Genomic DNA, 286,647 nt, shown 5'->3' on the forward strand with positions numbered 1-286,647 from the left:
CAACATGGCAGCCTCAGGGCAACGGGACAAGGGAGGCCAGCTTGGGCCTTCTGTGCAAATAAGGAACAGGGGGAATTATCCTTGCTGCCACTTTCTGTTGGGTGCAAGCTAATCACCTCCCGATCCCTCCCCCACCCTCAGACACAAGGAAAAGGAAATCAGATCCATTTCTCCACCAGGAACCGGCTAGTTTAGAGCACATGAGATGGGAGGGAGTGCCATGACCGTCCTTGAGACACAAAGCGGATGTGTTTGTGTGTCCCTGGCCTCCGTTCCACAGACGGTAAGGTCTTCATGGGCAGGAACTCTGATTTCTGTCAGTCCCCACAGTGTGCACACGGGTCTAGGCTGTACGGGTGGCTGGACGAGGGCTTATGGGAAGGGTGGGCTTCACTGATGCAAAACGGCACCCCTGTAACTCCCTAGGGACAGCACCAGGGGGCAGAGGCGGGGCAAGGTTCTTGAAGCCTGCCTGAGGTTTGCGGGTCCTCCCAGGCCTGTGTCCAGCAAGATCAGATGGGGGCAGTCGGGAGGGACCAGGGTGAGAGGCGGCCCGTTGCCAGTCAGGTGAGCATGCAGGGCGTCTAGTTCCTGCATGCCAGCCATCTGTCCAGTACTGGAGGGACTGACTCCGCAGCCCATGTCCCAGAAACAAGACTTCCATGTCCTTCCCATAACTTCTCCTGAGAACATGGAGATCAGCCCTTGGCTTCTTCTCCAGTGTCCTCCAGCCCCGAGGAGTCACCTGCTTCCAGGAACTGTCACGCCTCAGCATCCCTCAAAACTCTGCTGTGCTGTCCTGACCCAGCCACCCCCACCGTCCCCCTGGGCCTTGCTTTTCCTTCCCTTTGTCCTTCCTCTGGTACCTGATCCCCACACTCTCAGTTATCTGGGCTCATGAACTCCTCCGGAGTGGACGGACGAGTCTGGGGTGCACTCCTGGGCCCTATGCCTCAGTATCCCGTGGACCCCAAGCGTCTCCCTGGATGCCCCACAGACCTCACGAACTGCTAACAGTGAGCACTTAATTTCCGCCTTCAGACCCGTTGCTCATCTCGTGTTTCCTTTTGGGCAGAACCCCCAAAGCAACTGGTTTGCTTTCCTTTACCATCTGGTACAGATGGGCCATCATGTCACCTGCTGATATTTACATAGTGCATGTATCCATCCATGTGGGTTGTTACACGTGTGTGTGTGTGTGTGTGTGTATGATGTATACATGTATCTATAAATGTGTCTATTACACACACATATGATGTATACATGTATCTATAAATGTGTCTATTACACACACATATATGATGTATACATGTGTCTATAAATGTGTCTATTACACACACATGATGTATACATGTATCTATAAATGTGTCTATTACACACACATATATGATGTATACATGTGTCTATAAATGTGTCTATTACACACACATGATGTATACATGTATCTATAAATGTGTCTATTACACACACATATATGATGTATACATGTATCTATAAATGTGTCTATCACACACACATATGATGTATACATGTATCTATAAATGTGTCTATTACACACACACATATGATGTATACATGTGTCTATAAATGTGTCTATTACACACACATGATGTATACATGTATCTATAAATGTGTCTATTACACACACATATATGATGTATATATGTATCTGTAAATGTGTCTATTACACACACATATGATGTATACATGTATCTGTAAATGTGTCTATTACACACACATATGATGTATACACGTATCTATAAATGTGTCTATTACACACACATATGATGTATACATGTATCTATAAATGTGTCTATTACACACACATATGATGTATACATGTATCTATAAATGTGTCTATTACACACACATATATGATGTATACATGTGTCTATAAATGTGTCTATTACACACACATGATGTATACATGTATCTATAAATGTGTCTATTACACACACATATATGATGTATATATGTATCTGTAAATGTGTCTATTACACACACATATGATGTATACATGTATCTATAAATGTGTCTATTACACACACATATGATGTATACATGTATCTATAAATGTGTCTATTACACACATATATGATGTATACATGTGTCTATAAATGTGTCTATTACACACACATGATGTATACATGTATCTATAAATGTGTCTATTACACACACACACGATGTATACATGTATCTGTAAATGCGTCTATTACACACACATGTATGATGTATACACGTATCTGTAAATGTGTCTATTACACACACACATATGATGTATACATGTATCTATAAATGCGTCTATTACACACACATATATGATGTATACATGTATCTATAAATGTGTCTATTACACACACATATGATGTATACATGTATCTATAAATGTGTCTATTACACACACACATGTATGATGTATACATGTGTCTATAAATGTGTCTATTACACACACATGATGTATACATGTATCTATAAATGTGTCTATTACACACACATGTATGATGTATACATGTATCTATAAATGTGTCTATTACACACACATGTATGATGTATACACGTATCTGTAAATGTGTCTATTACACACACATATGATGTATACACGTATCTATAAATGTGTCTATTACACACACATATGATGTATACATGTATCTATAAATGTGTCTATTACACACACATGTATGATGTATACACGTATCTGTAAATGTGTCTATTACACACACATATGATGTATACACGTATCTATAAATGTGTCTATTACACACACATATGATGTATACATGTATCTATAAATGTGTCTATTACACACACATATGATGTATACACGTATCTATAAATGTGTCTATTACACACACATATGATGTACACACGTATCTATAAATGTGTCTATTACACACACATATGATGTACACACGTATCTATAAATGTGTCTATTACACACACATGATGTATACATGTATCTGTAAATGTGTCTATTACACACACATATATGATGTATACATGTATCTATAAATGTGTCTATTACACACACACATGATGTATACATGTATCTGTAAATGTGTCTATTACACACACACATGATGTATACATGTATCTATAAATGTGTCTATTACACACACATATATGATGTATACATGTATCTATAAATGTGTCTATTACACACATATGATGTATACATGTATCTATAAATGTGTCTATTACACACACATATATGATGTATATATGTATCTGTAAATGTGTCTATTACACACACATAAGATGTATATATGTATCTGTAAATGTGTCTATTACACACACACATGATGTATACATGTATCTATAAATGTGTCTATTACACACACATATATGATGTATACATGTATCTATAAATGTGTCTATTACACACACACATGATGTATACATGTATCTATAAATGTGTCTATTACACACACACATGATGTATACATGTATCTATAAATGTGTCTATTACACACACACACATGATGTATACATGTATCTATAAATGTGTCTATTACACACATATGATGTATACATGTATCTATAAATGTGTCTATTACACACATATGTATACATGTATCTATAAATGTGTCTATTACACACACATATGATGTATACACGTATCTATAAATGTGTCTATCACACACACACATGTATGATGTATACACGTATCTATAAATGTGTCTATTACACACACACATGTATGATGTATACACGTATCTGTAAATGTGTCTATTACACACACACATAGAAAAAATATCAGAAGGATACACTCTAAATATTAAATCCGCCTGTCTCTACAGGATGGGATTATGGGCGGCTTATTGTCCATTACTCTTTCCCCGTGTATTTAAAATGTATCCGATAAACATATGTATATTATCTTTATGGTCAGAAGCAGACGATGATCACTGTTTTTAAAATAAGCCATTGAAAGGAAGCAGGCCACCCTGGAGGCTGGCAATCAACAATGTTTTCCAGAACTTCAGAGTGAACTTTCTGATGGCAATTTAGCGCCACGACAGGCAGAAAGTGAGCCTCGTGCTCTGGGGCTCATTAAAATCGCTCTAACAACCCTCACAGGGACCCTGAAAGTAGGGGAGGCTGTGTTCTTCATCATTGCTGCCAGCTAGGTAATTACGATCCACTCAACCCAACGTGGGACTGGCAGGAAAAACAGCTTTCTTGTTTTCAGGGGCAGGAGGGCGGCGTTGAGATGCCAGAGGGAAAACCTCTTGGGCCACAGGCAAGAGAACTTTGGGAATAAATAAATTTAAACACTTGTGAGGGAATTAAAACTTTGAAATAGCAAGAGGAGAGTTACATCAGGCTGCAATCAGGCAGAAGCCACCTGTGAATGCTGAGGCTGTTTTTGTTTTCCCAGTTTGCGTGAGGGCAGCAGTTGCTGGAAGGGGCTGGGGTGTTATTCTCTGTGGCCAGAGGACAAACTTTTCTCCAAGTCACACCTTTCGCTTCCCTGATCCCCACCTCCCAGGTTCCCAACAGGATCTCGACCACACTCGGACTCAACATGTACATTTTTGGAGTCTCAAGTGAGACACAAGTTTGTGTACTTTTTCACTACAGAGTCACCAAAAGCTTTTACACTAAAATAAAAGTACCTTAACTGTTTCCAAAGAGAGCAGCTTTAGAAATACAGAGAAAGTTCAAATCTCCTTGCCCGTTCCTCTCCTTTTTCCCCTCTTCACCTTAACCCTGTTGGCAGTTTGATGTAGTCCTTTTACTTGCCTGCATGGACGCGCACACCTGTTCCCAGTTTCCAATATGCAAATGCAGAACACATCAAGTCTGTGGTGAAGTAACCCGCTTTTTTTTTTTCTCCAGTTATCAGTTTGTGATGGACATTTTGCCAGAGCAGTAGATAAAGATCTTTTTCTTTCTCAATGACTACACAATGTTTACGGGGCTATTGCTGGGCTCTGTGCTAGCATCTGGGGATGTCATTGTAAATAAAAGGTAATAAAAGACATAGGGACGCCTGGGTGGCTCAGGTGGTTAAGCGTCCAATGTCAGCTCAGGTCATGATCTCACAGTCTGCGAGTTCGAGCCCCGCTTGGGGCTCTGTGCTGACAGCTCAGAGCCTGGAGCCTGCTTCGGATTCTGTGTCTCCCTCTCTCTGCCCCTCCCCTGATTGCACTCTGTCTCTCTCTCTCTCTCAAATATAAATAAACATTAAAAAAAAATTTTTTTAAGATTCCCTTTCTCCTTCTGCCCCTCCCCCTCCTCTGTGTGTGTGTGCTCCGTCTCAAATTTAAATAAATAAATAAATAAATAAATAAAATATGGAAAATGACGACAGTTTCAGTCTGATGAAATTGCATTAACAAATAAAATAGGTTATAGTCTAATTAGAAGATCATTATCAGTAATCACAGTTTTATCTCTGTGTAATACTTTGGGATTAATAAAAACTATACAACAAAATATTTCATGAAAAAATTTAAATACGCAATTCTAGTAAAGGGAAAAAACTGCAAATCATGTGAAATACCATATGAAGGATCAAATTTAGCCCCACACTGACAGCAGAAAGATTTACTTTTTTAAGAGCTACTCATTCGTTGGTAGAAAACCATTTTCCGGTGGAAACACTGGTTATTGGAAACGTTGGCGGAAGAACCAGCGAACGCAACCTGGTAGAAGGTCTTTGCTGCCATCTACTGGACGTTGTCACAAAAAATATACAAATTAGCCCTAAAATCAATTATTTTAGAATTTAAAATGTTCAGAGGCACCTGGGTGGCTCAATCGGTTAAACATCTGACTCAAGTTTGGTTCAGGCCGTGATCTCATGGTTCATGAGCCTCATATTGGGCTGACAGTGTGGAGCCTGCTTGGGATTCTCTCTGTCCCTCTGCCCCTTCCTAGCTCATGTTTTTTCTCTCTCTCTCAAAATAAGTAAATAAACTTAAAAAAAAAAAAAAGGGAAATTTTTTTAAATGTTCAAAATGGGGGACCTGGCTGGCTCAGTCAGAAGAGCGTGTGACTCTTGATTTCGGGGTCATGAGTTTGAGCCCCACATTAGGTATAGGTTACTTACATAAGTAAATAAAGTTAAAAAAAATAAAATGTTCATGGGGCGCCTGGGTGGCTCAGTCGGTTAAGTGTCCAACTTAGGACATGATCTCACAGTTTGTGGGTTCGAGCCCCGCATCAGGCTGTGACGTCTAGACAGCTCGGAGCCTGGAGCCTGCTTCAGATTCTGTGTCTCCCTCTCTCTCTTCCCCTCCCCTGCTCGTGCTCTGTCTCTCTCTCTCTCAAAAATAAATAAAGGTTAAAAAAAAATTTTTAAAAATTAATAATAGTGTCAATACAATTCTGCGAGTTGCAAATAAAATTAAATTATTAAAGGTAAGAAACAGAGCATACTAACAACTAATATCTCTGGATATTGGAAGCAGCCTTTTTTCTTAAAGTTTATTTTAAGAGAGCGTGTGTGAGTGAGGGAGGGGCAGAGAGAGAATCCCAAGCAGGATTCCCTCCGCTCTGAGCCTGATGGATGCAGGGCTCGATCTCACAGAGCTGTGAGATCATGACCTGAGCCGACATCAAGGGTCGGAATGTTAGGCTAAGTCACCCAGTAAGTAAGGTTTTTAAAAGTGTTTCTTTTATTGTCTCTATGTTTTATAATTACTCCATTGTGTGTGCACAACCTAATAAAATATTTTTTTCATTCTAACAACCTTATACACACACACACACACACACATATATATATATATATATATATATATATATATATTTTTTTTTTTTTTTTTTTTTTACCCGTAACAAAGGTATGCCACTATTTAGAAATCTGGGACAAAAGGGGGATGTGAGGCAGAGAAGGAAGAGGAGAAGCCAGCTGGAGAAGAGCGAGCCAAGGGGACGAGGGGTTTTTAAGAGGGTAGAATTGTTACGGAACGAGGCTGAAACGCTGGCGGAAAAATCAAGCGGCACTTGGACATTTTGGTAGATCGGAGATTTATTTAACACCTGCGGGCTCAGAGGAGACTGTTTCTCCAAAGATCTGAGCCCCGAATGCAAGTGGGAAGGGTAATTTATAGTTGTCCGCTTCCATATCTGTGGTGGGTTCCGGCGGCAAACAGGGCAAGAAGAATGTGGAAGAGGGGTCTCTAAGCCAGAGACCAGAGCTTGTCTTAGTCCCACGGGCCATCTTTGGTGCGGTACTTAATTCACTTCTCCAACAGAATGGCCGGTTCCATCACCGGCTGCACTGAGTTTGACGACTGACTTCAAGAAGACCCAAATCACTGTCGGCTCTGATAAGAGCTCTTTTATGGGGATGTGGGGGAAGGAAGCCCAAGTGAGAAGAGGACGGGCTGGATAGAAGTAAAAACACGTCTCTACACACCTGTGTCTCTCTAGACATCTAAATACATTGGCCTTGTGCCACTTATGCATCTTTTAATAGACTGGATCCAGAGTCCATGGGACCTCCGTGCACTATTTTTCGAAAACAAAACAAAGCAAAACTCTACTGCGAGATTGACAGTCTAAGAACCAATGTTGAAGGACAGTGGTTGGAAAATCTCAGGGCGTGTTAGAATCCCCCTGGAGGGCTTGTAAGATGGAACGAGGCACTGCCCGCCCACCCCCCCACCCCCCCACCCCCCCAGGGTTTCTAATTTAGTAGGTTTGGGCTAGAGCCTGATTGTTATTTAATTTCTATCGAGTACCACAGGTGTGGGATGCGTCTGGTCCTGGCCCACACCCAGAGGGTAGGAGCGATTGAATGGTTGATCACACTTGACCCTGTCACCTTCCACTAAATCCTAACTATCCCCCGGGGAGGCATGGAGAAAGCAGAAGGGGGGAGGGGGCAGGATCGCTGACCTCTGTGAACACACAGCAATGTTCATCCTCTCTGTTGGCCATGGAGGTGGGCTGTGAAGCCATTGAAATGGCCTCATGGTTTCAGTGGGGAAGGGGACCTTGTGGTGTGACAAGCCATAGGAGTCACTAGGTAACTACAATCGGCAATCAGAAGACTCTGAGCTGGCAGTCAGCCACACATAGGATCAGCTGAGGAGCCTTCAAAATTCCCAATGCCCGGGATGCGCCTGGGTGGCTCAATCGGTTAAGCGTCTGCCTCTTGATTTCAGCTCAGGTCATGACCTCACGGTTCAGGAGTTTGAGCACTGAGTCGGGCTCTGCACTCACAGCATGGAGCCTGCTTGGGATTCTCTCTTTCCTCTCTCTGCCCCTCCCCTGCTCATGCTCACTCTCTGTCAAAAATAAAGAAACATTAAAAAAAAAAAAAAAGAAAAGAAAACCCTCTCAATGCCCAGGCCACACTCCAGACCAGCCAGATTCTTATCTCTGAGTGTGGCCCCCATGCATGGGTGGTTTTCTGGTTTTGTTTTAATTCTCCAGATGGCTCCAACATGCAGACACATTGGAAAATGGGGTGAGGCTCATTGATGAGAGTCCCTACGATGAAAACAAACAAGGCTGTATCATCAAAACATTTCCCAGGTCTGGTGAAGAAAGTCGGACTTAATCGCCATGATGGAGAACCACCTCTTGCTCAGCTCCAAGAACGCCCAGAGCCTGAAGTTTCTGGGTGAAGAGCAAGTCCACACAGGATTTCAGACGGGGAGCCTGCCCCAGGGAAGGACTTTAAACCCTCCTTACAAACAGGAGGACTTGTGTAAAAGGCCACCTCCTGTGGGAAGTGACAGACCCAGAGCTTTGAAAGTTACTGGACCCCACCTAGGAGCTAAACTTGCTTTTCTCAAAAGGTCCCAAGAGCAGGAGCATCAGCATCATTTGGGAACTTCTTCCAAGTGCAGATTCTCAGGTCCCTAAAGACAGGGAAAATCTGAGAAACTGTCACCACCAAGAGGAACCTAAGGAGGTTTGACAGGGAAACGTAGTGCTGGATCCTGCATAGGAGGCTGCAACGGGACATCACGTGAAAATCAAGGAAATCAGTAAAGTATGGGACTATTCCAACATATTATCAGTTGACAAATGTTCCTTGTGGTGCACAAGGTTAGAGCAAATGGTGCAGGACGTGAGGGAATCCTGTGGGCTTGGGAAAACTGTTCTAAAACTCAGCTTTTTAAAAACACTTTCTTTTTTAAAGTTTTATTTTGAGAGAAAGAGAGAACACAGGCAGGGGAGGGGCAGAGAGGGGAAGAGAGAATCCCAAGCAGACTCCACACTCAGCGCTGAGCCTGATGCAGGGGTATGATCCATGACCACGAGACCATGACCTGAGCCGAAGCCAAGAAAGAGTTGGACGCTGCACCGTGACTGAGCCACCCAGGCGCCCTAAAACTCAGTTTAGCGTGGGCCTGCTCACCTGTGGCTTAACAAGGCCCTCAGGGGATGCCCATGTCACTAAATTAAGGTGACCTACTAATGAGTGTCTCAGAATGCCTCTGTAGTCAATGTGGGAAATTACAGTTTGCCAAATTTAGCAAAACATCCAGGATGCAAGTGACAAAGCAGAACAGGCAGAGCACAAAGGATTTTTAGGGCAGTGACACTATTCTGTATGAGACTACAAGGGTGGGTGAATGTCACACACCTGTCTAAACCCATAGAATGTGTAACACTGAGTGACCCCTAAACTATACACTCTGGGTGAAAATGACATCAGTGTAGGCTTATCAACTGTAGCAAATGCCACTCTGATAGGGGATGCTGATAGTTAAGGGAGGATGTGTTTGACTGGGGACCGGGGGCCTCTAGGAAATCTCTGTGCTGTTTTGTTGAATCTAAGTTTGCTCTAAAAATGTCTAGTTGAATTGTTCGGTGGTATGTGATGATTCAGAACGTGTTTATACTTTAAGAAAATGTTCATCTGAGATCCAAATTTCATTATTTCATATTTAATCTGGCCACCCTACCTGGATCATCCTATTTTACAAGGGAGTAATGGATAACAGGAGGGGGATCTGGGTGGCTCGGGTCAGTTGAATGTTCATCTCTTGGTTTCAGCTCAGGTCATGATCTCGTGGTCATGAGACAGAGCCCCATGTCAGGCCCCTCGTGCTGACAGCTTGGAGCCTGCCTGGGATTCTCCCTCTCTCTGCCCCTCCCCAGCTTGTGCTTGCTTGTATTTTCTCAAAATAAACTTTAGGGCGCCTGGGTGACTCAGTCGGTTAAGTGTCCGACTTCGGCTCAGGTCATGATCTTGCAGTTTGTGAGTTTGAGTTCCGGGTCAGGCTCTGTAGTAACAGCTCAGCCTGGAACCTGCTTCAGATTCTGTGTCTCCCTCTCTCTCTGCCCCTCCCCTGCTCACGCTGTCTCTCTCTCAAAAATAAACATTAATAAAAATAATGGATAACAGAAAGACATTCAGCAGCCACCATCTTTGTAAGGAAATATTGACAATAAGATTTGCCTTCATAAACCCAAAAGCCTTATAAGGAAACAATGGGACATAATTAAAACAGAAAATGAGAACCAATAAGGAAGATGTCATCGTTCCAAGATCCTCCATAAATTAACATTTATGGAACATCTACTGTGTTCCAGAAACCTTGTAAGTGCTCACAATATCATATGTCATTTTTATAAAATAGGTGACAAATCGCCATTAACTTCCTTCTTGGAGCAGAAGGGACTTAAATCTGATGGTGGAATCATTGGGAAGTCATTTTTTAATGTATTTTTTGGTGGCGCTTAAAAGTGCCCAGCTGACGAAAGGCACAATTACACTCATGACACGTGTAGGGCTTTACCCCAGAGTGTGTGCGCTGGTGAACGTTGAGGTTCCCTTTGTGGCTGAAAGCTTTCCCACACTCTTCACACACATAGGGCTTCTCCTTTGTATGGATCCTCTTGTGGCTCCGCAGGGTGGAGTCGTGGGTGAACGTCTTGAGGCAGATTTCACAACAGTAAGGCTTCTCGCCTGTGTGGATTCGCTGGTGAACTCGGAGGTCCGAAGTCTGCATGAAACTCCCAGAACAGGTGTTGCATTTAAAGGGTCTCTCTCCCGTGTGTGTCCTCCAGTGGATGGAAAACTGAGATTTATAACGAAATTCTTTCTTACAGAGGCTACAGACGTTTGATGTCCCTCCCGTGGCTTTTTTCCCAACAGGATGAACTGATGACACAGGCTGTCCTGAAAATTCTCCTTTGTCCAAATGTGTGGCCACGTCCTGGGAAATGGAGGTGTTTTCCTGTTTTCTCCTTTTGGAACTTCTTTGAGTCTTCTGGGAATCTCTTCTCTTCCCATTCTGAGTGGACACTTGTCTCTCTGAAACCTGTGTGGAAGGCTTTTCAGCATCCACATTTTTAATACAGGTTCCTTCTTGGAGAGTCTTCATGGGAGCTGTTGAAAGAAGGGTTAACACAACAACACTTAATAAAGAGCATTTTCAATGATACCAACCTCATTTGAACCAAACACTGAGGTGGGCTAAGAACTTCTCATCAATCAACAAACTTGAGATTGGGTTGTATGTAGGACACTCTGGAAATCAGTGATGGAGAAGGCATTTGAGAGCCTCCCCACCACCAGCACCACCAAGAGATGTCAATGCTTGATCCCCAGCCCCCTCCCCAGCAGAGAAGTCACTCTTCCCAGTTTCCATGCTCACCAGGACCCTTCAGAAAGGGAGGCTCTTGGGATTTAAGTATTCTTGTCTCTTCCAAGTCTTCTGTCAGACTCTTCTCCAAGTTCTCCTTAGGTCTCAGACCCTCCAGTACACCTTTTCCAGGAATGGTCTCAGGCAGGAGAACGTTCTGTCCCTGACAATGGGCAGTCACTGTAGTTACCAATGTGTCTAAATTATGGGGTGGAAAGCTCTCGTCTCTTCTTTCCCCATCCTGCCCATCTTCCTAATCTGAGATCCCAACTTTCTCCATAATAGTGTTGTGAATATATCCCCACGACTTCCCTTGGACCACCCCATCACCCCTGATAATCACCTGATTCTCAGAACTTTGTTAACCAATACCCACTGTGCCTTTAAATCATGTCCACACACCACAACTTTTGTGCCTAATTCTCTAAGCACGCTCCCTAAAGCCACCCCTGCTTCCCCTTGTCTGACTCTGGAAGCAAGATGGCACTAGGTCCAGGTGTCCCTACTCAGTGCTACTGATACTTTGGATGATTCCCTGTTGGGAGGCTGTCCTATGCATTGTGGGACAATTAGCAGCATCCCTGGTCTTACCCAACAGGTGTCGATAGCACCCCCCATGCCCACCTCCATTCTGACAACCAAGAAGGTCTCCAGACACTTGCAAATGTCTTGAGAGGCAAAACAACTCCGAGTGAGAACCCTCCTTTAATTTATTGACAGTAGTCCCCAAACTGGTCCTTTGGCCGATTGTCATTTCATGGAATGCCTTTGAGGAACTCGACTATGGAAAAATCAGCTTTCAGTTCATTACCCTGTGGCAAATTGACCTGGCACCATTTCATCACCACTATTTTCCTCCAGCCTCAACACTAAAAGCCTTAATGGCAGGGGGACAAAGGCTGAAAGGTCCTCATTCTCCACAGAGGCTCAGAAATGTCTAGGGACTTGATGCATCCATGGGAATTCCTAGGGCAAAAGGGCCTAGTTCGGTGCTGTGCTAAATATCCCAATTATTCTAGCAGCTGCACACACTTCTGGTACCTTCTGCCACCACTCCCTAGAGATTGAGGAGGGCATCACACTCACCTGCCCCTTTGATGGTTCACTGGTTCCTGGCAGGTTCTGTAGCTCTCTGCTGACCTGGATGTTCTCTGGATGTATCTCACACCCAGAGGATTGGGGCTTCTTGGACAAGTCTGTCACAAGATCCCTGTCACCAGCCTCGGCGTTGGCCATCTGAACATCTGAGCTTCGCATGAGAAATTCCTGTCCTTCTATGCTAACTATGGTCTGCGGGGGGTGGGGGGGGGGAAGGGGGGAAAATAAAACAAGATCAGACTCTGTAAGAATCAGAAGGTAGCTCTCTTGTACAGTGCGCATCCTACCACACATTCAATTTGTTGGAATAACTTGTTTAAAATGGCAACCAAAAATGTCTCCAAACATTGTCAAATGTACCCCTAGGGGGTGAAGGTGAAATTACCCCACTCCCTTGTGTTGGGCAGCTAACTACTGGCCTAGCCACAATATCTAATCAACTTCAATACCTCCCTTTTATTTCCCACTGCCCCAGCTAATACTAATACTAATACTCAGCCCTCAAACTGTCCTCCTGATCTAGGCACATGCAACATGGTGCTGTGAAAAACCCAACCCCTCCCCCAAGTGAGGCTGCCAATGTTTGACCTACGTGTCACCCAGCTGGTCTTAAATCCCTTTATCAATCATTCCAGATTAAAACCTTACAGTTTTCACAGCTATTTTTCCACGATGTTGTGGAAGCTTGTAATCTCCATTCTTGGCTCGCCCCCTGGAGGATTTCATCTCCTACCAGAGTACACAGGGAAAGGGGGATTGCCATGTTGGACTTAGTTCCCTCCTGTCCACTGGTTACAAAATTACCTACAGAGGAACCCATCCCCTGTGACTGGAACAAATATGCATGTGGCACACCAGGTCCTATTCCCTTCTAGATCCTTCTGAACCCTTTCTTTTTCTACAAAGGATAAAGGCACACTCAACCCACCATGATGGAAAATGTTCCCAGGTAAATAAAGTCTTACCTGGTCTGGTGATTCTTACCCAAGAGCCAAAGTTTTGACCCTATGAGACATTTGGCAACCACCAGAGATTTTGGGGGGGATGGGGTGGGTTGGTGAGGTTTGATTTTCACAACTAGGGGAAGTTGCCACTGACACAAGGATGCTGCAAACCACCTTACAATGCACAAGAAAGCCCCCAAAGCAAAGGATGGTCCACCCCCCAGTATCACTAGTTGATCTGAGAGAACCCGATCCAGTCAAAAACCTACTATCCCAACCCCCTCCCTTCCTCAGCATCTTCCCAGGACTCTAGTTGCCATGACAACACATCCAATGCACCTCTCCACACCCTGTAGCTGCTTTACTCAGGTAGGACCACTTTTAAGAGGGTCTCTGGCAATACCAAGAATTGTGGGGCCAGTGGACCGGTTTCAGCCTTTCTCCTCGAGTGTCTGGAACGGCCCTTACACAACTGTCCCCGTGAGAGGTAGGGCAGGGTTAAGTGAGAGTAAAGTGTGCAGACTCACGAAGCCCACCAGATGCCGGTCATGTCCCCCCTCCTCCCTGTTCAACAGCCAGAAATGTCTCTAGACATTGCTGAGTGTCTCCTGCCTTCCACTCGAGAACCACTGGGCCCAGAAAAAGCCCCTCCTGTCCCCCATACCAGTCCCCGCTTTCCCGTTGCAATGAGGAAGGCGCTACTCACCCATTTCTTGGGCCCCTGGCTGCTTCTCAGCACATCCTGCAGGTCTTTGCAGCTCTGCACAGCACTTTCCTTTACTAAGACCTGGAGCTCCTGCGGCATGGAGATCATGAACTGCTCCATCACTAGCATGTCCAGAATCTGCTCCTTGGTGTGCAGGTCTGGCCGCAGCCACAGATAGCAGAGCTCATAGAGCCTCCTCAGGTCCTCCACAGGGTCCGACCTCCCCGAGCTGCTAAACGCCCTGAAGCTCACGTGCCACTGCTCACAGCTGCTGTCTTGCGTTCCAGCGAGGGCTCCTTGGGCTTTCTCCCGTGAGAACGTCTGGTCTGCGGCCATATTTACAGGAGAATTTTCCAGTATGGCTCTGTGCAAACTCTCTAAGGGCTGGTGCCTAATTAAGACCTACCTAAAGGTATTTACTCTGGTTTTCCTCAGCAGTAGACTGGCTGTTTTTTCACAAGTCTGGGGGTGGGGGGAGGAATGAACCAGATTAGTTTATTGTTTGTTGCTTTGAGGAAGAGAGAGACAGCAAGCAAGCAGGGGAGGGGCAGAGAGAGAGAGAGGGAGAGAGAGAATCCCAAGCAGGTTCCACACTGTTACTGCAGAGCCTGACATGGGGTTCGAACTCACAAACCGTGAGAGCATGACCTAAGCTGAAACCAAGAGTCAGATGCTTAATCAACTGAGCCACCCAGGTGCCCAAAGATTAAACTTCTTACCCTTCCTCCCCTCACCCAACACTAGACACCGACTGGTCTGTGTTTAATACATTGGAAAGTGAGCCCCACTATTATTTTCCCAATGTCCTTTATAGTAAAAGGTGGTTTAATTGTCTGAGGGGCGCCTGGGTGGCGCAGTCGGTTAAGCGTCCGACTTCAGCTCAGGTCACGATCTCGCGGTCCGTGAGTTCGAGCCCCGCGTCAGGCTCTGGGCTGATGGCTCAGAGCCTGGAGCCTGTTTCCGATTCTGTGTCTCCCTCTCTCTCTGACCCTCCCCCGTTCATGCTCTGTCTCTCTGTGTCCCAAAAATAAAATAAAAAAATAAAAAAAAAAAGTAAAAAAAAAATAATTGTCTGAATGGACCCCTAAGTTCTGAGCATGAGATATACAGAGGTGGGCTCAGTTTTTGCATCTATAAATTGGGACAATATTGTTCTTTACTATAAATTAAATATAACTAAGTGCAGGCACCAGGGTGGCTCAGTTGCTTAAGCATCTGACTCTTGATTTCAGCTCAGGGCAGGATCTCTTGATTTGAGTTCAAGCCCTACGTGACAATGGACAGTGAGGAGCCTGGTTGGGATTCTCTCTCAAAAATAAACTTTGTATATATTTCAATTTTGAATTTCAATTCAAAATATAGTTCGATTTTTCAAAACATATATTTTGATATACAAAATTTATTTTAACAATGTCAAGCTTTGTACCTTCTCATCAGGACAGCATACAAGGCAAAACTGTTAGTTGTAATTCTGCAGAATACAGAAATATATTTCCAACCTAAGAATTTCATGTGGTGTAGAAATGTTGGAAATATTAACCTAGGATTGTCCCCCAATACGTTTCCTTGTTCATCCCAGGATATTGATTTCTTCCAGGAAAGGAAGAACTCAAAAGAATCCTAACAGGATTAACAGATAACTTTGTCACTGTGATAAGATACACATTACATAAAATTCAGTCCTTTAAAGTATACAATTTTGGGGCAGTACTCACATTTGCAATGCTGTACAACCATTCACCACTGTCTATTTCTAGAACTTATTCATCCCTGAAAAGGAAACCCTGCCTTCCCCACCCACCTTTACCTCCTGGTAATCCATTAATGGGCTCTGTCTCTATGGGTTACACATACCTAATCTCATCCCAGAAAAAAGGATTTAAAATCCAACGCTCTTTGAAGTTTTCAAAGAAGATTTTAAGAGAGAGAGTTTTTAAGAGGTTCTCAACCTAGCTCCCAAAGGCAAGAACCACTTTCTTACTCTGCAGACTGGTGGGGGGACTCAGTTCGCAAGTGAGAGCCATGGGGCCCCCAGGTAAAGGGGCTCTAATCCTGGCTGCTCTAGTAGGTTGATAAGAGGCCCATAATTAAAGGTTTGATGTTACCCCGTGGACAGCAAACACCCAGTGATGTGTTTTTAAGCAAAAGTGTGGCACGTTTAGAAATCTCAGGAGAACCATGTGCCACATGGAATTCAAAGGTAAGACATTTTGCCTAAAACCCACAATTGTCCACTTTTGTCCTGTTTCAGATCGTTGGGGAAGCTTGCTTGAGCTCAGTGTTGTTTTAGTTCCATGCTTCAGCTTCAATTAGCTGCGGGGTCTTGGGCAAGTCAATCAGCTCTTTGGAGACCGCAACCCTTCTCCATGACATAGGCAGAAAAAACCTACCTCTTATGTGGTGTGAGGATAAACTAAGGAGGCTAAAGACATGCCTGGCACACGTTTACTGGATGGAGCGACCCCAACATTTCGATCTGCGGTTCTCAACAAAGGTGACTTTTGCCCCTGTTCCCCACGCACCTCGGGACTTTGGGCAACATCTGGAGACACTTTTGGTTGTCCTAACCCGGGCATGGGGGAGGCGGGTGGGGGAGATGTCGCTAAACATCCTGCAAGGCACAGGGCAGCCCCCACAACCCACAACTCCCCTCCCCCCACCCCAACAAAACAGCAAACAATTATCTGGCCAAAAATAGCATCTGAGGTCGAAAAACCTTGGTTCAAAGTATAAACCACACTCACCATAGCATGAATGTATTAACATGATTCTCATTTCCCAGATGAATTCGACAATGAATCGACAATGAATCGAAGTTAATAATGGGGTGTAGGAAGATAACATTGCCGTCTCAAGACCTCAGAGCTGATGCATAGTGAATATAGACCCAAGCCTTCCTGGTTCCAACCTCCATCCATCCATCCATCCCAGTTTCCAAGCAACCTTAGGCATTCCCACCCATAACTTACCTCCTACATGTCTTCCTGCCTCCGAGGGACCAGCTCTCAAACTGTGCCTCAAGCTGAAATGTCTCTGTTTATATACGGCTAGAGAAACTCCAAACTTCCGGTTACCTCATCAGCCTGATGATTGGTTTAAAGCCATAGAATTAACTTTAAATGGTTGAGTGGATTAAATTTCTCACTGAAACCCCATCAAGAGAAAAACTCATTTAAAGTAAGTCTCTTTGGAGACAATATTGGTTTTCCTGCTCTGGTGAATTATTTATCATATGCCTAAGGTGCTCAAAGGAATCGGGGAACATAGAGCTGCAAGTTTTAAGCACTTTGGGTCAAGGTTTTATTTAAAATGGGTTGACAACTCCTCATCAGGGAAATACAAATCAAAACCACACTGAGATATCACTTCACGCTGGTCAGAGTGGCTAAAATGAACAAATCAGGAGACTATAGATGCTGGAGAGGATGTGGAGAAACGGTAACCTTCTTGCACTGTTGGTGGGAATGCAAACTGGTGCAGCCGCTCTGGAAAACAGTGTGGAGGTTCCTCAAAAAATTAAAAATAGATCTACCCTATGACCCAGCAATAGCACTGCTAGGAATTTACCCAAGGGATACAGGAGTGCTGATACATAGGGGCACTTGTACCCCAATGTTTATAGCAGCACTCTCAACAATAGCCAAATTATGGAAAGAGCCTAAATGTCCATCACCTGATGAATGGATAAAGAAATTGTGGTTTATGGGGCGCCTGGGTGGCTCAGTCGGTTAAGCGTCCGACTTCGGCTCAGGTCATGATCTCACGGTCCGTGGGTTTGAGCCCCGCGTCAGGCTCTGTGCTGGCAGCTCAGAGCCTGGAGCCTGCTTCCGATTCTGTGTCTCCCTCTCTCTCTCTGACCCTCCCCTGTTCATGCTCTGTCTCTCTCGGTCTCAAAAATAAATAAACATTAAAAAAAAGAAAGAAAGAAATTGTGGTTTATATACACAATGGAGTACTACGTGGCAATGAGAAAGAATGAAATATGGCCCTTTGTAGCAACGTGGATGGAACTGGAGAGTGTTATGCTAAGTGAAATAAGCCATACAGAGAAAGACAGATACCATATGTTTTCACTCTTATGTGGATCCTGAGAAACTTGACAGAAACCCATGGGGGAGGGGAAGGGAAAAAAAGAGGTTAGAGTGGGAGAGAGCCAAAGCATAAGAGACTGTTAAAAACTGAGAACAAACTGAGGGTTGATGGGGGGTGGGAGGGAGGGGAAGGGAGCTGATGGGCATTGAAGAGGGCATCTTTTGGGATGAGCACTGGGTGTTGTATGGAAACCAGTTTGACAATAAATTTCATATATTAAAAAAATAATAATAAAATAAAATAAATAAGTAAATTGAAAAAAAAAAAGAAATTGTGGTTTATATATACAATGGAATACTACTTGGCAATGAGAAAGAATGAAATATGGCCTTTTGTAACAACGTGGATGGAACTGGAGAGTGTTATGCTAAGTGAAATAAATCAGGCAGAGAAAAGCAGATACCATATGTTTTCACTCATATGTGGATCCTGAGAAACTTAACAGAAGACCATGGGGGAGGGGAAGGGAAAAAAAAAAAAAAGGTTAGAGAGGGAAGGAGCCAAACTGTAGGAGTCTCTTAAAAACTGAGAATAAACTGAGGGTTGATGGGAGGGGAGGGTGGGTGATGGGCGTTGAGGGCACCTATTGGGATGAGCACTGGGTGTTGTATGGAAACCAATTTGACAATAAATTTCATATTAAAAAATAATAATAAATAAAATGGGCTGACAAGTAGGCATTTAAAAAACCAGACGTTGCATGTAAGTAGGGAAAAATGCATCGACATTGCATCAATTGCATAAGCCACGCTTTTCCTAAAGGCGGAAGGCAGTGATACATCATCAAGGATGTGTGAAGAGATGATAGGCTGGTGTCAAACCGGTGATTTCATCTAGCTCAGGGGTGCCTGGGCGGCTCAGCGAGTGGAACAGGAGACTCTTGACGTCGGGGTTGTGAGTTCGAGCCCCGTTGCGGGTAGAGATTACTTAAAAATAAAAATAAAATAAAATATTTAAGGGGCTCCTCGGTGGCTAAGTTGGTTAAGTGTCCAACTCTTGATTTCAGCTCAGGTCGTGATCTCACAGTTCGTGGGTTTGAGCCCCACGTTGGGCTCTGTGCTGACAGTGTGGAGCCTGCTTGGCATTCTCTCTCTCTCTCCCTCTCCCTCTGCCCTTCCCCTGCTCCTTCTTTCTCTATCACTCTCAAAATAAATAAACATTTAAAAAATAATAAAAGATAAAAATAAAATCTTCAGAAAAAAATAACCCTAGCTCAACCAAAGCTTTAACATATTAATTCCAAGTCACCGAAAAATGAAAAGTAAATATTGATACATAAGGAATATTGGTGACTTTTTAAAACTTATTTTTATTATTTTTCAATATCTTGGGATTAATGCCTTAAAACTCTGCTCAAACTAGATTAAATCGCTGATTTGACACTTGTCAATTTACCCTTTTATAAAAACAATGGAAAGCAGACACACAGGGGCACCTGGGTGGCTCCGTCGGTTAAGCATCAACTCTTGATATCGGCTCGGGTCATCATCTCATGGTTTGTGGGTCCTGCATCCAAGCCCTTCTTGGGATTCTCTCTCTCTCCCCCTCCTTCTCTGCCCCTCCACTGCTCATGCACTCTCTCTTAAAATAAACTCAACCTCAAATTTATCTTAATAATGGATTTTATGATTCTCTTCCAGTCCTAATATGTGATCCTGTATATGTCAGATAAAGATATATAAATATAGATGTAGATGTATAGATACAAAGCTATGCATGAACATAAAATAGAATACTTAGCCACAATATGTAGTAAATGTTTTATGTATAGTGTGTCGTTTAATTTACCAACCAAAGGAAACTATCATACCCTTGGTTCTCTGTGAATTCTGGATTTGCCCCTGACCTTTCAGCCAGCCTATCTAGAAGCTAGAGACCACGTTCTCACAGTACTGCTGTTGTTGATGCTATATTTATACTATTTACTGGATCGTTATGCTTTATTTCATGCTTAGCATCTATTCGTTGAGCGTTTGCATTATGTGTTCAGCTAAGCATTTGATATGTGAGATATACGTATTTTTAAAATTTTTTAAAGTTTATTTTTAGAGAGAGAGACAGACAGACAGAGTGTGAGTGGGGGAGGGGCAGAGAGGGAGACAGAAGCAGGCTCTGGGCTCGGAGCTGTCAGCACAGAGCCTGAAGCAGGGCTCAAATCCACAAACTGTGAGATCATGACCCGAGAGGAAGTCAGGAGTTGGATGCTTGACTGAGCCCCCCAGACACCCCTCTTATAAGCATTTTTAAATTCATTCTTCTGTGACCACCAGGTGTAGATTTTTCCTGATCGTCCTGAAGAACACTACCGGTCTGAGAGGTTTTTCATCTTAATCTTATGAAATTTATCTTAACGATTTCTTACAAACATCTCCTTCTCCCCCTTCTCATTTTCTCCTGGAGTTGGCCTTGGATTCTTCATACTTTCTTGCTTCTGGAAGAGACTGCAATGTTTTGTTCCTTTTCTTAATTTGTTTCTCTGTTGTGTCTGTTCTGCCCTATGTCCCGCCTGGCGTGTTCTTTAGTTGAGCTATTATATATTTTTCTTAATGAATATTCGCTGCATTTAAAAGATGTTTAATTATTTCATCTTGCAGATTGCTTTTCTTATGTGTATTTCTATTTCTTGGATGACAGTTCTAATAGCCCTGTTTCTGAAGGTATCTGAAACCAGCTTTTCTATTCTCCATCGACTTTGCTTAACAAGCTGGCTCCTTATTGGGTCCCGTGAGTTAGAATTCTTTGGGATTGGATAATCTCTCAGTTCCGGGTAATTTGGTTTCAGGTGAACGCTCAACCATGGCTGGAGATTTGGTTGGTTGTCACAACCGGGGAGAGAGTGCTGCTGCTATCTTTTGTGTTGAGTGGGGGGGGTGGGGAAGCTGTTGAACATCCTGTAACGCAAGGGATGGCCCCACAAAGAGAATGATCCCAACAGAAACGTCAGTGGTGCAGAGGTTGAGAAATCCTGGGATGGGGGTACCGACTGTAGCTGATTAACCTGGCAAAGTCTAGTAAGCCAGAGGCTAACCTGTTCTAGCTCCAATGCCCTCAAGGAGAGGAGATTAATCTACAGTTAACGCTGCCTTTGGTATAATCCTACCAAGTAAAACCTCAGATCAGGGTCACAAAATTAAGCCCCGCCCCTCCACCATGGGGGAAACCAGCACTGGGAGAAAGCCCTCCCTATATGTGAGGTTCACAATAGAATCACCAGGAACGAGACCACCGACAGCTTTGCCCCACCCTCCCATCCCTTGGTGGATTGATTTGGTCTAGGGTGGGGCTTAGACAGGATGTTTTCAAAGCACCCAGGTGATAGGGAATATTACTCAGCCTTAAAAGGAAGAGAATCCCATCACAGGCTGCAACACCACGAGTATGCTAAATGAAGTAATCCAGACACAAGCGGATTCAATTCAGCAAGCAGGACCCTGGTTGCCAGGGGCTGGGCAAGGGTCCTGGGGAGTGGTTGTTTAATAGCAGCAGAGTTTCATTCTTGAAAGAAGGAAAGCACTCTGTGGATGGTGGGGCTGGCTGCACAATGGTGTGAATGCCTTTAACGCCACAAAACTTACCCCTTACATGTGGATACAATGGTAAATTTCATGGTACGTGTATTTCACCACAATTTAAAAAATTTTTAATTAAAACTTTTTTTTCAGGTACCCAGTGTAGGGCTCAAACTCACAACCCCGAGATCAAGGGTCGTGTGCTGCACTGACTGAACCAGCAAGGCGCCCCTTGATTAGATATCTTTAAGAAGACACTTGTTTGGGGAACTTGACTAAGGAGGGACCACGGCTGGATGTGTGTCCACCTCCCTCTGACTCAGGTGTGTCCCTCACCTGCCGTCTGTGCACCAGCAACATCTCTGCTCGTCAGGACTCATTCGTCACCAGGACATCTGGAGGGAGATTTGCACCTGCAAGGAAAGCCCTCTCCCTCTTCAAGAGCCCACCCCTCCCCTCCCCCTCTGCAGACAGTCTCTGAGGTGAAGACCAGTCCAGTGAGTGGCCCTCGGAGGCCACAGCCCTCCAGCCTGGGAGGGACACAGCAGAGCTGTGCTGAGAGGCTGAGCAGAGCAGTCTCCTCTGGCATCAGCCCTTTCCTTCCCGAGCTGGAGAGAAGAGGAGCAAGGAGTGACGCTGTCTAGGGATGGGTCTCTGACCCCACAGCCGCTCGGGGACAGCGACCTTCATCCTGGACAGCCGGGTGTTGATGGCACTCTGGGAATGAAGCTGTGCCTCCTTAGGGTTGTCAGCGGTGGAAAATTCAGGATGCCCGGCTGAATGGGAATTTCAGGTAAGCCATGAATAATTTTCAGCAGAAGTATGTCCCGTGCAATGGGGATTATCCGAGTATACAATCTATTGCACGCAATACAAGCCCACGTGCTCAACATTAGGACAAGCCCTCTGCGGGGTTCCGAGCCCCTGTCAGTGTGGGTAAAACCCCAGCACCTGGGCAGGACCCCTACCCTTTCTCTCTCACCTTAGAGCTCACAGACTTACCATTCTCTGCCTTGGGGCCATCAGGTCTCATCTCAATCTATCCTTTACTTGTGTTTTTATCTGGTTCCCAAACAAGGCTCATCGTCCCCTGGCCACCCTTAAGCCCCCTGGGCCCTAGACGAACCTGACTCCGGGTATCCCTTATTGTCCCCCACTTCCTGAAGCGTCTTCTCTGAGGAGAACTCTTCACCCTCAGCCTCCTCTCTGAATGTCCTTCAGGGCTCTCACCCAATGGGTCCCTGTGCTACTGTCCCCACACCACCTCTGTCCCCCAATTTCTGTGGTTTCTCCCCCCCGTGAGATCTTTGAAGGCAGGGCCTGAGTGCCTTTTTCGTGCCTGGGGCTTGAGGCTGTCTCTTGATTCTGCAATTTAAAGTTGCTAAGGGCTTACAGTGAGATTTCTGATAGTGCATTGCATCCGGCCAGAGATCCAGGAATCCCGTGAGAGTGATCCCAGCCACGGGGCGCTGCTGAGGAAGGGGCGAATTCAAAGGACAACAGCGACTCAGAACGTGTGACTGAGCGCCTACCTCCGCCTCTTCCTTTATGCTGTGTTCTTACAGGGGCATGTGCCCCCAGCTCAAGAGACCCCACCTCCCGCAGGACTCAGAATAGCCACGCACAGGTGTGTGAGCCAACACGACAGGTGCTGTGCAGGGACTTTTCTTTAAAAGAAGTGGGTGGGCCGGGGCGCCCGGGTGGCTCAGTCAGTTAAGCGCCGACTTCGGCTCAGGTCACGATCTCGCGGTCCGTGAGTTCGAGCCCTGCATCGGGCCCCTGTGCTGACAGCTCAGAGCCCGGAGCCTGTTTCAGATTCTGTGTCTCCCTCTCTCTGACCCTCCCCCATTCATGCTCTGTCTCTCTCTGTCTCAAAAATGAATAAAAACGTTTAAAAAAAATTAAAAAAAAAAAAAAGAAGTGGGTGGGCCAGGGCGCCTGGGTGGCTCAGTTGGTTGAGCATGGGACTCCTGATTTTGGCTCAGGTCGTGACTCTGGGGTTCATGAGGGGATTGAGCCCCACATCGGACTCTGCACTAGGCACGGAGCCTGCTTGGGACTCTCTCTTACTTCTTTCTCTCTTTCTGTCTCTGCAACCCCCACCTCATATGGGCCCTCTCTAAAAAAATAAAACAAAACAAAAAAACGCACCAAAATGAAAACAAATGAAAGAATACAATCACTTTACACGGACTACGGAAATATTCCCTGATTACATTAACCAAATGGTTCCAGAATTATTCTTGAGCTTGTTAACAATGCCCAGGAAAAATCAGTGAAACCTGAGACAGTCTGGGAACTTTTGAGGGAAATTCTGCCAACACTCCAAATTTTCGACATAGGATTTGGGAACTTAATTTCAAGATCCTAGTCTCAGTGGAGGGAGCTAGAGGGGGGCTCAGGAGGAGCTGGAGAGAAGGATGCAGAGGAGAGGTGTGGAGACGTCTAAGACTGCAGGACCTCTCCCTCCCTGGGAGCTTTCTTGCTGAGCTCGCCTGGGTCTGTGGGAGAGAAAGAGGCAAATTTTGAATAGTTCTGTTCACTGCCACCACCCAAACCAGGTCCTCGAGGCTGGGGATGAGGAGTTCGGCTGCGGTTCGTTCCATATCCCATCGCCTTCCCTGTTCGCTCTCCCTCAATCCTTTTTGCTCTGCCCTCCTTTCTTTGCATCTACCCACATATTTCCCTTTTCCTCCCCATTTAAGATGGCACGTGATGGTGGCGGGTGTTTTCGAGAGCCAGAGGGCTGTGAAGGTTGGCGTGGGGCTTAGAGGGTTGAGGAGGTCTGTCACGAGCAACACCGGTAAGATGTGCAGTGCTTTCCAGAGGGGCTAGCACAGCTGGGATGAAAGTATGCTGTTCGTTTCCAGAAACAGGGCTGGGGTAAGTCCAGCCGGAGGAAGGCAGGAGAAAGCGAGCCTTGATCATTGACTTGGGTCGTGGTTGGGTGGGAAGCCAGCACTTGGATAATTTAATCCATTCCTTTAACAAATATCTCCCAAGAGCCTACCACATATCATCCATCATCGTCCCCTGCACTAGGCAGCGAGCAAGACAGAGAAGGTCCCTGCTCACGTGGAGCTTAGATTTTATCGGGAGATGACAGAGAACAAGCAGAGAAATGTGCAAACGAAAGACGAGGTGCATCCTGGCAAATATTACTATGGAAATAAGAGAAGATGACAAAAATGGAGGGAAGGTGGGTTTACGTCAGGTACAAAGGTCAGGGCAGGCCCTACAGTGGAGGAGTTGGCTCAGACGGTTTCTGCAAGAGGCGAAGGATGCAGCCATGCAAAGCTCTAGAGACAGAACATTCCAGACTGAGGCAGCAGCTGGGGCAAAGGTCCTCCAGGGAAATGGACCCTGTGTTCTGAGGAAACCGGGATTCAGAACGGGAGTCGAAGGACACACCTGATCGTGAATGTAGATGAGCACAGGGTCCAGAGGGAGTTGAAAGGCCGGAAATAAAGATCTTACTCCAGACACAGGTCAGAGCCAGAGGTGACCCATGGGGTCCAAGTGAGGGCTTGAGGTGAGTGTTGCAGCAAAGGCCTGGGGGTGGTTTTAGGGCAGATCAAAGTTTGGGAGTGGGGTCATGCCTGGAAAAGCACCAGGTTGTGGGGAAATATCTGGGGTTGGCTGGGAAATTCGTGTTGGGCCGAGAGGCAGGGAAGGAGGTGAAGGAGCACAGAGGGAGGGAACCGTCATGGCCGTGATGGGTGTTCAGAGTTGACCCTCAAAGCTCCTTTGGCCATTTCTCCTGTCCCTGTCTCCTGTCCCCGTCTGTATCTCTTTCTCTCCTTCGTATCTCCCATGCTTACCTGCCGTCTCTGGTTTGGCCAAGGTCTCCCTCGGACTCTTCTTGGTGGCCTGCTGAGGGTGGGGATTGGGGAGCCCGTCTAGGAACAAAACCAGTTCAGGGGTTTGTACCAAGTGACTTATTTCCTGGGAATTTCCTGCAGCTCTCTTATTCCCTGGGAATCTCTCGGTACTTTGTGGTACCCGTACAGGGTCATTTTCTCCAGCCCGGGGATACTTGGGAATGTGTGGGGACACCTGTGGCCCGAACACCGAACCATCGGCACCAAATACCAACAGGGCCACCGGCGAGGAACCAGCCCTTGATATGCCTCTATGGCCTGGCAGGTGACAACAATGAGACTCAGTTCAGGTCACAAGCTGTGTTCACAGTGTGCCTGTCCAGGTGTCTGAACCCCCGTGCACACCCGTGATTCCTTCCCTTCAGATGAGGGTGGGACAGAGCGGGGGGTCTCAGAGACGAGACGCGGCCCAGCGAGCAGACGAGGTAACAGCACCAGGGATGTGCAAGGACAAAGTGAATGTGGATCTTGCAGGGAGAGAAGATTAAAAATGGCAACCATAGGGGCCCCCCGGCTGGCTCAGTCGGTTAAGCGTCCGACTCTTGGTTTCGGCTCAGGTTATGATCTCATGGTTCGTGATACTGAACCCCGAATCAAGCTCCGCACTGACAGTGTGGAGCCTGCCTGGGATTCTCTCTCTTCCTCTCTCTCTGTCCCTCCACCACACTCTCTCTCTCTCTCTCTCTCAAAAATATTTAAAATAAATAAATAAAAATTTAAAAATAGATAATTAAACCAACATGGCAACTGTGACTCCTTTAGTCTCCATCACATGCCAGACTGTTACCCGCCTTCTGTCGGCGAGCCACACAACAGAGCCGTTGGGCCTTTCCACTGATACGTTCCACAGGTGGACGTATTTGAGGCTGGAAAGAATCGCCCTTCCCTGAGCTCCCCCAACCGGTAGGTGGCAGAGCGAGGGACGGAGCCCACACCTGCCAGTTTCCAAAGCCAGCCGCGGGCAGGCAAGGGGGGTGGTGGAGACGAATGCCCCACGCGCTCACCAATGGCCTTCCACAGGTCCAGGACCTCCAGGGCTGTCTTCTTCCCGTTGCCGCGGCCCCTGCTCTGAAGGAGGTGGAGCTCTGGGGAGGGGAGGGGAGGGGGGAGGAGGACGGGGGAGGACGGAGGAGAACAGGACCCATGGATCTGTGAAATGGCAACATAACGGGGAATCCAGCAATCCTGTTATGCTACTCCCTCGATGGAGCACCGCCACCAAATCCGCGGGACGGCGTGCATTTGGCCCGTCCCCACAGGCAGGTGAGAAGTGGAGATGGCTGCCCGGAGTTACTACACCGCTAAGTGGCAGAACTGGGTTCTGAACCCGCCTGTGTCTGGATCCAAACCTCAAGTCCTTCCTGCTTTCATACGGTCCCGGGAGCCTGGGTTTTCCTGGACCACCGAGCGGCCCTGCCTTGAGCATCACAGGGACGCGGTGGCTGGAATTGTCCCCGAGCCCGGTACACAAGTGCACAGTGAGGAAGAACCAGGGGAGACCGGGAGCCAGCGATGGAGGAACATAAGTATGCACTGGGGATCGTTCCCGTTCGTCTAATCCGCACAACATCCGCGTGAGGCAGGGGACCAGCACGACGCCCACTGTCACAGGTGAGGAAACCAAGGCGTCCAGAGAATTAGGCGGGGATGTGAACACAATGCCGTGGCTCCGTGGCCCACACGCCCATCCCTCTGCTACACTAACTCTCGAGTCGGGTCTGGAAATAAAACCCGTGGACCCCAGTGAATGTGAGTCGAGGGTCTTCCCGGGCTCGCTGAGCCTGGCCGCTGGCGGGGACAGCCCTCAGCAGGCTCACTCACCGGGACCCAGGAGGTAGCCGGCACTGTTGAGGGTCCAGCCTCCTCGGCCCTAGACAGAGACGGAGAGAGCGAGACTCAGACGGGCAGAAAGGGTGGCGGGCAGCCCTCAGCTCTGGGGTCGCGTGCACCAGCCGCCACGGTCCCGCGAGCCTGGCAAGCGGGTTCACGGAACCCACACTTCACGAGCGCGGAAATCGGAGGCTTCCTGAAGCACAGCAACTCGGAATGGGAAGGGGCTTTAAAAGAGCACTGCCGTAAACCTTTCCACGCCGTCGCAAACCTCACAACACGCGCGTGTGCGCACGAGTGCGGGATCGAACCAGGCTGCGTCGCTGGGTGGTTTTAGCCACGTTGCTGCGTCCCTCTGATAATTACAACGGCCGACATTAATTGTGGGTTTACTACCTGCCAGCGTCCGTTCCAAGCAGGACTGGATACACGATTCAGGGGGCCCAGAACAACGTGAAAACATGGGGCCCTCTTGCTCAGAGGCGATTAAGCGTTTTGAGACGGCCGCAGTGAGCGTGGGCACCTCCTGGGTGGCGCACGCCCGCATCCCGCCCTGGTTCCAAGTCCTTGACGTGGTTACCACCTGGTGCCCACGACGCCCCGAGTCAGGCTGAAACTCTGGTTTGCTTCATTTAATGAAAGGTGCGTGAAGAGGTCTGTCAGCTTGCTTAAATCAAGCCAGGAAGCAGCTAGGGCTGGCCGGCAAACCCCGGGCGGATTTCAGGCTTCACGGCCACGTGTACCCAATACTCACACCTCCCTTTTCCCTCGTGCAAAATGGGGAGTAACGAGGCCGAATTGCCAGACGGAAGTGGTGTAGCCCGGGTTCCCGGGGCCGAGAGAACACGCACACCCACCGACCCTCATCAGACCTGCCTGGCACCTCGGTCAGAGGGTCACCGTCGGCCCCCTCGTGACACAGGAGCCAGGGACGCTCCAAGACACTGGAGCGCCAAGCCTGGGCCCTCTGGACTGGGCAGTGCGCTAGCTAATGAGCCTGAGACCCAGGAGCTCAGTTAGCCCTCGCGGTGCTGGCATCTCACAAAGCACCTGGGGGACAGAGACCAACTAGGCACCTTGTCAGGAGGCGTGCAGCTAAAAGGAGAGAGCCAGGATTCCAAACTCCACGGGGGTCTCCGGTCTCCGCGGGCCCCTACTCCCAGTCAGGACCCGGACCAGGGGCTGGCATCGGGCTCCTCAAGAAACCAGAGGGGCGGGACGCAGCCCCTGCTGACAACTTGGAATGGCAGGGAGCTGTGCCTTTGAAGGCATCTTTTTGTACCTCTGGGCCATGCAAATCCTCAGGACGTTTGTGCTTCCTGACCTCTGGGTCGTGGGTGGGTTCGACAGACCCCCCCACGCAGGGCCAAGGCGCCCCCACAGCCCGTGGCTCGTGGCTGGGCTGGGAAAATTAGAAAACTCTTCTAGGAGGGCAGTGACGGGGGTGGGGGTGCCGTAGGTGCAGACGGCTGCCGCGGGGTCCCACCTGGTGGACGGGTGCAGAGGCGGGGGTCACTGCCAGGCTGAGCAAGACGGCCAGGAGGAGGACCAGACAGACAGAGGGAGCCATCTGAGGGCCGGAAGGGTGGGCGCTCGGACCTCCAGGACACTGTCAAGAGAGAGTGGTGAGTGTATTTGTTCACGTCTAGTTTCATTAGGTATAATTGCTGTTCAAGAAATTTCCTGTCTTTGGGGCGCCTGGGTGGCTCAGTGGGTTAAACGTCCGACTTCAGCTCAGGTCATGATCTCACGGTTCGTGAGTTCGAGCCCCGCGTCGGGCTCTGTGACAACAGCTCAGAGCCTGGAGCCCGCTTCGGATTCCGTGTCTCCCTCTCTCTCTGCCCCTCCCCTGCTCATGCTCTGTCTCTCTCTCAAAAATAAGTAAACATTAAAAAAATTTTTAATTAAAAAAAATTCCCTGCCTTTAACATGCACATCTGGAGGAATTCGTACACAGGCATACACCCAAGATATGCGGGAGTCTTATCCATCACCCTCAAAAATCTCCTTGCATTTTTTTGATTGTTTCAGTTTCTTGTTTGTTTCGTTAACACGAGATCTGTCCCGACGTACTTTTTTTTCTCTCAGTCTTACTGAGATACAACGGACCTCCAGCACCGCGAGTAAGGTGTGCCATAGCAGCTTCACACATACACACCGCCAAGAGGGTCACCTCGTAAGTCTGGTTAACAGCATCTGGTACCTCGTACAGGTGGGGAAAAAATGACGTTCCCTTCGTGGTGAGGATTTTCAGCATCTACTCTCTCTCTCTCTGGGCACCTTTCAAATACACCACACGGCAGCGTCCACGACAGCCGTGGAGCCGTCCATCACGTGCCCAGGACTACGGGTCCTACAGGGGGTCCTACACGGGCCCCAGCCCCGCCTCTGGTGAGCCACCCATCTGATCTCTTTCCCCGAGTGGGTTTGGGTGTTTTTCTCCCAGTCCACACATAAGTGAGATCATATTCATCTTCCTCTGTCTTTTAACAAACTATAAAGTGCCTAACACTGTCGAAGGTTAACCTCTGTGTCTTTCTGCCTTAAATATACGACAGAAAAATAAAACCAAGGCTTCTGAGTTCATCGCTGGTTTTTCTGGTGGGGCTCCATTTTGGAACGCTTTTGTTTAAGTAAAAAAAAAGCCATAAAAAACGAGAGCGTTGGTTGAGGGAAAGGGCCGAAGGAGGCAGGTAAACAGTAGGATACTGGGTGCATAACCACAGAGCCCCACGGTGCAGGAGTGACCAAACTTTAAGAGTCACAGAGGCGTTAGCCCCTCTCCATCCTTCCGGACCCCTGGTTGCCATCCCCCCTCCCCCCTCCGCTTACCTCACTGGTGTTGGCAGGTGCCCCCAGCTCTCTCGGGGTCCAGCTCCTCCACCTCCTCCACGGCAGCTTTTATGCCTCCCGAGGAGAAAGGAGGCGGGCAGGGCAGGGGAGAGGGAGGGAGTCAGCAATTAGGGGGGGAGACGGGAGAGAGTGCCAAGGCTGGAGGAGGGGTGAGGCTTCACGGACACCAGGGGCTTTTATGAGCTGAGCTCAGAAGGGGGTGCTTCCCGCAGGGAAGTGTTTCTGTGCCTCACCTCAGTTTCCCCTGCAGACCCTCTAATCCGACGTGTACATGACCCTTCCTCCTCCCCTCCTGCCCCTCTCAGGTGTGATTTGCGCTTCAAGCTCTGTGTTTACTCGAGCAATCCCCCGGCCTGGATCTGCCCAGGCCAGGCCTGTCTGGGCCCCTGCACCCCACCTCTACCCACGCACGGCCCCGCAGCGCTGGGCTCCCTTCAGTCCCTCCTGCTCGTCTGCTTCTCCCTTGTATCATGCACCTCGTCCGTATGTTTCCTTCATTGTTATGTGTCTCCTGCTCCCTGGAAAATAGGCTTGGTGAGGGGTGGGAAGGTGCCTTGCTCACTGGGGGGCATTTGCCCACAGGCTTGCTTTCTTTCTTTTTTTTTTTTTTTTGCTCATCATGACTTGGGGGTACTTCTGTGTGATCTCCCTCTCTGTTTCTGTTCTTTTTTTAAACCTGTCTTTTTGTTTCTCTCCCTCTTTGCCCCAGAGATCAGCAGGTTTCCAGGGGAAGGAGCCCTGGCATCAGGGAAGGGCATGCACTCCTGGCTTTGCCCTCTGCCCCCTGGAAGTCCTGGTCCTCACCAGACACGGTTTCCCCATCTGTACCATGCAGAGCTGGGGCCCATCGGTACCTTCTTTCCATCTCACATCAACCCCACCCCCACAGAAGGGACCTTCCTCATCTCAGTTATAAAATGAAGTCCCTGGGGGACGCCGGGGTAGCTCAGTCAGTTGAGCATCCGACTTCAGCTCAGGTCATGGTTTGTGAGTTTGAGCCCCACGTCCAGCTCTGTGCTGACAGCTCAGAGCCTGGAGCCTGCTTCGGACTGTGTCTCCCTCTCTCTCTGCCCCTGCCCCACTCACGCTCTGTCTCCCTCTCTCTCAAAAATAAAAATAAACCTTAAAAAAAAAAAGAACGTTAAAAATAAATAAATAAAATGAAAACCCTGGACCATGGGTAGAATGAGAGCAAGAAAGAGGACCACTGGACCACATGGACTGTTTGCTCCCATTTTCATTTCCGGGCATCCAGGCATCCGTGGGTCTCTTCTGGAGGAGGAGGGGAGGAAGTGACAGGAAGGTGTAAATGGCTTTGCTGGGAAAGAGGGTGAAGAAGGAGGGGTGTTGCTCACAGAGGAGGGAGAGAAGGACAGACGTTGCTGGAAACCCAGACGTGGTTACCTGGAGACCGATGAAGAGTCAGAGGACAGAGACCTCGCTTCCTCATTAACCAGGTCTGGAGAAATAAATGGAGTCCAAATCTCATGCAAAACAAAACCAAGGTGTGTGGGAGGAATGTCACTTTCTTTGCACTTCTGTGGCTGAGCCTGCTGTCGCGAGTCTGCATCCCTCTTAGCAACTTGGAAACGTGGGCACTGCAGTTTCCCGTCCGACCTTTCTTTGCTGCTATTGGTGATGAGTCTGCTGGGTTTTATCTGAACATCCACAGCCTCGCTAAGTGTCCCAGTGCTGTGGGGAATGCTAACACATGCCTGCCCCTAGCAGGTGACGGGAGACTGGGGTCGAAACTTATCCTTCCTTCCAAAGATGGGTATTGGGTGCCTAACTGTACTCTGTCCCTGCCCACAACCCAGTGAGCCAATGACCCAATTACTCCGGCTAGCAAAAGCAGAAAAGATACTTGCTGGAGCTTCTGGGAACAAAACAAAACGAAAAAATCTTCCTTTTTTAATGTTTTATTTTGAAATAATTTTAGACTTCCAGGAAAGTTGTCCAAATCATTCCCCAGTACGCAGACTCTCCAAATGTTTACATTTTTCTGCATTTGATTTCTCTGATACACCCTCCCCCACCCCGTCTGCCTCTCTCCTCTCCGCATATGCACATACAAATATTCTGAACTGTTTGAGAATAAGTCACAAACATTATATTCTCTCAGTCCTAAATTCTTCCACACGTCTTCCTAAAAACAAGGACATTCTTGGGGCGCCTGGGTGGCTCAGTTGGTTAAGCGTCCAACTCTTAATTTCAGCTCAGATCCCGATCTCATGGTTCATGACTTCGAGCCCTGCATCGGGCTCAGTGCTGACAGCATGGAGCCTGCTTGGGATTTTCTCTCTCCCTCTCTCTCTTCCCATCCTCTGCTCACTTGCCCTCTCTCAAAAATAAATAAGCTTAAAAAACTATTTTAAAAAAGAACATTCTTTAACATAACCACAGTAAGATTGTCAACATTGTAGAATGAATGTTGACACCCCACTAGTACCTAAGCTACAGACCTTACTAATATTTCACCAATTGTCCTAATGGCTTTTATAGCAAAACAAACAAAGAAAAAACAAAACAAAAAAAAGCAAAAGAAACACCTCCACCCCATGCCCTTTGTTGGTCTCCTTTACAGCTAAAGATTGTCTCTACTTTATCTTTCATGACCTTGATGTTTTCCTTGAAATTTTGGTGAGAGTACCAGTGAAATATTTTGTGGAATGCTTCTCAATTTGGGTTTGTCTGACACTTTCTCGTGTTTGGGTTGTGCATGTTGTGCAGGAAAGTCACAGAAGTGATTGGGGTGGTGTTGTATAAATTATGTCCTCCTGGGTGCATCTGGCCATGGGAGCTTGGGACATCAGTTCATCCTGCTCCTGGTCAATTGCCTGGTTAAGGCGATGTTGGCCAGATCTCTCCACTGCGAAGTTACTTTTTGTCCCTTTGTAATTGATCACTGTCTTGTGGGGAGATACTTGGAGATGACGTAAGTGTGTTTCCTCAGTCTTTTGAGAGAATTTCTGGAAGCATATCTCTAGATAGATATGTATTCCTCTGTATCTCTTCCTTGAAAAGAAGCCCAAAGCCCCAGGAGATGTTTGGTGACCCGGTCACCATGAGGGGGAACAAAACGCAGGATTGGAACTGCAACACAGAAGGCAGGATGGGAAGACAGAGAAACTGAATCAGGACAACACTGAGAAACCGAGTCGCCCAGATCTGAAAACTCACCCCATTCCTGCATTTCCAATTATGTGCTCCTATGCTGTCATTAAACCAATTTGAGTTGATTTTTTTTTTTTAGAGAAAGAGAGACGGTGTGAATGGGGAAGAGGGGGAGAGAGATGAGAGAGAGAGAGAGGGAGAGAATCACAAGCAGGCTCCGTGCTCAGTGTGGAGCCTGACACAGGGCTTGATCCCATGACTCTGGGATCATGATCTGAGATGAAACCAAGAGTCAGACACTCGACTGACTGAGCCACCCAAGCTCCTGAGTTGGATTTTTAAAAGAACAGCTTTATTGAGGTATACAGATGTACAAAGAACTGCACATATTGCTAAATTTAGACACAGACCAAGTCCCATGGCGCCATCACCACAATCCAGGTAACAGACACACCAGCACCTCCCGGAGTCTCCTGTGTCCCTTTGTGTTGGGTCTTGTGCACGCGCATGTGTGTGTATGTGTAAGAACACTTAACATGAAGTCTGCCCCCCTAGCAAATCTTGACGTGGGCAAGGCAGTTGTACGGCAGATCTCACAGCGTCTAGAGCAACTGAGAGTCTTCCCCGACCGCAAGTTACTGTTACTACAGAAGGTAAACGGGAGAGTTCACAAGCATGTGAGCAGCCAACAGGGCCGAGAAAAAATTGAAAGGGAAATCAAAAAATGTCTTGAGGGGCACCTGGGTGGCTCAGCTGGTTGAGTGTCAGACTTCAGCTCAGGTCACGATCTCAGGGTTCATGAGTTCGAGCCCTACATCGGGCGCTGTGCTGTGCTTGGGATTCTCTCTCTGTCTCTCTCCCCCTCTCCCACTCACACACACTCATTTTCTCTCCTTCTCTCTCTCAAAATAAATAAATTTAAAAAAAAATGTCTTGAGTTAGGCTAGATGACTTGGATTTCTAGAACTTGTGGGGAACACTTCCCAAGAGACCAAACCACCCATCTCCACCATTGCGTCCCAGTTTTCTTGGGGTGGGCGTGTGAGGTCAAGATGTCAACGGTGGCTCGTCCTCAGTGCTCTGAAGGGTGGAAGAACACGGACACTGGCGACTATGAGCTGCAGGCACTTGAATCCTTACTCCCACCCCTACTCTCTACACACACATTCTGCTTCTGCTGGGAACACTCATCAACATCCAAATAACTGACTGCACACTCCATTTCTTTTCCATCAAGTACTAGAGAAACGAGGGAGGAAGATTCAGCCTGCCCCCAACTAAAAGTATATTCGAGGGTCTAAAGGATGAAGGTTGTGAACTGAGAGAGTTGAGAAAAAAATAGGGAATTAGAGATAGTAGATAGATAGATAGATAGATAGATAGATAGATAGATAGACAAAGCAGAAGAAAAAGATGCAGAGGGTCAGTGAGAATATTTGCATCTAAGATTAGATCCACGCTGTTCCTCAGAGCTAAGGGAATGGAACAAACATTTGCAGAACAATGCTAAGTGGATGATAAAAATAATAGCTTCTGATTCAGACCTTTACTCTGCCAGGGATAGAGTGTCTTTAGATGGGTTATCTCATTGAATCTGAAAAACAGCCCTATAAAATGGGTAGTATTGTGATCTCATGTATTTTATTCTTATTTATTTTTTAATGTTTATTTATTTCAAGAGAGAGAGAGAGAGAGAGAGAGAGAGAGAGAGAGAGAGAGAATCCCAAGCAGGCTCCACAATCAGCACAGAGCCCAACTTAGTGCTCGATCCGACAACCCTGGGATCATGACTTGAGTCGAAGTCAAGAGTCGGACACTCAACTGACTGAGCCACCCAAGTGCTCCTGCCTTGTGTTCTCATTTTAGAGGGGGAGATGTAGGTTCTGAGAGTTGAAATAACACCTCCCAGGGGACAGGGGCAAGCTTGCTCTTTGGCCGGCACTCCTCACCGCTGCATTAGGCATCCGTTCAATCACATGAAGCAGGCAGTGACCATCGCAGTACATCAATGCTCCCACACACGTCCAATTCTTGAGTCTCAAACCCTACAAGGCAACTCAGTCAAAAGCTGTGTACGTTTTGAGATTCTGGACGTATGTTTCCAAGTTGTCCTTCAGCAAGAGTGTACCAGTTTCTGGTTCCACAGAGCCACAGAAAGGTACCATGTCGTCGGAGAGAGTGACAACGGTCAGGAGAAGTTACCGAGAGGGCTGGGAAGCACTAGGCCCTGTTGGTGCGGGAGAAAGACCTACCTGAGTTACTGAACCAGAATTCATTGAATTCTCAGATTTTTAAAGGGGGTTGGGCTGGTGAAGCTGTAATCGTGATGTCAGAAGGATCAAGCACAGCACCTGTGGCCAGAGCCGACTCCCCCAACAATGTTTCTGTGCAAAGCTGAGGAGAGCCAGAATGGAGTGGGGCCAGTGGCCGTCAGGGGGGGGTGGTGCGGCTGACTCATGGGCCAGAGTCACCAGAAGTGGAAGGGCGTCCTGGGGTTGGGCGGATGACAAAGGTGGTGATGGGGAAAGACAGAACGAGTGGATATCAAATGGTGAAAATTTGAAGAGTGAAGAGGCGGCAACCTGTCTGGATTCCGAATCCGAGGGCGCGTGGAGAATGGTACAGAGATGGTTATGTGGGCGGCGATGGGCTCCTTCATGTTGGTGGGGTGGGCCGTATCTTTCTAGTTTCTGCTTTCCTCGTAGGTGCACAGATAATATTAGTAGAATATTGAACAGGGGGTAGTGTCCCGCCAAGGACAGACAGAAAGGGCGAGCATTCTGCTGTTGGCTCTGCCTGGAATGTCCCCGCCACATATTGCGTGGGTGAGTCCCTTCCTTCAGAGTCTGCAACACAGCAGACTGAAAGAGGGTAAATAAAATATAGTGAAAGAAAAGATCATAATGAAGTGACAGGGTGAGACCTTGGCACAAGCACGGCAGGCTACTCTTTCCTGTTGGTTAACTCTGGCTACCATGAGGTTCGGGGAGGTGCTGTAATGTGGAGGGATTGTTACGCATCATCACGGAGACAGGTACACGTGAATGTCTTTGGATTTTACCCCTGTGGAGTGAGGCAGGCTCTAAAAACCCATAAAACCACTCATAAAAGTCTCCTAAGGTTTACAAATTTAGACCCATGTTTGTCTTTTCAATCTTACCAAAGAAATCCCCTCACAGACATACAATAAAAGTGAAAAGGGGGTCCTTGTACAGTTCAAAAACAATTTTGCACGGAAGCTTTATTTCTCCTTCCCATCCAAGGAGGTAAAAACGAGCTTGGGGGAGTTGGGTGCATGCTTCCTTCCTCCTGCAGGTCAGCTTTGAGCACCCACCTCTGTCCATTGTGCCGAATATTCAAAATGTTCTTCGTTTCTTTATTATCTTGGACCCAAATTAGGGAATTGCAATTAATCCTCTAAAGGACATAGGCATGCTATTGTTTGGGGTTGGGAACCTGGGTTAGGATTAAGACCCCACTCCCTTTACTGTCCATAACCCCAAGATCAGTGTTGTTCCAACACCCCTGGGTTCTCCACTCGTGTATCCACTTAACCCCCGGGAAAAGAAGGACTCAGTCAGTCGCCTCGAGTCTCTCAGACGTCTTCACGTCTCACTGACCTGCCATGCAGTTGTGGGAGAGTCACGACAGATCTCTGGATCTCCGTTGCTTTACTGGTAAACTGAGGGATCAGGTCAGATGTCGTAAAGGGGTAACCCCGATCAGACCCTCTTCGGGTTCCTCTGCGGTGTTTCTGACAAATCGCAAGGCGAGCCACCCGCGTGTAGAGTTCAGGAATTTCAAGTACAGACCTGATCTCTGGCTTCTCTCGATGTGTCAGTGGGTCTGTACATCCCCAGATGGCAGCCACCGGCCAGGGCTGAGTGGCAGCTCTTGACAAGGTGTGTTCTTTCCAGTTGACTGCAGACCTCACCAACCCCTACTGTGTACCCCTCACTCCTTCACCTGTTTCTGCAGTATCTCTGGTTCCCATTATGTCACTTGGGACCTTCTGCCCTAGAAACCCTCCGATGTCCTGGATTAAAAAGATGAATCTGAGACTTTTCCTTGGGCTCTGTGATGGGAAGGGGATACGTGCAGAGGCTTTGAACTGGCTCCCCGCCCCGGAACTCAGCACTTCCCGATATCTTCGTGTCCTGGCATCTCTCATTCCCTGGGCTGCTCTGTGTTTCTTCGGAGGAAGAAAGGGACGTGGAAAGAGAGCTTTGGAACCGGACGTACCTGGGTTTGAATCCCAGCTCTGCTGCTTCCTAATTAGCCTACTGTCGGCTTCTTTATCTTTAGAAATGATTGTTTTTATTATAAAAATAATAATATCTCCACGGAGTTGTTATTTTATTTTTTTAACGTTTATTTATTTTTGGGACAGAGAGAGACAGAGCATGAACGGGGGAGGGGCAGAGAGAGAGGGAGACACAGAATCAGAAGCAGGCTCCAGGCTCTGAGCCATCAGCCCAGAGCCCGATGTGGGGCTCGAACTCACGGACCGTGAGATCGTGACCTGAGCTGAAGTTGGACGCTCAACCGACTGAGCCACCCAGGTGCCCCTCCACGGAGTTGTTATGAGAACAATTAAGTATTGAGGACTCTGCATATAAGGCAGGCTGGGAAGGGACCCACTGTGGAAAGGAGCCTTCATCAAACATCATGGTCAGGGGCGTCTGCATGGCTCAGTTGGTTAAGTGTCTGACTCTTGGGTTCAGCTTAGGTCATGATCTTGTGGCTTTGTGGGTTCGAGCCCTGCATTAGGCTCTCTGCTGACAGCAATGCAGAGCCTGCTTGGGATTCTCTCTCCCTTTCTCTGCCCCTTCCCCACTCACGCTGTCTCTGTCTCTCTCAAAATACATAAATTTTAAAAATAACAATCATATTTACAGTAATCACAGGCACTAACTGGGCTCTAAGTGATGTGCTAAGGACATTGTGCGTCTGACCTCACTGAACCCTCCTGATAACCCTGTGAGATAGGTATTACCTTCCCTGAACCAGTGACAAACACAAAGGCTCAGAGAGGTTAAGTAACTTCCCCAAGATTGCACAGACAATAAATAACCACATCCAAACCCAGGCGTTGGGACCCCGGAGCCTATTTGCTTACCCATCATGCAGCCATGCCTGCAAGTGAGAGTCTCCCCTGTTTGTGTGACTGCAGAATAGGGGACGTGGTAGGATCCAAGGTCACGAGTGAGGAAGCGGAGGGCGCTTTCTTCTCTCCTGGACCGGACTCACCCCCTCCTGCATGTTGTCTGCACTGAGCAATGCCTCTGAGTTGCCTGCTCTCATCTTCTCCCCACCACCCCCCCAACCTGTTTTCCACACGACGGCCAAAACTGTGCCCTTAAAATACAAGCAGGATAACGCGGGGCTTGCCCAAAACCTTGCAGCGGCTTCCCAGCGTCCGGAATTTATAATTGACCTCTCACGGCAGCCCGGACGCTCATGGCTCATCCTCCCTTCCTTCCTCGCTCCGGCCACTCTGGCCTGCCCACACCAGGCTCTCTCTGCCCCGGGGCCGTGGCCTGGCTGTGTCCTCTCTCCATAAGGTCTTCCCCAGGCCTCACCCGAGCCCCTCCTCAGACCTTCCCGACTCTTCCGTCTCTACTGTCTGCCCCCAAACGTGCCCTGGACCATCTGAGCGTAAACTCAGCCGGGCAGGGACTCCACCTGGGCTCTCCTCCTTCCATGGGCCACTTGACGTGGTACCCGGCCACTGTGCGTGCTCATGAACGACTTCTGAGCAAACGGAGGGGTCTTAGCAGAGGGGCTGCACTGCCGGCCCCACCTTTTCCTGCATCCACACCGTCTGCACGTGGCCCTACGACTCCCTCCTTCCCCTTGACCGCGGGCTGGCCTTGCAGCTGGCTCTGGCTGAGAAAAGACGGCGGGAAAGTTGTGCTGGCTTCCAGCCTATGCCCAGGATGCCTTGCCTACCCCCGCTCCTCTGGCTCACCCTCAAAACCCTGCCTCTGCCGTGGGAACGAGCCCAGGCACGTCTGAGAGTGGGCCCCTCGTCCGAGACAAGGGTGACCTTGCTTACTGATGACAGACTCAGGTTTCCTCAGACCCTAACACCGCCTCTCGTTTGCAGCAGGGGTGAGGGGCGTGGGGGAACACCTAGGCTTGGCTCAGAGTTAGGGGTAACGAAAATGAAGGGCACAGCTTTGGGTGTATTTTGGGAGTGAGAGCAGAGTGGATTTGGGGGACCTGTGAGCAGACGAAGAGCACGGCCCTGGGTGCTCCTGGTCACCTCCTCGTACGGCGGTTCAGGAGCAGCGTTGGGTTCCCCCGGTGTGCTGTCCTGTTATGGGGAGGGAGGGGTGCAGCGGCCTCAGGGGAGCCCCCACGGGGACCTACGCACAACAGTCTCCCTCCCTGTCGCTGAAGAAGGAAGCAGGGAAGCCTCCAGAACCACAGCCCAGGCTCTCTCCGGGCTGTGGTGCCCGTGGGTGAGTAAAAGCTTGCAGATAAGGCGGCCTGTGGTAGGACGGCTCTAACCTCGCCCAGCTTCATCACGGCGGCCTCTGGGGGCGCAGTGCTGGCTTTTACCTGCTCCCTTCTCTTGAGAGGAAGTCTGCGACCCTCACGCCCTCCCTTCTGGGCTCCCCATCACTGTTGGTTTGTGCAAAACCATTTTATTTAGCTCATTTGTGGCTAATGCCAGAGATCGTAGGGAAGAGGCATTCGAGGGCCAGACTGCATGGTTAGCGGGGAGCAAGGCTGCTGCATCCAGACAGGTGATGGACCGCAGGACAGTGAACCGTAACACCCTGGGCTTAAACCTGGTCTACCACACTCAAGAAAGACCTCGCAGGAACCAGCTTGGAGCACGTTAACCTGGAAACGGCGCGAGTGGCAGACAGCAGCCTCCAAACGATGGTTGGTCAAACATGGTTTCGTTACAAGATGACCCTCAGAGAGGATTTATTTTTGAATGCTCTAGCGTGATTTTATAAGGAGGCACCGTTGAATTTTGTCCCTATTTCCAAGCCTTGGGCTTTTCCCAACAACGTGGGTGCACCCCTCCCCCACTCTCCAGGGGATGGACATTTACGCCCCCCCCCCCACTCGGTGCCGCCCCAGCCACATGGAGTGGGTGTGTCTGGTGACCCCCCGGTGACCCCGCCTGCAGCGCTCTGCACCACCAGCAGCTGGCACGAAGCTTGTTTCAGCCTTCTAGCACGTCCTTCCGGTCGGGGGGCCGCCCCCAGGCCCACCTTGGGCTGTGGAAGCTGAGGTCAGACGGATGTGCCCCCTGGCGGGCACTGAGGGGAGAACACCTGGGTGCCCATCTCCCCATCTCCTTAGTTGTCTCCTAGGGCGTTCTTCAGTGGCCCCTCCAACCCTAACCAGGACGGAGGCTCACGAGGACACGGGGGGAAGCGGGGGTCCACACCGATGGACACAGTGTGTGTGAGTGGGGGAGGAGTGGTTCCCGGAGCAAACCAGGGTATAGGGGAGCTTGTCCGAAGGGACGGAGCAGTGTCCGCGCTGCTGGCAGAGGCGTGGAGCCGAGGGACACAGGAGCCTGTCAACGGTCACTGCGTGATGAGTGGGCGCAAGGCACTGGGGTCAGACCGCCCGGTTCACACCCACGGCCATGACCCAGTCGCTTCCCCTTTCGGAGCCTCAGTTTCTCCATCTGTGAACGGGGGTGGCAGCAGCGCTTGCCTCGTTGGGTGCGGTGGTAAGTGAGACGGTGGATGTCAGCACGGGACACAGGACTTGCTGTCCTCACCGGAACCCCGTCCTCAGGCCCCGCCCCCGCTCCTCAGCTCCCCCTACCGCCCTGCTGAGGTCCTCAGACCTCCCCCTACTTCTCCCGTTCCCCCTACTGCCTTGCTGAGGTCCTCAGACCCCGCCCACTCCTCAGCTCCCCCTACTCCCTGCGGAGGAACTCAGACTCCCCTGCCCACTCCTCACGCTCCCCCTACTCTCTGCTGAGGTCCTCAGAACCCCCCTCTCCTCCCCCTCCCCCTCCCGCCCTGCTGAGGTCCTGCAGCTGCAGACGCTGCTTCTCCAGGCCTCTTTCCTCAGGAGGACAGCGGGCACAGGGACACGGAGCCCTGGCCGTGAGGAGGGCACCGTGACAAAGGTGTGTGCGGGCCGCTCACGCTGACAGTGCCCTGTGTCCGCGTTCACTGACCACTGGACTTCCGACTCACAGGCAGGGGCGGAGACCTCGGAGTACACGCTGGACATTCCCAGACGCTGCCAGCCACCCAGACCTGCCTCAGCTGTGGGGACGGTCCTGCCTCACAGGTCTTGGAAGGAGGAGCCCGCCTCTGGCTACAGATGCCCGACAGTCTAGCTGGCCACTTTCCCAGACCCGCTTGCAGCTAGGGCATGGAGTGTGGCCTGGATCTTGCTGGTCAGATGCACCAGCACCTTCCTAGGGAAGGCACCAGGGTTTGGACCCCAGGACTCTGCACTGAGATGAGGACAAGGGGTGGGGGAGACAGCACCCTGATGAGGCTGCCCAGGGACTGCATTCAACAGTGAGCCGCACCCAGGCCCCTCCTCAACCACCTTTGCGAGGTCCCGGACCCATGGCCCCCGAGCTCATACCCCATCCTCAGCAACAGACTGGATTCCTCTCTTCGCAAACTGGGTTACCCCAGACCTATTGAAACCGGTATTCGGGGGTCCCCATGAATGGGTGGCCTCCCACAATTAACACTCTAGCAATGCCCGTTTAAATCTGCTGCTTACAGATGTGAACACGGGAGCCCAGAGCGGGTGAGATCTAAGATCACGCGGCCAGGAAGCCACAGACTGACTTCAGAACCCCAGCCTCCAAGGCTCCTCCAAGGCCGGCCTCCGTAAGAGAGCAGTGCGCGAGCCACACCCAGGCCCTTCGGTGGGCCGGATGGAACCCACCTCCCCCTGGTCTCCAGGCGCAAGGACGAGGAAATGGTGCCCAAGGCCTCCTGGCGATGGTGGGGGTCCAAGTCGGGCCTGGCCACAACAGAACCTGGGACTGCGGGGTGCACAACTCAATGACTTTATTACTCTCCATATGCCGAATTGTCTCCGCGGCGCCTCCCAGGAGCAGCCATCTGTCCATCAAACGCCTCCGGCCGCAGAGAGGAGCAAGGCCAAGGAGCCAACTAGCAGAGCCCGACCGTCCTGTGGGAACCACTGGCCCCTTCCCGTCCTCTCCCCCCCTCCCCCAGACGGGGAGGGGTCTCCCTCCTTCGGCCCTTCTCCGGATCCAGGCTCCACTTCTGGGCTCCTGGGCCTCGGGCGTCCTTCCCGCCAGGGCGGGAGGCAGGTGCGGAGGGAAGGGGAGGCGGGGCCTGTGGGCGCACCGAGTAGGGTGGGAGGGGCTGGGAGGGCTCTGAAGCCGTAACACGAGAGTGGGGAGGGGACAGAAAGAGCAAAAGGACAACGTGAGAGCCCGGGCCAGCAGAGGAGCCGGCGCAGGCACCGGAGGGGTGCTGCGGGCCCGGGCAGCACCGAGGGCAGAGGGAGGCGGGCGCTACCCCAGGGGCCAGGCCGGGAACGCGCCCCCGCCCCCGCCCCCCGGGCCCGCCGCCGCGCCAGCGCCGCCCGCCGCCCGGCCGTGGATGCGCTGGTGGCGCAGCACGTGCTCGCGGCGCCCGAAGCCCTTGCCGCACTGCCAGCAGGCGAACGGCCGCGCCCCCGAGTGCGTCTTGCGGTGGCGCACCAGGTGCTCGCGCCAGTAGAACGTCTTGCCGCACTCGCAGCAGGCGTGCGGCTTCTCGCGCGCGGGCAGCGGGCGCAGGGCCGGCCCCGGGCCGCCGGGGTGCGTGCCGCGGTGGCGCCTCAGGTGCTCCTTGCGCCGGAAGGCCTTGCCGCACTCGGGGCAGGCGTGCGGCTTCTCGCCCGAGTGGCTCTGCCGGTGGCGCAGCAGGTGCGCAGGCTTCAGGGCGGCCTTGCCGCACTCGGGGCAGGAGGCGGTGCCCGGGGCCGCCGGCAAGGCGGGCGGGCCGGGCGCAGGTGGGGCCGCCGGGGCCGGCGGAGGGCTGCCGGGCTCCTGCTTGTAGGGGCGCGCGGCCTGGGGGTCCCCCGTCGCCAGCACCTCAGCCCCGGGGACCGCATCTCCTGCCGGGCAGAGGCACAGGGTGAGGGCAGGTGGCTCCGCAGACGGCAGGGGGCGGGGAGGGCAGGGGCAGGCCGGGGATGAAGGGCCCCCTGCTGGAGCGGGTGGGGAATGCTTAATGCCTGGAAACCAAGGGGCGGGAGAAGGGCTGACTGCAGGCTGCTTATTCACCCCCAGGAGCCCTGTACCCAGCACGGTGCTTGGTACACACCGCAGAGTCATCGCCAAATGAATGCACGGATGCATGGATATGAGGGAGGATGGGTGAATGGATGTGAAATTCGTGGTGTACAGAGGAGGGGCTTGATGGGTGAAGGCAGGTCAGCAGGTGGGTGGATGGAGGAGGAGATGGGCAGATGAATGAATCCAAAGTACCAGGGTGTAGATGGATGGGTGGGGGGATGGATGGGAGGGGAAGTAAGGAGACAGATGAATGAATGAGCAGGGAGGCAGACTGATGGGTGAACAGTGGGTGAGGAGGGAGTAGATGGCTAGGTTAGTGGGGGGGGGGTGGGGGGGATGGGGGGGTTGGTTGAGCAAGTTAGTGGGTGAGTGGGCAGGCTGACTGCTTGCCCCGGGAAGGGGGTGGGCAGCAGGCAGCGTCCGAATGGGTATCTGGGTGGACAGACAGATGGGTAAGTAAGCAGGTAAGTCAGGTGGACGAATGAACCTCATTTCCTTTCTCCCGGCTTTCAAACTGCTCTATGGCGTTCCAGGTAGATACGCAACCCGTTTCTATCCGACTTGCCTCACAAGCTTCCAGCTCACGACTCAACTTACAAAAAACAGTTCCAGCACAACTGAAGAGTCTGGTCCCCCTGTCCCACCCTTCCACGCCAACCACCAGGTCCCAAGTTGTGGTGTCCTGGCCTCCCCCCAGCCTGTGGAGTGGGTGCAGAGACACCTACTATCGGGCAGAAGCCCCAATCCCTATCTGGCTCTGGCCCTGACTTGTTGTGTGGCTTCAGGCAAGCTGCTTGAGTTCTCCTGGCCTCGGGTTGCTGCTGTTAGATCTCGGCTTCCGGAGAGCCGAGTGTGCCAGCTGGGCAGCCAAAGGTGACGTGGGCTTGGTGCACGGCAGTGTATTTAAAAATACAAAAAACGTTTAAAAATCAGGCAACATCCTAGAAATCTACACTTCTGTCTTCTCTTGAGGAAAAACCGTAGACGTACTGTGCCCACGTTCCCATGTGGCAACGCAGGCTGCAGGAGACTGGCAGGACAGTGCCTATCACTCGCCAACAGCTGGTGCGTGTCACCGGGCACCTGCTATCCTGACCCCCCACTCACTGTGCCCTCCATGGGGGCGTGTCTGACCCATCTCCAGCCCTGGTGCCCAGCTCAGGGCCTGGCACACGGCAGGGACACCACGAATGTTCACTGAACGAATGAATGGCAGGCAGGAGGAGAACACCTTCAGGGTAAGAGGGGAGCACAGTGTGAAAGGAGGGTAAGCTACTCACCTAAAGGCATCATCACACCATCTTCCTTTCCGACAGCCACCCCAGAGCCTTCCATCACATCCTGAGGTGCCCTCATTGCTGGTCCCTGAAACGAGAGATACGACACTCAGAACTGAGAGACCACAGTGATAGCCTCTACTTTTCTCCCCTGTGACCTCTGCTACATTCAGACAGTCATCAGGTCCTATCACAAGCTCCGGGGGAAGACGGCCATCAGGCCTCCTGCTGGCCACCATGTGAGGGACCCATCTGGGGAGTGGACCCTCCAGCCTCAGCCACAACCTGAGACACTTGGGCCAGATGTGCCCCAAATTCCTGACCCGTGGAAACTGTGTGGACAACAAATGTTTGTTGTTGCAAGCTGCCAAGTTTGGGGTGACTTGTATGTAGCAACAGACAACTGATGCACCTTCTTTAAATCCTGCCTTAGCTTTTTCCTGCCCTTCGGGTAAAGTGCAAACTCCTTGACAAAATACACAAGAGAAACACATAAGCTACCTTTAACTCAAGAAAAAAATAAAGTTTTTTTTTTCCATCAGAAATGGATTTTTTTTCCCAGCACAAGTGGTGGACTGCTTCTGAGCACGATGGTGCCAGCCAGGAACACCAAGGTTACCGAAAATGTCTCAGACTAATTTAGGTTCCTTTATGCTATTGTCAATGTTTCTCAAGCCCTTGCCCCCCAAGGAACAGATCAGAATCCTGGTGCTGATGCAGTTGACTACTGAGTTCCACACATCCAACCCTACCTCTCACGTTTTACTTCTTTCAAGTGTAACGTTTAGGATGGAAGTCAGCAATGCCTAAAATCTTTTTTTTTTTTTAAAGTTTATTTTCAGAGAGAAACACAGAGAGTGAGAGAGCAAGCGGGGGAGGGGGAGAAAGAGAGAGGGAGAGAAAGAATTCCAAGCAGGCGCCAGTGTCAACACGGAGCCTGACGTGGGGCTCAAACACACCAACCGTGAGATCACGACCTGGGCCAAAACCAAGAGCCGGCTGCTTCACTGACTGAGACACCCAGGTGCCCTAGTAATGCCTAAAATTCTCTCACCTAGCAAGAAGAGTCTTCAGGAAGCTTCTGAAGCCTTTCTCAAACGTGCGTGGTTTGGAATCTGTGACGCCTACGTTGCCTGGTGGTGGCAGGATGAATACTTTGCGTGGTCGCCTTTCTGCTCCGGCAGACTGAACTGGTTCCCGGCCACTGATGCAGCTCAGGGTGTCATGGTGCTGCACGTGCCATCCCGCTGCTTGCTGCTACTGTGGCCCACGAGGCCTGCGCGCCCGGCCCCGCCTCTCACCAGGGTCCTGCCTGGAGCCCCACAGTGGAACGCTTACAGCGCCCCGAGTGTGCCAGGCTCTCTCAAACCTCTACTCCTCATTCTGTTCTCTGCCTGGAACCCACTCTTCGTCCCCTTTCCCCTGTCTACCTTCTACATGTCCTTCAGGACCTGGCGGAGCCCACATCCCTGCCGTTACACGCAGGCTTAGGACCCTGTGTGACTTGGGAACAGGCCCTACCCTGGTCCCCAGCACACTGCACTTCACAACAGCTTTACTGAGAACAGACGTACAATAAATGCACACGTTTAAAGCATACGATCAAGTGAGTTTCAACACGTATACACGCGTGAAACCACCATCACAATCAGAATGGCGGACACATCTAGCAGCCCCTGAAAGTCTCCTTGTGCACGTCTGTGATCTCTCCACCTCCTCCCCATTACGCCTCAGCACCTGCTGGTGTGCTTCTCACCGCTACCAGGCAGTTTTCACGTTCTAGAACTTGACACAGAACCACACGATAATTAGGTACTTTTCTGGGGTGGGGGGGAGTGGGCGGTTCCTGAAATATAATTATTTTGAGATTGGGGATACTGGCCCACAGTTTTCTTATCTTGTAAGCTCTTTGGTTTTGCATGTCAAGGTAATGCTGGCCCCGTGGGAGCTGGGAAAGTTTTCGGAATGTTCTGGATGCCGCATTAATGGAATCTTGCCACACACGGTCCCTTTCGACCGACTTCTTCCCTTTCCCACGTTGTGTGTGTGACGGTCGCCCCAGCTGCATGGCTGCTTCCACTGCGCGTGGCTGAGTATCGCTCCATTGTGAAGCTGGACCACATGTGTTTATCTGTTCGGTGGGTCCCCACAGGGGTCGTTTCCGCTTTCTGGCTGTCACAGATGCCGCTGTCCTGCCATTGTTGACCTCACAGAAGGGACGAGTTCCATGTGGACGACTCCCAGGAAGGGCACTGGTGGCTCACAGGGCGGCCCCGTGTCTAACCATCACGGGAACTGCAGACACCACGCCAAGCGAGTGAACAACGGACGTATCAAAGGGCAAAACCGTCTGCCTTCGCTCTGATGAAGGAGGGTTTCCTAAAAGGGGATGTTCTGACATAAGGGGGAACCGAAGCGTGGGGTCAGGGTTTGGCCCGTGACCGACTACGTCCCTAGGTGCCTCCAGCCACACACCCACTCGTGGGACCCCGAGCAAGTTCCTGCCCCTCCAGGGTCGGTGCACAGGGGCTGAGGTGCACTCGGTCTCCCCGAGTCCGAGGGCACGATCTGGGGTACCACCTGCTCCCTGGCCCCCAGCGGGGCTCCTGCGGAGGTGCCCTCCCTCACTGGCCTCCACTGCGGCCGGGTCAGCACTGCCAGCAGGCCCCCCTGGCGGTTCTGGGGCCCGCACAGGCTGAACGCCCTTGCTTCCTCTGGAGGACCCTACGGATGTCCTGCGGCTCTGCTCTGGGCTCCCAGACAGCGGATGCTAGACCGTGCGGAGACCAAGCACCATCCACAAGAAGATACCCAGGCAGACTGGCAGTGGGGATAAGGCTGACGCCCTGGGCCAGGCGTCGGGGGCTCAGTATCCGGCGTACAGCAGGGGTCAGAGCAGAATCTAGAGCGAGGGCCTGCGGGTTCTTTTCCTCCCGCTGCCCCCTAACTGGCCATGTGGCCTCAGGCAGGTTGCTTGGCCTCTGTGGGACTCACACCTTCATCTGTGACAGAGGATACTGAGGCCCCAGGGCCGCATGCAGAGACAGGGAGGCCGTGCTGACAATGGGATTTACAATGGGATTTACGGGGACTTGTAGCCTCCAGAGAGGTGGAGATGAGGAGGAGCCATGAGGTGGTCAGCTGTGTCTATACGGCTGACCCCCAATAAAAACCGTGGATGGCAGTCTGGGGAGCCTCCCTGGTTGGCACGAGCAGGCGTCGTCCACACGGCGCCCCTGGGTGAGGAGCTTCACGGGCCCCGCCCGCGGGCCTCTCGCCTTTGCTAACTGGACTCCACGTCCTTCGCTGAAACGCATCTGAAGTCCTGAGTCCTTCTCAGGAATTACGGAACCCAGGCTGGTCCTGGGGATCCCCAGACTTGCAGGTGGTGTCACAGCGAGGGCATCCTTGGGGGAACCCCTGAGGGCTGTGCACTGAGCCGCCTGGCAGTCAGGACCCCGGGGTGCACGTCCACACTTCCCATCCTGGCGCTCGTTCGTGTACTTACTTGAGCTCTACCGGGCAAAGGGCGGGGGCGAGGGCCACGGGCCCTGCAGGCCACAGCAAGAAGGCGGGACGTCCGTCTCGCACAGGTTTGGGGTCTGGCCCAAGTCCTGCTAAGCACTCAGATGCGTTGCCTCGGTGAGCCCCGCCAGCCACCCTGAGCCACGGCCACGACGCCCCCTCACCTTCCTGCCAGCCCCACAGGTCCATCTGCCGACCTTGGCTTTCACATCTGACAGTGGACCTGTGCTCTCTTCTCTGAAGCCTCAGGACTCCCCTGAGTGCTGACCTCTGAGGCACAGACTGGCGGGTGTTTCCTGTTGTGCTGATCACAGCTGGGCCTCCCCACTCCTGCCCGCCCACCAGCTTTCCTCCGGGCTTCCTGGGCTGGCGGACGCCCAGCCCCTTGGCTACGGTGTGCCTGGACCGGACTCGGGTGACTGACAGCAGGCAAGTCGGTCCAGCCCCATCCACCTCCCCATCACCTGCAGAATAGACCAGGCTCTCCCTCAACAGAGGTGACAGGAGACCTCACACCGCTGCCCATGTCAAATCTCTCCCAGGACAGACGAGGGAGGCCGGGGAGGCTACTCATCCACTTGCTGGCAAGCACTTTTTGGAGCACCTACTATGCACCAGGCACTACTGAAAGCAGGGAAGTACTGGTGAACGAGACAAAGGCCCCTGCGCCCTAGAGTCTATGTTCTGGCCATCAGACAAACCATAAAGAAGTAACGAGTTCCATAAGGCTGGCTTAGCCAGGTAGGGATTTCTTTCAGCCCCCTGGAACCGGGGGGAGGGGGGGGGGGAAGTCCTTAGAAGCGTGGAGTCTCGTACGTGGTTGCGGGGACGCCAAGTGAGAAGCCACTCAGGAAGCATTTTGGCAACTTGTTCTAAAATTACACACACTTGGGGCACATGCACCCCGATGTTTACAGAGCACTATCAACAAAAGCCAAATTATAGAAGGAGCCCAAATGTCCATCGGCGGATGAATGGATAAAGAGGATGTGGTGTATATACGCAATGGGATACTACTCGGAGATGAAAAAGAATGAAATCTTGCCATTTGCAACTATCTGGATAGAACTAGAGAGTATTATGCTAAGTGAAATAAGTCACAGAAAAACATATGGTATCACTCATATGTGTAATTTAAGAAAGAAAAAACAGAACATATGGGAAGGGAAGGAAAATAAAATAAAAACAGAAACAGACCATAAAAGACTCTGAAATATAGAGAACAAGCTAGGGGTTGCTAGAGGGGAGGTGGGTGGGGGATGGGCTAAATGAGTGATGGGCACACAGGGCCCCAGGGTGACGGGGCCGTGAGGGCAGCACTTGGGGCCCTGGGGTGACTGCACGGCTCTGTGTCCTGACTGTGGCTGTGGTTACCATTAGCCACCGCGTGTTAACAGCAGAAAGAACCATATGCCCCCTGGAAATGTTACAAACACACAGCGAAGGGGCGCCTGGGTGGCTCAGTCGGTTAGGCCTCCGACTTCAGCTCAGGTCGTGATCTCGCGGTCCGTGGGTTCGAGGCCCGCGTCGGGCTCTGTGCCGACAGCTCAGAGCCTGGAGCCTGTTTCGGATTCTGTGTCTCCCTCTCTCTCTGACCCTCCCCTATTCATGCTCTGTCTCTCTCTGTCTCAAGAATAAATAAACGTTAAAAAAAAAAAAAGAAACACACAGCCAAAGCCACAGCCCCTCGCACTGTCACAACCGATTCAGCACCTGAGCGTGAGACCCTCCAAGAGTGTTTCTTGAAGCTTCCACGTGCTCTAATGAGCGGCCAGGTCTGGAGACACAGCCGGACCCCCAAGCACACACAACTCGTCCCGGCAGGCTCCGCCGAGGATGGGCACGGACCCACAGACCAGAGCAGCCCCAGTCCTGGGGGCGTTTCCCAGATGCCAGCTCTCCCTGCACCTCCCACAGCGTCACCGCAATGGCCTAACACCCTAGAGATAACCACTGTCCACACCTTTCACCTAAATGGTCGCGAGTCACACCAGAAGTGGGGCAAGGGCATCATAGGGACACTGTGGACAATTCAGCGCGATCATGTAAAATGGCGTCACCCCAGAGCCCTGAGCCCTGGACGGCTCTGAGCCCGAGTCCTGCTCTCCTACCAGAACGGGAGAGAACACACAGAAGGGGCGGTGAAGACACCTGGGCACACGGGGAGGCCTCCTCCAAGCGGAGGCCTCCTCCAAGCGGAGGGTCATCGGGAACCACGACTCCACGAGAATCGAGGACCCCCCGCTTCCTTGTGCACACACCTGCCTCTGGCCAGGCACAGCAGTGCCCCTGACGACGTCCACACCCTGATCCTAATCCCAGAGCCCGTGACTCTGTGACTTCACGTGTCAAAAGGGCTGGGACACTGAGGATGTGACTGACTTAAGGATCCTGATGTGTGGGGACAATCCCAGATCATCCCGACGGGCCCCATGTCATCTTGGGAGTGTTCTGTGTGAAAGTGGGATAGCTGAGGGTCAGGAGGGGATGTGACCTTGGAAGCAAAGGTCAAGTGAGGCACTCTGCAGACGGAGGAAGGGGAAGAAGGCCACGAGCCACAGCACGTGGGCGCCCCGGAAGCTGGGAGAGGCAGGAGACAGATGCCCTCCTGGGGCCTCCTTCTGAGGGCGGACCCCCCCCCCCCCGCCCCGGACTCCCCCGGGACCTCCTTCTGGGGCTTCTGGGGATGGATTCCACCCCACTCCCCCACCTGCTTCTGGGGGCGGATCCCCCCTCCCCCTGGGCCTCCTTTTGGGGACAGATCCCCACCCCTGGGCCTCCTTCTGGGGACGGATGCCCCCAGCCTCCTTATGGGGACGGATCCCCACCCCACCCCGCCCTGGAGCCTCCTTCTGGGGACAGATCCCCCCTCTTCCTTCTGGGAATGGATCCCTCCCACCCGCCGGAGCCTCCTTCTGGGGGCGGATCCCTTCCCCCCCCACCCCAACCCAGCCTCCTTCTGGGGACAGATCCCCCCCACCCTGGAGCCTCCTTCTGGGGATGGATTCCCCCCGGAGCCTCCTTCTCGAAGGAGCACAGCCCACACCCTGGTTTCAACCAGCGAGACCCGAGTCAGACCGCTGACCTCCAGAACCCTGAGTGGGTAAGTCTGCATTGTCTTTAAGGCACAGGGTCTGCAGGAATTTGTTACGGAGGCAGCAAGAAGAAACACACAAGCAACCCTGGGACACAATGACCCAGAGAAGCCGCCTGAGGGGAGGAAACGGAGGGGTGAGGCTCGTCCCAGGGAAGGGTGGAGAGGGTATCAGAGATGCAGGAAGACACAAAGGACCACAGCTGCGTCCCTGGCACCCGACAGCGCCCCACAGACGCTCGCAACGACATCCTGCCATCTTTCCAACTCCTCATTCCCCCTGTCCATCGGCCTCTGACCCGCCAGCCTCTGTGCCGGCCTGGGCTGGGCTCCAGCTGCTCCCTCGTCTTGGCTGCTCTCCTCCTGGTCTCTGCACGGCGGGTCGCTGCGCACCACGCGGCCACATGTGGCTGCTGAGCACCCGGAAAGGTGCCAAGTGCCACGTGCCCAGAGGGTCACAACCTGGCTATGCTAAGCTCAACCAAGTCACCTATCAGGATTAAACCGACTGGTTTCTCTTCAGCCCTCCCGAAGAGCTCCTACAAGGCTCTCTTTGGCCCTCCCGATGTGCTCCTAGAAGGCTCTCTTTGGCCCTCCCGACGTGCTCCTAGAAGGCTCTCTTCAGCTCTCCCAACCTGCTCCTAGAAGGCTCTCTTTGGCCCTCCCAACATGCTCCTAGAAGGCTCCCTTAGGCCCTCCCGATGTGCTCCTAGAAGGCTCTCTTTGGCCCTCCCGACGTGCTCCTAGAAGGCTCTCTTCGGCTCTCCCAACCTGCTCCTAGAAGGCTCTCTTTGGCCCTCCCGATGTGCTCCTAGAAGGCTCTCTTCGGCTCTCCCAACCTGCTCCTAGAAGGCTCTCTTTGGCCCTCCCGATGTGCTCCTAGAAGGCTCAGGATCCCAGAACTGGCCCGAGTCCTACTTCTCACTGGACAGCGCTGCTCTGAACCAGGGACTGGCAGGCTTTTCCTGCAGTGGCCGGAGTAGAGGATCTTGGCTGTGCTGGCCCCCCGGCCTGTGTCCCCACTGCCTCACCTTGCCCTTGTGGTGAAGGCGGCCACCGGCAATGCGCAGGACAGGCAGGGCTGTGCGTCCAGAGAGGTCCAGGATGGGTGGGGGCAGGGCTGGCCCACTGGCCAGTTGGGCGACCCCTGCATTTACTAAAGAGTGCAGCCTCCTCCAAAGGGATGGCTGACCTTTGCCCTCAACCACCACCGGGAGGTGACCTCCAAGCCCCTGGGGCATCCTACCTGCCTGGGGGCCTGGGCCACACCAGCGGGTCCAACAATACGAGGTACAACGGTGACTTTCACACGCTGCACCTGCTCCCTGCAGGGGGGCTGGAGAGCGAGGTGGGTCGTGCCTGTAGCCCCAGTAAGCACTGGGGGCACCACCACGGCTCAGGGAGCCACCCCCCACTCCAGCCGGCCAGACTGCACACACGTGGTCATATAATGTTGCCGGGAGGAGTCAGCTGCCCTCATGCCTGTGAGGGGGCGGTGGGAGGCTCCTTGTGGGTGGGGCTCCTCCAGACCCCACCCCTGCATCTCTCCTCACCTGGACCCACCCCTGCATCCTCCCACTGCCCGGACCCCGCCCTTGCGCCTCCCGCCTCTGCTGAAGCTGCAACCTCGTCCTCCTGCCAACGTGAGCAGCATCACCACCACGGTAAACAAGACGGCTTTCACGGAGTCCTCCTCCTGACTCACTCCACATAGGTCTCTGGGAGACCCCAAAGCTGCACGAGGGTCCGCCGGCAGGGTGGTCTCAGGGACCACCCCCCTGCACTGCTCTCCACGCCGGACTCTCTCTGCCCCACGGCCGGCCGCCCCGGTGCTTGCCTGGTGTGCTTGCTGACGCACGAAGCGTCACTCCTACCCGCTGAGACCAGCCTCCTTCTGTAGGTCTGCAGGGGCGAGGCGGGAGGGAGGCCAGTCTCTGAGCCAGCCGGCGCGCGCAGAGGTGGCGGCCGAGGGGCGCGCGTGCGAGCAGCCCCCCCCCCTCCCTTCCCGCCCGTGGCTCACCCAGAGCTCCTCCAGCAGGGCCACGGCGTCCTCCCCGCTCTGGGGCCGGCGGCTGCACACCCAGGCCTGGATGTCGGCGGGCAGGGCGCTCAGGAACTGCTCCAGCACCAGCAGCTCCAGCATCTGCTCCTTGGTGTGCACCTCGGGCCGCAGCCAGTCCCGGCACAGCGCTCGCAGCAGGCCCAGCGCCTCGCGGGGGCCCGGCGCGTCTCCCAGGTGGAAGTGGCGGAAGCGGTGCCACGGTGAGTCCAGGGCCAGGCCCTCGGCAGCCTGGCCTTCCTGCTTCACGGGCTGGGGACACGGGCCCTCCATGGGGTCGTGAGCCCCGCAGGGACAGCGGGCCTGTGGGGAGGGAAGTGAGCGCGGTGAGAGCTGGGCCCGCGATGCTAGAAACCGCCGCCTCCTCCCACCGTCGCCGTGAGGGGGGCACCCCCAGGAGCCCAGTGACCTGCAGCGAGGGGCGGCGTCTCTCTGTGCCTCAGTCTCCCCTATCTTGCTCGGCGGAGGGCCTGCGGGGGAAGGTGCCTGGGGGCTGTGGCGCCCAGTGCCCTGCACACAACAGGTGCCCAAGGAATGGACATTCGGGTCCCGGTCCTGGGACACAACGGGCTCAGACCCTGGCTCCGCCCTCCCTGCGGGGTGACCGTGGGCACCGCGGTCTCTTCCCCCCAGTTCAAGTGAGCAGAGCGGGGCACCATCGAGAGCGCCACCGTCATCATAACGGCTCGCCCGCATGACGCACAAACCCCACCATCCCCAGCGTCCCCAACGGCAGCTGCTTCGGGACGCCTACTGCAAAGCCACCCCCAAATCGTCACGCTGAAGCTCTAACCCCAGCACAACACCCGGATGTGGGATGTGGGGAGGTGACGAGGAGGCCACCAATGCCAGCTGAAGCTGGTGGAAGGTGCGAGCTTCGTTAGAGGATGGGTCAGTCGTGGGGGGGTCTAATGTGTGCGGTGACTGTGCCTCCTGCTAGAAGCCGTGAGAGCCGCGATCCCGAGTTCTCGTCACAAGAAACAAGTCAGCCAACGAGAGGTGACGGACGTCAGCAGAACCAACTGTGGCGAGCGCGTCGCAACGTCTACACACGTCATCGCATCACCACCTTGCGCGTCAATCACACCTCAATACAACTGGGGAAAGACAGGAAGTCACGAGGATGAGGTCCACATCCAACAGGATCGGTGGCCTTGGCGGAAGAGAAATCCCCACCACCTGCCCTGTGAGAACAAAACCAGGCTGCCGTCCGCAGTCAGGAAGAGGGTTCTCCCCAGACACCCAATCTGCCGGCACCTGACCTTGGACTCTGGCCCCAGAACCGAGACAGACAGATGTCTGCTGTTAAAGCCCCCAGCCAGTGATGGAGCGGAGGAATACACGGATGGCCCCCAAGCACGTCCAGGGACGTGGGAAACGTGGCAGACTGCAGGAGTTCACCCATGTCCATCGTCCCCTTCTCCTCTGTGTGGTCCCCCACCCCCGAGGAAGCCATGTGCCCCTACTTCCGCTTTCCCCTTCCTGAGGGAGGGAACCCAGACGTGACCCCGGGAAACAGCTGGAAATGTCTGGAGAGTTTTCACTGTTGGATGGGGGAGGGGAACAGTGCCTCTGGCGTCCAGCAGGCAGAGGCCAGGGATGCTGCTAGGTGTCCTAGAGCACACAGGAGAGCCCCATGGCACAGAATGGTCCAGTGCCGAGGCCGAGAGACCCCGGCTTGGGAGAGAGGTCCTCGCTCGGTCCGGGGACCCCTGGGTCTTGGCAGGTCAGAAGGATTTCATCACAAAAGACACTGCCTGTTTTACTCCCGTTCTCTGGGTGTGCCGTGGGGTCTTCAGAGGCTGCATGGACACGGGCTGTGAGCGGCTGAGCTGAGGTAGTCCCCTGGATAGCCTGAGCGCAAAGCCCTGACGCTTAACCACTACACCACCGACCACAGGCATCATCTCATTGCTGGGTCGGCTGTCACAGCCCCCGCAGCATCTCCCTGCTCCCGAGAGTGTCGCTCTAGTTGCAAATCACCACAACACTCAGGAAGGGGTTTTTTCCTTAATAGAAATCACGCTGTGACACTTCCCCGCTCCAAACCTGCTGACTGCTTCCTCGCCTACTTTTCTGATTTCTTCCTTCTATCCCTGGCTCTCTATACTCAGCCACACTGCCTCCCTGATTATCTTCTTGGACCTAAGGCAAGTCCTATCCCAGGGCCTTTGTACCTGCTATTTTCTCCTTCCTAACCCTTGCTCAGCCGGCTCCTTCTCATATTTGAGGCCTCCATGTGATTCCCACCCCCCCAACCATTGGAGAGTCTCCTCAAATCATCCGATTTGCACAGCATCCACACACCATTCCCTGCAGTTACCTTTCCCTTTAGCAATTCCCTTTTAGCGTTTAACAAGGTGGGCTGTCGTGTTTGTATGCTGTTTTCCCTCATAAGAGTTGAGAGCAAGAGAGCCCAGGAGAGCCCAGCATGCTGGCTGGCACTCAAAGGAAATGTACAGGATGATCTTTCCTCTGAAAGGAGTATTATGGCCCCCGTTTCACAAGTGGAGAGAGTGAAGTTACTCAGCTAGTAAGGGGCAGAGCTTAGGCTCTGCAGGACCCCCTCCTGCCTACCCATCCCTCCATCTAAGCACTGACTGGGCCTGGGAGAGGTAGGGTAGGGTTTCCAGAACACCTGGGCCAGAGCTGAGTCTCGAAGGATGCACAGAAGCCTCTGTACTGTGACAAACACCCTCCCCCCCCACCCCCAAAGGGAGTGGAATCTGACCTGAGGGAGCCAGGCCCCAGCACCAAGTGGCAGGGCCCTGCAGTCATGGGTCATGGGTAGCCACGTTCCCACAGCTGTCCACGCTGAGTTTCTCACAGCGGGGCCAGCAGGACCCTTCTCTGAGAAAGCACATACTAAGTGCTAAGCAAGTTCATGCCACCCTGTAAACCAATCCTTACCACCCACTGAGGGTCCAGTGCCTCCGGCCACCGCTACAAAAGCATCTGTGACACTGTTGTCTGTGTCCAAGGAGTATCGTCCCGCCCGACCAGGCACCCTGGAGGCCTTGGGAGACAGCCACTGAGTGGCCTCTGTCTCACACTGCCCCCACCCCACCGTCCCAACAGCCCTGTGAGCTGGGTACCATGGTGAGCAGGAGAAATGAACACTTAGAGGCAGTTTTCAAACCTGGAACCGTTCTGACTCCAGAGTCCCAGCACCTCTGCACAGCACCTTTGGCTAGCTGAATGCTGAAAAGATGGGCTCTGGACCTTGGCTGCGTGCCCCACTGTGTGACCTTGGACACGTGGGCTTCACTTCTGCACCTGGGACACAGGACTCGTGTAACAGCTTCTTCCCCACAGGGGTTGCTGGGAACCTGAACTAGAAGCAGCCCAGCTCCTAGTACACTTGAGGGTTTCCAGACCTCAGCACCAGTCATATCCGGGGCCAGATAATTCCACGTTGTGGCAGTCGCCCCACGCAACGTAACGTGTTTATCGACATCCCTGGCCTCTTCCCCCAGATGCCAGTGGCTATCTCCCCAACTGCGACAACCAGAAACGTTTCCAGATATTGCCACATGTCCCTGGGAGGCAAACTCGACCCCGGTGGAGAGCCACGGGTCCACTGGACAAATATTTACTCAGAGCACAAGGGCCCTGCAGCAAATCCCAGTTCGGCCACCTACCAGCCATCTGTCCTTGGACGAGATACAACAGCACCTTTTACACGGACTCTCCACAGCCCGGGCTGTACAATGGGGAGAAAAATCAAACCAATCCCAGACCGCAGGAGGAATTCAAGATACAAGGACAACAAAGACGCTGAGAATAGCACTAGGCTCTATGCAAGTCCTCAACTGGAGTCAGACCTGAAATTCCTGCTACTTTGTGGAGTGCTAGGGGGCACCGCTATTAACCAAACACGCATTAAAATCCAACTCTAAACGGGAACAGGAGACGCAAGAGGGCGACTGGAGGGGGGCGAGACGGGGCAGTTTCAGGTGGCAACAGCAGCAAACGCAGCCTCGAGGCATCTTGCACCCACTAACCAACTTCCTCCCCTGAGCACGGCCACAGAGGTGGGCGCTCCAGTCCACAGGGAGCGCAGCGAGGGGACCCACCTTGTCCCGGGGACTCGCAGAACTCCTGGCAGCGCGCGCGCTCGAGGTCGAGGCAAAATGAACCACCTGCACCCCTCCAGAGGGGCGGGCCCCCGAGCCCCCGGCCCCACCCCTGGGGGGACCCTCCCCCTTCCCGGCCCCTCCCCCCTCCCTCGGCGGCTCACTTGCCTCTGCGTTCCCCACCTCCAGGGGCCACAGCCCCCTCCCACTTCCCGGCCCTCCCCCAGCCCCTCCCCCCCCCGTGCCCTCTCCCATCCCCCTCGCCCACCTCCCGCTTTACTCGCTCCCCGTCTTCTCCCCTCCGCCCCCCCCGCTCCCCATCCCTCCCTCCTCCGGCCTCCAGCCCCCCTCTCCCCAAAGCGCGTCCAACCACCCCTCCCAGCCCCCCTTCCCCCCTCGCTCACCTCACTCTCCCAGACGAGGCCCCCCAAGCCCCCTCACCTCTTCGCACATGCGCACAAAGCTCACGGGGACTCCATGCCCCGGCAGGCTTTGCGCCAACTCATCCGTCCCCCCTCCCCCAACTCTCCGAGACCGAGTAGTCCGTTCCAGCCCACACCACCGCCTTACAGGCCTCACCCAGAACTACACTTCCCAGGAAGCATCGCGGCAAGGGACGCGTCCCGTGGGCCCCTCGCCGTGGCGTCCCTCGCACGCCTGTCTCCGAATGGCTCTAACGGCACCAGAACTACACTTCCCAAGGTGCACTGAGCACCGCCAGCGGCCTATCAGCCCTCGCAAACAAGGCCTCTCCCCGCGCCGGGCTTTGGACTACATTTCCCAGAATGTACATAGGGCCTCCCATTGGCTCGCGCGCGAGCCCGTGCAGGCGAAGACTTGCCGACGGGGAGGCGGTGGGAGGGAAAGGGAGGAGCGTTGGCGGCGCTGTCCTGAGTGGGGGGAGGTTTTGTGCTGGGAGCTCGGGAGTGAAATCCTCTGGCGATCTGGGCGATAAGAGAGGAGGGGCCCCGCCAGAGTTCTGCGCCTGTCTGGCCTGCGGGTTGTCTCCTTGACTATGGGTCGCGTTTCCTCCCCTATAGTACCCGGCGGCGCTGACCAGGTTGGAGGTAGACGTGCTCGGCCCGGGGGCGCCCTGGGTCCTCTGGTTCGGCTCCTCTGGCGCAAGCCTCAGTGCTTCAGACTTCAGTGTCCTCTCCTGCGTGAGTCGGGAGAGGAGGCTTCCTGCCACACGTCCATGGCGTGCCCCCATCGGATAGGGCAACTGCCTCAGTTTCCCCATCTCGGAACCGGAAGAAAAAGTGGTTCTTGGAGCGGGAGGAAATCTTAAGAGATGGGTCGAAGCTTCGTATCCAGACGGATCCAGGCCTGGGGACGCTCACACGAGCCTTGGGGGCCCGGGGGCCAGAGCCAGACGCCATCCCCTACCTCGAACAGTAACTTTCCCCCCGGGTTTCACAAGTGGTCAGTGGCTGGATCAGAACTTGTTGCCCAGGACCGGTGAAAACCATCGCCCTCTTTGTGGCCCACCCTCCCCCGGCCCAGCCCTCTGCCCCCTCTTCACTCTTGCTTCTTGTGTTCCAGCCACTAGGGCCTGCTTATGCCCCCAGGAACTTGCTGATCCCACTCTCATCTGATTGCCCAGTTGACATCCCCCATCCGGTGGGGGGGTGGGGGGTGGGAAGGGGCGGCAGAAGTTTTTGCACCCCCGCCTCGCAAGGACACACATCTTCCCTCCTCCTCACCGTCTTACAGAATGAATCCTTTGTCCACCCAAATGTCCAGGCCAGCCATGGAAGGGTCGCCTTTGGCCCTGCCTTCAAGGTGGTCACAGTTGTCCATTTCTCTCCTTTCACAGCTGTCACCTGGCCTCCTCCCACTGTTGCACCCCACCCAGTCCCTTCACACGGCAGCCAGAGCGATCATTTTTGTGTGTAAGAAAACACATAAAATTTGCCATTTTAACCACGTTCAAGTGCACATTTCGGTGGCATTGAGTACATTCACATTGTTGTGCAACTATCATTACCATCCATCTCCAGGACTCTTTTCCTCTTGCAAAACTGAAAGTGTGTCCAGTAAACGACTCCCCATTCTCCCTATCCACCCCCCCCCCACACACAGACACACCAGTCCCTGGTGCCCCATAGGAGTGGAATCATACAGTATTTGTGTCCTTGTGACTGACTTATTTCATGTAACATAACGTCCTCAGGGTTCATCCATGATGTGGCATCTGCCAGAATTTCCTTCCTTTTTAAGACTGGTTAATACTTCATTATATCACATTTTGTTTTCCCCTTATCACAGGGCTCTTAAATCTTAAACAGGAACACGTCAGGACTGTTTGGCTTTTAAACAGGACTTCTGCTTAAAAGTCTCCATTGCAAACTCTTGATTCTGGCCTGCCAAGTCCCGTATAATCAGACCCCTTCAGATCCAGAATTACTCTAACTTATATGGTGCCTTGGTGCAAATCAGAAAAGAGTGCCCTTGAAGGACAGTGGGCCTGAGCCAGGGCATGGGTCCCACAAGTATGTCAAGAGGAGGATTCGGCCACCTCTTCCCACCTGGCCAGGTACTTGTAGGTAGGATACAAGGTTCAGCCCGGCCCTCAGCCCAACACCACTTTCCTTCATTCACGACCACTGTTGCTGCCACATTGGCCTAACCCTCCTCTAACAGAAGGGTTCTCAAAGTCGGGTCTCAGACCAGCTACAGAGCATCACCTGGGGGCTTGTTAGAAATGCAAATTCTTGGGGCGCCTAGGTGGCTCAGTCCGTTAAGCGTCAGACTTCGGCTGAGGTCATGATCTCACAGTTTGTGGGTTTGGGCCCTGTGTTGGGCTCTGTGCTGACAGTGTCTGGTGCTGAGCCACCCAAGCGCCCCAACCCCTTCATTTAAATACGTGGCTGTGCATTTTCATTCTGCCCTGGGCCTCACAAATTAAGCAGCCATTCACGTAACACCACCTCAGTGACCTGTGCAATGTCCACACAGTGCTGTTTCTCTAGCACTGGAGGGCACCACAAATACTGGTGAGCATTGGAAGGGACGACTCCCTGGATGTCCTTCTTCCACCTCTTCACCTGGTAACATCATACATCCCTCAGTGAGTTACCTGTTCAGATGCTGCCTCCTCCAGGAAGCCTTCCCAGACTACCCCCACCCCCAATAAATCTGGACGAAGCACCTCATCTGAACTTCCACAGGGCCCCTTTGCTCTCCATCTCAGCCTTGGACTTTTTTTTTTTTTTTTGTAACTGCCCTGCCTCTCCTCCTCCAGCGAGCAAATCAACTTGGGGCCTGCCTGTGAACCAGTAAATAAGGATTGAGGGAAAGTGTTTCTTCCCTTACTTCCCACACCTGAGGGCAAAAATTCCTTTGGCAGGAAATTTGGCCCATAATCCTCCCAAAGCTTCTAGGCTCCTTTGTAGCACCGCTATAATTATTACTCAAAATAATAATTAACGTTTTCTCTTTTGTATGGGGCTTTAAAGCAGGGAGATCCTCCGGGGTGGGGAGGGGATTTGGTTCATCTCAGGGTGCCCAGCCCCTGCACCCGGAGGCTCAGGTGTTTATTGGATAAATGGATGAAGGATGATTGGTCTGTGCCGCACAACAAGGGCTCCTGGGGGCTGGATGACGAGTGTGAGTCATGGTCGCCGGGCCTCAGGAAACACCCGGGAATGAATAGTTAAATTATGAATGAATTGCTTAATGATGGGCACACACTGCCTATTATATTATTCCACCCTACGCGCTCTCGGTGAGGCTTCACAGCAGATCAAAGCATCAGCCCATTTTACAGTTGGGATGAGTGAGGCTTCCCCAAGAGACACAGCAAGAGAGCCAAATCCCACAACCAGCAGTGGGTGTGGGGAGCCTGCTCTTCTGTTCCAGGTCCTTCGTGCGACCCAGATGTTCCACTGGCCACGAGAGCCTAGAAACACAGACGGTGAGCGGGGCCGACAGCACGAGGGAGTCAGGCAGACCTTACCCTGCAAACACAGAGGATTCCCTGGCAAGTTCTCCCCGTCTCTACGTCCACACATCTGCCCAGCTTCTCAGAGGTGGAATCTCCTGAAAGCGTTTGGTTCCAAGGATCCAGGATCAGGGAAGTGGGGACCAGGTCTGTTGGATGGCATCAAGAAGTAGGGGCAACGCGCAGAGTGGGTTCCCCTGTGTTTGTCCTGGAGGCTGTAAGGTTAGTGCAGGGAAGGGTTGGTTCCCGGTGATGTGGGTCATTCGCGATTTCTGCTTGAGCTACCATAATAAAGCACCTCAGACCTGGTGGCTTAAACAGCACAGATTAATTTTCTCCAAGTTCTGGAGGCTGGAAGTCCAAGATCAGGCTGTCAGCAGGGCTGGTGTCTAACACGCACTGATGTGGGGGGTAACGAATTTCAGCAAGTAGGCAAATTCTCGGGTACAGAATCCAGATATAATGAGGATCGACGATTTTTTTTTTTTAATAATTTTTAGTTTCATTTTTCAAGACAGAATACCAACCAGGTTTTAAAATAGCATTCTTGGGGCACCTGGGTGGCTCAGTCCATTGAGTGTCTGACTTCAGCTCAGGTCGTATCTCACAGTTTATGAGTTCAAGCCCCACATCAGGCTCTGTGCTGACAGCTCAGAGCCTGGAGCCTGCTTTGAATTCTGTGTCTCCCTCTCTCTCTGCCCCTCCTCCACTCATGCTCTGCCCGCCCCCCTCTCCGCCAACAATAAATAAACATTTCATGCTCAGTCGGCTGGGCATCCAACTTCAGCCCAGGTCATGATCTCACAGTTCATGAGTTCGAGCCCCATGTCAGGCTCTGTGCTGACAGCTCAGAACCTGGAGCCTGCTTCAGATTCCGTGTCTCCCTCTCTCTCTGTGCACCCCCCCCCCCCCGCCCCTGCCGCCCTGCTTGTGCTCTCTCTCTCTCTCTTTCAAACATGAATAAACATTAGGGGCATCTGGGTGGCTCAGTCAGTTAAACGTCTGACTTTGGCTCAGGTCATGATCTCGGGGTTTAAGAGTTTAAGTCCCACGTGGGACTCCGTGCTGATGGCTCAGAGCCTGGAGCCTGCTTCGGATTCTGTGTCTCCCTCTCTCTCTGCCCCTTCCCTGCTCGTTCTCTCTCTCTCTCTCTCTCTCAGTCAAAAATAAATCATTAAAAATTAAAAAAAATAAGCATTTAAAAAATAAAATAAAATAACATTCTTGTAGAAATATGAGATTCAGGTGGCTGTGTGAACTGGCCTTTCCCCGGTGACACTGAGTCTGGGATGCTGAGGCCCTCACGTGCCGTTCAGGGCCTTCCACAGAGGCCTGCAGAAATTAAAAGGCTCCCTCCACCACTCTGGGCAGACTTGGGAGGGAGGGCTGATGATTATGCCCGCCTGGGCAGTCTGAGTCCAGGGCAGCGCCCTTCATCTTTACAGAGACGGGATGCCACCCCTCCTCTAGCTCTAGAAAGATGTGAGATCAGATGTGGAATCAGCAACTCCGAACATCCAACGTCCTGGGATAACACCAGGAAAAACTGCCTGAGATAAACACACCATTATGTTAAACGTGAATCCTGCAGCAGCGAGGACTGTCTCTCCTACCCTTACACCCACTTAGAACGTATGCGGAACATTTACAGCTCGGAGAACAATTCGCTGCCAGAAGAGGAAAGTGAACAGGCTTTACAGTTTGTTTACACCAACCGAAACCACTTACCGCCTCTTGTTAATTTTCTCATGACATTTTATAGTTGCCAAATTAGGTTTCCCTTGAAATGAACATAGGAGGTCATAACATATGTTCCTTTTTAAACAATAAGATCATATATATATATGTATATATATATATATATACATACATATATATATATTAGTGTTTACTTGTTTTTGAGAGAGAGAGAGAAGAAGAGAGAGCCAGTGGGAGGTTGGGCAGAGAGAGAGGGAGACACAGAATGGAAGCAGGCTCCAGGCTCTGAATTGTCAGCACAGAGCCCGACGTGGGGCTCGGACCCACAAACCCGCGAACTGTGAGATCATGACCTGAGCCCAAGTCGGACGCTGAACCGACTGAGCCACCCAGGTGCCCTTTGACTTATTTTTTTTTTTACTGTGTATTTATTTTTGAGAGGTGGGGGAGGGGCAGAGACAGAGGGAGACACAGAATCCGAAGCAGGCTCCAGGCTCTGAGTTGTCAGCACAGATCTGACATGGGGCTGGAACTCATGGACCGTGAGATAGATCATGACCTGAGCCCAAGTCAGACGCTGAACTGACTGAACCACCCAGGTGCCCCAAGGCCATCATATAAATCAAGTTTATTAAAAGCGTTTTAGCTTTTGGCGCCTGGGTGGCTCAGTCGGTTAAACCTCTAACTGTTGGTTTCAGCTCAGGTCATTACCTCACGTTCTGTGTGATCGAGCCTTTTTTTAGCTTTATGGACACCTTTGCCTTTTTGTTTTGTGTTTTGCTTGTTTTGTTTCTGGTAATCTTTTTCCTCTGTGGGTGTCAAGAGTTTTGGGAAACAGTCCAGTGTGTAGCCAGTTCCATCTGAGGGGGTGAAGCAGGTGAAGGCAGGGTGGACAGGACAGAGTCTGGAGCAGCGTCCAGGAGCTGCATTCAGATGCCAGTTCCCACTGACTGTGGGGTCTTGACAATATTATTCGACCTCTCTGAGTCTCAGCTTCTTTGTCTGGATTCAAACAAGAGTCTCTCCCACTTCAAGCAACATTGTGAGTTTGAAGATGAAAGTCTTTGAACACATGAGAGTCTTTTTTTTAAGTTTATTTATTTATTTTGAGAGAGAGAGAGAGAACATAAGCAGGGGAGGGGCAAAGAGAGAGGGAGAGAGAAAATCCCAAGCAGGCGCTGTGCTGACAGCACAGAGCCTGGCTCAGGGCTCATTCCCACAAACCGTGAGATCATGACCTGAGCCGAAATCAAGAGTCAGATGCCCAACCGACTGAGCCCCCCAGGTGCCCCTGAAAACATGAAAGTCTTGAGTGTCTCCATTGGCACAGAGCTTCCCCAAACTGGCTGAACAGGAGAATGGCTATCAGCATGGTCTTGGGTGTCAGACAAGCCTAGAATTAATAAGGCAGCAGGGTGACCTCGGGCACATAAGCTCCCCTCTCCTGTCACCAGTTTCCTCCAGCGTGAAATGGAAGCAACGATCGTTTCTATCCATATTAGTTGACATGCGTTCAGCTACGGCTCCTGGAAACTTGTTTCCAACTTGCTCAAACTCCAGGGAGAATTTATCAGCCAGTAGGAAAGTCCCGAGAAAGGGACCAGCTCCAGAGTCAATAGGATTCAGTGACTCAAAAATGTCACCAGGGGTTCGTCTTCTTTCCTACCCTCTGCTCTGTTGTCCTCAAACCTGCATCCCTAGATGTGGGGCCTTGAGCAGACCATCAAGAAAGAATTCTTGAGACGGGGCTATTTGTATAGTGTGGGGGCAGGACCCACGGGCAGAAAGAGCTTCACTTTTGCTGTGTGAAGCCCACGGTTATACGCTTAGTGCTCGAGGCAGGAGGGGACGTGCAAGGGAGAACTAGATCATAAATGACTCCTTCAAATTTCTATTCGTAAAACTACTTTCGCAAGATTTCTCTGGTCCTTATCATTCAGCTCGGTATTAACTACCTGTGAGATGTCCAGGCAGTCATGAGACCCTTCGGGAATGTAGCAGCCAGCGTGCATTTCGTACTTATCGGAACCGTGAGGGCTGTAGGTCAGCTTTCGGGGCGAAAGGTGAACATTTCTCTGCTTCTGGGTCTCGCCCTGTCGCTCATGGGACGGCAAGCCGTTTTTGTCACCATTCCAAATATCACATCCCGTATTCCGCCATCCAGGAAGAGAACCAGGGTCAGCTTCTTTGTTAAAATCCCACTGAACGAGGGCACCCTGTACACCCTGTGTGTTAGCCAGTTTGACAATATATTTAAAAAAAAAATAAGAATGCCACTGAAAACACTTCTTTATCATATGGGCATGAATTGGGTTACATCCTACCCAGAGACAGAGAGGCCACAGGGTATGATTTTGCTTGGATTAGCTTGGCCCCAAGGCACCTGTCACTCCCACTTTTTAAAGTGCAGGGGATGGAACTCTGTCCTTCCCGTGCACCCCCTCCCTGCACCTGAGATACATGGAGTGTGGAAATCTGGGGAAACCAGTGACGAAGAGGGCGTATGGTGTCATAAAAGCACCCACAATGTCCTCTACACAGGGCGACCAGATTTAGCAAATGAAAGTGTAGGATGTGGGGCACCTGCATGGCTCAGTCGGTTAAGCGTCTGACTCGATTTTGGCTCAGGCCATGATGTCACTCTCATGAGTTCAAGTCCTGTACTGGGCTCTGCACTGTCAGATTCTGTCTCTCCTTCTCTCTCTCTGCCCCTCCCTTGTGTGCTCTCTCTCAAAATAAATAAATACACTTAAAAAATATGTATACACATGTTTATATACATATATGTGTGTATATATATATAATGCACAGTTCCATTTGTATTTGAATTTTTTTTTAGTATTTATTTATTTTTGAGAGATACAGACACAGAGCACGAGTGGGGAGGTGCAGAGAGGGAGGGAGACACAGAATCCAAAGCAGGCTCCAGGCTCTGAGCTGTCAGCACAGAGCCTGATAAGGGGCTCGAACTCATGGACCGTGAGATCATGACCTGAGCTGAAGTTGGACACTTAACCGACTGAGCCACCCAGGGGCCCTGATTCCTTTTGTGTTTAAAATAAACCAGATGTAATTTTTTTTCGATAAGGATCAGTACATTTTTATACTAAAAAACAACTCATCATTTACCTGGAACTCAAATTTAACTAAATTAAACTAGTTAATTTAATTTGGCACTCACTCTTTGCAGACTTTCTCGTGGGTAGGAACTGCTTGAGGACCGGGTTAAAATGCACAGTCTGCCCCCGTAGGTTGGAGCGAGGCCCGGGATCCTGCATTTCTTATGGGGTCCTGGGTGTCGGGGACTAGGCGTGTGCGAGGCCCACACTTTGAGCGAGGGTCTGCGCTACGTCACGGGGTGGAAGTGAGCAGGAGGCACGTTGATTGGAACAGAACACTCAGCTCTGTGTCCAGCCCAGGATGAAAACTCTCCAAGATTGCTCATTATCATAATAATGAACATCGGAGGGGTGTGTGTGTGTGTGTGTGTGTGTGTGTGTGTTCTCCTCTGTGTCTCAGGGATTGGAGGACAGCTGCAAACTCCACGTGCACCCTGCTCTCCGCAGCTGTTCTGGCCGTTCCGCGTAGGAGGGAGCATCAGGGGGGACATGTGAGGGGGTTGTCAAGGGTGCCAGAGTGGCAGCTGGTGCTTGCCCCATGCACCCTGGCGTTTTTGTGAGGACAGCCACGCTGGAGGCTTACACAGCACCTCGTCCAGCCCTCCTTCAATCCCTCATTTCAACCCTGAATGAGGCTCGCGTGTGCGCAGTGCTTTGGTTACAGTGACACGAACCCAAATGGCCAAAATAGGGATTTCCTGGAAGGAGTCTGGAGGGACTCACTTGAGCGGAAGGGGGAGAGCTGAGGTTTAGGGGATGCTAGGGGCACCTGAGCTCAGCCAGGTCATTTGACCCCCACCTCTTTCTTTTTTTGATATTTATTTTTGAGAGAAACACAGAGTGCAAGTAGGGGAGGGGCAGAGAGAGAGGGAGACACAGAACCCGAAGATGCTCCAGGCTCTGAGCTGTTAGCACAGAGCCCGACCCGGGACTCGAACCCATGAATTGCGAGATCACAACCTGAGCCTATCAGACGCTTAACTAACTGAGCCACCCGGGTGCCCCTGCTTATTTATTTTAAACCACATTTTGCTTATTTATTTGTCAATGGCCATTTGTTTCCATCTTTTGTGAATAATGCTGCTGTAAACATGGGTGTACAAACTGGACATTGATTTTTTTTTTAGGGGGAAAGATTATTTATTTATTTATTTTTAACTATTTCTTTTTGAGAGAGCGAGTGAGAGAGCGAGAAGGGCAGAGAGAGGGACAGATGATCCAAAGCAGGCTCCGTGCTGACAGGCTGACAGCAGAGAACCCAATGTGGGGCTAGATCTCAAGAACCACTTGGTCATGACCTGAGCCAAAGTCAGATGCTCGACCCACTGAGCCACCGAAGCGTCCCTAGACATCTATTTCTTGATGAGGTAACAGCCTTGGGTGGGTGTTGTGTACTGGTGGTGGAGAATGTCTCCAGAAGGTGGCTGTTGAGAGGCCCAGTTTTCTTGGAGTTCCACTATGCCCTAGGACCTGGTTATTTTCTGTATCCAGCCAGCAGGAGCAAAAAGAGCACAGAAGCATGCCTTTTTTTAAAAAAATGTTTTATTTTTGAAAGAGAGAGAGAGAGAGAGAGCATGGGAGGGGCAGAGAGAGAGGGAGACACAGAATCTGAAGCAGGCTCCAGGCTCTGAGCTGTTAGCACAGAGCCTGACACGGGGCTTGAACCCATGAACTGTGAGATCATGACCTGAGCCGAAGTCGGATGCTTAACTGACTGACCGTGACCCAGGCACTCCAAGCATGCTTGTTTTTAAGAGCTGTGGCCTGGAAATGCCCTGTGTCCCTTCTGCCCCCATCCTAGTGTTTAGAGCCAATCACAAGGCCACACACAGATGTCAAGCTGTAGTCCCTGGATGGGAAATAGCATTTCCAGGGATAATTCTATACTCTGAAAGGGAAGGGCAGGTTTTTGTGATCAATGAGCCATTTTGACTATAACCCCATCCTATGACTTGGAAATACCCGTTATTGGTTTGACAGTCTTAAGAGAGACACTCAGAATTATGAATGGTTTAAAATCAGATAGAAGGGGGTTGCTTGGGTGGCTCAGTCGGTTAAGCATCGGACTTTGGCTCAGGTCATGGTCTCACAGTTGGTGAGTTTGGGCCCCGCATTGGGCTCTGTGCTCACAGCTTGGAACCTGGAGCCTGCTTGGGATTCTGTGTCTCCCTCTCTCTGCCCCTCCCCTGCTTGTGCTCTGTCCCACTTTCTCAAAAATAAATGAACATTAAAAAAATTTAAATCAGATAGAAGGTAGCTTTTCTCATGTCATAGCTCTGCTGGCACAGAACCTCTTTCTCGTAAAGCCACCAAGTGTTGACCTGGCCCCTTCTAGCTGTTGCATCACCATCCTCAATACATGGCTTCCGTCTGGCGATCAAGAGAGCTCTCCAGATCTCATCATTGGGTTCTCAATTTGGTCTTGCTGGGAGGGTGGAAAGGGAGAGGGAGGAAGCTGTGCCTTCCACTTTGCCCCCCTCCAGGCCACTGCAGACACACAACAAGTGATCTGATTCAGAGAAGCACTGATGAGTCTTATACTCAGGTTTCATGATGTAAAGTTCTTACTCATAGTAATAATAATTAGTATTTAAAAATTTACTTTTGCGATATTTCTGAAGGTGAGACACAGGCATATCTTACTATTTACATGTACGTTTAATACAGTACTATTTTTTATCCTGAAAAGATGTCATTAGATCAACAACACACATCTTATGATTGATGCAGATTGAAATATGAGGGTATTCAGCGGCCACAGCAGAAATAATAGCACTAATAAGTCCTGCTAATCACTAGCATTTTCACTGAGACTTTGCTAGGATCAGGTCCTAAATTAAGCAAATTTGTAGATTCTTGAGGCTGTGAGAGGTGTTATTCAACAAGGGAATTGTATATCCCCATCTTCCTGACTCCCAAGCTCCGTAACTGTTTCTCTTTTCTTAATCCGTCATTTATGTTTATTTATTTATTATTGGTGACTGTTTCAGTGATGATGATAATAAAACACTTATAAATAATTACGGTAAGTCATCTGCCACTGACGTGAGAGCCAGCCAAGTGTGTGGGGTGGGGAGCGTTGGGGGTAGGGGGGTGGGCAATGACTTGGCCTGCCAGCACACTGTGGTGTAAACAATAATTTTAAAACATCTACTTATATGAGAACACTGAAATAACAGCTGACATTCAGTGAGTGCTTCCTAAGTGCCTGCCTCACATGAGGAAAGTAGGTGAATCCTCAGCTACTGGGATCAATGGTCCATTATGGGAGGCAGTTTAGGCACGGTCAAATACAGGAATCGGGAGCGAGCCCACGGTTGGAGCCCAGGCTCTGCATTCTCTGCATGAGACTTTCGGCAGGTGCCTTGAGCTCTCTGTCCCTTGTTATCTGCAAAAGAGGAATAGGTTATTAACGGATCCTAATGTATGCAAAGACCTCGCAGGAGCATAACGTGTTATTACCCCCTTAAAAGGGAGGGCACTGAGGCCGGTGGGGGGGGGGGGCGGTGAGCCCTCTCAGCTCCAGGGTTGGCTTCAGGTGAAACCTGAGACCAGCATTCCCCTCTCCCACCAGAGGGCAGGGACCCAGGGAAGGAAGGGGCTGGCTGGTCGCCCGGCTTGGCAGGTGGCAGGTGCACTAAACGAGGGCACTGGTGGGTCTTGCCTTGGGGGCAGCAGGTTCCCCCGCCGCCAGCCCCACCCTAGAGATTCGCTCCGGGACCCTAACTGGGCTCAGTCGCGGACACTGGGCAGGGATCGTCAGGGCTGTGTCCCGGAGCTGCCTACACAAGCGGACGCTGCCACCGCCTCGAGCCCCGGCACGGAAGGGGTTACGATGATAGAGACTACAGGAGGACCTGGGGTGGCACGAACGGCCCTAGCCGCCACTCTCTCCCACACCTTTCCGCCCCAGGCTGGCGCGGGGCGCCGACCGCGCAGGCGCGAGCGCCGGGAGCCGGGTTGGGGGTGGGGGGGTACCTCCCGAGCACCCGGAAGTCTCCGCCTAACGGGCCGGGCCCGCGCCTCCTGTCCTGGAAGGGGGCGGGGCCCGAAGCCCCTCGGCGCGCGGCGCCATAGAGCGGGGACGGAGGACCCATGTCCTAGACGTGTCCGGAAGTGGCTCCCAGGGGCGTCCGCTCCGTACCATAGAGCTTGGGGGGCGGCGGCTAGGGGGTCGCCGGGCTCGCCTTCCTAGAGCGGCGAGGACGGGGTGGAGGCTGGAGGGGGAGTGGGAAGGGGAGGGGGAGCAGCGCGGGCGGAAGCGGCCAGGAAGGTCACTTCCGGCCTGGGCGCCCGTCCCCCTGACCCCAGGGTCTGAGTCGCCGCTGCCGCCGCTGCCACCATCCGCGAGGGAGCAGAGAGGAGGAGTGCGGCGCGGCGGCCCCGGGACCGAGGAGGTGAGGGGAGGGCGCGGGGGCGGGGGGCGTGAACCCAGGGCCGGGTGGGCGCGCGCCTCGGGAGCCGGGCTGCGGGCGGGGGGCGGGCGGGGAGGCGGGCGGGCGAGCGCGACTGGGCGGGAGAGTGCGCGTGCGCGTGCTGGGGGGGCGTGAGTGGGCGCGCGGCCGGTGACGCGGGCGGGCGAGGGCGCGCCAGGCGGAGCCGCGGGGAGCGCGCGTGCGCGGCGCCGCGCCGGGACCGCGCCGGGGAGGGAGCGCGCCTGCGCAGCGCCGGGGCTCGGGCTGGGGGCTCGGGGGTGGGGCCGCCGCAGCTTCTCCGGCGGGTCGTGGCCGGAAGTGGTGGCGATTCCCGGGGGAAGTTGAGGCCCCGGTGGGGGAAGGGGACGCGCGGGCTGGGCTGGCCTGACCGGAAACGGCGGCCCGGGGGGCGCGTCTGGGTCCCCGGCTTGTCACCCCCACCTCCTTCCCCTTTTCAGAGAAGCCCGGGTTCCGCTGCTGCCCTGGGCGGGCTGCGTGCGGCCTTTGATCCGGCCGGTGATTAGGGCATTCGCCCGGCGGGAGGCTCATTCATTCGCTCCGGCGCGGGCGGCGGGCAGGAAGCGCGTGCGCCGTAGGGGAAGTGACTGGGCCAAGGTCAGGCACCGCGTGGCCCGCGGGACAGGGGCGGACGGTGGCCCGGCCCGAAGCCGACCCCGAGGCCTCCCGGGCGTCTAGCTGTGCTGTTTTATACTCCAGACCCTGTCCCGGCCTCAAGGGGGGGACACCCCGGTTCCTGGAGATACGTGCCACTGGCCCCGTGGGGTCAGGCCAGCCCAGGATGGCGGCATCACGCGATGGAAAAGTGACCCACAGGCTCCTCCAGGGCCGGCCCCGTACTGGGCGCCAGGGCAGAGAGATGAGCAAGGTCCTGGAGCAGGAGGGCAGAGTCCCCACCCAGATCCCTTATTGGGAGGTGGGGAGGGCTGTGGGAGCCCAGGGCTGGCATCCCTGCACAGCCCAGTCCCGGGGGCTTTCAGGAAGGGAGTGACTCGGTGTGTGGTTTCCTGGTGCCAGGCCCCGCGTCCGGCAATGCCGAGGATCCAGTTGGGAGTCAGAGCTGGCTTCTGCTCTGGGGACGCACGGTTGCCATTGATCCTGGCTTATCTCCTCTGTAAGGCTGTAAGCCTCTTTGGCTAAATGCAGCTGGCATTCACCTGCCTGCCTTTGCTGTAGTCCCCTCTGGCCCTCCGGCCTTCTGCCTCAGCCCTGACGACACTCAGATCGGATTCCGACTTGTGTTATCTCATGTCTTAGTTTTTTCCTTGGCAGCCTTCCAGATCTATCCCCACCCCCACCCCTGCCCAGCTGAGGAGCTGGAGCAGGGCTAGGGCTTGTCACCCTGCCTGGCCCATGAGGAGCACTGTGACCAATTAATTAAGAACTCTGGGGTCAGACAGACCTGTGTTCACATCCCAGCTCCACACCTCATACTTTGTGATTTTACAGCACGGATGAACGTTAACATCTCAATTTCTGTCCAGGTGAAATGGAATGTTAATAATAGTATTGATCTTGGTAGGGAAGCTCTTAATGCTTTCCGTTTGAAGTGAGAACAAACCTCAGAGAGGTGACCGTAAACTATGTGGGAATGGCTCCGGGGCCAGGCCTTCCTAGGCCAGGCCTTGTCTCCTGTCTCTTCCATCTTGGTGACCTTGGATCTGTCACTTCCCTTTTTCATGCTCCGTTTCCTGCTCTCCCCTAAGATAGCACAGCCTAGCGTTCCCTGGACAACTCGGCTGTGTGCTGGGCCCACGGGTGCAGTGCTCTGCTGTGGGGTGGGAGAAGAGGCTCCCCTGGCCCAGAGTCAGAGCCGGGCGGCACTGGCAGTTCCTGTCCTGCAGCAGCTTGGAGACCTGTTGGGGAGACACACACAGAAGCAGCAAAGGACTGGGGGAATGTCCCAGAACAGCTCCCAGGAACTCTAGAAGCATGTCCTGGGGAAGGTGGTGTGTCCGAGTCTTGAAGGACAGGGAGGGATTGGCCAAGAGGACCCTGGGACTCCGCGGAGGAGGACGGTGAGCTCCTTTGGTTGTCCTCCATGCTGCCCAAGGCCTTGTGTGTGCTGGGAGCTGGGGCCTTGGGAGTCAGCTATGGCCCTGCCCTCTTGGTGGAGACAGACTAAATTTGCCGGCACTTGGCTTTCTGAGCGCCTGGCGGGCGTCTGGTCCTGCCTGCGCTTAGTACTCGCTGTTCTGAGCTCTGAGAGGCCCTGGGATGGGGGTGACTACCCCCAGTTTAGGGGTGGGGGATCGAGCCCCAGGCCCCACAGCTGCATAAGAGCACCAGTGTGTGCAAGAGTCCAGGACCTGGCCCTTCACCATCATGCCGCCGCCTGGGGTCTGGGGAGATACAGGCCGTCATGAAGGCCTCTTAGGTATCAGTCGTAGGGTTGGGGACTCTGGTCTCCCTCTGCCACGGGTGTGTTGTCACGAAGGTACCTGCAGGGTCACTGGCTGATTCAGGGTACTCTGAGACCCAGCCCCTCATTTCACGTGTGACTCTGACGCTCATAGTGTCGGTGGCTTTGTTGTAGTAGCACAGAGAGCTGTCGCCTCATGACTGCTGAGCAGCCAGCCACGCCGAGCCTGGGTGGGTGGACCAGGGCCCTGTGCTGCTCTGCCAGGCCACCCGGGGAAGTTAAGGAAGCCGGGGCTGGCGTTCTAAGAGCGAGGAGAAAAGAAACGGCCTTGGAGGCTGGCCGACCCGGCTGGAGTCTGTGCTCCTCGACTTCATGGTTTTGTGATGACAGGTCAGCCACCGAAGTTGTCTGAACCCCAGTTTGAACAGTCCTCTCAGGGGTCACAAGGCACGTACTGGGCATCTGGCTCCCTGTTGAGCTCTTCACTCACGAAGAGCTCTGCTTTGATCTTGATGCAGGACTCACAAGGGTGAGGAGGCTCACAGGCTGAAGCACCTTGTCCAAGGTCACATGGCTGGGGGGTGGTGGGGCCGATTCTGACTCTGGCAGCCTGCCCAGAGAGCCTGTCCTCTCTTCCGCCTGGGGTTGTGGGGATTAGGATTATGAACCCACAGCACCCTGCACCCAGGTCTGAGATGTAGTTGTGCTTGGTGAGTGGGATCTGTTACTATTATTTGAAAAGAGGACAGTTGAGCTAAGGGAAGGGAGAAGTCTGGGAAAGCTTCCTGGGGAGGTGCTACTTTTGCTGGGCCCTGGCAGCCCGTCTGCAGGTAGAATGTGGACAAACAGGCCCACTAGAGAATGGGGGTCTGGCCCACTGGTCTGATTGACCAGTGACACATAGGCGGTCTGTAGGTGTGCTTGCGTCTTTTTTTTTCTGTCCTGGAGAATATTTTTGTTTGTGTAAGCAATGTTTAGTTACTGGCGAAGATTTAAGAATCAGGAGTGTTCACAGACATCTCTAGATCTGAATGCTGAGCATTCCCGGATGGTGGCAGGTGGCCTCCACACTCCCCACCCGCCTGCCGCCATAACAGCACAGCGAGGTTCTGGGAATTCTAGAAACTTTTCTCTGGGACGTAGTGGGGAGTGGTGACTAGGGCCTCTGGAGTGTGCCTCCTGCCGGGGCCCCTGGGGTGGGCTGCACCCTGGGTGGGGCACGAAGGATTGGAGGCAGGGGTGCGTGGTGCCCCTGAGGATGGTGGCCAGTCTAGACGGGAGGTGGACGGGAGCGACCAAGCCATGAGGTAGACTCCCTGGGAGGCAGTCCAGGAAAAGGGGAAGACAGCGGGTGGGGGTGGGGGTGGGGGTGGGGAGGGGACAGAAGAGCAGGATCGAAAGGGACTGCTTTGCTCAGCTCTTTCTGAGAGCACTGGACATCCCGGATGGGGTGCGGGTTACATTCTGGGGAAGTAGGGTCTACTCAGCCGACCCAGGTAAGGTGGAAAGAGTCTGAGCAGACCAATCGTTGTGGAAGGAATGGGACAGGAGAGGTTGACAGAGAGCTCCCTGTCCCCACAGAAAAGGGCTTGCGTTTCCCATGGTGCTGCAGACTATCCCTCAGTGTTCAAACCACAGGGGAGTCTGACAGGCCCAGCTGTGGGGGTCGGAGGTGATCCAGGTGGGGGCAGAGGAGGGAGCGCATGGGTTTTCAGGCCTGGAGTGAGGGGTGAAGCTGCCCACAGAAAAGGGAAGTGGGTAGGAGCTGGTGAGGAGAGTGGAGGGGTTTGTGGGCATCACCATCCTGGCCGAAAAGGTGCCTGGGGTCCGAGTGGCCCCTGCTGAGCGAGGGACGTGTGCACAGGCTGCTTGCCGTCAGTGAGCTCTGTGCACAAGACAGGGTTCCAGGTGGTGGTGCCCAGCCAGGGGAACCGGGGCGGGGCCTAGGCGGCCTGGGCGGTGACACATGAGTGGACCCTGGAAAGGTAAGAAGGTGCCAGGTGGGTGGCGGACAGGCCATGGGCGGGAGGTGGGGGTGGGATTGAGGGGCTGGGTGAAGCGCAGTGGGCACGTGCAGCAGGGTAGTCGAGGCAGGGCAGCGGCATGAGTCCTGTTCCACACGGGTCCCCCGCTTACACCGCACAATTCGGTGGTGGGTGACGTGCTCACAGGTACGCCCATTGCCCCAGAATGTCCTCGTCATCCCAGAAAGAGGCTGCACCCACTCCCCTTCTCTGCCCCCCGTCCCCTGGAATCCCTAATCCACGTCCCATCTCTGCATTTGCTGTTCTGGGTATTTCATGTGAACGGGCTCTCCATGTGTGGCCTCTTCACACAGCGTGAGGTTTTCTGGGTTCATCCATGAGGCGGCATGTGACAGGATAGCGTTCTGTCGTGTGATCGAACCACAGTTTGTGTATCAGTTCGTCTGTCGATGGGCAGTTGGCTTGTCTCCGTGTCTGGGCGTCATGGTTTATGCCTCTGTGACCGCACGTGTGGACACTTAGTGCGGACCTGTTCCTGTCTCTGTTGGGTGTCTAGTCAAAGCCGGCGTGACGCGATCCCGCGGTGGCTCTGTGCTTTGCCTTCCGGGGCCGCCAGTCCCTTCAGAGCCGCTGCCCCATTTCCCAGCCCAGCCAGCAGCCTGTGCGGGTTCCAGGGTGTGCTCCTCCTCGTCGGCTCTCGATGCCTTCTGCTTTCTGTCACCTGTGTTCTGACACCGTGGGACCCTGTTGTGATGGCGAATGAGGCTGAGAGTCTTGTTACGTTCTCCTCAGCCCTTTAGAGGACGTCTGTTCTGGCCCTTTGCTCATCTTTAGTTGGGCGGTTTGAGTTGAGTGACTTAGAAAGATGACTGGGTTGGGGTGGGGAGCAGACTTTGAAGGGGTGTTGGGAAGGAGTGGGCATGGGGAGGCAGGGGGAGGGTGGACGGGGTGGGAAGGAGGAGGCGGGAGGACTGTGTCCTAGGCGGCTGGGCCATGGAGCCCTGTGAGGGGAGGGGAAGGTGTGCTCGCTGCCAGCACAGGGGTTAAATAGCCCTTGGATTTGGTGACCCAGAGGCTGGGGGAGTGGTTGGGAGTGGGTGGGAGGTAAGGCAGGAGGTGGAAGTCACAGCCCAGCTCTGAGGGGGGAGGAGAGGGGAGGGCTGGGAGGTGAGGGAGGAAGGCAGGCAGGGGGGTGTCCTGGAGGGAAGGGCCCTGCCAGGCACGGGTTCAGAAGGGGTGGTTTGGAGCTGCTTGGCGCGGGGGAGGGGAGGCAATGAGATTGGCAGCAGAAGAAAGAGAGGGGCTAATTGGTGGGCTGGCATCCAGAGCAGGTGGGCGGGATCTCATAACAACAATAATAACAATAATTTGTCTGAGCTTCATAGCGGCTGGGCCCTGTCTGCCCCTGTGCTAATTGGATCGCTCAAGGGCCCGGCTCCGGCGGGCTGGGGGAGGCCCGTTCTTCATCTTCAGGAATGGGCGAGGTCACACAGAGGCTGTGGGGAGAAACTTGGGGCTGGGAGGGAGCATGGGGGGTAGGCGGGTCTCCGAAGGTGTCACAGTGCAGAATCTGGCTTTCTCCACAGCAAGTGGGAGGTGGGTCGGGGGCTGCAGCCCTTCCCCCACGCCTCTGAGATCCTGGGTGTAGGACCCATAAGCCACAGGCCCCCAGGGTCTGACTGGAGGGCTCAGCAGCTCCTTGAGTGGGTGAGTGAGTGAGTGAGTGAGCGAATGAGTGAGCTAGTGAATGAATGAATGAATGAGCCAGCGAGTGAATGAGTGGGTGAGCGAGTGAATGAGCGAGTGAATGAGTGAGTGAGTGAGTGAGTGGATGGGAGAGGAAGGGCCTGGGTACGTGTAGTGAACACCCTTCCTAACTCTTCACAAGGACCCCTGGCTCCTCCCTGCCTTGTGTGCTCACCCCTGGGGCACCTGCTGGTCATCCCAGGGAGGATCACAGTGCAGGGCAGTGGCCGGCAGGGCCCAGCTTCCAGGCCAGGGTAGCACCACTGTGGGCCGTGGCCTCACCCCTATAGTTTGCTTAAATCCCCTGGGAGGTGGTGTAACCCGGGAGTGTGCCCTGCTCCTGGCTCACCCCTGACTGGCAGGTCCAGCGGGAAACCTCCTGACCCCTCAAAAGTCAGAACAAGAAGGTGCGTCATTTTTTGAGAGCACGAGTGAGCACACACAAGCTGGGGGAGGGGCACAGAGAAAGAGGGGGAGAGAGAGAATCCCAGGCAGGCTCTGTGCTGTCAGCAGAGAGCCCGACTCGGGGCTCGAACCCACGAACTGTGAAATCATGACCTGAGCTGAAACCAAGAGTCGGCGCTCAACAGACTGAGCCTCCCAGGTGCCCCAGAAGATGCATCTTTGTCTTTCCGAGGCCTCTGCAAATCCTCTGTGAAAACATGGTTTCCTGCTGTGTTTGGATTAACGTGCAGACTCCTGGCCAGGGCCTGTGTGACCTGTATGCGCTCGCCCTCATTGCCCCTAATGCTTCATCTGCTGCCCCCAGGGCAGGCTCCATAATTTTTGGGACTCTGCAAAATGAAGAGGTGAGCCCCTTGCTTGTGCAAAAAGCAGGAAAAAAGCTTTTTCCTTTCTTCTGGGGTCTCGTGATCTGTCAGGGTGATTTCACTTGGTATTTGCCGTTGAGCTCCCTCCACGTGGAGATGCCCACGGGAGCCCACACCCTCTCTGCCCGGGTTTCTCAGGCACAGGGCGTGGCCCGGCTCCAATTGCCCGGTGCACACTTCCTTGTCCTGTCACACTTGATGTGCCAAACACAGATGCAGAGAAAATTACTGGGGTTTCAGGACAGTGCCCGGGCTCAGGGCCTCTTTCCAACTGGCATCCCTGCTGAGGCCCCTCAGGCACACTCCTCTGGCCGTCTCTGCTTCCCGCGGGAGGCAGAGCACCTCCAGGGCTGGCCAGGGAGTCTGGGTGGCCCTTGTTCCTTTATATCAGGGTTGGCACACATTTTCTGTAATGAGCCAGAAGGTAAATATTTTGGGCTTTACAGGCCAAGGGGCATGATTGAGGATGTGGCGTAGCTACTTAGATATGTTTTAAAGGGTGACCATTAAAACACTCAGGTGAAACCCATTGGTAGCAGGGGGTAGCTGATGGGCGGGCGGACCATGACTATGACTCCCTCTCAGTCCGGTCTGTCCCACAAAGAGGCCTTTCCCAGTGGTCTGTGGGGGAGGTAAGAGTTTCCCCTGCCCTCTTAGGGTTTCCTGCTGTGACTAAAACACATCAATGGGAGAAAAGCACGCGGATTGTGTTTCCACAAACACGGGAGCCCAAGCAAGAGAAGTGAACACCCAGAGAAGTTCGGAGGCCAAGGTGCTGCAGCCCCTGGAGGACAGAAGGGTCCCCCTGGAGGGGACTGGAGGACAGAAGGGTATGTTAGGAGGTCCGTTTATACACACTTCCTTCTCTGGGGTCTGGAGGGAAGGATGGTCTTTCCTCCTGGTCCAGGGAGGGCACTTTGCTGTGCGGGTTTCATTTCCTGCTTCCAGGAAGCAAAGTGGCCTATTTGGGGTAGATGGCCCTGGTGGTGGCCCTGATGGAGCCCTGCCTCTGCTCTGTTCACGGGGAGCCCCATGTGTCGCTGCACTGGCTCCCTCACTGCCTCCATGTGGGCACCAGGCTCCTGGCTCTGGGTGACCATCTGCTGGCTGCCCAGGAACCTCATCGGGCCGTGGGGCAGCCGCTGACACCTTGCTGTCCGGCACAGCCAGAAGGGGTTCCTGTCCCTGCCGCCCGGCCCAGGTGCCCCAGAGCCCAAAGGTTCCCTGGGGGGCGGGGCAGGACAGGGACAGGAAGGGGACGGAGCGAAGGCCGAGGCCTTCTTGCTGCAGGAAGCTGGCCTGCGGTGGAGGCCCGGGGCCGGGAAGTCCCTGCTGTCAGCGACTTACACATTAATTCAGGGGAAGCACAGCATGCGCACTTGGCAAACAAGTTTCCGTGCACAGAGGAGGGAGCCGAGCCGGCTGTCCGGGCCCACCTCCTTCACCCCAACCCCGCAAGCCACAACCCTGTGGGCACTTACCGGCTCTTTCCTGTGGCTTACCTCGCTTTTCTTGAGGACACAATTGGCTTTGTTAAGCGGTTCATGAATGGGGCAATGTTTCATTTAGCAAGTAGAGATGCTCCCTTCTTGCCTCATTTTTAGCATTTGTGGCCTTGTTATCAGGGGGCCCTTACGTTTTTTGAAGTCTGTCTTCTTTGTTTTTTTTATTTTTTGAAGTTTTATTTATTTATTTATTTATTTATTTTTTTTGAGAGAGAGAGAACACTAGAGAACATAAAGGGCAGAGACAGAGAGAGAGGATCCCAAGCAGGCTCTGCCCTGCCAGCGGGCGAGGAGCCTGATGTGGAGCTGGAATTCGTGAACCGTGAGATCATGACCTGAGCCAATTGAGAGTTGGATGCTCAACCGACTGAGCCCCCCAGGCAGGTGCCCCAAGTCTTTGTTTTCAATTGAGGTGTAACTTACATGTGGTGAAATTCACCCTTTGACACGTACAGTTTAGCGGCTTCTAATATATTCACAAAACGTTGCGCAACCGTCACCATGGTCTGATTCCAGAATTTTCTCATTCCGTAAAAAGCGCATTAGCGGTCCCTCTCCGTCTCCACCCCCAAGCCCCTGGCAGCCGCTCCTGTCTGTCCTGGCCATCCGCATAGATGCAATCTGCTGTCCGCATCCTTTGTGGCTGGTTTCTTCCTCTGGTGTTTATGCTGCGAAGGGCACTGCCGTGAGTGTTCGTGGGCTGGTCTGCGTGTGGACACGTGCTTTATGTCTCGTGGGTGTATGCCTAGGAGCGGAGTCGCCGGTCACAAGGTAAGTCTGTTTACCACGTGAGGAGCCGCCAGACTGTTGCCCACGGCGGCCGCCCCGTCCTGCACGCCCGCCAGCCCAGCATGAGGGTTTTTGTGGGTTCGCGGTTACCCTGTGTGACCCGAGGGCCATCCGGCTGTGTCCACTTTGCCCCCTCAATACCCAGCGAGTTTCCCGTTGCCATACGCGACGGCTGTCCCAGAAAGGAATCAATTTTTAGTCTTTCCCCTGTTACAGAAGTAATTACCCGTTAACGTAAATAGAAAAAATAGAGAAAATGAAGATAAACAAAAAGAAAAAAGTTAAAATCACTTGTCTGCTATCATCAGAGGGCATCAGGACCATTGTCTGTGAGGCTGTGACATCTGTGGGATTTACTTTTTCTTAAAAAAAGTTTGTTTTTAATGTTTATGTTTGAGAGAGAGAGACAGAGAGAGTGCAAGCAGGGAAAGGGCAGAGAGAGGGAGACACAGAATCCGAAGCAGGCTCTAGGTTCTGAGGTGTCCGTGCAGAGTCCGACGCAGGGCTCAAACCCACAGACCGTGAGATTGTGACCTGAGCTGAAGTTGGACGCTTCACTGACTGCCCAGGCAGCCAGCCCTCTGTGGGATTTTCTTAAGCTCTCCCACCGGTGCTGATGGCTTCTTTCCAGTTTTTCCCTGCTCTAAATCTGGCTGTGATGAACTCTTGTTCCCTTGCAAGCAGCGTTTTCCCAGGTTCGGGTTTTCCCCTCTAGTTAGTTTCTGGAGAAGGGGGTTATCTGGTCAGGGTCAGAGTGTTTGCGGCTCCACAGCCGAGTGGCCGGACTGTGCCAGCCTGGTTTCATCCGAACCGTGTGTGGCACTCGCTCTTGGCTGGGGCTCACTGGGCTCTGGGGTGCAGTCCGTCCTCCCTGTGGGGTGTGAGCTGGTGGGTGGGCAAGGGGGACACAGTTCCAGGGCATTTGTTCCTGCAGCCTCTGTTCTGTTCATGCCCATTCAGGCGTGTGCCACGCGCCTATCCTCAGCCCCCATCGGCACCTGGTGCTGTTGTGGGTGCCGGGCACCTCGTGGGTCCCAGGGTGGGTCAGATTGGGGGCTGGGAGGCCTCTGGGGAGGTGATGGCTCGGGCAGACAGGGTGGAACATTGCTCGGGGGGCCTCCCTCCCTCATCTCCACACCCTCCTGGACCTTGGGGGACCCTGTGGCGCTGCACGTGGCACTGTGCGTGCCGAGTGAGTCCTGGCTGCCCACCATCGGTGCTCCTTCCATTGCTGCAAGGGACCTCCAGGACCTGGCGCCCCTACATCAGTGAGCCCCAGTGTTGTGACGGTGCCCAGCTCAAAGGGATCAGCTTTGGCCTTCGTTTGGCCTTCTGGGCTCTGCAAGAGAATCCTCCCAGCCCTGCATCTCCAGCCTCGGGGCCTTTGTACCTGCTGTTCCTGCCACCAGCATCCCTCCCAGTCCACGCTTCTCCTGCGGCCCCTCCACCTGCGAGATCCTCTTCTGATGCCTTGGTGCAGCTGCCTGTCTCTCCCCTCCCCTCCCCTCCCCTCCCCTCCCCTCCATGAACTTCACTGTCTCACTCACCTGCTTGTTCATCACTGGCAGGGACCTCCCGTGAGGCTGGGCTGTGGCCTGTTCACCACCCCGTGCCCGTGGGGTGGGGGTGGCAGGGACAGGTAGACAGGAAGGGACTGTGCCACCGAGCACATGCCGGCCCCTGCAGAATTGCTGGCGCTCCCGCCTTGTCTTCTGGTTAGTCCCATAAGTGCCCTGTGTGGAGGGGGAGCCTGTGATCAGTCAGGCAGGTGCCTCTGGGTCACAGTGGGCGCTCTGACCACGTGTGGGGGTGAGAGCCTGCACAGGGCACCGTCTCCTGACCTGGCCCCACTTCATGGTAGCTCCCTGTCGTGGTCGGTGGCACGGTGGCCTTGAGAAGGCCTGGGCTGGGGGCTCCAACCAGGGGCTCCTCACTGCCTCCCCGCAGCGCCTCCGAGTCAGCTGCTTTCCATCCCTTCGTCAGTGTCCTTCGCCCCCGCCCCCCCCCCCCGCCTTGGTCTTTGGTTACGTCCTGTGCTCTTACAGGTCCTTGTGACAACTGGTTGGGTGTCAGGAAGGCAGAGTGGTTGGGGCCGGGGGCTCTGTGGCCACACTGTTGGCATCTTGTCCCTGCTCCCTGGTGATCTCACCTCTGCTGCGATCGGATGGTGGTTGTTCAGAGCGTGTCCGTGCAGGGTGATGTGGAGCCGGGGCTGGGGGGCGGGAAGCTCTTGGGAGGCGTGGGGGGACAGCAGCATCTGTCTTCCTGCCGCTTCGCGGGCCCTGCGGGGCGGGGCCGGCTGGGCCAGGCTGTCCTGTTTGCTCGGACCTGGCCTGCGTGTTTGCGGTTCTCTGCATGCCATGTGCCTTCGGATCGCTGCCGCTCCTGCCTCCGTTTCCTCATCTGATGGTGGGGCAGCGGTGCTGCCTGCTCGGAGTTAATGGTGTCCGTACCACGTCGAACAGGGCCCAGACCCAGGAGACGTGTCTGCGTGTGTCTGTCAGCGGGACGGCCGGTTGCCTGGCTTCCTCTCAGATGTCAGTAGAGGCCACTGTGGGGCGGAACGGGTTCGGAACGGTTGGTTCCTTTGGTGCCTGGGTGGTGGTGAGCCCCTTGTCGGTGGGGGATTCGAGAGAAATGGGTCAGGCCGGTTGCGAGGAGGTGTGTGGTGCTGGGGGGCCGATGGCTGCTGTTCCCAGATGCTGGGCAGCAGGTGCTGCCCTGTGAGGTCCCGTGGCGGGCGGAGGACCCCGGGGCGGTTTTCTCAGAGCTGCGTGCGCTCACCTTAAGGCAGCAGCTCCCTTGGTTTGGGGCCCGAGGGCCTGACGGTGCAGAGGAGCCCCTTGCGGTCCAGTCGATTGCTCCTGGCCTGCTACAGCCTCCTGCCAGAGGTCCTGCCCGCTGCAGGCTTCCTGCCAGGGAGTGAGGCCACACCAGGGAGCGGGTCCCGAGGGGCCGAACGCCTGGGGCTGGGTGCCGCCTAGGTCTCCCACCCTGCCCGAGTCTAAGACACAGGGTAGACGCCTGCCCAGCTCTGCTCAGTGCATCATGGAGGCCGGAGGGGGCAGGAAGAGGTGGGGGGCTGTCTGCCCCAGGAGCCAGGCCTTGGCCCTTGGGGCCAGTAAGGAGGTAAGGGGTTGGGAGGGCGTCGGGGGCTGTCTGGCTGCCCCTCTGAGTGCAGGTGTCCTGGGGACTCGGCTACCTCCCCCAGGACCCTGATGTGGACTCTGTCTTAGTTCATGCACGTTTGAGACCACAGAACGTGACCCCGTGGGTGACCTGTGTGCCTGCGTCGGTCTGCTTCCCCGTGACGTTGGGCGTGGGCCTGGCATGCCAGCCCTTCAACCCTGTGACTGGCGGGGTGTCGTGGATGGAGGGCTTCCTCGCTCCTGGGTCCCCGGCAGGTCCAAGGTGGCGATCGTGTGTGGGGCGGCCGTGGAGGCCCAGGTGGGAGGCGGTGTCTCGCCCTGGCGGTTCTGGGACAAGAGCCTGGTGGCAGCCGCTCCTCCCCAGATCGGGTGTGGCCTTGGGCTGGTCCCCCATGCAGGGTCCCTCAGGTACCTGCTGCCACATGCCTTCTGTCTGCCGGGGCCGTGCTTGAGCGCGGATTGGAGCCAGTGCGGCGCCTGGCATCCTGTAAACTCTGTCGTTCCGTCTCATCCTCTCTTAACAGGGACCCAGACATGGAGCTTCGGGAAGAGGCCTGGTCTCCGGGGCCGCTGGATTCCGAGGACCAGCAGATGGCCAGTCATGAGAACCCAGGTGAGGTGGCCTTGGGCGGTTCTTGGCCGATCCTGCCCCCTTCCTGGACCCCGGCTCCCTGCACCTCTCCTCCTGTGGCTCTGGGAGCCCTTGGGGGCTGCTGCTGTCCATCCCTCCTCCTGCCCTCATGGCCCGGCCCCCTCACCCCCCAGCGGCCTGGCCACGCTGCCCTGTTTCTAGGTGGCCTGTGCTTCTCCCAAGCAAGAGACTGTAGACCAGGGGGCGGGTGTGACAGGGTTGGGGTGGGACTGTGACCTGAGCTGACAGGACTACAGGGGCGGCTGTCTGCTGGGTTTTTGGGGAAAGCTGGGTATCTGGGTTTTTATGGGAAATGTTTCACTTTTTAAATACTGGTACCTTGTTTTATTTAATAAAGCATTATTTGGGTTGAGTAAAACTCCTTTTTGAGCTCGTGGGGCCTGGGGTTTGCTTGCGGGGGGCTTTCCCGTAGGGCAGCCGGGAAATAAAGCACGGACGTTCTTCTCGTGCTGCTGATGAAGTGTTTTCGGCCGGGCCGGCACCGAGTTGGCAAATGGCTTTTACCGTAAAGGGCCAGAAGGGAGATACTTCTGGTTTTCTGGCCCTGTGCCCTGCCCTTGCAGCAGGAAAGCAGCCGGACCATCTGGAAGTGAATGAATGTGACCATGTGCCAATAAAACTTTATTTACAAAACAGGCACTGAGTTCACAACCTTGTGCCAGTGTACCATAGTGGCCAAGAGAAGGGTTATGAGGGCCCGGACCACACGTGGGGGTAGATGTTACTATGAAGCCCCGGGCTCCTCCCGCTTCTTTATTCTAAGATCGTCTGGAGGAGAATGAAGAGAAACTCCCTGCCGGGAGGTCCCCAGCAGCCTTGGGTACAGAGCAGGAAACCGAGTCATGGGGGCTCCGTGCTTACTCTGACCCAGCTGCCCCCACAGGGAGGACCCATGCCTGTCCTTCCCCGGTGCGCCCCTGGGCCTGCTCCTCCTCCTCCTGATCCATGTTCTTGCCCTTCTAGCCCTCCCTCCCTTTTTTTTTTTTAAAGTTTATTTATTTTGAGAGAGAGAGTGAGTAAGAGAGCACAAGCAGGGGAGGGGCAGAGAGGGAGGGAGAGAATCTGTGCTGTCAGCATGGAGCCTGACACAGGGCTCGAATTCATGAACTGTGAGATCATGACCTGAGCTGAGATCAAGAATCAGACACTCAACAGACGGAGTCACCAGGTGCCCCAGCCTTCTAGCCCTCTTAAAATTAACTTAAAAGCCTGTTTTGTTGTGGAAACTTGAAACATAAGTGGTGTAATGACTGTTTATTTCTTCTGAACTCTGGCGATCAGAGACCCTTCACCACTCTTAATGTCCCCACTTGTGCCCTCTTCTCCCCCTGGAGCAGTTACAGAAAATTCTAGATGTTGTATCATTACACCTGTAAGTTCCCAGAGGTGCAGGCTCTGTAAGAGCACGACCAAAACAACAAGGACACAGTGCTGACCCCACCTAATGAAACACCCCGTCTCTGTCCAAACACCCCGTTTTCTCCAGAGTGTACGTCTGCCTTTGAGTAAGTTAGTTTTAGTTTTATGAGGCCTCCATGAACTTATTCTCCTTATAAAACCTTGAAAGTGTACAGGTGGGTTGTCTCATCCCCCTTGTCCAGCCGGCTGTCCTGAGCCTGTGCTCCCCATCCCCCACTGCGGTGTCACCACATTGTGACCTTCCCTTCGCTCAGCTCAGCTAGTGAGCCCCATGCCCGGATGCTTCCGAGCTGCTGGGCACTGCTGGGCGTCCCATTGTTGTGGACACCGAGCTGCTGGGCATTCCATCGTTGTGGGCCCGCCAGGTTCCTGCCTCCCTGTGCACAGAGCCTCCCGTGGTACCGTTACTGTGCCGGACTCCTGCCCTGATGTCCCGAGGCCCCGGCTGACTGCCGCTGTGGTGTCTCTGGTGGTGTGATTCCCTGGGCCTGCCTGAGAGGGATGTTGGGCCTTCGGGGTGGGGAGGACACGTGTGCACAGGCAGGCTGGGCTCCGCGGAGAGTGGAGAGGAACGGGGCCTGGTGAGTGGTGAGAGGGGTTGGTGTCTGCCGACCCCCGAGAGCGAGCTGGAGCCGGGAGAAGGCAGGTGGGGTGGGCCTGTTGTCCCGTCCCAGGGCCGGAAGATGAAGACTGGGAAGTGCTGTGACGGCCCCGAGTCGCAGCCACGTGGCCACAGGCATCCCTGGCAGTGGAGGCTGGGACTGCACCCTGGAGTCTCCCCGGTCCCCCCAGCTGACTGAGCTCCACGCAGTCCTGTGTCCACCCTTGTCCCCAGCTGCCAGCGGCAGCTCCTTGAGGTAACCTGCAGTGACCCCCACGCCCTGCTCCGCTCACCTGCCGGGGTCACCCGGGACACCATCTGTAGCTCGGGGGTGAGCTCTGCCCTCTGAGCCCGGGGCTGTCGTCCAGCGGCTGGAGGGGTCCCCGTGCACGGCTGGAGGCGGAACCACAGGGCACCGTCCTGGTGGCTTGGACGGGAAGGACGTGTGGTCTGGGATGGCAGGCTGCAGGCAGGGTGCTTTCAGGGGTGGTTAGCTCAGCCACTTCTTCGTGATTCCTCCACGAGCCGCCGCGTCCTGGCCCTGGGTGGCCTTCTGCGTGCTGTCCGGCTGCCCCCACGCTCCCGAGTGGGGCCTCAGCTCTATCAGGTCCACCCAGGCACCCGCCCGAAGTGAAGGACGAGAGGGGCACGGCAGATGCAGGGAGGGCCGCCCAGGCCTGTCTCCCCGTCAACCCCGTTTGGGTCTGGTTGGCCCGATCAGGGACGCGTGACGTAGGGGGTGGCTTCAGGGTCACCATGCCTGGCTTATCCCAGCTCAGCCCTGTGCTGGGGATTTTCTGGTGAGGAAGACAGGACTGACCGTGGGCAGCACCCAGCAGGGTCACCCCAGGGGGAAGGGCCTTCTCGGGCTCAGGAGTGGTGGGGAAGCTGTCTGGGCTGCTGTGGGAGCAGGGGTGCCTTGTACTTCCCTGGAGGCCGCCAGCCCCTCAGGAGCTATAGGTCATGGGCCTGAGGCTCGTTCAGGCCACGAGTTGGGTGGTGGGGCCTCAAGGGGCAGACCAGGAGGTGGGCTTGGGCTCCAGCCCATGGTGTCTGCAGGACGTTCCAGCTCTCTGTCCCCACAAGTTTGAGCGTCCCCGCCCCACCTCTCACACGCCTGCACACTCGCCCCCAGCCCCTGTGTGTGTGTGTGTGTGTGTGTGTGTGTGTGTGTGTGTGTACGTGTGTGTGTGTACGTGTGTGTGTGTGTGCCGAGTGTTGAGGTAAAAGTCTCGGATCAGTCCTCGCTGCTGGCGGCACCCAGGCTGTTCGTTTCCCCTGCTGCTCTATTTCGGGCGGGATGCCGCCATCCTCTCCACGCCGAGCTGGCCCCTGCTGCCGGGCCGTGACCCAGTTTGAAGCCCGCTGCTCCCAGGGCAGGCGGCCGGTCACCCGGGCGGTGCTTGTCAGGCAGCTCTGCACACACGAGAGAAAAGAGCCAGGGGGTCGCGTTTCCTTTCCCTGGGGTGCGCTTGCCCCAACCATCTGTGAAACCACAGGAATTTCTGTTTTCCCCCTGTGTTGGGATGTTTTGGGGAATGGTGTGCAGGCTTAGCTGGTGCCGTTGTCAACAGAGGCTGGTGTTTTAGAAGCACTTCTGCGTGTCCCGGGCTTGTCCGGCCACCGGCCGTCCTGGGAGGCTGGGATGCCAGAAACAGTGCTGGGCGGGGAGGCTGGGCCACCTGCAGGCAATTTGATGGTTCCCAGGAGTGCCCAGGAGAAGGGCGCCTCCTGATGGCCCCAAACTGGCCGTCCAGGGTGGAGCTGGCCAGAGGTGCGGGGTCAGGCAGTGGCAGGGCGGGAAGAGCCGTCCGGGCCTATCTGGGCTTTAGCTACAGAGTAATCCAGAAAATGGGTATGTGAGTAGAAAAGACCTCGTGATTCTGAGGAGGGCGCCCTCCCAACAGGAAAGATGGCAGCTGGCATCCGGAAGTCACCTGCCAGAGGATGGGTTCTGACCTCCCTCTGCCGCGCCCTGGAGTCATTCCATAGAGCTGCCCTCAAATGCCGCTTCTGAGCCCAGCATGATGGCGGCCCTGGACTCCTCCCAGACCCACACATAAAAAGCCACATGCCCCAGGCCATGCTGATGACACACACCTTAGTGTGAAGGTGCCCCCGTGAGCCCCCAAATACGGTTGGGTGGGGACAAACCAACTGCCCCAGGCCTGTGTGCCGGTAGCATTGTGCTGGAGGGAAGGAAGGGAGGAAGAGCCCCAAATAGCCCTCGGGTTCACTGGAAGGCTTGGGGGTCCCACCGAGGCCAGCACCTGAGATTGGAGGTGTTCTGTCCAGACTGGAAGCAGGGAGCTCGGGGCCGCAGGAAGGTCTGAGGGGCTGGAGTGGCCTGGGGCCCACGCATGGGCTCTGGTGCCCACCAGGTCGAATGCCCTGCCAGGGCAGGACCCACGCAGGGTGGAACCTTCCAGGAGGGGACCCAAAACTGAGTGGGAACTGTTCTTGACCACAGATGAAAACAGGGGTGGCCGCAGAGCCAGGAATCCTGGGAGAGCGTGTCACAGACTCTCAGCCATGATGCGAGGATGTTAGAAGCCAGAACACTACCCGGAACCTTGCCCCCACCCCGACCCCACCCCGAAAAGCTATTAGAATAAAAGGGCACATGGGCAGATAACACCTCCCCAGATAGGGTCAGAGGACAAAAGTCATAACACTCAGAAGCAGGGGTGCACGGCCCAGCAGTGAGTTTGCAATATGAGAGATTTCACAGTGATGCCTGAAAGAGAAAAGTCAGGGCAGAATAAAACAACACATTCCCCAAGAAAAATTGGAGGTAAAAAGGAGGGACATTTTATTTTATTATTTTATTACTGTTATTAAAATTTTTTAAATCGTATTTAAATCCAAGTTAGCGAACATAATAGTGTAATAGTGATTTCAGGAGTAGAATTTAGCGTGATTCAGCACTTACATATGATAACCAGCGAGAAAGGACATTCTACGATAAAAAAGGGGGGCACCTGGGTGGCTCAGTCGTTAAGCGCTGACTTCAACTCAGGTCATGATCTCGTTTGTGAGTTCGAGCCCCGCGTTGGGCTCTGTGCTGACAGCTCAGAGCCTGGAGCCTGCTTCGGATTCTGTGTCTCCCCTTCTCTCTGCCCCTACCCCACTCATGCTCTCTCTCTGTCGCTCTCAAGAGTAAATAAAACATTAAAAAATGCCTTTTTTAAATAAAAGAGAAATGAAGAAAGATTAAAACGGACTAAAAACTGAAGCTAGCCAGAACCCCAGTGATTGGAGGGGGCAGTCCTACAGAAACCCAAAGCAAAGACAGGGAGTAAATAGGGAACCTTCCTGGAATGCAAAACTTAGGTGTTGAAAGAGCAAATCACAGATCTGAGAGTGTCGCGTCAGGAGAGCAGGCCCCGTTCTGTTCGGGTCACTGGCTGCTATGGAAAGCAGCAAACCTTGGGGCCTGTGGGCAGAGGGCGGGTGCTGGCAGTGTGTCAGCAGCCCTTTGTGCCCAAGAAAGTGGAGCCGTGTGTAGGGTTCCCGGGGAAGGCAGAGGGAGCCAAGGGTCTTCTTAAAACTGACGGGGGCGCCTGGGGGGCTCAGTTGGTTAAACATCTGACTTTGGCTCAGGTCATGATCTCGGGGTTCCTGAGTTGGAGCCCCTGCATCAGGCTCTGTGCTAACAGCTCAGAGCCTGGAGCCTGCTTTGGGTTCTGTGTCTCCCTCTTTGCCCCTCTCCCATTCACACACTCACTCAGAAATAAATAAACATTAGAAAACAAAAAACTGACCCACAAGTTGGAGGCGCCTGGGTGGCTCTGTCCACTGCATTGTGGGCCCTCCTGAGGAGTCTTAGCAGGTGAGGCTCGGACAGACGGGCAGTGAGCCCGCTGGGCTTCGTGAGACCCCGGGAGGTAGGGTAGGTTGGGACCGCACACGTGGCTGGCAGAAGACCGGCTGTGAACAGGAGTTGCGCACCCAAAGCCACTCTTCGTTTGTGTTTTCAGGAATCGTAATTGGCAATGGTGGGATCTCTCTCCGATTCTGGGCCTGGCGTCCAGGTCTCTGGCCCGCACTGAGGCAGCTACTTGCTCCTCGGTGGTTATCTCGAAACTAACGTGGGGTCAGCAAGTAAGTAACTCTGGGGCATTCAGATTCTCTCCTCCCCTTTGAAGAGGGCAGATGCAGAGATCACAGAGAAGACTCTAGAAAAACCTGTAGGTCCAGATTTGTCTGGGAAGTGTCAGTGTGAACTCAGAGGAATTTTATTGTAAGGAAAGAAAACAAACAGTGATCCTCTCCTGATTTTGGTCTTGAAGTATTTTCCGCCAAAAGAGCCCAGGGCCTCCTGGAGAAACAGCGTGTTTCACGTCCGGGTGGGACACGTAGATGAGCCTGGAACTTCTCAGTAGGCTGGGTAGCAGGGAAGCTGCCAGAAGACCACCACCTGGGCCCCGTCTGGGGGGTGTGGAGCCTCCTCACCTTGCTGTGGATGGGACACTGGGAGGTCCACTAGCTGTAATGACGGCAGTGGAGTGAGACCCACCATATACGTTTACATCCAGAAGTTCGTGGCGACGTTGAGAAAGGGAGCTCTGTTCTGCACACTCAGTGAGTTGGGCCACCTGAGTGTTGAGTGCCCCTGGCTGCTGACCACACAGACAGGCACTGCGGACGCCGATGGCACGGACAGACAGGCATGGCGACAGACATCTGTACCTTTGAGGCAGGGGCAGGGTCTTCAGACAGCAGGTCTGGGGACGGAGTCACCTGCTGAACCGCATGCAGCCCGCGCTCTTGAACAGCAAGGCTGTGAGCAAAAGCAAGTCACAGGGGAGTCTGGATTGAAAGAGACTCTCAGACACTCTGAACTGAAAAGTAATGGACCACAGGGACGCCTGGGTGGCTCAGTCGGTTGAGTGTCAGCCTTCAGCTCAGGTCATGATGTCGCCATCCGTGAGTTCAAGCCCCGTGTGGGGCTCTGCTGACAGCTCAGAGCCTGGAGCCTGCTTCCGATTCTGTGTCTCCCTCTCTCTCTCTCTGCCCCTCCCCTGCTCATGATCTCCCCCCCGCCCTCAAAAATAAGTAAACATTAAAAAAAAAATTAAAAAAAAAGTAATGGAACAGGGCCACACTGCAGCTTCCGGGGATGCACATGGGCAACAGAGCCACCGAGAAATGCAGGGGCACATGGTGGGAGGGGTGAGTGCGGGAGGGGCTTCCCTGTGGGTGGCCAGGCCCTGTGTCTTGCTTGACCTGGGCACTTGTCTGTCTGTATTTCTGTGTTCAGCTCCGCAGTCCATTCTGGGGTCCTCGGAGTCCCTGGCTGTGTGTTTTACAACAGCAGGGCTAACGTCGAATTAAACCACCGGCTTCAGCCCCAGAGGGTGGTCCGCTTGAGGCCCTGAGCTGGGCCAGGTGGAGACAATATTTGCTGTGAGTGCTGGTGCCAGGAGACCCGTCCCCTCCCTCCCCTCCCCTCCCCTCCCTCCCCTCCCCTCCCCTCCCTTCCCCTCCCTTCCCCTCCCCTCCCCTCCCCTCCCCTGAAGGGCAGCTACTTCTGCTATTTTTGTGGAGTGAGCTCTTTCTACTGGTCACTACACTCCTCTCTTTCCAGCAGTTCCTTGAATCCTCTCAGAGAAAAACCCCTAGTGAGGAGGGGGGTCAGAGGGCGGCTGCTCACTTCCTGCCTGACCCCCAGGCTGGCCCTTCACCACCACGTCCGAGCCCAGAGCCAGCCGGTGCTTGGAAAGCAAACACCAGCATCCAGAGGTCCTCAGAGGGCCAGGAACCCGCAGGTTGGAAAAGAACCTGCCTCCCAGAGTGATGAAAACCCTCCCCCCTTAGCAATTTCTTTAACACCTGCTTGAAAAAGCAGTGGTGTGTGTGGGCAGCTGGACACAGGCAGAAAATTCACTCAGCCTGAGCTGAGGCATGTCACAAAACCCAGCCGCCCCATCGGCTGGAGTCCACAGCCCGTCCTCCTGGATCTCGTCCCACTCTGGCCCAGGTGCCCAGGTCTCTGGCCCGCACTCAGGCGACCACACTGCTCTGGGGTGAGGACGAGCCCTCGACCTGGGGACCAGCGTTTCACAAGCCTCGATTGTACTCAGAATGTGCGTGGTGGCTGCGTAAACACCCTTCGTAGCTGAAGATTTAGTGAACACAGCGTACTGTTAAACGTTCTCCACAACTTAAAAGGCAAAACGTCTTTTTTTTAAAGTTTATTTATTTTGAGAGAGAGAGAGAGAGCGCGCACCTGTGCACTCATGAGCAGGGGAGGGGCAGAGAGAGGCAGGGGAGGGGCAGAGAGAGGGAGTCCCAAGCAGGTTGCCCACTGTCAGCACAGAGCCCGATGTGCGGGTCCATCTCATAAACCATGAGATTGTGACCTGAGCTGAAATCAAGAGTCAAACACTTAGCAAACTGAGCCACCCAGGTGCCCCTCCCACGTCCGTTTTTGTTCTCTCTTTCTTTCCCTCCTCTCTCTCCCTTCCTCCCCCTCCCCCACCTCCCTCTCTCTGTCTCTGTCCCTGTGTCTCTGTGCATCTCCACCTGCCGTGCTAGTAGCTCCGTTTGTTGGTTGATGTTAAAACCAAAATGGGCTCCACCCCGTTCTTCGGAAGCCTCACCCCTCCCGACTTCCTACCTGCACTTTTTTGCTCCAGATGATTCCGTATCCGGTACAGGCCAGATCCCAGGCTCCCTGCCGTGGTGCTGGGCCCCCTGCCCTAGAGCTGCAGAAACGGCAGGCCAGGGGCAGCTGAGCGAGACCCTACCTTCCCTGCTGGTTCTGATACCACTGTGGGGGGGGGGGTGCCCTTGGAGGAGCACTACCTTAGTGTGTGGTGCAGGGGCGCGGGGCGGCTCTGCCTCTTCCAGGTTTTGATTCGTCTGCGTGGTGCCTCGGGTTCTGGGCTGTAAAGACCCGATTCATAGAGCCCTGCTCACAGGACCTAATCTCACTGAGGCTGGTTAAGTACGTAGCGCCGGCCTCGGTGCGTCCTCTTGCTTCTTTGTGTGTTTGCCAGTGTTCCCACGGGTTGGTGTGTGAGCCTGTGGGCCCGGCCCGTGCCCGGTTGTTGGATGCAGGACCGGTCTGCCCTGGGCTGGAGCATGTGGTCTGGTGAGGGAAGGAGCGGGGAGAGCAGTGTTTGAAGGGAGCCTGCGGGCGCACCCGTGGAGGTCATGCTGATCCGGGCGGCACATGTGGGGTCCCGGGCTGAGGCCCTGCTGGCCGGGGAGAGCAACAGTCCTGGTCGCAGGTGCACAGGGGCCTTCTCTGAGCTGAGCCGGTTTTGGGGGGGTTGGGGGGGTGGGGGCGCAGCTCCCTTACCGTGGGAGATGGCTCAGGGCCCCACACGTCTTTATTGTTTGTGCGGGGCAGACAGGGACCAGCGTGAGGGCTCTGTAACAGAGGCTCTGGTGTGTGGGGTCACCCTCCAGGGTAGCGGGACTCCCATGCTGGTCTGTGGTCCCTGTGATTCCATTAACCAGGCCAGTTCCTCCTTCCTGTTTCCTCACCCGCACCAGGACAGTCTTCCTAGAGCCCAGGTGTAACACCCTCTCCCCCAGGCCTGCCTTTGCTTCTGGGCTGCGGTCCGAGCACCCTCACTCTGGGACCTCCCTGCCCCAGCCTGGTGCTTGGGGTTTCAGGGTCATTTCCTGGACTTCCACTCATGTTCCTTCATGTTGACGCTGTTTGTTTCCAGACGTTTCTGGAGTCCCTGCCGTGTCCCAGGCATTGTTCTGGGTGTGGGGGAAGCAGTTGGGAGGGAAGTCTTGAGTGTTCAGTAAAGTCATGAATGTTCAGTAAAATGGTAGGGACTGAGCGATGCTCGAGGAAAACAGGGCGGGTAAGGGAACGGAGACCGAGAGCGTCTGCTCAGCCGGGTCTGTGGGCAGGGCTTTGCGCTGACCGGGCCTAGCCGCCCTCTGCGATCACAGGGGGTCCCGAGGCCAGGCCCGGTGGAAGCCTCAGGTTCTGGGTCCTGGACAGCCCCTCTTCCCTCCCCCCCCCCCCCCCCAGCCGTGACTTCCCTGACTCTCCTCCCCTCTTGCCTTCTAGTGGACATCCTCATCATGGATGATGACGACGTCCCCAGCTGGCCCCCCACCAAGCTGTCCCCGCCCCAGTCGGCGCCCCCCGCCGGCCCCCCGCCCCGGCCGCGGCCCCCGGCCCCCTATATCTGCAACGAGTGCGGCAAGAGCTTCAGCCACTGGTCCAAGCTGACGAGGCACCAGCGCACGCACACGGGCGAGCGGCCCAACGCCTGCGCCGACTGCGGCAAGACCTTCTCGCAGAGCTCGCACCTGGTGCAGCACCGGCGCATCCACACGGGCGAGAAGCCGTACGCCTGCTCCGAGTGCGGCAAGCGCTTCAGCTGGAGCTCCAACCTCATGCAGCACCAGCGCATCCACACGGGCGAGAAGCCCTACGCCTGCCCCGACTGCGGCCGTAGCTTCACGCAGAGCAAGAGCCTGGCCAAGCACCGGCGCTCGCACAGCGGCCTCAAGCCCTTCGTGTGCCCGCGCTGCGGCCGCGGCTTCAGCCAGCCCAAGAGCCTGGCGCGCCACCTGCGGCTGCACCCGGAGCTGTCGGGGCCCGGCGTGGCGGCCAAGGTGCTGGCGGCCAGCGTGCGCCGGGCCAAGGCGCCCGAGGAGGCGGCGGCGGCGGACGGCGAGATCGCCATCCCGGTGGGCGACGGCGAGGGCATCATCGTGGTGGGCGCGCCCGGCGAGGGGGCCGCGGCGGCCGCCGCCATGGCGAGCGCGGGGGCCAAGGCGCCGGGGCCCCGCTCGCGGCGCGCCCCGGCCCCCAAGCCGTACGTGTGCGTGGAGTGCGGGAAGGGCTTCGGGCACGGGGCGGGGCTCCTGGCCCACCAGCGCGCCCAGCACGGGGACGGGCTCGGGGCGGCGGGGGGCGAGGAGCCCGCGCACATCTGCGTGGAGTGCGGCGAGGGCTTCGTGCAGGGCGCGGCGCTGCGGAGACACAAGAAGGTGCACGCCGTGGGCGCGCCGTCCGTCTGCAGCCGCTGCGGACAGAGCTACTACCGGGCGGGCGGGGACGACGACGACGACGACGACCACGAGGCGGCGGGGGGGCGCTGCAGCGAGTGCCGCGGCGGGGAGGGCCGGTAGGGGCGGAAGCCCGGGGGGGGTGGGGCAGGGCCCCTCGGGCTTGGCGGGGACGACGGTCGGCGCAGGACCCGGAGGAGGCGGAGACACGGACAGAGGCGGCGGGGGGCGGTGGCCTCCTCGTCTCGCTCCCCTGCGCCGCCCCGCGGTCGGCGCGGTGCATCGGGCGCCCCCGCCCTGCACTCTGCCCCCGGCCTGGCCCGCCCTCCCGGGTCTCTTCTCGGTGAGTCCGGGACAGAGCGTGCGGAGAACTGGAGACCGGAGACCGAGAGAGAGCGGCCCCTGGCCCCTCTTCCTCTTCCCCCGCCGCCTGGGGCGCTCGCGAGGGATGGAGAGCAGCCGGGCCCCTCCCGTGCAGGGGAGCCTGGGGAGGGAAGGGAGAGAGGGCCCTTTTCCCTTTAGAGTTTTCGTTTAATCGCGCCCGCCCCCTGACTCCCCCCTTCCGTTGTTTTTTTTCTCTTCTCCGCGGGTCCTGTTTTTCTTGGCCCTCGTCCCTCCTCCCCTTCCTGGGTTTGGGGTCGTGGAGGAGCGCTGGAGCAGGACTAGCCCCTGTTCCCAGGGTAGCCCTCAGAGAATGGGGTCCCGTCTATTCCCGGGCCTGGACGGGGCTGAAGGAGGGGTGCGGGGGCAATAAATCGCACTATCTGATTGTCTTTGCTCTGCCTGGTTCTTGAGTTGGTAGGGAGGGGGGAGGTCTCTGCCCAGCAGTCACAAGGGGGACAGCAGCAGATGGCTGAGCAGCTGGTTCCCTCCCAGGCCTGAAGAGTGACCTGACCGGGTCACCTGCACTGGGCTGTGGGCCTTCCGGACCGAAGGTGGCTTGGCCGGCCTGGGAGGATCCGGGGCTGGTTCAGAGTAGGGCCTGCTTACTGCTGCTTTTAAAACGAAGGGACCCACGGTCCCTTCCGGTGGGTTAACACAAAGTGGGTCTTCACACGGGACAGAGGACAGGGGCAAAGGAAGCCCCCTGCTCCTGTCTGTGGTTCCTCCACTGGCCCCCGAAGCCCCTCCCTGCATCCAGCTTGTTGGATAACCTGGCCTGGAAATGACACATGTCTCCCCCCTGCTCACATCCCAGTGTGTGTGTGTGGGGGGGGGGGGGGAGGAGCAGTCACGGGGTCACATTTCCCTGCAGAGGAGGCTGGAGATGTCCTTGGTCAGGCCACTACTTCCCAGTGACAAAACTATATGGTAGAGGAGGGAGAGGGACTTTGGTGGGTAGTTGTCTCCCCTACAGGGCTCCAGGTGACGGGGCCAGCGGAGGGGCTGGGGGAAGAGGACAAGGATATTGACTGTAGTTTCAGGGTGCTTCCTGCCCTCGGCCTCGCGCGATGTGCCTGACCGACACGGTCCCGTGGAGTCACGCAGCATCCTGTGAGGTGAGGCCCACTAGTAGGTCGTTCCTCAGGACCAGGTCCCCCTGATGCCGATTCTGGTTTCCTGGTTGGTACCTGCAGCCAGAGTCCTGGGATTGTGGGAGGAGGGGACCCACCAAGGGGTATTTTCAGCCTGGCTGACCGGCCAAGGCCAGGCTCCTTGTTCCTTTGACCTCTGGGGAAGGAGGAGCTTACTAGCAAAGGGGAGTGAGATTTCCAGCCTGAGCCCGGAATCCACTACCTGGTGTTCCGCTGGCCTAGGGCAGCGCATGCTTCCCACGCCCCCTGATGTCCCCTGGGCCTCATGTCCTCATCTGGAGGGCGAGGGGCTCAAAACCAAGGTCCTGGATGGCCGTGGGGGGTGGGGGGCGAGAGGCCGACCCCTGGGAGGATCTCTGAGACCCTCTTGGTCATGACTGTAGGCCAGAAAAGCATGTTCTCAAGTGACGTTGCCTTGTTTTGGAGAATGGTGAAAGCAGTTCAATTTGTTTCGAGGTCTCGAGGTCTCGGTCGCTTTAAGGCGGGGAGGGGCAAAGTCGTTCGTCCAGAGAGCGTGTGTGTGTCAGCAAAGCCTTGAGAAAACATTGCCTAATGCCCTTGGGTCCCCTGTGTGGAGTGGTGACAACCTTCGGGGGTGGGGGCGGGAAGGTGAGGAGCTGTGGACGCCCGCGTGGTGCCACGTGCCTGTCCCACGGGTGGGAGGAAGCAGTAGGGTCCTGGGACCAGTTCAGGGTGGATGTTGTGCCCTCAGCCCTGCCTCTTCCGCTCCCGACCCTGGGGGGTGGGGGTGGGTGGGAGCTGACACCCAGCGCAGGAGAGATCCCGCACCAGTCTCCACTCTGCGACCCTGGGCAAGTGAACCCTGACCCTCGAGTTCCTTCCCTGCAAAGAAGAGCCTGCCTGTCCCGCATGACTGTGTGTGCCTGGCGCCCACTCACGGACAGTTCATTCCTTTCCCGGGAGGGAGTGTCCTGCCGTGTCGGGGAGCCGAGGTTCACATCGGGCTCCACCTGCCGAACTCCCTGCCTTTCTCGGAGCCTCAGCTTACTTCACGTACCGCAGGACCTAGACAGATGTCCCTTCGTCGTTACTAATTAACATCCTCATCGTTGTTGCCACGATGCTTTCCAGAAAGCCGAGTCTCAGACTCACGGGAGTGAGACTGCGGATACGTTTCCCCACGATGTCCCAATCGTACACAACAAGAACTTAAACCGTTGGTGCCGTTACTGTGATGCACCTGCCACCGTTCTCAGCCCTGCCCCTCCAGCCTGCTCTGCGACGCAGTCTACTCTGGCGTAGACGTGCCCATACGGAGGGCTAATGCCCAGAGGGGGTCGGGCCCTGTCAGCTTCAGCACTGTTGGCATTTTCAGCTGGGTTATTCCTCGTGGTGGGTAACCGTCCTGGGCCTTGTGGGGTGTTGAACGGCATCCCTGGCCTCCACCCAGTAGAAGCCAGGAGGGCCCTGCAGACAGTCCACCACGTCTCCAGAGATTGCCAACATGTCCCCTGTGGGTGAGGAAAAATCACCCTGAGCTGAGAACCACCGAATGGCTCTTCGGCTCTTGGCAACTTTGTCCTCTCCTGGAGCGAACATTCCCCACCTTCCCTCCTACAGCACAGTCTGCTTCCATGCAGTTAATTTCTTGGCCTCAAGTCACGGTGGTGCCTGCGAGTTCCTGTTCTGGTCTCCTAAAACGGTCACCTGTGAGCTTCAAGCTTAGATTCTTGTGGGGACCAGGCAGGGGACAGGAATGGGCGAGGGCTTTGGGAGGTCAGGGAGGCCACCCCTGGTCTGAAGCGGGCTCCTGCTCAGCTCAGTGACACACGCCCCTGCATTGTCAGGGCTGGTTTTCCAGGAGAGAGCAGAATTAGGATGTTTTAAAATGGGAAATTCCCATGAAAAATTGTTAGCAACTAATTGAAAGAAATTTTTTTTAGGTTTATTTATTTTTGAGAGACAGATGCCAAGTGGTGAAGGGACACGGAGAGAGGGAGACAGAATCCCAAGCAGGCTCGGCGCTGACAGCACAGAGCCCAACTCGGGGTTCAAACTCACGAACGGAGAGATTGTAACCTGAACAGAAACCAAGAGCCAGAAGCTTAACTGACTGAGCCACCCAGGCGTCCCTACTTTTTAAAAATGTTTATTCATTTTTGAGAGCATGAGTCGGGGGTGGGGGGAGAGGCAGAGAGAGAGGGGAAACAGAATCCGAAGCAGGCTCCAGGCTCTGAGCTGTCAGCATGGAGCCTGATGCAGGGCTTGAACTCACAAACTGTGAGATCATGACCTGAGCCAAAGTTGGATGCCTAACCGACTGAGCCACCCAGGCGCCCCCAGAATTCTATTTTATTTTTAAGAAATGTTTATATATTTTGAGAGAGAGCGAGTGGGGGAGGGGCAGAGAGAGAGAGAGAGAGAGAGAATCCCAAGCAGGCTCCTTGCTGTCAGCACAGAGCCTGATGTAGGACTCCATCTCATGACCATGAGATCATGACCTGAGACGAAATCAAGAGTGAGACGCTTAACCCACGGATCCACCCGGGTGCCCAGACCCAGAATTTTAAATTGGAACATATCGCATAAAAACATATGGATTTCTGGCTTCTCTTAGAAGTTCTGGCAACATGGGGCATCTTGTTGCCTGGAGACCGTTGGCTGGGGTGCAGGTATATGTGTTAGTGTGTGTAAGATACTCACCTGTACACCCCAAGCCCAGGGGGAGGGACTTGTACTGTGCTTGGTCACAGGACCCTGAAGCAGGCCTTTACAATGTGCAGACCCAATATGTTTCGGGTTTCCTTTTTAGATGGTAGAGTTGGTTCTGGAGGCCAAAGATTTTGACTCTGGGGTAAACCATCCTGCACGGCAACTGGGGAAGGTTGTGGTGGCCTACGAGAGCCAGGACTCTGCCAGTGCCTCAGGTCAAAAACTAATATCCCCAGTCGTCCCCAAGAACTCGTTGCAATGCGGGTTCCCGGGAAGGCTCTGTCCTTTGCATTCAGATTCTGGAAGTCGAGGCTGGGGTCTGATAATCTGCCTATTAATGAGCTTTTTGGGGGGCGCCTGGGTGGCTCCTTGGTTAAGCATCTGACTTCGCCTCAGGTCAGATCTCACACTCCGTGAGTTCGAGCCCTGCATCAGGCTCTGTGCTGACGGCTCAGAGCCTGGAGCCTGCTTCAGATTCTGTGTCTCCCTCTCTCTGACCCTCCCCCATTCACGCTCTGTCTCTTTCTGTCTCAAAAATAAACATTAAAAAAATTAATTAATGAGGTTTTTGGGTGGTTTTGGTGGCTGCCGTAGTGGGGAAGCTGTCTGCTCCAGAATGAACTCAGACTTCTCCACTGGGAAGGAACACTTGCTCTGTGTTTGGGCCTGCTGTCCTCAAGGTTTGACGGACATACGGATGTGGAGGGGCATTGCTGGTCAGGCAGATACCTGGGTCCTGTCCCCAGCGGTTCTCATGCAGTGTGTCTGCAACAGGGCTCGATGGCCCTCGTGTCTAACCAGCCCCTGAATTCCGGCCAAACTGGTGGCCGGTGCGGGAGACACGTCAGCTTCCACAGGACCAGGCACCAGACCTGTGCTTTCGTGCCACATTGTGCCATTTATCCATTTGTCCACACACACGCACATTCACTCAGCCCCTCACTTCCCCAGCAAGTCCTTATGGAATATGCCAGGAGTTGGTTTGGGCGCTCAGGTAAAAGAAAGAGGTGTATGTTCTCTTACGGATCTCACCGTGTAGTCCTCATGGTGAGCCCACACCGTGGCCCTTCACCCACTGCGAAAATGGAGAAATCGGGGACATGGGAATTTGGACAAGTTTTCAATCCCATGAGCGCACAGTGGTGATAGTGCCAAGAGTCTTGTTTGCTGCCATGTATTCAGTGCCCGCCCTGGTGCAAGGCTGACTTCCTGTTCCTCACTTAACCCAGTCCTCACAAAGGCCCGGGGGTGGGCCTTACTCCTCCCTTGTTGGTGATGGAACTGCTACCAGATCACGGTCTGTAAAGCAGTAGCACTGACATCTGAACTCAAAGCCCCAGACCTCATACTCCTTCCACTGTGTCCACATCTACCCCCTTGTTCATGTTTATTGAGCACTTGCTACATGTCTGGGACCCTGCCAAGCACGGGGGACGCATTGATGAACGTGACAGGCACAGTCTGCCCCCCTGGAGCTACCCGCTGGTGTCTGCGTGCATGTGTGTGGCATCAGGGAGTGACCCGTGGGTGAGGATTGATGTGGAGAAGGTCCTGGGGTGGGGGAAGTGGGGGAGGTGTTTGTCTGAAGAGGTGGGGTCTCAAGGGGTGGAAGCCAGACAGTCATGGGGTGACTGTCCAACTCCCTTCCCACGTCTCCCCATATCATGACCGTTAAGTGAACATGTATTAAGTTGAGCACAGATGGTGAGCTGTGGTTCAACAGCAGACGACAAGAGAAACTGAAACAGAGAAGTTTATTACTTACAGGTCATGGAGGAAGTATAACACACGTCTCAAGGGGCTGTGTGGGGAGGTCAAGGCAGAGTGCAGACAGAGGAAAGATGTGGGTACATGCTTTTACTGGGGAGTGTTGGGTGGAGTGCTCTGGGCTTCCCAGGCTAGGGCTGGATTGGCCAATTCAAACCAAGAGAGTGGGGTTTTGGTGAGCCCCATAGCAGCCTCAACCAAGGAGAGTATAAGGCATATAGGCTCTGGAGTCAGGAGATACTCACTCATAAGAGTGCTTGTGTGAGTCACCAGGAGCCTGCTTTTGCTTGTGACTTGAGGGCACATGCTCAAAGGAGGGGTGGGTGTCAGGTTCAGGCTCCCACAGGCCACTTGGCCACACAGAAAGGATGCCAAGGCAACAATTCCCTGGAGTCACTTAGCTAAGCTCTGGACAACACCTTTCCCGAAGTGCACCCTGGGGAATGTAGGGTCCAGGGAATGTTGATTAGATATTTGGAGAAAACAGGATCCTGTGTTCAAGTAACTTGGGAAAATGTTGTATTTGAATTTTTTTTTCAACACATAGAACAGTGCTGGGCACATGGTAGGTGTGGAGTTGAGATTTTGATCACCGAATAAATCATTAAACAAGTTTTTGTTTCTTTGTTTCCCTTCAGGAGCCTTTTAATTGCAGAGGTGGGGGTGGAGGGTAAGTTATAACAAGCAGTATTTCCTGAACTTGTTTGATCATGAAACCTTCCGCTAATAGAGGTCTTGGGGACTGGTGTGCTCCAAGCCATCCTTAGAGGAGTGAATGTCGTGTGTGTGTATCTGTGTGCGTGTACACACACGTGTGTGTGTGTCCCTGTGTGTCTTTGTAGTCCCACATGTCTGTGTCCTTGTGTGTATGTATCATTGTAGGTGCCTGTGTCTGTGTATGTATCTGTGTCTCTGTGTATCATACACCTACTCATCTTTTCTCTTCCACTGACCTCTCAAAGAAGTTATGGGTGGGGAGGGGATTGTTTCTGGCCCCATCGATGTTGCCTTCTCTCCTGCATTGAGAGACAAAAAAAGTCTATTCCACAAACCCCCCACCTCGTCACTTGGCTAGATCCTTCAGCACCACGGACAGAGCCTCGCCGTTGGGTCTAGAGTGTTGGAAACCCGCTTAATCCACAGACATCATCTGAGGCTTCCTAACCATCTCATGAAGTGGTATTGTCCCCATTTTACAGATAAGAAAAGAGGCTCAGGGGAGGCTTTCCCCAGGCTATCCTAGCTAGTAAGTAGCAGAGCTTAAAAGTCCAAATCTAATTCCCGTCCTCACAGTGGTCTCTACTCCATGCAATGCTTGTGAAATGGATGTGGCCCCCAGCTAGCAGAGCAAAAACACTATCTCAATATGGCTGCTGGGGGCTATGCCAAGGGAACTTGTGTCAGGAATTGATACGTGATCACAAATAAGATCTTAAAAAAAAAAAGATACTTGGAGGAAAAACACCAACTCTCTTTTATCTCAATTCCCAGGTTCCTTATCCCTCTTTCTACATTATCCTTTAAGAGACTCCGTGAATAAAGTCTTAAATAAATACTTAAAAAATAATTTATCAATGGGAGCACATCATGCATATCATTCTGCCACTTGTTATGTATGTATGTATGGACGGATGTATATATGATGTTTCTATGTATCTGTGTACCTATGCATCTATGTATATCTATGTATGTATCTATGTTTCTATCATCTATGTGTGTATTCTTGCACCTGTATGTCTATGTGTCTATGTATATGTCTGTTGTCTACCTACCTGCCTACCTACTTGTGTATCCAAGATTGTTCCAGAGAAGCCCATATACATTATCTTATTCCTTTTAATATTTTAAAAAACACTTTATCATGGATGTAGCATTTTATTACCCAGTCTCAGTCAGATGCACACTGAGATGCTTTCTCATCTTCTGCTATGAAAAAATACTCCACCAAAATTCACTCTTCCTCTCCTGGCATGAGGGGGAATGTGCATTTGAATTCTGACAGATACAACCTCTCCCCAGAGGTTAGACTGATTGTGTCCCCAACAGTGCATGAAGTGACTCTTTTTGCCTGCTCTCCCCAGTGAGGAGACACACAAGTGAGGGTTTCGAGATGGCTGTTATCTAAGAGACTCTCGGGAGATACAATTTAATGTGAATCTACTGTGTGTCTGGGGCTCCATAGGTCTCATTTTGCCTAATATTCACACTAACACCAGGAATCAGGAACTATTTCCTCCATTTGGCAGAGGGAGAAGCAGCCTCAGAGAGGTGAGGCAACACACCCAAAAATATACAAGGAGACACAGTAATACTGGGTTCCAGTCATTAGGTTCTGCCACACGCTGCAGAGACATGGCTACATTTTGTTAAGTGAGGCCACTCACTCAAGATCTGGTGATGTTCTGATACACTATCATTCCCAATGGGATGGAAATACTGCCCAGAATGCCATCTAGTTTGGCAGCTTCCTTCATCCTCCCCCCCTGCCCCTCATCCTGGACCTCAGAGGCTTCTGTCTGTCCTTAGCTGCATTCACTGCTGTGGATAAATCCAGAAAAATTCGGCAGTAGCCTTCTACGATGCAGAAATGCTCCATGCAACCAGGCAAGGTGGATGTTCCCATTCTGCAGCCTCCTAGGGTCCTCTAGGAAAATGCTGGTCTCTGCTGCCACTGTGTGGATTCTTGAGAGTAGCACAGTGTTTGTGAAATCATGAAAAGATGGCTCCAGGGTGAAGAGCAGTAGGGGATATTATATGTCATATCATTTAAATGCGTGGGTCTGGGTTCGTGAGTTCGAGCCCCGCATCGGGCTCTGTGCTGACAGATCAGAGCCTGGATCCTGCTTCAGATTCTGTGTCTCCCTCTCTCTCTGCTCCTCCCCTGCTCACACACACACTCTCTCTCCTAAAAATAAATACACATTAAAAACATTTAAAAAATTAGCTTTCTAGGGGCTCCTGGGTGGCTCAGTCAGTTGAGCATCTGACTTCAGCTCAGGTCATCATCTCGCGGTCTATGAGTTCAAACCCCGTGTTGGGTTCTGTGCTGATAGCTCAGAGCCTGGAGCCTGCTCTGGATTCTGTGTCTCCCTCTCTCTCTGCCCCTCCCCTGCTCATGCTCTATCTCTCTATGTCAAAAATAAAAATAAAACATTAAAAAAATGAAAAAAAATTAGCTTTCTAGATTTTTGTCTTTCCTCTCCCCCTTCAATTTTTGATCATGGTCCCCAGTGATCTGTGGCAAAAAGATGAAGAAAAACCATTTGAGTGACACAGGTATTTCCAGACTATAGAAGGACCTGAGTTGGTTTTCACTAAGAATTTAAAAACTCTGCAACCAGACTCTCTTAAAAAAAAAAAAAGGCATTTTAGGGCAGTTCTGGGTTCACAGAATGCTAAGTGGTAGGTACAGAGATTTCCCACATACCGCCTGACCCACCTGCGCACAGCCTCCCTCCCTATCCACATCCTCCCCCAGAGTAGTGCATTTGTTAATTGATGAACCTGTACCAACACATCATTATCATACAAAGCCTTCAAGTTACATTAGGGTTCATTCTCTGTGTTGTATATTCTATGGATCGGGACACGTGTATATTGTATCATACAATGTCACTGTCCTGACCTGTTCATCCTTCCCGCCTCCCCCACCCTCTGGCAAGCCCTGATCTTTTTATTGTCTCCATGGTTTTGTCTTTTCTGGAATGTCACATGGTTGGAATCCTACAGCACGCACTCTTTTCAGATTGGCTTCTTTCATTTAGTAATGTGCATTTAACGCTCCTCTGTGTCATGGCTTGATAGCTCGTTTCTTTTCAGTGCTGAATGATGTTTCATTATCTGGCCGGACCACAGGGTATTTATCCATTTACCTCCTGAAGGGCATCTTGACTGCTTCCGGGTTTGGGGCAGCTACCCTCTTGGGTGCCCAGTACACAAATGTCCTGAAGCGGTGGTACCCTCAGCACTGCATACTGATATGGGATTGCCTGCGAATCGATCCAGTCCACTGGGGTAGAGGGAAAGCCACTGAGGATTCTTCTGAGGGAGGTGTTCCGGCTTAATATAGAGCGGTGGTCTTCAGGCGAGGGCGACTGTGTCCCCGGGTGACATCTGGCCGTGATTGGAGTCAGTTTCAGTGGTCACGACTGGAGGCAGGCGGGTGCTCCCTCTTAGCGGGGGGAAGCCAGGGATACTGCTCAATATCCCGTCTTGCACAGCCCCTCCCCCACAACAAGGCTGACTTGAAAACCTCACTACTGGGAGGCCTGAGCACACCTTTCTGCAGTTTTAGCTTTAGAAATTAAAGTGCTCCACTGCCATCTAGTGCACATCCGGGGACGTTCAAGGGAATTGTGGAGCCATGGAAAGGCAGGCTAGGGATCCTGACCTGAAGCCCCTATCTGTGCTACACCCAGAAACAATTCCACGGGCGGCCAGTTCCAGGTTTAGTTAACTCAGCAGCACAGGGAGGTTGTGGGGAATAACTGTGGGGTACAAACGGGCATGAGGGACTTTTTGGGAAGATGAACTGTTCCGTACATCTTGGTGAAGGCTATCCAGTGTTTGTCAAAGCTCAGAACAGCACACTAAATGGAGAAAAGCATATCCCAAAGCCAGCTTTAAAAAATACAAACAGAAGAAGAAGACACATGGCCTTCTCAGGCTCCAAAGTCAAAAACGGCTGGCCCACTCTTGCCAACATGCCACTACTGTCTGATTCTTTGTAGGATGTTTGATTGGACATTTGCGGCTTGTACTGGTCTCCTCGCTACAATGTTAGAGAGAGTAGAGACCTTGCTGGCCTTGCGTGCTGCTGAACGGTCAGCCCTGGCCCAGCGGCCAGCACATAGGGGCTGGGCATTTCCCCTTCTTTTGGAACTTGGAATTAAATGAGAAATCGCGAATCAGATATAGATCATGATGTCGCTTCTAGTGCTCAAAACGCCACTGGTCAGATGGCCTGTACTTGCAGATTCCTAACACTTTGCCTTAGAGTCCTCCAGCCCGTGGAGGCTTGCTAAGGACAGGCTGCTTGGAAGGAGTGCCCAGAGGGGCTAAGCCACACAAGTCCAGTGTCTTCCTTCTGGCCTTACCAACTAAATAACTTCTTCTCTACCCTTGGAGATGGCTGGGGGAAACAAGACAGAAGCTGCCCTTTCCAACACACAGAAGTGAGTTGAGAGTGGCTTCCCTCTAGAGCATAGAGCAGAGCATTGGACAGACTATAAGGTGGCCCCATGCTCCCTTCATCCCGATGTTCATGTCCTTGTGGGGTCTCCTTCCCTTGAGTGTGAGCAGGACTTGTGACTTATAGCCAAATAGAATAGGGCAAAGTTGATGGGACCTTGCTTCTGTGGCGACATGAATTTATAAGTCTGTTTTGCAGAGGGACTCTCTCTCTTGCTAGCTTTGAAGAAGCAACCTGCCATATAGAGGGGGCGATATGGCAAGTAGCTGGGAATGCCCTCTGACAACCAGCAAGAAAAAAACTGAAGTTCTCCGTCCAACAGCCTGCAAACATATGAACACTTCTGGGAACGACTTGAATTTGGGAGAGGTTCCTTCCCCAGTTGAGTCCCAGATTAGACCACAGACCCACTGGACACATTCATTGTGGGTTCGTGAGACCCTGAGGCAGGGGATCCAGCTAAGCCACTCCTGGACTCTTAACCCATAGAAACTGTGTAGATAATGTGTTTTAAGCTGTTAAGTTTGTGAACAATATTGTGAACTGCCATAGATAACACAGGTAGGTACTTAATATTTGTGGAATGAATGTTCTAGCTGCTGGTGAGCTTTTCCAAAATTCTTCTTCTCAAACTGACCCTAAGAGGCAGGTACTATTTTCCTTATTTTACAGATAAGGGAACAAAGGCTGATGGAGGGTGACATTTGTCTAGTGTCATTTAGCAGAGTCAGGATTTCAACACGGATCTGAATAAAAAAGTTGTTGCCTTCACTCTTTGATCTCCCTTTTTGGTGGGAATTTTCCAAAGTGGGACATATCTATTGTCAGGAGAGACAGGGACAAGCAGTGCTCAAGAAACTCCATTAAACACAGAAGGCGGGCATTAGGTATTTTTAGCTATAAATAACATGATAGTCTTTAAAAAGACTGAAAGAGTAATGCTTTATTAGCTTTAACACACGCATTAGTGGTACTGCCTCACTGGGTCTGTAGGTCAGATAGTCATGTGTCCCATGTGATGTTCTGAAGACTCCAGTTTAGAAGGTGTCTCTGTGACACCCCTCCTCCATTCGTATCCCATAAACCTTGTCCCACTGGCCCAATATACAGCATGATGTACTGTGAACACTCCCAGAATGTGTTTAAAAAATATTCCTGGGGCAGCTAGGTGGCTCAGTTGGTTGAGCGTCCAACTCTTGATTTTGGCTCAGGTCATGATCCCGGGGTCATGAGACGGAGCCGCTTGGAATTCTCTCTCTGCTCCTTGCTCTCTTCCCCTCTCCCCTCGCATGGACTCTTTCTCTCTCAAAATGAATAAATAAACATTAAAAAAAGTATTCCTGCAAAGACACCACAGATTGAAGATAATGCTAACTGCATAAACCCAAGGAAACCACAGGGCTTACGTTTCTCCTATGCCTGGCAAAAACTTTTCGTCAGCCATATTACAGGGGTGAGAGGAGGCAGGCCAATCACCATCTGATTTGAGCTGACAGGGAACAAGCCTAAAACATTTCCAGGTTTGAAAAATCATCCTTGGATTTGAAGACCAAATGGGTTGTAGATTGTGCTTAGGATAGAGCCTGGCACACAATAAGGACTATGTGTGTTAGGTATCATCATCATAGACTAGATAAATATGAGGAATAATAAAAAGAAGTACATATTGGTGAGAACCCCAAGAATTTCCCACTTTCCTAGGAAGAGACTGATTGTTCTGTAGCCATGGTAACAAGTAGCTACCCAACCAGGTGTAAACCCGTTAAATGGATCCAAGACAACTTGCCTCGGTGAACATGCTTTGACAAGCCAACCAAGACTCCCCTTAGCTTCTGAAATCCAGCCAATCAGGAAGGGTTCACTCTGGTAAACACACCTGTGAATGCTACATGTCAACTCACCCCAAAGGTCCACCAATCCCTGAACCCCATGCTCCCCCACATCCCTGCCTACATGAGATCAGCAGTCTGCTCTTCTCAGAGAGATGGTGGTAGACCAGTTCTTCACTACACTAAGCAATGCACTCGGTTTTGTGTTTAAGTTTAGATATTGATAGTCACACCTTCTTTGACTTTTGGATTGTGCTTCAATATTTTATTTTAACTCCAGCAGAATTGTATCACTAACATTTGGGGGCCACTTTGGGGACCTGTTTCCCCACTCTTCTCCTGGATCATATCTCCACTGCACAAGGCCACATGGTACTTATTCCCCAAATGCTCTCAATGTTTGATTTTCTCCATATGCTCTGAGTAGGACAGACATTTCATAGATACAGAAATCCTAGGACTTGAAGGTCACAGGCTATGTCAGAGGCAAATCCAACAGCCAAGATATATTGGACACACAAGAATAACTACCAGTGAGGGCTTTGTGAGAAACAGAAATCATATTCCATCTCCGAGAGGGAAGTCCTGGGCACAGCTTTCAATGTTCCTCCATCAGAATGCGTGTGGGTGGGGAGGGTTTTCGCATCTTCAGTTTTTCCACCAATACCGGTCATCTTCATCAAAAGAATACCAACCATCCCCAATTACAATGTGTGGCTTGAGTAGCTGCACCTCCTTCAGTAGCTTCCTTATTTGAGGAGGATATTGCCATTTCCACAGCCTGGTGAGGCAGAAGGGGGACATGTTACTCTGGGAATTTGCTTTTTTTTTTTTAAGTTTATTTTCAGAGAGACAGAGACAGTATGAATGGGGGAAAGGGCTGAGAGAGATGGGGAGAATCCCAAGAACCCACAGCTGGCAGCGCAGACCCTGACATGGGGCTCAAACTCATGAACCCTCAGATCGTGACCTGAAGTGAAACCAAGAGTCAGTCACTTAACTGACTGAGCCATTCAGGCACTCCAGGGAATTTGTTTCTGACCCTTCTTTCTTTAAAGTTCCCAGAAACCCCACTAAGGATTTGAAACCTCTTTTTGTACTCTTGAGGAGAAACAGAAGGTTCCCCATAGAACAAGAGTAAATCCCTACGTGGAAAGGCACTCTTCAATGTGTTAGATGCTACACTGAGCTTTTAGAGGCATCTGCCCTTTGCCATGATCCTAAGAGTCAGGCATGATTATTCATCCATCCACAAACTCCTTGAGAACCTATTATGAGCCAGGTCCTATTATAGGGCTTGGGGACATAGTAATGAACAAAGCAAAGTCCCCACCCTTGTGAAGCTTGTATCTTCTAGGACAGGAGAGAGAAATAGGTGTTCAAATAGATACAGAGCAGCTTCCCCATTTTGCAGATAGGGAAACAGGTTCCTGAAATGTCCACTAGGAAAATCTAGGTCTGGCTCTTTTATGCTAAGTCCCAAGGTCACAAGCTGAGCTTGTCCAAGCCTACACTACTACTACTTATTTTTTTCCTTAAGTTTATTTATTTGTTTAATTTTGATTGGAGCATTGAGTCCATTGACGTTTAGAGTGAGTACTGAAAGATATGAATTTATTGCCATTATGTTGCCGTAGAGTTGGAGTTTCTGGTGGTGTAGAGTTGGAGTTTCTGGTGGTGTTTTCTGATCCTTTCTAGTCTTTGTTGCTTTTGGTCTTTTACTCTTTCCCTCTTTCTCGCTCTCTCTCTCCCTCTTTCATCTTTTTTCCCTTCAGAGAGTCCCCCTTAAAATTTCTTGCAAGGCTGGTTTAGTGCTCATGAACTCCTTTAATTTGTGTTTGTCTGGGAAACTTTATCTCTCCTTCTATTTTGAATGACAGCCTTTCTGGATAAAGAATTCTTGGCTGCATATTTTTCTGATTCAGCACGTTGAATATATCCTGCCACTCCTTTCTGACCTGCCAAGTTTCTGTGGATAGGTCTGCTGCAAGCCTGATCTGTCTTCCTTGTAGGTTAAGGACTTTTTTTCCCTTGCTGCTTTCACGATTCTTTCCTTGACTGAGTATTTTGTGAATTTGACTATGATATGCCTTGTGGATGGTTGGTTTTTGTTCAGTCTAATGGGAGTCCTCTGTGCTTCCTGGATTTTGATGTCTGTGTCTTTCCCCAGGTTAGGAAAGTTTTCTGCTATGATTTGCTCACATAACCCTTCTACCCGTATTTCTCTCTTCCTCTTCTGGGACCCTATGATTCTGATGTTGTTCCTTTTTAATGAGTAACTGATTTATCTAATTCTTAAATTGTGCTCTTTTGCCTTAATCTCCATCTTTCTTTCTGCTCCCTTATTCTTCCTAAGTTTGTCCTCTGTTGCTGATTTTCTGTTCTGCCTCATCCATCCTGGCCGCTGTGACACCCATTCAAGATTGCAGCTCAGTTATAGCATTTTTTATTTCATCCTGACTAGGTTTTAGCTCTGCAGAAAGGGATTTTAATATGTTTTCAACCCAGCTAGTATTCTTACTATTGTGATTCTAAATTCTGGTTCAGACATCTTGCTTGTATCTGTGTTAAACTCCTGGCTGTCATTTCTTCCTGTTCTTTCTTTTGGTGAATTCCTTCATTTCATCATTTTGAAGAAAGAAAAGGAATTAATAAGGTAAAAAAATTAAAAACAACACACAAAAAAATCAAATAAAGGATGCTTAGATCCTAGGTGTGTTCTCGTCTGGTTGTTGAAAGGAGCTTGATAGATTAGAGAAAAAAGGGAAAGATAAGAAAAAAAAGAAAATATTTGAAAATTTGAAAAAATGTATACAATGGGGAGTGCCTGGGTGGCTCAGTTAAGCATCTGACTTCGGCTCAGGTCATGATCTCACGGTTTGTATGTTCGAGCCCCGCATCAGGCTCTGTGCTGACAGCTCGGAGTCTGGAGCCTGCTTCAGATTCTGTGACTCCCTCTCATTCTCTCTCTGCCCCTCCCCTGCTCATGCTCTGTCTCTATCAAAAATAAATGTGAAAAAAAATTTAAAAAAAATGTATACAATGAAAGAGAATAAAATAAAATGATGGAAGTAAAAAAACAATTTGAAAATTTTACAAAAAAGTAAAAATATAGTAGAAAAAAGTTAAAGAAAAACTATTTTTAATAGAAATGGAAAATAAAAATAAATTTTTTCTCTTTCTGTATTGAAGAATAAGAAAAGAAAAAAAAATTGAATAGATGGACCAGCAAGCAGACTGAAATACGATTGAAATTACATCGGTTTCCCCTTGACGTTGAACTATGAAGCACTTTGTAGTCCATAAACTAAGCAGGTGGAGAGACTCGTGTTGTTCCTGAAGAGCGTGGTTGGCAGTTGGGTGGGGCTTAGTGTAACAGCCCGGTTCTCCACTAGATGGCGCTGCTTAGCTTACTGGGGTGGATGTTGCCGCGCACCTAGGCGTGTGCGCGCATGCGCGGGAGGGGCGAAAATGGCGTCACCCAGGTAGCGGGTCTCTGGTATGGAAGTTCTGTTCTCTCTGGCCAGTGATCGCGCAGTCATCCTCTGTGTCCGGCTTCCGTCCACCCCCCGCTTCCACACTGTCTGTGAGCAAGCTGTCAGGTTGCCAGGCGGCTCCTCCCTCCTGAATTTTATCTCAGATGCGGCTGTTTCCGGCTGTCACTTCTGAGGGACTGCAGCTTTGTTCCGCTCAGACCTGCGGGAGGGTCTCACCGAGCAATGGCTGGTGCCTGCCGCCCCCAGGAACCTTCTCGAGACTGTGCTGCTGCCGACGCCCAGAGACCGCGGCCGGGTGCCAGCCCGCCCCAGAAAAAGTTCACGCGGGCGTGTAGCAGCAGCATTTTGGGGATTCTGGAAAATCACAACTCACATCTGGCGCCAGGCTTCACCCCCAACGGCCCTGTTCCAGCACCAGCGAATGTGGTTGTTTTCCGGGATCCGCTGGGACCTTTGCCCGTGGGGATTCCTCCCAGAAGGGGAACCGCCTCCCGTGTGGCCCGAAGACCTCGCTCTCTGCTCCTGGGGATTCGCCCCTCCCATCAGAGCTCCACCAGGTATGCAGCTGCGGAGCTTTGGACTCTGCGCTCCCCCTGTTTACAGAGTTTAATGGAATTTAAACCCTCTCCTTCTCCTTTCTCCCTTTTTTGTTCAGCCCCTTACGCATACTTTCTTTTCTCTCCAGCCGCTTTCGGGCGTTGGGGGTGGGGGGATGCTTCCTGTACTCTCCCCACGACTCCGTCCTGTCTCCGCAAGCACAAACAGCCCCCTTCCCTCTGTGACTTTCTCCCCCAGTTCAGCTCTCCCCGCCGCGTACCTGTTGAATTCTGTGGTTCAGGCTGTGCAGATTGTTGTGTTAATCCTCAGATCAGTTTTCTAGGTGTGCAGGATGGTTGATCTGGCTGTATTTCAGGGTTGCACAAAAACCTTCCATCCTGTTCCGCCATCTTGGCCCCCTCCAAGGCCACCCTGCTTTTTGAGTAACTGATACAAGTATGCTCTTTTCCAACCCAGTCTTCCGCCTTTTCTGCTCATTTGCTGAAAAGATCCCTGTAACAGTTCCTGGCCACGTGGAGATTTCCAAATCCACTCAGCCAAGCCTCTCAATCTTCCCCCTCAGATCCCACACGATAAGCCTTGCGTTCTTTCTGGTTACACCCATATGCCAACACGTGACCCCTGCATAAACCCAGCCGCTGCAATCTGGGCCATTACAGGAACCGACAGGGTCTCAGTTGGGCAGTTTTCTACCGATACAAATACAGGACAACCAGCCTCAATGGGTTGTCCATCTTAACTGTTTTTCAGTGTACATTTTAGTGGCATTAAACTGGACCCACACTGTTGTGCAGCCATCTCCACGTGTAGCCTCGTAACTTTTCATCTTCCCCAGCTACAACCCCATGCCCGTTAAACACCAACTTCCCATCCATCTCCCCCAGCCTCTGGCAGCAGCCCCTACTTTTTGTCTCTATGGATTTGACTCCTCTCGGGACCTCACTTAAGTAGAGTCACACAGTGTTTGTCTTTTTGCATCGGACTTATTTCATTCAGCATAATGTCCTTAAGGTTCGTCCATGCGGTAATGTGTGTCACAATTTCCTTACACTTTAATGCTGAATTTTATTCCATTGTGTGGCTATACCACAGTTCATTTGCTCATTCACCTGTCAACGGATGCCTGGGTTGCTTCTGCCCTTTGACTGTTGTGAATAATGCTGCTATAAATGCGGGTGTACAAATAATTCTTCTAGATCCTGGTTTCAATTCTTTTGGATATGTACCCAGAGCTATAATTGTTGGCTCATCTAGCAATTATATTGTTAGTTTTTTAAGGATAAACATCTTATTTATATGTTGTCTCTCCACTGTTTCTAAACCCATCCAAAAGTAAGCCCTGTGAAATCAGGCACCTTGCCTCTATGTCTGTGTCCCTGTATCCCCAGCACTGTGCCTGGAACACAGTGGGCACTTAGTGGTTGAATAAATATCTGGTTTCTGAGCCACAATCTCAACTTCTGGGGTAAAGTGTTTGTCCACCAACTAGCATGCCTGTAGTACAAGGAGGTTTGTATCTCAGAAGACAATGCCAGGGACTTACCCAATTATTTGTAGATTAGATGTGGGTTGTGCAAAGGCTGGACATAACTTCATCATTCCTGCAGGGCTGAAATTGTTCCGCATCAGATTTAGGCTGGTCAGGCGCTGGCTGCAGAGGAGGGCCGAAGCGAGTGCCTCACAGCAGTCTGAAGTCAGTCCACATGCCTCCAACCTGCAAAGCCAACATGCCAAGAAATGCCTCCAAAGATTAGTGACTGATCCTTCAACCCATCTGACTTTCACATCAATGTTTAAAACTGAGTTGTGGGCACTACCTGTAGAAGTTTCTGGTTCAGCAGTTCTGGGCAGGAACCTGAACATTTGCTTAGTTTTTTTTTTTAATTTTAATTTTTTATTTTAAGGAGAGAGAGCAGGGGAGAGGGGCGGATGGATGGAGAGGGAGAGGGAGAGGGGGAGAGAGAGAGAGAGAGAGAAAGAGAGAGAGAGAGAATATGAATGAATGGATCTCAAGCAGGCTTCATGGAGCCCAAAGTGGGACTTGATCCCACAACCCTGGGATCATGACCTGAGCCAAAATCAAGAGTCAGATGCTCAACCAACTGAGCCACCCAAGGCCCCCAACCTGTCCCAATGTTTGCATTTCTAATGAGTTCCCAGGTGATGATGCTGCCATTGTTGCTGGTTCTGGTGGTAAGAATCCCTGAGTGACTTAATTATAGTTGTGGAAAGAATGAAAGATAAAGGTTGAGAGCATCTGTCACCAGGGAACCAAACAAGACACATGGAGAAAAACTTGCTGAGGAACTGACATTTCATGTGAGACTCAAGAGACAAGAAGTAAGCCCAGTGAATGGGGGCAGGAAGCAGCAACAGAGCTTAGGACACTGCACAGCCCTTGTGGAAGGAAGGGGTGGGACATGTCTGAGACATGGAGAGTCGACCAGATGGCCAGAGGGGAGCCAGAGGCAGTGGCGTGAGAGGAGGCTGGACATTTTAGGTCATATTAAGGATTTAGGATTTTATCCTAAGAGCAGTGGAGAGCCAAATGGCATTGTTGGATGTAAATATGGTATGGTGACCATGTTCTCACATGTTGGAGATGCATATTGAGGTATTTAGAGGTACAATGACAAACCCTGTAACTCGCCAGAGCAAAATATTGATGATTGTTTAAATTGGATGGTGAGCATACAGTTTTTCATGTCCCAATCATTCTAGGTTTGGCGTGTTTGGGAATTTTTTGTGATAGAGTAAAAAGTCTGTGGCATGGAGCTCAAGTAGTTTTAGCTGCCTGTAGTTAGATGGTGAGGTGGGATTGAATAAGGCTTATTATTGGTTTTGCTTCTGAAATTATATCTAAGCATTTATGAAAACAAAATCTCTAGTGGGGTGTCTGTGGAAGGAGACAAGGGGAGGTAATTCTGTGATAGTATAAGGCACTTCGTAGATGCTTCTTGGATTCCCAATGTGAGCAAAGTTACCCTCTGATAGAGGTAGGGATTCCTCCTTTACTGTTTATAAAGAAGGGAATGTGGGTGCAGATATTAACTGCTTTCATGGTGGAGAGTCTAGGACTTTCCTATGAAGTAGCTTTATGCTGATTTGAAGGGGGTGATGTCATCTCTTAAGCACCAGGAAGAACAAAGCAAATTCAAGTGGAATCAAGAGAGAACACCGTCTTTGTTCAAGCAACTTCAGGCTCAGGTCCCCATTTCTCTTCACCCAGCCCTCAAACAGGTGGCCCCAGGAGCTCACCCAAGCCTCCTCAGAGAAGCCTTCTTGTGCTTTAGTCCCTCGCACAGCTCTACGATGCCATGATCACCCAGGGCGTTGGCGGCAAGATCCAGGCTCTTCAGGTATTTGCTCCTCGAGATCACCTGGGACAGATTCTTGCAGCAGGTGGCAGTGAGATGACACTTAACCAGTCTGCAAGAAGACAGTCCGTGTAATTTGAGGAGAGAGTGCTTCAAGGGGATGATGCCCAGAAACATCAGTGGGGCGTTTCCTTTACTCTTTCCTAACTGGTAACCTTTCTGTTCATCCCTGGTAATGTTTTCGACTGTGCAAAATCCACTAGTTCATGTGCAGAGGGAGATAGTGGCAGGTGGGGAAAGTATGTGATGTGGCTGGAGGTATCTTTGGAAAAAAAGAAACAAGCACATCAGAGCTTGCTTCCCACCTGGAGATGGGTAAGGATTCTCCCTGGTGGATGAGAAGAAAGAGACAGAAAAAAAAAAAAAAAAAACAACCCACAAGAGGGAAGTTGGTAGAGTCCGTGACAAAGGACAGAACCCTGAGGGAGCGAGAAAAGATGACAGAGGACAGAAGCTACTGAAATGCGAGTTAGGTTTGGGGTCTGAAAGGAGAGGCGTCTTGTGCTTCTGTTCCCAGTAGGAATGATGAAGGTGGGAGTCGAGAGAGCCCCTGCAGTAAGGACCGGCTGACTCATCTGAGCAGAAATGATGGGAACAGCTTCACTGTCTCCTATTTTCATTTTAAAATGAACGATCCCGTCGGGGATGAGAGAGTCCTTCTTCATGAGGCATTCACACCAAGAATGAGCAAGAACACGGTTGTTAGGGCCCACACCTGCAGATCAGGTGGGAATGACCAGGTCTTGGATATCAGCATGGATAAATGATGAGGTGAGGACCAGATAACCCCCCAGCACATAAATGTAATCCCAAAGAGATGTCATCTCCAATTGATTAAGCTTTAGTTTCTACTCCATACAAAAGTAGGGCTTGATATGCCAATTTCATGAAAACAAACGTAAGAATTAATGCTTGGGGGGGGGGCGGAACTCTGATTTGTGGGTTATGATCTCTATCCAATTCCTCTCTATTATGTATTATTGGAGAGGAAGAGGTCTTAAAAATGGTCTTACTTTTTGGTTCATTAATTCTATTTTTGTAATTGAAGAGAAGGTGCTACCAATTACATAAAGATTTGCAAGGTACATATGACTAAAACATTGGCCATAAGCTCAGTGTCTAGCTTTAGGGGATTTTTTTAAAGGTATCATGCCTCCTTAAATGGAATACTTAGCTACTACTATGGTCTGCAGATCCTTGGGGGACAGAATGTGAGACCAAAGGCAAGATTTTGGCTCCTTGGGAGTTCTGGTTTCCCCTGGGAATGATTGGTAGGGGAGCTACATGAGACTTCACATGCAAAATATATAGAGCCCTGTGCCTGCCACGTGGGCAAGAAAGCCTCCAGTGGTAACTGCTGAGATCCTTTCTTTGTAACACTAAATGCTATTTATGCATCTGGGAGGAATTTGCCAAAGGAGTAACAGCGCTTACTGCTTGGTTATGAATTGGGGATTTATCTCCTCTCATTGAGACCTTTTAACTTTCCTGTAGTCTGTTTAAGGATGGAATACTCTTATTAAATAGAAACGTTCCAGTAAAAGGGAGTGAAAAGGTATCGAGAGAGAGAGAGCCCCTCCGTTTTCGCCCTACATACAGAACGAACAGCAGAAGTCTCCTTTTCTTAGGACAAAAAGAAGTCCTCTGAGAAGTGAACAGGTTTTAGAAACCAAGGGCGACCTAAGCTGCAAAGATCCTGTCTTGGGGCTTCTGTTTGGACTCATCTCTCCGTCCTTCCCACACTCACTGTAGTGTACCCCAGAACACATGAGCATCTGGTTGACCCCAGAACTGATTTTTGGTACCAGTCTTCCTGCTCACATCTCTTGACTTTCTAGGAACCCCAGGCCCCAATATGGTAGAGTTGGCCCCCAACAACCATTGAAACTTACTCCAGGTCCTGGAGGCGACAAGATGGCTCCATCATGACCTCACACAGAAGGTTCACCCCGTCATCTTCCAAGGGGTTCATGCTGAGGCTCAGGTGTGTCAGATGTCTGTTGCCCATAAGTGCAAATGCAAGAAAGCCACAGCCAGCGACATCCAGGTTACATTCTTTTAGTCTGCAGGGAACACACAAGGGAGAGAGGAAGGCGTACTCAGGACTTGGGGTAACCTTGGGGAGGCAACTTCTGTTGGCCCCAATTTATTCCTGCTTTGGGAGGGGGATATTTATGGGGGTACTTAAGAACCTTTCAGCTTGCTCTGGAAAACAGTATGGAGGTTCCTTGGAAAGTTAAAAATAGGACTACCCTACAACCCAGAAATTGTACCTCTGGGTATTTACCCAAAGGATACAAAAATATAGATTTGAAGGGGCACATACACCCCAATGTTTATAGAAGCTCTATCAACAATAGACAAAGTACAGAAAGGGCCCAAATGTCCATTGGCTAATGAATGGATAAAGAAGATGTGGTATATACATACAGTGGAATATTACACAGCCACTAAAAGGATGAAATCTTGCCATTTGTAACAACATGGATGGAACAATATTATGCTAAGTGAAATAAGTCAGTCAGAGAAAGACAAATTCATATAATCTCACTCGTATGTGGAATTTAGGAAACAAAACAGATAAGCATATGGGAAGGGGACAAAAGGGAAATAAACCACAAAAGACTAACGATAGCCAAGAAACTGAGGGTTGATGGAGGGGTATTGGTTGGGGGGATGGGCTAGATGGGTGTGATGGGGATTAAAGAGGGCACTTGTGATGAGCCCTGGGTGTTGTATGTAAGTGATGAATCACTGAATTCTATTGCTGAAAACAAAATTATGCTGCATGTTAAGGGACTAGAATTTAAGTAAAAGCTTGATGCCCGGTATGATGCACGTTCTGGATGCCGTTCAAGATCCCCTGTTTTTAATTTTCCTTCACACTCAATGTGTTAGTTTCCTATTGCTGTTATAACATATCAGCACAGTATTAGTGGCTTAAAACACACATTTATGATCATGTGGTTCTGGAGTTCAGAGTCTCACTGGAGCAAACTCAAGGTGTCTGTAGAGCTGTGTGCCTTCTGGAGGCTCGAGGGGATAATCTTTGCTCCTTGCCTTTTCTAACCTCTATAGGCTGCCCGTATTCTTTACTCCCAGTCTCCAGTCAGCAGTTACATCCTCTGGCCTTTGTTACCACATCTCTTCTCCTCTTCTCTCTTATAAAATCCCCTTTGAGGGGCACCTGGGTGGTTTAGTCAGTGGAGCATCTGACTTCAGCTTGGGTCATGATCTCGCGGTTCGTGGGTTCTAGCCCTGTGTCGGGCTCTGTGTTGACAGCTCAGAGCCTAGATCCTGCTTTGGATTCTGTGTCTCCCTCTCTGTCTGCCCACCCCCGCCCCTGACATTTGTGCTCTGTCTCTGTCTCTCAAAAATAAATAAACGTAAAAAAATTTTTTTTAAAACCTCTTTGTTAATATTAGGGCTGCACAGAGAATCCTAGACCATTCCCCATCTCGAGATCCTTAACTTAATTGCACCTGCAAAGTCCTTTTTGCCATGTGAGTTTATGTATTTACAGGGGTTAGGACACCGACATCTGGGGGGGAGGGGCACTATTCTGTCTACTATACTCAATATCCCATCACTACTTAGAACTCACTCTAAGAGACATGAACATTAAAGTTATATTCTTTAACAGAATTTATGGCTACAGGTACACCATCAGCCTAGATCAGTTTTTTGCTTTTACAGAGTTATTGGTGAACTGATTGGTCAACGGGGTGAGATGGCATAAAACAAAATGACCCCAGCAAGGCAAACTGATGGTATGGAACAGGTGTAACAAAACCCTTTCGTTCTCACTCCCACACCAAAGATGGAGGCTAGAAGAGTAATTTGGCAACACGGGGTGGCAGTTTTTAAAGCAGTTACTGAGACATCTTCTTGTAACCCAGCTAGAGTACACAGCATCGCCTGACTGTGTGCGGGTCCCTCCCTGGAGCCGAGGAACGCTGCCTCTGTGGCTCTCAACCCTGTGCCACCATTACCATCGTCTAAACATCTCCCTTATCCAGCTCTCCCTACCAGAATCTAAGCTCTGTGAACCTAGAGAACACATTTATCGTCTCTGCGTCTCTAGCAACTAAGAGAGTTTATGAATGTGGCCGAGCCTCATTATTCTTGGATTCTGTGTTTGCAAATTTGCCCGCTCAAAGTTATTTGCTACCCTGAAAACCCCTAAGCACGGTGCTCACGGTCCTTCACGGACACGCGTGCACGTGCAGAGCAGAGAAAGTTTTGAGCTGCCCAAGGCACCCGCTCCCAGCTGAGGCTGAACTCATTTCAAATTCATCATAAACAAGTATCCTTTTCACTCAGTGCCACGTTTTTTCGTGTTTTTGTGGCTTTTGTTGTTTAAAATGCAGTGGTAATGTCTAGTGCTGAAGTGCTGCCCACTGTGTCCACGCACAAGAAGGCTGTGCTTGTGAGTGGAGAAAATAGCTTCCTCCAGGCATGAGTGATGGCCCTGTTGGCCCTGAGCTCAATGCTAACGAATCAACAATATGCATTAAACAAGGGGTCTTTAAACAGAAACGCACAAAGCAAGGTTAGGCACTGATCGACTGGTAGAGGAAAACGTGACCAGAGGCACCCAGGAACCTAACCCCATGTTTCCCATGGGAGCAACGGTTCTGTGTTTATGGTGACTTTTCAGAACGTGACTGTGGTGACAGTAAGGAGAATTGCCTGCCTTTGGGTGAATGATGATTTCCCACTGAAAGAAAACAGAGGCAGAAATGGAATGTTCCACGGAAGGAGGAAGTCGGGGTGCGGGACAGGACACAGCCCTTATAAGTTCCTTTCATCATGACAACAGTGTTCCCCTCTGCTTTGTGTTCGGCAGGTGATACGTGCTGCTTGTAATAAAACAGTGCATCTCCCAGGGAAGGGAGTCGGACTCACATCAGCCTCTGTAGCCCACAGTTGGGGGATTTGATGGCTCGACACAACAGATTCATGCCTGCGCTCCCCAGGCTGTTGCTGGACAGGCACAGGTGTGTCAAACTCTGGCCGCTGGTGAGGCCTGAGGCCAGGTCCTGGCAGTCGGCAGCTGTGAGGCCACAGTTCCCCAGTCTGCAAGGAGAGAGCCCCCCAGAAGGGAATGGTGAGGTTGTTCAAGTTCCATCCCTCCCTCCCTGGCAAGGAGGGGAAGGAGAGGTCACCCCCGTGGCTGGCGTGCCCCTGCCGCTATAGGGCGACATCACATTATATCTGCATTTAACTTGCAAAGTCAACGCCACTTAAATGATGTGGGTGACTAGATCTGCCGTGAGCCCCAACGGGAAACACACGGGCGATGCCAGCCGCTCTCCGTCCAGTTGTTTTGCTCCTCGCACGTACTGCGGTGGGAGGTGTTGCTGGATTAGTGACCTTCCTGTTTGGAAGCTGACCTTCCTATCCCATTGGTTTCTCAAAGCTTCATAGGCAGGAGTACTTGCAGAGAAGAGTTTAATGGTGCTTCTGGCAGGGGCTCGTGATGAAGTTAGATAAGTTAACCCCTCTAAGGTGCTCAGAGCTGTGCATACAGCAAGCACTTACTCCATATTATTGACAGTGATTTATTTCGATGAAGAAATGCTATGTGGGTTGGATTAGAAGGGGGTCAGGATATGTAAGCCTGAAATATGCCACTTTGGCATAAGGATGATCTTGAACTGAGAGCATCTGGGAAAAAGCAGAGACAGGAAGAGCTCTCTGCTCTCCCTCACCTGCCTAAAAACAGGGCACGAATTTCCCTTGTGCATGCGTCCCTCCTCTTCGATTCCAGAAAGAGAAGGACACTGGTCACCAAAGATGGGCATGACATTGAGGTGACTTCTCCTATAAACTTTATCTACCGTTAGGTCCCCCCATATACTTCTTAGTCACCTACCCACAATTTATCAGTTCCTAGAAGCTCCATACCCCTTTTATCTAGTTACTCTTCCACTATTTATCATATGTTATTATAATGATATATAAGCTCAAGTCTGCCCGCTCCTTTGGGTTCCTCACATCTTTTCTGTGAAGCCCCCAGGCACATTCAAAAAGAAGTACCACCAATAAAACTGGTCGGTACTTTCCCCTGTCAATCATCAGTTTAATTTGCAGACCTCAGACATAGCACCCAAGAGGATAGAGGTAAAGTTTTTTTCCCCCTCCCTTACAGACCGAGGAAGAGAAGACGTGTTGGCTTCTCATGTGATTCTCTGCCCCCACCCCCCCACCCCGAATCCCACTCAGGACTTTGAAGGGTAGTTTGTGCCACTTAGTTTTCCTTTTTTTGGTACGACTTTAGCCACCAAACTCCCCATGAAAGAGGGAGGTTATTGCCACGGCATGCTTTGAGAGTGGTGAGGGAAACAACTTTGCCCAGATGGCAGGTCTTCGAGGGGGAAGTTTCCAAGTAATAGATTAGTCCCTTAGGTATCCAACCAGAGCTCATGTTCTGGCTTTGCCTTTTATTCCCCACGTGACCTTAGACAAGAGATTTCCCTTCTTCTGGATTCTCTTTTCCTTATCAGCAAATGGGATGAAAATAATTCCTCCCTGGCAGTTGTTTGTGAAGACGGGATTAATGAGAAGAGAACATCCAGCACAGAGGCTGGTGTTCAAAGACACCGTAGATGGTGGCTCCAGCCACAAGCCTAAGACTCTCCAGGATTTCGGCATGGGCGAAACTTGCCAGTAGGTTACACAGCATTGCTAACTCTAAGCTGAACACTGTATGTTAGTTCCCCAGAACTTACTTGTGTTTAACCAACCTCTCCCCTTTGGTCCCCAGCCAACAGCCCCTGGCAACCACCGTTCCACTCGCTGGTCCTATGAGCTTGGCCTCTCCCCTAGACTTTCATATTGGTTCAGAGTTTAGTGGCGAAGGCACGGATGTTATTTACTGGGTGTTTTTTTTTTTTTATCCTCAGTATTGGGGCACTCTCATGGGGTCACAACTACCATTCCAACCCTTGGCTTAGGCATCAGCTAATTCCTTCCCCATCGCTTGGACCGTCTCAGTTAAGAGGAAACAGCCCGGGTGAAAAGAAGTTCAACTCACATCAGCTTCTGCAGGGTGCACTGTGAGGCAATCAGGGCATGACAGAGGGGCTTTATGCCCTGGGCTGTCATCTTATTTCCTACCAGGCTCAGAGATTTTAGGCTGATGGACGTAAGAAGGATTTGGGAGATCACCATGCAACAGGTGGGGGTTAATCCACAGTGATCCAACCTGCAGAAACAGGCAACATGAAACACAGTCTCGTCTCTGCCCATAAAGCAACCCGTTTCCCTGCATGCCAGCCACGCTGGCCTTTTTGCTGATTTTTGGACACTGTTTGCTCCAGACTCAGGGTCTGAGCATTTGCTATTTCTTCTGCTTGCAACATCCCCCCACCCCCACCTCCAACCCCACGTCTTTATGTGGTTCAGTTTTTCCATTCGGGTCTCTTGAATGTGACCTCTTCTGAGTAAGCCAGTCTCCCAACTTTACTTACCTGTGCCTGCCCCACCCCGCCCAACCTGGCCACCCCTCTCTCCAGCATTCTTTTATGCAGATCAATGATCGCCAGCCAATGTTTTATACGTTTGCACTTAAAAAAACGTTGAAATACATCTGACACGTAACATTGGGTAAGTTTAAGGCATAAACATGCTGATTTGAAACATTTATGTACTGCAGTAGGATTGCCATTGTAAGCATTAGTGAGCACCATTATTTCTTTTTTGGGGGTGGGAATGATTCAGATCTAGTATCTTTGCAGTTTTGATGTTTGTAATACAACCTTGCTGTCTATGATTATTACACTGTGCGTTAGGTCTATAGGACCTATTTGTGTACAGCTTTGCAAGTTTGCTCCCTCAGCGTCTCATAAGCATCCCAAGTAGCGGTGTCTTTTGACCAAGTTAATCTAATCCACAAAACACACGCCCAGGATTTACAAAACTGTGGTACCAGCCCCCAAACTGGAAATGAACAGAACGTCCCCGGGTAGTTGAATGGTTACCTAACTGTTCTGTACCGTGCTACCAGATAGGAAGTACTCAGCACTAAAAAGGAACCAGCATGGATGCTGGATCGGGAAGAATTGGCTGATTGAAAACAGTCCAGTCACAGGGCAGTGACATACTGTACGATTACGGATGGTGTGGTTGCAAAAGGGAACGGGGTTGATGGCACTTCTGGATCTTGGGTACGGCGTGGTTTTACAAATCTGCACGTTTCACAAATTGACACAAAACGACATACACACGTTGGTCACTGTGTCAGCATCCTGGGTTTGACATCACACTGTTAGTTATGGAAGATACAACAATGAGAAATTGGCTCAAGGGTTCCTGTCGTCTAATTTTTTTAAAGTTTATTTATTTATTTTGAGGGAGACGGACACAGTGCACAAGCAGGGGAGGGTCAGAGAGAGGGAGACAAAGAATCCCAAGCAGGTTCCGCACTGTCAGCGCAGGCTCTGACTTGGGGCTTGGCCTCAACAATCACAGGATCGTGACCTGAGCTCAAGTTGAGCGCTCAACCAACCGAGTCATCCAGTTGCCCCAAATTGGATTATCTTTATGAAGCACTGAAAGTTACCTTTTTATTGTGGGGAAATATGCCTCACAAAGTTTGTACAGGTGTGTGGCATTAAGTACATCCACGGTGCTACACAAGCATCCACACCATCCACCTCCAGATCGTGCAGTCTTCCTACTAGTTTTGCAACTTGCTGTGAACAATTATTTAAAAAAAAAAAAAAAAAGCAGGGGCACCCGGATGGCTGTCAGTTCAGCGAATGACTCTTGGTTTCGGTTCAGGTCATGATCTCATGATTTGTGAGATCGAGCCCCACGGTGGGCCCTGTGCTACTGGCATGGAGCCTGCTTGGGATGTTCGTTCTCTCTCTCTCTCTCTCTCTCTCTCTCTCTCTCTCTCTCTCTCCCCCCTCCCTCCCTGCCTCCCTCCCTCCCTCTCTCTCTCTCTCTCTCTCCCTCTCGCTGCCCCTCCCCTGCTCACACTGTCTCTCTCAAAATAAATACACATTAAAAAAAAAAAAAAAAGGTAAAGACAACATTGGCAAAACCAAAATAAAAAAAGCAAAAGCCATCCCCAGAACTTACCTCAAAGACTCCAGCAAACAGTTTGGGTGTCTTAACGCTTTGCACGCCATCATGAGATCTTCTTCCCTCAGGTGGGTGCTTTCCAAGCTCAGGTATTTAATATTACGGTTGGAAATGAGAGTCGTCCAGAGATGACAAAGACCAAGGGTAACCTGTGTACCTTTAAATCTACCGAAGAGAGAAAAGACAACGATGCATCAGACATAAGTGACAGTTATAGCTCAATTTTCCCTTGTTCCTCTTCTTGTATTACAACTCTCTTATCTCTCACTATTTGCATTATTTTTTAATGTTTATTTTTGAAGAGAGAGACAGAGCATGAGCAGGGGAGGGGCAGAGAAAGAGGGAGACAGAGAATCGGAAGCAGGCTCCAGGCTCCAAGCTGTCAGCACAGAGCCTGACGTGGGGCTCGAACTCACGGACCAAGGGGTCATGACCTGAGCCGAAGTCAGACGCTCAACCGACTGAGCCACCCGGGTGCCCCTAATTTTAAAGATCAAAAAAAAATTTAATCTCTCCACCCCATGTGGGGCATAAACCCATAACCCTGAGATTAAGAGTCACACACTCCACTGACTGAGCCAGCCAGGTGCCCCTAATTTATTCAATTTTAAAGCAACAAATACTTGAGCGCCTGGGTAGCTCGGTTAGGTGACCGACTTTGGCTCAGGTCATGATCTTGAGGTTTGTGAGTTTGAGCCCTGCATCGGTCTCTGTGCTGACAGCTCAGAGCCTGGAGCCTGCTTCAGATTCTGTGTCTCCCCCTCTGTCTACCCCTCCCCTGCTCATGCTCTGTGTCTCTCTGTCTCTCAATAATAAATAAGCGTTAAAAAAAATTTTAAAGCAACAAATACTTGAACCTCTATGATGCAGCAGGCAGTGGGCACCGTATTAAATGATGCTAATATTGCACGTTCTCACGGAGCTTAATCTCGTGGGGGGACACTCAGTGAAGAGCTGAACAAGACAGCTATGCTGAAGAATGAAATTCAGGACGGTCCATTGAGAACAGAGCTACAGGGGCACCTGGCTGACTCAGTAGCCGGGAACACGTGACTCTTGATCTTGGGGTTGTGCGTTCAAGGCCCACGCTGAGTGTAGAGGGCACTTAAAAATAAAATCTTAAAAAAAAATACCAACAGAACTGCAAACAGATATGATCAAGTTCAAGCTGACAGAGAAGTCATATGTCGCAAAAAGGAGTCTAAGGTGATAACTGTTTGGTTTAAAAAAAGTCATTTGCCAATATATGCATATAGTTGCATGGAAAGTTCAGGAGATGTGAAAGTAGTTAATTAGAGAAATAGGAGAGGTGGCAAAGGATTTACCTAAGACCCTTGTAGTGCCTGAATCCCGTTACCATTTCGATGCATTCCTGCTGAATTACAGATATCGTGATGACAGGAACTCTAGGACATCACGGGCAAGAGCGGAGAGCAGGGACTGCTTAGCGGGAAGGAGTGTCCAGGGAAAATGCTAAGATAAAGCTGGCAGAGGAGTCTGGCATAGGACGGAGGTGAACAGGGCACTGTCAGTACTCTGGCATCGCCTGCCTCCCTGGCACAGCCCAGCTTAAGGAAACTACTTAGGGAGGGGATAGAGGCAAGAAGGGGAAAATGTTTGCGTGGAGAAGTTGACTTGCTCCGGTCTGGGGGTCACCTGTGCTTTGCTTGGAGGGAAGAGTCTGGAATAGACTCTGTCCGCAGTAGAACTAGCATTGTCGTCTCGTGCCCCAGGTGCTTGGTGAGCACCCTGGGGTCTACCACAGACCCAGGAACCTACGAGCTGTTCAAATATTTGTTACCTTATTAACAAACGTAAAAGCATTAAGAACTGATGGAAAGCCTCTCTGATCTTCCTCTACCCACTTGCCTGAAATGAGCTCCCCTCACCTTTCCCCCTAGTAACCAACTCCTATTCATCCTTCAATACCCAGGCTGAGTGAATCTGCCTGACAGGGTCTCTAGTTACTCCCCCCTTGTGTGCTTCTGGTGACCCGGTTCCTGTAACTTCTGCAGGACTTATCCTCTCTGATTACATTCTTAGATTGGTCTTTTCTCATAGGTGGGAGAGGAGAGCTGTGACACAGCCACGCCAAGGGGCATGGACCCTTACATGAGATTCTGTATTTTACAGGTTGGCTGCCTCAGCGTGGCACAGAGGGTCTTCATGGCCCCTTCACTCAGGATGCTGCCACTCAGGTCGAGCTGCCGCAGGCTTGGGTGGGTGCTGAGCACGAAGCAGAGGTCTCCCCACCACTCATCAGCAAGGCGCCTCGCCGGCTTCCTACGTTGGAGAAGGAAAGAAGCATTTGCTTCCACGGGATGGAGTTTAGCGCGAGCAGGTGTCACAACAGGGTCAGAAGAGACCCGTCCATCACGGTAAGACTCGGATGGCTTCCGAGGGTCTGAGGCCCATTTAGCGTTGTCGCCTTGTGCCTTGCGTGAGTGCTCGCCTACCCACCCTGCTTCCGGAACATTCCGACACCCCAGGGGGGGTGTGCGGAGGGGACCTGGAGCCACCAGCTCTACGGTCAGATATGCCCTTAGATCCCAACTCCCCCTGGAACGGGAAAAGGTGCGGTTCACAAGGATGTTCCTCAGAAAGTTAGAAGCAGAACTACTCAATGCTCCAGGAGGCCCACTTACACTCAGGAATTGAAGGCAGCACCCTGAAGAGGGATTTGTGCTATCTTCACAGCAGCCGAGATACGGAAACGGCCTAAATGTCTGCTGACGGATGAACGGATTAGGAAAATGTGACACACCCACACGCACGCACGCACACCAGGGAATATTACTCAGCTTTAAAAACAGGAAATCCAGGGGCGCCTGGGTGGCTCAGTCGGTTAAGCGTCCGACTTTGGCTCAGGTCATGACTCATAGCTCGTGAGTTCAGGCCCCGCGTCGGGTTCTGTGCTGACAGCTCAGAGCCTGGAGCCTGCTTCCGATTCTGTGTCTCCCTCTCTCTCTGTTCCTCCCCCGCTTCCACTCTGTCTCTCTCTCTCTTTCTCAAAAGTGAATAACAAACATTAATAATAATAATAAGAAGAATAAAATGGCACAAGTGAAGGACTCACCCTTGGGGACTCAGGGGCTGTGCCTCAGTGAACTCATCCTTTGAGAGGCTCTCCTGCACATCCATCCGAATTTTCCGCAAATACTGGCAATGCCGGAGGCAGAAGGAGGACACCAGTACATCCATTCTCCGGTTCATTGGAAGCCACACTTCTTGGAAGCTGTTCAATGCCAAGCAAACAAAGTCTTCATCTTGAGTCTCAAAAAGACAGTAGAAGGAGTCCAGGAAGTCCAGAGGGGAGGGGGTGCTGGGCTGCTGACCCAGCAGGGAGATCCAGCCCAGAAGCCCCTGCCTCACCACCAGGGGGACTGGACATCCAAGCAGGACTTCCAGGGTCCCCATCACCTCTTTGCTCATGAGGCCAAACAAGAAACGCTTCATCTGGAGCAAGTCAGCATTGGAGCTGATTTGTCTGAGCTCCATCAGGCTCCTTATGTTCTCCATGAACACAGGGTAGGGATCCCACTCCATTTCCAGTCCTTCTAGAACGTAGTGCAGGGCAGCACAGAACTCCTGGATGCTGGGGTGCAGGAACGTGTAGCACCTTTCGTGGCCATTGTCTCGGAGGAGGACATTCATGTGAAACAGAGCGGAGAGCTCAGACTCCCTGAGTCCGTGAACACTCAGGTCATCTCCGTAAAACACAAACTTCATGTTCCACACTCCCTGCACCGCCATGCGGCACAGGCTCCTCAAGGTGGCTCTCTCTTCCCGGCTGAGACAGCGCTGGGATGGGTCTCGGGGAGTGAGATGATGGAACAGAAAGGTGGTGTACAAGCCCGTGAGGGTCTGGCAGGAAGGAGGAAGGCTCTTTCCCGACGCCTCATGCAGATTCAGAGCCTCGCAGGTGAGCCACCCCAAGATGGGGACCTGGCACTCGTTAAACAGCGGGTGGTTGTCCACCACCGAGTTCAAGACTTTCGTCTTCTGATGCTCATTCTTCATGTGCTTAAGGAGCAACTGAACCCTTTTCTCCACGGAGATGCCCCTGACTAACAGGTAACGGGGTGACAGGACCATGGATTTGAGCTTTTCTATGCCCGTGTCTCTGACGGTGATCATCAGGGAGGCCTCAGGGAGCAGGACTTTCTTCAGCAGACTGTGCATCAGAACGGACATGGGTTGCTTGTCTCCCCAGTCTTCACAGAGACCCAAGTCAGCATCTTTGAAGGCAAATTCCAGGTCATTGAAACCATCAACAACAAACAAAAGCCTTTCTGGTTGGGACATGATCTCCGTCACCGGAACCTGTGAGTGTGGCCACTCCCTGCAAATTAGCTCTGCAAAACTGACCTCCCTCATCCACGGCATTTCTCTGGCATGGAGGAAGAAGACATAGGAGAACATTTCCTGGTAGAGTTCACCTCGCGCCCAGTACAGCAGGACCTTTCTGGCCAAAGCTGATTTCCCAATTCCTGATTTCCCATGCAAAACCACAGTGTGAGGCCGGAAGCCCCTCTGGTCTGGATTAAAAGCATCAAACAGTATTTGCATTTCTGGACAGTCAAAGGCAAAGTTGTCAACACCATGGTGTGCGTCCAGCTTCGTAGCAAATTTTGTCATCACGTGACTCTTGTAGTCCTCTGTATTACCTCCACAGCCCAAGTTGGACAGGGGAAGGGAGAAGAAAAAACAGGAAACAAAGTTAGAAGAAAGTCTGGATTTCAGGAAAAAGCAAAACACAAGTCCCCAAACCCCTGGACCTAGAATCAATGGATCCTAAGTTAGAGCATGTATGTGTACATGGTTCTTTTGTTTCTTCCTAGCAATGGGCTGATAACAACCTCCATCCTTCTTGCAAAGGTCAATTCCTTAAAGCGTATGAATGTCCTACAAAATACCTCTACTTGTCCCTTTAGTCCCGTCTTTTTGTTCAGCACTTAATACCTGACACATTACATTTTTGTTTGTTTCTTGTCTGTCTCCCCTCAGTAGACTCTGTGCAGGGACTTTGTTATTTACTGTTGTATCTTTATTAGAATGATGCCTGACACCCTGTAGACACTCAAGTATTTGTTAAACGAATAATCTATGCCAAACACTACTATGCAGTCTATGAAAGGCAGAGAAGCTTAGGGGAGCTGAGGATGTGTGTGCATCGGCACTGATTTCTGGGCTTGCAACAGGCATGGATCTCTGGCAGCTCCGGGCTGCTGTGGAGAAACACCTCCATGCAATGGGAAAACCTGCTCTGTCACAAAGAGGCAGACATGGCCCTGAAGTCAGACAGATCCTGCTTGAAATTCCAGGCTCTCTTGTATGGTGTCAATTTCTGAGCCTCAGTTTCCCCACCTCTGAGAGGAGATTAACATCCTCTTGAAGTGTTGGAATAAATACTTAAGAGAGAATGTGCCTTCAAAATTTATTGGCACAGGGCCTGGCAAAAACAATCAGTGGCCACTATTGTCGTTACAAACCATAGTTCTTTCGCATTATCTGATTTTATTTTTATCCCAGCTCTTGTCACAAATGGCAGTTATTTTATGCATCTGGTTTTTGCCTAGTCCCTAGCTTGTGATGGAAGTTCCATGAAAGCACTTTATCTGCATACCTCCAGACTCTTCAACAGCCTCTGACGTCTGACAGGTACTCAATAACATGAAAAAAAAAAAAAAAAAACCTCCTCTAAGCCAGGGTCCTTACATTTGCTGGTAATACTATTATATATTTTTTAAAAAGATGACAAGATCCGGGGGGCCTGGGTGGCTCAGTCGGTTAAGCATCCGACTTCGGCTCAGGTCATGATCTTGCGATCCGTGAGTTTGAGCCCCGCGTCGGGCTCTGTGCTGACAGCTCAGTGCCTGGAGCCTGTTTCACATTCTGGGTCTCCCTCTTTCTCTGACCCTCCCCCATTCATGCTCTGTCTCTCTCTATCTCAAAAATAAATAAACATTAAACAAAAATTTTTTTAAAAAAGATGACAAGATCCTCTCTGTACAAGTGTATAAGGCAATGACTATCTTTACATAAAATATCTACCCAGAAGTTCTAAATCTTAAGCTCCCTTATTCTGTATAGGGAAAGGTATTAAGACACCTATATTAAAACTATAGGAAGCAGGGGTGCCTGGATGGCTCAGTTGGTTAGGTGTCCGACTTCGGCTCAGGTCATGATCTCATGGCTCATGAGTTCGAGCCCCATATCGGCCTCTATGCTGAAAGCACAGAGCTTGGAGCCTGCTTTGGATTCTGTGTCTCCCTCTCTCTCTGCCCTTCCTCTGCTCATGCTGTCTCTCCTTCAAAAATAAACAAACATTAAAAAAATTTAAAAAAAAACTGCAGGAAGCAGACCTTGAGGTCTGAACAACCTCTATTTGCTGAGCTCAGACTGATGCATTATCCTCAAAGGACAGACTATGCTCCTGGGCTATAGGTTTTCAAAGAGAGGAGGAAGCCCCAAGGAGGTACGTCTGCGTTGAATTTGGGTCGCCCTTGGCCACCTCTTCTCCCATGGACTCAAGTATTGCATCTGTGACCAATAGTTCCAAATCTCCTTCAATGGTGCTGACTTCCCTGAGATCCTAGGCTCATGTGTCCAACTCACCACCTCAGAGGGTCACAGGGACCTCAAACTCAGTGCGTCAAAAACTCATGTTTTACCTCCAACAAGAAACTCCTCATAAGTTTCCTATAAGTGGCAATTAGACAAAAGCTTCTGTTTGTGGACTTACTTTGGAACAGATGTTTGCCTCAATGCTTTCTCCATAAACCTAATTTTAGCCCCATCTCACTCTTATGGTGGTTTGTTCATCTGCAAAATGGGGATATTAATACCTCCCTTAAGAGACTGGTGTAGGATGCTATGACATAATCATAAGACATGGAGAATAGCACCTGGCCCGTGGCAAGTATTCTAGAGAGGTCGTCAATATTGGCATTTATTACCACTCATCTCAACTGAAAATGGACAACACTGGCAACTGCTGGGACTTCGAGCATTTGTCTAGTGAAAGATTAAGGCTAACATAGGTTACGTCACAGAGGTGGAATAAAAGTCCAGCTTGAAAGTCAAATAAATCACTGATTCCTGGCATCACCATCCATCAGGCTGTCTAGTGGAAAGGCAGGAACTACACCTGACACTTTTTCCCCAGAAATCCCAAACACCAACTTTTATCAAATACCTCATAAGTCAAATCACTTCTGTCCATCAACACTTCCTTGTACATGAATATTCATAGTGGCTTTATTCACAATAGCTAAGAAGTAGAGACAACCCAATGTCCATTGTCTGATGAACAGATAAAGAAAAGGTGGTCTATCTACACAACAGGATATTAGTCAGCAGTAGAAACGAGCTAAGTGCTGGTATGCGCTACAACATGAATATAGAAAACATTATGCTAAATGAAAGAGGCCAGTCATGAAAGACCACACTTGTAGGATACCATTTATATGTATGGCATACATACATAGAAGTCCAGAATAGGCCAATTCATAGAGGCAGAAAGTATATTAGTGGTTTCATAGGACTTGGAGAAGACGAGATATAGAGTGATAATGGGTTTGGGGTTTCTTTTGGGAAGAGGAAAATGCTCTGGAATAACATAATGGTGATTATTTGCACAACATCGTGAACATGCAAAGAAACACTGAATCGTACACTTTAAAAGGGTGAGCTTTTTGGTACATTGATTATAGCTCAACAAAAGGTCTCAAGTGGAGTGCCTGGTAGCTCAGTTGGTTGGGCAACTGACTCTTGATTTTGCCTCAGATCATGATGTCAGGCTTTGTGAGGTCAAGCCCCAAATCGGGCTCTGTGCTGGCAGCGAGGAGCCTGTTTGGGATTCTCTCATTCCTTCTCTCTCTGCCCCTCCCGTGATTTCTCTCGCTCACTCTCAAAATAAACTTGAAAAGAAAAGAAAAGAAAAGAGAAAAGAAAAGAGAAAAGAAAAGAAAAGAAAAGAAAAAAGAAAATAAAAAAGCCTCAAGTAATATTCCTCAGAGAAGTCTGCTGTCACTTCCTTGACTGGTCAATTGCTGTTTCATACAAACATGGCACCTGGGATCTCATCGTTTTGTATTTTGTTTTGTTTAGTATGGCCATATAACTCTACATGGCCATATGTATATATATTTTACCACTATGTTCCTATCAGTTCTTCAAATGGTAGGTATTCACAAAATAAAGGTTGACAGAAGGACTTGGGAAAAGAGGTCACCACTAGCCAAGTACTTCTGAACAAAGTGCTTGATTACTCTTGTCTATATTTAGCACCTGTCAAACGAGCTTACGCTTCATGCCCAACTTCCCCAGAATCCCAGGTCTTTGGAATATGTCTTCATACAAAGTAACTGTAGATGATCACAGTGGACATATGTGATGCCTTTGATGATGATTCATTCTAGGAGCTCTTGGGGGAGGAGACTGATGTACCAGAGACAAATGCAGACGAGCAATGGGAAAGTGGACTCCTCTGCCAGCCAAACTCCATTCCAGGATGGCCAAAAAAAAAAAAAAGGCAAACCAAAAAAAACCCCCACAGCGAATCAGATTTCTTTACCTTGTTCTTTCATCTCTGCTGCTGTGGCACCATCTTGTTCTATAGCTTGTGAAATTTCTGCAAAAGAGAGAAGGAAGAATAAACTCCCCCATTCTTTTATTTTTAAATATAATTGTCAAATTGGTTTCCATACAACACCCAGTGCTCATCCCAACAGGTGTCCTCCTCAATCCCTGTCACCCACTTTCCCCTCCCTCCCACACACCCTCAGTTTATTCTCAGTTTTTAAGAATCTCTTATGGTTTGCCTCCTTCCCTCTCTGTAACTTTTTTTCCCCCCTTCCCCTCCCCCATGGTCTTCTGTTAAGTTTCTCAATATCCACATATGAGTGAAAAACATATGGTATCTGCATTTCTCTGCCTGGCTTATTTCACTTAGCATATCCTCAAGTTCCATCCACGTTGCTGCAAACGGCCAGATTTCATTCTTTCTCATTGCCAAGTAGTATTTCATTGTATGTGTAAACCACATCTTCTTTATCCATCAGTTGATGGACATTTAGGCTCTTTCCATAGTTTGGCTATTGTTGAAAGAGCTGCTATAAACGTTGGGGTACAAGTGCCCCTCTGCATCAGCACTCCTGTATCCCTTGGGTAAATTCCTAGTAGTGCTATTGCCGGGTCATAGGGTAGATCTATTTTTAATTTTTTGAGGAACCTCCCCACTGTTTTCCAGAGTGGCTGCACCAGTTTGCATTCCCACCAACAGTGCAAGAGGGTTCCTCTTTCTCCACATCCTCTTCAGCATCTATAGTCTCCTGATTTGTTCATTTTAGCCACTCTGACTGGCGTGAGGTGGTATCTCATTGTATAAATTCCCCCATTGCTATGTGAATATCTGAATTAGAGAGGGCACAGACCCACATCTCAGGACCAGTTTGGAACATGGCAGCCACTGGCTCCGCTAGAGATGCTAAGTGTATGTAAAATGAGCACTTAATTCAAAATCAGGAGATAGGAAGTTCTGGTCTCAATTCTGCTTTTAATTCTTTGGAGACCTTTTGGCAAGTCATTAAAATGGTGGATAAAATCTGGTGGATAAGAACCAAGGGTCTGGAGTCAGACATAGGATTTAAATGGGAATTCTGTCCCTTCCTGCTTATGAGGTCTTAGTCAACTTGCTGGTCTAACATGCTTCTGTGGGTTCATCTGTAGAGCTAGGATAATACCTCCTACGTTGTGGAGTTGCTCTGAAAATTAAATCAGGTGTTTTGGTAGAGGAATAGCACAGTCTCTGGTGTATAATAGCTACTACTTGCTGAGAATAACCATTATATCTACTTATTAAAAATAGTTTCCTAATGTGGCTAAGTACCTATTTGACATAGGTGATACGGGAATGACTTACGGTATTTAAGGAATAGTCAAAAGGGTGGTGTTAATCTTGCAAATTATAAAAAAAAACCATGCAATAAATTATCACAAATGTAACAGAAAACCATTTGAGCATTTTAAAGCAGACGAGTCAAGTTTTCAGATGTAAATTTCTAAAAGATCACCTTGGTTATTATTGTATGGAAAATGGATTGCATACAACCAGAGTGGGAACGGATAAGAAATTCGAAGGAAATGATTCTCATATACAGGGTATGGGTAGAAAAACATAGAAATGGATTATACTCTAGATGTGCATCTCATAGGATTTTGATTCATTGGATGAAGGTGGAGAAAGAAAAAAATCAGTCAGTCAGACTAAAAAGCGAGTAGGCTTTTGGAATGAATAAGCAGGTGGATAGCAGTCCCATTTACTGAAATAAAAAAACAGAGGAGGCAGATATATAGAACACCAAGAACACCAATAACAGCAGATTACATGGTCTTCTGAAGCACGCATAGAACTTTCTCTAAGACACGCCACATGTTAGCCCATAAGACACAACGTGAAAATGGAACAACAAACTAAAACTTACAGCATGGAGATAGAGCAGTGGTTAGAGTGTCGACATGTGTAGGGTTTAAGTATACAGCTTAGCCTCTGGATCTTCAGTTTTGTTACCAGATGATTGGAATTACAGTTACTACCACACGAAGTCCTGTGGAGATCTAGGAGATTGAAGCACGTGGCACCATGCTTAACCCGTAAGGTCTCAACAAGTGGTAGTTCTTGTGCACAATGGTAATTTCAAGGGGTTTCCCAATGTGGCTTAGAAGACCCCAGCTTTTGTCCATTTTGATCCTACTGCCAAGATTAGTCAGTCGGTGTCTCTATTTCATATCGCTAAATCACTACTTAGTAATCTTTAAACCCATTAAGATACGATTTTATCCCTCGAAAGAGAATATGTGGGACTCCCCCTGTTAAGCCTAGATTTACATTAAAATTGGGATAATTTATGCCCTCTGGGATCCTGAAACTCTGTGACTCATCAGTTCCTCAGACTTTAGTTTTGAAAGGGATTTTCCTGCCCACAGTCTGAACAAAGCTGCTTCAACAGGAGGTTGGTCCTGATTCTTTTGAGGTGTTAGACTTCATGGTCAATGCTGACTGCTAGAAGATTAGCAATATATAAGTGGTAGTGTGGGTAACAGTGGGGGAAAGTATGCTGTCTATATAAGCCTACATCTTTCCCTGTATGTTTTGGCATCACTGCTTTGAGTCCTTTTGTTGGTCTCCTTTTTCCTCCACTGAAGTGTAAACTTCATGAATGCCGGGGATTTGCATGTACTTTGTCCGTGGATGTATCACAAGTCACAGAGCGGTGCCTGGCATATCACCAGTACTCAAATATTTGGGGACTTGTATTGAACATGGTTTCATGTTATCTGGTTCTCCTCACCAAAGCCTCCAAAACAGATTATTAGGTGAAGCTTGTCCTGGTGGGGTCATGGAGTTATCCAAACTGAAGATGGAAACTCAAATAGTTGTAAGAAAGCTTTAAGATCACAGAGCTCTTTGGACTCAGAATAAGAAAGACCATGATGGGAATGCAAGCTGGTGCAGCCACTCTGGAAAACAGTATGGAGGTTCCTCAAAAAACTGAAAATAAAACTACCCTACGACCCAGCAATTGCACTACTAGGCATTTATCTACAGGATCCAGGTGTGCTGTTTCAAAGGGACACATGCACCCCCATGTTTATAGCAGCACTATCAACAATAGCCAAAGTATGGAAAGAGCCCAAATGTCCATCGATGGATGAACGGATAAAGAAGATGTGGTGTGTGTGTATACACACACACACACACACACACACACACACACACACAACACACACACTGGAGTATTACTCGGCAATCAAAAAGAGTGAAATCTTGCCATTTGCAACTATGTGGATGGAACTGGAGGGTGTCATGCTAAGTGAAATTAGTCAGTCAGAGAAAGACAAAAATCATATGACTTCACTCATACGAGGACGTTAAGAGACAAAACAGATGAACATAAGGGAAGGGAAACAAAAATAATATAAAAACAGGGAGGGGGACAAAACAGAAGAGACTCATAAATATGGAGAACAAACTAAGGGTTGCTGGAGGGGTTGTGGGAGGGGGGATGGGCTAAATGGGCAAGGGGCATTAAGGAATCTACTCCTGAAATCATTGTTTCACTATATGCTAACTAATTTGGATGTAAATTTAAAAGAATAAAACTTAAAAAATAGATTAAAAAACTAAAAAAATAAATCTTTTGAAAAATTAAAAAAAAAAAAAAAAAAAAAAAAGAAAGACCATGATTACCAGATCCTCAGAACCCATACAACCACCTGACAGAACAGAAAGAACACTGGACTATCAGGAGTAATGGTTCAAGTCCCAGATGTGCCACTAACTCATCACCATGTGGCTTGAGACGTATCCATTTTCCCACCATGCCCATACTGACCTGGTACTTCTTTCATGCTCAGTTCTTGGTCATTCTTCATTGTAGAATTTTCTGGCATTTCAGCCAGTGAATACCCTGCAACGGAGAGTAGATGAAATAATAGTCTCTAATAAAGTCAGCAATTTCCAAGACTAGGGATGAGATTTTCCATTACTAAATACTGAGGGGAACCAAGACAAGTCTCAGATCTCAGTTTATTCCATGACTAACTGGTATCAGAGACAATGGAGTCAGATCCTCAAGTGCCACCAGCACAGCAAAGCAACAGAGACTTGTTGCAAAGACAGCTCTGATTTTGAATTTGTAAATTCCAGTCCCAGTTTTGCTGTAAGGCCTTGGGTAATTAACATAACAAGGCAGTTTATGGTGGCTATCAAGAATTTATCTTCAAGAGTCATCCTGAACACCTGTCTTCAACTTCAAACTAGTTAGTTAACTACTCACTAGGGACCTGTGAATTATCCAAATAGAGGTGTCCAGCTCATCAGTTCTAACATTGTTTACTCCTTCTCCTGTCTACTTGCTGCAAAACAACTCTTCCAATGTTTCTTGGGATGAGGTAATGGAACCCCATGCACCCAGTCTCATGCCAGAAACACGGGTGTCATCCATGATAGCATATTCTCTCTCTGCATTTAGTCCTACAAAACTGTTGTGTCTGCTTTTGAAACATCTTCAATTGAATTTCTTCTTTCTCTAATGGCCACTGCCACCCTGGCCCAAGACACCTTTATTTCTCCCAGGGGATGCCAGAATGGCCTCTTAACTGGTCTCCCCACAGCTATTCATTTATTCTGTCTGGACCACAAAACACTTCAGCAACAATGATGAAACGTCAATTGGATTATTTTTACTCCATCCCCTTTCAAACGAATGGCTTATTCTTTGCTATTAAAATTATTTTCAAGATGCTGTGTTGTCCAACTTGTAGTCCACTTCCCCATATTTATCTCTTGTCTTGTTCCCTCAAGTTCTTCATGCTCTAGCCAAGCTCTTTGTTAAAGGCTTCATGATGCTCCTGTCTTCTGCTCATCATGTGCTATGTGCTTCTCTAATCACGCCCAGTTGGCTTGGCTAGCTTCTTTTCTTCATATTTGTTTCAGCCTGAACTTCACTTCTTCTAGGAAGTGATTCTGTCCTTCACTTTCTTCTGGTCTGGAATAGGAACCTCTCCTTTTTCTACACCATTAAAAAAATCACCCGTTTATTCCTCTTCCTTGCTGCACTGGAAACTATGAATTCTCATGGGTCACATGCCAGAGATTTAAAGATATGTTAAATAATGAGTCCTGTCTTTGTCACCTGTAAGCTCATGAACTGGGTCATGTTGTAGAACTTGGTAGAAACTCTATTTTATTTTATTTTTTATATAGAGAGGAAGGGAGCCAAAACATAAGAGACTCTTAAAAACTGAGACCAAACTGAGGGTGGTTTGGGGGTAGGAGGGAGGAGAGGGTGGGTGATGGGTATTGAGGAGGGCACCTGTTGGGATGAGCACTTAGTGTTGTATGGAAACCAATTTGACAATAAATTATATTTATTTAATATGAAATTTATTGTCAAATTGGTTTCCATACAACACCCAGTGCTCAACAGGTGCCCTCCTCAGTGTCCATCAACAAGTTTCCCCTCTCCTCCACCCCCCATCAACCCTCAGTTTGTTCTCAGTATTTAAGAGAATCTAATGGTTTGCCTCCCTCCCTCTCTGTAACTTTTTCCCCCTTTACCTCTGCCATGGTCTTCTGTTAAGTTTCTCAGGATCCACCTATGAGTGCAAACATATGGTATCTGTCTTTCTCTGACTGACTTATTTCACTTAGCATAATACCCTCCAGTTCCATCCACATTGCTACAAATGGCCAGGATTTCATTCTTTCTCATTGCCAAGAAATATTCCATAGTATATATAAACCACATCTTCTTCATCCATTAGTCATAGAACCTCTATTTTAGCTTCTTCAATGGGGAACTTATTTCATGGAGTGGGTTTGAGACTCAATGACAGGGCAGTTTCAACATAGTGCCTTATGTAGAGTACTGACTCAGTAAACATCACCCATCATTTTAATTTTAGAGCCCTAATTTCCTGTGAATCAATTAGGGCTTTTTTTGTTTTCCACACAGGGCTTTTTTGAAGCTCTGAAAGGATAGCTTCTCTTAAAGTCCTTTGAACTTCAGATAGATGCAGAGTTACACTAGGCATTTAGGGCCAATCTGACTGCTCACCCTTGGGACTCTTTTCTAAGTTTTCTGTCCACAGTTGAAGAAGAGAATTCCTCTTGATAAAGGAGGGCTATTATTTTTTTCTACCTTTCTCCTAAATACCCTAAGATAGTCACACAATATGATCTGAATACATTGCTATAATATGGACACCAAGAGTCTGACAAGATCAATCCTTAGAGTTCCTTGAGCCTTAGTCCTTCAGCCTGGGGCAAGAAATATGGGATACACCCGCTGTACATCCACCATAGTGTTCTCAATAAGTGAATGAAGCTTTGTTGATCCCTTTCTATACGTTGTGTTGTTGAAACTTTGCAACAGCACATGTAAGCATTAGTGTTCCAAGATGTGGAATCCAAGGGTCAGAGTAAAAGGGGATTTGCTCAAAGTCACACAGAACAAGTAGAAGGTCCAGAGCTCAAGCTTAGCACTTAGGACTCCAAATCCTATCTACTAACTTCAACCAAATTCTGTCCAGGTAGAGGGTCTATCTACTCAATTCTTCTCTTCCACTGTTTCACAGGGGAGAGACTACTCTAATTTCCAGCCAGGTAGGATGACCATTGAGTGACTTCTCATAGTTCAGACTCACGCTGTGGAGATGGACCCAATTAGACATCAAGGATACCTTCCCCATTCCCATGGGGGCTTGATGTCATCTCCTTTCTCTCCTACCCCCGGATTTGCCCCAAGTCTTACTCACTTTTCATCTCTTTCCTTGCCTTCTCAGAGAGTATGGACAGGTTCATCTTTTCAAAGATGTGAATAGATATTTTCCAGGCAAGAGATTCTCTATAATGCTCATGCAACAGGGAGGCTAGATGTTCCACATTGGCACTGTTTACTTCAACCCACGGAAAAGAGCACATTGCCAGTTCTGAAGCATTTTCCATGAGCAATTCCTTAAATGTCTGAAATTCTTCCTTTCCTAGCTGCTTGAAACACCACTGCAGTCCATAGTTGGAAAAGGAGGGTAGTTTGGCTTCCCGCATCTTAGTGCAAGGCTGAGAGCTCAGGTTTTGATGGAAAAGTGGATTCTTTGGTAATATGGAGCAAATGATACCTGTGGAAGAGTAGTAAGATTCAAAAGAGGATCTTGCATCAAATTCTCAAGTTCATACAACCAACCTCAGTTAACTCACTAGAAACAACATTCTCTGTTCCTTTTGTGAAACACACAGAAAAACCCCATTCATGGGTAACAATTCTTTATAGACTTAAAATTACTTGACTTCGTATCTGTTTATCTCATTACAAGAATATAAGCTCTGGGATGTTTTGCTGCCCTTATCCCTAGTTCCCAAAACACCACCCAGCATAGGGTCAGATTCAAAACACTTAAAAGAATACATAAACACTAATTTGAAAGGATATGTGCACCATATGTTTATTGCAGCATTACCTACAATAACCAAATTATGGAAGCAACTCAACTGTCCATCGATAGATGAATGAGTAAAGAAAGTGTGTGTATATGTACACATACACACACTTGGATATTATTCAGCCATGACAAAGGACGAAATCTTGAGATACGTAACACCATGGATGGAGCTAGAGAGTATTATGCTAAATGAAATATGTCAGACTGAGAAAAACAAATAACATATGATTTCAGTTGTATGTGGAATTTAAGGAACAAAAAACAAATGAGCAATTGAAAAGGAAAAAAAGAGAAAGAGGCAAACCAAGAAACAGACTCTTAAGGATATTAAGAGAACACACTGATGGCTACAAGAGAGGAGATGGGTGGGGGTGATGGGCAAACAGGTGATGGGTATTAAGGAGGGCACTTATGTGATAAGCACTAGGTGTTGTATGAAATTGTTGAATCACTATATGATACACCGGAAACTAGTATTACACTTATATTAACTATACTGGAATTAAAATAATTAAAATCAACAATAAAAAACCCCAAAACACTTATCAGTGATGCTCTTGGCTAATGTAGCTATACTCATGAAAACTGGCAAATAAGTTACCACCACTTACTGAAAATTAGTCACACTGTTTATTACTATTATTGTGTTTATTTTTGAGAGAGAGAGACAGAGAGACAGACAGAGAGACAGACAGAGAGAGAGACAGAGACAGCATGAGCAGGGAAGGGGCAGAGAGAGAGGGAGACACAGAATCTGAAGCAGGTTCCAGGCTCTGAGCTGTCAGCACAGAGTCCAATACGGGGCTCGAACCCACCACGATTTCATAGTTCGAAATCATGACGAAATCAGACCCTCAAATGAGCCACCCAGGCTCCCCTATTATTATTTTTTTAAAGTAGGCTCTACATCCAATGTGGTGCTTGAACTCATGGCCCTGAGATCAAGAGTTGCACGCTCTACCAACTGAGCCAGGCAGGTGCCCCAGTCACACAGTTTTTAGAGCAGTTGATTCCTTCTGTGTCTGTTAACGTAATATGAAGTTACATAAACATAGTAAAGAGTTGTGGTTTAACAATAAATGGGTAAACATTTGAAAATCTTATTTGACAAGGATATTCTATCTAGAAAATATAACAATAAAAAGATAAACAACCTGATTAAAAATGGGCAAATGATCTGAATAGACATTTCTCCAAAGAAGATCTACAATTGGCAAATAAGCACATGACAAGATGCTCAACCTCCTTGGCCATCAGAACAGATTCTACACCCCTGACCCCCTCCATCAGCTTGTTCTGTACATGGACGTCCATGACCTGTGCCATGCATTTCTCCTCAGAATCGTCTAGGCTGGTCGGTGGTGACAAACATTTTGTACTTGTTAGGAATGCTCCAGGAAGAATTCTTAAATCTAGGAAATCTCCTCTTTCATTATTATATGGCCTCTATAAACAGGGACAACCAATACCAGTTGGGCATTTTGGGGCTGTTCTGGTCTTGCCCAGCCATTGGTTTGTGGTGGAAAATAAAGCAATCAAAGGGATATCATGTAATAAAAAACTTTAAGGGCTCAAGTAGACGGCAACTTGATTTTTTCCCCATGAGCCATAGTAGAGTGGAGGTTAGTTGTGCTGGATATTCCTATACTTGCTGTGCTTCTAGGTCTGATTTGTAGATACCCAGTGAGGTCCTCTCAAGGTCCTTCCTGGTACTGGAAGCATGTCACCAAGGTGTAACCAGATTGTAAGGTACATGTCTGGTCAAACTCGGGAGTTTTGTTGTTGCTGCCTAGGTAGACAGGGCATCTACTCTCTGTGCCCTTAACTTACACACTGGATTCTGGTAGTTTCTCTCTGCTGCTCCCCTGCCATTCTCTACGTGCAGTTTTAAGGAGGGGGTGGTGACTAAGATTACTTCAATTTACAATGAGAGAGCTGGAGGATAAAGAAATTGAAGATTATAAAATACAGTTAAAACCTTGGATTGCGAGGAACTTCTTCTGTGAGTGTGTCACAAGATGAGCAAGCATTTCTTTCTTTTTTTTAAATTTTTTTTTTAACATTTATTTATTTTTGAGACAGAGAGCATGAACAGGGGAGGGTCAGAGAAAGAGGGAGACACAGAATCTGAAACAGGCTCCAGGCTCTGAGCTGTCAGCACAGAGCCTGACGCAGGGCTTGAACCCACGGACCGTGAGATCATGACCTGAGCCGAAGTCAGACGCTTAACCAACTGAGCCACCCAGTCGCCCCAGAGCAACCATTTCTAATAAATTTTAACTTAACAAGCAATGTCTTGCAGTATGAGTAGTACATGATGCTGAAGGTCACATGGTCACAACTGAGCCAATGCTTCTTGAAATTCACCTTGATATACAAGTGCTTTGGATTACAGGCATATTTCTGGAATGAATTAAGCTCACAAACCAAGGTTTTACTGTACATGGAAGGAAACGTGGAAGGAAGGGCTCTGGGCTGGTGAAAGAGGGGGACACAGATGCCACTGTGACAAAATGGTAGTTTTCCTAAGCTAGAGTATTTCAAACACTGCTTTCAGAGATGAAGCGGTCTACATGGGCACAAATTTTCCCCCTAGGATATAGGACACAGGGGATCACAAATGTCTGGTTTATGAGAATTACATCTTAAAACAGTTCAGAGATGGTAGTCAGACCATTATCATGGATTGACCAGCTGCCTGGAGAAGCAAGTAGAGTGGTTGGGACAGAGTGCTAATGGCCCACAAAACTGAAAACAATCAGCCCTTTGCAGAAAGTCCACTGACTTATGCTCTTAAAAAAAAAAAGCTTCAACATTGGGGTGCCTGGGTGACTCAGTTAAGCATCTGACTCTTGGTTTTGGCTCCATTCATGATCTCACAGTTTGTGGGCTCTGTGCCAACAGTACAGAGCCTGCTTGGGATTCTCTCTTTCTCCCTCTCTCTCTGCCCCTCCCCAACTTGCTCTTTCTCTTTCAAAATAAATAAACCTAAAAAAATTTAAAACTAAAATTTCCTATTTTTCCCCCTCCAACATAAAACAACCCAGATACGTGGAGATGGAAAACAAAACACCCCTCTCCCCCTGCCCCAATCTCCCAACTATTCAGTTAAGTGGTGACTAAATGAATATGGGAAGCTCATTTAAAGGAGAATAAATTTCAGATGGCCACACCTGCACACGGGTATAGACATGATTTGAATTGAACGTTTGCCTTATCGTGCAAAGCAATCAAAGGAACAAGTAGAGGAGAACCGTGGCTGTAAAAAGTCACAAAAGTCTCAGTGGTCTCAGGAAGGTTATTTTTAGGATGGGATGCTTGACAAAGTTTATATGCTCAGAGGGAAGAGTAAGTAAAAGTAGAGGCAGGAAACAAAACAATTAAATGAGTACTTACTCTTTTCTAAATCCCTTCTTAGGCAATTTACAGCAACTCATTAATACTTTCCATCAGTAATGTGGATACACGAAGAGTGTTACTGTCTTCACTTTATAGAGTGTTTTAGGAAAAAGCATTTTAACGCACATCTGATTATAATGCTCCACCTCTTCCAACACATCCCAGGAGGGAGCTGATAATCAAACCCAACAGAGTAGGAGGAAAGCACAGGTGGAGGGACTGGCCTGGGGAAGGCAGATGGATCCCTTCCCCTGGAAAGCTGAAGAGGAATTGGGGAGAAGGTAAGGACATTATTCCCACAAAGGGCAGAGTTGTAGGTTGGAAAGATGTAGAGTAAGACTGGTGGTTAATATTATTTTCTGGAAATAAATGACTAGCCAAAGCTTCCCCTTTGTCTTTATCCTTTATTCTATCTATGTCTTGCAATAGCTTTCTGCACCGGGTCTTGAATGATCCCATAGAAGTGGTCAAGATCACAGGGCTTGAGATCTATCACATGCAGTTTTGAATGTTCATTCAGCCCTTGCTACTCCAGGCAAAGCCATTTATTCCTCTGTGACTCAGTTTCCCCATGTGACAACACCCTCAGGACTGTATAGTGCTTCAATAACTGTAACCCTTCCCTGTGTGGTTAACATATAATTAGCACCTTAATTATAATTAACATATAATTAACACAGTGACAACCCTGAGCTCCCACAAGACCTGGTCCAGACATCAGCTGATCTTGAACTTAGAGTCACAGCACCCCCCACTCTGTCCTCTATTTTAGACCTAGAGACTGGGAAGGATTAAAGGAATGTACTGAAGGAACCCAAACAAACATGAAAAATATTCTTTTATCAAAATGGGGAAATGGGATGCCTCATTCTTTCAAAGCATATCTTTGGTTCTTGGGCTCTGGCTAGTCTAAATGGAGAGCGTGGGCACACAGAGCCAAGCTCAAGGAATAAGTCCTAACCAGTGCCAGAGAAAGAAAGGAGACGAAATCTAGGAACAAGGGAAAATACTCACCAACTCGTCTCCAAAATCAAAGCCCGCTCCCCGGCCAATGGGCAACCACACGGTGAGGGTCTTTGGGGAATCCTGGGTCAGTGACGTTGTTGCTTACCATTGGTTGTCCTGGGCTCTGAATGGCCAGCTCCAGGGTAGATGTGGAGCAGCTGTCTTCTGCACCTGTCCTTGCACTATTGAAGATGCTGCCTCATCCTTAGCACACCTGTGCTCAGCCCTCACCTGGTTGTCCCAGGGCAATGTTCTTATTTTACACAACCTGCATTTACTGACCAGTGTCTAATGCCACTGCTGTTGTCTGTTCAGTTCTCTTTTTTAAATGTTTATTTATTTATTTATTTTGAGAGAGAGAGAGAGAGAGAGAATCCCAGACTCCATGATGTCAGCGTAGAGCCCAATGTGGGGCTCGAATTCACAAACTACGAGATCATGACCTGAGCCAAAGTCAGACACTCAACTAACTGAGCCACCTAGGCACCCCTCTCCATAAAACTCTTATCTGGATTCCCTGTGAACTCATCGTAAGCATTCCTGTTTGTTATCAAAAGAACAGTCTCCGAAATTCTCCCCTTCTGAAGTGTCCATCTTGGGCAATAGAAGTGCTAGCGATTTTGTGCCTTGAGTCTCCACGTTAATGGTTGTCTCCTGGAATTTTCCCATCCTTCCCCCTGCCCTCCTCGCTTTACTGAAATATAACTGACAACACTATGTAAGTTCAAGCTACACAATGTATTGCTTTGATACACTGATTCACTGAAAAGTGATTGCCAGCAATGCTAACAGATACCTCCTATTACAGTAGTTCCCAAACTTCACCCCAGGTTAGAATCATCTGGGAGAATTTTAAAACCCCTGATGCCCAAGCCACACCCTACTCCAATTAAGTCTGGATGTCTGGGGCTGGCAGCCAGGAAACAGTGCTTTTATTAAAGATTCCCAGGTAAGACCCTGTGCCACAAAGACTGGGGACATTGTCACACTTTCAAGCCCGGCTATTTTCAAGGCACATTCCCCTACTGCTTAACAAAGGGGTGTCTCCTGGGCCCTTGTGGGGAACCTGTCAGTGGGTGGATTCTCTGGCTTTCTGTTGCCCCCAGGCAAGGCAGTTCAGGGCAGCCCCACCTCATTCACTGTGGATCCTAGTGGTGGTACATTATGATCAGCCCCAGCTGTTAAATTCTGGGCTCTGGAGAACAAATCAAAGCAAATGATATTTGCAAATGACATATTGGATAAAGGGTTAGTATCCAAAATCTATAAAGAACTTATCAAACTCAACACCCCAAAAGCAAATAATCCAGTGAAGAAATGGGCAAAATAAATGAACATTTTTCCAAAGAAGACGTCCAGATGGTTAACAGACACGTGCAAAGATGCTCAACATCACTCATCATCAGGGAAATACAAATCAAAACCACAATGAGATGTTACCTCACACCTGTCAGAATGGCTAACATTAACAACTCAGGAAACAACAGATGTTGGCAATGATGTGGAGAAAGGAGAACCCTTTTTCACTGCTGGCGGGAATACAAACTGGGGCAGCCACTCTGGAAAACAATATGGAGGTTCCTCAAAAAACTACAAATAGAACTACTCTATGACCCAGCAATTGCACTACTGAGTATTTATCCAAAGGTTACAAAAACACTAATTCAAAGGGGCACATGGACCCCAGTGTCTATAGCAGTGCTATCAACAATAGCCAAACTATGGAAAGAACCCAAATGTCCATCGACTGATGAATGAATAAAGAAGATGTGGTACATATATACAATGGAATATTACTCGTCGATGAAAAAGAATGAAATCTTGCCATTTGCAACAATGTGGTTGGAACTGGAAGGTATTATGCTAAGCGAAATTAGAGAAAGACAAGTATCATATGATTTCACTCATCTATGGAATTTAAGAAACACAACAGATCAACATAAGGGAAAGAAAAATAAGATAAAAACAGAGACGGAGGCAAACCATAAGAGACTCTTAAATACAGAGAACAACCTGAGGGTTGCTGTAGGGGAGGTGGATGGGGGGGATGGGCTAAATGGGTGATGGGCACTAAGGAGGGTACTTGTTGGGGTGAACACTGGGTGTTATAAGTAAGTGATGAATCAGTGTGTTCTACTCCTGAAGCCAATATTATACTATATGTTAACCAACTTGAATTTAAATAAATAAATTTTAAAAACCAAAAAAAAAAAAAGCAAATTTTAAGTGGAAGATTTGATTACCTTTATTTCTCTCTATGCTTTAAGGATGGGGTGGAGGTGGGGTTGAGGATTCCAACTGCTCTGACTTTTGTAATGAAACCCTTCTGGAGACCAGAGAACCAATGCAGATAATACCTGATCATTACTTTGTATAGAAAAACATGAGTTTTTCTTTTTTTTTTTAATTTTTTTTTAAGGTTTATTTTTTTGAGACAGAGAGAGACAGAGCATGAACGGGGGAGGGTCAGAGAGTGAGGGAAACACAGAATCCGAAACGGGCTCCAGGCTCCGAGCTGCCAGCACAGAGCCTGACGCGGGGCTCGAAATCACCGTGAGATCATGACCCGAGCCAAAGTCGGATGCTCAACCGACTGAGCCACTCAGGCACCCCAAAACATGAGTTTTTCAAAAGAAAAATATCGTATGGCTGCCTCTATATCTTTGAGTTCCAAATGCTGTCCTAACTCCTTCATTCATGTACGACATGATTTAGACCTGGAAAGTTCAGACTGCCCTGTGATGTATAGTCCCTTCCTGTCAGGTTGGAGGAGAGGTCATCTGCATATTACTAGAGTTTCTCAAAGTTCTGTGGACCACGAGGAGACAGAGCATGTAGGGAACCACTCTCTAGAGCAAGGATCTAGTTCAGCCTGCTATGTGTCCAAGAAACATTTGCCTTAATTTGTTTTATTGTATTAATACACTAAAATCATTTTTAGAAGTTCAGTTTTTAAAAAGTTTATTAATGTTTGAGAGAACGAGAGAGAGAGAGAAAGAATCCCAAGCAGGCTCTACACCCAGCATGGGGCTTGAACTCACAACTGTGAGATCATGACCTGAGCTGAAACCAAGAGTTGGATGCTCAGCCAACTTAGCCACCCCAGTGCCCCTGAGGTTTCTTCCATTGATCTACTAGTCTACTGGTAAATAAATAACACTTGAAAAGCTTTCACATTGCATTTGTGTATACATTTTTAATTAAATTCTTCTGATATCCTCATAGGCAATTCAGATACTTCCCAGAGACAATATTAACAGGACAAATTCAAGGACTTCCAGAAGCCAGGGGTGGAAGAGGGCTGGTTTCCCCAACTCAGTGACTAATCCATGTCTAACACATGACCGTCAACATCTCCAAGGGAGCTGTTTAGAGGTCATGCCCCACACCATTTTCCAGAAACAATTGGGCCATTCCAGACTCAGAATGGCCCACAGAATAGGCCAAAATTCCCCAAGTTTTCTCTAGGAAAAAAATACCCAGGGTGGGGTCACCAGATCACTCCATCCATCTTGCCTCCTTCCAGTACTCAATGCTCCAGTCCTGTATGATCCTCAGGACTTCATTCTTCACAGCTGGGCCCTCCAGCCTTGTCATTGTCTCTGCTGCGTAGTTCTGCTTCGTCTCCCTGTGAAGGACAAGAATCAGGCTTTGTTGTCTACATTTGGTGTGCATGTGTATGTGTGTTCCTAGAAACGTACACAGTTTTGGGATGAGCACTGGGTGTTGTATGGAAACCAATTTGACAGTAAATTTCATATATTAAAAAAATTAAAAAAATAAATAAATAAAAAATAAAATAAAATAATAATAAATAAATAAATAAATAAATAAATAAATAAATAAATAAAAGAAACGTACACAGAACCTTGAAGACAGAAGTGCACCACCCTGGAGACCACTCTGGTCCCATGCTGCAAACCAAGACCAGACTACTGCTCTGGGGAGTCAGGGATGGTGGCCGAGGTCCTCCGTCCAACCACTTGCTAAGTGTGGTCAGCAGCCTCAGATGGCCCAGTGATTCTGCCCTGTTATTCTCACTCTGATGGAGTCTCCTCCCTTCTTGGGCTATGGTTGGTCTGTGTCACCAGCAGAATAGGGCAGGAATGATGGATGCCACTTTCAACTGAAGAGATCAAAGACTGAGGTCTTTTTTTGGGTGTCCTCTCTCTGTCTCTCACTTGTTCTGGAGGAAGCCAGCTGCATCGTCATGAGCAGCCGTACAGAGAGTAATCGAGGCCTCCTGCCAACAGCCACATGGGTGAGCATAGAAATCACTCTTCTAAGTCTCCATCATACCCCGTCAGTGAAGACCAGGAGCTAGAACTACCCAGCCAAAACGCTCCCATTGTTCTGACCCTTGGAAATGTTACAAGAAAATTAACGTGTGTTGCCTTAAGGGATTGAGCTTTGCAGTAATTTGTTACCGAGCAATGGATAATGAAAACTCCAGATACCCTTACAACCTCCACCCAGAATCCACCGCTGACTGAGAACGCTGTGGCGTCACATCTCCATGGAGGAAGCTGCCATCCCAGTTCACAGATGGGGAAACTGAGACTCAGAGAGGTAAAGGAACTTGTTCACAGTCATATGGCTGGTAAGTGGTGACTAACTCAGTTAACACAAGGAGGGAAGGTGAAGGACAGAAGGAAGTTAAAATCCGACAGGAGAGTGCAGGCCAATGTTCCCAACAGGCACCAGGAAAATATAAATCCCCAGGAAATGAGAGGAAGATCAGCAACAGCTGCAATAGCTTTTTAGGTCCAGGGTTTCCCTCTTGTCCAGGAGCTTTGCTTGGGCTGTTGTTTTTCTGCACAGGGAACCCAACAGAGACTTACAAAACAGCCCTCGCTTTCCACTTGCGCTGCTGAAAAGCCTCCTGCAGGAGCAGTGTGCCCCTGCACCCGATGTCATTCTTGCTCACGTCCAGGTATCTCAGGCTCTGGTTGTGGAGGAACATGGAGGCCATAGCCTGGCAACAGACACAGGTGAACAGGCACCTTTCCAACTTGTGGGGTGGAAGCAGACAGTAGACAAGTGGCCACGCCCCACATCGGAGAGCTCAGCCAATCCGAATCCTGGAAATCACACCCCCTGGAATGAGGCATTTCCTTCCAATAAGTACGTGCTACAGATGCGTCAGTTTTTTCTTGTAGTTTAGGATGGCTGTCCAGGGTAGGCTATAAAAGTCCTAACTCCAAGAAGTGAGGAGCCACACAATCTCTTTGAGAAATTGATTGTCACTGTGCATTAGCTTTGTTCATTCAGAAAATATTTATTTAGCACCACCTGTGTACCAAGGCACACACCCATGAAGAAAACAGCATCCCTGGCTTCCTGGAACTCATAGTTGATTGGGGGTGGTGGGGGGCAGGCAGGTCACCAGATAAATATATGCAAAGAGCATGGTTTCAGTATTCTAGAAAGATACCTTTGCCCTCACAGGCAGTGTTCATGGCAAAAGGGAGAGACAGGTCCAGAAAGGAGCTGAGTCACAGAAGTGCTGTGTATCATAAATTCAGAACAGGCATATAAGAGGAAGTGGTGCGTGGGTGAGCGAAAGGTACAAGAAGGGGGTGGTTTTGGCTCCCATCTTTGAACAAGGAGTACAATCTCCCCAGGAACAAGGCTATTATAAGCAGTGCAGAGCAGACATAACAGAGGAGGCCTTGGGATCCCTGTGTCTCCTACTTGTGGACTGTTTGCTTTCATTCTGAGTGCTTGCCTCCCCTGCCCTGTGCATCTCTGCTAGCCCATAAATGACAAGCTGGGAGCTGCTGCCCAAGCCAAAACTACAAGGGCATCACTCAGCTTTGCCTTAGTTTACAAAGGCCCTGACTTTCTTTCTGTCAGGTAGGTCCCTGGTCCTCCCTGTGCACACCAGCCAAAAAGTTCCCTAACCTCATTTAGAGTCACTTAAATCATTTCCTTTTGACAGAAGGAGGCAAGTCATTCTAAATTAATTATTTTTTAAAAGCTTTTATTTTTTATTAAATAAAAAAATGTTTATTTCTTTTTGAGAGAGTGTGTGGGAGCAGGGGAGGGGCAGAGAGAGAGGGAGACACAGAGTCTGAAGCAGGCTCTAGGCTCTGAGCTGTCAGCACAGAGCCGGACGTGGGGCTTGAACTCACAAACTGTGAGATCATGGCCTGAGCTGAAGTCGGATGCTAAACTGACTGAGCCACCCAGATGCCCCCAGATTGTATTTTTAACTAATCTCCATACCCAATGTTGGGCTCTAACATACAATCCTGAGATCAAGAGCTGCAAAGCATCCCTAAAATAATTCTAATTATAAATAAGACGCACAGGTATGTGAGGACTGTTTTTAAAATGAAAAGAATAAGCAATAGAAGTCTGGGTTCTTCTTGGGAAAAATAAAGATGTCGATGGCTTTTCTACAAGACTAGAATTCTATAGAATGAAATCTAGGGGATTTTTAGATCAAGAAGAGGGAGGGAGGGGAGGGTGGGTGATGGGTATTGAGGAGGGCACCTTTTGGGATGAGCACTGGGTGTTGTATGGAAACCAATTTGACAATAAATTTCATATATTAAAAAAAAAAAAAGAAGTTTGGGATACAGAGGGGTCTATGAATTTCATACTCAGCCCAGGTTACTGCTCATCAGTGAAAAGTAGTAGATTTTGAAAAGTAGTCTCACACAAGCAAAGGCTTAGAGAACACTACATAAATGCTCATCTGGAAATTTATTTCATTCTTTTTGTTTGTTCATTTGTTTTTCAAGTTTGTTTGTTTATTTATTTATTTATTATTGTTTTTAATATTAAATTTATTGCCAAATTGGTTTCCATACAACACCCAGTGCTCATCCCAACAGGTTCCCTCCTCAATGCCCATCAGCCACTATTTCATCCTTGAAAATGTATTTCACTCAATTTAAGAGATAAATCAGTATTTAAAACCCAAGATTAAATTTCTGGAGAAAAACAATCATGAGCTGGGGCACTTGGCTGGCTCAGTTGGTGGAGCATGCAACTCTTGATCTTGAGGTTGTGAGTTCGAGCCCCACATTGGATGTAGAGATTACTTAAAATAAAAAATCTTTAAAAAATGAAAAAGAATCATGAGCTACAATGAACAATGAAATTTTTTTTTACTGGCTAATTATCAACAAAAGTGAAATCCATTATCAGGATATCCTAAGAAATTAGAGATGTAGGGGAAGCTGGGTGGGATAGTTGATTAAGCGTCTGACTCTTGATTTTGGCCCAGGTCATGATCTCATGGTTTGTGAGATAGAGACCCAAGTCAGGCTCCATGCTGAACATGGATCCTGCTTAAGATTCTCTCTCTCCCTCTCTCTACTCCTCCCCCTCTCTCTCTAAAATAAAAAGAAAGAAAGAAATTAGAGATGTAACATAAAACAATGATTTTAATGATCTAGACTTAAAACCTAAATTATACTAATAGAGAACAGATTATGTGGGCAGAAAAGAGGCAAAGCACTTTCACCCATATCCACTGATCACCAGAGAAGAGACGTTTCCAAATCTTTTCCAAATACTTAATTTAACCACAATACTCATTAAAAATAGGATGAATCTTGCCAAATCTTTGGCTAGTGTGCATGTTAGCATAGAGACCATTTAGGAGAAGAAGAAGAAAAAATATATATGTAAAGAAAAGAATTTATAAGTACAAAAGTTGATTTCAGAAGGCCAACTATCTCAGGCATCAGTCCACAGCCAACAAAGACACTTTCTTTTACTGGATGGAAGACTGTTTCCTAGAACATTGGTACTCCAAGTGTACCATGCCAGGGAACCACTTGGGCATGCTGGTCAAAGAGAGCCCGCCTCCAGAGCACCACGCGACCCAGCAGCCCTACTTCTGTGTACTCAACCAAAGGAGCTGGAACCAGGATCTCCAAGAGATACCTGCGCCTCATTCCCTGCAGCATTACTCATGATAGCTGCCCTCCGGAAACAGCCTGCATGCCCACCAGCAGATGAATGGATAAAGAAAACGTGGTGTTTACACACAATGGTATATTACTCAGCTGCAAGAAAGAAGGAAATCCCACCATTTGTGATGTCAGAGATGCACCTTGCCATAGTTATGCTGAACAAAACAAAACAGACCAAGAAAGACCAACACTGCAATAATTTCTAACGACTCCCCAGATGAACAAGTTCCCAGTCTGAGGAACCACCTTCAGAACCACTGCACACAAGCTTCCTGGAAGACCTGGATCCTGCATTCCACTAAGAATTTTACAGACCATTGTCCTCATTGCAAAGGAGGGGATGGGGGTAACTTACTCCAGAATCTGGAGGACAGACTCAGGATTCTCGAGGGCCTCAAAGAGCAGGATAACACCATCATCCTTCAGACTGTTAAAACCCAGGTCCAGGCTTCTCAAATTTTTATTTTTATCCAGAGCAGAGGCCATTTCCTGACAGCACTCGGAGGTCAGGTTACAGTTTCTCAGCCTGCAAAGGAACACATGTCAAGAAAACCAATGAAACACCCTTAGATTTTATTCCTTTCTTGCCTCCCACCCCGCTTTTTTTTGGATATAACATCAAGATATTATTATCATGCTGTATCATTCACCAATTTAGATTGTACAAATCAACGTCATTTAGTATATTTACAAAGGTGCACGTTTGCCACAATTTTAGGATATTTTCAGTACCCCAAAAAGGAACACCCTGTACCCTTTTAATTCCCAGATTCTTCCCCCAGCCACCCCCCCAGTCTAGCAACTGCTGTCTGGATATTAATCTGAAGGAAGTGAAATCAGGATCTCAAAAAAAAAATATGGCATCTTTCATTTACCATAATATTTTCACGATTCATCCATATTGTAGCATGTGTCAATACGTCATTCCTTTTTATGGTTGAATAATATTCCATCATATGGATGCACTGACCCTTCTTCATTCACACATCAGTTTATAAATACTAGGGTTGTTTCCACTTTTTGGCTATTGTAAATAATGCCCCATGAGCATCGGTGTACAATTTTTGGTGCGGATGTACGTTTTTTATTTCTGTCGTGTGTGTACCTGTGAGTGGAATTGCTGACTCATGTGTTAGGTCTAGATTTAACTTTTTGAGGAGCAGCTAGACCATTTTCCAAAGCAGCTGTACCATTTTCTGCTTCTTTTTGGGGAAGCTGAAAGTGTAATGGGTTCAGGGGGTATTTTGTGCCACTCTCTCATTTCTGGTTTTATGAGCTAGAAAATTTATGGTTGAAGACCATCTGAGTTTATTTTCTATTAATAATAGACAAAAGCACTGTGCATTGGTGCTCTGAGACTAATTTCAACATGTGTGGGGTGGTCTTGCACACTAATAAACAATTCTTAGACGTCAATAGGGTCCAAGAATTCAACTCACTTCTGATACCGTCTACAGATCATCAGATTGTACAGGTTAAGGGCTCAGTCCTGCAAGACTGCTTCCCCTACATCATCCCCTCCCTAGATACCAGCCACGAGCCCAGACTATTACCTATGCTTCTGAACAGTGGGTTATAAACTGAAGGTTCCAGTGCCTTCTTCCAACCTAGGAGGCCAATCACCTGTTACCCGTGCTTCTGATCGACTGACTATAGATCAGAGGTTCCTATGACCCCCTCCTTGGATTTGATTAATTTGCCAGAGCGGCTCACAGAACTCAGGAAACCCATTTACTCATTACATTACCATTTTATTATAAAAGGTTAGAACTCAAGAACAGCAGACGGGAGAGATGTGTAGGGCCAGGCGTGGAGAAAGGATGTGGGGGGTTCCATGTCCTCTCCAGGTGTGCCTTTCTTCCCACATCTGAACGTGTTCATCCACCCAGAAGCTCTCAGATCCCATCCTTTGGGGTTTTTATGAGGCTTCATTATGTAGGCATGATTAATTAAATCATTGGCTATGGGTGGCTGGTTCCACCTGCCTCTCCTCTTCTCTCTTCTCCCCAGAGGTCAGGGCATAGGACTTAAAGTTCTAACCCACTCATCACAAGGCTGGTCCTTGGGGCAGCAAGCCTCCATCCTTAGGAACTTTCCACAAGCCACCTCATTAACATAATAAAAGATGCCTTTATGGCTCTCACCACTTAGGTATTTCCAAGGGCTTGGGGACCTCTGTGCCAGAAATAGGGACGAAGACCAAATACATATTTTTTATGTTATAAGTCACAGTATCATACATCCTGACACAAGGGAAATCATTTAAAGAATTCATGATGGGGCACCTGGGTGGCTGAGTCAGTTAAGCATCCAACCTCAGCTCAGGTCATGTTCTCACGGTTCGTGAGTTCGAGCCCCATGTCAGGCTCTATGCTGACAGCTCAGAGCCTGGAGCCTGCTTCTGATTCTGTGTCTCCCTCTCTCTCTGCCCCTCCTCTGCTCATGCCTCTGTCTCTCTCTGCCTCTTAAAAATAAATAAACATAAAAATTTTTTAAAAAGAATTTATGATAGAGATCAGTGCACGCACACACACACACACACACACACACTCATGCACACATGCACGGCTACCTCAATCACTCTGTTATACTCCAGGCAGTCTCAAACAAGACATTCTGGGACTCACACCAGCCTCTGTAGAGGGCACAAAGAGTGCTGTAAGGCACTGCAAAGCTGTTTTGCTCCTTCGTCTTTCAAGGCATTTTCTGCCAAACTCAGATGGGTCAGGTTCTCGTTTCTCTTGAGGGAAGAAGTAAGACTTGTACAAGAAAGCAGTGTGAGGTCACAATTCTCCAACCTGTTGGGCAGAAAGACACAGATGGGATGCAATTTCATTCATGTGCATGTCCCAAACTGAGAGAGGAACATGGCCATCTGGGGTGTCCTTTTCAGTGTGAAAGTGTCATCACACCTCTGTAACCACCCCTTAGGGCTTCCGAGTCCTAAAGGAGAGGTTATCAGCCTTCCTGTGAGGCTAGGGGAGTGGAGGAGATGTGGGTCAGGAAAACAGCAATAGGGATTTACAAGGATGGGAAAGAGACCACCAATGACTAAACAATACATAATGGGCACCGGGGTGGCCCGGGAGAGACAGCCCTTCACAAGCTTCAAAAATGTATGCTTAAAAGAGATGCATTTTAAAGACATGAGCAGGCATTCATAGTCTGCTGTGAATAGTAAGGTCATGAAAACATTCTCATAGTAATAAAGGAAATACAAGTGAGAACAATGAGGTACCACCTCCTGTTCGGCAGACTGGCAAAAAACAGTAAGGAGAAGACAGATGGATGGTAACAGCAGTGGACGAGGGACTGGAGTTCTGGGAACTGGTGGCTACCTGCTGGAGAGGCTGCAAACGGGTGCAGAGATGCTGGAAACAAGCAGGTAAAATGGAACACGGACGCTGTCCATGACCCAGAGATCCTACTGCTGGAGCATTCATCACAGTGTGTGTGTGTGTGTGTGTGTGTGTGTGTGTGTGTGTGTACAGCCCAAACCTCAGCGGCCAGCAGATGGTGCATATTCACACACACGTGATCATCCAGTAGTGAAGGTGAATAGATTTCCAAAACCACTGAGCACGAAAGTGTCGGTTGATCAGAAAAAGAACACATACTAAGCTGAGGCCACTTATGTGAAATTCAAAGCAATGAAAAACTGTGTGGTGCTCAGTTTAAGAATACATGTGTGGGGGGCCTGATCAGCCCAATTCGAGGTGGCTATCATGAGGTGGGGGAGGGGGGCAGGAATCAATACAATTAGTGAGGAAGGAAAATAATACTGGTGAGCCTCTAGTTCATAAACTAGATGACAGATATATCAGGCTCACTATAATTATGTATTCCAGGGTCTTGGGTATAAATGTGTACTTTTAAGGAGACATTCTTGGTCTGTTCTCAGCTTTTCATGGACCCGTCTATGTAATTATATCAGTCACCAGACTTAAGTTGGCACACATTCCCCCATGACTGCTTTTCTCCCAGAAGCACTCAGTTCACCACACAAATGAACAGCAGTCATGACAATAACAGAAAGATTTATGACAGCCTCTCCAGCTGGGCCACGGACAGGTAATATTCCCCAAATGTCTCCAGGTAGCTACTTCCTAATATTAGTGTCTTTGAGTGTATGTTACTTCTGAGATGCCTGGCAATATCAATCCAACTTTTAGGGTTAAGTGAGCAGTCTTCCAGGCTACAGAGGCCACAGAAAAATGCCCAGCCTGAACCCCTGGGGAAAATGGTACCCGTGTAGACACATAGATCCCATGAGCCGTCTCACATCCTTGTTTTTCACACAGAGTGACTCCAGGGGTTACTTCCATCCTTTCCAGCAGGAAAGCTTCAGCACTTGGGGTCAGACCCAACTGGCATGGTCTTGCAACTGGGCTCTAACTATGAAGCAGGGACTCAATTCAGCCCTTGAAATACAGCTTCTTTTTACATTCATCTGACAAGCAATCTTCAAGATGAAGGACTGAGATTTCAGTCATGTGAGACAAGTCTTCCCATGTCACGCACTTGCCATCTTGCCAAGCTAGGTTTCCATCTCAAGTCGACCGCTAGCAAACTACTGTGCTGCCCTACCTCCAGTCTGGCCACCTGAGCCTGGTTCCGTTAAATGTCGAGATTATCCAGGCTCCACTCAGCTCTGACGGGTGTGAAGGAGCAGAGCTGGCAGATGGAAACAAGAGACTGCTCAAGTTGTGTCGGTTCAGCATCACACACAGAGAGACTGGTCGGGATGCTGAGCACTTGGGTGCTGGTAGATGTTCAGCCATTAACTCTGGAGAACAAAAACCCTGATGTGCAGTGTCTACCAATGTCTAGTGTGAATGCCCCCACAGTGGCTGATTTCAAGCTACCAATGTCAAGTTGTTGGACGCACAGTTGGGGAGAGACGTGCAGGAGCACCCCACCACACAAATGCAACAACCTCAGAAACACATACTGGGAGTTGGCAAACTATGGCCATGGGCTAAGTCTGGCTGGCCACCTGGTTTCGTACAGCCTGTGAACTAAGAATTTAGAAAAATTTTTAGGGGCGCCTGGGTGGTTCAGTTGTTAAGTGTCTGACTCTTGATTTTGGCTCAGGTCATGATCTCACATCATGAGTTTGAGACCCATGTCAGGCTCTGCGTTGGCAGCTTGGAGCCTGCTTAGGATTCTCTCTCTCTACCCCTCTCCCCGCCTCAAAATACATAAACATTAAAAAAAAAAATTTAATGGTGAAAAAAGATCAAAGAACAATACTTTGTGACACATGGAAATTAAATGAAATTCAAATCCTGTGCCCACAATAAATATTAGTAAATTATATAGTGAATAGAGTTATTAATAAATTTTTAATAAATTATTAATAATAGCTATTAATAACTTGTATTATTCACAGATGCTTAACAAATTAATAATAATACAGTTTTATTGGAACATAGCCATACCTATTCATTTACATATTGGCCGTGGAAACTTTAGACCTATAACGGCAGAGTTGAAAAGTCATGACAAAAGACTGTATGGCCCACAAAGCTGAAAATACTTATCTGGACCTTTATAGAAAAAGTTTGCTGAATGCTGGCATCAATAATAGTATAGTAAAGAAATTAGGAGGTGATGAATTTTGATAATCTATTATTCTTTTTTCTTTTTTTCTTTTTTTGGTGGGCTCTATGCCCAATACGGGGCTTGAACTCACCCCACATGCTTTACTGACTGAACCAGCCAGGTGCCCCTAAATTTGTTTTTTTCATATAGTTTATTTAATTGTAAGTCTGTATAACTTTGTAATAATGGCGTTTGAAAATCATGCATAGAAACTAGAGCCCAGCTGGTTTTTCTTTTCTAGTGCCATGCTAACTGCTCTTAACAGGACAAGGTAACATTCGTCATAAGGTGTATGTAACCCAATGTGAACTGCATCGTCTAAAGTGTTAGCCATCAAGTAAGACCAAATGTTTCTGTCACTGAAGTGTTCTGAACTATACCTTGATGTTTAAAAGCAAAATCTTGGTTAGAACAACCTTCACCTCCTAGGATCTATTTTTTAAATCTTCTGTCCCCTGTGGTTATCAACTGCATGTACCAGGCCTCTAGAAACTAGTGTGTTAAACTGAACCAACTTGATGGGAGTGACTATAGGGCTTGTTTTCCAAAGAAGAGCATCGTTTAGAGTAGCGAAATTATAAGCCTGCTTTAGGCATGTTGTAAAGCTGTTGGAGAAGTAACTCCTCAAGTTTTGTGAGTGGAAATGTAGTTCTCAAGTCACACTATGCTTTAAGAGGTTGTAACAAATATAAACAAATTAAGAAAAAGAAAGAAAGAAAATCAGCTCACAAAACTCCTGTGTTCTTAGAAATCACCTCTTGCAAGCCAGTATGAGGGGAGTCAAGCTCACCACCGGAGGCTCTAGTCTTGTATCTTAGACATATCTAGGATATGGCCAAATTGTAGAGTGTGAAAAGTTGAGTGAAAGTTAGAACCAGGGAGTAGAATGGTGGTTGCCAAGGTCAGGAGTGTAGCGGTAAGGGGAAGAAGATGGTCTTTGGGTTGTAAGATGTGTGAATTGTGGGGATCTAACATACAGCTGTAGTTAACAGCACCGTATTATATACTTGAAATTTGCCAAGAGAGGAGATCTTAAATGTTCCTTCCCCCAAATGGTAACTAGGTGAGGTTGATGGTGATGATTATTTCTCAACGTGTGTGTATATCAAATCATCATGTTGTACACCTTGGAAAAAAAAAAAAAAACCAACTAGATCGAAAGAAAGATGGCAGGCAGACCACACATGTAATCCCACCTCCAGAAAACCAGTCTGGGTCTCTCTCAATCCCAGGCTTGTCTTACCTGAGACGCTGTAGATAACACTGTGGGTACTTCAAGACTGTGCACAGAAACTCCATGGTCTCACATCTCACTTCTGTGCCTTGTATTTCCAAGTGTCTCATATACCGGTTTTCAATCAAAACTTGGAAGAAGTCTTCATTCAACATGGAGGGATTCACGTGTCTAAAGCTGGAGAAGTAAGCAGCTCCTAGTTACAAGATCTTATCGGCTAATTAGTTCTTTTTACAAAAACAGCTTTACTGAGGTATAAATGATATATCAGTAAACACATCTATCATGTGTTTAAGGATTATCATTTGGTGTTGGATATATATATATAATACACTCATGAAATCATTACCACAGTCAAGGTGGCTAATTAGTCCTTCTTATCCTCCAGCTTTATTGAGATGTGATCGACACATAACAATGTATGAGTTAAGGTGCACAATGTGTTGATTTAATACACTAATATATTGCAGAATGGTTGCTGCCTTGGCATTGGCTAACACCCTCATCCCATTACAAAATTATCATTACTTGTTTTATGATGGGAACGTTGAAGATCAACTCTTGGCAACTTTGGAGTTTACAATACGGTATTGTTGACTACAGTCACAATGCTGTCTTATCAGATCCCCAGAACTTATCTTCTAACTGGAAGTTTGTACTTTTTGACCAACAAATGCCCATTTGCTAATCAGTTCTACATTCAATTAGTCTATACACATGTGAGAGCCTTTCTGTGTGGTCCAGGGCTCTGAACCAGGTTGTTCTCAGCTCAGCTTGGCCTCCCTGGTTGGGCGAACTTACATACATCCCTTACCTTCCAAACTTCAGTTTTGAGTCCACGAGAGAGTGAAGGATGCCTTCTCCTTCAGATGGGTATGGGAATTAACATACACGATACCTGTAATTGGTACTGCACAGTGCTTGATGTACAGTAGGCACTCGATAAGTGGGAGCTAATAATAATCGTTATAGTAACAGCAGAGAAAATAGGTCAGATGCTGGCTAGGGGCAGTCCCATGATGTCTGGTGGGCTATTTCAAGCAATTTTGAGGAGTTACTGGGTTTCTAGGTATTAAAAAGCACAGGGAGCAAGAACATGGGGTATTGGCTATCAGAACAGACTCTGGAGACAAGATGTCCAGTTTAAATCCATATTTTAAGTACATATCAGCTGTATCATCTTGTGCCTCAGTTCGTTCATCTGTGAAATGGGGAAGCCTACTCCATTTGTATGTTTTTTTTAAACAAAAAAATTTTTTTTTTTACTATTTATTTATTTTTTGAGAGACAGAGCATGAGCAAGGGAGAGGCAGAGAGAGAGAAGGAGAGACAGAATCGGAAGCAGGCTCCAGGCTTTGAGCTGTCAGCGCCAAGCCTGACACGGGGCTTGAACCCACAAACTATGAGATCATGTCCTGAGCTGAAGTTGGACCTTTAACTGACTGAGCCACCCAGGCGCCCTTCCATTTGTATGTCTTAACGGAAAAGTGACCTCACTGATATGTGGACCTAAAACAACAACAACAACAACAACAACAACAACAACAACAACAACAACAAACCCTAAAGCTCAGGAAGAGATATGTTTTTGTGGTTGTCAGGCAGGAGGTGGAGGAACTGGGTGAGGGTGGTCAAAAGGTACAAGCTTCCCGGTACTGGGGACATGACGTACAGCCTGATGACTGTGGTTAACACCACTGGCTGGTCTATTTGAAAGTTGCCAAGAGAGCAGATCCTTCTTATCACAAAGAAGAAAAAAATTTAACTTCTAGAAGGTGATGTGTGTATTTTTTTTAATTTTTAAAAATTAAACTAACTCTAGAAGGTAACTCTAGAAGGTGACTCTAGAAGGTGATGTGTGTATTTTTTTAATTTTTAAAACTATTTATTTTTGAGAGAGAGAGAGAGAGAGTGCATGAGTAGGGGAGAGGCAGAGAGAGAGGGAGCATTAGTCTGCACACCTTAAACTTACACAGAGCTGTTTGTTCTGCCTCATTACAACTAGAAGGGGGAAAACTATAAACATGGGTGGTTTCTGCAAGTCTATGTGAGCAGAGAAGGGGAAGAAAAACGGGATGGGAAGCAGACTGTTTCCATGGAATTCCCTCCAACCAGGGTCTGTGTTATACGCACATTAGTTTTTGCAGTGGACATCGAGGGTGTCTCAGAGCTGCATGAAGAGCCCTCGCTGAATCAGTCTCCATAAAAGTGTTTGTCACAGCCAGGACTTCCAAACTCGCATGTGTCCAAAACACGGAGCAGAAGTCTCGCCACCAGAGAAAACACTGATCGCTGCTTTCCGGTCTGTGTGCAAGAGACAAAAAACCCCGTGGCTTGTCGTCAGAGATTAAACTTGAGCAAACCCACTTGTAAACCCAGGGCTGGTGTTCCCTTACCTTGGTTGTGATCCACAGACCCCTTTATGACTCCAGTAAGACTCCCTCACTTAAAAAAAAAATGCCCAGAAGAACCATTACAAGATTTCGCATTTTATTCCAGCAAGACTTGTAGCCTTAGGTAAAGAAAGGTACCTGTATTTCCCCATGACTTAGAAAGAAAGAGAGTTGCTGTTTTAACCACTTAGGATTTATATGGAGGCAGAGATTAAATTATATCTGCATTCTCTAGTCTTACTCTTTGCTTATAAAACTGTTATTAAAAATTAAAAAAAAAACCCTGTGTAGGAGAATAAGGGAATATTAGTCTCTTTTGGCATGGTGAGTGCAGGAGAGGAAAATGCATAGCTAGACTCACATGTAATGTAGTGTGGCTCTGGAAACACCTGCTGATTTCCCCCTTCATTTCCCCCCATGCAATCTTTTTCAGAAAGGCTGACCAAGAGATGCCTATGAGGAATTTTGTTTCATGCTGTTTGTATTAAATAGTTGGAAATAACCCACAAGCATACGAAGGGGGAACTGCTATAATTATCTCCAGTACACCTATTTTTGGGAGACTTTAGTACACCTCGTTAAAGAAGAACCATTAAAGAAAGTGTGCACAGATATTAAAATACTTCTAAGACCGGAGCCCTGGGTGGCTCGGTGGGTTGAGCGTCCGACTTCAGCTCAAGTCATGATCTCACAGCTCGTGGGTTCGAGCCCCGCGTTGGGCTCTGTGCTGACAGCTCGGAGCCTGGAGCCTGCTTCGGATTCTGTGTCTCCCTCTCTCTCTGCCCGTAACCCACTCGCATTCTGTCTCTGTCTCTCTCAAAAATAAATAAACATTAAAATTTTTAAAAAAATATTTCTAAGACCTGTTAGGTGAAAAAAAAGAAAAGTTTGGAATACTTACACTAGCATGTAATTTTTGTTTAAAATAAAATCCCATTAAATAAAGCCATGTACGTTTCATATCCATTTTAAATACAAATACATCAAAATAATACCAACTACGTGTATGGGAGTGGGGAGAGGAATGGATACAGGTAGTCAAAGCATGCAAACCATTTACCATGTTATATATTTGAAAGTCACTAAGAAAGTAGATTGTAAAAGTTCACACACACACACACACACACACACACACAAATTGTAACCATGTGAGATGAGCGATATGTTAAGTAACTTTATCATGGTAATCATTTTGCAATGTGTACATATATAAAATCACTACGTTGTATACCTGAAACATATATCAATGTTATATATCAATTATAGCTCCAAAAAAGCTGGGATAAATATACCAACTCTCTTCAAGAACTCCCGCAAACGTTATCAACAGACTCACCAACACAAAGGAAATTTCTCACCTTAAAAAAATTTTTTTTAGTGTTTCTTTCTTTTTGACAGACACAGAGAGACAGAGTGTGAGCACGGGAAGGGCAGAGAGAGAGAGGGTGACACAGAATCAGAAGCAGGCTCCAGGCTCTGAGTTGTCAGCACAGAGCCTGACGTGGGGCTCAAACTCATGAACTGTGAGATCATGACCTGAGCCAAAATCGGATGCTTAACCGACTGAGCCACCTAGGTGCCCCAAAATGAAATAAAATTGAAAAATGCCATGTCAGGGGGGCACCTGGGTGGCTTGGTAGGTTGAGCCTCCAATTTCAGCTCAGGTCATGATCTCATAGTTTGTGAGTTTGAGCCCTGTGTTGGGCTCTGTGCTGACAGCTGGGAGCCTGGAGCCTGCTTCGCATTGTATGTCTTCTTCTCTTTCTTACCCTTCCCCCCAAAAAAAAACCTCCAAATAAACATTAAAAACATTTTTTTTTTAAATGCAGTGCTCAGTAGTCACACGTAGCTAGTGGTTCACTTATTGGATGGTGCATTTCCACTCTCAGAGAAAACTTCCATTGGACAGCACCTCCCTACAGACTAATGAGCTGGAGACACACAGAAGTAGGGGGGACAGATGCAATGTCCCCATGTAGAAGGGGGGGAGGGGATGCAGACTAGAGATAAAGAAGGTAAACAAATCACTCTGCTTCTCCAGGATTCTCCTGGTTTTAGCATGCAAATCTGCATCCTGGGAGCACCTCCTGTCCTGGTTTTAAAATGGAAAGTCCCTTGTGTAAGGGACCGCCTCAGGACAGGTGGTCGCCCTGGACGCCGGGAGGACCGCAGGCAAGGTCCCTGGACAGGTCAGTCTGCCCAAGCGGAGAGGAGAGCACTCACTCAGTGGAACGGAGGGATTCTGGGTGGGGTGTGGACACTTGGGTGACGGTCAGGGTGATGGTCAGTTTTAGACACCGCAGGTGTCTACAGTGCTTCAGACAAAAAGCAGACACCTGCATGTCTTTGACCTTGCTGATGGTCAAAGCAGCTTTCTGACAATCATTTAGGATCTGGCTCACAAATGCCTCCTCCTGGATTTCATGCAGACAGTACAATAGCTGTGGGACGCCGTGGTGTGGGGTTGGGGGGCCAAATTCATGTGACAGGGCTGCAACTTTCAACAACTTCTTTCTATTACTCAAGGTCAGCTTGCATCGGAATGACTTCTCCGCGGCTAAAGCGCACGCTTCATTTAAAAGGCCAAATAGGAAAAGCCCCATCTGAGCGAGATAGTTTTTCTTTCTTCCGGGGTAGGCTATCAGGCGTGTGACGTGAACGCTGTCCAACACCTGGAAATTTCTGAGTCTTTGCGGGGAGGAGAGGATGTACCACAAGGCAGCAAAGAATTCCTGGAAGCTCATGAAGGCAAAAGTGTAACGGTCTTGGTCACCTGCAACCCTTTGAAAAATATTCACACGGAGAAAAGTGGCAACGGTGGTGCTCCAGGTCTTTTGGGTCAAACACCCATTTCATGTTCCACATACCCTCTGCAGCCAAGTAACACAGAGCTCTCAGCTGTTCTTGGTGAGTGTTGCTGGGAAGTCCTCCAGCCTTGGTGGGAAATAAGCTAGACAGATACTGGACGAATAGAGCCGTGGCATTTGGATACATCTGCCTGAGATCTGCTCCTCTCTCCATCTGCTGCCTCAGACAAGAGCACACCATCCAGCAAACCACAGGGACCTGGCACATGGACAAGAGAATCGTGTTTCCCATGACGAAACTCAAGGCTTCATCAGCTTCCCTCTTGTTTCCGAAATAGGTCCTGAAATACTTGCCTCTTTCTGCCATACCAAACCCTGTAAGGGTTATAAAAGAGGGCTGTTTTAGGAAGGGCTTAAGTTTCCTCCGAGACGTGAACCTCAGAGTGATCAGTATAGTGGCTTCAGGAAGCATTCTTTTGCTCAGCAAACTGGTCAGCAGGATAGACCCAGGCAATTTCTGGCTCCAGTCCTCACTCAGGTCAGTTGGTCTATCTGTGAGGGTTAATGTTACCTCCTCAAAGCCATCAAAGAGGAGCAGAAGTTGGTCTGGTTTGGACATAATCTTGGACATGAGAGCTTTTGACCCTGGCCACTTATGGGCAATCAGCTCCGAGAAGCTCTGCTTTTCCACCTGGGCCACTTCCCAGCAATGGATGTAGGAAGCACACCAGAACTTATGGGGGTAGAACTTGTTTTGTGCCCACTCCAACATCACCTTTTTGGCTAGGGTTGTTTTTCCAACCCCAGCAACTCCCTGTAGGACCACAGTCATGGGCTGTCTCCCTTGAGGTCTTCTGGGAAGAAACAGACATGGTAAGAACCTCTTGTGTCTCTCTGTTTCTTGGTAGAAGAAGTCTAGATGGTTCCCAGGCCAAGTAGTCTTGCTACATGTTGTGGAACACTCATCGATCACGTGCAGTTTGTACTCTTGTATTTTATCTAGATGAGCAAGATGGGAGAAATACAGATACAACATCAGGGTTATCTGCGAGAACTAATTGAACAAAAAGAAAACTGACCTTGATGCCTACATCAAGCCCCACAACACACCTGCACACGCCATGCACTTTTCTGGAGAGCACTGCACAATGTTAGAAGCTGCGAGTAAACAGGAGAGTCCACTTGAAGTGGCTTAAACAGAACAAGGGTTGCTTTTTATTAAAGAAATTTGGGGAGGGTGGTGTAGAGATGTTGAAATTGGTTTCGTGGTTCTGAAGCTTCAGGGCCAAGTAATATCACATTTCTATGAGCCCATTCTTCATATTTCTTGCCTCATGAATAAGACACTGCTATTGTAGCTATGTTATTGTTATGTAGTGGGTTATGGCATTTGTATTCAAAGCAGAAATAGTGGGGAGGAGGGACATACTAACAGCTCATGTCTACTTTTATCAGTACAAATTCATGAACTCAGGAGATTTTTAATTATATCTTATGGCCTAGAGTTGTCAGATAGTTAACCCCAATTTTAAGGGAGTCTGGAAAAAATATTTCCCTTAGGGCTGGTCACATATTACCCCTAATTGAAACTGGATTCTGTTAGCACATGAGATATGGGGTCAGGAGTTAACAGGATCTGTCACAACCTTCATCCCAACATGTGATTCTCTTTCTTTCTTTCTTTCTTTCTTTCTTTCTTTCTTTCTTTTTTCTTTCTTTCTTTCTCTCTCACTCTCACTCTCACTCTCACTCTCTCTCCCCTCTCCTCAACAGGAAACTTTACAAATTAGACATGCTGTCTGGTACAATTGCATTCCCCCCACAGCCCCAGCTGATGGGTAGAAGGAAGCTTACTATAAGTCCAAGATCTATGGACCTGTTAGCTCTATGAGGGTAAGCCAGTCACAGAATCTCAGCCCCCAGCCTGCCATCTCCAAAATAAAGTAGGGTTTATGACTCTGTCTCAGACTGTGGTGTCAGAACTATAAGCCCTCCAGTGTTTGTTGAACAGGTGAAATCTAACTGTGCTAAGGCTGGAGTTGGGAAACCCACATCCCACTTACTACATGCTTTCATGGAAGATAAGAATGCTGGCCTTGGGCTCTTGGTTCCTTTTGACCTCGTCTCTTCACACAACCTGACTGAGAAGCACAAACTCACTTTGCACAAAAATAATTTGGGTTCTTTGTAGAATCTGACTTCTGATGGCCCAGGATGGTGGAATGAAGAAGAGGACGGAATAAGAGATGCACTGTATTTGTCTGCCTACCAACCGTTCCCATTCTGGCAAGAGCACTACCATGATTCTTTAGGAAAACCTCCTCTTGCAGCCCTCAGTTTGTTAAATTGGGCTGTGGGCTGGTCCTATTACCAAGCTCTCTCTGAAGTTCATGAACCAGTCTTAACCAACCAGAGCATTTCATCACATCATTCATTCATGAGCTTGGGACCTCAGTTCATTAGATGAGTCAGTTCTAGGATGAGTGCTGGAGAAATGAGAAAATGCTCCTCTTTCTGCTGATGCTAAGTGGGTACAATGTATGTGTAGGGTAGCTGGTGGTCAAGATGGCCACCATGGCAGGAGACACTACTTGAAACTGGGTCCCACAAAAGAAGAGGGGGCTAGAAGGACAGAGCGATGTCTCAAGGATGTAGCTGGGGCCCCTGCCTCCATCTGGGCTGGTGGCTGGACTTTGAGTTATGTGTGTCCCCAACTACTCTTTTATCTTAAGTTCTGATTCATAGAAGAGATGCTGACTTACTCATTTATAATCTGCCCGGCTTCAGGAACTGAGCTTCTCACCCTAACCCACAGCCTATTTTCCTCCAGGCTTTGTCACGATGCCAGCACATACCAGATTCTCTTTCCTCCATATTCACTGGCATTTCTCTTGGGTTTGCATCTGCTGGCTCCAGTCTGGGTAGAATGTCTGGAACAGACGGGGAAGGAGAATATTCCACTGGAATGACTGACAGGACAGGGAAAGCCATGTGGAGGGGATGGGATCTTTCAGGATGGGGGCAACAATTCACCACCTTAGTCCAGGGAGAAGAACATTGTCTTGACCCCATCATGACATTAGGAAGTGAGAAAATGGTGCTGTTTTAGGATGTACTGAGGAAGGTGTTCAAAAACAAATTTATAGCCTAGCCAAACACAGAGGGAGAAATAAACACAAAAACACACACACACGTGTATGTGTATATAAAATATATACAGACTTTAATATATATGTATGTTCACATATAGATGTATTTGTATAAATCTATGTGCAGATTTATATGTATATGAACATAATCATATATATACATGTATACACGTATAGTCATTGATTCTTCTTATTCATGCCATTTATGTTCTATAAAATTACTGTGAACATTCAATTAGCCAATACTGCTCTCATGTGAATACAGAGATAACTTCCTATAGCCTCTGTCTACATTTTTGACTCTTCAATCCATATGTTTGTTTTTGTTTAAAGACATCATATTCGACCGTGCTATAACTCATGCCTGAATGAAGCTTACCCAACACATGTATTTTCTCTGTAAGGCATGTCCCGACCCTTTTGTGCTTAGGACACCAAATAGCACTCCACCACTATGCTTTGGGGATGAGGTTCAACAGCAATGGCACCAACAAAATACGCAAAAACACACAAAAAGTGGCACTAAATAGATGATGGAAAAGACACTCGTTTGCAGGATGGGAACACAGGTAAGAAGGCAGAGTATTGCTTTGTTCGTCTGCAGTTGGAAACATGTGCATTCAGTTGTCCTCCATCCTGCATGTCTGTAAATGAGCATCAAAGTACCACCATTGTTGATTTCGGAGTTACAAATAAATTTTAGTGAGTAGTCAGATTCACAAACATGGCATCTATAAGTAACGAAGATGGGCTACAAATAGGTCCTAAATAAGCAGTATCTGGTTAATTTGTTGTTGTTGTTGTTAATATGCTCATATGATGGTCTTTGCCTTTGCACTCAGTCATCAGCTTACTCCACTGTTTGCCTTCTGATTCAGTATGGTTGGCCAGTTAAGCATTTGTTTCTTTAGCACTGAAACCCATCCCCATTTTTATACCAGATTATTACTTACCATTTAGCTCCATCTGTACCTGAAGACACAGTTCTGTCTGGTTCATCTTGGCAAAGATGTCACGAGTCACATCCCAAGCCAGTCGTCCAGGGAAGTACTCCATCAAGAGATGAACCACCTCCCCCCATCTGGCTGTCTTCACCTCGTCCCAGGTGATCTGGACAGAGCCAGGTCTGGGGTTCTCATCCACTAAAAGCTGCTTGAACCTTTGTAGTTCCTCCTTGCTTAAATAGACCATGTACAGCATGACCCCATTTTCAAAAGGGGAGGAGGAGGAGGAGGCAGAGGACATCAAGGATGGGAACAAATAACAAGGAGAGGAAGAAGAGCAGGAGGAAGAGCAGGAAAAAGAGCTAGAATTTTGATTCACATCGCTTATTTTCTCTCGAGACCTAGAACCTCAGTGCCAGTGACAAAGACAACCAATTGGAAGAGAGAACAGACCAGACCTGTGGAGACATGAAAATAGAAGAAAGTGAAAACTCACCCAAGAGGATAGATTTATCAAATCCATATTTTATAGAGCATACTGTGTACCAGATACTGTCTTTACCTCCTTCCCCCCAAGTTTCTCTGTCCTGTGGAAAAACCCGGGGCACATCCAGTGCTCAGGCTTAGTGTTTAGACTCAAATCCACTTGGTTGTTTTTATTCTCAATGCCACATATTGGCAAGGTGACTGGCCAAATTACAGGATCTCTCTGTGCCTCTTTTCTCACCTTTGATCTTGGGATCAGAGCCTACCTGCTCATGGGGTTGTGAGGATTCTCAAAGAGACAGAGCTACAGGTACATTTGGGATAGTGCCTGGCACATCATAGCCAACACTTATTTGGGGCTTCTATCTATACCTCAGTTATTTTAGAGACTCAATGGGAATGTATAAAAAGCACCTGGAATCAAAGGTGTGTTGTTCCTCTCCATTCATTTCCTCCACTGTCTCATCCTTCTCTTGTCTTCCATCATGGTTATAATGGGAAAGAAGTGGAATGTGGAGAAGAAGAAAGAAAACAATGAAGTCACTGGTGGGAGAGGGGCTTACTTCTTGGTCTACCTGCTGCTCACATACCATTACTTCTCTGAGTTATTTTTGTCACCACATTTTAATTCTCATCCCCATCACCTGAGAACTTCCTGCATATGTCCTTTAAGTCATTATGTATTTAAGTCACCAAAGTTTTATCACCTTCAATTAATTCACTGCAATGGTTCTGGATAATTGTAAGTTCCCTGTGGATGACAACTTCCCCTTAAATTAGCACTCAACCTTCACCTCCACTCTTGGATTCTGTCAATTCCTGATATGCGAGCAAAAACGCCTACATTAAGGAAAAAAAAAAAAGATTTCAAACAACCCAACTTTACACTTCAAGGAACTAGAAAGAACAAACTAAGCCCAAAGTTAGCAGAAGGAAGGAAATAGTAAAGTTCAGAGAAGAAATAAATGAAACAAAGACCAAAAAGACAGCAGAAAAGATCAATGAAACTAAGAGTTGTTGTTTTCTTTAAAATTTTTAAAATGTTTATTCATTTTTGAGAGAGAGAGATAGAGTGTGAGTGGGGGAGGGGGCAGAGAGAGAGAGGGAGAGACAGAATCCGAAGCAGGCTCCAGGCTCTGAGCTGACAGCACAGAGCCTGATGTGGGGCTTGAACCCATGAACCGTGAGATCATGACCTGAGCCAAAGTTGGACACTTAACTGACTGAGCCCCCCAGGCACTCCAAAAGTTTTTGTTTTCTTTGAAAAGATCAACAAAATTGACAACCTTTAGCTAGACTAACCATGAAAAGAAAAAGAGAGGGACTCAACATCAGAAACAAAAGAGGAGACATCACAACTGATACCACAGAAATACAAAGGTTCATGAGAGACCACTATCAACAATTACAACTCAAGAAATTGGATAACTAAGAAGAGATGAATACATTTCTAGAAACATATGAACTACCAAGATTGAATCACAAAGAAACAGAAAATATATGAACAGATTATTAACAAGTAAGGAGATAAAATCAGCAACTGAAAACCTTCTCCAGAAGAAAAGGCCAGGACCAGATGGTCTCCCTGGTGAATCCCACCAAACACTGAAAGAAGAATTAACACCAATCTCAAATTCTTCCAAAAATTGAAGAGGAGGGAACACTTCCAAACCCATTTTACAAGACCAGCATTACCCTATTACTTAAACTAGACAAGGACACCACAAGAAAATTACAGGCCAGTATCTGATGAACATAGATGTAAAAATCCTCAAAAATATGGCAAATTGAATTTAACATCACGGTAAAATGATCATATACCACGATCAAAGGGGATTTATCCCTAGGATGCAATAAAGGTTCAACCTAAATCAATAAACGTGATAAAACACATCCACAGAATGAAGTGTAAAACCCATATGATTATTCCAATAGATGCAGAAAAGGCATTTGGAAAGATTCAGTATCATTTCCCAATTAAAAAAACTCTTAGCAAATTAGGCGTGGATGGAAATTACCTCAACATAATAAAGGCCATACATTAAAAGGCACAGCTAACACCACATGCCACCATGAAAAGATAAAAGCTTCTCCTTTAAGATCAGGAACAAGACAAAAATGCTGACTCTCCAACTTCTGTTCAACATAGTACTGGAAGTCCCAGCCAGGAGCAAGAAAAAGCAAGCAAAAGGTATCCAAATGAGGAAGAAGTAAAATTATCTCTGTTTGCAGACAACATGATCTTACAAATAGAAAATTCTGAAGACTCCACCAAAAACTACTAGAAATAACAGACAAATTGAATTAAGGTGCAGAGTACAAAACAAATACACAAAAATCAGTTGTGTTTCTATATATTAAGAATGAAATACCTGGAAAAGAAATTCAATAAACAATTCTGTTAACAATAGCATCATAAAGAATAAAATATGTGGATACAGATTTCATCCAACAGGTACAAGATCTGTATGCTGAAAACTGTATGACATTGATAAAAAAAATCGAAGACACAAATACATGAAAGGACATCCCATGCGCTTGGATTGGAAGAATTAATATTGTTAAATGTCCACACTGCCCAAATGCATTGCAATCCCTATCATAATTCCAATGGCGTTTTCTACAGAAATAGAAATAGCAATCCTAAAATTTGTGTGGAGCCACACAAAATACCCTGGATAGCTAATACATTCTTGACAAAGGAAAACAAAGTTGGAGGCATCACACTTCTCAATTTCAAGCCATATTACAAAGCTATAGTAATCAAAACAGTATGGTACTCGTGTAAAAACAGATACAGAGACCAATGGAACAGAATCAAGAGTCTAGAAATAAATCCATGCATATATGGTCAACTGATAATTGAAAATGGAGCCAAGAATATTCCATGGGGAAAGAATAATCCCTTCAATAAATGTTGGGAAAACTGGATACCCACATGCAAAACAATGAAGTTGGACCCTTATCTTACACCATATGCAAAAATTAGCTCTATATGGATCAAAGATGTAAATGTATTACCTGAAACTGTAAAGCTCTGAGAAGACAACATATGAGAAATTCTCCTTAATATTAATCTTGGCAATGATTTTTGGGGTGTAACACCAAAAACCTAGGCAACAAAACAAAAATAAACAAGTGGGACTATATCAAACCCAAAAGCTTCTGTGCAGTAAACAATTGACAAAAAGAAAAGGCAGCCTACGGAATGGGTGAAAATATTTGAAGATAAGGATTAATATCCAAAATATATAAAGAACTCATAAAACTCAACAACGAGATACCAAAACCAAAACAAACCACCAAACAGCAACAACAACAACAAAAACCAAAACCCCATTAAAATGGGCAATGGACCTAAGTACACATTTTTTTCCAAAAAAAATGTACCAATGGCCAAAAAGTATGTGAAAAGATCCTCAACATCACTACTCACTAGGGAAATGCTAACAAACCATGAGATAGTCTCTCACACCTGTGAAGATGATTATTCTCAGAAAGATAAAAGACAGCATGGGTTGGTGAGGAGGTGGAGAAAAGGGAACCCCAGTGCCCTGCTGGTGAGAATGTCAACTTGATGCAGCCACTGTGGAGAACAGTATGGAGGCTCCTCAAAAAATTAAAAATAGAACTACTTTATGATCCAGCAATCCCACTTGTGGGTATACATCCAAAGAAAATGAAATCAGTATCTCAAAGACCTATTTGTACCCACATGTTCGCTATTGCCAAGATACGGAAAAAATCCAAGTGCCTATGGATGGGCAAATGGATGAAGAAAATGTGGTAAATGCACAATGGATTAGTATGCAACCATTAAAAAGAAGGAAGTCCTGCCATTTGCAATTTGCAACAATATGAATGAATCTGGAGGACATTCTACTAAGTAAAATAAACCAGAAACAGAAAGGTAAAGACTATGATCTCACTTATCTGTGGAATCTAGAGTGTTGAACTCATAAAACCAGAGAGTATAGAATGGGAGGGGGGTTGCCTGGGTTTGGGCTTAGAGAAAATGGGAGACGTTGGTCAAAGGGAATGAACTTTCAGTTACAAGATGAATACGTTCTGGGGAATCTAATGCACAGCATGGTGACCACAGTCTATCACATACATCCTGTCTCCTCCATTTTACAAAGGAGAAAAAGGAGATTTATGTGGGTTAACTAAATTCAGCCAAAGCCATGACAGAAACCAGCGATTGGAGCCATGCGTCATTCCCAGCCCCATACGCCGAGCCACGTGGCTGAACTGACAAATATCTTTATCAATAAGGAATATTTGGGGAGAGGTGGGGTCAAAGAATTCCTTAATCTTAGCTGCCTCCTGTACTTCTCTGTGCCTCATTCTTTCTCCTTTGTGATGACAGCTTTCTTGATTTTTTAGAAAAATTGTATCAGCTAATGGCTGCTGTGGACCTCTGAGCCCCGGATGACCCATTGATATTTCCTTCAGGCTCAGCATTGTGCTAGCTCTCAGACACTGAGAGCTGGGGAAAGAAAGGCTGGGAATTTAGGACTTTACTTCAGGAGCAGGAAGACTGGGTTACTGAGATTGGTAAGGATTTTTATCAATGAAGCAGAGCTGGTCATTTTCAAAGGTGAATCTCTAGCTTTGCTTTACATCTTTAATACTGGCCAGCTGGACTTGGTGAGCTCAAGTGTCTGTCACTGTAACTCTAAGAACGTGAGATGATGCAGAAAATAGGGGGAGAGGGAAAAAAAAGATGACACTCACCCCAAAGGGAAATAGGTTCCCTAGCTCCTTCCTGTCAAATACATCTCCCAAAGCAGAAAGAAAAGTGCTTGGTCTGCCCTGCCCCCAACCCTAATAGGTTCTGGGTGGGGGGAGATCAGGGGAATTAACATCATTCCTCCCACTTGCCAGGCTCCTGCATTATCATTGTTCTGCAATGCACCACCTTGCAAGCAGTTAGCATCCCTGGTCTGTCCCAGGTAGTGGGCTACCCAGCTTGTTCCCTGCAGATGCTTTCAACTTGAGGAGAGACTCCCCTACCTCCTCAATTCAGAAGGACAAACAACTTTAGAAAGTTATTGTTTTGGAGAGCTCAGACTCAGAGAGGGCTGACACCTTTGACCGTCCATTCATATGTTGTTTCCCGTTTGCAAGAATCTAGAGCAACTTATGCCATGATCTTGTTCACCTGTCCACCCCCACCCCCACCTGGAGTGTAATTGTACCAAGCAAAGGGAGGATCTTGGTATCACCGGGACCCAATCAAACAAGCCCCATCAAAGACAGACCCAGGGCCAGAGGCTGTAGGAAAATGACATAAATATACATGTTGGTGGTAGCTTTCCCGTTGAGTTGTTCAGGTTTTCTGATATGCGATCAGGTCCTCTGCACATACAGTTTTACCTGTTCCTTTCCAGTTATTATACCTTTCTCCAAGTGGTTCCTGATTTCCAGTTTAAAATTGCTAGTGTAATTTGAAACAATTAGCTAAAATCTTTAACTTAATCCGCTAATACCTCCAAGAACGATATTAAGTCATGGCATTAAAACTATCCTGTCTTGTTCCTGACTTCAATGGAAAAGCCTTCGCGCGGAGGATGGAATCGTGTCATCCACGATTCTGGACGCCAGGAGGTGGATCTGGACGCCAGGAGAGGAAACGGTCTCCAGATGTGGCTGCTTCTGTGGTCTTATTGTGAGGCTTCATGGGCTCTTCTTCCTCTTTCACTGTTCTACACGACCTTGCAGATGGTGGGAGAGGCACCTCAATGGCCTTGGCTGGAGTGGAAGACTGTGTTCGCACCAGGAGAGCATGGTTTTTTAATTAGAAACGCACCTGTGCCTCCCTTTCCCAGCTAGTGATGATTTACACCTGGAAGGGAAGGGGGTCAGAGATTATGTGTGGCAGCTGGGTCCTGGGTGGCATCTTGACCCCATAAACTAGGAGCTTGGAGAGAGACCTGATAGGCTGTGGAGGGGCCTGAGGGCCAATCACAGAGTGGGGAGGAAATACAGCTGGCTACTTGTTTGAGCTTCCCTGACTCGGGGCCCTGGGAAGTTGCGTGAGATTAGAAGTCTGACAGGTAAGTGATGTCCCCTTTCTCTGTTGCTCCAAACCTTTCCTTCTCTAGCGTCCCTTCCCCTCTTGGCTCCCGCTGGTCTTTATAAAGATCTGCTTCACTAAGGTACGGTTGATGAAAAAAAAAAGCAACCTGCAAATATTAAATACATACAATTTTATGAGTGTGGACACAGGCATACGCTCTCAGAATAATCACCACCGGGGTAATAGATCTGTCCATGACCTCTAAAAGCTGGTGTCCTGTGTGTGTGTGCCTGCAAGTTGAGAGCATTTAATGTGAGATGTACCCTCTTGGCAAAACTGCTGCTGACTGTGTGCACTTTGCGGTACAGCAGACCTTTAGAACTAATTCTTGTGTCACTGATACGTGGAATATACGTGCAACAGAATTTTACTCAGTCTTAAAAAACAAAACAAAACAAGAAAAGGGCTAAACCCTGCCATTTGTGACGACGTGGATGAACCCGGGGGACGTTATGCTAAATGAAGGTAGGAGTCCCAGAAGGGCAAACACTGAATGATCCCACTTGTCAGCAGGACCCAGAAGAGTCAAGTCTACGGAAGCAGAGGCTAGGACGGTGGTTTACCGGGGGCTGAGCAGAGTTTGCTGCTGGCGCTTTGTTCATCAGCAGCAGGAATGGGCTGCATCTCTGACCTCTGATTTGAAGCTTCTCTCTTTCTAGACAGGGAGACTCCATAGTTGTTGGAGAACTCTGTCTTCTTCCACTTGCCGGTGATTCAATCTGGTGGACCCTTCAAGCCTCACACAATTCCCTTTCCTCTCTCGCTTGCCTGTGGTATCGGCTGTGTGATCTCCTGGCGCCCTGTAGGATTCTGTCTCAGACTCAGCACACTGTAATACTAATTACCGTCAGTTCTCATTATTTGCGGATTCCGTATTTGTTAACTCACCTACTCGCTAAAGTGTTTTTTTTTTAATCTCCGTGTTCCCGCCCCCAAATCATTACCTGCCTTGCTTTCCCTGGTCATTCTTGGACATGTGCAAAACGGTGAAAGATTGGAGAAACGTTCCCAGCTGGGGTTTGACAAGGCAGCGATCTGCCTTCTTGTCAGGTCTCTTGCATTTTGTGCTTTTTTTTTGGGGGGGGGGTGGCGGGTAACATGACTATTTAATATGACCTCCATGGGTATTGCTGAAGTGCTGTTTAGTGTTCTTAAGGTCAAGAAGGCTCTGATGCGCCCTGCAGAGCAACGCCTGCGTTAGATGAGGCCACTTCAGGCGTAATGGTACCACCGGCTGTGAGGTCAGATCAATGAACCACCCATATGTATTGAGTAAGGCGTCCTAAACCGAGAGGCACATAAAACAAGGTTAGGTGTTGATGGGTTGGCAAAAATGCTGTGACCAGAGGCTTACAGGATGCTAACCCTGTATCTCCTGTAGGAGGAAATGTGTAGCATTTGCTAATTCAGTGTTTCTGGTGACTTAATAGCACATAATGACCGTACTTAACAACAAATGATACACATTTAATGAGCAAGTTGGCACAGAACTGGACCGGACCAAGACTTTGCAAACATACATCTTCACTGTAAGCTCGTGCAATCTGCTCATCCAAGGCTGTGTCCCCAGTCTTAGGGCAGCGCCTTGCCTGGCTTCTGGTGGGTGTTTAATGATTGTTTGATGCCATTCAAAGCTCAGACTTCCTCTTGATCTTTATTCTCCCTGTTAATGCCTCCTAGGGCTTTTTCCCACGAGCTTCCCCCTCCTTCCCAATGTTCCCTCTCTCTCTTTTCCCCCCACCACCTCCAGTGCTAGTCCTGTGAACCTGGACTGCTGGGATGGGCTTTAACAGCTGTCTGTTCTGAAGGAGCTCCTTACGGGAGAGGCAAGTCAGCAGACCAGTAGCCCCAAGCCTCTTCTCTGTTGGTTTCAGTGCTCCCTGGGATTTGAGATGAGCGGTGTCCTGGCTGGACCAAGCTCTGAGGGGAGTAAGGGTAGATCTATCTTTTTTTTTTCCCCCTTTGTCATAAATATTGCCTATAAACCTCAATATATTTTTAATTTTTTAATGTTTATTTTTGAGAGAGGGACAACAGAGTATGAGCAGAGGAGGGGCAGAGAGAGAGGGAGACACAGAATCTGCAGCAGGCTTCAGGCTCTGAGCTGTCAGCACAGAGCCCGATGTGTGACTTGAACCCGCGAACCATGGGATCATGACCTGAACTGAAGTTGGACACTTAACAGACTGAGCCACTCAGGTGCCCCCAGTTAATCATTTTAATGTGTACATTTCAGTGTATGTAGTACATTCACAGTGTTGTGCAACTGTCCCCGTTGGTCCCCTAAATATTCATCACCCCAAATGAAATGTGAACCTATTAGACCATCACCCCACATTCTCCTACCCTGGTAACCTCCTACTTTCCTTGACTCTTTGGTCCAAGTGACGTGGTTGAATATTTTCCACCTTCGCGTTAACCATTTGTTCAATAAGTATTTGGGTGCCTGCAATGTGTTTGGCACTTTTGGAATAAAATGGTGAGCAGGACGAAAGCTTGGGGTCCCCCTTGTGAGACCTGAGAGCTTGCACCATGACTACATCTTGCCTCCAGTGACTGACACGAAGTAGGCACTCAAATATTAAACCTTACAGACTTGCTACCTTTGTAGATGTGAAATTGTGGGAGTCTTGGCAACCTTTACACAATTCAACCTGGTGGCAACTGAGGTAAGTCTGCAAGGCAGAGATCCATGCACAGGCTGTTGCTGACTTTGTGTTTTTTTTAACAGGGGTCTTGCACCGGGATCTTGTGGCGGGTTTCTTTGGTTCTTTGTTGAAATGTAACCCACATAAAGCACAGATCATCTCAAGTGTACGGTGTTGGGGCAACCATTAAAAACAAAATCTCCTGCCGACCCAGAACACATCTGCACAAAATGAAGAGAAAGACATTTTATTGTGGTCTGGCTTCATGCTTATTCAAAGCGCATCACAGGTGATTCACTGAAAGAGGATACAAAGGCAGATACAAAATTTGCCCTTTTTATAGAGCCCAGGGGATACAGCCGGTTACATACATGTTCTCAAGATAAATAACTTGTCTTGCAGTATGAGGACGTGTACAGGAGCTGACAGCAACATTTGATACATGTATTTTATCCTAAGTTTACCTGGTAACTGGGGCGACCATTTGTATGAGCTAATTGTCTTTCACCAAAAAAGTAATGAAACTTGTAGCTTCTCTGGGACCAGCAGGTAATCACAGCTTGGAACCAGGACCTCAATTAAAGTGTCCTGGAGACCGAGGGATGGGGGCGCTGTCTTCCTTGGTGTTTATGGCTCAGAATAACACCAGCAAGAGACAATTTAGACTTTTAAGATTTGTATCTCAAAGGGGAAGAGAAAACATTTGCAATGACAAGTTTGCTAAAGAAATGCCCTTAAGGGGCAACCTTTTGTCTACTTTCTGTTTCTGTGTGTTTGTGTGTGTGTGTGTGTGTGTGTGTGTGTGTGTGTGTGTGTGTGTTTAATTTAAGATGACCCATAAGTGACACCATGCAGTATTTTCCTGTCTGGCTTACTTCACTGAGCAAAACATTTTCCAGGGTCATCCTTGTGGCAGGGGATTGGGGGATGGGGGGAGGAGGGACAGGTTGGTGAGAAGGCAAAACTTTTAGCTCTAAGATAAGGTCTGAGGATCTAATGTAAAACATGGTAACTCTAGTCAATAACACTGTAGTGCATAATTGAAATTTGCTGAGGGGTGTCTGGGTGGCTCTGTCTGCTGAGCGTCCAGCTTCAGGTCAGGTCATGATCTCATGGTTCATGAGTTTGAGCCCCACATTGGGCTTTGCGTGGACAGTGCAGAGCCTGCTTGGGATTCTCTATCTCTCTCTATCTCTTTCTCTCTCTCCCACACGAGGGGGAAGGGGTCTCTCAAAGAAATAAAACCTTTTTTTTTTTTTTTTAGCTTTTTTCTCCCAACGTTTATTTTTGAGAGACAGAGGCACAGTGCCTCTGTCAGAGTGCCTCCCTCTCCTGCTCAGGAGAGGGGCAGAGAGAGGGAGACACAGAATCCAAAGCAGGCTCCAGGCTCTGAGCTGTCAGCACAAAGCCCAATGTGGGGCTCAAACCCATGGACCATGAGATCATGACCTGAATTGAAGTTGTCACTCAACCGACTGAGCCACCCAAGGGCACCAAGGAAGAAAACCTTTTACAAAATGATGAGGAAAGTCTTTTCCCCCTTTTACATGAGGACAATTAATAATTTTTAACTTGATTCATATTTGCACTTAGAGCAGCTTAAGGCCTTTTACATATACTGCAATGCCTCCTCTCCCTGTTCAAGACATTGAATATGTCCAGTACCCTAGAATGCCCCCAAGTGCCCCCTCCCAGGCTCCCCTGGAGCTAACTGTTACTCTAAAGTCTATCATGGTAGCTGATTTCTGAGATTCATATAAAGCTACTATGCAGTGTGGGGCACCTGGGTGACTCAGTTGGCTCAGGTCATGATCTCACGGTCTGTGAGTTCAAGCCCCACATTGGGCTCTGTGCTGACAGTTCAGAGCCTGCTTTGGACTCTGTGTGTCTATCTCTGCCCCCCCCCCCCCACTTGTGCGCGCTCTCTCTCTCTCTCTCTCAAAAATAAACATTTGGGGCACCGGGGTGGCTCAGTCAGTTGAGTGTCCGACTTGGGCTCAGGTCATGATCTCCTGGTTTATGGGTTTGAGCCCCGCATCGGGCTCTGTGCTGACAGCTCAGGGCCTGGAGCCTGGTTCGGATTCTGTGTCTCCCTCTCTCTCTGCTCCTCCCCTGCTCACACTCTGTCTCTCTCTCAAAAATATTAAAAAACAAACCCCCTCAAAAACCCAAACCCCCCCCAAGCCCTCTGAAATCCTCCAAAACAAAAAAAAAAAAAAAACCACAAAAAACCCCAACCCCCCCAAAAACAAAAAAACCCAACCAACCCAACCAACCCAAACAAAAAAAACCCCCAACCCCCCCAAAAAACAACAAAAAAACATTAAAAAAAGTTATCATGCAGCGTGTACCTTTTTGTTACCTGTTCCCTTCTCCATGTAATAATTGTGAGAGGTGCGTGTGGTTTTATGTATTGCTGTACAGAATGACATTGTATGCGTGTAACACATTCCCACATTGGTGGACATTTGGTTCCTTCCAAGTGTGTGATAACCCTCGAGTAGAGCCTCTGTAGACACTCTTGTTCATGTCTGTAGGACATGCGCCTGGAAGGGGAATTGAAGAACCTGTGTGCATGTAGCTCAGGGACATGTCACCAGGCAGTTGTACACAATGGCCGTATCTTTTGTTTTTCTTTCTTTTTTTAAAGTTTATTTATTTATTTTGAGACCAAGAGGAAGTGCGAGCAGGGGAGGGGCAAAGAGAGAATCCCAACCAGGTTCCACACCGTAAGCAAAGAGCCCGTTGTGGGGCTCGATCCCACAAACCTGAGCTGAAATCAAGAGTCAGACACTCAACTGACTGAGCCGCCCAGGCAGCCCCCACAGTGACTGTATCTTTTCACATGGGTGTCCTGGCTTCACGTCAGTGACCACACTGGAGGTCAGCCCTTACCATTCTAGCTCCTCCAGTTGGGGTCTAGAATTTTCTCATTGTGTATTTAATTATCTGATGAGTTCTATTCATGGGTCATTTGGATAACTTCCTCTGTGAGATGCCTCTTGAAGTGTTCTGACTATTAGTAAAAGTAGGATGTTGTTACCGCAGTTGTTGGGGACAGTGTTCTGTACATACATACCAGGTCAAGTTGGTTAATGATGTTCAAATATTCTATACCTTAGGCTTTTTTCCTGTCTATTCCCTTATGATGGAGATCTGTGTTGAAATCTCCAATTATTTTATTTCCCTTTTTGCTTTATGGATTTTGAAGCTATATTATCAGGTATGTAAATATTTAGACCTGCTCTATCTTCCTGCTGGACTGGTCTTATTATAAAATGTCCTCTGCATTCAGTGATAATTTTGCCTTTAATGTATTTAGGTAATGTTATCGTTAAACTTGTTTCCTTATGGTTAGGGTGTGCACACTGCACTTTTTCACATTAATTTAAATGTTATGTGCTCTGATACTTGTCATGTGCCTTTTATTTTTATCCAGTTTGACATAGTTTTCTTGAGTCACTATTTATCCCATGTATGTTTCTGTAGTTGCCAGCACATTGGGGTTTTGCTCTATCTTCTTGGTACTTTTTGTTTTTAATTTTTTAAATTTTTATTCATTTTTGAGAGAGAGTGAATGGGGGGGGGCAGAGAGAGGGAGACACAGAATCCGAAGAATGCTCCAGGTTCTGAGCTGTCAGCACAGACCCCAGTGCGGGGCTTGAACCCATGAACCGTGAGATCATGACCCGAACTAAAGTTGGACACTCAACTATCTGAGCCACCTAGGCGTCCCAGTGTGTGTGTGTGTGTGTGTGTGTGTGTGTGTGTGTTAAATAGGCTTCATGCCCCACATTGGGCTCTCTGCTCTCAGTGCAGAACCCACTTCAGATCCTCTGTCTCCCTCTCTCTCTGCTCCTCCCCCATACACATGTGTTTTCTTTCTCTCGCTCAAAAATATTTTAAAAATAGCAGATAACATACAGTGTAGTGTTAGTTTCAGGTGCACAATATAGTGATTCAACACTTCATACATCACCTGGTACTCATTACAACAGGTACACACCTTCATCCCCATCACTTATTTCCCTCATCCTTCACCCCCTCCCTTCAGGTGACCATCAGTGTGTTCTCTATAGTTAAGTCTGTATTTTACCTTCATTTGTAAAGGACATTTTCATGAGACATAGAATCTAGGTGGGCGGTATATTTCTTTTCACAGCAATTTATTTTTTTTTATTTTTAGTTTTTTAAAAAATGTTCATTTAATTTTGAGAGACTAAGAGCACAAGTGGGGAAGGTGAAGAGAGAGAGGGAGACTCAGAATCCAAAGCAGGCTCTAGGCTCTGAGCTGTCAGCCCAGAGCCCGAACCAGGGCCTGAATTCACAAGCCATGAGATTGTGATCCGAGCTGAATTTGGATGCTTAACCAACTGAGCCACCCAGGCACCCCTTTTTACAGCAATTCAAAGATGTCCTTTCATTTTCTCTTTTATAAAATAGAGCTGATTGATGTACCTGTGTGTCACTGGTGGTTTAGAGAATGAAATGAGAGTGAGCGACCACGGTGTGGAGTAAGTGTTTGGTATTGCTTATTCCTTCTTATGTGCCAGGTGCTGCTCTAGGCACTGGTCACGCAGCCAAGAACAGACAACATCTCTGTCCAGAGGGCATGCACGGTCTTACAGAGGAGAGCTAGAGAAGTACACAAACACAGATAGCAGGAAGTGCTCCTGGGAGAAGATAGAATAAGCGTGTCGATGAGTTTTGGAGGAGGTGCAAGTCCTGGCTTAAGGTTTCAACTCCCTTTCTTCTCTACAGGTTCTGTTTCTGCTGTGGATGTAACACTTGTTGGCCAGAGCTAGAAATCCTGCGTGTTCAGCAAGATGACCTCCTCGGCGAACATCTATGTCGACGATGGTTCCTATAATAAGCTTCTGTCCTACCTGATGGGCCTGGATCAGCCTCAGCTGGAGGAATTCAAGATCTGCCTCCAGTCCTCACAGCTGCTGCTTGGGAACTTCCAGCAGATACCCTGGGCAAACTTGAAAGCCATCGATCCCACTAACCTGTTGTGTCTGTTGAGTGAATACTTTTCAGAAAGGCAGATCTGGGAAGTGACCCTCAGCATCTTTGACAACATGAACCTGACTTCACAGTGTACAGAAGTTCGAGCGATGATGAATGGTGAGTGGGTCCGTAGGAAGGATGGATAGATGGGGGCAGGGATGCAGACGGGCATCGACCTGCTGCTCCTGGGAGCTGCTGGACTTTTATGGGGTCCTGCCAAAGTGCTAGTCTGTTCCGTAACAAAGAATCTCCCTGCTGGGCTATGAAAGTTTCAGGTAAAGGGATAACAGCTACAAAGACTTGGAGCCCTAGCCTGGGAGGGAACGGGAGTTGACGATCCGAAGCAAAAAGAGGAAAGTGAGAGGCACACTCAGTCGTGTCGCAAGCCTTCTTTTCAAAATATAAATTTGTTCCCATGCTGCTGTAGTATTGGGCAGTGATTTGAGCATAACAGGCATTTCACGTTTGCGTATGCAGATATTTTTTTCCTGCAAGGAAAACCCTAGGTACCTGCAAATGAAACAAAAAACTGCACCCAGTTGAGTGGAGCTGTGAAGCAATATACCAAATGCACATGCACATATACACACCTCAAGTATCTACCGGCTTCCTAAGTTTTGGGTGCATGTGACTCATGCTTACTGCCAGATTTCATTTTTTAAAATACAACTTATTGCCAAATTGGTTTCCATACAACACCCAGTGCTCCTCCCAACAGGTGCTCTGCTCAATGCCCATCACCCACTTTCCCCTCTCCCCCACTCCCATCAACCCTCAGTTCTCAGTATCCAAAAGTCTCTTAAGGTTTGCCTCCCTCCCTCTCAGTAACTTCCCCCCCACCCCTTTCTCCCTCCATGGTCTTCTGTTAGGTTTCTCAGGATCCACGTATGAGTGAAAACATATGGTATCCGTCTTTCTCCGCCTGACTTATTTCACTCAGCATAATACCCCCCAGTTCCATCCCCATTGCTGCAAATGGCAAGATTTCATTTTTTTTCCATCTTACTGCCTGATTTCAGATCACTCTCTTTCCACTTCACAAAACCTCACAAACTACAACACTTCCCACACCTGCAAGCAAACGTCAGGCTCCCCCACCCCTAAAGTGCATGCTGTGTTTATGGTGGTGTTGCAGTAGCTAGCTAGCTACCTAGTGTGGCATTGTATCATGCAGTATTTATAATAGTTGTGATGTGTTTCATAACCAGTTAGCAAGTGTAAAACTGTGCTGTTTTTGTTTGTTTGTTTCTTTAATGAACGTATTCCTGATCCCATTGTCCTATGAAAATAAAAACCCGTGTGGTTTTTATCCAGTTTTCTCTCTGCGGTGAGTCTTAAGAGTTCTTGATGGCAGACCTGGCTGCCTCTGAGACCTGTAAAAAAAAAAAAAAAAACAAAAACAAAAAACCAAAATTACTGGGGCGCCTGGGTCACTCAGTCAGTTGGGTGTCCGTCTGACTCTTGATCTTGGCTCAGTTCATGATCTCCTGGTTGGTGGGATCGAGCCCCACATCGGACTCTTTGCTGACAGCATGAAGCCTACTTGGGATTCTCTTTCTCTCCCTCTCTGCCCCTACCCTCCTTCCTCTCTCTCTCCCTGTCTAAACATTAAAAAAAAATAATCCTGATGTTTCCCAGTACTCGTTATGAGCCAGGCATTGACCCCAATGCCTCCTGTGAATTTGTACTTAGGACTTCCTTCTAAGGAGTGTGGTAACAACTGTCATTCCAGTTTTATAGACAGGCAACAGGCCCAGAGCTCAAGTGAGTTGCCCAAGGTCACAGAGCTGGTGACTTGAACCCGGGTAGCGGGTCTCAGAGGCTCTGTGCCTGACCATACACTGCTTCTCTTGACCCACAACAAGAACATGGGTTCTCAGGAGTAGGGATGGGAGCTGGCAACATGATGTCTTCTATCTCTGAGCTTTTGGCATTGGACATCCTGAGCCTGGAAATTCAGGCTCTGTATCTTCGGTGAGCAGGAGGATGGGGTGGGACTAGGTTTCCCTGTCCATACCTCCCCCTTCATTTAAAATCCCTCATTTAGTCTTGTCTAGAATAGGCAGGTGTTGAGCAGAGAGCTAGAGAATGGGACCTTGTCTCCTTAAATCCTGTTGTATACTGGCAACCCCAGAGGGAGGCATTTGCACAGAGGAGGATGCCCTTAAAGGAAGGATCTCCTTTCTGGTCACTGGTCCTGCGTGAAGGCCGTAGAGCCAGACCTGGCATGAAGAAGGGACCCCTTCTTCCTGGTCCTTCTTTCGGTCCCACTTGGCCTTCCAATGGGGTGTGGAGGATATGTCTGCAGCAGGGAAAAGCCCTAGACCACATCCAGCAACGTGGGAGACAATGAAAGGTCCTGTGGGCCAGGATAGCTTCTACTGCCCCTTGGCTCCCTCTTCTAGGAACTACAGCATAACAAGGTCTCTGTGCTTGAACGATGCTGTGGACTAGGAGTATGTGAATGCCTCTGTGTTGACGGGCACACACATGTGTCCTGTCTTTTGGGGGCTCTGGGTTTAGGAGCTCAGGTTCTAGAGTCAGATTGCCTGGGTTCAAAGACTGGTCCACGTAAGCAACTATAACCCTGGGCAAATTAGTTACCACTGGGCCCCTGTTCTCTCTTCTTGAAAACCAGACCCCACATAAGAGTGAAAACATATGGCATCTGTCTTTCTCTGTATGACTTATTTCACTTAGCATAACACTCTCCAGTTCCATCACGTTGCTACAAAGGACCATATTTCATTCTTATTGCCATGTAGTACTCCACTGTGTATATAAACCACAATTTCTTTATCCATTCATCAGTTGATGGACATTTAGGCTCTTTCCATAACTTGGCTATTGTTGAAAGTGATGCTATAAACATTGGAGTACAAGTGCCCCTATGCATCAGCACTCCTGTATCCCTTGGGTAAATTACTAGCAGTGCTATTGCTGGGTCATAGGGTAGATCTACGTGGATCCTTAATGGAAGACCATGGGGGAGGGGAAGGGAAAAAAAAAGAGAGGGAGACAGCCAAACCATAAGAGACTGTTAAAAACTGAGAATAAACTGAGGGTTGATGGGGAGTGGGAGGGAGGGTGATGGGCATGGAGGAGGGCACCTGTTGGGAGGAGCACTGGGTGTTGTATGGAAACCAATTTGACAATAAATTTTATATTTAAAAATAAACATATATAAAGAGAAAACCAGGCCAACTGTACCCACCTCTGAGTTTATAGGATGAGATTCTTAGAAGGCACTGGGCTCAGAGAAAGTTCTCCCACATCTGTTTATCTTTGGGGTAGTTTTTTCTAGATTCCAGGTCCTAGTTTTTTTTTTTTTTTAATTTTTTTAACGTTTATTTATTTTTGAGACAGAAACCGAGCATGAACGGGGGAGGGTCAGAGAGAGGGAGACACAGAATCTGAAACAGGCTCCAGGCTCTGAGCTGTCAGCACAGAGCCGGATGCGGGGCTCGAACTCATGGACCGCAAGATCGTGACCCGAGCCGAAGTCAGCTGCTTAACGGACTGAGCCACCCAGGTGCCCCTAGGTCCTAGTTTTGAGGACAATGCTGGATGGGCAGTATCAGAACCAGGAATATCTTTGCCCTCTCCCTGAACATCCCTTCTGTCCTACCCAAGACTATCTCAACAGATTTTGGGTAGGTGAATCTGTAGTACAACAGGCTTTCCTAGAGAGACAAAAGGAAGTCAAATGGGTGTGTGTGTGTGTGTGTGTGTGTGTGTGTGTGTGTGTGTGTGTGTTTTCTTTATACAAAGGAATTGGACTCAAATTCTAGGCTGTTTTCTTGGAACAGCCTGCCTCTTTTGACAGGTGGCCCCAGCAAGATCTAGAGCCTTGAATTTAATGTGTCAAAATATAGATTGTGGCAGCAAAGCTATAACCTACAAGGATTCCATCACTGGGTTTATGTGCAAGAGAAGAAGGGCAATATGTCATGTAGTTGGTGTACAAATAAATGGAACCAGTGGTGAGGGATGATCTCAGACTACTGAGCTATGCTCCTTGAGACTCAAATTCAGGTTCCCATTGCTAGGAGAGCTGGTCTAACCCTGGACAGACCCTACAGGCAGGCTCTATGGGGCTCCACAGAACTGGGACTTTTTTGGCCAAGACCTCCTTGGTGGAGAGTGATGGGTCGTAGTTCTTCAAAGCAACATGGGAGCATGAGGAGGAAGCCAGGACCCAGCTGGCTACCCAGACCAAGTCCTGCAAACCTTGACAACCAATGGAATTATAAATATTAGATCCATGTTCTCTGTAGAGCCACATCCTTTTCAGGGCATTGGCTCATAACTAAGCACCGGGCAATGGAATCTGAATTACTACTGTGTGACTTAGACACAGAAGGGCCCTTTAGCTCATGAGGAATGGGGCATTCAGAGTGGTTTTGTGAAACCCATGGAGGGAGGTTTAGGTTAAAGCCCAATTCTTTGTGTCTTTTTTTCTTAACAATATTTAATCAACAGAAAGCTTTTAAGAATTTGGTATAGTTAATGATCGTACATAGAAGCAGTCAGGATACCAGTTTATATTACATTTTTTAATGTTTATTTTTGAGAGAGAGTGTCAGCAGGGGAGGGGCAGAGAGAACGGGAGACACAGAATCTGAAGCAGGATCCAGGCTCTGAGCTGTCAGCACAGAGCCCTATGTGGGGCTTGAACTCATGAACTGCAAGATCATGACCTGAGCCAAACTCAGATGTTTAACTGACTGAGCCACCAGGTGCCCCTACATTTTTAATATTTGAAAACACTAGAATTCTTTTTTTTTTTTTTAAAGTAGGTTCCATGCCCAATGTGGGGCTTGAACTCAAGCTACAATGTGGGGCTGAGATTAGGAGTCACATGGTCTACTGACTGAGCCAGCCAGGCACCCCTTGGTACTTTTATTTCTGTAGTACTCTGGTATCCAGAAATATTGGAGTGGCTTTTCTGTGCTGGGTCTTGTTCTACATACTTGGGATAAATCAGTGAACAGAGGCTAGCCACCCGTGTCCCTCCAGTGGGGGAGGTGGGGAGAGAGGTTCTGAATATGAGAAATGTGTAGACCACACGGCATGTTAGGAGTTGACGAAATTGGAAGAGAGAAAGGTGAAGGAGGAGAGCCTCGGGTGTGGGCTGTAGAGATCAGCTGCAGTACGAATCAGGACTGTCCAGCACTGTTGAGCTAAAATTTGAGCAAAAACTCAGGTGAGGTAGTGATCCATGTGGGTGTGGGGAGGACAGCATTCCTGACAGGGGATGGCTGCGTCCAAAGTACTTGAGTGGATGGAGCTGGAGGATGAGATTCCTTTGGTCTCTTCAGTCCCAGGCTTACCAGTTGGCCCTGTGGAGAGAGCATCTGTCACTGGTCATTTACAGCCTGGGTATCTCAATATCCCACCATCACTGTTTATTGCAGAGCTAGCACAGACACAAGGATCCCAAGATCCAAGCCAAGAAGAACCAGAGGTGCCAGAAGAAGAAAAAGGTTTGTATGCTACTTGGTGGTGATGATGGACAAATTGCTTGATGGGGCATCCATTTTACTGGGTCTATAATTGCCACCTTCTCTCAATTGTTCATCACTTTACAACATGCGAGAAATTCACCCCTCCCAACCTCGTCTTCCACTACTGCTTTTTTTCCCCCTCATGTTTGTTTATATATTTTGAGAGAAAGAGAGTGTGCATGAGCAGGGGAGGGGCAGAGAGAGAGAGAGAGGAGGGAGAATCCCACGCAGGTTCTACACTGTCAGCATGGAGTCTGATGTCATGAACTGTAAGATCATGACCTGAGCTGAGATCAAGGGTTGGATGCTCAACCAACTGAACCACCCAGGCGCCCCCACTGCTGTTGATTGAATGATAAGTTAGCATAAACTGGATAACTTCTCTGACTCCGCTCTCCAGTTCTTAGATACCAGTGTCTGTTTCTGGACTTTTCATTAATAGGTAACTGTGTTTTGTTTTGTTTTGTTTCGTTTTGTACCCATTGATTGTGGGAGACTTCGATGTTGAAAAAGTAATATACACAGTTAAGGAACAGGCGAGGTTTTACCAAATAGATGTACCAGTATATGATCCAGAAAGAATCATGGAAACTTAAAACTTGTAATGAGAAACATCAACCTTTTGCACATCGCTTGAGTTCTATTCTGTAGAAGCCACCCTCTGCCACTCTGGGTTGCCACTTTCATTATTTCTCTGCTCAAACAGGATTAACATACACTGCAACCTCTTAGTTTTTCAATCAATTATCATGGTAGGTAAATATCTCCCTTCTCCAATTACTTATTTTTGTGGAGGAAAAGATTTTCAGTGTTGGGGATATAAACCAATGCTGAGCCACATAATCCATCAGGATCATGTGCTGTATTTGTTTTTCAGAGCTGCCGTAATAAATTTTCACAAACTGGGTGGCTTAAGTAACGGAAGTTAACTCCCTCACGGTTCTGGATTAGTCCAAAATCAAGGTGTCACCAGGGCACCTTGAGGGGACCATCCATCTTTGTTTATCCAGCTTCTGGTGGCATTCCTGGGCTTGGGGCTGCATCCCACCAATCTCTGCCTCTGTGGGCACATGGCCACCTCCTCTTTTGTGTCACAAATCTCTCTGTCTCTTGTGAGAATACATTTGATTGCATTTAGGGCCATCCAGGATAAATTCTTCCCCTCAAAGTTGTTGTTCTTTTTTTAATATTTATTTATTTTTGAGACAGAGAGAGAGCATAAACGGGGGAGGGTCAGAGAGAGAGGGAGACACAGAATGCGAAGCAGGCTCCAGGCTCCAAGCTGTCAGCACAGAGCTCGATGCGGGGCTTGAACTCATGGACCATGAGATCATGACCTGAGCCAAAGTCGGACGCTTAACAGACTGAGCCACCCAGGCGCCCCTCAAGGTTCTTAATCACATTTGCACATAGGTTCTAGGGATTAGGATGTAGACATAGCTGTGTGTGTGTGTGTGTGTGTGTGTGTGTGTGTGTGTGTGTGTGTGTGTGTGTGAGTGAGTGAGAGAGAGAGAGAGAGAGAGAGAGAGAGAGACACGGTTCCTCCCATTACACATAGCTTTTGGAGAGAACCGTTTCCTGTTTTTGTTTGAGCTAATAATTCCTTTTTAAACTTTCCATGCAATTATTATAATCATCCCCAAATTCTTTGGGGAGTATAATGCAATCGGATGTAACAAGGAGCCCATCAGCTCCGTCATCACCATTTCTAGACAATTCCTGAAGCCGTCCATCTTTCCCTAGTCTGTATCCACTAGCACCTACCTCCCATCCTGGGACTTCATTTAATCTCCGTTTCCATTTTCTATTCTCAAAAGGTGCCATCCCCTTTTCCCTGGGTTCCACATCTGTCTTTCTCATGGCTATTCCAGGGAACCCATTTTATAATAACTTAGAAAAGTCCGTATGAGGTAATATCTTTGAGAGTTTGCCTGATTGGAAATTTTCTCTAGTACGCTACTTGATGAATTGCTTGGGTGTAATTGTCCAGTTCAAGAGCCTTTCTCTCTGTGTTTCTGGTGTTCCAATGTCCTCTAGTGTATGCTGTTGATAAATCTTGATTTTTTTTTTTTTACATTGTTTGTATATGACCTATCTTTTACACTATGAAAGCTTAGGGGGTCCTCCACCCCTGTGTTCTTAAATGTCATGGGGTAACTAGGTTTGGGGTTCTTTTTTTTTTTTAATATTTATTTATTTTTGAGATAGAGAGCATGAGCAGAGGAGGGTCAGAGAGAGAGGGAGACACAGAATCCGAAACAGGTTCCAGGCTCTGAGCTGTCAGCCCAGAGCCTGATGCGGGGCTCGAACTCACGGACTGCGAGATCATGACCCAAGCCGAAGTCGGACGCCCAACCGACTGAGCCATCCCTAGGTTTTGGGTTCTTATCCCCTCAATTGGATTGGATACAAAGCAGGACATGTAAATGTAAAAAAACCTGTGCTCTTCTCTCAAATATTCTTGAGTTAGCTCTTTGGCATTAGTTGTTCCTTCTCTGTTCTTTTTCTGAAACTCTAATTAGGTGTTGTGTTTCCTGGGAGTAACCTTTAGATGGTAACTTTTTATTTATTTTTTTTTAAATTTTTTTTTTCAACGTTTTTTATTTATTTTTGGGACAGAGAGAGACAGAGCATGAACGGGGGAGGGGCAGAGAGAGAGGGAGACACAGAATCTGAAACAGGCTCCAGGCTCCAAGCCATCAGCCCAGAGCCTGACGCGGGCCTCGAACTCACGGACCGCGAGATCGTGACCTGGCTGAAGTCGGACGCTTAACCGACTGCGCCACCCAGGCGCCCCTAGATGGTAACTTTTTAAAACAAAACTCATTTTACTGTTTTTTTACTTAAGTGTAGTTGACGCACAATGTTACATGAGTTTCAGATGTACAACATAGTGATTCGACAAGTTTATACATTATGCTGTGTTCACAAGAGCAGCTACCATCTGTCCGAATACATTGCTATTACCATTGACTTTATTCCCTGTGCTCTGCCTGTTATATCCCCCACTCCTTTACCTATTTTGCCCATCCTCCAAATGTAACGTTTTAATCTCAAGCAACTATCTTTGTTCTGGTTAAACTCATCTGAAAGATTACTTCAACTTTCTATCATACCTTCCATGAAATCGATTTCATCAATAATATTTTTTTAATGTTTTATTTATTTTTGAGCACAAGCAGGGGAGGAGAAGAGAGAGGAGGACAGAGGATCTGAAGCAGGCTCTGCACTGTCAGCACAGAGCCTAATGTGGGGCTCGAGCTTATGAACCTGGAGATCATGACCTGAGCTGAAGTCAGATGCTCAACTGACTGAGCCGCCGAGGTGCTCCATCAATAATATTTTTAATGTCAAAACTCTTAACTCTATTTCCCCTTATTGGCATCTTTTTAAAATAGATGTAGTATGGGATGCTTGGGTGGCTTAGTTTGTTAAGCATCCGGCTCTTGATTTTGGCTCAGGTTGTGATCTCATGTTTTGTGAGTTCGAGCCCCACATCTGGCTCCGTGCTGGTGGTGTGGAGCCTGCTTGGGATTCTCTCTCTCTCTCTCTCTCTCTCTCTCTCTCTCTCTCTCTCTCAAAAAAAATAAACTTAAAAAAATAAAATAGATGTAATATATTTTAAAATATATTTTTTACAACTTTTGGGGAAGTTTTTGGTTCCTAGGTTTGTTTTCTGGTTTGAGTAAAGTGGTTATACAAACAAATATAAATGGTACAGAGTGCTTAATATTCTAAATTTTTCCCTATATAACCAATTCTACAAAGGTAACCAACTTAGAAACTATGTGTTTATGGGGCACCTGGGTGCCTCAGTCGGGTAAGCATCAGTCTCAATCTCAGCTCAGGTCATGATCTCACAGTTCATGAGTTCCAGCCCTGCATTTGGCTCTGCACTGACAGTGTGGAGCCTGCTTGGGATTCTCTCTCTCTGCCCCACCTCTGGAAGATGACCTTTCCCTTCTGATGGGTGAAAGAAAAATGTTTTTCCATTCTTTACTGCTTATTTTGAACTCCTACCAAGGGAACCGAGGTTCAAAGAAGTGGAGTGTCCACAGAGCATCGCAGTCCTAAGTATTCTAAATCTTGAAGAAAATGCGAAGGTGGGTCTTTGGTATTCCTACTCTGTGTTCTTTCCACCAGGAACATGTGTGTGCATGTAGTAAATGGAATCTTCCTCCACTGAGCTAATTAAGCCACAAACATAGAATGCAGGTACAACTATTTTCCTTAGCGGTCCCCACCCCCACGTGAGAAATCCATTGGTAATGCTGTTGGCTCTACTCTCCAGATAAACCCTGGATCCATTCATTTTATTTTATTTAAAAAAATTTTTTTAAACGTTTATTTTAGAGAGAGAGAGAGATGGAGTGTGAGCAGGGGAGGGGCAGAGAGAGAGGGAGACCCAGGATCCGAAGGAGGCTCCAGGCTCTGAGCTGTCAGCACAGAGCCTGACACGGGACTCAAACTCACAAACTGTGAGATCATGACTTGACCTGAAGTGTGGTGCTCAACCAACTGAGCCACCCAGGTGCCCCCCACCCCTCCCCATTCATTTTATATACATATGCTTTAGTTCTTCACAGGCTGTGCCAAGTGCTTCCACAGGGAACCAGAGACCTGTTGTTGCTGTTAGGTTATCAACGGGTATGTTTGACCAAACCTGCCGACTTTCACTTAGACGATCGAAGTAGCTTCATGAGTGGGTTTCTTGCACCATAATCCCCTCTCCAAACAACAGTGACCTTTGAAAACTGTAGACAGTCTCTGGGCCTTTAGAATGAAGATACTCATGGCCAGCCCCTCCCAAGAGTCGAGCTCACCTATTGGGCCTCTTGCTGTGTTCTAGAATGTTCTTCCTGTCTGAAGGTGTTTGCAGTAGCTTTTCACTCTGCCTGGCAACCTCTCCTTCTACATCTTGGACTGGTGGCTTCTCATGATTATGGCACTAACTCTCATCCAGAAGCCTCTGCAGATCCCTTCCCCACCTCAGAGGGCATTCTCAGTCTCTCTTGTGTCCTCTTGTGTTTTTTTTTTTTTATTTGTGTATATCCTTAAACTATTTACTTCTACCTTGGCTCCTCTCGATCACCACACGGCCCTCCTCCAAAAGTTAGACTCTCAAAGGCAGAACTTGTTTGTCTTGTTCAAGGCTTTATATAAGGACTTAGTATTCCTGAGGCTGAACCTCCTTCTGACCATTATTGTGTTGTGTTTTGCCTCACTTCTCTGTTTTTAGACCACAGAAGAAGATACAGAGAGAGAATGAAGGCTAAAATTCTGATGATGTGGGACAACATCCCTTGGCCTGAAGACCATATATACCTGCGCAATGTGACTGAAAAGGAACATGAAGGACTGAAGAGCCTCCTGTATCCTAACAGGACTGGAGCCCAGCCACAGACGATCGTCTTAGAGGGTCTAGCAGGGGTCGGGAAGACCACCCTGGCAATGAAGGTTGTGCTGCATTGGGCAGAGGGCTTTCTCTTTCATCAGAGATTCTCCTATGTTTTCTTTATCAGCTGCCATAAAGTTAGAGACATGAAGGATACCACATTAGCTGGCCTGCTTTCCTGGGACTGGCCTGACTCCCAGGCCCCCATTGAAGCTCTCATGAGTCGCCCCGAGAGCCTCCTGTTTGTCATCGATGGCTTTGAAGAAATGGACGTGCCCTCCACTTTGGACGAGAGTCCACCATGTAAAGACTGGTACCAGCAACTCCCAGTCAACAGAATCCTGTTCTACTTGTTGAAGAAAGAGTTGGTTCCCCTGGCTACCTTACTGATCACGACCAAGGAGTATAGAACCACCGATCTTAAAAAGTTGTTACTGAATCCATGGTTTGTACAAATCGTAGGGTTCACAGAAGGAGACCGGGAGGAGTATTTCATCAGGTACTTTGGTGACCAAAACAAAGCTAAGAAAATCTTGCATTGGGTAAGAAAGAATGAATCTCTCTTTCACTTCTGCTCTGCCCCCATGGTGTGCTGGACCGTGTGTTCCTGCCTGAAGCGGCAAATGGCGAGAAATCCTCACTTCCAGCTAAGCACCCAGACCACCACCAGCCTGTACGTCTACTTTTTCTCCAGCTTGCTTGACACAGCAGAGGTGAGTTTGTCAGACCAGAGCTGGCCAGATCAATGGAGAGCCCTGTGCTCTCTGGCTGCAGAGGGGATGTGGTTTTGGAAGTTCACATTTGCAAAGAAGGACCTCAAACACAGGCACCTGGAAGCACCTGTCATTGGTTCTCTCCTCAGGTTGAATATTCTTCGAAAGGTCAGCGACTGTGAAGATTGTGTTACTTTCACTCACCAGAGTTTCCAGGTGTTTTTGGGAGCCATGTTCTATGTGCTCAGGGGGGTGAGAGGATCCATTGGTGGTCCTCCAAAGCACCAGGAGATGAAGGTGCTTCTGAACGATGCTTTGGCTGACACAAACTTCTACTGGAACCAGATGGCTCTGTTTTTCTTTGGCCTTTTAAAAAGAAACCTCGCAGAAGAACTGGAAGATACTTTGCGTTGTAAAATGAGTCCTAGGACAACGGATGAATTACTGGAATGGGCAGATGAGTTAGAAAGCTATGACCTCGTCTCCAGTTGTTTTGAATTCCTACACTTCTTTGAGTGCTTATACGAGACTCGGGAGGAAAACTTTGTAAGGCAGATTTTGAGTCATCTCCTTGAAGCTGACGTCGATATCTTTGGGAGTCTACAACTCCAAGTGTCTTCGTTTTGCCTAAAACACTGTCAAAGGCTAAGTAAGCTAAGGCTTTCTGTCAGCAGTGCTATCCCTCAGACGGAACTGACTTTCAACTTGGAAACTCTGGAGTGAGTAATGCAAGACTGTTTCCCCTCCCAGATTTCTTCTTTCCAGGCTCTGTCCAAGTTCTTCCATGAAAAACTGGGGATGTGTTGTTGGGTTGTCAGTGGTTATGGTTGACCAAACATATCTTCTGGTGTCAAGGTTAGTCTGTGCTTCCCTACAGCACAGCTTCTTTTTGTCTTTCCTCAGTGGTTTTTAATTATAGATCAGAATTAACCGGGATGTTAAACACAAATACACGGGCACATGTACACATACAAATACAAATACACTAAGATTGGAACAACTACTCTAACCAACACTGTAATAATTCTGGGCTCCGCGTGTAGAACTTTATATCCTTCAGGTGCTATAATGTGTTATTTGTTTTTACTTTCTTCATCTAAGATAAAAAGTTTAATTCATGACTTGAATGCTCTTTTACTCTTATAAACATTGAGAGCCTACTGCAGTAAGAAAATACTAAAGAGTTAGAATTCCAATTATCCTAAGTTCTAAATATCACATGAGCCTTTTTTTTTAGATTTTTTTTTTTAAGTTTATTTTTGAGAGAGAGGGAGAGACCATCCATCTCAAACAGGCTCTGTGCTGTCAGTGCAAAGCCCCACATGGGGCTCCAACTCACAAACTGGGAGATCATGGCCTGAGCCAAAATTAAGAGTCCTATGCTACGTGGGTGGAACTGGAGGGTATTTGCTACGCGAAATTAGAGAAAGACAAATATCATATGCCTTCAATCATAGGAATTTAAGACACAGAACAGATGAACACAAGGGAAGGGAAGTAAAAATAATATAAAAATGGGACAAAACATAAGAGACTTAAATACAGAGAACAAACAGAGGGTTACTGGAGGGGTTGGAGGAGGAGGGATGGGCTAAATAAGAAAGGGGCATTAAGGAATCTACTCCTGAAATCATTGTTGCACTATATGCTAACTAACTTGGATATAAATTTTAAAAAATAAATTCAAAAAGAGATTCTTAACCAACCGAGCCACCCAGGCACCCCCCTTTTTTTTTAATCACAAAATTCTATTAGGGTAAGTTTTATTATCTACATTGAGGGAGAGAAAATTGGAGCACAGAGATTAAATCATATCATAGGTGACACAGCTCTGAATTTATCTTAGGTCCTTTTGACTTAAAGTCTGAACTCGTAAGGAGTATCCAATGGCCACCTCACCTCACTTACATGGTTGCCTTCCTCCGAAAAGAGTGGTTGAGGATTGTTGGAATAAACCATCTGGGACTTTGAGAGCTATGCTTCTGGGGGTCACGATTTTCCTGCCCTGAACTCCAGTAAATTCCTGCACTTTGACTGGGTCTGTTTGCATCTCCAGTAGACCACACTCTGGGTGTTGGTTGACGATCACTTACTCTAGTAACACTTCTTTGCCTCCCTCATAAAGGACAAGGCCACATTCCAAGATACGTCAGTGGCAGGATGTTTGCTCCGTGTTTTCCAATGGGAATCTGACTGAGCTGGACTTCAGTAACAGCAAGCTTAACGCTTTTTCAATGAAGAAACTCTGTTACGAACTGAGAAATCCAAGGTGCAAACTCCAAAAACTGACGTAAGTGTGAGACCCTCACAGTGTGAAAAATTCCATCGGAAGATAATCCAATGTCTTCCTTGGGATTATTGCATTGAGTGTCTGTTTTCCAGAAAGTAAGTTCAGGTGCTCGGGAGAATAAAACAAGTGCCCTTTATGAGCAAAACTGCTCCTTGGGCAAAGACCCAACACCCTGCCATGTGTGGTCTTGCACGAGAGAAACGCGTAGGCCAACTAGTTTTTCCATAAGACCTCTGCATGACGCTGCTGTCTTGAGCTGGATATGAAGGAGTAGAAGACTTGTAGGATGTGGTGGAGACCAAGCGCTTGAGGAGAGCCAGAGTTCATGTGGAGTCTAGGTGAAGTGTTGTGCCTTAAGGAAAGGTGGATAGTTTACAGTGAAGCATTTGTTCATTCAGTGAATACCCAGCATCTCTTCTCTGTTCTGAGGTTATAGCAGTGAACAGAACAGATAATTCCTGCCTTCCTGGAGCTCACAGTGTTGGAGAAACAGACATAAATGATAAGAGTAGTGTAGGAGACCGTGACCTCTCCCAAAGCAGAGGGAAATCCGTTCAGGGACTCAGGAGAGGTCCTTATTCTATCTAAAAATGCCAAGCCTCCTCTTTCACACCCTATCTAAAAGGTATTTGAGTAAAAAAAAAATAAAATAAAAGATACTTGAGTAAAGACCGAGTTGTGGAGCTGAAGCATCATTCTGGACTGAAGCCTCTCTCACATGATGTAAGTAGAGATCACAGGGCCTTAAATCCGGCTTGAAGGTGGCGAAGAATGGAGGTGGCTCTTGAAGGGGGAGCCAGGGAAGAGCTACCTGACCAAGGACAGAGTGAGTGGCTCTTGTTGGAGAAGGCGTTGGGTTGGATGCTCTCAAGTTCAGGCCAACTGATTCTGTCCTGCTGTCTCTCTGCAATTCGGTGCTACCTCAAGGTCTGAGGATCAGAAGCATGTGTTGACTCAGTGAGTTAAGAGGCAAGGATTTGGCAGTAATGACTCCCCTCAAACCTGAGGGCGCTGGCTCCAACACCTGGGAGGCAGCCTTAAACATCCTGCTTGATGATATGGTTTTTCATCCTTCCCCCTTTCCCTCGCTCTTGGTCTTCTCACTTAATACTAAAGATGAGAAATAAATTTAAGAGAAAACAAGAGGAGAGACGTGTTCTCACTAGGCAGTACTGGGTTGGTGTGGGGGACACCCACGCCAAGGAAGAGTGGGGGGTTGATTTCTGATTTAATACATCCAACTGTGCTTTGGATGTATCCAAATTTGGATGAATCCAAATCAGGTTTTGGATTCCTCTTGTATATGCATGTCCTTGAGGGAGGGTGTGCATATGCACATGTGTGTGTGTGCAAGCATGCATATGCATGGGTGTGGTAGAAAAGTGAGATGAGGAAGCACTCCCCTCCATGAGGCTACCCTCCTCCGCCTCTCTTCCCCAGGTGCAAATCAATAACTCCTGTGAGGATTCTGAAGGAACTTGTCCTTGTCCTGTATGGTAACCACAGGCTGACACACCTGAACTTGAGCTCGAACAACCTGGGAATTCCCGTGTCCACGATGATCTTTAAAACCTTGAGGCACTCAGCCTGCAACATCCAGTATCTGTGGTAAGTCTCTGGTTTTCTGGCTTGGTCCCCAAGGTCACCCCACAGTTCAGGGCTGCATTGGGAGGATGGGACTCAGCATGGCAGCGAAAGGCTGTAGAGAAAGATGAGCAAAGGGAACGCGCATGGGTACAGAGCAGTGCTTTGCAAAATTCTTGCCTGCCAGAGCCACCTGAGGGGGCGCGTTAAAAGGCAGGGGCCTGGAACCCACCCCCTGAGCCCCAGCAGGGCTTCTGGGTGGGTGGTGGGGGTTGGCAGCATTTCTAACAGGCTCCAAAGTGGCGCTGGACCTTGGACCACACTCTGAGTAGCACTGACTTGGAGACCATCCTGCCAGGAGAAAGGGTGAAGAACAAGGAGAAATTGGCTTTTGGTTGTGAAGCAAGGGGGACTCCAAATGAAGATCCCTCTTCGCCGGGAGTAACTCCCTGTGTTGGGGCCTCTCTGGTAGGTTGGAATCCTGTGGCCTCACCCCTCTAGCCTGTCGTCATCTCTTTCTGGAGCTCAGCAAGAACTCGAGTGTGCGCTTCCTCAGCCTGGGGGACAATGATCTCTCTGGTGTTGAGGTGAAAAGTCTGCAGGGGCCCTCGGAGATGCCCGAGTCTTCCCTGAAGGAGTTGTCGTAAGCCTTCCTGCCTTGTCTAAATAGCATCTTTGGGGAGTCTTGGGGAACATCCCATTGTAGTTACCCATCCCATGGACACATTCCCCGTCTTCACTCTTTCCACCTTCCTCCTTAGGGCTCTGTCTTGGCCAGTTTTGCCCTCACCTTGACTGTGGTGTCTCTCCTGCCAGTCTCCCCTAAACCCAGTGGTTTTAAACTGGTGGTGATCTTGTCCTCCAGGGGACAGTGTCTGGACATTGACTTGGTCCTCACAATTTGGAGGGGAAGTTGCTACTGGCATGTAGTGGGTGAAGATTAGGTGTGATCAATATCCTTCAATGCACTCGAGAACCCCCCACACACAAGCCCCCACCTCCACACCAGCACCACAAAGAATGTTCTTGACCAAAGGTCAGTAGGGTTGAGAATGAGAAACCTTACCCTGACCCACTTTTTTCTCCTGGAAGCTTTTGTTCTTTATACAGTTTAACCTTTCACGATGTCTGGGTCCCAGATGTGTGGCCTAAGGGACTGAGAGTTTGAGAAAGAAAATGTGGGCATGTCCGAGGCTCGCCCTGTACCTGTGCCTTCCTCTGCAGCCTGGAGAAATGCAACCTGTCAGCAGCCAGCTATCAGGATCTAGCTTTGTACCTCACCAGTACCCAGAGAACAAGTCGACTGTGCCTGGGATTTAATCCGCTCAGAGACGAGGGAGTGAGGCTCTTGTGTGCTTCCCTGACTCACCGCGAGTGTGCCTTAGAGAGATTGGTGTGAGTGTCTCCTGGCTCTGTTTCTAGAAATGACTCTGCTTGGGGGTGGGCATGGAGGAAAACAATGGGCCCTTCATTTGGGACCCGTTTCTTTTTTCTTTTTTTAATTTTTAAAAATGTTTTATTTATTTTTGAAGGAGAGACAGAGCATGAGCAGGGGAGGAGCAGAGAGAGAGGGAGACACAGAATCCGAAGCAGGCTCCAGGCTCTAAGCTGTCAGTGCAGAGCCTGATGCGGGGCTCGAACTCACAAACTGTGAGATCATGACCTGAGCCGAAGTTGGATACTTAACCAACTGAGCCACCCAGGCGCCCCCATTTGGGACCCATTTCTATCGCTGAACACTAACACACGTCGAGCAAGTACTCCATGTGCCTGGCGCCATTCTAAACACAGATTCTGAGTAGCACCCTCAATTTGTTGAGTCAATCTCTGGGGGTTGTGCCAAGGAATTCAGTTTTAACAAGGATACCAGGAAATTACCATTTAGTCAACCCATATCTGAGCTCCTATATCCCAACACAGCTGGGCACCAAGGTTGGGGTGGTGGATAAGACAGACAAGCTTCCTGCCTGTGAGGAGGGTGTAGATTGATGAGTGAGATACCAAAAAAACAAAACTAGTAGTTGAGCGAGGAAGACAAAGTGGAATTAGTAGACAAGGCATGGTGTGTTGGTTTCCTGGTAAGGTCTCCCACCGACCTGAGGAGGTGACACTGAAGCAGAGACTGAAGGAACCAGACACAGAGAAGGAAGAGGAAGGAAAGGTCCCAAGACTGGAGTGTTGTAGGAACATCCAGAGGACTCGTAAGGCTAGAGTAATGTGAGCGAGGGGGATAATGGGAATATGCCCTGGCCATGTACGAATCTGTTTTGTTGGGAGCAAGGTGGAAAGTCCTCTGAGGACTGGAGGTTGTACAGGGACAGACTCGGAACGATCGCCTGGACTGCTGTTGAAGGCTAGACTATAATGGAAGCAAAAATAGGAGGCAGCAAGTGCCTGTTGATCAAGCAAAAGGATGAATATGAATCAGCCAGGTGAGGTGGTGGGACTTCAGGGCATACGTGAAGGTACAGCCAGTAGGGCTTGCTGATGGGTCAGTGGTGGTTGAAGAGGGAAAGGAACCAGGAATGCCCCACAGGTGGTGGGTTTGCCAGCTGGGTGAAAGGCGCTGCCATTTTCTGGCTGGAGAAGATGGGAGGATGAGGTTTGGATGTTAAGATTGGGACATGGGAACGTGAGATGCCTATTAGCCAACCACGTAAAGCTGTTATATGTATGTAGGACTGTAGGTCTCAAGGAGGTCGTCGGGTGGGGATGAGTCCACTGGCAATGGTAGGTGCCAAGTGTCATTTCGATGGGTTTTCCAAAAACTGGATATTGTTCAGGTGAGCATAAAAGGATAAAAAGGCCAAGGGTCTTGAGGCACATCCAAGGGGGTGTATGGTGAAAGACGACAGAATCTGAGCTAGGGACTAAGAGGTTAGCACTCTCAGCACAGAGCTTCAAAAAACCAGAATATTAGTAAGTAATTCATTCATAGGTAATATGAACTAATATAACATATGACAGTTATAGGTTACATTATATTTATCCCATTTATAATTACACCTATATAAGATACTTTAATATATACATATTAATAATACATAATATATGAAATATATAAAAATCTTATAACTGCACATTATATGTGATATATGTTACATGATAACATGTACACCATGTATGTATCTGTTATATACCTAGATATCTAATATATGCCATATATTTCAAACATGTATACTATATATATCTAATGCATAAATAATCTGTTACATATCTCCTATATAACTATATATCATATGTAACATATATAATTCACATGACATATGCTACACAGTAGCATTATCATATGTACACCATGTATAAATGTCTGTTATACCTATATGTCTAATATATACCAATGTCTAACATGTATCTGTATTCTAGATCTCCTACAACTTGTATTGCATACTGCACTTTTTTTGACATGTGAAAAGTCGTACATATTTAATATATACAAATCGGTGGGTTAGGGGAGAAGGACACACCCATGAGACCATCATGGCCATATGGTGGCCATATGACCACCGTTAAGGACATAAACATATCCATCTCCTTCCAAAGTTTCCTTCTGTACCCTTTTTTATTAACTGTTTTTTGTGGCTAAGATTTAACATAGAAAATATAAGCACGTAAAAAATCTGAATCTTGGAGAACTTTACACAATACAGTATTGTTAGCTATAACCACAACACTCTATGGTACCTCTTCAGAACTTACTCCTTTTGCGTTACGCAAACTTGGCATGCTTTGAGCATCCCTTTGTTGTTATTATTTTTTTTAAACCAAACACTAAGGACCGGCATGTTCATGGTGTGCTCATTGCAGAAATCTGGGGAAGGATAAGTAAGCACAGATACTCAGCATTTCCTGGGTGGGGGTTCAGGGGGACACCATGGCTGAACTCAACACCATAGTTGGGTGGGGCTTGAGGCTTGTGTCCCCAGTGGTCTTGGTTTGGGCTGCTTTCTGGAGCATCTGTCTCCATGGCTCTTGACCCACAGGCTCTGGTTCTGCCAGCTCGGTACATCCAGTTGCAAGTACTTGTCAGATGCTCTCCTCAAGAACAAGAGTTTGACCCATCTGAACCTGAGGAAGAATAACCTGAGAGATGAGGGAGTGAAGTTTCTGTGTAAGGCCCTGAGTCATCCGGACTGCAGCCTCCAGAACCTGGAGTAAGTTCCATTGCCTCCCTGCCCTTCGGACGATGAGAAGAGACCATGTGAATTGACCTGCAGATGCCTGCGTTCCAAATGGGGCTGAAGTCCTGGGTGTAGATGTGATGGCTCACACAGAGAAGCTTCGGGCTCTATTGGAAGGGCGTGAGGGGATGGGTTACTGGGATGATTGTTAAGGACCAACCACAATGTGTGCTGGGAGTCCCCAAGACCACACCAGGAGCTTGATGACTCACAGAGGACTCCACTCTGTGTGCAGTCCAGATTAGTGGCTGTGGTTTATTACAATGAAGGGTGGAAAAGCAAAATTAAGGTGCATGGGGTGAAATCCAGAGGAAACCAGGTGCAAGCTCCCTATAGATGGCATGGGGAGAGGGTTATGCTGTTGTCCTGTCTACTTAATTTCCACCAAGGGTAGATAGAGTACCCGGGGTGTCTCAGACCTCCTGACCAGCACCCTTTCCTTCCCAGGGCTCTGGATGAGAAGTCTCACTTTGGCATCTCTCCTTTCCTTGGGAGACTGTGAGATGGGCTTGGTATATAGAGCAAAGTCTAAGGACTCCAGGATTGTTCTTTTTCCCTTTGTGTTTGTTTTGCAGTTTGTCAGATTGTTCTTTCACAGCGGAAGGCTGCCAGGAGCTTGCTAATGCCCTCCAGCATAATTGTAACATGAAAATTTTGGATATCGGGAGCAATGACATTCAGGATGATGGAGTGAAACACCTGTGTGAGGTCCTAAAACATCCGAAGTGTGCATTGAACACGCTTGGGTGGGTTGACCCTGTTCTCTTTGCAGGAAGCCCCCATCTCTATTTTTGGGGTAGGAAGGAATAGATGGGGTCACCTGGGGGTTCAAGAAGGTGGGGAACAAAGGACTAAATTCTCCTGTTAAAAATCTCTTCTCAACAATAAGACTCCAGTTCAGAGACAGAAGTTCATACCACTCACCCCCTCCGTGGAATATTAATACTCTTTTCAATCGGTACCTTTTGGATAGTAGGTGGGGGGCAGATACAGCCTGTTTCCTGGCCCCAGAGTCTTTTCTGTCTAAGGGGAAGTCTGATTTTAACTATAAGACAATGTGTTTGTTTAGCAAACTAAGATGGTTTAGACTCCAGGAATAGGAGTTTGGGTTAAGTGTGGCTTACATGTTAGCTATTTTTCACATAGGCAGTGATTCTACTCACTCTCAAAAAATGTTAAGAGATTCTACAGTATTTCTTTCTCTGTGGAGACCCCCCCCACCCATGTGTGTTTAATGGATGCACCTTGAGGGCATTATGCCCATAAGTAAGTCACCAGTTGCTGCTTCTTAGTACATCCTTATCCTCCAAGGAGTATCTTCAGGTGCACAATTCTTTATCCTTCAGGTGAAGGAGAAGCCCTGGGATTTACGCAAGTAATTCAGGGTCCTCTTTGTGCCTTAAAAAAGAATGATGGTCTGGTTTTAAGCCCTCACTCTCTAGCTGCTTCTCCCTGGATGCAGAAACGAGTAAAATGTTTGCAACAGCTCTCCTGTTGTCTTTAATGATGAACGCCTGCCTGATACTCAGTTCACTTCCATCTGGTTTCATTCTCCAAAGTAGTAGCCTTAAAGCAGGCACCTGCATGGCTAACTTGTGCTCACAAGGTCCCATCTTTACCATCAAACCAGGGTTTCCCAACCTCAGCACTGTGGACACCTTGGGGTGAGTAATCCTTTGCTGTGGGTGGTCCTTCATTCTGTATGATGCTGAGCAGCATCTCTGGCTCCCACCCACCAGATGAAATAGCACCTCCCTGCTCTGCAGACTTTGTTCCGTCTCCCCTGTGGGGGAGGGGGGGAATCACCTTTCATTGAGAAACACTGACCTAGATGACCATGGAAATGTTAAAGGTTCACAATCAAGGTCAACAATATACAGTATAAGGTACCGGTAAAAGCCCTGCAGGTGGCGCTAGACTGGAGACAGGGTGCACTTGTGTGATCTTGGAGTGGGTCTTTCTCCTGTCATTCTCTTCCTATCCTTAAATAGTACCTTTATCTTGAAGCATTCTCTGGATCTTACCCAACCCCTTCCACCCTAAGAAAACCTATCCTTTCCCTCCACTCTTCATGCATCGCAACTTTTTTTCGGAAGGCATTTTTTAAACTTAAGTTCAAGTTAGTCAACATACAGTGTAGTCTTGGCTTCAGGAGTAGAACCCAGTGATTCACCTCAAAATTTTCATGTATGGACACCTGCCACATATCTTTATAGACTTGGTGGAAATTTCCACTCTGTTAAACTGAGGTAACACTTTGTCACTTTCGTCTTTGAACATATGGTTGGCCAGCTACTAGGCATACAGATTTTTGTTTTGTTGAATTTAGGAACAAGATGAAAGTGTAGTGGAGAGGTTGTAATCTTATTTTAGTCCTTTCAAGGATCTTCCAAACTCACACCTACTTTTTACAAACATGGTTTCTTTCACAGTTGGGCAGACTAATGTTCTGTTGGCTCATCTGGCAAATGGAGTTTAAGACATTGGCCACCTCTTTATAGGATTGGTATATGAGTAAATGAGTTATGTGTAAGCAGTTGGAGAAGTGTCTGGTGTGTGGCAGGCTCTTCACTGCTTAACCACAGACTCTTTCCTAGATGTGTATCATTTCTGTTTCTAACTTCTCAATCCTAGTGGACCATCTTTCACACTTCCTTCTCACCCACTCCTAGGTTAGAGAAATGCAATCTGACACCTGCTTGCTGCCAGTATCTCTCCTCTGTTCTCAGAAGCAGTAAAAGCCTGTTTAACCTGAACCTTTTGGGGAATGACTTGGAGCCCAGAGGAGTCAGCACACTGTGGAAGGCCTTGAAAAAATCAACCTGCAAACTACAGAAGCTTGGGTAATCCCCACCACCTTTAATGCTGGGAGGCACCTGATAAGAGGGGATGGATGGGCCGATGTCTTATAGCAAGCATCAGATTCACCCTGCATTGGATTTCCTGGAGCAGTGCTGGCCAGCAGAGCCTTTAGTAATGATGGAAACAGTCTATATCTACTGCCCGATAGAATAGACGGTAGCAGCATGTGGTAACTGGGCACTTGAAATGTGGTTAATGCAACCAAGGAGCTGAATTACTGAAATGGCCACATGTGGATAGTGGCAACCATGCTGGGCAGCACCGTCCTGCAGACATTTGTGTAGTTGAGGAGTCCCCTCATTTTTTGCATTTTTGTACCTACTCAATAATTCAACAGCATTTCACTCAATGATACCTCTTTTTAATGCTGACTATGGGCCAAGCATGCCATAGCAGATAGCAGTAAATAAATGGTCATGAGCCTTGCCATCATGGGTCTGCATTCTCCTCAGGGAGAGGACAAATCTGAAATGTATAAAAACAGTGTTGTCAAGAATGCTGGGAAGGAAACTTGGGATTGTGGTAGAAAAACAAGGGTGATCAGAGTGGTACCAGAAGGCATGTCAGAGGTGGTGATGTTGATGCTGAATCCCAAGGAGGCTAGAAGGAGGAATCCACATATCAGGAGGGGAACATGGACAGTGACAAAGGACCAAGAGTGTTTGAAGGAAGCTGGAGTAGCATGTGCAAAGGCTGAGGTTAGACTACCAAGCTCTGTATTGCCCTTTCCAGGCAGTGAAATAAGAGTGTTTAATTAGAACACTCTCTACCTTATTCAGTATTCTGGACATGAGGTCAGAAAGGTAAGCAGAATTTTCTTTTCCCCTGGAGAAAGACCTTAAACTAGGCACATTTTTGCAGAAACCTTCTCAGATACCAAAGAATCTTGCCTATTTGAGGAAGTTGTTCAAAATCTACACATTCAGGACTTTACCAACTTCACATCTAAGTAATGCATTATTAAAAACATTGTATGTCTTTTTCTTGCAGGCTTGAAAAAGAGTTGTATAACATAGTGAAGGGGGAGCTCGAGGAATTGCAGGAGAGGGGGTCCTTTCTGAGAGTCAAGTGTAAGTGGGATTTCAATGACCTTGAGGACAAATGGTGGTGGTGATCCAATGGCTACACTATGGGATGTTCTTGGAGTAGAATCGCCAGGAGATTTATCAGGTGTTGCTGCTCTTGAGGACAAATGAGCAGTTACCTCCAGAGTGCTTTCCCACAATTTGTTGTAAGCAGCATATTTAAATACCCAATCTCCAGAATCCTAATCTAATACTACATTTGGCCCCAAGAGCCTACATTGGCTTTGCCTTAACTTTCCTTTTGTCTTTCTTGGTGTAATGTCTTTAACTCTCACATGTTAAGAGAATTCAATAAAGCAAAGGATATAAAGAAAATACCTTGAGAAAGCCTAAAGCCTCATTTCCTATGGATCGAGAGATGGGATAGATGTGACTGTAATTCCGCAGTTATTATACTGTGGATAAACCAGCCAGATGGAGATCAAGAACCATTCCTACGATGCAGATAGACCCAATTTTGGCTTTTGCGTGTACCTTTGAATGATCCATGGCTGTGTTATGTCTAAAATGTATTTTACTCACCTGAAAATGCTGGGGAACATGGATCCTACCCAAGGATGTAATGTGAAATTGATGTCGTACATGGGAAATACATATGAAGATAGGATCTGATCACAATTTTATCTCCTTTGCCCTATTATTTAATAGGCAAAAGCTATCAGAAGTAGTCCGAGGGAACAGTGGGACATTCATTGCATTTTGCATTTCGTAGCTTATAAAACCCATCATAGTGTGTCTAAATCCACATCAGAGCCCTGTAGGTAGGGACATCCCTACTTGACTGATTTTGAAAACAAAGATTATGAGGGTAAATAAATGTTCTACAACAAATTACAGAAATAGTAAGTCAAATAATGGAACTTAGAATCCGAGTCTTCTATTTTAAGAGCCAACATGCCTTATGAGACCCAGTGGGGTCTTGGAGTAAGTCCATGATCCTTCTATCCATCATGTTCCCTCACCATTAAATATAAGGGAAACCCAGAGTCCTTGAAATAAATCCTTCCTTCTCTTTCTTGTGCATTTTGGTCATTCATCATAGGTAAAAGCTGGGATAGTGGGGGGGGGGGGAGGTTTATGAACTAAGAAAATCTTGTCAAGGAAGAGAGATTTTAAAATCAAAGGTTTAGATACACCTCAGTCTCCATGTCTTTAGTTACTGTAGGTTAAAATAGCATTGTGTTAGTTCTGATAATCTGACAAACTGTTAACCCCAAATCCAAGAGGATCCCAAAATTTCTTCATTGTGTCTTTGGAAACAAAACATGGGCATATTCTTCTGTGAACATTAGATCTACAAATTCTCTATCAATATTTTCATAATATTTTAGGATTTATTCTAGAATTTCTAGATGTGCCATGGAATTATTTCAATTACAGCAAAGCTTCTTCACCTTTGGGTCTTCTAACAATGTTGTTTTATTTCAAAGCCACGTAACGCCAAAGTGGCTTTCTAGGGAAATCAAGGATAGGTCTACCCCCATCCCCAGAAGGGAAATGGGATGGGACTGAATGGATTTGGATGAGGTGACAGCTGAGCTACTTCCCCAGGCTCACTGCAGTTTAGGAAGCCCACCACCCAACAAACACTGATGAGCTTGTGACCAATTGTACTCTAACTTCAAGTCCGTGATTATGTGGAAGACCACCTACCCCCCCCCCCACCTCCTTTTTCACACCTGATACTTGGCCATCTTAAAAGTGTGGGTAGATGTGGCCAGGACTATGGTATGGCCAGGGGGTAGGGTTAGGCAGGGGTAGTGTAGAGTTATCTAGAAGAAGCAGAGAGAATCCCTCTTGTGATGTAATGGAGGGGATGTGGTTGAATAAAGGATCCCCTGCGTTGAATCTGGCAAGACAAACAGGTTCTATGGAATGGAAACCTTCACAGTGGCTTTTGATGATAAAACCACTGCTTCTCAGCTAATGATTTTATACCCTTTAAGCCAATTTTCTCATTACAACTTGGGTCTGATAGCATCAATCTCAGGTTTTGCAAAAATTACACAGAATGATGTGTGAAATGGTCAGTTGTGATAAGCACCTGTAAATGATGCTCTTAGGTTAATAATCTCCTTCAATCCTATCATCTCAAGATCCTCTCTTGCTAACTAGATGCTTCATGGCTCAGTTTTTTTTGTCTTATTTTTTTTTTATCACCTCTGTTGCAGAAACCCTGGCAGGATGCCTTCCCTCTTCTCCACAGATGAGAGATGAAGTGACTTTCTCAGTCTCTTTCTCTTGTGATTTTTATTGTATGGTAAGATGGGCATAACAAAAATTCACTCCTTAGCCATTTTATTTTTTTATTTAAAAAAATTTGTTTTAACATTTATTTTTGAGACAGGGAGAGACAGCATGAACGGGGGAGGGTCAGAGAGAGAGGGAGACACATAGAATGTGAAACAGGCTCCAGGCTCTGAGCTGTCAGCACAGAGCCTGACGCGGGGCTCGAACTCACGGACCGCGAGATCATGACCTGAGCCGAAGTCGGATGCTTAACCGACTGAGCCACCCAGGCACCCCACTTAGCCATTTTAAAGTGAACAGTTCATTGACATTAAGTAGCTTCACACTGTTGTGTAACCATCACCACCATCCATCCCTGGAACTTTATGTCCCCAAACTGAAACTCTGTCCCCATTAAACACTAATTCCCCATTTCTCCCTCCCTCAGCCCCTGGCAACCACTATTCTTTATGTCTCTATGAATTTGACCACCCGAGGAACCTCAAAAAACTGGGATCATACAGTATTTCTTTTTGTTGGCTGACTTACCTCATTTAGCATAATGCCCTCAAGGTTCATCCATGTTGCAGTAGGTGTCAGAACTTCCTTGCTCTTTAGGAATCCTATTTCACTATGGGTATGGACCACATTGTGTTCATTCCTTTGTCAACAGACATTTGAGTTGCTGACTTTACAAAATCTAACTCCTAAGTTGATGGCAGGGGAGTCCAGAAGTGAAATACTTGTATCCTTAAGCTTTCCTTCCAGTTACCACCCCCTCTCTTCAGTTGGAGGGTTGGAGGTCCTCAGTTGGAAGAGGGGAAAAGAAGAGAGTCTTGAAAGCCATAAGGTTCAGCAGGAAGAGGAGGATGGGAGATGCAATGAGTCATGCAGGGAAATGAGATGAGCAAGGACAGAGAGATGACCCAAAACTTAGAAGGAGGCAGAAGAGAATGACTTCGGTATCGTTTTGGGGACCCTGCTGGGCTTGCAGCTTTGGTTGATGGAGTGACTTTACAACTCTGCAGAGGCTGACTTGTGGTGTCTTCTCTGGTGTTTCTGTACTCGTTAATGTTTTGCTTCGACTTTGTCAATTTATTCCACTGAACAAGCACGACTCAAGAGACCGAATCACAAAGCATTCTTTTTGCCTGACTGTTGAAATTTACTCTCAGATGTGAACTCTTCTCCTGTACCTGGTTAAATACTTGTCCTGGGCCATTTCTTTTTCTTTTTTTAATCATTTAATAGTCTCAATAGTGATAACTTAACGTAGTCCCATGCCACAAAATTCAATTTAAACTTTAGGCTCTCCTGAACCGTGATATGGAAGCCCTGTGTCCCAAGAATGGATGCACTCAGAAAGGTGGAAGGCAAGGGAGCAGGGAACATAGTTACTTGATTGACATGGTGACAGATTCAGCATCTGACTACCGAAGCTGGGTCTTTAAAGCCAGCATTCTTGGAATCAGCAGAACCTTCCCATCAATGGAGAAATACCCATTGGAGCATCTACTGGTGAAGACAGATACATGCTTAGCTCATCTGGTGGCTTATTCCTCCCTGAACCCCTACACATCCCATGAGACCAGTAGCTTATGTTGCTTATATTTGTTATATCGGTTTCACACATTATCTACTGTGTAAAATGCCTTACCGTCCTTGGATTGAGCTCATTTCTTCATCCACAATCTACGTACCTCCCTTGTTATAATTATCATCCTTCTCTTGGTGTCTTATAACCATACGCACTACACGTACATCTCTAGGTGGCTGCCTTAAATATTCCTGTACAAGAGGAGATTTTTAAGGTCATAGGTTGTAGTGATACATGATGTCAAATATTAGGATTTTAGGTGGTTTCTATCAATAGATCATTCAAATGACATACATATACACAAGACAATTCTATCCCGCTAAAGAAACCACTTTTAGATATATAGAGACCTATGGTTTACAAACCTATATCTCAACCTTTTGGCATGTGTGTACATACGTATACATGCATACGCCTTTTTAAACCTGACACAGAAGGCATTGTATATATGCACTCCATTGTGTTTATATGGTGTTAATCTATCCGTGTTGAACTATACACACATTTCTGTGTATACGTATATATCACGAGTGATCTGTTTTCAGTCTATCCACGTTAGTTTACACACACCTATCAATATGGATAGCCTAACAATGAAAAAACAATGCATTTGGCATGGGATCTTCATGTAATTTAAAAAATCAAGGCTATTTTGTTAATGGATGCATTTGCATATATGGAAGTATAGAAAGGGTATGGTACTTAGTTTCCTGCCAGATTGCCTGTGGGGTGTCGGAAGAAGGGAATGAGACAGGTTGGTGGTCAAAAGGATCTTCACTTTTAGCCGTACATGTAGGTGGAAGGCTATGGATGACTTATAGCACTTTTCTGGGTGCCTGGGGGGTACAGTCTGTTAAACATCGAACTCTTCATTTCAGCTCAGGTCATGATCTCCTGGTTCATGGGTTCGAGCTCCACGTCAGGCTCTGTGTTGACAGCACAGAGCCTGCTTGAGATTCTCTCTCTCCCCCTCTTTCTGCCCCTTCCCTGCTCATTCCTGAGTGCATGCTCTCTCCCTGAAACATTTAATAAAATAGTACTTTTCAAATCCCATCATGAGGCAAGAGAAGAGAAAGAGCCTGAGTTGGGACACCAGCAGCACAAGCAGAAAAGGGGGACCAGGTTATACCTCAGGTCCAATGCTCACAGTATGGGCAGCACCTGTCCAAGCCATGTAGGGAAAAGACCACAATTTCTACAACCCGCATGCTTGCTCTGGGCATGCACTGGGAACACAATCTTTTTGGAGATTTGACAAACTGTTTTAAGATCTAAGATTTTATTGAGTGTCTAAAATGTCCTTGTGAGACAGGATAAGAACTTGACCTTGACAGCCTTTCAGGGCTTGCCCAAGGCCACAAAGCAAATAAAAACCATATACACACTCAGTATATGAAGTATCCAAAGTGGGGGGAGGGGGAGGCCATGCAAAAAGATCAGGGTTTACATCTGTGTCTGGAACTGTAATTCCTGGGGACAGAGTAGGCATGAGTAAGGGCTCCAATAACTTTTCTTTGCAGGTCACTTGGGTCGGGAGGAGTCACCAGTCACCTATAACTGTCAAGGAAGGATTTTCTTCTTCTGCAACTGTCAGAAGTCTCTGGGTTTCCTCATCAAATTCAGTTTTTTGCAGCCTGGTAAGATATAAAAAGGGCTCTGTTGAATTGCTACCTCTTTTGTTTCTTCTCTGCAGCTCTTCTCTAACATTTCTTCCCTGGTCAAGCCTAGGAGAACCTGGTGATGCCTCCCTCCCCACCCCCATGGGACAGACATACCTGTCAGGCAGTGGTGCAATGATAAATGTTTAACACCTGGCTCTTGGCAGGGGGCGGGGGCCTGGAGGGGTTGGGGGGGGAGAAAAGCCCCGATTTATAGCACTGCACGTTTCTGAGGTGTAAATTCTCCTACCATGGCCAATACCATTTTTTTTTTCAATTTTTTAATATTTGTTTTTGAGAGACAGAGGGTGAGTGGGGGAGGAGCAGAGAGAGGGAAACACAGAATCTGAAGCAGGCTCCAGGCTCTGAGCCATCAGCACGGAACCTAATGCAGGGCTCGAACTCATGAACCGTGAGATCACGACCTGAGCTGAAGTCGGACGCCTAACTGACTGAGCCACCCAGGTTCTCCTATCATGGCCAATTTAAAGCTGCCAACTTGATGTCGCTAAACACAAGAGTAGGAAGAACTGTACACACAGGGTTATCACCATCTGGTGGCAGCGGTCTCCAGCACATCGCTGGACAGAACAGATGTCCTATCTGATAGAAAGCCCTGACTCCACCTGAACATTGGGGTTTGAAGATGGGAATTCAGGAAGCTAAGGAGCAAGACCAACTACTTTTATTGTTAAAAAGATAAAACAGTAATAGCTTCCGTTATCTGAGTGCCTGGTCCTAGCCTTCTGCTGAGGGCTTTAGGTGCAGCTTTCATTAAAATTTCTCAACCGTGGGAGATAGCATTATTGACCCGATTTGTGATGAAGACAAGCAGGCAAAGCAAATTGGCTCAAGGTCACACAGCCATCGAGTGGTAGAGTCAGGATACAGATGCCAGTACTGTGGCTCTGGAGCCCCTGCACTTAACACGAGGCAGTCCATTGTGGTTCTGAACTAAATGGGAGGGTTAAGGATCACTGTGTGTGTGTTCCTCTGTGGGTACAAATATCTGTGGTGTCTGCTGGTATCTGTTGGCAACCGTCCTGAGCACCTTCACCTCCCTGTTGGAGTGAAGGACATTCTTTCAGGCATCTGTTCATCTTGACACACAGATCTGTGGGACTGTCCACGGTTGGGGAGGGTGCACGGGATGTGGAAACTCACTTATGTGTTTCCAGCATTTTTATTACATCTGTATTTTCACAGCACCTGTGTCAAATCATTTCCCTCGTTTGGCAGAGAACAGACAGTCAGGAGAAATGCCTTGCCTGGGGCCACAAGACTCAGAGTGGAAAAGCTGGCATAACATGATTTGGAAAAACTATGGAAAATCCAAGTCTTCCCCCTGCCTCAAGCACCACCTTCGGAACCTCTCACAAAAGGTAAGAGGAGGATGAACTTTCTAGATGGCAGGCACCTGAAGTTTCTAGACATAGGTTTACAAGGATGGAGTTTGAGGAAATGGACTCATAGCTTCACAAGTTGGAAAAGACAGTAATGGTCTTAGTGTTGGAGTTATACCAGTGTTAACCCAACATCTCCTAGTCCTTTCTAGAAATGAGTGGCCATGTAAATTCCTATGACTGCCCTGGATTTCAGATACGTTTGAAGAGAGTAGGAGAAATAAATGAGAAAGCGATGCTTAAGGTTCATTATATTGTAACCTAATAGAACAATCTTTGATAAAATAACCTAATACATACATTTTGTATTATATGTATAATTATAGTTTTATAAATATAATTATATGAATAATATATATTACATGTGTATAATTTAAATATTTAAATCTATAATTATAAATGTGTGGGTGGGTGCCTGGGTGGCTCCGTCAGTTAAGCATCCGACTTTAGCTCGGGTCATGATCTCATGGTTTGTGGGTTTGAGCCCCATGTCAGCCTCTGTGGTGACAGTTCAGAGCCTGAAGCCTGCTTCGGATTCTGTGTCTCCCTCTCTCTTTGCCCCTCCCCTGCCCACACTGTTTTTCTCTCTCTCAAAAACAAATATACATTAAAAAATGAAAATACATAATTATATACATGTATAATTATACATATAAATTATAACTATGAAGTCTAATATATGAAATAATACACAACTACCTAAATTTTAATATAAGTCTATAACATATAACATGTAGAAGTCTACTTTATACTTTAATTTTATAGCTATAAATATGTTTATGTCTATACAAATATACAAATTATATGTGTTTTACATTAGATTTTAGTTATAATTTATAAATGTATATTATGTAAGTCATAGGGGCCTATATAAGTATAAATGTAAGTCTGATATATCAATAATTATAAATGTAAAATTTTTATATAAGCTTTAATTTTTTTTAATGTCTGTTTATTTTTGAGAGAGTGTGTGTGAGCAGGGGAGGGGCAGAGAGAGAGGGAGACACAGAATCCAAAGCAGGCTCCAGGCTCTGAGCTGTCAGCACAGAGCCTGATGTGGGGCTCGAACCCATGAACCGCGAAATCATGACCTGAGCCAAAGTTGGATGCTCAACTGACTGAGACACTCAGGCACCTGGTAGATAAGCTTTAATATAGTAAGCTATACTTTATAATTGTACTGGAACAATAGCAAGTGCCCCTGTTCATAGGGTATTACCACCCACCAGGTACTGTGCTGAGTTGACGTATCTTTCACTCCCACAATCCCAAGGCAAGGAGCACCATTTGCATTTTGACTGTGGCAGCACCACACCTCGGGTTCCAGTGAATCCTCCCTCACCCGGGCGTGTCCTCACCAGGAGAGCAAACCCCAGCTCACCCTAGAATCTGCAGGGTGCAGGCTGGGTGTCTCAGGGCTTCACATAGCACCGCCACTCCAGTGTGGTCCAGGGCGTTTCCTTGCAGGTTCAGACTCTGCAGGGTTTTACTGCTGGTGAGGGCACTAGAGAGGTCCTCACAGCAGGCACTTGTTAACTTGCATGTAGCCAGCCTGCAACCAAGCACATAGGGTGAGAGGTGGTTCATCCAAGTGAGTGGGATGGGAGTGTCACATTTAGCCAAGGTCACCCCTAGCCTCTGAGTACAGTGTGTGACATCTGGTCCCTGACTGGGGGGAGATCATAGAGGGCCACACTGTGTGTTCCTCTTTGATCCCATGCCTGTACAGGGCTTGTGTCTTGGCAGCTCCTTCCAGTCATGGAAGGACCTGTTTCCCTACCCCTGAAAGAGGCTGGCCTCCTGCATGGTGTTGGCTCGTAGGACCCCATGGAAGCAAGGTTACGGGAGTTCTGAGCCACCACGTTGTGCATTTCTTGCCGTCTAGAACCCGAGATGCTGATTGTGTCCCTCCAAAAACTCATGTTGAAGTCCCAACCCTCAGAACCCCCAAATGTGGCTACAGTTGGAGACAGAGTCTCCACAGAGGCCAAGAGGTCCAAATGAAGTTATTAGTTACTCCTAATCCACTATGCCTAGTGTCCTTATAAGATGACAAAATTAGGACCACACACAGGGAGAAGACAGCTGTCTACAAGCTAGGGAGAAAGACCTTAGGAGAAACCAGCCCTGCCCAATCCTGGATCTGGGACTTCTGGTCTCCAGATCCATAAGGTGACACATCTCTGTGAAGTGGCCCAGTCCATGGGGCTGTGTTATGGCAGCCCCAGCACACTGTCAAAATGATTGAGAGGACCACCTACATGAGCCAGTCCCCAGGGAACCTTGGACCCCTGAGCCATCGCCAGTGCTCCTTACTTTACGTCTCTAAGTTAGGAGTCATTACTCCAGGACAGCTCATGACTCCGTGTCCCAGTCTGGTTTCCACTTTCCTCCACCTTCCACCCACCGAGACCCAGCCTTGACATTGGGGTCACCCACCCAAGAATCTCTAAGTGACAGCTGGGATGTGCTAGACCTTGACACAGCAGCTTAACACCAGCATCTTCTATGTCATTGTAGCTGATTTGTAGACTTCTCAAGTTCTGATTGCCAGTGAGGACTGAGGCGAGGTCTCGACAGCCATCAGCGGTGATGGAACATTTCACCAAACTGCAAGAGAACAGTGCTGATGTCACTCTTAAGGGTTACTGCCTCCATACTTGAGATCAGAAAAAAGATACCAAAGCATTACATGTTCATCCATGCACAAAGGGCATAATGCAGCAGCTCTGCTAAGGCGGTGTCCACTCCCTGCCCCCCCCCCACTGCCCCCATGATGTACTTGTCCTCAGGCAATATCTGAACACACGTGGATGGGTCTTTTGGGGCTCCCTATGCTGGTTGTTCATACCTCTGGATTCTGCTAGGCTATTAATTTCTAAGACCTTATAACAAGTTATCTTTTTAAAGGTTTAATGTTTATTTTTGAGAGAGAGAGACACACACAAAGCAGAAGCGGGGCAGGGGCAGAGAGAGAAGGCGACACAGAATCCAAAGCAGGCTCCAGGCTCTGAGCTGTGTGCACAGAGCCTGATGTGGGGCTCAAACTCACGAGCTGTGAGATCATGACCTGAGTGGAAGTTGCACACTTAACCAACTGAGCCACCCAGGCACCCCTGTAACACCTTATCTTTAGAGCAAGACCTTCCCACTTCTTATTCATTAGGTGTTTCTGAGGTATCTTTGGCCCCTTGCAAATTCCACATACATTTGGAAATTGGCTTTTCAAGTTCACCACCACCACCACAAGTATTGCACTTTGGGATTTCATTAAAACTAAAAATCATTCTGTGTAGAATTGACTTTGGATAGTGAGTATTTCAATCCTTGAACATGGACTCTATCTCACATTTCCTGAATTACACTAGCATCTCATGATATTCACTGCAAAGGTTTCACACATACTATATTAGCTTAATTCCCAGATGATTCCTTTTTGATGCTACTGTAAATGGTACTTCTATTTAATTCCATTGGTGTATTGCTTCTTGTTGGCCTATAAGAAATCTTTTTTTGGTAGATTATTTAAACGAAGCTTGTTAGACTCAATTCTGATTATTTAGTTACAGATTTTTAAAAGATCTATAATATTCTGTCTGCATAGAATTAGGGGCTTGGGGGCACCTGGGTAGCTCAGTTGGCTAAACGTCCAACTTCAGGTCACAATCTTGCAGTTTGTGGGTTTGAGCCCCACCTCAGGCTCTGTGCTGACAGCTCGGAGCCTGGAGCCTGCTTCAGATTCTGTGTCTCCCTCTCTCTCTGCCCCTCCCCCACTTGCACTCTGTCTCTCTCATTCAAAAATAAACATTAAAGAAAAGGGAATCAGGTGTCTTTTCCCTTCTAACATTTTTAAGGATTTACAGTTATATATTTTTGACCTTATTGCTTTTGCTGACATTTATAGGACAACGTAGATTAGAAGTGATTATAGCCAGCCTTCTTACCTTTTTCTTGATACTAAAGAGAAAGATTTTGTGTCTCCATCGCTAAGCGGATGTTTGCTTCAGATTTCTTGAATGTTTTATCAAGGAAAGTCCCAATTATTAATTTTCCAAGAGTTATAATAGGTGGATATTGTTTTAACTCAAAGCTTTTTCTGTAGTTTAGAGGATAGTGACTTTATTTTTAATCAGTTAGTATGGTAAGTTACACTGATCTTTTTAATGTTTAACTACCTTCTCTGGATAAACCCAAACTTAGTCCTTATATTTATTCTTTTATTTTTTAATTAAAAAAAATTTTTTTTTGGAGAGAGAGCATGTGAGCAGGGGAGGAGCAGAGAGAGGAGGAGACACAGAATCCAAAGCAGGCTCTGAGCTGTCAGGACAGAGCCTGACGCGGGGCTCGAACCCACAAACCGCGAGATCATGACCTGAGCCGAAGTCAGACGCTCAACCGACTGAGCCACCCAGGCGCCCCTATATTTATTCTTTTAATACATTTCTGGAATCTGTTTGCTCATGTACCTTTTAGTGCTTTTGCATTTCATGAATAACATTGGTATATACTTTGAGTTTGACGTTATTCTAGCCTTGAAAAATAGTAGGAAGTATTTCTTCTTTTTCCAGTCTTGAAAGAATTTGTGTTAAGACTGGAATTATTTCTCCCTTGAATATCTGGCAGCAGCCATTGATGAAAACTTTCAAGCCTGATTTAATTTCTTCAGTGGTTTAAAACTATTCATTTTTCAGGGAGCCTGAGTGGCTCAGTTGGTTAAGCAGTAGACTCTTGATTTCAGCTCAGGTCATGATCTCACAGTTCATTGAGATTGAGCCCTGCTTAGGGCTCTGCATTAATGGCACAGTGCCTGCTTGGGATTCTCGCTCTCTTCCTTGCTTGCTCTCTGCCCCTCCCCCACTTTCATGCATGCTCTTTCTCTCTCAAAATAACATTAAAATTTTTTCATTTTTCTAAGTTTGGTCATCCTCAGTATTTTTACTGATATTTGAAAAAATCTAAATTTTCAAGTTTATTGTATACAGTGGCTCATAATAATCTGATATCTGTATCATCTGTAGTAATGTCTTTTCCCATTCTTGATACAGAGCAGTGCTGTTCAATATGGTAGCCACCAGGGATGTGTTTTTTATTCTCTTCTTTGTTTTATGGATGATGAATGTGAAGTAACTACATTCACCTCCTAAGAATTTGAGTTCAATGGAATAGGACATTAGTTAAAAAAAAACCAGCAGGATGCAAATAATGGATTGATGCTTTCTTTTTCAAATTCTGTTTTGTCTGTTGGATACAGCTACAACATGTTCATGGCATATTGTTTGTCTTTTCTGTCTTCCAAATTTTTCTCATTAAACTTGAGATGAAATTTCCATAACAGAAAATCATCTTAAAGTGAACATTTAGTGGCATTTTCAGTGTAATGTGCCATCACAGCTTCCTTGTATTTTAATAGGTCACTTAAAAACATCACTTTTTTAAAAAATCCAGTATGACAAGGGTACCTGGGTGGCTCAGGTGGTTAAGTGTCTGACTTCAGCTCAGGTCATGATCCCACGGTTTGTGAGTTCCTGTGAGTTTGAGCCCTGGGTTGGGCTCTGTGCTGACAGCTCAGAGTCTGGAGCCTGCTTCAGATTCTGTGGCTCCCTCTCTCCCTGTGCCTCTCCCACTAGTGCTCTGTCACTCTCTCTCTCAAAAATAGACATTAAAAAAAACTTTTTAAAATAAAAATCCTGTATGACAACCTTTCTTGTGGCCAAAATACTTAATTTTTTATATTTACTTATATTTTATTTAAAAATTTTTTTAAATGTTTATTTATTTTTGAGAGAGAGAGAGCGAGCTCAAGCGTGAGCGGGGGAGGGGCAGGGAGACAGGGAGACACAGAATCCGAAGCAGGCTCCAGGCTCCGAGCTGTCAGCACAGAGCCTGACATGGGGCTCAAACTCACGAACTGTGAGATCATGACCTGAGCTGAAATCGGACACTCAACCGACTGAGCCACCCAGGCGACCCTATTTACTTAGATTTTAGATCTACATCTTACATTTTATATTAGTCTCTTGATTAGGTATTTTTTTTTAATCATTCCATCTTCTCTGCTTATTTGGGAGTCAGCAATACTTTGTTTTTTTTCTAACATTCTATAGAAATTTCTGTGTCCACATTTAACCCATCAACATATTAAGTTAATCAACACCTTTACCCTCTTTGTGGACTTTAGGACATTAACTTACATTTTATATTACTGGTGTTATACACTTAAATTGTTCTCCTTTAGGATTTAATAATTGTATCTCTTTTGTTAGTCCATATTTTGCTTGGATTGATCTACAGATTCACCACTTTTTCTCTCCATTTTTCTATCTGGAACATTTTACCTTCTCTTTGAGGGATGTTCTTTACAATTGCCTTGAATGAGACTTAGGTTTTATAACAAACGAAAATCATTAGGAAAGAGAACAAAAACCTAAGGTTGACAATTTCTCCCCAGCATGGCAAAGATTCCCCCTGCACTGCCTTTTTCCATGGTTAGTCTTCATCTACTCTTTGTGGTTCCTTTAGATATGATGGCTTCCCCCAGCCCCAAGCATTGAGGTTTTAAGACTACTACCTGCATATTTGGTGTTCTGCAGATTCTCCAGTATTTATCCTACTAGAGGCTGATGTGGATGATTGGATCTGTAGATCAGAACCTTTCATCAATTTCTTTTCCATTGGGAAAACTGTGAGCCATTACTTCATAAAATAGGTTGTCTGTCTGGGATTCCCATTACTTGGGCTAGAACATCTTGTTCTTCTAGGCCCCCAGTCTCTCCTATTTTACATCTTTTTCTCCTCTTCACACAGTCTTAATTATGACCTGGCTTCTGTTTTACTAATTCTCTTCAATTATGTCTAACCTATTAAATGTCTTAAGCTTTTGGTATTTACGATTTCTAGATGTTTATGGCTTTCCCCCCTCTAAGATATTGCAACTTTTAAAAAAGTTGGTTATTTTGAGAGAGAGAGAGAGAGAGCACATGTGAATGGGGGCAAGGGAGAGAGAGAATCCCAAGCAGGCTCCTTGCTGTTGGCACATAGCCTGATGCAAGTCTTGTTCTCACAAACCGTGAGATCATGACCTGAGCCGAAATCAAGAGTCGGATGCTTAATGGACTGAGTCACCCAGGTTCCCCCCTTGTTCTTTTTCTCAAAACATAGTAAATGCAGTTATTTTATATGTAAGTCTGATTTGAAGGGGTATATGCACCCTAATGTTTATGGCAGCATTGTCAACAAACTGTGGATAGAGTTCAAGTATCCATCAAGTAATGAATAGATAAAGAACACACACACACACACACACACACACACACACACACACACACAGGAATATTGCTTAGGCATCAAAAAGAATGAAATCTTGTCATTTGCAATGACTTGGATGGAGTTAGAAGGTATTATGTTAAATGAGATAAGGCAGGCAGAGAATGACAAATAACATGTGATTTCACTCACATGTGGAATTTAAGAAAACAGATGAACATATGGAAGGCAGGCGGAAGAGAGGGGAACAAACCATAAGAGACTCTTAACAATAGAGAACATACTGAGAGTTGATGGAGGGAGGTGGTAGGGGATGGGCTAGATGGGCGATGGGTATTTATGAAGGCAGGTGTTGTGATAAGCATTGGGTGTTATAGGACTCCTTTCTCCCATTAACCATCTGAACAATTAACAAAATTCTGAACTGAGATATCTTGATGTATTAGGTAAAAAGAATTGTGTCTAATCCACATCTCTTGATTTCTCAGGGAAAGAGACATTTGATGAGGTAATGCTGTCCCTCTTGGTAACTCCACCACCACAAGGTTACCCAAATATTTCTCCATTTTATAACATCAAATTAAATCTTTTCATTATTTCCTTTACTATTAAATTTACTGCCATGATTCCTTCCTCAGGTGTTCCTTGTGTTATCCATGTGTGTCCCACTCCTGTTATCAGGCCTCCTATTGCCATGTTAGATATACCTACCTGTGATTTCCACCCCAAGACCCCTATTCATCTGGTGGAACTCATGTCAAACATCCAACCCAAGACCATCCCTCAGCCCCCAGTCATAATTAGGTTCTTTCCCTCAGCCTATATGTCTACCCTGCTGAATGACTAGCTACAACACCCTAAATCTGTGACACAAGAAGAAGGTAAGGTTTGCTCACCTCAACATTTCCACAAGAGTCTGAGTCAGGTCATTTCTAACCTTTACATTCTGAGGAACAGACCCTATGGCTCTCCTCAATTCCAGATAGATTCTGAGCAATCCAAGCCTTCCTCAAGAACACCTACCACAGTGACCACAGGTGGCAGCCTGGCTGCTTCAAGGCCTCACAGAGAAGTTTCAAGTTTTCATATTTCAGGACGTTGGCGCTGAGGTCTAGATGGGTCAAGCTTTTGTTATACAGAAGAACGTTGTAGAGGTATTTCCAGGAGTGTTCAGTGAGGTAACAGTAACCTAATCTGTGGAGACAAACATGGGAGAAAAGGAGGGAAGGACTGACACCTCACAGAACTTTAACTCCACGTTAAAAGTAGGAGTCCTGTAATTTTCCATATACAGTCCTTAATGAAGCAATGAACCTGTGACTTATCTGAAAATACCTCTCTTTGAGTTTTCTTCCTCACATGATACACGAATTAGAAAATAAAACTGATAAAGTAATGCTGAGGGAAAACTATGGCACAATGAATACTCGAGAAGAATGTAGATAATGTTGGTTTTAACTCTACATCTGATATTGTCCTTGGACAAGGCATTTACCTTATGACACTGTTCTCTCATGGACTGAGGAAGTGCATTGAATTACCTTATGTATAAAATCCTCTTTCTTTTTCAATTCTGTTACTCTTTAAAATCCTAAATTCATGGCTTTCAACAAGATGCATGTTAACTTGGGAAATATTCTAAGGTACTGCAAAGTAAAGCAGGGGTTGCAAACTCGTGTCGACTGAACCACACATAGCCAATAGACTTAAATTTTCTGGCACTTTTATATTTAAATTTTAGTTGCTAACCTTTAAACATGAGCAAAATTTTATGTAAAAAATCCAGGTTTTCAACTTATGAATATTTTTTTCAATTAAAAAGTGAATTTTAGTTTTAAACTTTCACAATTTAGTGGCTGTACAATATTGTTACTATGGTAAAAATATTCTTTGATGAAGATTACTCTAACATTTCATAGGATTTAAATATTTTGCTATGTTTAAGTGTCTTATTTTCAACCCTGGCAAACATTGACAACTAAAAATTTTCTACTTAGAGAAGTTGTCATGTTCTTTATTTACCAGGAATCAAAAAAAAATGCAAGTTAATATGCTGATGCTGAATATACTTGTACTTTAGATACTTAACCCTATAAGTAAAATAACTCATTTTAAATCCAACAAATTCAGGAAAAATATGTAGCTTGTTTGTAAGATCTCACTCGATATTAATGTTGTATCAACTACTTCTAAGTTTTTTATATCTGTATATTTATTTCAATATAAGCAATCATTTCCATGTGGTCTTCTTCCCAAATGTTTCTATTTATATTTCATCCTGATTTCTTTTATTGAGGCATAATTCAAATACAGCCTAGTGTATTTTTACAGTATTATATATTTAAGGTGTATAGTTTAGGTACACCCATCGCCATTGGATGATGGAACATATCCATCAACTCCAAAACTTTCCTCATGCCCCTCTGTCATCTGTCCCTCTTCATAACCCATCTGCCCCACACTTAGGCAGTCACTGATCTGCTTTGTGTCTCTATAGATTATACGATAAAACTAAAAAATGCAAACTAATGTGTATTCTTCCTTTCTAGATTCCCCTGGATTTTCTACACCAATGTTCATGTTGCTTAAGAATAAAGACAGTTTTACTTTACTTTTTCCAGTCTGGATTCTTTAGCTATGTTCTGGGAGATTGTGAAACTACCCGAGAACAATTTTTCTAAGCATTTTCACCAAGACTAGGGTTTAGTTTACAGGTAATCATATCCCCCTCCCAAGGGGAGACTATTCTGAACACTCTACCTGATGCCTTGTGAATGAGAACTATGCCCTAGTCTGTGTGAGGACCAGGCCCAGCACCCTCACATCCTCTCAGGGTGGCCCTTCCCTGAGAAAGGGAAAGGTAGTTTTCTCTCATGCTTATGTGAGCCAGAACCCTGCTGGGTGCTTGAGGGGGTGTCTTTCGGATTTTGACATTTTCTAGATGCTTTGGTGTGCTGTCCTATGACCTCCCACAAACTTCCTAGACTCTCAGCCAACATCTCCCCAAACCCTGTAGTCTGCCATGCTCCATGTGAGTTCTCTCTTCCTGAACAGTATCCTGGAAACTTTCTGCATAGTCAGCTGGGACAATTATAAGACTCCCCCTGTTTTTCTCCTGTCTCTCAGGAATCCATGTCCTTCATTGCCTGATGTCTAGAAAATGTTGTTTTACTTACTTGGTTATTTTTGGTTGTTTTCAGGGGGAGATTAAATCCAGTCCCTGTTTTTCCATTTTGACTAGAAGTGATGGCCTCTAACTGGCTTGATTTATTCTCAGAGTACTCTTATTCTCACATAGGTCACATTTTTACAAACCCAGAAGTGTAAACAGAGAAACGTTTCTCTCCCACCTTCCAGTTCTGTTCCCCACAGACAATCTATATCATATATCACTAAGGATATTTGCGTATAAAAAAACAGACCCAAATGCATATGTATTTTCCCACCTCCCCTTTCTTACCAGTATTATCATAAACTGAAGATAGATGTGGAACTTTATTCAATGAAGCCAATGCCCCCAAGGTCATCTTGCTCCGCTGTGGCCCTTAGCAAGGACCATAGGTGAGAGCTCACTGTACATACTAGTAACAGGTAAACAGTAGGGAGTAAGGAAGTATCCGAGTGTTGTAGTTACTTTCACCCAGTCTAATATTGTGTATGCTCTGTAGTGCTCTGCATAACCTCAACTTTCCTAATACTTCTAGGACAGCATTTTTCCCTCTTCCTGTTTACAGAGGAGCAATTTGAACCCAAGAGAAGTTAGGTAACTTGGCTCAAGATGACAAGGGCTAAGTGGTAAATCCAGGGGTAGAGCTCGAGTTCTCCTGAATCCTCAGCTTAGGCTTTCAAATCTCTGCCATGGTACCTCCATCACTGGGTAGGATTTTAGACAACCGGCCCAAGTTCAAACTAACCACTGCCATGGTTCTCCACAGTGGACCCTCCCAATGTGCACTTACATCAAGCCCTCTAGACCACAGTCAGGGCGCTGCAAGGCCTCACACAGCAGGGGTACCCCTTGGTCCAGGTAGTTGTAGGATACATTAAGAAGCTTCAGCTTCTTGCTGCTGTTTAGGACGCAGGTAAAGGCTTCACAATCATCTGCTGAAAGGTGACAATTTGCCAGCCTGTAGGAAAAAGAAGAGGTCACATTTTGATGGTTTCTTTCTCTGATCCATTCCCCTTGTTAATCCTGTACAAGTCAGGAAGAACATATTTGCTCTGCTTTGGCACCTCATGGACCCCATTCTTGATCCTGGTAACTCTCGGGACTTGAGGAGTCACTAGAGACACAGGCTTATTATCCATGTATGACCTAGGGAACTGCTACAAACACATCACATGATCTATGAGGCCCCATCCTATTCCTATATCCTTGTGTCCAGCCATGTTGGCCATTTTCAGTTGCCTTACCCACATTGGGATCCACTCAAGGTAGTCATTCATGTTTGCTGCTCTCCACATGGCCCCCCAAATCTTCTGACCCACTTAGGGTTTTTGCACTTGTGCACCTTGTTGGAATGCTCTTTGCCTGGTCTTTAGTTTGATCTTCATCTTTCAGGTGTCTGCTTGAGCAACACCTCTTCGGAGGACATCCTGTTGAAGATGCCTTCAACTGGAATTCTATAGCACTCATCAATTGGTAGCTTGAGTAGGTGGAGGCTGCCAGTAATTATGGTTTTCTATTACCTCAGCCACTCTCCCTCTGGCTGCCACAGAAAAGGTATAAACTAGGTCCAGAGGTGATAGAATAAAGATGTAAACAATTAGTTGTTAAGAAATGAAAATGTAATTGGCAAGTTACCAAGTCTGTGGCTCCTAAAATTTTTCTAAGATGATTCTGTGTCAAAGCTTGGTTTAAAAAAGTTGTTTCTAGCATTCGGGTATTATTTTCAAGGATTAAAAAAAGGGGGGGTTGACTTACTGTACACTACCTACAAACAATAACTCAAAATGGATCATAGACTTAAATATAAGAGTTGAAACTCTTAGAAGAAAACATGGCAGTAAATTTTCATCGCCTTGGGTTAGGCAATGGTTTCTTAGATAGGACACCAAAAGCACAAGAGGCAGAAGAAAACTACCTTTCAACATAAAAAAAAAATGGAACAGAATAAAAAGCCCAGAAGTAAACCAACACTTATATAGTCAATTAGTCTATGACAGAGGAGGCAAGAATACATAATGGGGATAATACAGTCTCTTCAACAAACAGAAAGTGGTCCAGTTTTTCCAGCATTAATACCATACACAAAACCAAAATGAATTAAATGCCTGATGTGAAACCATAAAACTCCTAGAAGAAAACATAGGCAGTAATCTCTTTGACATTGGCCTTAATGACATTTTTCTAGATAGGTCTTCCCAGGCAAGAGGAACAAAAGGAAAATTAAACTATCGAGACTACATCAAACCAAAAAGCTTTTGCATAGCAAGAAAACCAACAAAATGACAAGGCGACCTACTGAATGGGAGATATTTGCAAATGGCAACCCCTTATGGGATATAACATCCAAAATCTGTAAAAAACTCACACAACTCAACACCAAAGAAACACTTCTCCAAAGAAGACATCCAGATGGCCAATAGACACATGAAAAGATGCTCAGCATCACTCATCATCAGAGAAATACAAATCAAAACCACAATGAGATACCACCCCTACCTGTCAGAATGGCTAGTATCAAAACAACAAAAAATAAGTGTTGGTGAGGCTGTGGAGAAAAGGGAACATTTATCCACTATTAGTGGGAATGTAAACTGGTGCAGCCACTATGGAAAACAGTTTGGAGTTTCCTCAAAATATTAAAAATAGAATTTCCATACCACCCAGTAATTTCACTACTAGGTATTCAAATTAGAAACAAAAACACTAATTTAAAAGATATGCAGCATCCCTAAAACATTATTTACAACAGCCAAGATATGGAAGCAACCCAATTATCCATACATAGATGAATGGATAAACAAGAGTGGTACACACACACACACACACACACACACACACTAGAATATTACTTGGCCATAAAAAAGAAATCTTGCCATTTGCAACAACATGGATGGATCTGGAGGGTATAGTACTATGTGAAATAAGTCAGAGAAAGACAAATACCATATGATTTCACTAATATGTGGGACTTAAGAAACAAATGGACAAAGAAAAAGACACCACCACCACCACCAGACCTAAATACAGAGAACAGACTGGTGGTTGCCAGAGGGGAAGTGGGGATAGAGGGATGAACAAAATAGATAAAGGGTCTTAAGAGGTATAAACTTCCAGTTATAAAATAAAGTCATGGAAATGTAAGTACAGCATAGGGAATATAGTCAATAATATTGTTGTAGCCTTGTAGTGTGACAGAGGGTAACTATACTTGTCATGGTGAGCATTTTGTAATGTATGTAATTGTTGAATCATTATGTTGTTCACCTGAAATTAAATATGTGAACTATATATACTTCAATTAAATATAAAGACATATAGAAAAACTAAAAAATTTTTAAAAATTGTGTTTCAAAGGACACCATTAAAAAAGTGAAAAGAGGGGTGCCTGGGTGGCTCAGTTGGTTAAGCATCTGACTCTTGATCTCAGCTCAGGTCATGATCTCATGGTTGGTGGGATCAAACCCCTCATTGGGCTCTGAGCTGCCAGTGCAGAGCCTGCTTGGGATTCTCTCTCCCCTTCTCTCTCTGCTCCTCCCTTGCTTGTGCTGGCATGCTCTCTCTTTCAAAATAAATAAACGTAGTTTTAAAATTCAAGTGAAAAGATAAATGAAATTAAGAGTACATTTATCTTAAGCACTGAGAAATGGATAGAATTGTTGAATCATTATATTGTACATATGAAGCTAATATAACACTGATTATAAAAAATTGAAAAGACAATTCATAGAATGGGAGAAAAAATTTGTGAATTATGTATCTTGCACATAACTTGTATTACAACTTATCACATAAAAAGACCAACAAACCAATTAAAAATGTGCAAAGGACTTGAATAGACACGTCTCCCAAAACATACAATTGCCAACAATCACATGAAAAGATTTAACATTAGTCATTCAGAAAATTCAAACCAAAACCAGAATAAGATGCCACATCAAACCTGCTGGATGGCTACAATAAAAATAATGGAAAGTAAGTATTGGTAAGGATATGGAGAAATTAGAACCCTCATACATTTCTGGTAGGAATGTAAAATTGTCCAGCCACTGTAGAAAACACTGTGGTGGTTGCCCCAAAATGTTAACATGAAATTATGACTCATTTCCACTCCTAATTATATACCCAAGAAATTGAAAACAGGTGTTTAAACACTAATATTCATAGCAACACTATTCACAACAGCCAAAAGGTGTCAATAACCTAAACACACATCAACAGAAGGGTAAACAAAATGTAGTATATCCACACAATGGGATATCATTCAGCCATAAAAAGGAAAGAAATACTGGTACAGAACATGATTTAGATGAACTTGACAACATTTTACTAAGTAAAGGAAGCCACTCACAGAAGACCACATATTGTATGATTTAATTTAAATGAGAAGTCCAGAATAGGCAAATTCATTGAGACTGAAAAGTTAGTGGTTGCCAGGGCAACAAGGCAATGGGGAGTGAGTGCTAATAGGTGTGGAGTTTGTTTTCAAGGTTCTAAAATCAGATCGTTGTGATGGTTGCATACTCTTGTCAGTATAGACTAAGACCACTTGGAATATTCTTAATATGGAAGGGGTGAGTTTTATGGTTATGTGGATTGTATCTTGATAAAGCTGTTATTAACAAATGGGTTTGGGTCTTTGTGTATTTGGTTGATGGGCAACTAGAGAAAGCATTTGAAAATGTGGGTACTATTTGTAGCAACATGGATGGAACTGGAGAGTGTGATGCTAAGTGAAATAAGCCATACAGAGAAAGACAGATACCATATGGTTTCACTCTTATGTGGATCCTGAGAAACTTAACAGAAACCCATGGGGGAGGGGAAGGAAAAAAAAAGAGGTTAGAGTGGAAGAGAGCCAAAGCATAAGAGACTGTTAAAAACTGAGAACAAACTGAGGGTTGATGGGGAATGGGAGGGAGGGGAGGGTGGGTGATGGGTATTGAGGAGGGCACCTTTTGGGATGAGCACTGGGTGTTGTATGGAAACCAATTTGACAATAAACTTCATATATTGAAAAAAAATAAATAAATAGAAACACTAAAAAAATGTGGGTACTACAGAAGGTCAATAGAGGTTAAGTATTGGAATCATTACTTGATTGAAAACAATTCCTGAAGTGTCATAGACACACAGAAAAGTACATAAGTGCTAAGTGTTGGCCAATGAATGGTCACGAACTGAACACACTTGTGTTACTAGTATCCAGGTCAAGAAACTGCATATCTATCACCGCCTGTCACTATCCTAACCTCTCATACCATGTCTTGCCCATCTTCTAACTTTGTATAAAATCATATAATCTACTCTCAAGTTTGGCTTGAGAGTCATCCAAACTGTTGCTTATAGTTGTAGATTCATTCTCAGGGAATGAGAATTCTCTTATTTAACTTACTGTTAGTAGATATTTCCATTTTTCAGGTATTATGGATACTTGCCATGTATGTTTTTTAGTAGCTCTTTTTCAGCAAACTTATACATCAACTCTGTTGAATGTACACCTAGAAGTGGGATTTTAGTTATACAGAATGCCAGAACCTATGAAAGCCAAATACAGGCAAATGTTTTGCAAAGTGGTTGTACCATATTCTAACCTCCATATTCTTTTTTTTTTTTTAACTTTTTTTTTCAACGTTTATTTATTTTTGAGACAGAGAGAGACAGAGCATGAACAGGGGAGGGGCAGAGACAGAGGGGGACACAGAATCTGAAACAGGCTCCAGGCTCTGAGCCATCAGCACAGAGCCCGACACGGGGCTCGAACTCACGGGCCGTGAGATCATGACCTGAGCCGAAGTCCGACGCTTAACCGACCAAGCCACCCAGGCGCCCCTCTAACCTCCATATTCTATCCTCAAATGCACAGGAGAGTACGTTTGCGTATGAATAATAGAAAAGGGGATGAAAGTAGACAGGTAAAAAAAAGTATATAATCCCCTCTGGAATCACATCAGTGATCCTGGGGAGCATAAAAACTTACAGTAGTTCTTCTACATTGCACATTGGATTGTTCAGGGCATTACAGAGCAACTTCACATCATTGCGCGAGAGTGTTGTACCACTGAGGTTCAGGTATTTCAAATCTGGACTATGAGTGAGCACCTCAAAGAAAAGCCACCTGTCACCAGCGAAGGTAACATTATTCATCCTGCAAAAGTAAAGAAAATTTTGGGGACGTTTCATCCAACAAAACCGGAGAACACAGCCTGAGCACCTGTCTTTGAACTATGGCCTCTAATTAGCTCTCAGATCTCTAATTTCACAACTGAGTCATGTAGCTTAGTGGTTCTCAATCTGGCAACCAGCCCCCGTGAGGGCAAAATGGCCCAATGTCTGGAGACATCTCTGTTTTGCTGGGGTATGTGAATGTGTGCTGCTAGCAGCTAGTGAGTAGAAGTCAGGGATGTTACTAAACATCCTACGGTGTACAGGACAGTGCTCCACCACCAAGAATGAGACACCCTGATGAAATACCATCCATGTTAAAAACTCCCAAATTTAAATGGGTTAGCACAATGTTTATTTTTCCCTCGTGTAATGTTTCAACACAGGTATTACTGATGTTTGGAGGGGAGGGGTTTCTTTTAAGCTAATAGTTTTCTACCTTGGATGTACATTGAAATCCCATGGGAGATATTTTGATAAATTGGTTTTGAGGCTTGACTTGGGCATGAGGAACTTTTTAAAACATCCTTGGATCGTTTTAACATGCAGAAAATATTACAAAGTCACTGCTCTACATCCTTCTCAAAGCATGGTTCCTGGACAAGCCACATCTCAGCATCATCTGGGGACTTGTTAGAAATGCAGTCTTATGCCCAACTCCAGACTTACTGAAGCAGGTGTTTCCATTTTGATGAAGTTCAATTTTAATGACCTGACACTCCACTGTGTAAGTACAGACCCGGCTGGTTTCCCTCTGTCTTGTGACTTCAACATTCCACTAGCAAATGGGGAATGCACGTATAGAAACTCTGGTCTCTTAAAGGCTTTTGTATAAAAGTCATACTTCTACTCACATTTTATTGACAAGAAAGAGTCACATACTCCTATTTAGATGCCAGAGATCCACAGACATGGACAAGACAACATCATACTACGGCAAGGGGAGCACACCTAGACACCTGTGCCAGACCAATTCTCAGACAATACCACTCTTGCATATCCTTCCTGTTCTCTGGAATCCATAAGTTCCATGTCCTCTCAGAAGGTAGTCTAAACTCCTAGACTAGGAGGACTTTCCAGACAACCAGAATCTCGGATTGTCTCTCATCCTTTCATGTGCACCTCTCACTCAGAAATGTCTATACATTTCATGGCGAGGAAACAAGCCAAGTCACACCTGACCATAGTGTTCCTTGAGGTCAAGACCATAATTCTTACCCCTACTTTATCCTTGGGATTTAGTAAAAGTCTCACACCCAGCTGGATCCCAAATGTTGGTTGACATAATGCTCCTTAAGCATTTTTAGAAGGAGCAAGTGTGGTGGCCACCAGAAGAGGCTCTGCAGTTGACCAGCTCTGAAGTTAAGAACCCAGATTTTCCCTTTCATAGCTTTGTGACCTTGAGAAACACATTTTAATGTGATGAGTGCAGTAAAAGGTGACACGGCAAGAGAAATAGGCATGTGGAAATCTGCTCTGATTATAATTCTTTGATTATGCAGTTGGCCTCACCTAAAAGTGAGGTGGGACCAATTTGGTTATCTACACGAGAGACTCAAGTCTAGGAGTATCCCCAACTTACTGAAGCTTTTGAAGGTGACAGCTGGGATGCCTCAGCTGATGACACAAAGTTGCATAGGTTGACTCACTGAGGATACTGTGACTCATTTGGAGTTCTCTGAGGTGCTCATTTGTAGTGAGCACAGAGCAGATATCATGCCAACAGAGGATATTGTAACTTGACCTGTAAGAAAGGAGAAAGGATGTGTTTTCCAGGATATTGTCAACCCAAGCAATTCATAACATAAGAAAAAATTATCTTCCTGGACATAAAAACTCTGACATAGCCCAACCTTTAACTAGACAGAATAACATCCATCAGGTAAGTTTTATATTCATTATTCTCAACCGAGGGGACTGTTGTCCCCTCTGCCCAGGCAACATTAGGCAATATCCGGAGACATTTTTTTGTTGCTACAACTTATGGGAGGGGTACTTCTGGCATCTAGTGGTAGAAACCAGGGATGCTGCTAAACAGGCTACAATGCACAGGAAAGCTTCCCCTCACCCCCTGCCAACACAGAATTATCCCTCCCAAAATATCAATAGTGCCAAGGTTGAGGAACCTTGCCCTATATATGGACAGTTTTATACTTAAGACTGGGGCAGGACATCCCAGCTGTAAGTGAGTCTTGAGTAATATAGCCTAGGCTCAAACCTAGCCTTCACAACTTCCTAACTTGGCCAGCCTACAGGATCTTTTTGCTCCAGTTTCCCCATCTGTAACATGATAAGAATCTACCTCATATGATTTTCAGGAGCACTTAGTTAAAATTTATAAGATTTCTAGAATAAATTTTAAAAGGTAATTTTTTTTTCAATATATGAAATTTATTGTCAAATTGGTTTCCATACAACACCCTAAAAGGTAATTTTTAACTGGGAATTCAAGAAAGGATGTGAGTGTGGTCCTTTGAGAATGATGCTAATTATAAGTACATACCGACCATATTGAAAAGTATAAGAAACACACATGGATTCTCATATTCAATCTCCACAATACCTCACAATGTAGTTAACATTATTGCCCTACATTTAGTGAGGCAACTTCAACAAAGAAGGGAAATCCCATGGGCAAGGTCATGTAGTTCATAAACAGTCACACCTGGACCTGAGCTAAGGTCTGTTCGACAGAAACAATGACTATCCTATAATAAAAATGTCATCAGCCAAGCCCACTTGGAAATGTGGACAAATGCTGAAAAGATAACAGAAAGAAAGCAATTAGATGGACTCACACAGAGCTGTCCGCATTTCCCACTTGAAAGACATTCTGGATGGAGAAGCAAAGCTTCTGCAAATTGGAACAGTATTTTAAGCAGTAGGCAGAAACCCGCAAGTCCATGTGGTCCGTGATGGTAAAGTGAACATCTTGGAAGAAGTCCATTGCCCACTGCACAAAAACTTCATTCTGCATCTCAAACAGACAGTAACACAATGCCAAGAAATCTATCTGTTTCTGAAGATGCTTGTTCTCACCTATGCGCTGCAAGCACTGGTGACATTCCTGCTGTATCTCCTGGGACAGGTGAAAGCCAAAAACTGTATCCAGCTTTTCTTGTTCCTTTTCATTTAAAAGGCCAAATATGAAACACCCCAAAGAAATCCAATGTACATTTTCTTTCTTCAAATAGGTAAATAGCACAGCCTTTCTACATCCAATAGCTGGGTTAGGATGGTCCATGTGGCTCTTTAGAAAATAGAACATGGCAGCACAGAACTCCTGGACGCTCACATGGAGAAACATGTAGGAGTTCTCCTCCTCCTTGCACTTCTGAAGAGCCTTTATGTCCAGCAACGTAGAGATGTCAGAATCAACTAACCCATTTCTCCTGAGGTCCCCTTCACTGAACAAAAACATGTTGGTCCACATACCCTCTGCAGCCAGGGAACACAAGCCCTTCAACTGGCCTTGGCTTTGCTCATCTGGACAGCTAGCCCCCTTGGGCGTGAACAAGTTAAAGATGAAAGAGCTATAAAGAGAGGTGGTACGTCGGCAGGTCAGCGCCAGGTCTTTCCCCTTTTCCATTTCCTGCTTCAGACAAGTGCTCACAATCCAGCAAAGGATGGGGATTTGGCACATGATAAACAAATGCCCATTTTCTCTCATGAAACTGAAGGCTTCCATGGCTCTATTCCGGTCTTGAAACATAGAGCAGAAATAGATCTTCTTATCACTGTCACTGAATCCCAGGAGTGTTCTAATTTCTGGGCGCTCCAACCTATCCTCAACTTCCTGGGGGTACACAGGTGCAGCAGTGATGAGCAGCGAGGACTCGGGGAGCAATTTCTTCCTCAGCAAGCTGCTCAGGAGCACCTGTACTGGCACCTGCTCCATACAGTCGCTGCACAGATCCGACTCAGGTTCACTCAGGCTACATTTCAGTTCTTCGAAGCTGTCTATGAGAAACAAGAGTCTCTCTGGTTGGGACAGGATCTCCACAAAAGGAGTGGAGGAGTCAGACCAGCCTCTAGAGAGGAGTGCAGCCAAACTGGTCTCTGTCAACTGCTTCATTTCCCGGCAGCAGAGGTAGAAAACATAGGAGAATCTCTCCTGGTAGAGGTTGCCCTCCACCCAGGCCAACATTAGCCTGATCAGGAATGTTGTCTTCCCAATCCCTTGTACTCCTTTGAGGAGCACCGTCCGTGTCTGTTTCCCAGTTTCCTTAGGAGCAAAAAACAGTTCCAAGCATTCACGTTCTCTCTGGGTGAGTTCAGGATGTAAGTGATCTTGAATCCTGGGGATAGATTCTCTGAGCCACATGTTGTTGAATTTCTCCTTCACGTGCATTTGGTACAACTTTGTGTGTCCTGAGTGAGAACAAGAGGAAAAAAGAAACATACAACATCTCCAAGTTAAACTCAATGCTCATCATATATTATATATCCTTTTTGACCCTGCAATTTTTCTTCTAAAAATGCATCTTCTCGGGATCTGCAGGCTGCAGTCTTTGGGCCAAAGCTGGACAACAGCCTGTTTTATAAATACAATTTCAGTCGAACACCACCATGCTCTTTGTTTACATGTTGTCTATAGCTACCTTCCCACTACAAATGGCAGAGAGGGGTAGTTGTGGCAGAGACAGTATGAAAAAAACAACAGTGACAAAGCTCTGCATATTGGGACACTTGAGAGATTTTGTATAGAAAGAACCCTGAACTGGGGCACCTGGGTGGCTCAGTTGGTTAAGTGTGTGACTCTTGGTTTTGACTCAGGTCATGATCTCACTGTTCAAGAATTTGAGTCCCGAGTCGGGCTCTGCGCTGATAGCTTGAAGCCTGCTTAGGATTCTCTCTCCCTCTTTCTGCTCCTCCTCTGCTTGTGCTCTCTCACTCTCGCTCTCAAAATAAGTACACATTAAAAATAAGAACTCTGAACTCAGAAGTTCCGTGGCCTGTGTGGAGGTCTGGCATCTGCTGCTTATAGCTATGTGATCTGGGGAAGGAAGGAATCTCCCCAAGCTTCAGGTTTCTCAGTTGTAAATGAAAGTAAGGCTGAGTTACCTCATATAGGGAGATTGTGAAGATCACAAGCTATAAGAGACCATGCATGTGGGAGCATAACACATAGTATGAAGGGATTTAGAATAGGAGGCATTTGTCAGATTTGCACTTCAATTTGGAAAGGGATGATGATATCTCCTGTGGTTGAGAACGAAGACACCAACAAGTCATTCCCACCTACATATAAGCACCATCATGTCTTATAAGCCTAATTCTCTATCACGTTCTGAGCATGATAGTATTTGCATAGCACTCCTCATGCCCACAATGGTGCACTAAGGTAGAGAATTTGCCCTTCCCTCTCCCCCCTCCCTTTTTTTTTAAACAGAGTTGTGAGAGGCTCACTGATTTCAACAGGCCCATGTGAGTAGGTGTCATTAAGATTGCAACCATTATCTGCCATGCCCTGGCAGGTCCAATCTGAAGGCCAATTCTGCCTTCTGTTCCAAAAAATATATTGGAGTGACTCTTTCAACATGTCTATGTCCAACAGCATGTTTAATGACCTGGATTAGGGAAGATCATGTTTCTGGTAAGGTTTGACATTCAACCCTCACTCTAGAAAAAAAAAAAATTACAAAGAAGGAAACCGAGGAGAAACACACAAAGGGGAAATTCAGAAACTCCTAAAACACTTCCAAGATGACAAGAAAAAAACAGAAATTGTTAAAACACAGAAACTATTAATAATTTCATTCACCACTACCAACCAAAAGCAGCACCAAAAATTTGGTTTTAGTGCCTATGATTCATGCCACAAGACATTTGTTTTGCCATATTTTTTTTGATAAGAAACCGAATCCTGTTGAATGTGTATTTTTAGTACTTTTTTGTTCCCTACTGAAAAATTTAGGTCTTCCACTAGCTACATGTACCTATTCAGCAACTTCAATGGGACTGGTGTAACTGAGGAATGAAATTTCTTATTCAATTTAAATCAATTCAAATGTATGCCAACTGGTGCAGCCACTCTGGAAAACAGTGTAGAGGTTCCTCAAAAAATTAAAAATAAATCTACCCTATGACCCAGCAATAGCACTGCTAGGAATTTACCCAAGGGATACAGGAGTGCTGATGCATAGGGGCACTTGTACCCCAATGTTTATATCAGCACTTCCAACAATAGCCAAATTATGGAAAGAGCCTAAATGTCCATCAACTGATGAACGGATAAAGAAATTGTGGTTTATATACACAATGGAGTACTACATGGCAATGAGAAAGAATGAAATATGGCCTTTCATAGCAACGTGGATGGAACTCAAGAGTGTTACGCTAAGTGAAATAAGCCATACAGAGAAAGACCGATACCATATGTTTTCACTCTTATGTGGATCCTGAGAAACTTAACAGAAGACCATGGGGGAGGGGAAGGAAAAAAAAAAAAGGTTAGAGAGGGAGGGAGCCAGAACATAAGAGACTCTTAAAAACTGAGAACAAACTGAGGGTTGATGGGGGGTGGGAGGGAGGGGAGGGTTAGTGATGGGTATTGAGGAGGTCATCTGTTGGGATGAGCACTGGGTGTTGTATGGAAACCAATTTGACAATAAATTTCATATATTAAAAATAATAAAAAAGTTATGTGAAGTCAGAGTGCGTGGGTGGCTTAATCAGTTGAGCATCTTACTCTTGATTTTGACTCAGATCATGATCCCAGGGTTGTGGGATAAAGCCCTGTGTTGAGCTCTACACTGAATATGCCTGCTTAAGATTCTCTTTCCTTCTGCCCCTCCCACCCCCCACTCATGCACTTGCTCACTCTTTCAAAAAAATTAAATGGTGCCTGTGTGGCTCAGTCGGTTAAGTGTCCAACTTTGGCTCAGGTCATGGTCTCACAGTTCATGAGTTCAAGCCCCACACAGGGCTTTCTGCTGTCAGCACAGAACCCACTTCAGATCCTCTCTCTCTGCCTCTCTTCCACCCTTGCTCATGCTGGCTGTATCTCCAAAGTAAACATTTAAAAAGATTAAAAAAGGAAAAATTATGTGAGGTCACTAAAGAGCTATGAAAACAGAAAGTTCTTGAGAAGCCAAGATACAGGAGACAGAGGGAAAGGCCAAGAAGGAGAGCTTAACACTTGTCTGTTTTCCTTGGGGCATTTTCCTCTAAAGAGGCTGTAAACCTGAATAGACATTAAGGGCTAAGAGGGTAATAAGCCAAGTCAAACTCCTGCCAAGTTCAAGGGTTTGGGGGACAAATGATGGGTTCAGAAGTTCAGCACACCTCAGGCATGAGGGGATACTGGATGGACCATCTGGGAAGAAGGGGAAACTAGCAACAAAATATTCCTCACAAAACACAGCCTGGCTTTGAATTATTTCAATCTGCACTATTAAGGACATATTCGTCTGTTACCAGAAGCAATTCCACTTGATCTGGAAGAACATAATCTTGCAGAGCCTCAGTAGCCTCTGCAATGTATTGTATCGAAAGCCCAGTGCTCAAAATTTCCAGGCATGCTGGGAGACAAAAACCACAGGACCAAAACAAGGAGAGGTGGGAAACACATTAGAAAAATATTTACTTTAATATCTGTCTCAAAATGAACCTAACTTAAAGTGTTCAATAAAAAAGAAGATAGGAAGGAATGGAAAAACAAAGGGAAATTATATCCATAAAATAGCTGAGTTTATGAAATCAATAGATGAGTTTGTTAGCAGATTGGAAATAGCTGAAAAGGGAATTAAGGACTAAGAAAATTAGAAATAAACACACAGACTAAAACACAGAGAAGTGACTGAGGAGACACAGTGTAAAGGTCTAATATGTGTCAGCAGAGTCCCAGAAGGGAGCAAAGAATGGGACAGAAGCAGTATTTTCATACGATGGCTGAGACTGAGGAATGAGGAATGCTACCAAGACACAGGTGCAAGCTTAGCAGCTCTAACAGGTGCAAGCATCTCAACAGCACCTCAGACAGGTGCAAGTACTCCCAACAGGTGCAAGCACCCCAAAAAGGGAGAACACAAAGCCTTATCTATGCACATCTTGGTGAGGAGTTGAACGTTGAAGATGAAAACACGATGGTAAGTCAGAATGGCTATCTCCTCCCACTGATACCTTAAATATGCAAAACAAAGGTAATGCCTGCTACCAGGATAAATGTACAAGTGACCCTTAAGGTGTGACGTACATTCAGCTGGTATTACAGAAGGAGAGAAGAGTCAGAAGAGACTCAAATGTAATGGGGCAGACTTTTCTGGAACTGGAGGAAGATAGGAGTGTCCAGATCAAAAGCATCTTTCAAGAGTGGAGCAGCAGGAATTACATTCACATCCACACAACAAAATACGAGGCTCTGGTTACAAGTCCATGGCATGGATTAGAAGCAGACCAGAAACTGACGAATGTTACAGGTTGTATTGCCAGGATGGTTCAACATTACCCAATGGAGTGAGTGCTTATTCTTCAAAGCAATCCTCAGTCTCTCTTACACCAACAGGAGCAGAGGAGCAGAAGCATGGTGACAGGGATGACTGGTCTCCTGTTGTGATGAGGCCCTGGAGGTATCGAGAGGACAGTGCGTGAGGCTCAAACCTCTACACAGCCCTGAGGAGAAAGACCAGGGGTCTTTCTGGTCTACGACACAGCATGAAGGTGGGTAGTGGTGCAAAGGTGTGCGTGGGAAGGCACATATTCCCACCTGGAAGATCCAGGGGAGGCTGACCTCATGCAACCCACTCTCTATGACCACAGCCTCTGGTGCCATGGCCATGGGCAAGAGGTCACCCACCCGTTTAACCCTTAGAGGGAGCACCTGCCTGGCATTTGCCATCACTTGACAATTTTGTGCAAGGAGCTCAGGTGCCAGACCTTAAATTAAGATGCAGTATTATGTCTTGCCTTGATATGTGGTCAAGTTGTGGAGGAAGAGCCTGGAATGTCCTAAACTTAAGTCCCCCTCCCTACTTTGTGCCCACAGATATGGTCCCCTAGCTAAATAATCTGCTTATTAAGGAATCAGGCATAATTCATGTTTATCCCTGAGTAGTGGGTTTCAGTTCCTGTCGCGACTGGCGCGACAATCACCGAGGTCAGGGTCCTGAGGGTAGGGGAACGCAAGAAAAAAAGAGAAGAGAGAAAGTTTGGGAACAGGAGGGTCCCCTGGGCTGATGGCCCAAGTGACGGCTTTATTGTTGCTGTACACAATCTTTTATAATATAAGACTCTTATGGATCAGGTCATTCTAAGAATAAACAGGTTTCACATGATCACTGCCAGCCAAAACATTTAGTTCTGTATATCTTGTGAACTTTCTGAATGGGTCACAAGACCTTGTTGATAGATTGCTAGCAAAACACAGTTCCCATGTTTGTTTCTATCTGACTCAGGGTAGAAAAAGGGAGGTAGCATTACTGCCAACACCTGCAGACCACAGGCTTCAGGAATTAACTTTCTCAGCCTTGACAAGGCTTTCGTATGCCCTTGAGAGTGGGGGAATGGGAGGGGGAACCACCGGGTTGGCTAAGTCAACGGGGAACGTTGCTCGACCTGGTCTCAGCCTGGCACCGGGGCCGGCCTCCCACATGAATGGGGGGGGAACCACCGGGTTGGCTTGAGTCAACAGGGAACATTGCTCGACCCGGTCTCAGCCTGGCACCGGGGCCCGGCCCCCCACAGTTCCCTGAGAGTCATAGAATTATTCACATTCACATCCTCCAGGGATTCAGGGCACACCCACTCTTTCAATACCACAAACTGCCTGCCACACCCCTGGTTGTTCACTCTGTTTCTAAGTGCAGTCATCATGGGGCCCCATGTGGTGTGTTTTGACTATATGTGGCTGTGAGTCTATGTGCTGAAACACTGCTGTTGACTTCACCTGTACAGTGTTGGGGATTACGGGTTTAGTCATCTTCATAACCTAAAGGTGGGAATCCTTCCCCCACCAGCAGGGTATAAAAAGGAGGCAATTAAAACAGGAGTCCACAGGATCTCCAGAAGTATTTTGCTTTATTCTACCCCCTCTGGTCTGGGTCCTGGGAGTGCGTGGGATTGGCAGGCAGAAGATCTCAGGTGTGAACCTCTGTTGGTTCATGGACTCTGCTGTAGCTCCTCTCTCTGATATGGTTTGAGAATGGGTGTAGGATCGCCACATGGAGCCAAGTCAAGACTGTACCATCAGTGTCCCACTAGAGATTAAGTGGTTCTCCATCTTATTAGACCCAATGCCCTCCCTTTTGAGTAATCTTGTGTCATATCTTTTCTAATCTGAACGGACATGGTGCGCCTGATTGGCTTGGTTGGTTCAGTGTCTAACTCTTGATTTCGGCTCAGGTCATGATCCCAAGGTTGTGGGATCAAGCCTCACATTGAGCTCCATGCTGAGTACGGAGCCTGCTTAAGATTCTCATTTTCAAAAAAAAAAAAAAAAGAGGTTAGAGTGGGAGAGAGCCAAAGCATAAGAGGGAGGTGGGAGGGAGGTGGGAGGGTGGGTGATGGGTATTGAGGAGGGCACCCTTTGGGATGAGCACTGGGTGTTGTATGGAAACTAATTTGACAATAAATTTCATATAGTGAAAAAAAAAAAGATTCTCATTTTCTCTCTCTCCCCCTCTCTCTCACAGCACACAGTGTGTGCTGTGTTCTGTCTCTCTAAAAACAAAACAAAACAAAACTAATCTGAAAGGACATTTGTGCCTCATTTAACTTTCCCACAAATGTAATTAAACAGTCAACATGATATCCTAACTGTAATTATAAAAATGAAGTAAAACTTACAGTAAAATGGAATGTATTGCAATATCTAAATGCTCCAATGGGGCTACTATAAAGATGTAATGAAGTTGCCAAGAGCCCACATCATATGTGAATAGGATACACACAAATACAGACGGTGGTAATGGAAACTCAGAGGTCACAAGAAGGGCTGATATTTGGGCAGATGAGGGTGTAAAATGGTCCACAATTCAATAAAGTTCTGAACAAAAGACACGCTTCCTCAAAAAAAAATATTGGCCCTTAAGATGATACTGCTTATAGGTCACAGATTTTCTGACATGAACTATTGCTTGCTAAATATTAAAACACACACGTATGTGGCAATGATTTTGAAATCTCACTGAACACTGGCACTCTATGCAGTCTTGAATAAACACACTACCACACCAGTTACCGTCAGCTCAGTGGACCACCCACAGCAGATGGTGTCATTGCTAATGGTCAAAGCTATAGTTCCTACAGTACAATATCACCTTGGAGTTTCTGCTTGGACACAAGTTCTCTGCTGAGGACAAAATTACAGGTAATCCAGACAAGAGCAGTACAGGTTAGGACAGAATATCCACCCACATTTTACCACGTCTAACCATGAGGTCCTAATTAAGTTACTTTCTATCTACAAGGGTAACACTGTCCCATCATAGATTCTGGCTCTGCTGTAGGTAGACATGTAGAGAACGTTTATCAGCATCATGGCATAATCTTCATTATGAGGAACCTGTCCCCATCCCACAGCCCCAGACCCTCTCACCTGTGATCTCTTTCTTTGCCTTCTCACAGAGATCTTTTCTATTGATCTTGTTAAAGACACTAAAAGTCACATTCCATGCTTGCTGTTCCTTGTAATGCCTCATCAGCAGGTTTGCAAGATCTTCCCGTGTTGCCTTCTTTACTTCAGTCCAGGGAATTATCTTGAGTCCAAGCTTCAGAGGCTCCTGTTTTAGGATCTCCTTAAATTTTCTGAACTCATCCTTTTTGAGCTCCTTCAGGTACCACATCAGGCCAAAATCAGAAAAGAAAGATGACGCCATCTTGACCAGGACAGAGATGTCAATCTTCAAAGAGAGAATTACCAGTAACAAGAAATATATGGAACCTGTGAAAAATTCAGGGCAGTACCAAGCTATAAGAAAAAAAAAATCAATTGTAACTAAGTTTTTGTATAGTACCTTGCTAGTTTTGGGGGGAATGGGGATGAGGGCAGGAAGTTCTTTAGACCAGGCTCATCTCTTCTCACCTTTTTATTGAAACGATTATGAGAAGGATGACAATAAAATTCAGCATGAGTAAGAAATAATCCTTGGAAGAATTTTTTCTAACCCTAATTCTGACAATGCCTGGTGGAGATACATAATAAAACATATCCAATATTAGTATCCAGGAAAGGACTCCTGATGAAGATATAGATACCTGGTATAAACCAGTTGAAAAAAATTAAATAAGCCAAATATGTCCCAATTAAGGCTTACATAGTTACAGTACCTGATGAGTTCAACTTTAAGGCAAAAATCAAGATGACAGATAGTGATATCTTTACCTAATAAAAAATTGAACAATTATTTCATAAGATATGACAATCTTAACCTATATTCACCTGATATATCCTGAATTTCAATGCAAATAAAGACTTACAAGCAGTGAGAAATTACGTATCTCTCAGTAGATAGTAGAGAAGGCATGCCCACACAAAAACAGTCAGTTGATTTTTTGACAAAGGCACAGTGCAGAAAGGACTTTTTTTTTCAACAACTGGTGCTGGGACAACTGGAAGTCTATATGGAAAAAAAAAACAAAATGTAGATTCAGATCTCAGATCTTATACAGAAATCAAGTCCAAATGAATTACAGACCTAAATGTAAAATTCAAAACTATAAAATCCTGGAAGAAAAGATAGAAGAAAATCTATAGGACATTGCGTTTGATCAAGAGTTTTTCCAATACAGTATAAAAAGCCTGATCCACAAAAGAAAAATGATAAGCTGGACTTTCCTTTGTTCTGAGAAAATCTTGTTAAGGTAAGGAAAAGACAAGCTACAGACTGGAGAAAAATTATTAAAATTACGTACCTGATAAAATATGTCTATCGAGAATATACAAAGGGCTCTTAAAATTCAACAAGAAATTAAACTCAATTAAAAAAAGGTAGAAGATCTGAACAGATACTTCACCAAGGAGGATACACAAATGGCAGAGAAGATCAATGAAACCAGGAGAAGGTACTTTGAAAAAACAAAACTGACAGACCTGTAGCCAGACTCATCAAGGAAAAAGAGGATCCAAATAAAATCAGAAATCAAAGAAGGGGCACCTGGGTGGCTCAGTCAGTTGAGTGTCTGACCTCAGCTCAGGTCATGATCTCATGATTTGTGGGTTTGATACCCATGTTGGGCTCTGTGCTGACAGCTCAGAGCCTGGAGCCTGCTTCAGATTCTGTGTCTCCCTCCCCTGTTCACACTTTGTCTCTGTCTCTCTCTCAAAAATAAGCGTAAAAAAAAAGACGTGAAAGAAGTAACAACTAACACCACATTATATGCCAACAAAGTTGGCAACATGGAAGAAATGGATAAATTCCTAGAAACATACAATCCTCCAAACCTGAATCAGGAATAGAAAATCTGAAGAGCTCAATGACTAGTAATGAAACTGAATCAGCAATAAAAAACTTCCAATGAACAGAAGTCCAGGACCAGATGGATTCGCAAGTGAATTCTACCAAACAATTAAAGAAAAGTTAACACCTATTCTCCTCAGACTATTCTAAAAAACAAAAGAGGAAGGAAAGCTTCCAAATACATTCTACAAGACCAGCATTACCCTGATGCCAAAAATCAAAGTGCCATACACACACACAAAAAAAACTATAATATAATATCCCTGATGAACATAGATGCAAAAATTCCCAACAAAATAATAGCAAACTGCATTCAACACTACATTAAAAAGGCTCACTCAGTACAACCAAGTGGGATTTATTCCAGGGATACAGGATGTTTCAATATTAGCAAATCAATGTGATACACCACACTAATAAAACAAAGGATAAAAATTATGATGATCTCAATAGATGTAGAAAAAGCATCTGACAATCGAGCTCTGCGCTGACAGCTCAGAGCCTGGAACCTGCTTCAGATTCTGTCTCCCTCTGTCTGCCCCTCCCCCACTCACACTATGTCTCTCTCAAAAATAAATAAACATTAGAAAAAAAAAAGAGGGGCGCCTGGGTGGCTCAGTTGAGCGTCTGACTTCGGCTCAGGTCATGACCTCACGGTTGGTGGGTTTGAGCCCCCGCACCGGGCTCTGTGCTGACAGCTCAGAGGCTGGAGCCTGCTTCAGATTCTGTGTCTTCCTCTCTTTCTCTGCCCCTCCTCTGCTCACACTCTGTCAATCTCTCTCGCAAAAAATAAATAAACATTTAAAAAAATTAAAAGAAAAAAAAAAGAAAAATCATCTGACAAAATTCAACATCCATTTATGATAAAAACTCTCAACAAAGTGAGTTTAGAGGGGACATACCTCAACACAATAAAAACCATATATAAAAAACCCATAGCTAACACCACACTCAATAGTGAAAAACAGAGTTTTCCCTCTAAGATCAGGAACAAGACAAGGATGTCCACTCTCACCACTTTTATTCAACATAGTACTGGAAGTCCTAGCCATAGTAATCAGACATGAAATACAAGGCATTCAAATTGGTAGGGAAGAACTTAAACTGTCACTATTTGCAGAGGACATGATACTATGTATAGACAATTCTAAAGACTCCACAAAGAAAAAAAAAGCCCTATTAGAATAAATGAATGCAGTAAAGTTGCAAGATACAAAATTAATGTACAGAAATCTGTTGCATTTCTGTATACTGCTAATGAAGTAGCAGAAAGAGAAATTAAGAAAACAATCCCATTTACAATTTCCCCAAAAAGAATAAAATACCTAGAAATCAACTTAACCCAAGAAGTGAAAGACCTGTACTCTGAAAACTAAAACATTGATGAAATAAATTGAAGATGACAAAAACAAATGGAAAGATATTCTATTCTCATTGATTGGAAGAATTATTAAAAATGTCTATACCACCCAAAGCAATCTACAGATTCAATGCAATCCCTATTAAAATACCAACATTTTTCATGGGACTAGATTAATCCTAAAATTTGTATGGAATCACAAAAGACCCCCAATAACCAAAGCAATCTTAAGAAAGAAGAACAGGGGCGCCTGGGTGGCTCAGTCGGTTGCGCGTCTGGCTTCGGCTCAGGTCATGATCTCACGGTTCATGGGTTTCAGTCCCGAGTTGGGCTCTGTGCTGACAGCTCAGAGCCTGGAGCCTGCTTCGGATTCTGTGTCTCCCTCTCTCACTGCCCCTCCCCTGCTCATGCTCTGTCTCTCTCTGTCTCAAAAATAAATAAAAAACATTAAAAAAAAAAAAAGAAAGAAGAACAAATCTGGAGGTATCACAATCCCAGATTTCAAGGTATATACTACAAAGCTGCAGTAACCAAAATTGTATGGTACTGGCACAAAAATAGATCAATAGAACAGAATAGACAGCCCAGAAATAAACCCACTTATATGGTCAATTGGTCTATTCAATGGGGAAAAGACAGTTTCTTCCACAAATGGTGCTGGCAAAACTTGACAGCTACATGCAAAAGAATGAAACTGGACCACTTACTTGCACCATATACAAAAATAAACTCAAAATGGATTAAAGACTTAAATGTAAGACTTTATACCATAAAACTCCTAGAAGAGCGTAGGCAATAATTTCTTTGATGTGGCCATAACAATATTTTTCTAGATAGGTCTCCTCAGGCATGGTAAACAAAGAGAAAAATTAAACTACTGGGACTACATCAAAATAAAAACCTTTTGCACAGTGAAGGAAACCATCAGCAAAACAAAAAGACAACCTACCGAATGGGAGAAGATATTTGCAAACAGTATATCCAATAAAGGGTTGATATCTAAAATATATAAAAAACTTAGACAACTTAACACCAAAAACAATACAATTTAAAAAGTGAGCAGAGGAACTAGATAGACATTTTCCCCAAACATACAGATGGTCAACAGATTCATAAAAAGATACTCAAAATCCCTAATCATGAGAGAAATGTAAATCAAAACTACAATATCACGGGGCGCCTGGGTGGCTCAGTTGGTTAAGCGTCCAACTTTGGCTCAGGTCATGATCTCGCGGTCTGTGGGTTCGAGCCCCGCGTCGGGCTCTGTGCTGACAGCTCAGAGCCTGGAGCCTGTTTCAGATTCTATGCCTCCCTCTTCCTCTGACCTTCCCCTGTTCATGCTCTCTCTCTCTGTCTCAAAAATAAATAAATGTTAAAAAAAAATTAAAAAAAAAAACAAACTACAATATCACCTTACAACAGTCAGAATGGCTAGAATCAAAAAGACAAGAAATAATAAGGGTTGGCGAGGATGTGGAGGAAAAGGAACCCTTCGCGCATCGTTGGTGGGAATGTAAACTGGTGCAACCACTATGGAAAAGAGTATGGAGGTTCCTCAAAAAAATTTTTTAAAAAATACCATATATTAGCACTTTTTAAAGATTCTACATAAATGATATCAGAGTATTTGTCTCTTTCTGATATATTTCACTTATAATGTACAGCATGGGGGCTATTGTTAACAAATATGGATTGTATATTTGAAAGGTGCTAAGAGAGTAAGTCTTAAAAATTCTCATCACAAGAAAAAAGTTGTAACTATGTTAGGTAAATGATGTTAACTAAACTTATTGTAGTAATCATTTCATAATGTATACATATATCAAATTATTATGTTTTATATCTAAACATGTATGTTTTATATCTAAAACAACATTGTATGTCAATTATATCTCAATTTATGGATATCTAAATTATAAAAAAAAATCTAGCATATGATCCAGCAATTCTACTACCGGGTATTTACTCAAAGAAAACAAAAACAGGGGTGCCTGGGTGGCTCAGTCGGTTAAGCGTCCGACTTCGGCTCAGGTCATGATCTCGCGGTCTGTGAGTTCGAGCCCCGTGTCGGGCTCTGTGCCGACAGCTCGGAGCCTGGAGCCTGTTTCGGATTCTGTGTCTCCCTCTCTCTGACCCTCCCCCATTCATGCTCTGTCTCTCTCTGTCTCAAAAATAAACAAAGGTTAAAAAAAAATTAAAAAAAAACCCCACTAATTTGAAAAGATATATGCACCTTTATGTTTATTGCAGCATTATTTACAATAGCCAAGATATGGAAGCAACCCAAGTATCCATCGATAGATGAATAAAGATGTTGTATGTATGTGTATACACACACACACACATACATACATACAGTGTAATTTATCAGCCATAAAAAAAAAAAATGAGATCTTGCCCTTTGCAAGGACATGGATAGACCCAGAGGGTATTATGCTAAGTGAAGTAAGTCTGACAGAGAAAGACACACCATAGGATTTTACTCATAGGTGGAGTCTACAGAGACCCATAAACACAGAACAAACTGATAGCTGCTGGAGGGGAGGGTACGGGAGATTGGTGAAATGGGTGAAGAGGAGTGGTAGGAACAAGATTCCAGTTATGGAATGAGTAAGGCAGGGGAACGAAAGGTATAGCATAGGGAATTTAGTCAACGGGATTATAGTAGCATTGTCTGGTGACAGATGGTAGCCACACTTGGGGTGAGCATAGCATCACATGAGCTAATGTAACATGAGCTAGTTCACATGAAACTAATTTAACAGTGTGGGTCAACTACATGCCAACTTAAAAAAAAAACAATATGAAGAGATGCTTAACATCATTTGTCATTAGGAAAATGAAATCAAAACACTGATGAGATGCCATTAGGCACTATTAAAATGGCTAAAATTAAAAAGACTGACCACATCAATTGATGTTGAGAATATGAAGTAATAGGGCCTCTCCTTTGTTGCTGGTATTGTGGACACTTTGGAAGATAGTTTGGCTAATACTCTTACCATACAGTTGAGCAACATATTTCTAGATATTTACACAAGTGATTTGAAAAACTTTTTCCACACCAAAACTATATGCGAATACTTATACAGCTTTATTCATAATCACCCCAAACTGGAAGGAACCATATGTCCTTCAATAGACAAAGGGGTAAATAAACTGTGGTACGCCCATACAATAACACGCTATTCAGCAATAAGAATAAACTATAATTCTATGCAAAAACATGGATAAGTCTTAGATGCATGTTGCTAAGTGAAATAAACTAGTCTGAGAAGGATATACATGTGTGATTTCATTTATAGGACATCCTGGAAAAGGCAAAATTAGAGAGATGGTAAGTAGATCAGTGGTTGCCACAGATTCAGGGATGGGATTGAGGGTGAATACGTGCAGCACAGGACGTAGGGCTGGTTTTTTAGGGTTGGTTTAGGGTTGGTTTTTTAGGGCAGTGAAACTATTCTGTATAACACTATGATTGTGGATACATAACACTGTGCATCTGTAAAAACCTATAGAATCTGGGATGCTTAGGTGGCTTGGTTGGTTGAACATCCAACTTGATTCCAGCTCAGGTCATGATATCGAGCCCTGTGTCAGGTTCTGCACTGAGCACAGAGCCTGCTTAAGATTCTCTCTCCCTCTGCTCCTACATGCTCTTTCTCTCTCTCTCGCTCTCAAAAAAAAAAAACAAAAACAAAAAACAAACAACCCTATGGAATCCAACAGCATAAAGTGACCCTTAATGTGTTCAAACAAAAAAAAAATTAGTATATCTACAGACCCAGGAGGGAAAGCCAACTGTTACAAACATTTTGTTGTATTACCAATGTATGATATAACTTCACTGAAAGAGATGGGAGCACAGAGTGTTGATCTAAGTAACTTAGGAAATGAGACGGAATTGACAAAAGGAAGTGTACATAAGCACTGCTCTTGAGTTGTTCAGGTTGTTTGCCATGAGGGCACAGGTTAACAACCCAAAACTGCCACCATGAATCACAGGACTGCACAAATAAGCAAACAGAGGGCTGGATTCCTCCAAGCTAGAGGAGAATGCTAGAGATAAGCCAAGGAGAGCTTATAATGATCCACGGGATACTGGATTCGAGCAGGAGACATCAGTGTGCACTTAAGGTTTAGCTTCTATAATGCAGATCAATATTTATAGAAAATTCTATACACACACAGACTCTTATACACCCATACATTCACTTGCTCTGTCCACTGAGAGGACTGTTATGGACTGAATGTTTGTATCCCCCCCAAATTCATATGTTGAAGCCCAACCCCCCACCACTGTGACTATATTTAGACATAGGATCTTTATGGAGGTAATTTTGGTTAAACGAGGTCATAAGGATGGGGACCTCATGCCATACAATTAGTGGCCATACTAGAAGGGACACCAGAGAGCCCCCCTCCCCTGAATATGTGAGGACACAGAGTGAAGATGGCCATCCACAAGCCAAGAACAGAGAGCTCACTAGAAACCACCCCTGCTGGACCTTGATCTGGACATTCTGGCATCCAGACTGTGAGAAAATAATTTATGTTGTTTAAGCTACCCGGTCTGTGGCACTTTGTGGCAGATACCCCAGCAGCAGTGAGCATACTCAGTGTCCAGAGTTTGGTTTCTAAGATCATTTTCTAATAAAAAGAACCAGGGCTCCTTGGGGGAAGTGATTGATGCTGGGGCAGGGAATATAAAAGATGAGCTTGGGGCATTTGTAGCATCTAAACCTAAGGAATGCCAGAAATAAAAACAAAAATTATAGTGTAGGTCAAAGGACATGGAAGCCAACTTTAAGAGCTCTTAATATCTAAAGCTCGAACAGTTTCAGCAAAAAAGTAGATAATGTTACTGGATTATAACCAACACATAAATAAGTGTTCATGAGTCCATACCAATAATTGAATAAATGGGAAGAAAAGACAAACATCCCATATAGAAGAATTTCAAATAATTTATATGAATCCTCCTTTAAGGAGATAGGAGGTAAAGCTCTACTTTTTTAAGTAGGCCTCATGCCCAGCACAGAGCCCAATATAGGGCTTGAACCCATCAATATTGGGTTATTAGTTGTGAGAAGTGTACCATATTAATGGAAGATGTTAACAAGAGGGAAACCGGGACACAGGATACATAGAAACTCTCTGTACTGTATTTACCATTTTCTTTTAAGTGTGAAACTATTCTAAAACGAAAAAAAAAAAGTAGTCAAGGTGGACCAGTAGTTATTGTTGATATAAATATATAAAAATTAGCACAAAAAATTCATGACTCCAAGATCAAGACCTGAGCTGAGATCAAGAGTTGGAGACTATCCAGGTACCCCCAAACCTGACTTTTTAAGTGCAGGATGTATGTAGTGACTTTTTTAAATTTAAATTTAAGTTAGTTAACATACAGTGTTGTCATGGCTTCAGAATTAGAACCCAGTGATTCATCTCTTATATATGACACACAGTGCTCATCCCAAAAAGTGCCCTGCTTAGTGCCCATTACCCATTTAACCCATCCCTCCACCCACCTCTCTTTCAGCAATCCTGAGTTTGTTCTCTTTATTTAAGAGTCTCCTGGGGCTCCTGGGTGGCTCAGTCAGTTAAACGTCCAACTTCAGCTCAGGTCATGACCCTGTGATCCTATGCTGACAGCTCAGAGCCTGGAGCCTGCTTCAGATTCTCTGTCTCCCTCTCTCTCTTTCTCTGCCCTTCCCTGCCTCACACTCTGTCTCTCTTTCAAAAATAAATAAAAACATTAAATTTAAAAAAAAGTCTCTTATGGTTTGTCTCCCTCTGTGTTTTTATCTGATTTTCCCTTACCTTCCCCTATGTTCATCTGTTGTGTTTCTCAAATTCTACATAGGAGTGAAATCATATAATACCTGTCTTTCTCTGACTGACTTATTTCACTTAGCATAATACCCTCTAGTTCTATCCATGATGTTGCAAATGGCAAGAGTTCATTTTTTTGATCACTGAGTAGTACTCCATTGTGTGTGTGTGTGTATCACATTTCTGACTTTTTAAAATCACTCATTGAAGGGTGCCTGGGTGACTCAGTTGGTTGAGCATCAGACTTTGGCTCAGGTCATGATCTTGCAGTTCATGAGTTCAAGCCCCCCATCAGGCTTTGTGCTGACAGTGTGGAGCCTGGAGCCTGCTTCAGATTCTGTCTCCCTCTCTCTCTGTCCCTCCCCTGCTCAGACTCTGTCTCTCTCTCTCTCTCAAAAATAAATAAACATTAAAAATAAATTTTAAAGGGGCGCCTGGGTGGCGCAGTCGGTTGGGCGTCCAACTTCAGCCAGGTCACGATCTCGCGGTCCGTGAGTTCGAGCCCCGCATCAGGCTCTGGGCTGATGGCTCAGAGCCTGGAGCCTGTTTCCGATTCTGTGTCTCCCTCTCTCTCTGACCCTCCCCCATTCATGCTCTGTCTCTCTCTGTCCCAAAAATAAATAAATGTTGAAAAAAAAATTAAAAAAAAATTTTTAAATCTCTCATTGTGATGAGCACCAGGTGTTATATGGAAGTTTTGAATCACTATATTGTACACCTGAAAATAATATTACATCGTATGTTAACTAACTGGAATTTAAATAACAACTTTTAAAAGTTCAATATAGAAAAGGCAGAGGGAGGTAATTTTACAGTGGAGAAAACTAACACACCTAAGGTAGGTGATCAAGGTTAACATCAGTGTAGATTATGCTGATAGCATAGGATACGAGCATGGCACTACCTCTTGATTCTTCCTCAAACCCCAGTTTAATCGTGAGATACACATCATGCAAACCCAATGGGAATGACATTCTACAATATATGTGACCTTATCAAAACTGTCAACATTATCAAAAACAAGGAGACTTTAAGAGAGTGTCATAGTTTAGAGGCACCTAAGGAGACATAACAGCTAAGCATCATGTAGTATCCTAGATGAGATCCTGGCACAGAAGAAGAAATTAGATAAAAACAAAGGAAATCCAAAGGAAGTATGGTCTTTAGTTAATGTTAATCCATCAATATTGGGTTATTAGTTATGAGAAATGTACCATATTAATGGAAGATGTTAACAAGAGGGAAACCGGGACACAGGATCCATAGACACTCTCTGTACTGTATTTACAATTTTCTTGTAAGTGTGAAACTATTCTTTTTTTATATTAATTTTTTTAACGTTTATTTATTTTTAAGAGAGAGACAGAGCATAAACGGGGGAGGGTCAGAGAGAGAGGGAGACACAGAATCGGAAGCAGGCTCCAGGCTCTGAGCCATCAGCCCAGAGCCCGACACGGGGCTCGAACTCACAGACCAAGAGATCGTGACCTGAGCTGAAGTCGGACGCTTAACCGACTGAGCCACCCAGGCGCCCCTGTGTGAAACTATTCTAAAATGGAAAAAAAAAAGTAGCCAAGGTGGACCAATAGTTAATGTTGATATAAATAGATAAAAATTAGCACATCATCTAATGGATATTTATAGAGTCCTCTACACAATGAGGAAACTTTTTTTTTTTTGAGGAAACATTCTCTTTAAGCACACACAGAATACTCACAATTGTTTATGCCCTGGGCTGTAAATCAAGTCTTAATATAAAAAGAAAAAAAAAAAAAACAATAGCAGAGAGACCATCTACTCCATTCCTAGGACAACAAAATTGGATCTCATTAATAAAAAAATCAGCAAAAATCTCAAACTATACAATGGAAACTTAACAAAAAATAAAACCACTTTACTCATGAGTGGCCCTAAGATAGGATTTACCACCAAAAATCCTAGCTCAGGTGATTTGGATAAAAACTTAAATCTTAATAGCATTAAATATCTAAAAATTAGGATAAACTGTTTAGTACACAGAATGAGAATATAAGAACAAAAAGATGGCTTTCAAGGAGATTCAATGGCTTCTTCCTGGGGAGATTTTGCCCAATGGTGTTTTTAAAATCCTGCTTTTGGGGCGCCTGGGTGGCGCAGTCGGTTAAGCGTCCGACTTCAGCCAGGTCACGATCTCGCGGTCCGTGAGTTCGAGCCCCGCGTCAGGCTCTGGGCTGATGGCTCGGAGCCTGGAGCCTGTTTCCGATTCTGTGTCTCCCTCTCTCTCTGACCCTCCCCCGTTCATGCTCTGTCTCTCTCTGTCCCAAAAATAAATAAAAAACGTTGAAAAAAAAATAAAAAAATAAAAGCCTGCTTTTGGTCAAATCTTGTTTTCCTTTCTTTTTTTTTTTAAGTTTATTTATTTATTTATTTTGAGGGGAAGAGGGGCAGAAAAAAATCCTAAGCAGGCCCCACACTGACAGTGTAGAACGAGACTCGGGGCTCAAACCCACAAACCATGAGATCATGACCCGAGCCGAAACCAAGAGTCGGATACTTGACTGAGCCACTTAGGTATTCCAACTTTTGGTCAAATCTCGAGTCACAGGCACATCTGAGTCCTGAAACCCACAGAGGAACAGACTCTAAAGCAGTGGTTCTCTAAATGACATCACCACCACCAGGCAATTTGTAGAAATGTAAATCCACAATGCCATCCCTACACCTAATAAATTGAGTGAAGTACAGACACCTGTTAAAGCCTCTAGTTGATTCTGATGCACCCAAATTTGAGAACCACTGACCTAAAGAGTGGCTTTGACTGGGCAAGAACCTTGCTGGCACTTGGCTCTGAGCCCTTCTACAGGAAGCAAGAAACTAGCTGGAATTTTCATGCCTGGAAGACAGAGCTTGTAAGATCAGAGGTCAGCCTCTTACCAAAGGCTGAAATCTTAACATGGGCAGAGACCATGAAAGTGAGGGGATTGATTGCATTCAAATTTGGTACAAGTCAGATTTTAAATGTCCACCCAGGGGGTGTCTGGGTGGCTCAGTCGGTTGGTGTTGGACTTTGGCTCAGGTCATGATCTCACAACTTAGTGAGTTCGAGCCCCATGTCAAGCTCTGTACTGACAGCCCACTTTGGATCTTCTGTCTCTCCCCTGCTCAAACACATGCGTGTGCTTTCTCTCTAAAATAAACATTAAAAAAATTAAGTATCCACCCAAATGCATGCACATGCACACACTTCTTTACCCCCAACATTAAGTCAACAGAGATAACTTTTCTGTCTCCAATGCAATAATACTAGATGCATTAGGAGTTAAATTGTATCCCCCTCACAGGTCATACGTTGAAGCCCCTGACCCCCAGCACCCCCAGAAAATAGGGTCATTGCAGATGCAATTAGTTAAAAAGAGGTCATACTGGAGTGGAATGAGCTGTTAATCCAGTGGGTCTGGTGTCCTTACTAACAGGGGAAATTTGAACAGAGACATACATGGAGGGAGGATGACAGGGAACACAGGGGGAACACCGTCTCGATGCCTGGCTCTGTTGTGCATCAAGAGCCAGCAAGTTGGACACCTGGCACTTGAATAGAGCATGCTTAAAAACAGAGACGTCGAACATCATCACCACAACAGTCTTTTAACTGACCTTAAAGAGTCAAAATCCAGGACCATAGAGTAAAGACACTAGGAATTCTTTCTGGTTCGTCAAGAAAAGAAACAGGACAAAGAGGAGAAAATGAAGACACTGTAACGCAAGAAATAAATGTTTAAAGAAGAGACACAGCAAGGCGTGCTAACTCACCCCTCCAGGCCTTCCTGGTTGGTCCTAATGCATAGCACCTGAAACTGGCAGGAAAAAGGGTCTGGAGCCATTTGATTGGCCAGTGAATCACTCCCTTCCCATTGGCTCAAGAGGGCTTTCGATGACCAGGCCAGAAAATAGGTAAAACGAAATTCTTCAAAAAAATTTTTTCCCACCTTGGGTGCTGGTCTAGTTCTTTGCCGCTGGCGTCCTACAGAATGGTTCTGATTTAGGATTCATGAGGAAGCTCCTCCAGTCTCTCCAAACTGGGTAACCTAGGGAATGAGGATTACTCTCTTTGCAATGCAAATGACTATGAAATTTAACAATCACTTCCTTCCTCCATTCTAAGGTCCTTGAGGAACGTCAGTGCGTCCTGATCACTTTTCTGTCACCACTATGTCTAACACCTAAAAGAAACCCAATGACCAGTGGCTAATGTAGTTTTGAGGATGTGGAACAGGTGTTAAGGTTTTCAGGTGTGAGGTCAGTATTTCATCATTGAGCATGATTTTCACTCTGCCCTGGGATTCCTTGTATTCATCACAACCATCTCTGAAGTTCACTGGAAACTTCAATATGCCAAAGCCTATCCTTTTTCTAATTGTAATTTGGGTTTCTCCTTTTAAGAACCCTATAAATTAAGTACTATTATTGAGGGTGTGTGAAATACATTATGCATATAAAGAAGTGTAGACAGTATAATGGAAAACTTGAGGAATAACCATAAACAGAACACAAATATCTGTGGTCTAGAACCTCGATTAAGAAATAGACATTATGGGAGCCCTGGGTGGCTGAGTCGGTTAAGCACCCAATTTCGGCTCAGTTCATGATCTCGCAGGTTCATGAGTTCGAGCCCTGCTTCAGGCTCTGTGCCGACAGCTCAGAGCTTGGAGCCTGCTTTGGATTCTGTATCTCCCTCTCTCTGCCCCTCCCCCACTCACTGTCTGTCTCTCTTGGTCCCTCAAAAATGAATAAATGTTAAAAAAAATTGTTTTAAATTAAAAAAAAAAAAAAAGAAAGACATAGGGGCACCTGGGTGGCTCAGTCAGTTGAGTGTCCGACTTTGGCTCAGGTCATGATCTCACGGTTCATGATTTGGAGCCCCACATTGGGCTCTCTACTGTCAGTGCAGAGCCCGCTTCGGATCTTGTGTCTTCCTCTCTCTGCCCCCTCCCCTGCTTGCGCGCTCTCTCTCTCTCTCTCTCAAAAATAAACATTAAAAAAAGAAATAGACATTATAAGGACCTTTGCAGGTTCTGTCTACCCAGCCAACTGCATGCCCTTTCCACCCTCAATAGTTGCCAAATGAAGTAATTTTGGTATCAATTACTCCCCTCAACCTTCTTTTTATTTTTCCCTCTGGTAGATGCTCCCCTAAGAGATATGTTTAGTTTTCCCTGATTTTGAATTAGGGAGCATTTGTCCTTCTATGACTTGTTTCTTTCACTTACCATTACGTTCTTGAAATTTACCAACATTAAATTCGTTTTAGCTGTGGTTTATTTATTTTTTTACTGCCTTAAAGTATCTATGTGTATGAATATGTCACAGCTTATCCATTCTGTCGGTGATAGTTTTTGTTTCTCAATTGTTGCTGAGATGAATAACGCTGTGCTGAACATCCTTGAACGTATCCCTGGTCCACATGTGTCAGAATGTAGAATTATTGAAGAGTGAAATTGCCAGGTTAATGTAAGATGCCCAGACCACTCCTGCCTATGCCTATTTCCAAGTGTTTTAACCAAGTTACATTACCATCCGACATAGATGAATGTCCCCATGGCTGCACATCTCTGCTCACTCCTGATGATGTCAAACTTTAAAAATACTTGCTAAATATTGGGTGTTTCGTTGTTGCTTCCCTTTGCCTTTGCATGATTACTAATAAAGGTCAGAAGTTTTCTCATGTCCAGGGGACATTTCTTGCCTTTTGTGTTGTGTGTGTGTGTGTGTGTGTGTGTGTGTGTGTGTGCGTGTGTGTGCGTGCGTGAGAGAGAGAGAGAGAGAGAGAGAGAGAGAGAGAAATGCCTTTTTGTCACTTTGTTTCTACTTTCTTTGGTTATTTCCTGCTTTTGTTTGCACGCAAAAGTGCCTATGTTTTCTGATAATGGTGCTTGGCCAGTAACGTAGGATAATCTCCCAGTTTGTGGTTTGTACTTTTCTTTCTTTCTCATAGGATGATTTGCTGAACAGTTTTTACTTTTAATGAAATCAAACTTATCCAGGTTTATTTTACAAGCCTTGTTTAAGAATAAATCATTCCATTTCCCCAAAATAAACATCCCCTAACCCAAATCAAATGGGTATCTTATATTGTCTTTGAAGATGATAGTTTCGCTTTTCACACAGAAGTATTCATCCACACGAATCCCATTCATCTAGGATAGGGAGACGGGATCTTTTTTTTTTTCCAATTAACATCAAAAAAAAATACTAGCTCCATTTATTTTATTTTATTTTATTTTTTAAATTTTTTTGCCTTTAATTTTTTTAATTTTAATTTTAATTTTTTAAAATTTACATCCAAATTGGTTACCATATACTGAAACAATGATTTCAGGAGTAGATTCCTTAATGCCCCTTACCCATTTAGCCCATCCCCCCCACAACCCCTCCAGCAGCCCTCAATTTGTTCTCCATATTTATGAGTCTCTTCTGTTCCCCCCCCCCATTTTTATATTATTTTTGTTTCCCTTCCCTTATGTTCATCTGTTTTGTCTCGTAAAGTACCCATATGAGTGAAGTCATATGATATTTGTGTTTCTCTGACTAATTTCGCTTAGCATAATACCCTCCAGTTCCATCCATGTAGTTGCAAATGGCAAGATTTCATTCTTTTTGATTGCTGCGTGATACTCCATTGTATATATAAACCACATCTTCTTTATCCATTCATCCATTGATGGACATTTGGGCTCTTTCCATACTTTGGCTATTGTTGATAGTGCTGCTATAAATATGGGGGTGCATGTGTCCCTTCAAAACAGCACACCTGTATCCTGTGGATAAATGCCTAGTAGTGCAATTGCTGGGTCTAGGGTAGTTCTATTTTTAATTTTTTGAGGAACTTCCATACTATTTTCCAGAGTGGCTGCACCAGCTTGCACTGCCACCAACAATGCGAAAGATATCCTCTCTCTCCACATCCTTGCCAACATCTGTTGTTGCGTGAGGTGTTAATGTGAGCCATTCTGACAGGTGTAAGGTGGTACCTCATTGTGGTTTTGATTTGTGTTTCCCTGATGATGAGTGATGTTGAGCATTTTTTCATGTGTCAGTTGGCCATCTGGATGTCCATTTAATGAATAGTTTGCCTTTCCCGCTGCACAGCAATCTGTTAAGAAGCAACTTTTTATATTGATTGCCTTTGCTTCTGGGATCTTTTGTTCTATTGATTCATTTGTCCATCCGTGTCCCAATAAGTCTTAATTACTATAAGCTTTTTTTCCTTTTTTTGTTTTGTTTTGTTTGTGGAAGTTCATCATCTTTAGACTCAAGGAATAGACTCAAGTGATGGGTACAGACTACACCAGGCCCAGAGTTTTGTGGCTCCAGGTGGGGGGTGGCGGGGGTGGGGATATGGGCAGACCCAGCTACAGAAAACACACAGGAAACTTGTGAGAGGGGAGGGGGAAGTTAGCAGATTTGGTCTTGAACTTAGTGGGAGTGGGGGCAGAAATGTGATTATCTTTGGGGCTTGGGAATGAGGAACAGAAGGAAGAAAGCTGTTTTAGGGGGGCCAGAGCAGGCCTAGAGGGACAGCTCCCTACCCCAGGAGCTCATAGTTGAGAAGGAAGGGAAATGAGGCCCCTCCCCTCAGTGCTGAGGACAAGGCCCTTGGCTCAGTCTTCTTCTGCCCCACCCTCAACCATGGAAGAGATGTGGTCCTTGTCCTCTGGCTCCTTTTAAGAGTCCAGAGGCTGTTCTCTGTTGAGCCTCTGGAAGAAGCTTTTGCTAACCTGATAAGTGCTGATCATTATGGCACAGGAGGGGGTGGCCTTGATGACCGCTGGAACAGAGCCTGCAAAGAGTCCCGTGGTGCCTGGTTCAGCCAGGATCTTCCACAGCAGACGTCACTCACAGCCGCGACTGCTCCCAGTGTGAGGTGGCATGGAGTCAGGATGGCCACCACTATCCCTTAGAGGCTGCCAGCCACAAAACTGATGATTCCCACAGATGTCTGGTGTTTTGGCCAGAGCCCACTCATCCATCTGCTCACCAGCTGTAGTTGAACCAGGACAGGGTTGAGAAGGGCACATCCTAAAGGGTAGCAGGACCCTGGCCTCAGTGAGTGCCAGCCAACCTGAGCCATGGCAGCTGGGCACAGGCACCAAGCTCCCGGTGTGACACGGGCTGAGCCTACAGCTTGGTCTGCACCAGCTACAAGTGGGCTAGTGTGCCAGCCACCATGGGTGCAAAGAAGTCAGGAGTCAGGGCTTGACCACAAAGGAAGGCCTTCAGTTGGTCACAGGCAGTGAAGGAGATGGCAGTGGCTAACATGGGTGGCTGGGAGGCCAGTCCACAGGGTCCTCTTCTGTCCTACAGTCTTCACAGAGGTATCCACGATGCCAGTGAGGCAAGCACAGTCCTGAAACAAGGTGGCATGGAGTGCACCATTTGGGTACAAGTACAGGGGCTCCAGAACACCACTGCAGATAGGAGGCACCTCCCTGTGGACCAGAGAGAGGAGAGCAATTTGGCATAGCAGAGGCTCCAGAGTCTGGAGGGAGGCCTCAGCTAACTGGCCAGAGGGACACAGCCTGCAAGTGTGCCTTCCCCACATCCAGGGGTGTCATGCAGAGGGAGGTGGCCACAGTCCCAGTGCCTGAGGCAGCATTTGATGGAGGGAGCTGATGCCACCTTGTAGCTTCAGTTCTGGCTGGAGGCCAGTTCACGGTCTGTGCATCAATTACTAGAGCTTTTAAGTGAAATCTTTGTAAGGTCCACCCAATTCAATCAACATCCCCTCTCCCACACTCTGTTGTGCTCTGGGAGTAGCATGGTTTACACTAACTCCCTCTGTCTCCATACACTTCAGAATGGCTGCACAAAAATTTCTGTTGGGATTAGCAATTTACTGAATATAGAGGTGGATATGGAGAGTATTGACATCCTTATAATGATGATCATTCACATACAAGAACTTAGTGTAATTCTTCATTTGTCACAATTTTTATGTGTCTATCAATAAAACTTCATACTTTATCCATTAAGGCTTATAATATTGTATTAGGTTTATTTCTTGTGATTTTATATTTTTCTTGTCATTGAGTAGGACATCCTTTCTTAATTTTCAATTATAATTCGAGTACAGTGAGTGCTTCCACAATTCTGTACCTTCCTCAGTGATCATCATGAGAAGTGTGCTCTTAATCCCCTTCCCCTATGTCACCCACTCCCCCCACCGACCTCTCACCTGGCAAACACCAGTTTGCGCTCCGTATTTAAGAGTCTGTTTTTGGGTTTGTCTTCTTTCTTCTTTGTTCATTCATCTCTTAAATTTCGCATGAGTGAAATCATATGGTATTTGTCTTTAACTGACTTGTTTCACTTAGCATTATACCCCCTAATCCATCCATGTTGCTGCAGATAGGAAGATCTCATCCTTTCTATGGCCAAGTAACATTCCTGTGTGCATGTGCATGTGCGTGTGTGTGTGTGTGTGTGTGTACTACATCTTCTTTATCCATTCATCAATGGATGCTTGGATTGCTTCCATATCTTGGCAATAATAATAATAATAATAATACTGCAATAAACATAGGGGTGCACATAATCTTTTCCAATTGGCGTTTTTCTTTTCTTTGGGTAAATATCAAATGGTATTATCATATGGTAATTCTACTTCTAATTTTTTGAGGAATCTCCATGCTGTTTTCCACAGTGTCTGCACCAGCTTGCATTCCCACCAATAGTGCACAAAGATTTCTTTTTCTCCACATCCTCACCAACACTTGTAATTCCTTACCTTTTGAGTCTAGCCCTCCTGACAGGTGTGAGGTGATATCTCATTGTGGTTTTGAGTTGCATTTCCCTGATGATGAGTGATGTTGAACATATTTTCATGTGTTTATTGGCCATCTGTATATCTTCTTCGGGAAAATGTCTATTCATGTCTTCTGTCCATTTTAATCTAGATTCTTTGGGGGTATTTTTGGTGTTGAGTTGTATAAGTTCTTTATATATTTTGGATATTAACCCCTTATTAGGTATATCATTTGCAAGCATCTTCTTCCAGTCAGTAGGTTGTCTTTTTGCTTTGTTGATGGTGTCCTGCGATGTGCAAAAACTTTTAATTTTGATGTCGTCCCAATGGTTTAATTTTGTTTTTATTTTCCTTGCCTGAGGAGACATATATAGAAAAATATTTCTATGGCTGATGTGAGAAAGAGTACTGTCTATATTTTCTCCTAGGAGTTTTATGGTTTTACATCTCACAGGTCTTGAATCCATTTTGAATTTACTTTTGTGTATGGTGTGAGAAAGTGGTCCAGTTTTGTTCTTTTGAATCTAGCTGTCTAGTTTTCCCAACGCCATTTGTTGAAGAGATTCTTTTCACATTATATATTTTTGCCTCCCTTGTGGAAGATTAATTGATGATATAATCATGAGTTTATTTCTGGGCTCTTTACTCTGTTCTATTGATCAGAATTGATGTGTCTATTTTTGTGCCAGCACCATACTCTTTTGATTTTTATAATTTTGTAGTATATCCTGAAATCTGGGATTGTGACACTTCCTGTTTTGTTTTCTTTCTCAAGATTGCTTTGGTTATTGGGGGTCTTTTGTGTTTCTATCCAAATGTTAGTATTATTTGTTCTAGTTCTGTGAAAAATGCTGTTGGTATTTTGATAAGGATTACATTGAATCTGTAGACTGCTTTGGGTCGTATGGACATTTTCACAATATTTTTCTTCCAATCCATGAACATGGAATGTTTTTCCATTTGTGTCCTCGTTAATTTCTTTCATAAGTGACTGACAGTTTTCAGAGTACAGGTCTTTCACCTCCTTGGTTAAGTTTATTCCTGGGTATTTTATTCTTTTTGATGCAATTGTTAATGGGATTGTTTTCTTGATTTCTCTTTCTGCTACTTCATTAACAGTGTATGCAAATGCAACAGATTTCTGCATATTGATTTTGTATCCTGCAACTTTACTGAATTCATTTACCAGTTCTACTAGTTTTTTTTTTCATTGAGTCTTTAGGGTTTTCTACATAGAGTAATATGTCATCTGCAAATAGTGAAAGTTTTACTTCTTCCTTGGATGCCTTTTATTGCGTACGATACCTTTTTTTTTCCAGGTTACTTCCAATGTGTCATTTTAAATATTATATACATTTCAAAAACACTTGACGTTCATAAGCCCTAGAAGAATATCAAAGGGACATGTTTATAACATCCAATCTCAGTTGCAAAGACCAACAATAATAGTACCAACATATGAATATTATAGAGTTTACAAATGGTCAAAAAAAAGAAGAATACCTTTTAATGGTAGGCTGCTAACTAAAGTAGTTGGAGGATTATTAACTCAAGATAACAGTTTTCTATCTGATGAAAAAGCCATACTAGTTGTTAGAAGATAGTTCTTCAGATAGACAAATACAATCTTGGATCCTATCAAGATAGCTAAGAGGTGAAATGGAATTCAATAAAGCCAAGTTTTTTTTTGTTCAGTGATATCCAATTTTTTTAAAAATGTAAATGCAAGTTAGTAAACATACAATTAGTATTGGTTTCAGGCGTAGAACCTAGTCATTCGTCACTTACATATGATACCCAGCACTCATTCCAACAAGTGTCCTCTTTAATGCCAATCACCTGTTTAACCCATCCCCCCCCACACCTCCCCTCCAGCAACCCTCAGTCCATTCTCTGTATTTAAGAGTCTTTTATGGTTTGCCTCCCTCTGTCTTTTTATCTTCTTTTTCCTACCCTTCCCCTATGTTCATCTGTTGTGTTTCTTAAATTTCACATATACGTGAAATCATATGATATTTATCTTTCTCTGACTGACTTATGATATCCTTTTAAATTTCAAATTCTAACTAGATTTATTTATAGAAATGCACATGAATTTTTATATTCATAAAAGTGCCATTTAAAAGCTTAGTAACAATTTTTTTCCAGCCTTATCGAGATATAATTGACATAGGACAATGTGTAAGTTGAAGGGCTTAGGATGTTGATCTGATACACTAATATATTGCAGAATGATTGCCACCATAGGATCAACTCACACTGCCACCACATCTCATAATTACCTTTTGTGGGTGTTTGTGTGGTGAGAACACTTAAGAGCTACTCTCTTAACAACTTTCAAGTATACAATATTAATTCAAACAGTTTTTCCATAGATTTGTGGGGAGGGAGTTTGTACAGATATACCAAATTATTTCATATAATCTCAAATTTGCCTCCTCTTTCCAAGTCCCTTTTCTTGTCCCACTGAATCAACTGCTGTTTCAGTACTACATTGAAATAAGATTGGGGACAGAGGGTATGTTTGTCTCATATCATAAAAGGTATTCTGTCATCATTTTTCCATTATGAGGTTTTGGCTAATTTTTTTTTTTATGTTCTTTTGGAATGGGTTAAGGAAATTCCTTTCTTTCCTAATTTACAAAGATACATCTAAGAGCACAAATAGACATGGAATCTTCTAGATTTAACTTTTTTTTTCATCTGTTAAGGTGATCATATTTGTTTCCTTCTGTAATCTGTGAAATATGAAGAATTACATTTACTAGTCATACCCAGAGCACACCCTCTGCTGATGAAAGCAGGTCGCCTGCAGGTGGGAGCAAATCCTCAGTCAGCGTGAGAGATGTCAGGTGATTCCAGCTGTGCAGCAAATCTGGCGACCTCAGGGTTTGGGATCTAGGCAGGGCCTCTATGAATCCCATCACCTGTTAAATTTACCCATGATTGTACTGCTCCACAGTCTCTTATACTGGAAAGGCCCCTTGCCAGACCTTGATGCAGAATGCATGGAATATTCACCTTATGTGGATCATGGAACAGACAGTTATCTGAAGTTAAGATTATAAGCGGAGAAGTTCTTTTTCTTTGGCACTGCCCCAGTCAATTGTTTTGGGGGTTCTTTGCCAGATTCCCCAAGAGCGCCAACATCACAAGCTGGGTCTGTACTGTCTTGTTATCAGCAGACCTGAGAAGAAAGGTCTACGTGGAGAAAAACAGTTGAGGCACAAAAGCCCAGGTGAAGCAGTGTTTCCCTTCCATTGTGAACCTGGTTATCCAGAACCTACCTCAGTCAATAAAAAGGGGAGGAGTTAACCCGCCCACCCATCTCTGGGTGGGTGTAGACCTTCTCTTCCCACTTCCCTGGCTTGCTTGCTTTAGGAACTGGCCCAGGAGATTGGTGTCAGGGTTGGTGAGTTACCATTCTTGCCAATTTGTTCATTTTGATTTTTAAAATCCTGTTATTTATGTTGTTACTGAAATTTTCCAATTCTCTCAGGTTTTTTTTCCACGCTGTTTTTTTTTTTAGCCGGAAACTCATGCTTGTGGCCTTACCATGGACACCATCCTTCTATTTAGTGACTGCAATGTTAGAGGATATTTTAAGGGTGAGCTATAGCTTCTCTACTCTGAGGGATCCTCAACTGTGTTCTAAGGCGCTGGCTCTCAATTTTGGCTGCGTGTGGAAGTTATTTGGGGGAATTGTAAGAAAAGATGGATTCCTGGGTCTAACTTTCAAAGCTTCTTGTTTAACAGGTCTGGATATTTCTGGGCATTGGGAGTGTTAAAAAAAAAAAAAAAGAAGAAGAAGAAGAGAAAAGAAAAGCAGACATAGAAAAATTAAAACCACCAAATTAGTAAAATATATTCAGAAAGAGCTTATTGTGCATTTAAGAATGGTTTTCGAACTGGGAGCTTTCAAATTCAAAACTCATGAAGCTCAGGTGAATGACGTTACAGCGTATAAAGCGAAAATGAGGAGTTAGTTAACCTTTACAATGGTTGGTTATTCTGGAGAGGATCTCCAGATGGCAGGGAATGGTTTCAAAGTGATTATCTTACACGTTTTTAGGTAGATGGCTTAAGTTTCTTAAAAAAAAAAAAGAAACTCTTGAATGTTTAAACTGATGTATGATTAACCTACAATGTTAAATTAGTTTCAGGTGTACGACATAGTGATTCAACAACTCTATAACTCTGTGCTCTCCATAAGTGCTCACCATCGACGTTAAGTTTCTTCTATGGTTATCAGAGGTGTTTACAAGAAACAACTTCAGTTTCACTTATGTTCATGAAATAAGGTAGATTTAGTTTTGCTGATGTGGTTTAAGTGGTTTCTTCTGCCCAGGGAATTTTCTTCTTAAAAACATTTTTATTTTAAAACTTTTTACTCAAATTCCAGTTGATTAACATACAGCGTGATAATAGTTTCAGGTGTACAATACAGTGATTTGACACTTGCCTCAGACACTCAGTGCTCATCATGGCAAGTGGTCTCCTTAGTCTCCATCAGCTATTTAACACATGCCCGTACCCTCTGGTACCCATCAGTTTGTTCTCTATAGTTAAGTATCTGTTACTTGGCTTGCCTCTTTCTCTTTTCCTTGGCTCCTTTGTTTTGTTAAATTCCACATATGAGTGAAATTGTATGGTATTTGACTTTCTCTGACTTATTTCACTTAGCATTATACTCTCGAGTTCCATTCATGTCCTTGCAAATGGAAAGACTTTTTTTTCTGGCTGAGTAATATTCTATTATATATATCCATCATCTATATACATCACATCTTCTTTATGCAGTAATTGGTTGATAGACACTTGGGCTCTTTCCATAATTTGGCTATTGCTGATAATGCTTCTATAAACATCAAGGTACATGTATCCCTTTGAATTAGTATTTCTGTATTCTTTGGGTAAGTACCTGGTAGTGCAATTGCTGGATCATTGGGTATTGTTTTTAATTTCTTGAGGAATCTCCAAACTGTTCTCCACAGTGGCTGCACCAGGTTGCGTTCCCACCAACCATGCAAGAGGGTTCCCCTTTCTCTGCATCCTTGCCAACACCTGTCTTTTCTTGTGTTGTAGAATTTGCCCCAGGGAATTTTCAAGTTTGGTCTCCATTTTCTATTTAACATTAACAGGTTTTTTTTGTTTTGTTTTGTTTGTTTTTTATGAACTCCTCAAGTGATTCTTCTGGGCAACAATTCTTGAGAAGGTCTGGTCTAAGGTGCTCAGAGTATGTAACTGTCGGGTCCTCAGTTATTCAGCCACATGATTCAGTCAGGATACTTCAATCCTTCTGCATTCATTTTCCTTGTTGAAACCTTGTGTGGGCATTGGACCCCATCTCAACTGTTAAAAAGAATCTAAACCCCAAGGAGGAAGTTCAATGACAGAGGATGGTGTAAAATAGAAGTCAAAGGAGGGAAATACATTGGGATTCAGGGGGAAGAGTGGATTTCATGGGATTTAACTTTCTTCACTGCATAATAAACTTCTTTTCATCGAAAAGCTCTTAGAACCAAGATTTAAAACCAGAGTTATCCATGCTATACAAACATAACCAATGTTAAGCAAATTTACTTCCTTCTAGTGATGTTTGTCTTAAAGAATTCTGTATTACATAAGATTGACACCTAGTGGTTCTACTTGATAGGCTCCTAGAAGAGGAACTGAGTCCAAGATAGTTAAATTGAGGAAAAGCTTTTAATACTGTCTGCTTTCCTAAAGGGATATCACTGTTTGACACCAACAATCTATATGCCCATCTGACCACACTGCAATGCTTCTTTTCAGATTACTTGAATAAACATCTTTTTCTGAACCATAAGGTACACTGCTCTGAATAGTTTAGCTATATCTTGCATATAACTATTTTTAATTTCTTATCTCTATTTCCAACTTCTATATATAATTGGCAGTGTTTTCCCACTGATTAACAGAGCTCCTGAAGTAAGGCTAATTTGGCTTACTTTGGTTGTTGGGTATTCTCTATTAGCTTATTGCTTCTATGTATACATTTTCCCCCTCAGAATACATGCCTGTGGGTTTTTTTTAAACTTTTATGCCTGTTTTTTTAAATGCCAATCTTATTTTTTCTTTAATGTGCACATCTTTATTATATTTGCCATCCACGAGCCTGGTGCTCACTCTGTCTTGGAACATTCTATGACAATACTGAATGAGGGACTCTTTACACTCAAAATCATAGGAAAACCTCAACAATAATTAAAATCTACAAAATAGAAGAACAATAACGTTCGTTGTTTTCTATTAAATTAATGTTGGGGCGCCTGGGTGGCTCAGTCAATTGGGTGTCCGACTTCAGCTCAGGTAATGATCTCACAGTCCGTGAGTTCGAGCCCCGCGTTGGGCTCTGTGCTGACAGCTCAGAGCCTGGAGCCATCTTCAGATTCTGTGTCTCCTTCTCTCTCTGCCCCTCCCCTGCTCATGCTCTGTCTCAAAAATAAATGAAAACATTTTAAATTTTTTAAAAATAATAAAATGTTTAAAACATACTCATTGCTGGAGATGGTCTACTAAAACTGGTACACATGTGCATCTCTTTTTTTATACATTAAATGTAACTTATTGTCAAATTGGTTTCCATACAACACCCAGTGCTCATCCCAACATATGGAACTGGAGGGTATTATGCTAAGTGAAATAAGTCAGGCATAGAAAGACGGGTACCTGTTTCTTACCTTTGTCAGCTCATTTATTTTGAGAGTGAGTGTGTGTATGTGGGCAGGCAAGTGGCAGAGAGAGAATCTTTTTTTTTTCACCTTTTAATTTATTTTTGAGAGACTGAACACAAGTGAAGGAAGGGCATAAAGAGAGGAAGACACAGAAGCCAAAGCAGGCTCCAGGCTGTCAGCACAGAGGCTGACGCAGGGCTCTAACTCATGAGCTGTGAGATCATGACCTGAGCTGAAGTTGGATGCTTAACTGACTGAGCCACTAAGGCGCCCCAAGGGAAAGAGAGCATCTTAAGCACCCTCCACACTCAGCACGGAACCAGTCACAGGACTTGATCCCATGAACCATGAGATCATCATATGAACCAAAATCAAGAGTCTGATGTTGAACTGAATCACCAAGGTGCCTCCCAATCCTATTTCTTAAAAATGCAGCTAACTAATTTGTTTACTTGGAGTTGGTGGTGGTGGTGGCTCCTATTTTCTCCTGAATGTTAGACAGCCTTATCAGCATCATTTATTTAACGCATGCACCTTCATTTCAATATGAATTCATGATGGCATTGCAGATGGACACATGTCTACACCATGTACACAAAAACATTGGTGTTTTTATGGGCTATTAAGGACGATAGTCATAAAAGAAACACCATGTTACAGAAACTGATGTCTGCCTTCCCCCAGAAAGTGTTAGGACTGATACTCCACATTTATCTCAACTCAAAAGTTTACCAAGTCTGTTGTTAAGATCATTGTTCCAGAAAGAGTTCAGACCTATGATTAACAGATTATAAAACTGCAGCTCATATCAGACCACAGGAATCTTCTATGTCAACTTTGAATGAATAGATGGTTCTGTGTAGTTTTTTAATGTTTATTTTTGAGAGAGCTTAAGCAGGGGAGGGGCAGAGAGAGAGAGAGAGAGAGAGAGAGAGAGAGAGAGAGAAAGGAAGAGAGAATCCCAAGCAGGTTCCCCGCTGTCAGTGCAGAGCCTGATGTGGGGCTCAATGTCACTAACTCTAAGATCATAACCTGAGGTGAAATCAAGAGTTGGATGCTTAATAAAGTGAGCCACCCAGGTGCCCCGATGGTGCTGTGTAGTGTGAGTCCCTGATCCCATATTTATGTTCTAGATCCTATATTCCTTGCTCCTAAGATCCTAAGTCTGACCCTCCCTGAGACACAAGATGGTAGAGTTGGGTCCTACTGACTTTGACCTACTGTGGTATCAAGATAAACTCAATAAAAAGGAATCTCTAGGGGCGCCTGGGTGGCTCAGTCGGTTAAGCGTCCGACTTCGGCTCAGGTCACGATCTCAAGGTCTGTGAGTTCGAGCCCCTCATCGGGCTCTGTGCTGACAGCTCAGAGCCTGGAGCCTGCTTCGGATTCTGTGTGTGTCTCTCTCTGCTCCTCCCCCGTTCATGCTCTCTCTCTGTCTCAAAAATAAACATTAAAAAAAAAAAGGAATCTGGAGACACTGAGTGGAGATTGGACTGCCACAGACCCCAAGGCTTGATCTATGGTAAGTCAAACAATATGTGGTTAACATGTTGACCACCTCTTATGAGGCACAGCACATCTGAAATAACAGAATCTTTCAAAAGCTCCATCACAAAGATCTGTGTGAGAAGACCGACATTAGATGAAACTGTGAGTAGTGGGTAAGGATGGGGGAAGTTTTTAGGAAGCCTGATTTTTCTAAGTGACTTCTCTATCCCCAAAGATCCAGTTTTCATATCTGGAAGCTATAAGACCGATGATGGATTGGATGTGGGTCTGGTTTTCTGACTTTGATTCTTCAATCCTCCTCCATTGTCCTCCATCCTACTAAGTCTTATGAAAGTAGCCACCCAAGGGGATTATGCCCACCCAAATAAAGTGCTTAAACTAGACTAGATTATAAGCATGAAGCTTTATTATAAGATCTGGCCAAAGCAATCTGTAGACCAATGTAGATATTATGGGAAATTAACATACTAGGTATTCTGCTAGGCATATGTTCATTGACCCAGCTGATAACACACATCTCTGAAATGGATGTAATTATTGATACCGATTGAAAGAAACAGAATATAAAGGTACACCTGGGGGTGCCTGTGTGACTGAGTTTGTTAAACATCCAACTTCAGGTCATGATCTCACAGCTCATGAGTTAGAACCCCGCCTCAAGCTCTGTGCTGATAGCTCAGAGCCTGGATCCTGCTTTGGATTCTGTCTCCCCCCTCTCTCTGCCCCTCCTTCTCTCACACTCTGTCTCTATCTCAAAAGTAAACATTAAAAAGAAAAGAAAGAAACAACCTGAGAGGATAAGAGAAATTACCAAGACCATGAATCTTGTCCCAAGTCCCTTAGGTAGGGTGAAGACTACACACCACGATCTTTTCCATAGCTTTTCCTCCCCTTGTATATTCTTCATTTGTCTGGAGAGATTCCCATATTTACAGGGACCAGTGAACCAGGTAATACAGATGTGCAAAGTAGTTGCCAATTCGAGATAAAATGTGTGTTCAGGTAGCTAGGATTCCTCAGTTCTTGTTACCTTCCAGATTTAACAAGTAGTCTCATGAAAGAGATTTCAGATCATCTTCGGTCTTAGCCCGAAATAAATTATTGGCCATCCTCTACTAGACTGATTTTTTAAAAATTAAAGTACGGTTGATACACAAGATTACTTTCAGGTGTTCAACATAGTGATTTGGTAATTCTATATGTTACACAATGCTCACCATGGTAAGTGTAGTTACCATCTGTCACCATACAAAATTATTACAGTATTATTGACTATATTCTTGTAATTTTCATCCCCATAATTTATTTATTTTTATAACTGGACATTCATACCTTGTAATTCCCTTCACCCATCTCCCCACTCCACCTCCCCTCTGGCAGCCAACAGTTTGTTCTCTGTATTTAGGAGTCTCCTTTTTTTTTTTTTTTTTTTTTTTAATTCAAGTTAGCTAACATACAGCATAGTCTTAGCTTCAGGACTAGAACCCAGTGATTCATCTATTACATATGACACTCAGTGCTCATCTTGAAAAGTGCCCTCCTTAATGCCCAACATCGATTTCACCCATCCCCCCACCCACCTCCCTTCAAGCAACCTTCAGTTTGTTCTCTGTATTTAAGAGTCTCTTATGGTTTGCCTCACTCTGTTTTTATCTTCTTTTTCCCTCCCTTCCCCTATGTTCATCTATTTTGTTTCTTAAATTCCACATATGCGTGAAATCCTATGATACTTGTCTTTCCCTGACTTATTTCGCTTAGCATAAAACATTCTAGTTCCATCCACATTATTGCAAATGGCAAGCTTTCATTCTTTTTGGTCGCCAATACTCCATTGTGTGTGTGTGTGTGTGTGTGTGTGTGTGTGTGTGTACACACACACAAACACTATGTCTTCTTGATCCATTCAACAGTCCATGGACATTTGGGCTCTTTCCTTAATTTGGCTATTGTTGATAGTGCTGCTATAAACATTGGGGTGCCTGTGTCCCTTCGAATCCTTTAAGTAAATACCTAGTAGTGCAAATGCTGGGTCGTAGGGTAGTTCTACTTTTAATTTTTTGAGGAACCTCCATACTGTTTTGCAGAATGACTGCACCAGTTTGCATTCCCATCAGCAGTGCAAAAGGGTTTGCCCTTCTCCATATCCTTGCCAACATCTGTTGCCTGGGTTGTTCATTTTAGCCATTCTGACAGGTGTGCGGTGGTATCTCATTGTGGTTTTGATTAGTATTTCCCTGATGAGTGAAGTTGAGCATCTTTTCACGTGTCTGTTAGCCATATGGATGTCTTCTTTGGAAAAATGTCTATTCATGTCTTGTGCCTATTTTTTCACTGGACTATTTTGTTTGGGGGGTGTTGAGTTTGATAAGTTGGTAGATTTCAGATACTAACCCTTTATCTGATATGTCATTAGCAAATATCTTCTCCCATTCTGTTGGTTGCCTTCAGTTTTGTTGATTATTTCATCCGCTGTGCAAAAGAATTTTTATTTGAGAGCAAGAAAGCACACAAGTGGGGGAAAGAGGCAGAGAGAGACAGAATATTTGGGGGGGGTGTCCGTGTATGTATTATTTATTTTTCTTTATTTAGATTTTATTTAGTTAACATACAGTGCAATCTTGGTTTCAGGAGTAGAACTCAGTGATTCATCACCTACAAACAACACCCACTGCTTATCCCAACATGTGCCCACCTTAGTACCCATCACCCATCTAGCCCATCTTCCACCCACCTTCCTCCATCAACCCTCAGTTTGTACTCTATCCTTTAGAGTCTCTTGTAGTACGTTTCCCTCTCTCCTCCCCCCCATCCCACTTCCCATATGTTCATCTGTTTTGTTTCTTAAATTCTACATATTAGTGAAATTATATGGTGTTTGTCTTTCTTTGATTAACTTACTTCACTTAGCATAGTACATTCTAGCTCCATCCACATTGTTGCAAATGGAGATATTTTATTCTTTTTGATGACAGAGTAATATTTCATTGTGTATGTGTATGCCACATCTTCTTTATCCTTCATCAATTGATGGACATTTTTCAAAGTTTGGCTATTGTTGATAATGCTGCTATAAACATTAGTGTGCATGGACCCCTTCAAATCTGTATTTTTGTATCCTTTGGGTAAATACCTACCTAATAGTGTAATTGCTGGATAATAAGGTAGTCCTATTTTCAGTTTTAAAGGAACCTCCATACTGTTCTCCAGAGGGGCCACACCAGATTTCATTTCCGCCAACAGCGCAAGAGGATTCCCCTTTCTCTGCATCCTCGCCAACACCTTTTTTTCCCCCTTGCGTTGTTAATTTTAGCCATTCTGACAGATATGTGGTAGTATCTCCTTGTGGTTTTGATTTGTATTTTCCTGATGACAAGTGATGTTGAGCATCTTTTCATGTGTCTGTTGGCCATCTGGATGTCTTCTTTAGGAAAGTGTCTATCATGTATTCTGCCCAGTTCTTAACTGAGTTATTTATTTTTTGGCTGTTGGGTTTGGGAAGTTCTTTATAGATTTTGGATACTAACCCTTTATCCGATATGTTGCTTGCAAATATCTTCTCCCATTCAGGAGGCTGCCTTTTAGTCTTATTGATTGTTTCTTTTGCTGTGCAAAAGCTTTTTACCTTGATGAGGTCCCAATGGTTCATACTTGATTTTGTTTCTCTTGCTTTCAGCAACGTGTCTAATAAGAAGTGGCTGCGGCCAAGGTCAAAGAGGTTGCCCCCTGTGTTCTCCTCTAGAATTTTGATGGTTTCCTGTATCACATTTAGATCTTCCATTCATTTGAATTTATTTTTGTGCATTGTGTTAAAAAGTGTTCCAGGTTCACTCTTCTGTGTTTAGTTGTCCAGGTTCCCAACATCATTTGTTGAAGATACTGTCTTTTTTTTCCATTGGATATTCTTCCCTGCTTTCTTGAAGATGAGTTTACCATATAGTTGTGGGTCCATTTATGGGCTTTCTATTATGTTTCATTGATCTGTGTGTGTGTGTGTGTATGTGTGTGTGTGTGTGTGTACACCATACTGTCTTGATGACTACAGCTTTGCAATATAGCTTGAAATCTGGAATCATGATGCATCCAGTTTTGTTTTTCTTTTTCAGGATTGCTGTGGCTGTTTGGGTTCTTTTGTGGTTCCATGCGAATTTTAGGACTGTTTCTTCCAGCTTTGTGAAAAATGCTGGTAGTATTTTGATAGAGATTGCATTTAATGTGTAGATTGCTTTGGGTAGTATCGACATTTTAACAATGTTTGTTCTTCCAATCTATGAGCATGGAATGTTTTTCCATTTCTTCGTGTCTTCTTCAATTTCTTTCATGAGTCTTCTATAGTTTTCAGAATACAGATATTTTACCTATTAGGTTTATTCCTTAGGTATCTTATTGTTTTTGGTGCACATGCAAATAGGATCAAGTCCTTGATTTCTTTTTCTGCTGCTTCATCATTGGAATATTGAAATGTCACAGGTTTCTGCTGATTTTTTATATCCTGTGACTTTACTGAATTCATGTATTCTAGAAATTTTTTGGTCGAGTCTCTGGGGTTTTGTACTAGAGTATCATGTCATCTGCAAATAGTGAAAGTTTGATTTCTTTGTTGCTGATTTGGATGCCTTTTATTTCTTATCTGATTGCTGAGCCTAAGACTTCCAGTACTATGTTAAATAGTAATGGTGATAGTGGGCATCTTTGTCTTGTTTCTGATCATAGGGGAAAGGCTCTCAGTTTTTCCCCATTGAGAATAGTAGTCATGGGTCTTTTGTATGTGGCCTTTACAATGTTAAGGTACATTCCATCTACCTCTAGTTTGTTGAGGGTTTTTATCAAGAATGAATGCTGTGTTTTGTCACATACTTTTCCTGCATATATTGACAGGATCCTATGGTTATTGTCCTTTCTTTTATTAATGTACTGTACAATACTGATTGATTTGCAAATACTGAACCAGCCCTGCAGCCCAGGAATAAATCCCACATGGTGAATAATTCTTTTAAAATACTGTTGAATTCTATTTGCCAGTGTTTTACTGAGAATTTTTGCATCCATGTTCATCAGGGATATTGACCTGTAATTCTCCTTTTTAGTGGGGTCTTTGGTTTTGGAATAAAGGTCATGGCTTGTAGAATGAGTTTGGAAGCTTTTGTTCCATTTCTATTTGGAGGGAACAGTTTGAGAAGTACAGATATTAACTCTTCTTTAAATGTCTGGTAGCATTTCCATTGGAAGCCATCTGGCCCAGGACTCTTGGTTTTTTGAGAGATTTTTGAATACTTATTGAATTTATTTGCTGTTACGGGTCTGATAAAATTTTCTATTTCTTCCTGTTTTAGTTTTGGTAGTTTGTGAGTTTCTAGGAAGTTCATTTCTTTGGGATTTCCCAGTTTGCTGGCATATAATTTTTCATAGTATTATTTGTGTTTCTGGGGTGTTGGTTGTGATCTCTCCTTTTTCATTCATGATTTTATCTATTTGGGTCCTCTCTCTTTTTTATAAGTCTGGCTTAGGGGGTTATCAATGTTGTTAATTCTTTCAAAGAACAAGCTCTTAATTTCATCGATCTGTTCTACTGGTTTTTTGTTTCTATATCATTTATTTCTGCTCTAATCTTTTATTTTCCTTCTGCTGGCTTTGGGATTTATTTGCTGTTCCTCTTCTAGCTCTTCTAGGTGTAAGGTTAGCTTACATATTTGGGAGCTTTCTTGCTTCTTGAGATAAGCCTGAATTGCAATATGCTTTCCTCTTAGGACTGCCTTTGCTGCATCCCAAAGGGTTGGGGCTGTCAGGTTTTTGTGTTCATTTGCTTCCATGTATTTTTTAAATTTCTTCTTTAATTTCCTGGTTAACACCTTCATTCTTTAGTAGGATGTTCTTTAACCTCCATGTATTTGAGGGCTTTTCAAATTTTTTTCTTGTGGTAGATTTCAGGTTTCATAGTGTTGTGACCTAACAATACGCATAGTATGATCTCCATCTTTTTGTACGTGTTTAGGGTTGATTTGTCACCTATTGCAGACTATGAGTCTTGAGTTCCCTCTCCTCCAGCAAGATAGTGGTTTCAGAATTGAATATGAGAAAGGCTAATATCTGTGAGGAGACCAGAGCCCCAAACAGGGGTTTCCTCTCCGCATCTACTGAGCTCTCAAGATCTTACACACGTAGTGAATGTGAAGATAATAATCATTAACTTGCATGTGTAAGAAGCAAAGGGTTTGGGGGGCAAGTGGTGTTTGTGATCAAAGCATATTGGCGCCAGATGGAAAGTAATTTCCTCCAAGTGATATAACAAGTTACTCATGGCCCCATTATAATATCTTACTAGTTAACCCTGGGTGTTTTCGCTCTGTGGTGGGAGTTTTCTGCCCTAAGCTTTCTTAGCCCTTTTATGTAAGTGTAAGGAATTCTTGAACCTATTTCCCCACAGTGACCCAATATACGACCTATTCTGGAGAATGTTCCATGTGCACTTGAGAAGAATGTGTATTCTGCTTTAGAATGAAATGGTCTGAATATATCTGTAAAATCTATCTGGTCCCATGTGTCATTCAAAGTCATAGTTTCCTTGTTGATTGTTTAGATGCTCTGCCCATTGCTTTAAGTGGGGTGTTGAAGTCCTCTACTATTATTATATTATTAATGAGTTTCTTTGTCATTAACCTCTATATTTGGCTTTCAAGTTGGGGGCATAAATATTTATAATTGTTAGCTCTTCTTCATGGATAGACCCCTTACTTATGATATAATGCCCTTCTTCATTTCTTGTTACAGTCTTTGTTTTAAAACCTAGTTTGTCGATATAAGTATGCCTTTCCCAACTTTCTTTTGACATCCATTACCATGATAGGTGGTTCTCAGTCCCCTCACTTTCAATCTGCAGGTGTCTTCAGGTTTAAAATGAGTCTCTTTTTGGGAGCATGTAGATGGATGTTGTTTTTTATCCATTCTGATACCCTCTGTCTCTTGACTGGAGCATTTAGTCCGTATACATTCAAAGTGATTGTTTTTGTTACAAAAAGAAAAATACAAACAAAAAACCAACAACAACAGTAACGAAGGGAGCTAGGCTTGGTATAGCAACTTCATTCTCCACTTGGTGGCACTGTTTAGTTCACTGGGGCCAATCAAGCTGGTGGGTGCAGAAAGAAAATGGCTTTCACCTATTCGCTTCTCTCCACAGGGGGAAATATGCACCATCCCTCCTCAGCAAGCCCTCACAAACAAGCAGTGAGCGTGACTGTGTCCCTGGTTTCTGTTAGATCCCCACCTCCAACCTGTCTGCGTCTGAGCTGTCTGCCTGCCAAACAGAATAGTGCTCTATGCTTTAACTCGGGCAGAGCTGTGTTTCAAACCCTACACTTGAGAGACCCCCCTCATTGTAGACACACACTGATTTTCTGGAGGAGGGTATCCCTGCCTTGTGGCTGGTGACAGCTTGTTGAAGAAGACAGCCAGGCGACCACACAGCAGACCAGAGTTTATGGTAAATTGCAACACATGGGGTACTTTGTCCTGGGAGAGGACATATTACCTCCACCAAATATACTTCAAGCAGGGGTATCAATTCTCCCTATGTGACTCAGGTTATCCACTTCTGGGCTCAGCTCTGCTCTCCCACCAGGTCAAAACTGGAAAAATGACAGATCTCCGAATCTTTAGAGTCCATCCTCCGCTGTTTATAGAAAAGTGGCAGTATTATAACCCTCTCCTTTTTCCCTGTCAAAGGTTTTGGGGAATAGTTTTCTTGTGCAGTTCCCTGCCTGTGTTTTTGCTCTTTTTTTCCCCTCACTTTTTCTCTCTCTTCTCTCCCCTTTGTCTGTCTCTGTCTCTCTCTCTTCCCCCTCCCTTCTATCCCTTTCTCCCTCCCTCCACCCACTGGTCAGGGCACCAACAGCTCTTTTCTCCCAAAAACTCTACCCAGTTCCTACCTTCCATGGGTTGTTTTTCTGGTTTGCAGACATGGAGCCTTGTTCTCCAAGACTTGAATTGATCTCTTGGGTGTTCAGAATGATTTGATATTTATCTAGCTGTTCTGAGGGAGGAGGCAAGCTTAGCGTTGCCCTACTCCTCCACCATCTTACCACCAACCACAAGAAAGAGAGAATCTTAATCAGGCTCCATGCTCTACTCAGAGCCCAATGCCAGACTTGATCCCACAACCCTAGGATCATGACCTGAGCCAAAATCAAGAGTTGAACACTCAACTTACCAAGCCATCCAGCTATCCCAAAGCTTTTTATTTACACATATACAATGGAATATTACTTAGCCAAGAAAAGAATAAAATCTTGCCATTTGCAATGATGTTGATAGAGCTAGAAAGTATTGTATGAACTAAAATAAGTCAGAGAAAGACAGATACTATATGATATCATTCATGTGGAATTTAAGAAACAAAACAAATGAACACAAGGTGGTGAAAGAGGCAAACCAAGAAACAGACTCTTAACTATAGAAAACAAAATGAGGGGTTGATGGAGGGAGGTGGGTGGGAGATGGGCTAAATGGTAATGGGCACTACCCATTGTTGGGATGAGCCCTGGGTTACATGTAAGTAATGAATCCCTAAATCCTACACCTGAAACTAACTGTATGTTAACTAACTGGAATTTAAATAAAAGCTTGGAGAAAGAAAATGAAACTCTTATTACAATTCTCAAAAAAAAAAAAACAAAAACAAAAATACTGGCTTAATGACATTCAAGTAGGTATAATTTCATATCTACAGATTTTTGGTTTCCTGTTGGATTTTTTAGACAGATTTTAGAAATAATATATCATAAAATCTATCCATTTAAAGTGTACATTCAGTGGTTTTTAGTATACTCAGAGTTGCTCAACCAACATCACCATCTAATTTGATAATGTTTTCATCACCTAGAAAGTTGTTGGCATGCTGCTGCTCATAGATCACATGCATATTTAATAATCCAGATATTTCTTTATTTTTGTAGGTTGTTTTTTTTTTTTTTATGTGGAAAAGGAATTTTAAGCCTAGGAGCTCTGCAGCAAGTAACACTAGCATAAAGAAAATACCAAGTTTATGGTCACATATCTGACCATAATAAAGACAAAGTCTGATATCTGGGAAATAATTCCCAATGGGTTATTGGTGATAGTTTGAGTGGCTTTTACAAAGACAACAGAAAATTTCTTTAGCTTATGTTTTTTTTTTTACATGCAATTAATCAATGCAAACTACTATGCCAATGAAAACCATCCATTTCACTAATATCAAGGAAAGCCAAATTAATATACCAACATGGTACCATTTTAAGAAATCTAATTAGTAAACATAAAAAATAATCTATGTCTGGAATCCAGTGAACAGAGATGGAAGCAGATATTTGATATCTCACACAAATTCAATATACCACAAAACATGCATGACCAAATCTGTATTAACAATTTTAGGTGTAATAAAAATATTACATTAAAAATAAACCTTTGTGTTGTCCTATATACTAACCAATTTGTATGTAAATTTAAAAAAATTAAAAATTAAAAAAATAAAAATAAAAAATGAAAAAAATGTTATGTGTAGTCAGGACAGACTAAGGTTAAAATAAATGCATTTTAAAAGTAAAAAAATAAAAAATAAAAATATACCTTAGGGCACCTGGGTGGCTCAGTCAGTTGGGTGTCCAACTTCAGCTCAGGTCATGATCTCATGGTTCACAAGTTTGAGCTCTACGTGGGGCTCTGTGCTGACAGCTCAGAGCCTGGAGCCTACTTTGGATTCTGTGTCTCCCTCTCTCTCTGCCCCTCTCCCACTCACACTCTCTCTTTTTCTCAAAACTAAATAAAAGTTAAAAAAAAATTTAAGATACACCTTACTTTTTAGAGAAATTCAGAAATATTAAAAAATGAAAAAATGTGATGCCTGTTACTTGTTTCAAAATACAGCTGGGGCAGAGGTATGTGAGGTATGAAAAAATCCATGAATTCATAATTTTTAAGGCTTGGTGATGGGCACTTGGTACTCATTACAGTATTGCCTGATTTTGTATATTTGAAATATTCTATCATGTTCACAATTATTTAAAACTCTTTCCCATGGCCAACAGGCATGTGAAAAGATGCTCAACGTCGCTCCTCATCAGGGAAATACAAATCAAAACCACACTCAGATATCACCTCACACCAGTCAGAGTGGCCAAAACGAACAAATCAGGAGACTATAGATGCTGGAGAGGATGTGGAGAAACGGGAACCCTCTTGCACTGTTGGTGGGAATGCAAACTGGTGCAGCCGCTCTGGAAAGCAGTGTGGAGGTTCCTCAAAACATTAAAAATAGACCTACCCTATGACCCAGCAATAGCACTGCTAGGAATTTATCCAAGGGATACAGGAGTACTGATGCATAGGGCCACTTGTACCCCAATGTTTATAGCAGCACTCTCAACAATAGCCAAATTAAGGAAAGAGCCTAAATGTCCATCAACTGATGAATGGATAAAGAAATTGTGGTTTATATACACAATGGAATACTACGTGGCAATGAGAAAGAATGAAATATGGCCTTTTGTAGCAACGTGGATGGAACTGGAGAGTGTGATGCTAAGTGAAATAAGCCATACAGAGAAAGACAGATACCATATGGTTTCACTCTTATGTGGATCCTGAGAAACTTAACAGAAACCCATGGGGGAGGGGAAGGGGAAAAAAAAAGAGGTTAGAGTGGAAGAGAGCCAAAGCATAAGAGACTGTTAAAAACTGAGAACAAACTGAGGGTTGATGGGGGTTGGGAGGGAAGGGAGGATGGGAGATGGGTATTGAGGAGGGCACCTTTTGGGATGAGCACTGGGTGTTGTATGGAAACCAATTTGACGATAAACTTGGTATATTGAAAAAAAAATTTTAAAAACAAAAAACAAAAAAACTGAGAACAAACGGAGAGTTGATGGGGGGTGGGAGGGAGGGGAGGGTGGGTGATGGGTATTGAGGAGGGCACCTTTTGGGATGAGCACTGGGTGTTGTATGGAAGCCAATTTGACAATAAACTTCATATATTGAAAAACTAAAAAAATAAAAAACTCTTTCCCAGATAATCCATCATTAGGAAAATTTCCTAATGAAATAAGCAAATGGAAGAGCTTGATGACAAATATGGAATGCAACAGAAGTGAATATTATGTGTTAACAGAAACATTAACAATGGGGTAAATGTCTATGAAGTCTAGTGGGGCCATTTAGTCTAGTATTCAGAACAACTGAAGTGTTAATAGTTTCATAGATGTTATAAAACTGCATTGTTGTTTTTAAAATAAAGGTACAAAATCCTGATCTTCTGGTCTGATCAAAACTATGCATAGAAAAGTTTAAAAAAATGCATTAAAACAATAAGAGTAGTGAATTCAGGAGTGACTTAGATTTCTTTAAAAACATGATGGGAAAGGTAGGGACTTCAGGGAACAGACAGGTAGAATGAATGAATGAATTAATTAATTAATGACAGAGGTAAGTGGGAACTTGCAGCAGGATAGTATATGCCAGGCATAAAGGGAAAGGATGTGCCAACACTATAGCTGTTTGACATAGTTTTTCTCTATAAGATTAGATAGTAAATATTTTAGGTTTTATGGGCTGTGTGTTCCTGGTGTCTATAGAAGAGTCAACTCTGTTGTAGCAAGAAAACAAGCATAGACCATATGTAAACAAGCAGGTGTGGCTATGTGCCAGTGAAACTGAGAATTAAAAAATAAATTTCATCTAATGCAACATGAAATATTATTTCTCCTTAGATTTTTTTTCAACCAGCTGAAAGCATAAAAACCACTCAGGGCACCTGGGTGGCTCAGTTGGTTGAGTGTCGAACTTTGGCTCAGGTCATGATCTCATGGTTGGTGAGTTCGAGCCCCGCATAGGGCTGGCTGTTAGAGCAGAGCCCACTTCGGATCCTCCATCCTCCTCACTCTCTGCCCCTCCACTGTCCATGCTCATGCTGGCTCTCCCTCAAAAATAAATATATTAAAAATATTTTTTTCTATTTCTTCCCATTTGAGTATTGGTAGTGTGTGGGTGTCTAGGAAATTTGTCCATTTCTTCCATGTTGTCCAGTTTGTTGGCATTTAATTTTTCATAGTATTCTGATAATTGTTTGTATTTCTGAGGGATTGGTTGTGATCAGTCCAATTTCATTCATGTTTTTTTTATCTATTTGGGTCCTCTTTTCTTTTTGAGAAGTCTGGCTAGGGGTTTATCAATTGTGTTTGTGTTCAAAACGCCAGCTCTTAGTTCAATTGATCTCTTCTAGGTTTTTTAATTCTATATTGTCTCTTTCTGCTCTAATCTTTATTTTTCTCTCTTCAGAGATGTTGAGCTGTCCCTTGTCTGAAAAAAAAATAACATTTTTATTCTTTGAAAGTTTTCTACCTTAAATGCCTATTATTTGGCTTATAAATAGGATACATATAGACCATAAGAGTGTCTTCTGTTCATAAAATGGCAAGACTATAGTCGTTGAGCTCCTGAACTGAAACACTTAATAGACTTGTATCAGAAAGTAGCCGACATTATTATATATAACTGTTTATCTCAAACTTCTTCCTGACTTGCAGTTATAATTTGAATCCATGGTTCTATTGACCTTACTTGTGTGGGGGTGGACAAGTCAAGGAAAACAGAAAATCCTGGGGAGAATATTTTATTCTAGAATCTTGTTTCCTCTGGCTCTGCAGGATATAAGAAAATGCCTTTGGGGAAATAACTCTTCTTTTTCTTTGACCCTTATTTTGCACTCAGTGGTTTGAGAAAATGAACTCAGTGTTGTAGACCAGGGGTCCAGCAAACTTCTTCAATAAAGGGTTAGAGAGTAAATACTTTGGGCTTTGTTGGCTGTTTGGTCTCTGTTGTAATACTCAGCCCAGCTTTATGTGTCAAGGGCAGCTGTGGATGATACATAAACGAATGGATGTGGCCATGTTCTAACAAAACTTTATTTACAAGAGAAGGAAGTTGACTGGATTTGGCTGATATACTTTAGTTTGCTGTCCTCTGCTGTAGATTCCAAACATTGTTCAGTCATCCTTCAAAAATCACTTTGAGAATAACTTTCTATTTCTTCTATTGCCTACCCCAACCTGTGATGAGGCCTCTTCTCTGAGCACTTGTAGGGCATATAAAATACTGCATTGTTTATGTAATAAACTTTTACTTTAAGCTTGAAAGCACAGGCATATATTATAATTAATCTACAATTATCACAGTTATTGTCAGCATTGTTAATGCTCCACAACTACTGAATGAATAAGCTTGATTTTCTAGTATCTGCCTCAGTATCTAAGTATTCAACAGATGATTACTGAATGTATACTGTCAGGTACTCCTCTAGATGGTTAGGATATATCAGTCAATTAAAAAAAATATTTATGTCCTAATGAATTTGCATTGGCTTTGGGGAAAATAGGAAAAAAAAACCCAAACCAGGACATGAGTAAACTCATGTGTAAATGCATAGTGTTAGACCAGGTGCTAACAAACTATCTGGCCCTCTGCCTTTTTTTTTTTTTTTTTTTGTAAATTTTTATTGGGACATAACCATTCATTTATATGTTGTCTATGAATACTTTTTTTAATTTTATTTTTTGTTTTTTAAAATTTACATCCAAATTAGTTAGCATATACTGAAACAATGATTTCAGGAGTAGATTCCTTAGTGCCCCTTACCCATTTAGCCCATCCCCCCTCCCACAACCCCTCCAGCAACCCTCAGTTTGTTCTCCATATTTAAGAGTCTCTTCTGTTTTGTCCCCCTCCCTGTTTTTATATTTTTGTTTTACTTCCCTTATGTTCATCTGCTTTGTCTCTTAAAGCCCTCATATGTTTGTCTTTCTCTGACTAATCTCACTTAGCATAATACCCTCCGGTTCCATCCACGTAGTTGTAAATGGCAAGATTTCATTCTTTTTGATCGCCGAGTAATACTCCATTGTGTATACATACCACATCTTCTTTATCCATTCATCCATTGATGGACATTTAGGCTCTTTCCATACTTTGGCTATTGTTGATAGTGCTGCTATAAACATGGGGGTGCATGTGTCCCTTTGAAACAACACACCTGTATCCTTTGGATAAATGCCTAGTAGTGCAATTGCTGGGTCATAGGGTAGTTCTATTTTTAGTTTTTTGAGGAACCTCCATACTGTTTTCCAGAGTGGCTGCACCAGCTTGCATTCCCAGGACTTGTCTTTAATCATTAGAGAAGAAACAAAGGTCATTTCTCAGCCTGTCACTGTGTAGCTCCAAATCCTGGGTCCTTAAATTCCTTTTTGTAAAGCAAAGATTCTCTTCCTTTCTGTATTAGGTAACTATTCCTGCATGACAAATTACCACAGATGTAGGGCTTAAACAATACATGTTTATTAAGTTTATGTGGTGCAGGAGTCCAGCCACAAATTAACTGGTCGTCTTCAAGGTCTCTGACAAGGCTGCAGACAATGATGTCATCCATGGCTTGGGGACATATCTGAAGGCTCAACTGGGAAAGAATCTGCTTTGAAGCTCACATGGTTGTTGGAAAAATTCAGTTCCTGTTGGGCTGTGTTGGATATAGGATTTTAGTGTCTACAGGGCTGTTGGCTGGAATGATCCTAATTCCTTGTCTTATGGGCCTTTGAAGATGGCAGCTCTCTTTATCAAATTCTGCAAGGCAATAGAATTTGTTAGCAAGGCAGAAGTAACAGTCTTACCTAAACTCCTCAAGAAAGTGGCATCTCATCATTTTGTCTAGGAACAGGTCACAGGTCCCACTTAACACTGAAGGGTATGACTGTCACAGATGAGGATCATTGAAAACCATCTTTGGGGCTGTCAGTCACAATTTCCATTCACATTTTGTCCAGTATCTAGAAGCTTCTAACAACAGTTAGCATTCCATTTCCACCTACCTTGTTTTCTTTTTGTTTTCATTGGATCAAAATTACTTTTCTCAGATTTATGGAGATATAAGATAGATAGATAGATAGATAAAACATCGTGTAACTTTAGGGTATACAATATAATGACTTGATTCACCTTGTACCTGAATTAGAGGAAAGCAGTTAAAACACCACTGGTGATGATGTTAGCTGTGGGGCTTTCATATATGTCCTTGATTGTGTGGATGTAAGTTCTTTCTACATTTTTTAAAACATTTTTATCATCAATGAATGCTGAATTTCTTTTTTCTTTTTCAAATGTATATATTGTAAATTATTTCCTCCCACTCTGTGGCTTGCTCTTTTATTTTTTAATTTATTTAAATTGGAGTTAGTTGACATACAGTATGGTATTGGTTTCAGGGGTAGAATCCAGTGATTCATCACTTACATATAATACCAAGTGCTCATCACAACAGGTGCTCTCCTTAATGTGTATCACCCATTTAGCCCATCCCCCCCCCCACCTCTTCTCCACAAACCCTCAGTTTGTTCTCTGTATTTATGAGTCTATTATGGTGTGCCTCCCTCTCTGATTTTATTTTCTGGATAAAGGGTTAGCATCCAAAATCTATAAAGAACTTTTCAGACTCCACACCCACAAAACAAATAATCCATTGAAGAAATGGGCAGAATACACGAATAGACACTTTTCCCAAGAAGACATCCAGATGGCCAAACAACACATGAGAAGATGCTCAACATCACTCATCAGAGAAATAAAAATCAAAACCACAATGAGATACCACCTAACACCTGTCAGGGTGGATAAAATTAGCAACTGAGGCAACAACAGGTGTTGGCAAGGATGTAGAGAAGGGGAACTCTCTTACACTGCTGGTGGGAATGCAAACTGATACAGCCACTCTGGAAAACAGTATGGAGGTTCCTTGAAAAGTTAAAAACAGAAGTATCTTGGTGTGCCTGGGTGGCTCAGTCAGTTAAGCATCTGACTTCTTTTTTAATATGAAATTTATTATCAAATTGGTTTCCATACAACACCCAGTGCTCATCCCAAAAGTTGCCCTCCTCAATACCCATCACCCATCCTCCCCTCCCTCCCAACCCCCATCAACCCTCAGTTTGTTCTCAGTTTTTGAGAGTCTTGTATGTTTTGGCTCCCTCCCTCTCTAACCTCTTTTTTTTTCCCACTACCCCCATGGTCTTCTGTTAAGTTTCTCAGGATCCACAGAAGAGTGAAAACGTATGGTATCTGTCTTTGTCTGTATGACTTATTTCACTTAGCATAACACTTTCCAGTTCCATCCACGTTGCTACAAAAGGCCATATTTCATTCTTTCTCATTGCCATGTAGTATTCCATTGTATATATAAACCACAATTTCTTTATCCATTCGTCAGTTGATGGATGTTTAGTCTCTTTCCATAACTTGGCTATTGTTGAAAGCGCTGCTATAAACATTAGAGTGCAAGTGCCTCTATGCATCAGCACTCCTGTATCCCTTGGGTAAATTCCTAGCAGTGCTATTGCTGGGTCATAGGATAGATCTACTTTTAATTTTTTGAGGAACCTCCACACTGTTTTCCAGAGCGGCTGCACCAGTTTGCATTTCCACCAACAGTGCAAGAGGGTTCCCATTTCTCCACATCCTTGCCAGCATCTACACTCTCCCGATTTGTTCATTTTAGCCATTCTGACTGACGTGAGGTGGTATCTCAGTGTGGTTTTGATTTGTATTTTCCTGATGAGGAACATTGAGCATCTTTTCATGTGCCTGTTGGCCATCTGGATGTCTTCTTTAGAGAAGTGTCTATTCATGTTTTCTGCCCATTTCTTCACTGGATTATTTGTTTTTGGGGTGTGGAGTTTGGTGAGTTCTTTATAGATTTTGGATACTAGTCCTTTGTCTGATATGTCATTTGCAAATATCTTTTCCCATTCCATTGGTTGCCTTTTAGTTTTGTTGTTTATTTCCTTTGCAGTGCAGAAGCTTTTTATCTTGATGAGGTCCCAATAGTTCATTTTTGCTTTTAATTCCCTTGCCTTTGGAGATGTGTCCAGTAAGAAGTTGCTGCGGCTGAGGTCAGAGAGGTTTTTTCCTGCTTTCTCCTCTAGGGTTTTGATGGTTTCCTGTCTCACATTCAGGTCCTTTATCCATTTTGAAGAACACCAAAGCAGGAGGCATCAATATCCCAGACTTTAGCCTCTACTACAAAGCTGTAATCATCAAGACAGCATGGTATTGGCACAAAAACAGACACATAGACCAATGGAATAGAATAGAAACCCCAGAATTAGACCCACAAAAGTATAGCCAACTAATCTTTGACAAAGCAGCAAAGAATAGCGAATGGAAAAGAGACACTCTCTTTAACAAAGGGTGCTGGGAGAACTGGATAGCAACATGCAGAAGGATGAAACTAGACCACTTTCTTACACCATTCACAAAAACAAACTCAAAATGGATAAAGCATCTGACTTTTTTTTGATTTAGGCTCAGGTCATGATCTCACAGTTCATGGGTTCAAGTTCCATGTTGGGCTCTGTGCTTGCATCATGGAGCCTGCTTGGGATTCTCTCTCTCTCCCCCTCTCTGTGCCTCTCCTCCACTTGTGCTGTCTCTGTCTCTCTCTCAAAAAAAAAAAAAACTTTAAAACTAGAACTACCCTATGACCCAGTAGTTGCACTACTAAATATTTATCCAAAGGATACAAAAATGCTGATTCAAAGGGGTACATGCACACCAATGTTTATAGTACTATCAA

The 286,647-nt window shown here is 46.6% G+C and overlaps 7 protein-coding genes, 2 long non-coding RNA genes and 1 pseudogene across 24 annotated transcripts; 3 read left to right on the forward strand and 7 right to left on the reverse strand.

The window, feature by feature from the left end:
- Nucleotides 1-10,631: 10,631 nt before the first annotated feature.
- Nucleotides 10,632-14,645, reverse strand: LOC102955691 (zinc finger and SCAN domain-containing protein 5B-like). The gene is made up of 4 exons (XM_042969986.1): nucleotides 14,310-14,645; nucleotides 12,648-12,851; nucleotides 11,574-11,724; nucleotides 10,632-11,305 (listed from the first exon to the last, which is right to left on the reverse strand). Exons 1-4 carry the CDS (start codon nucleotides 14,643-14,645, stop codon nucleotides 10,632-10,634), a joined length of 1,365 nt encoding a protein of 454 aa, XP_042825920.1.
- Nucleotides 14,646-24,076: 9,431 nt separating this feature from the next.
- Nucleotides 24,077-27,905, reverse strand: LOC122234386. Of its 2 annotated transcripts, XR_006212171.1 has the most exons (5): nucleotides 27,789-27,905; nucleotides 27,613-27,661; nucleotides 26,796-26,876; nucleotides 25,732-25,809; nucleotides 24,077-24,411 (listed from the first exon to the last, which is right to left on the reverse strand). It is a non-coding gene; the product is annotated as an uncharacterized LOC122234386 (long non-coding RNA). The 2 variants fall into 2 exon arrangements; XR_006212170.1 differs by lacking the exon at nucleotides 27,789-27,905 and having other exon boundaries at nucleotides 27,613-27,782.
- Nucleotides 27,906-42,594: 14,689 nt separating this feature from the next.
- Nucleotides 42,595-58,530, reverse strand: ZNF444 (zinc finger protein 444). 5 transcript variants are annotated; one of them, XM_042970700.1, is made up of 4 exons: nucleotides 58,466-58,530; nucleotides 53,772-54,113; nucleotides 45,136-45,220; nucleotides 42,595-43,674 (listed from the first exon to the last, which is right to left on the reverse strand). In XM_042970700.1, exons 2-4 carry the CDS (start codon nucleotides 54,081-54,083, stop codon nucleotides 43,088-43,090), a joined length of 984 nt encoding a protein of 327 aa, XP_042826634.1. In that variant the 5' UTR covers nucleotides 54,084-54,113; nucleotides 58,466-58,530; the 3' UTR covers nucleotides 42,595-43,087. The 5 variants fall into 5 exon arrangements, with proteins under 5 accessions (XP_042826634.1, XP_042826630.1, XP_042826631.1 ...); XM_042970696.1 differs by lacking the exon at nucleotides 58,466-58,530 and adding an exon at nucleotides 58,328-58,455; XM_042970697.1 differs by lacking the exon at nucleotides 58,466-58,530 and adding an exon at nucleotides 58,291-58,455.
- A 6,264-nt stretch (nucleotides 58,531-64,794) lies between these two features.
- Nucleotides 64,795-95,881, forward strand: ZNF787 (zinc finger protein 787). 7 transcript variants are annotated; one of them, XM_042970692.1, is made up of 4 exons: nucleotides 64,795-64,812; nucleotides 78,660-78,832; nucleotides 83,970-84,058; nucleotides 94,159-95,881. In XM_042970692.1, exons 3-4 carry the CDS (start codon nucleotides 83,980-83,982, stop codon nucleotides 95,229-95,231), a joined length of 1,152 nt encoding a protein of 383 aa, XP_042826626.1. In that variant the 5' UTR covers nucleotides 64,795-64,812; nucleotides 78,660-78,832; nucleotides 83,970-83,979; the 3' UTR covers nucleotides 95,232-95,881. The 7 variants fall into 7 exon arrangements, with proteins under 7 accessions (XP_042826626.1, XP_042826624.1, XP_042826623.1 ...); XM_042970690.1 differs by lacking the exon at nucleotides 64,795-64,812 and adding an exon at nucleotides 70,805-71,043; XM_042970691.1 differs by lacking the exon at nucleotides 64,795-64,812 and adding an exon at nucleotides 77,749-77,981.
- Nucleotides 95,882-108,362: 12,481 nt separating this feature from the next.
- Nucleotides 108,363-149,243, reverse strand: NLRP5 (NLR family pyrin domain containing 5). Its single transcript, XM_042969987.1, has 14 exons — nucleotides 149,219-149,243; nucleotides 139,953-140,357; nucleotides 137,027-137,101; nucleotides 133,207-133,263; nucleotides 131,111-131,171; nucleotides 127,705-129,360; nucleotides 126,741-126,911; nucleotides 124,626-124,793; nucleotides 122,575-122,745; nucleotides 120,444-120,614; nucleotides 117,428-117,598; nucleotides 115,417-115,587; nucleotides 113,702-113,872; nucleotides 108,363-108,884 (listed from the first exon to the last, which is right to left on the reverse strand). Exons 1-14 carry the CDS (start codon nucleotides 149,241-149,243, stop codon nucleotides 108,752-108,754), a joined length of 3,606 nt encoding a protein of 1,201 aa, XP_042825921.1. The 3' UTR covers nucleotides 108,363-108,751.
- Nucleotides 149,244-149,648: 405 nt separating this feature from the next.
- Nucleotides 149,649-169,400, reverse strand: NLRP8 (NLR family pyrin domain containing 8). The gene is given in 12 exon segments (XM_015536874.2): nucleotides 149,649-150,048; nucleotides 153,320-153,494; nucleotides 155,596-155,706; nucleotides 157,014-157,163; nucleotides 159,816-159,983; nucleotides 161,940-162,110; nucleotides 162,932-162,941; nucleotides 163,824-163,858; nucleotides 164,459-165,022; nucleotides 165,024-166,005; nucleotides 167,862-167,936; nucleotides 169,109-169,400. Coding segments are annotated over 12 exon segments (2,907 nt in total). The 3' UTR covers nucleotides 149,649-149,874.
- Nucleotides 169,401-183,124: 13,724 nt separating this feature from the next.
- Nucleotides 183,125-209,148, forward strand: NLRP13 (NLR family pyrin domain containing 13). 4 transcript variants are annotated; one of them, XM_042969981.1, is made up of 12 exons: nucleotides 183,125-183,442; nucleotides 188,743-188,811; nucleotides 194,072-195,659; nucleotides 197,066-197,230; nucleotides 198,671-198,838; nucleotides 199,287-199,457; nucleotides 200,039-200,209; nucleotides 202,798-202,968; nucleotides 203,571-203,741; nucleotides 205,668-205,838; nucleotides 206,848-206,927; nucleotides 209,114-209,148. In XM_042969981.1, coding segments are annotated over exons 1-12 (3,228 nt in total). In that variant the 5' UTR covers nucleotides 183,125-183,141; the 3' UTR covers nucleotides 209,116-209,148. The 4 variants fall into 4 exon arrangements, with proteins under 4 accessions (XP_042825915.1, XP_042825914.1, XP_042825916.1 ...); XM_042969980.1 differs by lacking the exon at nucleotides 209,114-209,148 and having other exon boundaries at nucleotides 206,848-207,187; XM_042969982.1 differs by lacking the exon at nucleotides 209,114-209,148 and having other exon boundaries at nucleotides 205,725-205,838; nucleotides 206,848-207,187.
- A 15-nt stretch (nucleotides 209,149-209,163) lies between these two features.
- LOC122234234 lies at nucleotides 209,164-223,682 on the forward strand. 2 transcript variants are annotated; one of them, XR_006212023.1, is made up of 4 exons: nucleotides 209,164-209,202; nucleotides 212,289-212,405; nucleotides 213,633-213,808; nucleotides 223,642-223,682. It is a non-coding gene; the product is annotated as an uncharacterized LOC122234234 (long non-coding RNA). The 2 variants fall into 2 exon arrangements; XR_006212022.1 differs by lacking the exon at nucleotides 223,642-223,682 and having other exon boundaries at nucleotides 213,633-214,089.
- Nucleotides 212,295-242,239, reverse strand: NLRP4 (NLR family pyrin domain containing 4). Its single transcript, XM_007080611.3, has 9 exons — nucleotides 241,960-242,239; nucleotides 233,222-234,794; nucleotides 232,006-232,167; nucleotides 230,239-230,406; nucleotides 225,052-225,219; nucleotides 222,116-222,286; nucleotides 216,269-216,439; nucleotides 215,211-215,381; nucleotides 212,295-212,402 (listed from the first exon to the last, which is right to left on the reverse strand). The coding sequence occupies exons 1-9, from the start codon at nucleotides 242,237-242,239 to the stop codon at nucleotides 212,309-212,311; spliced, it is 2,958 nt and encodes a 985-aa protein (XP_007080673.2). The 3' UTR covers nucleotides 212,295-212,308.
- A 16,479-nt stretch (nucleotides 242,240-258,718) lies between these two features.
- Nucleotides 258,719-264,366, reverse strand: LOC102956840 (annotated as a pseudogene).
- Between the last annotated feature and the right edge of the window lie 22,281 nt (nucleotides 264,367-286,647).

The sequence above is a fragment of the Panthera tigris genome, chromosome E2, assembly GCF_018350195.1.
Source record: "Panthera tigris isolate Pti1 chromosome E2, P.tigris_Pti1_mat1.1, whole genome shotgun sequence".
NCBI lineage: Eukaryota > Metazoa > Chordata > Mammalia > Carnivora > Felidae > Panthera > Panthera tigris.

What these genes read in the sequence shown, in the direction of transcription:
- LOC102955691 (XM_042969986.1), bottom strand. Translation starts at nt 14,645, where the DNA reads ATGGCCGCAGACCAGACGTTCTCACGGGAGAAAGCCCAAGGAGCCCTC. An exon ending in GCCAGGGGCCCAAGAAATGG is followed by an intron (nt 12,852 to 14,309) that starts GTGAGTAGCGCC and finishes CACCCCCCGCAG; the next exon opens with ACCATAGTTAGCATAGAAGG. An exon ending in TCCCTTTCTGAAGGGTCCTG is followed by an intron (nt 11,306 to 11,573) that starts GTGAGCATGGAA and finishes TTCTTTCAACAG; the next exon opens with CTCCCATGAAGACTCTCCAA.
- ZNF444 (XM_042970696.1), bottom strand. An exon ending in CCCTGCTGGAGGAGCTCTGG is followed by an intron (nt 45,221 to 53,771) that starts GTGAGCCACGGG and finishes CTCTCGTTTCAG; the next exon opens with GGACCAGCAATGAGGGCACC. An exon ending in TGGTGTGATGATGCCTTTAG is followed by an intron (nt 43,675 to 45,135) that starts GTGAGTAGCTTA and finishes TCTGCCCGGCAG; the next exon opens with GAGATGCGGTCCCCGGGGCT.
- ZNF787 (XM_042970692.1), top strand. Translation starts at nt 83,980, where the DNA reads ATGGAGCTTCGGGAAGAGGCCTGGTCTCCGGGGCCGCTGGATTCCGAG. An exon ending in GGCCAGTCATGAGAACCCAG is followed by an intron (nt 84,059 to 94,158) that starts GTGAGGTGGCCT and finishes CTTGCCTTCTAG; the next exon opens with TGGACATCCTCATCATGGAT.
- NLRP5 (XM_042969987.1), bottom strand. Translation starts at nt 149,243, where the DNA reads ATGCAGCTGGCTTCCTCCAGAACAA. An exon ending in GACCCAAATTCAACGCAGAC is followed by an intron (nt 129,361 to 131,110) that starts GTACCTCCTTGG and finishes CCTGAAATCCAG; the next exon opens with ACTTTCTTCTAACTTTGTTT. An exon ending in TGTTTGCTGGAGTCTTTGAG is followed by an intron (nt 122,746 to 124,625) that starts GTAAGTTCTGGG and finishes CTGTTTCTGCAG; the next exon opens with GTTGGATCACTGTGGATTAA.
- NLRP13 (XM_042969980.1), top strand. Translation starts at nt 183,142, where the DNA reads ATGACCTCCTCGGCGAACATCTATGTCGACGATGGTTCCTATAATAAG. An exon ending in AGTTCGAGCGATGATGAATG is followed by an intron (nt 183,443 to 188,742) that starts GTGAGTGGGTCC and finishes TGTTTATTGCAG; the next exon opens with AGCTAGCACAGACACAAGGA. An exon ending in TGTGCATTGAACACGCTTGG is followed by an intron (nt 203,742 to 205,667) that starts GTGGGTTGACCC and finishes ACCCACTCCTAG; the next exon opens with GTTAGAGAAATGCAATCTGA.
- NLRP4 (XM_007080611.3), bottom strand. Translation starts at nt 242,239, where the DNA reads ATGGCGTCATCTTTCTTTTCTGATTTTGGCCTGATGTGGTACCTGAAG. An exon ending in TGTGGTCTAGAGGGCTTGAT is followed by an intron (nt 222,287 to 225,051) that starts GTAAGTGCACAT and finishes TTGTCTCCACAG; the next exon opens with ATTAGGTTACTGTTACCTCA. An exon ending in TGCCACCTGTGGTCACTGTG is followed by an intron (nt 216,440 to 222,115) that starts GTAGGTGTTCTT and finishes GTTCTCTTGCAG; the next exon opens with TTTGGTGAAATGTTCCATCA.